This window comes from Tachyglossus aculeatus, chromosome 2 (genome assembly GCF_015852505.1).
Source record: "Tachyglossus aculeatus isolate mTacAcu1 chromosome 2, mTacAcu1.pri, whole genome shotgun sequence".
In the NCBI taxonomy this organism is placed as follows: Eukaryota; Metazoa; Chordata; class Mammalia; order Monotremata; family Tachyglossidae; genus Tachyglossus; species Tachyglossus aculeatus.
This window is the reverse complement of record NC_052067.1, coordinates 390,806-604,531: the sequence shown is the minus strand read 5'-3', so window position 1 is coordinate 604,531 and position 213,726 is coordinate 390,806. Positions and strand designations below refer to the sequence as shown.

Genomic DNA, 213,726 nt, shown 5'->3' with positions numbered 1-213,726 from the left:
GGAGGGAAGGAGTTCCTGGGGGAGGGCTAGCCATAGCAAAATAGAGGTAGGGGTCTTGTAAAACGTGGGGAAAGTGAGGCTGTGCCAGTCCTCAGGCGGGTGGAGCTATGGCCTACAACCTTAATCTTTCTGAAAATCTAATTCTGTTCTCTACTCAAGGATGGGTGTCAGATCATTCTTTTTAGCCAGAACTTGGTGTAGAGCTACTATTCTGCCAAAGCGCTCTCACATCAATGAACTCGTTTTATCTCTGCACCGCCCCTGTGAGGATGAAAGGCAGGCCTTATTATCCCTGGGAATCAGAGGACCTGAGTTCCAAACCCGGTTCGGCCAGTTGCCTTAGGCAAGTCACTTAACTTCTCTGGGCCTCGGTTTCTTCACCTGTAATAATAATAATAATAATAATAATAATAACAATAATAATAATGGCATTTATTAAGCGCTTACTATGTGAAAAGCACAGTTCTAAGCGCTGGGGGGGATACAAGGTGATCAAGTTGTCCCACGTGGGGCTCACAGTCTTCAGCCCCATTTTACAGATGAGGTAACTAAGGCTCAGAGAAGTTAAGTGACTTGCCCAAGGTCACACAGCAGACATGTAGCAGAGTCGGTATTCGAACCCGTGACCTCTGACTCCAAAGCCTGTGCTCTTTCCACTGAGCCATGGGGATTCGATACCTGTTCCCCCTCCTATCTAGGCTGTGAGTCCTAACAATCAATCAATCAGACACAGCCCCTGTCTGGGACTGCATATACTATATCGACCCCAGCACTGAGCATAGTGCTTGGCACAAAGCAAGCACTTAAATACCAATATCACTAACATCCCCACTTTTTAAATGAAAAAACGGAGGTCTAGAAAGGTTAAGTGACTCGGTCAAGGTCAGCGGGCAGGTCAGGGTAGACGAGGACAGGCTACTGGGGGATGGGGATGGAACAGGTCAGACAGGCTGGGGCAGGGCCAGGACGGGAGCAGGCCGAGGGCGGGCAGACCAGGAGCTGGTCGGGGCAACCCAGGGGCTGAGCTGGAATGTCCGGCTCCCCGCACTGGCCCCACTGCCTTCCCTGCATGCAGGAGGAGGGCAGGCCAGACTCCTAGGCCCCTAGAATCGTTCACCTCACCTCCCTGATCACTACAGCTGGATCTGCTCTGCTACCTTGGCTTTAAAGCCCTCAATCCCCTTGCACCCTCCTACCTCACCTCACTGCTCTCCTACTACAACCCAGCTCACACATTTGGCTCCTCTAATGTTAACCTTCTCCCTGTACCTCGATCAGATCTATCTCGCCGCCAACCTCTTGCCCACGTTATGTCTCTGGCCTAGGACGCCCTCCCTCTCCTCAGATCTGACAGACAAATATTCTCCCCCACTTCAAAGCTTTATTGAAGGCATATCTCTTCCTAGAGGCCTTCCCTAAACAAGACCTCAAAAGAAAACCTTTTCTTCCACTTTCTTCGGCGTTGCCCTGACTTGCTCCCTTTATTCATCCCCACCTCCCAGCCCCACAGCACTTATGTACATTTCTGTAATCTATTTATTTATATTAATGTTTGTCTCCTCCTCTGGACTGCAAGCTCACTGTGGACAGGGAATGTGTCTGTTATACCATTATACCGTGCTCTCCTAAGTGCTTAGTACAATGCTCTGCACAGAGTAAGCGCTCAGTAAATATGACTGACTGACTGACTACCCAAATGCTGGGGTAGATAGCCTGACTGACAGGCTAGAACCGGTGGGGTGGCGAAGACTGTCCGTTTGGATTCCAACATCACCAGTGATGTTCCACTTTCCCCCAGCAAGACACCAGCCCCTGACAGTCAGGGCTGGGAAATCCAGTGGGAGGGAGAGGCCCGGGCTGTGCCCCACAGTGGCAGGCCAAAGATCCCATCATTCCCGCTCAAATCACAGCTGCTATCAGTCACACTTTGTCACTGGTGGCCAGCCCAAATGAGAGGAGGTCGTCCACTCAGACGAATCTTGCGGAAGGAAAAAGGTCGTCCTGAGGTCGGCCTCACTTCCATCGAGAAGAGAATCCAAGGAAAGAAGATCTCGGGAACTGAGGGGGACTTTCCAGCGATTACCAACCCCGTGACCTCTGCGGCTTTGACCGTTTCTGTAGCATGGTCCCGCGCAATAAGAAGACTGAACACGTGTGTGTGTGTGTGTGCACACATCTATACGCAAAAGCAGAAAATCTTCCCATGGTTGCCACTGCACAGTAACATTCAGGTCCTTAGGAAAGGGCTTCTATTTGTCGCCCCACCCTGGGGAAGTCACTCCGCCACTCCACCTCGGGCCCCGTCTCCACGCTATCATCTCTCTCTCTGCTGTTCTCGACGCTATCTCCGGTTCAAGAAGGTCCTTCCGTGCCTGCGGTGACTGGTTCTAGTACATCCTCTAGGTCCATGGTGACCAGTTCTAGTACACCCTTCCAGGCCCCTGGAAACTGATTTTAGTATGCCCTTTTGGGCTGCAGAAATCAGATCTAGTATGCCCTTCTGGGCCCACAGAAGCCAATTCTAGTTTGCCCTTCCAGGACCATGGCAGCCAGCTCTAGCTCACCTTTTCGGACCCGTGGAAACCAATTCTTGTACACTGTTCTGGGTTCACAACGACTGGTTCTAGAGCACCTTTTCAGGTCCACGCGACCGGTTCTAACACACCCTTCCTGGCCTGTGGAAACAGGGTCTGATGTGCCCTTCTGGGCCCGGGGAAACCAGTTCCCCTAGGCCCTTCTTAACCACGGGGTCCAGGCCCGTACCCCAAATCCCACCAGGAGCAGGTGTTCTGCTTTCTGCAAAATGCTTTCCATCCTGTCCACTGACGGACTGTATCCAGGGGTTGGTGTTGATTCAGTACAGTGTCCCTCCACCGTAATTACAAGGGAAGTCAATGAAATGAAATGGTGTCTCAAAATAATGACCTATTACTGCCTTACAAATGCCGCGGTAAGCATGGATCTCACTGAAAATATTGGCGTCTATTTTCAAAGAAATACTCTGATTCAATGACAATAAAGTCCTTTGCTTGACCCTACGAATAACGAGGTAAGATTGTGGTGGGGGCAGAGGGGTGGTGGGAGGGAGCTGCTGAAGAAACATGCCAATTACCGTTTCCTTTCCCTCGCTAATAATGATAATAATGGCATTTATTAAGCACTTACTATGTGCAAGGCACTGTTCTAAGTGCTGGGGAGGTCACAAGGTGATCAGGTTGTCCCACGGCGGGCTCACAGTCTTAATCCCCATTTTACAGATGAGGGAACTGAGGCACAGAGAAGTTAAGTGACTTGCCCAAAGTCACACAGCTGACAATCGGCGGAGCCGGGATTTGAACCCATGACCTCAGACTCCAAAGCCCGTGCTCTTTCCAGTGGGCCACGCTGCTTCCCACGCTGCTGCGCTCTCACGAGGGAGTCAGTGATCCCATGTTTTCAGGAAAGGAGAGTTTAAGTGCGTGGGGTTCTGGAGTCGAAGCAGTCTACACGCCCGGTTGGTGGGTCTGCAGAGCTGAATTCAGCTAAGCCTTCACTGGGTAGGAGTATCGGCTTCTCGATAACTAATTACCAGTTCTGGTAATTGGTAACTGGTAATTACCTGTCTACATGGTTTGCTGTCTGTCTCTTCCCTCTAGACTGTGAGCCCACTGTTGGGTAGGGACTGTCTCTAGACGTTGCTGACTTGTACTTCCCAAGCGCTTAGTACAGTGCTCTGCATACAGTAAGCGCTTAATAAATATGACTGAATGAATGAATTACCAGTTACCGATCAATGGTCTTGGAGGTAAGTCGGGCCGCACACGCACCGGGCATAACACTGGGGACTGGGAAAACTGAGCTCCATCTTCCTCCAGTCCCTAATGCCTGCCCAGCAGAGCTCTGCCTTGGGAATACCTTGGTTCGAGTCCCAGCACCACCACTTGTCTACTGTGTGACCTTAGGAAAGTCATTTCACTTCTCTATGCCTGTCACCTCATCTGTACAATGGGGATTAAGACTGTGAGCTTCATGTGGGACATGGACTGTGTCCACCCTGATTACCTTTTATCTACCCCAGTGCTTAAAACAGTGCTTGGCATAAAGTTGGTGCTTAACAAATATTGTAAAATTAAAAAAAAAAAGAAAAAAAAAAGATGGGGCAGGCAGCCTGGTACCTGAAGAAAGCCTATTGAGAACCAGGGAGTCTGAAAAAGAAACGCAGAGAGAATCAGGGGTTTTGAGGCACAGAAAATCACCTTGTCATCATTAGATGTCCCCGTGCAGGCCTTAAAGGTCTCTGGCAATTCAGCCGTCTTAAACATCGGCACTAACAACACCAAGGGCACTAGGGAAAATTGAAAACGCAGTTCAAGAAGAATGCTTGGCCTTGTTTGGAGAAGGGGTTCAACTCGGTGATTAATTGTGGTGACTCAGCTTCCACAATGCTGGGGGCTTCGTTGAAAGGGTGGACAAAAAATGAGCAGGGACATATACAGCAGGACAAATATATTTTCCACTACCTGGGGAAGACAGAAATACGGGAAATTTGGGTGAATTTTGAGATCCCCAAGCTAAGGGGCGAGAGGGTTTTTACTGGTGTGGGGGAGAGCCGATGGACCCTGACAGGAGAACGGGCCAGAAAACCAAGTCCGGAGGAGCGGAGATGGTGGGCAGCAGGTCTGGTGGGCAGTGGGTCCAGCCGAAAAGGGTTGGCCCACACCAAGCTCAGAGGGGGATTATGTGTGCACTCTCCAAGAATCCACGCTGGGAAAGGGCAAGACTGCGCAAGAAGCAAGTGGACTCGGGGAAGAGTCGAAGAGCGTGACACCCGTGGGTATGTGACAGATTAAAGGTGTCATCTCAGGCAAGATGGCAGGCACGGGCCCAGGTCTCCTGTGGTCCCTTCAGGGCCGGGTGAGACCGTCAGGGGGCTGGGGTCAGGATGGCCTCTCCCCCAACCGGAGGACACAAGAAGGCTCAGACCTCAACTCCAACAGCAAATTACTCTACGCTCAAAACACACTTGGCTCAGGTGATGGGGATATTTCAGGGAAAACTGATTTTGGGGGCCTCAGCCATCAAGAGAGGGTGTTAAGGCCACACCCCACTTTGTGAAGACTGGGGTAGAGGGCAAACTCTGGAAGGGGAAGGGCCGCAGAGAGGCAAGTGGGTGGAGAAAGCACGGGACCAGGAGTCAGAAGACCTGGTTTCAAATCCACACCCTATTGCTTGCCTGATGTTTGACATCTCCTCCAAGAGGCCCACATCTACTCCAACAGGCTTTCCCTGACTAAGCCCTCCTTTCCTCTTCTCCCACTCTGTTCTGCATCACCCTGATGTGCTCCCTTTATTTATCCCCCTCCCAGCCCCACAGCACTTATGAACATATCTGTTATTGATTTATTTTTATTACTGTCCATCTCCCCCCTAGACTGTACGTTTGTTGAGGGCAGGGAATATGTCTGTTTACTGTTCTATTGTCCTCTCCCAAGCACCTAATACAGTGCTTTGCACACAGTATGCACTCAGTAAATATGATTGAATTAATGAATCTTGAGCTTTATGTATTTTACGAGGAAGGAAGCCTTTTAACAGAACGCAAAGGGTTCTAAACAGTTACACAGTCCTTGCTCCAAACAATGCTCTGTCTCTGGAGAAAAAGTGCTGGGTTCCTGGGAGCCGCACGGCTCCGGGCAGAACTGGGGCAGAGCGGCGGCGGCCCGGGGAAAGTCCCAGCTGAAGAGCCGGGTGTGGGCGGTGGTGGGAATCCCGCCCAGCACCAGCTCAGCCTAGAAAGAATAATAATGATGATATCTGCTAAGAGCCTACCACGTGCTAAGTGCTCGGACAGATAAAATCAGATTGGATTTAGTCCCCGGCCCACATAGGGCTGACGGTCCAAGAGAACAGGTGTTCCATCCCTATTTTATATGTGAAGAAACTGAGAGGTTAAGTGATTTGCCCAAGGTCACACAGCAAGAAAGTGGCAGGGCCAGGCCTAGCTTTGGGGGTGTGAACGTGGGTGTCCCGATCCCAATGAGGCGCCAGGCACTCCCACCCCCAGGGCCCACTGACGCACCAACTGGTGGGAGGGGACATCATGGGGTTGCCTGAAGCCCGGAGAAGATCCCCAGAACAGTCACCCCTGACTCCTAACAATAATAATTATGGTATTTGTTAAGCTCTTATTGTATTTCAAGCACTGTTCTAAGTGCCGGGGTAGATACAAGTTAATCAGGTTGGACAAAGTCCTTGTTCCACGTGGGGCTCACACTCGTAATCTCCATTTTACAGATGAGGTGACTGAGGGCCAAAGAGGTGAAGTGACTTACCCAAGGTTAAACAGCAGACGTTTGGCGGAGGTGGAATTAGAACCCAGGTCCTTCTGGCTCCCAGGCCGTGCTCTATCCACTGAGCCACGCTGCTTCTCACAGTGGTCCGAGACCCAGCAATCCCCAGGGACAACATCAACGCCTTGTTTGCCAGCTCTCACAACCCCCAGCCATCTGGGCTTCTCTGGCCGCTCTACCTTCCTACCTCCCCCCGAACCCTGCTGGGCCAGACTCAGACGTCCCCCCGACTACCTTGCAGGGCCCAGAGCCCCCACCCCCACTCTCCCCCCTACCTGGGACCCAGAGGTGGCGTGGCGTGACTCGGAGCTAATGGACGCAGCACGGAGAACCAGATTCTAAAATCACCCGCCATCAGTCCAGGCAATTAGTCCATCAATCAATCAATCATATTTATTGAGCGCTTACTGTGTGCAGAGCACTGTACTAAGCGCTTGGGATGTACAAGCTGGCAACATATAGAGACAGTTCCTACCCAACAGTGGGCTCACGGTCTATAAGGGGGAGACAGGGAACAAAACCAAACATACTAACAAAATAAAATAAATAGAATAGATAGGTACAAGTAAAATAAATAGAGTAATAAATATGTACAAACATATATACATATATACAGGTGCTGTGGGGAAGGGAAGGAGGTAAGATGGGGAGAAGCAGCGTGGCTCAGAGAAGCAGCGTGATGCAGTGGAAAGAGCACGGGCTTTGGAGTCAGAGGTCATGGGTTTGAATCCCGGCTCTGCCACATGTCTGCTGTGCGACCTTGGGCAAGTCACTTAACTTCTCTGAGCCTCAGTTCCCTCCTCTGTAAAATGAGGATTAAGACTGTGAGCCCCATGTGGGACAACTTGATCCCATTGTATCCCCCAGCGCTTAGAACAGTGCTTTGCACATAGTAAGCGCTTAACAAATGCCATCATCATCATCTTCATCATGGGGGGGATGGAGAGGGTAATCTCACCAAAATTGCCCCTCTTTGATCAGTACACTTCTAACGAAGGAATAAAATGCAATCATTTGTAAAAATAGGTCCTGAGTTAAAGCACCACTTCGGCAATGTTCTTTCTAATGAAAGCGGCAAAGCCTTCAATCAATCAATGGTATTTATTGAGTGTTTACTATGTACAGAGCACTATTCTGAGTGCCTGGGAGAGTACATTTACTCAACTGTATTTACTGAGTGCTTACTGTGTGCAGAACACTGTACTAAGCACTTGGGAGAGCAAAATATAACAATAAAGAGACATATTCCCTGCCCAAATCGAGTTTACAACAGAATTAGCAGAAACACTCCCTGCCCTTGATGAGCCTTCAGTCTAGAGAAAGGCTTCATCAATCAATCTATCAAGGGTATTTATTGAGCACATATTGTATGCAGAGCACTGTACCAAGCACTTGGGAGAGTACAATACAACAGAGTTGGTACACACATTGCCTGCCTGCAATGAGTTTACAGTCTAGAAGAAGGGAGCTTAGAGAATGTAGGAACAATAGATTCCTATCCATAACCTAATTTAATATCTGTTTCCCCCTGTAGACTGTAAACTCCTTGTGGGGAGAGATCCTGTCTACCAACTCTATTGCATTATACCTTTCCAGGTACTTAGCAGGGGGCTCTGCGCACAGAAGGCACTCAGTAAATACCACTGATGGACTAACAACATAATGAAATGATTTTGTCTGAGAACACTGGCAACTCATCGTCATCAGTATTTACTGAGAGCGACTCTGAAACATTTTTCATTAGAAGGTACTGAGTGTTGAATATCTTCATTCATTGGGCGGAGAGGGGGTTGGTGGGATCCACATTTCTTCGGGGAATATCCAACGGTTCAGCCGGCAAACAAACCAAAAGATTGTTTGGTTCTGCTCTATCATTTTGTAACTCCTTACAGGAAACGACAACTTTTAAATGGACAATTTATAACAGTTTGCAAATGAGTATTTATCAGCAAGTGCCCTCTCTGAAAAAAAAAAAAGGAATTCTCGCTTGAGGGGGCGGGCCAGGCTCCGATGCATGAAATACCAGAGTCGTTTGGGCTCGCCGATCACTGATGATTGCGTTTTAATTAAAGGCCTAAAAATAAGCACCTACGTCAGCCTCTCCTGGATACCCAAGTTCAGCTGCCACTACCGTGGAGGGAAGCCATGCCTGCTGTCTGGGCGTCTGCTGGAGGGAGACTCACCATTTCAGTAGGCCCCCTCCCCCCCAGCCCGCCCCAAGCCTTCATTGCAGGGCTCGCACAGTCCTCTCCGGGCCTCTGCACCGTTACCAGTAGGGCAAAACCAATTATAATCTGAGTTGGTTCTCGCCTCTCCCTCCAGGAAGCAAGATTTAAAGCCTGCAACCGGCCAACAGGGGCGGGGGGGTGGGACATCTGGCAATGGGCTGGACTCGGTCAATACCACCTTGCTCCTCTCCCACCTCCCAGAAGAGAATTCTTCTATCTCTGTAGGCTCCTGAAAGGCAGGGATCGTGTCTCCCGCTCTGTCATCTTGTACTCCCCCGAGCGCTGAGCATGGCGCTCGGTAAGCACTCAACAGGTTGGTTGATTGATTTATTGATTGATCGGAGCCCTACCTATAGGGCTCCCGGCTTCCTGCCTTCTCTGCTGCCTCCCACCTCGGCGTGACTGTCATACATGACCCCTCGCTCATCTTCTGTGAGCAACCTGCTGGTCCACCCCTGACCGGGACGCCGCTGGAAGACTGGAGCCCATCAGGAAGAGCAGCACCCGAGGCAAGGGGTTGGGGGAGAAACACAAAGGGAGAAGACGAACTGAACTACAGACGTTCTTCATGACCAAAAACACATTGGGACGTTGACACAGAAGGGAAAGGAGCAAATAATAATGATAATAATGATAATAATAGCATTTGTTGGGCGCTTACTATGTGCCAGATAAGCGCTGGGGTGGATACAAGCAAATCGGGTTGGACACAGTCCCCGTCCCATGTGGGGCTCACAGTCTCAATCCCCAATTTCTAGATGAGGGAACTGAGGCAAGGAGGAGTGAAGTGACCTGCCCAAGGTCACACAGCAGACAAGTTGCAGAGCCAGGATTAGAACTAGTGACCTTCTGACTCCCAAACCCACACTCTATCCACTATGTCACGCAGCTTCTCAAGGTAACAGAAATTCACGCAAGGGACGTGAGAGTAAGTGTGTCCACAAGCGCGCATGCATGCACACACACACACACCCACTCACAGAGTCATCCTTTGGTGACAGTGCTGAGGTGCGACTCCGCCCGTGATCTGAATGGCCTCGAAGAAATACTTGCACACTTTCTGTTGGTCAATCCATCTTATGTACTGAGTGTTTACTATGTGCAGAGCGCTGTATTAAGTGCTTGGGAGAGTACAGTAAAATAGAGTTGGTAGATATGTTCCCCGTCCACAGTGAGCTTACAGTCTAGAGGGGATGATGGACATTAATATAAATAAATAAAATTACAGATATGTACTTAGTGCTGTGGGGCTGGAAGGGGTTTCCTCGCACCCCTTGTCCACGGGGATCCGGCGGGGGGTGTGGTGGAGGGTGTGCTCAGACCCCAGTGGCCCAGAGGGAGGTGAGGGGACAACCTTGTGCGAAGCAGCACACTTGTGTGCCCTGTGTGGCGGGGCACCAAACTAGAGGTCACACTCCCCCCACGCCAAGGAACGCATGATTAGCACTGGGGTTGATCTAGTATCCACCCCGGCACTGAGCGCAATGCTTGGAACAAAGTAAATGCTTAATACCATTATCTCCACTATTATTATTATTGTTGTTATTATTATCACCAATAAAAATTAATAATAACGATATCTTGAGATGACATGTTTAAATACTTCAGAAAGCGGTAGATCATCATCATCAATCGTATTTATTGAGCGCTTACTGTGTGCAGAGCACTGTACTAAGCGCTTGGGAAGTATAAATTGGCAACATCTAGAGACAGGTCCCTACCCAAGAGTGGGCTCACAGTCTAAAAGGGGGAGACAGAGAACAAAACCAAACATACTAACAAAATAAAATAAATAGAATAGACATGTACAAGTAAAATAAATAAATAAATAAATAAATAGAGTAATAAATATGTACAAACGTATATACACATATACAGGTGCTGTGGGGAAGGGAAGGAGGTTAGATGGGGGGGATGGAGAGGGGGATGAGGGGGAGAGGAAGGAAGGGGCTCAGTCTGGGAAGGCCTCCTGGAGGAGGTGAGCTCTCAGTAGGGCCTTGAGCTCTCAGTAGGGCCTTGAAATGTTGGCATTTGTTAAGCGCTTACTATGTGCAAAGCACCGTTCTAAGCGCTGGGAGGGTACAAGGTGATCAGGTTGTCCCACGTGGGGCTCACAGTCTTAATCCCCCTTTTTCAGATGAGGTAATTTAGGCGCAGAGAAGTTAAGACAAATTCATCTTTGTCCTCACAATATCCCCATGAAGTGGAGCAGGGAGGTTATTCTTTTCCAAATTTCATGGGTGGGGAAACTGAGGCCCAGAGCGATTCAGTGACCTGCCCAAGGTCGCAGAGCAGGAACTAAAACCTGGGTCCTCCGATTCCCAGACATCGAGACTCTCTCCCGTAGGCCCCGCTCCCTCCTCTGTTAGCTGTGGTCGTGCTTCCTCCGAGCAAACACACAGTCAAGTCACGATAGGGGGAGATCTATTTGTGTGTGTCGGTGGGAAATGTTCCCACTCGCGTGGATTTCCAAACTCCATGGTGAGCTTTCGGCTGGCATCTTCCTTTCATGCTGGAGAATTTTTGAAGAGGCTCATTTGAATGGACGCTTTGATGCTATTTCTTACTGCTTATTTCCCGCCGCTTTCATATTGGGCCCGCTGCCATCTGCTTTATGTAAAAATCAAAGCCAGTTGGATTTACATCGAGCACCAACCTGGTGAATCTAGGGCACGGCTTGCGTGACGAATGTCTGTGGCGGGGGTGGGGCGGGGCTGAGGGGTGTGGTGAACGTGGGGTTCATTCATTCAATCGTATTTATTGAGCGCTGTGTGCACAGCACTGTACTAAGTGCTTGGGAAGTGTGTTTGGTGGGGGGGGTGGGTACGATCAATCCAACAATCAATCCTATTTATCTACTGCTTACTGGGCTGGGTGTGGGGCAGGGCTGAGGGGGGTGACCTTGGGGAACAGGAATTGGGTGTGTACGTTAGGGTGTGAGTCTGCAGGGCGTGACGGGGTGGGAGGTGGGACTGAGGGCCCTGTTGGGGTGGGATGGGCTACGGGGCGGGGCGTGTTGGGATTTCAGATGGAGGTGGAAGGTATGATGGGGATAATCAGCGCTTAGAACAGTGCTTCAGCGCTTAGAACAGTGCTTTGCACATAGTAAGCGCTTAATAAATGCCATTATTATTATTATTATTATTATGGGGACACAGGTGGGGCTTAGGGAGTGTGGGGCGGGGCCGCGAGGCTGTGGTAGGGGGCGAGGAGGGAAGCGTGGGGCAGGGCTGGAGGTCGGGGAATCCTGACTTGCTCCCTTTATTCATCCCCCCTCCCAACCCCACAGCACTTATCGTTTATTTCTACCCACATCTGCCTCCCCTCTAGACTATAAACTCGCTGTGGGCAGGGAATGTATCTGTTTACCACTGTACTGTCCCCTCCCAAGCTCTTAGTACAGTGCTCTGCACACAGTAAACATTCAATAAACACGACTGAATGAATGCATGCATGAAAGTGGAGTGAGGATGGAGGTCAGGGAGGGAAACTGCGGGTCATTCATTCAATCGTATTTACTGAGCGCTTACTGTGTGCAGAGCACTGCACTTGGGAAGTACAAGTTGGTAACATAAAGAGATGGTCCCTACCCAACATACCCAACAGCGGGCTCACAGTCTAGAAGGGGGAGACAGACAACAAACCAAACCAAAACATATTAACAAAATAAATAGAATAAATATGTACAAGTAAAATAAATATATAGCGTAATGAATACGTACAAACATGTATACATATATACATGTGCTGTGGGAAGGGGAAGGAGGTAAGGCGGGGGGATGGGGAGGGGGAGGAGGGGGAGAGGAAGGAGGGGGCTCAGTCTGGATTCATTCATTCATTCAATCATATTTATTGAGCGCTTACTGTGTGCAGAGTACTGTACTAAGTGCCTGGGAAGTTCAAGTTGGCAACATATAGAGACGGTCCCTACCCAACAGTGGGCTCACAGTCCAGATGAGGTCATGGTAGAGGAGGGGAGTGTGGGGCAAGGCTAGAGGTCTTGGAGGGGAACGTGAAGAGGGGACGGGGGCGGGGAGAGTAGTGTGGAGTAGGGGAGCGTGGCGCGGGGCCGCCAGAAACTCAGAGCGGCAGGGCTGGTTTGCAGCCAACCTGCCGTGACACCAAATCTCCCACATTGATCCCCAGGGCCTGGGCTTCCCACAAGAAGGATTCTGCCATGATGAAATGAGAAGAAGTGTGGCTCAGTGGAAAGCCAGTGCTTAGAACAGTGCCCAGCGCTTAGAACAGTGCCTGGCACATATTAAGCGCTTAACAAATGCCATTATTAAATTAAAGAGCACGGACTTGGGAGTCAGAGGTCATAGGTTCTAATGCCAGTGCCGCCACATGTCAGCTGTGTGACTTTGGGCAAGTCACTTCACTTCTCTGGGCCTCAGTTACCTCATCTGGAAAATGGGGATTAAGACTGTGAGCCCCACGTGGGACAACCTGATTACCCTGTATCCCTCCCACGTCTTAGAACAGTGCTTGGCACATAGTAAGCTCTTAACAAATGTCACCATTATTATTATTATTATCATCAAATCAGGGTCCAGGGGAGGTCACTTAACTTCAACACGCTCCCTTAAATTGGTTATGGTTCATTCCTCTCTTTCCAGTTAGGATTAAAGACGAAGAGGATCTTCCTCCCCGTCTAGATTGTGAGCTTGTTGTGGGCTGGGAATGTGTCTGTTTTTACAGTGTACTCTCCCAAGTGCTTAGCACAGTGTTCTGCACACAGTAAGCACAAAATACTTTTGAATGATGAATGAATCTTCCTGCCTTCCAGCAGCTGGGGCCCTCGCTGCCCAACGTTCATGCTGAAGAGCAAGTAGGAGGCACCCGAGGGTGAGTCTGGATCTACTGGAAAGAGAAGCAGTGTGGCTCAGTGGAAAGAGCATGGGCTTTGGAGTCAGAGGTCACGGGTTCAAAAACCGACTCCACCACTTGTTAGCTGTTTGACTTTGGGAAAGTCGCTTAACTTCCCTGTGCCTCAGTTACCTCATCTGTAAAATGGGGATTGAGACTGCGAGCCCCCCAGGGGACAGCCTGATCACCTTGTAACCTCCCCAGTGCTTAGAACGGTGCTTTGCACATAGTAGGCGCTTAATAAATGTCATCATTACAGTAGTGACTGTCTCTATATGTTGCCAACCTGTACCTCCCAAGTGCTTAGTACAGTGCTCTGCACACAGTAAGCGCTCAATAAATATGACTGACTGAATGAATGAATGAATATCACCCCCCTGAGGGGCCGCCGTGGGCACTCGCTTTAGAGTACTGAGGTACCCGCTGGAAGGAAGCGTCCCGGCCAAGGCAGCAGAGTCGGGCCTCTGAAGCAGACGGTACAGGTCACGGGGCCGGGCCTACACCATAGCTCCGAGTATAAATGCCACATGGAACTCAATCCATGGGTCATGTTAGAGCCTTCTTCCTGGGAGGAGCCCACAGCAGGCAATTTCTCAGGCGTGAAAATCCATCCCGACTCCATTCCCCACATCCTGGAATGACTGCGATAAATATCGAACAGGGCCGACCTGACAAAAGAAGGGCCGCTGCCTGTTGGATGGTGTTGACTTTCTTCAGCCAACCAACCTGCAACGCTGGTTTTTGGCCTCTCCGGTGAAAATGCAGTCAGGCCCCACGAGGACCTGAAACCTGAGGCCTGAGCTGACCCAGAGCCAACCCCGGTCCCAGCCAGACAGGAAATGAATCTGACTCTGGGGCAGAGTCGTTGCCACGCGGGCGGGGACCAACCACGCAGGGACTCTGGAGAGGCGGCCCTCTGATGCAGGAACTCGTGGGGCCAAAACACTTCCCGGGCCATCCTCTTAGCAGTGCTTCACAAGGGATGGGAAGATGAAAGCTGCCCCGTGCTGCTGGGGCCCAGCCGGCGTCACTTGGGAAACAAACGGCCACCGGGTAAACGTGAGCGACAGCAAATTTGGGCATGCCTGCAGTCTCGCCGGCTTCCACTGCTGCCCACTCTGTCCCTAAGAATGGCACCGGCTAAAAGAGAAGCAGCGTGGCCTAGTGGAAAAAGAACAGGCCTGGGAGTCAGAGGACCTGAGTTCTAATCCTGGCTCTGCCACTTGTCTGCTGTGTGACTCCGGGCAAGTCACTTCAGTTCTCTGTGCCTCAGTTACCTCATCTGCAAAATGGAGATTAAGACTGTGGGCCCCGTATGGGACAGGGACTTTGTCCAACCCAATTATCTTGTTTCTACCCCGGCGTTTAGTACAATGCCTGGCACATAGTAAGCGCTCAACAAATACCACAGAAAAACTCCGCGGCCTTTCTACCGTGGGAGCCAGCCCAACAGCTGGGTGGGAAGCCCCGTTGTGACACCAGAGAAAGGGACGCGTTGTCTACCAGTCGCTTGGCGGCCCCCAAGCTTCGCCCGAAGCCGAGGGAGGAGATTACAGTCTCCCCCTCTGGGCCTTAAGCTCACCGAGGGCAGGAAACATGTCTGTTTACTGTTATACTGTACTCTCCCAAGCGCTTACTACAGTGCTCTGCACACAGTAAATGCTCGATAAATATGTCTGACTGATTACTTTCCTATTGGAGGCTAACTTGGTGAGGGGGGCTGTAGGCAATCAAAGGGAATGTGAGATCAACTGACCAAAGCCCAGAAGTCTTGAGGGAGTTTTCATAATAATAATAATAATGATAATGACGGCATTTGTTACGCACTTACTATGTGCAAAGCACTGTTCTAAGCCCTGGGGGGATACAAGGTGATCAGGTTGTCCCATGTGGGGCTCACAGTCTTAGAGAGAGAGAGAGAGACAGAGAGACAGAGAGAGAGAGAGACCCCGCCTGCAAAGCAAATGTGCTCATCTCTGACAACCAGGAGGATTCACCAGGCCGAAAAATGACAGATTTGAGGCTTCCTGGCCTATGCCTTTGCTCGAATCTGCCCAGAAACACTCACCATTGTGGGTGAGGAAACCAAACAGAGCCATCTCCTCACCTCTCCCCTGGCCCAGCTTCCTCACGTGGCCAAGTAACATACCCCTCCTCGAGCTGGGCCCACTCCTATAAGCTCATCTTGGGCAGGGAATGTGTCTATTACATGGCACTCTCCCAAGTGCTTAGTACAGTGCTCTGCACACAGTAAGCACGTAATAATAATAATAATGGCACTTATTAAGTGCTTACTATGTGCAAAGCACTGTTCTAAGTGCTGGGGAAGTTACAAAGTGATCAGGTTGTCCCACAGAGGGCTCCCAGATTTAATCCCCATTTTACAGACGAGGTCACTGAGGCCCAGAGAAGTTAAGTGACTTGCCCAAGGTCACACAGCTGACAAGCGGTGGAGCCAGGATTTGAACCCACGACCTCTGACTCCCAAGCCGGGGCTCTTTCCACTGAGCCACGCTGCTTCAGTGCAATAATAAATACCACTTATTGACTGGCTAACTCCCTCCGTCTCTCCCTCCCCTGTCCTCCGCACACAGTAATAATAATCACTATGGCATGTGTTAAGCACTTACTATGTACTAAGATCATCGGCTTGGACACAGTCCCTGTCCCACATGGGGTTCACTGTCAAATGAGGACGGAGAACAGGTATTAAATCCCCATTTTACATGTGCGGAAACAGACATACCAAAGCTAAGTAATTTGTCCAAGGTCACACAGCAGACAAGTGGCAGCGCCGACACTGGAACCCAGGGTCATTGACCTCAGGACTAGGCTACTAGGCTGTGCCGCACTCAATAAGTAGCATCGATGGGTTAAATGATTGATTGTCCCAGCCCTAGACCACCCAGCCAACACTCCCCCTGGCTCCCTTTGCCTTTCACCCACGTAGTCCAAAGAGGAATGGTGTAAGAAGGCGAGCTCAACTCTGCCGCCGGAATGCCGAGGACCTCGAGTCCAGTGCCATCTGATATGGGCCAACTCTGTCTGAGGACCCACCCTACCATTTCTTTCCCAGCCAGCCTTTGGAAATGCCATTACTGGGATAGAGTAGTGGTCAACCAATCCAGAGTCCACCCTGCCCAGTACTCCGGTCACCCTTGCTGGCCTTCTTCGCTCCCCAGGTGAGCCCACCAATTCTGCGGTGCTGCCATCTTGAATTTCATGACATATGCTAAGCAAAGCGGAAGGCGGCATCCTCCAGAATCAAACCCGGCACTACCATTCCAGCTGCGGTCACCTTGGATTTCAGAGGGGATGCACAGCCTCACCTACACCCGCATAATAGAATCGGCGGGGAAATGGAGGCCCCCGGTTGTGGGCCTCCCCATTTTTGGCTTCCCCACACGGCACGTACTCCTGAACTCTGGGGGGACGTAGCCCGTTTCCTCGGGGGAGGGCATATCGGGGATAGGTTCCCCACCGCAGCCATCGCCACAGGGTCTTGGAAATGACCCTGTACAGCGAGCACCCCATGGGGAGAAAACCCAAGCGACTGACCACCCCAGACTGCCAGTGCTTCTCCCAGGATGGACAGCAGCCAGTCCTCATCCCTCTGGCCTCTGGAGACTCAGTGTGTTCTCGGTGAACATTAACTTAGAGCCCAAGGCTCTACTCCAGAGCTTTCATTTTAGATGCCCGGTGAACATTAACTTAAGAATCTAGGGCTCCACTCCGGTGTTTTCACTTTAGTTCCACAAACTTCACTCTTGACCCGGTGGCTCGAATTCTAGCAGCAACACTTTCCAGTAAGTAGACCCGCTAGCAATATCTATGGATTTTAAAGAAGTTAGAGCAACAGGAACAGATCGGCAGCCAACTAATACTACTATGGATTTTGATTCAAATACTCTGCCGCTGATGACATTCTTTTTCCATTTCCTATATACAATTGAAAAAATTGAATCTTTATAAATACAATGGCTAATCTGATTTCCAGAACAGAAATCCTCTTCGGAGGAAACGGCTTGAGGATGGTTTTGATCTAGGAAAATAATCATTTCGTGATTAAGCTTGAACTGAGAAGATAAACCTCCCTCAACGTGATTTCCCAAATACTACTACTACTACTACTAATGGCATTTATTAAGCGCTTACTATGTGCAAAGCACTGTTCTAAGCGCTGGGGAGTGTACAAGGTGATCACATTGTCCCACGTGGGGCTCACAGTCTTAATCCCCATTTTCCCGATGAGGTACCTGAGGCCCAGAGATGTTAAGTGACTTGCCCAAAGCCACGCAGCTAAGTGGTGGAGCCGAAATTTGAACCCATGACCTGTGACTCCAAAGCCCATGCTCTTTCCACTGAGCCACGCTGCTTCTCAAATCTGTTGAGATTGAGCAAATGAATCTGTTGCATCTCTGACTGCATCTCCAGGGTAAAGTCCTCCCCAGCTCCAGTCAACAGTGACCCAATTCTGGTGACTTGATGGAGCGAAACCCAATGTTTCCATCTTTGGAAAGAGCTCCTGGCACTGTCGGCTTCTGGGCTAGAGGGTGATTGGGTCCGTGGGGTGGGGTGAGGGGCTGGGGTGGGGAGATCACAACCTGATCACCTTGTATCCCCCCCAGCGCTTAGTACAGTGCTCTGCACACAGTAAGCGCTCAATAAATACGATTGATGATGAGAGATTCCTCCACAACACAGGTCCTGGATACTGGAGTGGGGGGACAGGATGGTCAGTAGGGGCAAGCCAGTTCTTGGCTCCTCTCCCCCCCCACCAATCCAACACCTGCTTCTTTCCCTACCCAAGGGGTTTGTTCTCTTTCTGTGACGTAATGATAACAATAATTATTATTATTATGGTATTTGTTCATTTATTCATTCAATCGTATTTATTGAGCGCTTACTGTGTGCACAGCGCTATACTAAGCGCTTTGGAAGTACAAGTTGGCAACATATAGAGACGGTCAAGCGCTCATTATGTGTCAAGCACTGCTCAAAGCTCTGGGGTAGAAACAAGGTAATCAGGTTGTCCCACGTGGGGCTCAGTCTTAATCCCCATTTTACAGATGAGGGAACTGAGGCCCAGAGAATAATAATAATAATGATGGCATTTGTTAAGCGCTTACTATGTGCAAAGCACTGTTCTAAGCGCTGGGGGATACAAGGTGACAGGTTGTCCCACATGGGGCTCACAGTCTTCATCCCCATTTTACAGATGAGGTAACCGAGGCTCAGAGAAGTTAAGTGACTTGCCCAAGGTCAGTCAGCAGACATGTGGCAGAGCCGGGATTAGAACCCATGACCTCTGACTCCCAAGCCCGGGCTCTTTCCACAGTCCTTCTAGACTGTGAGCCCGTTGTTGGGTAGGGCCCGTCTCTATATGTTGCCGACTTGTACTTCCCAAGCGCTTAGTACAGTGCTCTGCACACAGTAAGCGCTCAATGAATATGATTGAATGAATGAATGAACTGAGCCACACAGAGAAGTTAAGCGACTTGCCCAAAGTCACACAGCTGATGAGTGGAGGAGTGGGGATTAGAACCCACAATCTCTGACTCCCAAGCCAGGGCTCTTTCCACTAAGCCACGCTGCTTCTCACGCTAGAGCCCTCATCTGTAAAATGGGGATGAAGACTGTGAGCCCCAGGTGGGGCAATCTGATTACCTTGTATCTACCCCAGCGCTTAGAACAGGGCTTGGCACATAGTAAGCGCTTAACAAATACCAACATTATTATCTCCGGCCTGACTGGGGATGGCATGACCCTGATACTGCCCCCTTCATCTGGATGGGCAGCCTCTCCAGTTTGGATGTTCTGAGAGCCTGGGCCTGCTTTTATGGGTAAACTTTAAGAGTGTTGGTCTTTCTAGGCGCTCCGACAACTTTGCAAGCAGATGTGACACTAAAAACCCAACGATTCTCCCCTAATTCAAATGGAATACACATTTAGCTCCATGGAACTGCTCAGGTAAGGTTGGGCAGACCTAGTGAATTCCCTTTGGGTTCTAGTTTGCCTCAGGTCAGGGCGACACAGAAGGGAGTGGGAGATGAGGAAAAGTGGGGCTCAGTATGGGAAGACCTCTTGGAGGAGATGAGCCTTCAATAAGTCTTTAAAAGCGGGGGAGAGAGGTTGACTGTCAATCAATCAATCAATCGTATTTATTGAGCGCTTACTGTGTGCAGAGCACCGTACTAAGCGCTTGGGAAGTACAAGTTGGCAACATATAGAGACGGTCCCTACCCAACAGTGGGCTCACAGTCTCAAAACTGTCGGATTAGAGGAGGGAGGGTGTTCCGGGCCAGAGGCAGGATGTGGGCCAGGGGTCGGCAGAGAGACGGATGAGATCCAGGCATTGTAAGGTTAGCACCAGAGGAGCAAAGTGTGCCGACTGAACAGGGAAAACGATGGTGCAGAACGTTTTTCCCCAGGTGGGCTGTGGTCCGACGAAGCGGGGCCCAGAGCGCGATCCGGATACCAAGCCCTGATGGGCTTCTGCTAAGACAGTTGCGCCTTTCAGGAGGACCAAGGGGGGCTGTCGGTTTCCGTAAGGAGGCTCCTATCACCTTGTGGCCGCCCTCAAACAAGAAGGAGAAGCAGCGTGGCTCAGTGGAAAGAGCACGGGCTTTGGAGTCAGAGATCATGGGTTCAAATCCCGGCTCTGCCAACTGTCAGCTGTGTGACTTTGGGCAAGTCACTTCACTTCTCTGTGCCTCAGTTACCTCATCTGTGAAATGGGGATTAAAACTGTGAGCCCCCTGTGGGACAACTCGATCACCTTGTAACCTCCCCCAGCGCTTAGAACAGGGCTTTGCACATAGTAAGCGCTTAACAAATGCCATCATCATCATCATCATGGAAAACTGACCTTCTCGCTTGAACTAACCGATTCTCCGTAAGGTCAGACGTTCCCAGGCTTAAGTCCTGGGTCTCCGGCCGCTGGGAACTGAACTAAAAGGAGAGCTCCTCTAGATGACTGACTCGTTGGGGACAGGGAACGTGTCTACTGACTCTGTTATACTGTACTGTCCCAAGGGCTTAGTGCAGTGCTCTGCATGCAGTAAACACAATACTACTGATTGATCAATTCACCCCTTCCTCAGCCCCACAAGCAGTCTTGTCCATATCCATTGCTTTTCTTTTTATATGTCTGTCTCCCCTCTAAATGGTAAGCTCCTCCTAGGTAAAGGTCTCAACTCTGATATACTATAGTCTCCCAACGGCTCGGTACAGTGCTCTCCATGCAGTAAATTCTCAATAAATACAATTAATTGACTGATTTGATGCACTAAATTGCTACTTCAGTGTCAACGGCGGTACGGCGGGAAACCCTGCACCAGACTGAGAGGAAAGTTCCCTGACACAGAGTCTACGGCCTGCCAAACGGAGGGATTCTTTCATTCATTCACTTAATCGTATTTATTGAGCACTAACTGTGTGCAGAACACTCTATTAAGCATTTGGGAGAATACAATATAACAATAAGCAGCATGGCCCAGTGGAAGGAGCCTGGGCTTTGGAGTCAGAGGTCGTGGGTTCAAATCCCGGCTCCGCCACTTGTCAGCTGTGTGACTCTGGGCAAGTCACTTAACTTCTCTGGGCCTCAGTTACCTCATCTGTAAAATGGGGATGAAGACTGTGAGCCCCCCATGGGACAACCTGATCACCTTGTAACCTCCCCAGCACTTAGAACAGTGCTTTGCACATAGTAAGCGCTTAATAAATGCCATCATTATTATTATTATTATTAATAAACAGACACATTCCCTGCCCACAAGGAGTTTACAGTCTACAGGGGGAGACAGACATTAATATAAATAAATAAATTACATATATGGACATAAACACTGTGGGGCTGGAAGGAGATGAATAATAATAATAATAATTATGGTATTTGTTAAGTGCTTACTATGTCCCAGGCACTGTACTAAGTGCTGGGGTGGATATAAGCAAATCCAGTTGGACACAGTCCCTGTCCCACATGGGGCTCAAAGTCTCAATCCTTATTTTACAGATGAGGTAACTGAGGCTCAGGGAAGTGAAGTGACTTGCCCAAGAAGAGCTGTGACTTCAGTAAGACTTTGAAGTTGGGGGAGAGTAACTGTCTGTCAGATATGAGGAGGGAGGGGGTTCCAGGCCAGAGGCAGGACGTGGGTGAGAGGTTGGTGGCGAGATAGACGAGATGGAGGGACAGTGAAAAGGTTGGCATCAGAGGACCAAAGTGTGCGGGCAGGGTTGTAATAAGAGAGTAGCGAGGTGAGGTAGGAGGGGGCAAGGGTTAGCTCCATTGCCCCACTGCGGGGATCACTCCCCAAGACCTGGGCCAAACGCTCCTCTGGGATAGAGTCCCACGTGACGAAGGCCGGCCGAGCCTGGCTCCTGAGGATGCCCTCGGAGGACCGGACCGACCGGAGAGCCGCTGGCTGACATACCAGTGGCTCGGGTAACCAAGTCAAAGATTTCCCGATTGACATGTAGCCTCTCCTGGTTGATTCCTACTCTCCCCAGGTTAGAATCTCCGCAGCTACCACGCCAGCACTTCTGACCCCAAACACACTTAGTACAGGCAGGAAGCAGGGTGGCCTGGAGGAGAGAGTCAGGGCTCACGAATCAGAAGACCTGGGCTCTGATCCGGCCTCAGCCACTTGCCTGTTGTGTGATCTGGGTCAAGGCACTTCACTTCTCCTGGCCTCAGTTTCCTCATCTGTAAAGGGGAAATTCCCTCCTATTTAGATTGGGAGCCCCATGTGGGCCAGGGAGTGTATCCGACCAAAGTAAACTGTATCTACTCCAGTGCTTGCAACAGTCCTTGGCACGTAGTAAGTGCTGAACAAACACCACAGTTATTACTCACAATCTTCTGTAGCCCTTAATCAGTGATGGTATTTGTTGAGCATTCCCTGGGCAGAGCATGCACCAGGTGGCTGGAGAGTACAGAAGAGTAGGTAGACATGATCCCTGCCCTTAGGGAGCTTATAATCTATTTCCATATCTTACACACACTATGACTTAAACACTAACTCACGTACACCTCCCTTTTCCTATCTGTGATTTATTTTAGCGTCTGCCTCTTCTGATAAACTATAAGCCCCTTGAGGGCAGTGCTCGGGACTTCTCACTCTGCTGTACTCTCAACACACATAGTACAGTTCTCTGCACAGAGTGGGCGCTCAGTACACACTATTGACTGTCCGAAAGAACAATCATGAAAGAAAGCTCCAATTGGCCAAGGCCATTTCGGTCAAGCATAAGGAATTTGCGCCTCACGGCCCCCTCCCAGAATGTTAACAGCGGCATTTTGGAGGCATCATTGAAATCAGACACAGTTTCCCAGACCGGGCTTCCTTCGGCTGAGAATCCGGATCTTGGGTTTTTTCCATGCATAGCAGCTCCCAGACTTCAGTTACATACCAGGCTGTTTGGGGGTTCTCCCAATCACGCACTCAGTCAATCAATGGCATTTATTGAGCCGTGAGCAGAACACTGTACCAGATGCTTGGGAGAGTACAACACGGCAGAGTTAGAGTGTATAAATTAACTATATATATTACAAATTAAATTGCATATTATCCTGACTCCAAACAGGAAGCCCCACCCAAGCTAACATGTACGGAGACTCTTTGACTGAGAACACGGGTAGAGGAATTGATTCCAGGCTCGGTGGTTTGAACCGGAGTCACTGGCTCTCCCCCCATCCCCGTCCTGGGTGGTTCTTCGGGCGGAAACCCCCACCGCTGACGGCAGAGCCCCGTTTGCCAAGGTGAACCTGGGCACTGGCAGGCAGGTCTGGGACTACGACCCAAGTCTCCTGATTCCCAGAGCAATGCCCTTTCCCGGCAGCGGGGCATGGTAATGGATATCCCTTTCATTAACAACTGCTTCCTTCGAAAGTGATTTTACAGTCTCTGCGCTGCTTAGTCATCCCCAGTCAAGCCATTTATTGTTGTATTGGACTTTCCCAAGTGCTTAGAACAGGGCTCTGCACACAGTAAGCGATGATAAATACGACAATGAATAAATGAATGAATCAGAAGTCTCTGGGGACAGGGCTTACTACTGCAGATCCCTCAGTGAACCCTGCGCTGGACAACTTCTTGCACCACATTATTTTTCTGGTGCAAGACTGAGGCTGGGAAAAACAGGGGACTTCTGGGGAAGTTCACCCACTGCCATTTCTAACCTCAAAACCAGTTTGCATTTCCCGCTGGAGGAAGACATCGAGGCTGAGCGGAAGGAGCAAGGGCCTGAGAGCCAGAGGACCTGAATTCTAATCCCGACTCTGCCACGTAATAATAATAATAATAATGGCATTTATTAAGCACCTACTATGTGCAAAGCACTGTTCTAAGCGCTGGGGAAGTTACAAGGTGGTCAGGTTGTCCCACTGGGGGCTCACTTTAAAGATGGCATTTATTATGCGCATCTGCTGTGTAACCTTGGGCAAGTCACTTCACTTCTCTGTGCCTCGGTTTACCTCACCTGAAAATGGGGATGAAATACCTGTTCTCCCTTCTATTTAGACTGTGAGCCCCATGTGGGACAGGGACTGGATCCAACTTGATTAACTTGTATCTACCCCAGCACCTGGTAGAGGGCTTGGCGCATAGTGAGCACTTAACCAGCACCATAATTATTAATATTAACTGTAAGCTATCTGCGGGCCAGGAATGTGTCTGCTAATTCTGTTGTACTGGGTTCTCCCAGGCGCTTAGTACAGTGCTCTGCACATAGTAATTAATCAAATTAATAAATAATAATAATGATGGCATTTGTTAAGCGCTTACTATGTGCGAAGCACTGTTCTAAGCGCTGGGGGGGTTGTCCCAGGTGGGGCTCACAGTCTTCACCCCCATTCTACAGATGAGGTAACGAGGCTCGGAGAAGTTAAGTGACTTGCCCAAGGTCACACAGCAGACACGTGGCGGAGCCGGATTAGAACCCACGACCTCTGACTCCAAAGCCCGGGCTCTTTCCACTGAGCCACCTGCTTCCCAATATGATCAACTGATTACTATACACATTTCCATTTCCTTTGAGGGTGTCGGCTGGGGGCCATTAGCCCACGGAATGTGGCCTGGGGTCCCTCTGAGAACTATCCCCATTTTGCTTTTACTCGGTGAGCTAACGCTCATGAGCTCCTAGGCCGGGGGGTCTATTTATTTTACTTGTACTTCCCAAGCGCTTAGTACAGTGCTCTGCACACAGTAAGCGCTCAACAAATATGATTGAATGAATAGGCAGAATCGGAAGGGACTCTGAATGAACCGGGCCCACGGTTCTCAAGCTCGGTCATTGATCTCACTAACGACATCAGTGCCTAGCACACGCTTTGAAACTGTCCACTTCTGTACTACTATCGGTCAATCAATCAATGGCATTTACTGGGCGCTTACTACCTGCAAAGATATCAGCTGTGTGACTTTGGGCGGGTCACTTGGCTTCTCTGTGCCTCAGTTCCCTCATCTGTGAGATGGGGATTAAGACTGTGGGCCCCACGTGGGACAACCTGATCCCCCTGTGTCCTTCCCAGCGCTTAGAACAGTGTTTTCACCTTTTGTTTTGTTGTCTGTCTCCCCCTTCTAGACTGTGAGCCTGTTGTTGGGAAGGGACCGTCTCTATATGTTGCCGACGTACTTCCCAAACGCTTAGTACAATGCTCTGCACATAGTAAGAGCTCAATGCGATTGAATGAATATGTGCCAAGCACTGTTCTAAGCGCTGAGAATAGCACTTAAAATATGTGCTCTGGAGTTGGGAGCGGGGTAATAAACTTAATCCAGCTGTTTTTCCAAACATTTTATGACTAAAAAAAAATCCATATTCACCATTGTAACCGATAAAAATATTCCCTTGGCCTGCACACATCAGGATTTCTGGTCACTGCTGAAAAAACTTGGACATCCCTGGTCTCGGGGGACTCTTCCAGACAAAAAAACAGAACTGATGGGAAAAGGAACTTATTCCTCCATTAGGGAGAGCAGCAGCACCCAAGGGTGGACTTTTCTAAGCAGCATTCTCTTTCTAGCACCAATCAATCAATGGTATTAATTAAGCAATTACTGTGTGCAGAGTACTACAGTAAGTGCTTGGGAGCGTACACTACAACAGAATTGGTACACACATTTCCTGCCTACAATGAGCTTAGTCTAGTAGGATAAGAATAATGGTCATGGTAACAATAATGATAATGATTGCGGTATTTGTTAAGTGCTTACTATCTGCCAGGCACTGTTCTGAGCACTGGGGTAGTTAATCGGATTGGACGCAGCCCCTGGCCCACATGGGGCTCACAGGCTCAATCCCCATTTTCCAGATGAGGGAACTGAGGCACAGAGGAAGTGAAGTGAGGTGCCCAAGGTCACACAGCAGACAAGTGGCAGAGCCAGGATTAGAACCCAGGTCCTCTGACTCTCACACCCATGCTCTATTCACTAGGCCATGCTGCTTCTCTAGGAGAGTACTTGTAGCAGGAATAGTAATAATAAGAATAATGATGGTATTTGTTAAGCGCCTACTATATTGGAAGCACTGTTCTAAGCGCTGGCGGGGGGGAATACAAGAAGATCAGGTTGTCCCACGTGGGGCTCACAGTCTTAATCCCCATTTTACAGATAACAGGCACAGAGAAATTAAGTGACTTGCCCAAAGTCACACAGCTGACAAGTGGCAGAGCTGGAATTGGAACCCACGACCTCTGACTCCCAAGCCTGTGCTCTTTCCACTGGGCCACGTTGCTTCTCTAGTAGTAGCAGTACTACTGACTGAGCCCCTCCTAAGTGCAAGGCACTGTACTGAGAGCTAGGGAGAGAACAGCGGCACCAGACTCATCGCTTCCCACATGGAGTTTACAACCCAGGACTCCGGACCTGTCCTCGGCTTGTCGGAGGCAAGCTAGGTCCAGACCCAAGCCCAAGCCATAGCTTGAGCCGAAATTCCAATGGATGCCCACTGTCTTCCACCAAAAACAGTCAGTCCGGCAGAGTTCTCGGGATGACGGGGCAGAAACGCCCGACCGAGAAGGGTGGATGCCCGGAGAGCCCCCGGCTGGGATCGGAAGAGCGAACTGATGCAACGGAAGGGTGGGCTTGTTTTCCAAGCCTTCGCTAGCCTCCCCGTCCTCCTGCCCCAACCAGCCGGTTCCCAGCTCACTTGAGTTCCTTGGTCCCTGGAATCTCGAGTGCTTTCAGCAGAAAACACTTGAGAATCCAGTCACCTTTGAACTGCCCTCTGCTCCTTGAGCAAAGCGCAATGGCAGAGAGGTGGTTTTCCGAGCCAAATCTTCAGCCCGTGTCATCCTGAATTCTGGGAATTCACATGCCTCCCCCCCAGATCTCCATTCCAGTTGCTCCGCATCCTGAGGAAATGTTAGTGAGGATAAAAAAACCCAAAGAGTTTACAGTTTATAATTAAACCCAGATTCTTTCCTCAAAGAAACGGGTCGGCATTTTGGAAAGAAGGTCATCATCATCATCATCATCAATCGTATTTATTGAGCGCTTACTATGTGCAGAGCACTGTACTAAGCGCTTGGGAAGTACAAATTGGCAACATATAGAGACAGTCCCTACCCAACAGTGGGCTCACAGTCACAGACTGTGAGGTCTGTGGCATTTATCTGTATTTGGGAGCAATTAACGACGACTAACGCTTAACAGACAGCCAAACGATTCTTGCGGTACGTTAAATTTGCTTTGGGAAGCGTATAGCGATGCACTTCCACAAACGGACAAGGGCACTTTGAAGGAATATTATTGAAGATGGTGAATTAAGTGCCATCAAATCTCCGAAAGCCATCAATTTCTCTAAGTTTTTGAGTGAGAACTTAAAAGGAAAAATCAACACTTTGATCTGAGGAAAAATCAGTCTAATCAAGCTTGGACAAGAGTGGGAAAAGTCACAAGGGTAAGGGCGCCGTATGTACCGACGGACCCAAAAGGAGTCTCCGGGCACGGATTGAAGATTAATCTTTTAGACTGTGAGCCCACCTTTTAGACTGTGAGCCCACTGTTGGGTAGGGACTGTCTCTATATGTTGCCAACTTGTACTTCCCAAGCGCTTAGTACAGTGCTCTGCACACAGTAAGCGCTCAATAAATACGATTGATTGATTGATTAAACAAGACCGCCACGAAGATGAAGCCAACACAATAGTCCCTCTCACCTCCGAAGATCTGTAAGGCACTGGGAGTCAAGTTCCGGATCGAGGTCTCGGAGAAGGAGCGCGCCTCTCCGCCTCGGCAAACGGGCCCGGAGCACCTTCCGTTCAGAGACGGAAGCCAACCCGGGATTAAAGAGGGCTGGAGAGTTCAAAACCAGGCCGCAGGAAGTAGCTCTGGCTGCCCCCCTCCCCCCACGATTCCCAGAACTATTTGGGTTTGAAACACAAAGCCCACTTTTCCCAGAAACGAAGCATTTCACTCTTCTTCCATTCCTTTGCGCTGCCCAAGAGTGAGACGAAGGAAAGGTGGCAAGGCGAAGCAGAGGAGGGCATCCCCACAGACACCCCTCTCTATGGGGGCTTTGGAATGGGCTCATTCTTGCTGAAGTTCCCATTTCTCACAACAAACGAGCATGCAAAGAGGCTCGCCACCAGCAAGGCCTTGGCCGGGGCTGGGGCGAGGGGGCACCCAGAGGACCCTCCGGACCCCCTCCCTTTCAGCGCATTCCCACACTGGCGATCTCCAACCCCGCCAATGGCTGGCTCTCCCATGGGTCAGTCCCTCCAGACCCTTAGAGAACACATAGGGTGGCAAGACCCCCAGAGATTACGAGGTCCCTCCGGGGTGCAGGCTGATCCTAGAAGCCGGGCGGGCAGAGGCATGGGGAGGGGTGGCAGGGCCGGCCCCTCCAACCCCCTGCCAACGTTTCCTGGCGGTGATGGTATACGGGTGATGGTGATGGTATAGGAGTGACGAAGGGGAGGGGAGGAGGTGCCGCCAGCAGTGGCAGTGAGAGATCACCGTTGGGGCCTGGAGGGCAGATTGCAGACGGGGGGCACGGGGTGATGGCATGAGGGGAGAGAAGCAAGGAAAGGAGGAGGAGAAGAAGAAGCAGAGGAGAAGCACGGAGAGGAGCGGAAGAAGAAGGGTCAGGGGAGAAGCATGGAGAGGAGGGGGACTAAGGGATGGGGGCCTGGGGAGCAAGGGAGAATTGGGGAGATGAGGGGGATTAATGATGATAGCGTTTATTAAGCGCTATGTGGAAAGCACTGTTCTAAGCACTGGGGAGGTTACAAGATGACTGGGTTGTCCCACAGGGGGCTCACAGTCTTGATCCCCATTTTACAAATGAGGAAATTGAGGCCCAGAGAAATTAAGTGACTTGCCCAAAGTCACAGGGCTGACAATTGGCTGAGCTGGGACTTGAACCCTTGACCTCTGACTCCAAAGTCCGGGCTCTTTCCATCGAGCCAGGCTGCTTCTCTACAAGACGGGGGATTAAGGGGGGGGGGGGGAGGATTGGGGGCAGGGGAGAAGTAGGAGAAGCGGGGAGAGGAGGGGGATTAAGGGACAGAGCATTGGGGGTTGGGGAGAGGTGGGGGATTAGGGGAGAAGCGGGGAGAGGAGGGGAAGAAGAAGGGTCACAGAAGAAGCGGGGAGAGGAGGGGAAGAAGAAGGGTCACAGAAGAAGCGGGGAGAGGAGGGGAAGAAGAAGAGTCAGAGAAGAAGCGGGGAGAGGAGGGGAAGAAGAAGGGTCAGAGAAGAAGCGGGGGGAGGAGGAGGAGGAGGACTGGGGGGGCAGAGAAGAAGCGGGGAGAGGAGGGGGAGGATCGGGGGCAGCGGGGCAGTAAGGAAAGGAGAAGCGGGGAGACGGGGAGGATTAAGGGGCGGGGGACTGGGGGTCGGGGGACGAGAGAGGACAGGACGGGGATTAAGGGGAGAAGCGTGGAGGCCGGGAGGGACAGGGGAGACGCCGGCGGCGGGGGGGAGGGCAAGGCGCGGGGCGGGCCGGGGCGGCGGACCCGCGGGCGGGCGGACGGACGGACGGAGCCGGACATCGCGCCGGGGACTTACTGACTGGCGGGGTCCGTCGGCCGGTCGGTCGGCCGGTCGGTCGGTCGGCCGGGGCCCGGAGGGAGGCGGGGGAGGGGCCGGGGGAGGCCGGGGGAGGCCGGGCCCCGCCCCGCCCCCGCCCGGGCCCTGCAGGGGCGCCGGCAGCGGCGGCGGCGGCGGCGGCTGGGCCTCAGGCCGGGGGGGCCGTGGTGCGGGGGGGGGGGTCCGCAGCGGGGGGAGGGAAGGGAAGGGGAAAGGGGTCGGTCGGTCGGTCGGGCGGTCGGTCGGGCGGGCGGGCGGCGCCTCACGCCTCGGCGGGCTCAGCCCCGCGGCCGACAGCCCCGGCGCCTGCGCAGTCCGGGCCCGCCGCCTCCGCCCCCCGCCCCGCGGCGGCGATCCCGGCGGCCGGCACGGCGGCGGCGGCGCTTGGAGCCCGGAGCCCGGAGCCCGGAGCCCGGAGCCCCCGACCCGGAAGCGCATCGGCCGCCGCCCCGGCGCCCGGAAGCGGTGCCCCCAAACCGGATCGGATCGGAGCGGATCCCGGACCGGGCCCCGGACCGGCCTCAGGGCGGGCGGGCGGACGGGCGGGGGCGGCGGCGGGGCCCCGGGCCGCCGGATCGGGTAAGACGCCCCGCCCCTTCCCTCCCCCGCCCGATCTCCTCGGCGCAGGCTCATCATCATCAATCGTATTTATTGAGCGCTTACTGTGTGCAGAGCACTGTGCTAAGCGCTTGGGAAGTTCAGGTTGGCAACATCTAGAGACGGTTCCTACCCAGCAGTGGGCTCACAGTCTAAAAGCCTCCGGCCCCGGCGGCACTGCGCTAAGCGCTCCGGACCGCGCAGCCCCCCACCGGGCGGGCTGATATCAGGGGGCGGAGCGGGGGGAGGGCCCGGGCCCGGGCCCGGACCCGGACCGGCCGACGGACCGACGGCAGGCACAACGTTCTCATCGCCCGCCGTCGGCTACGGACCGTCTCTCTAGGTTGCCAACTTGTACTTCCCAAGCGCTTAGTACACTGCTCTGCACACAGTAAGCGCTTAATAATAATAATAATGATGATGGCGGCATTTGTTAAGCGCTTACTATGTGCAAAGCACTGTTCTAAGCGCTGGGGGGGATGCAAAGTGACCAGGTTGTCCCACGGGGGGCTCACAGTCTTCATCCCCGTTTTGCAGATGAGGGAACTGAGGCTCGGAGAAGTGAAGTGACTTGCCCAAGGTCACACAGCAGACTGGTGGCGGAGCCGGGATTCGAACCCGTGACCTTTGACTCCAAAGCCCGGGCTCTTTCCACTGAGCCACGCTGCTTCTCAATAAATATGAATGAGTGAATAATAATAATGATGGCATTCGTTAAGCGCTTACTATGTGCAAAGCACTGTTCTGAGCACTGGGGAGGATACAAGGTGTTCAGGTTGTCCCACTTGGGGCTCACAGTCTTCATCCCCATTTTACAGATGAGGTAACAGGCACAGAGAAGTTAAGTGACTTGCCTAAAGTCACACAGCTGACAATGAACCCGGCGCAAGTCACATCACTTCGTTCATTCTCAGTCTCTTTTGCAGGCTTCTCCTCCCCCTCCCATCCCCTTACTGTGGGGGTTCCCCAAGGTTCAGTGCTTGGTCCCCTTCTGTTCTCGATCTACACGCAATCCCTTGGTGATCTCATTCACTCCCACGGCTTCAACTATCATCTCCACGCTGATGACACCCAGATTTCCATCTCTGCCCCTGCTCTCTCCCCCTCTCTCCAGGCTCGCATCTCCTCCTGCCTTCAGGACATCTCCATCTGGATGTCTGTCCGCCACCTAAAACTCAACATGCCCAAGACTGAACTCCTTGTCTTCCCTCCCAAACCCTGCCCTCTCCCTGACTTTCCCATCTCTGTTGACGCACTACCATCCTTCCCGTCTCACAAGCCCGCAACCTTGGTGTCATCCTCGACTCCGCTCTCTCATTTACCCCTCACATCCAAGCCGTCACCAAAACCTGCCGGTCTCAGCTCCGCAACATTGCCAAGATCCGCCCTTTCCTCTCCATCCCAACCGTTACCCTGTTCGTTCAAGCTCTCATCCTATCCCGTCTGGACTACTGCACCAGCCTTCTCTCTGATCTCCCATCCTCGTGTCTCTCCCCACTTCAATCCATACTTCATGCCGCTGCCCGGATTGTCTTTGTCCAGAAACGGTCTGGGCATGTTACTCCCCTCCTCAAAAATCTCCAGTGGCTACCAATCAATCTGCGCATCAGGCAGAAACTCCTCACCCTGGGCTTCAAGTCTGTCCATCCCCTCACCCCCTCCTACCTCACCGCCCTTCTCTCCTTCTCCAGCCCACCCCGCACCCTCCGCTCCTCCGCCGCTAATCTCCTCACCGTACCTCGTTCTCGCCTGTCCCGCCGTCGACCCCCGGCCCACGTCCTCCCCCGGGCCTGGAATGCCCTCCCTCTGCCCATCCGCCAAGCTAGCTCTCTTCCTCCCTTCAAGGCCCTACTAAGAGCTCACCTCCTCCGGGAGGTCTTCCCAGACTGAGCCCCTTCCTTCCTCTCCCCCTCGTCCCCCTCTCCATCCCCCTCATCTTACCTCCTTCCCTTCCCCACAGCACCTGTATATATGTATATATGTTTGTACATATTTATTACTCTATTTACTTATTTATTTTACTTGTACATATCTAATCTATTTATTTTATTTTGTTAGTATGTTTGGTTTTGTTCTCTGTCTCCCCTTTTTAGACTGTGAGCCCACTATTGGGTAGGGACTGTCTCTGTGTGTTGCCAACTTGTACTTCCCAAGCGCTTGGTACAGTGCTCTGCCCACAGTAAGCACTCAATAAATACGATTGATTGATTGATTGATTGATTGATTGATTCTCCGGGCCTTGGGTCCCTCATCTCTAAAGGTCATTCAGTCATTCAATCGTATTTAAGCGCTTACCAGAGCACTGGACTAAGCACTTGGGAACTACAAGCCGGCAACAGAGACGGTCCCTACCCAGCAACGGGCTCACCATCTAGAAGGGGGAGACGGACAACAAAACAAGGAGACAGGTGTCAAAAATGGGGATTAAGACTGTGAACCCCATCTTCAAGACGGTGAGCCCGTTGTTGGGTAGGGACCGTCTCTATAGGTTGCTGATTTGAACTGTCCAAGCGTTTAGTACAGTGCTCTGCTCACAGTAAGCACTCAATAAATGGGATTGAGTGAATGGATTTGGGACAGGGACGGCGTCCAAACCGATTACTTTCTATCCACCCCAGCGCTTACAGCAGTGCCCAGCACGTAGCAAACCCTTGCCAAATACCGTAATTATTACTATTGTCATTATTATTATTAACAGCAAGCTGTCCCACCTTCCTGCCCACAGTGAGCTCACAATCAATTGATACCACTTATTGAGCACTTACTCCATGCACAGCACTGTACTAAGAGCTTGGGAGAGCACAATACAGCAGAGTTGGTATTTATTCAGTCGTATTTATTGAGCATTTACTGTGTGCAGAGCACTGTACTAGGCACTTGCAAGAGTACTTTGGAACGGTAAACTGACAATTTCCTTGCCCACAAGAAGCTGACAGTCTAATCAGTCGTATTTATTGAGCACTTACTGTGTGCAGAGCACCGTACTAAGCACTTGCAAGAGTATAGTATAACAATAAACAGACACGTTCCCTGCCCACAACGAGCAGTCCGATCAATCATCTTTATTGAGCGCTTCTATACTGAACACTTAGGAAAGTACACTTAGTATGCTTAGAGAAGCAGCGTGGCTCAGTGGAAAGAGCACAGGCTTGGGAGTCAGAGGTCATGGGTTCTAATCCCGGCTCCACCGTATGCCTGCTGTGTGACCTTGGGCAAGTCACTTAACTTCTCTGAGCCTCAGTTCCCTCACCTGTAAAAGGGGGATGAAGACTGTGAACTCCACGTGGGACAACCTGATCACCTTGTATCCCCCCCCAGCGCTTAGAACAGTGCTTTGCACATAGTAAGCGCTTAACAAGTGCCATCATTATTATCATTATTATTATTATTACACTACACAGAGTTTGCAAACATGTTCCCTGTTTACATTCTAGAGGGAGCTTACAGGAAGGCTGGGCTGTGGTGGTAGCAACAGTAGTAGGGGCAGTGGTGCTGTCCACATGTTTTGTTTTGTTGTCTGTCTCCCCCTTCTAGACTGTGAGCCCGTTGTTGGGTAGGGACCGTCTCCATATGTTGCCAACTTGTACTTCCCAAGCGCTTAGTACAGTGCTGTGCACACAGTAAGCGCTCCATAAATACAATTGAATGAATGAATGAATGAGTGGTGGTGGCGTTAGTGTTAGTAATAGTCATCTCCCTCTTAGAAAAGTGATGGGCTGTACTAAGCGCTTGCGGAAGTACAGAAAGACGAATTGATCCCTTCCCTGCCCACAAGGAAACAAACACAGCGGATGTCTCCCCCCCCAACCCTTGAGCAGTACTGTGGTTTCTCTGTAAAAGTTTTGTGCCTTTCTGTCGCATTACTCATCTCACTTTTGTCCCAGATAGCCTGTTGCCGCAAAATAGCTGAACTGAGACCCATTCCACAGAGTGGATGAGAGAAATATGACGCTCAGTCCCACAGGAAGTTGGGGAGGCGGTGAATACCAGTAGTTGGATAAATTCACGAGTCAAAAAGTAGGGTGTCCCTAGACGTCAGGTCCAGGAGGGCTGCTGTCTCAACACCCCATTGCTCCTGTCAGGGACACTATCCAACTATATGGGCAGTTGCTCTGCTCCAGTTTCGGGCACTTTCCCCGCCTTAATTCTGTGTTCTGAATGACCGAACCCCAGCACAGCCTTCTAGAGATCTGAACTTGGGTTTCCCTCCATACCCCCACAAGTAGCACCTCGCTGATCATCCACTACTGTGTCAATCAATCAGTGGTATTTATTGAGCGCTTACCTTGTGCAGAGTACTGTACGAAGAGCTTGGGGAGGTTCGGTTCAACAGAGTTGGTAGACCACGTCCCCTGCCCATAAAGAGCTTACTCTGTCTCCCATTCAGAGCATTTCCAAGACATCCTTATCCCTCTCTTGCAGAGCTCGGGACCTGGACCCCTCCACATTGAGTCTACAGTGATACTGTTGTGCACACCACTGCTGTGGCTAGTTTACGAAATGAACTTTGCCACTTAACGATAAGCAGCGGCTCAAAGGGGAACGGAAGGGCCTGCTGGGTAGCAGAGGTGGAGGAGGTGAGAAGCAGTTTTCCTTAACGGAACGAGCATGGGCCTGGGAGCCCGAAGGACCTGGGTTCCAATTCCAGCCCCGCCACTCATCCGCTGGGTGGCCTTGGGCAAGTCACTTCACTTCTCGGGCCTCAGTTCCCTCGTCCGTAAAATGGGGACTGTGACTCCCCTGTGGGACGTGGACTGTGTCCAGCCTGATTAGCTTGTATCTACCCCAGTGCTTAGTACAGTGCTGGCCTATAGTGAGCACTTAACAAGTACCATTATTAACAGATGCCTTTTAAAAAAAAAAGGGAGGTCTGTGGGGTTAGGTGGGAATTAAATGAAAAGAGGGGGGAATCCTTCCCCATTTTCCCATCTCCTTTTTTCTCCTAAACCTCTGATTTATTTATTAATCCCTTCAATCTGACCTGTCACCACTACCCTGTCTCACCTCCTGTGTGATTCATTAAGATGTCACTACAGTCATCTTGAACCTCCCTTGTCACTTCCCGCTCTTCTCCAGATCCCTTTGCTAGCACCACTTGGCTTTATGTAAATATACCAGCTTTCACTCAGATCTTCCTAGTGTTCCTTCAATTCTGTCGTAATTTCCTTCCAGCACCGTCGTACACCTCTCCGTCCCATTCCAAAACTCTCTTGAAATTTTAGTTCTTTAAAAAACCTGTTGCGGTACTCTAGCTCAGAAGGGTTTTAAAGGAATACAGTAACCTCACGCTGCTGAAACGTCAGCCGTGAGTTCTGATTTAAAGCTAATGGTATATTCTTTTGAGTGTGTATTACTAGAATGTAATCTTTCCTAAACTCCAGTGTCCCTGTTCCTTTGAATGCCTCGTCATGTCTTTCTTCAACATTTATACTACTTATCTGGATAAAAGAAGAAAACTCCAGAATTTAAAAGACAGGTGTGATGAAAGAATGAAAACAGTACAGGTTGGACAATAAAGCTGATGCTAAATGTAACTGAAGTAGAGTTTTTCCGAGATTTACAACAGGTTAAAAACTAAGCCAAAACTATGAAAGTTTTCAGAAATAATTAAGTGCTGACCAAACAGTTGAAATGCTCTTCCAGCCATAGGTTCTTAAACATATTTGTTCTATTTTTAAGAGTTGAGGGAAATTAAAAAAATACATTGTTGCCTGGCAGACGGGGCTTCAAGTGGGATGTGCTGGGGAAATGAACTGTCGAAGGAGCGCTAAGCGGTTGAGTGTCTGGGTGGTGAACTGAAATTAGGCAACCAAAAACAAGAGAGACAGAGAAAATATTTTAATGATCAGTCGATTGATCAATCAGCCGTATTTGTTGAGCACCCGCTGTGTGCAGAACACTGAACTAAGCACTTGGAAGAGTACGATAAGGATAAAGGACACAGTCCATGTCCCCAAGGAGCCTACCTTCTAGGCGGGAGAGACAGGCACCAGATAGAACAGTGCTTGGCACATAGTAAGCGCTTAACGAATACCATCATTATGATTATAAAAGAAGTAGTAGTTGTTGTAATCATGTCTGTCAGGTATAACTCATAGTACTAAGGGTTTGGGAAAGCACAACAGTAAAAGAGCACAACCCCTTCCCACAAGGAGTTTACGTGCCAACAAGGGAAACAGAAGTAATCAGGAGTAATGAATGTACAGTCAAACAATCAGTAGTATTTTTTGAGCACTCACTCTGTGTAGCGCAATGTACTGAGCACTTGGAAAGTATAATAGAGTTGAATAAATGTACGGAAGGACTGATGAGTATGAATACTTAAGTGGTAGAGTAGTAGTATTAGTAATGGTATTTAGTAAGTGGTTACTATATGCAGAACACTGTACTAGGCACTGGGCAAGGGTATACAGGTGGGAATTATACATGGACCCTTTCCCTTTCGGGACTCACAGTCTATGCCTAGAGGTGGGGGAGAGGACTGGAGACGGACATCGGGAACAGTGAAACAGTACCACACTAAAGCGGCATAAGAGACAAGGTCAAATACACAGTACACAAAGTCAGTAGGGAGTTGTGGCTAGAGGAGCAGAGTTTCAGGCCCCTGATTCAGAGTCCACGGCATCCCCAAGCCACAGCAATGGCTACCATGGCCACAAGCTCTCCTGAGGTTTTAAGGGGACTGGAAATGGCCTGGGGAATGGAAATGACTTAGCATTCATTCATTCACTCAATCGTATTTATTGAGCGTTTACTGTGTGCAGAGCACTGTACTAAGCGCTTGGGAAGTACAAGTTGGCAACATATAGAGACGGTCCCTACCCAACAGCGGGCTCACAGTCTAGAAGCATGTAGGCAGTTCATTGAGGATGGAGTTTCCTTCCAGCAGAGGAGGCAGTGCATTGAGGAGGAGGTTTTCGGGAGGATGTGGGGGATTTTAGGAGGGCTCTGACTAAGGGCTGAGGTCTGTCAAGCTTGGAATGGGGAAAAGGGATGGAATTCCATCCAGGCCAGGGGAGCAGCGTGAGTCTGGGGATGAAAGCGGAGGAGCCAGGAGCAAGATAGAGTTGGAGGTGAGCATGAGAGGAGGATGCGTCAGAGAGTAAGGGACCCAGCTGAGAGGCAGAAGAGGAGCCAGTGGACAAAACGGAGAAAGACCAACTAGAGAGGTAGGGAGCAGAGCCGGGTTGTTGTCAGCAAAGCCCAGGCCCAAAAGTGTTTTGAGGAGGAGCGAGCGGCTCAGAGCATCAGAGACGGCCGGGAGGTCAGGGAGGGTTAGCTATGAGGAGGTCATGAGTGACCTCAGAGGGCGATGTCTCAGGGGAGTGAAAGGGTCGAAAACCAGATTGTACTGGGCCAAGGAGAGCGGTGGCGGGGAGGAAACCAAAGCAGCGGGCCTGTACCGTCTAATCTGGGAGTTTGCACGGGAACAGGAGCGGGAAGATGAGGTGGTAGCTGGAGGGAGCTACGGGATGGACACAGGCCTTTAAAATCTTGTACATTTGGGAGGAAGAGAGATTGAAAAGTTTTGTAAATGAGTAAATTGATACTTAAGTAGTAGAAGGTAAAAAATGCATTCAGAAAAACGCAACCCAGAGTCTGGGAGAAAGTGACCAAGAGAGTAGAAAGGTGAGTTGGGGAAGGCTTCCTTGTGGGGGGCGGCGTTCCATGAGGGCCTGGAAGGTGGGGAGAGCCGGGGCCTGGCAGGTTTGAAGAGGGAGGGAGCTCCAGAGAAATGGGAGTGTCCAAAACAAGGACCCAGTAAAGCAGAGCTTCAGAAAATAGGGCACCCCACCATCATCATTGATATTTATTAAGTGCGTACTATGTGCAGAGCATTGTACTAAGCTCTCGGGAGATTACAAGACAACAGTCAATCGTATTGAGCACTTACTATGTGTCGTGCACTGTACTAAACCCTTGGGACAGTACAACACAACAATAAAACAGACACATTCCCTGCCCACAACGAGCTTACAGTCTAGAGAGGGAGACAGACATAAATGTATGTATATAAATAATGGCTATGTAAATAAGTGCTGTGTGACTTTGGAGGGCGGGGAGGGGCGATGGATAGTGAATAAAGGGAGCAAGTCAGGGCAACACAGAAGGGAATAGAAGAGGAAATGAGGGTTTAGTCAGAATTGGCAGACGTGATCTGCCCACAACAAGTTTACAGTCTAAAGAAGCCTCCCTGAAAACAAAGGTAACCAGCAAATGGGCCAGTGTGGCAGTGATGGCGGTAATGATGATAATGGTATTTATGAAGTACTTAGTATGTGTCAAGCACTCTGCTAAGCGCTGGGGTAGATACAAGCTAATGAGGTTGCGCATAATCCCCGTCCTACCTAGGGCTCACAGTTCAAATGGGACAACACGTTATCGAATCCTTATTTTACAGATGAGAAAACCGAGACCCAGAGAACTGAACTGACTTGGCCAGGATAACACATTAGGCAAAGAGCAGAGCCGGAATTGGAACCCAGGACTCCGAGGACCGGGCTCTTTCCCTTAGGTCCCACTGCTTCCTGTGGCACACTGGAATCTAGAAAGGAGGGCTCCTTTCAGAGCAGAAGTTTCGAGAGTGTCCGTAAAACAAAGTAGCCAAAGGAGAAATAGCCCCAGCTCAGCAAAGTAGGGAAGAGTGTGTGTGTGTGCGCACGCACCTACTTCGGTGTGTTGAACTCTCCCAAGCGCTTAGTCCAGTGCTCTGCACACAGTAAGCACTCAATAAATACCATTGATTGAATATGTGTGTGTGAACCCTTGCATCGTGTTTGGGATTGAGATTCTTGCGGGGACATTTTCAGTCACATACATGTGCACTGATTGGCAAACTTCCCTGTCAGTAAAGGAGTAATGGTCCTTAAGGTATGTAGGCTACCGGACTATCTAGACACCTGTTTCTGCTTATGTATATAGCTGTAATTTATTTATGTATATTAATGTCTGTCTCCCCCTCTAGACTGTAAGCTTGTTGTGGGCAGGGAATGTGTCTGCCTATTGTTATATTGTACTCTCCCGAACTCTTAGTACAGTGCTGTGCACTCAGTAAGCGCTCAATAAATGTGATTGAATTGAACTGAATTACTTCTTCACTTGGTTATAACACAATGGAAGAATTAGAGCACATTCTTCCCACAATTCAAGCCTTTTCTGGTATGACCCGATCCAGTTTGGCACAAGTAGATTTAGGCGGGAAGAAATGGTGGTTTCTGTGGGTGTGGCGTTGAACACGACCCGATGGTGCTGCTCTTCCCGGCCTCAGCCTTGGCTTTACTTTGTGTTTCCTGGGGTCCCTGCAACTTTACAGGATTGAATAGAGGAGAATAGCTGACGGCAGCCATCCAGTAACTCAGTGTGCCAGTGGTCGTCCTGACAAGACGGTCATAACAGTAGTGGTAATTGTGGTATTTGTTAAATGCTTACCGTGTGCCAGGCACTGTACCCAGCGCTGGGGTGGATACAAGCAAATAGGGTTGGACACAGTCCTGTCCCACATGGGGTTCACAGTTTCAATCCCCATTTTCCGGATGAGGTAACTGAAGCACAGAGAATTGAAATCATCATCATCAATCGTATTTATTGAGCGCTTACTATGTGCAGAGCACTGTACTAAGCGCTTGGGAAGTACAAATTGGCAACATATAGAGACAGTCCCTACCCAACAGTGGGCTCACAGTCTAAGAGGGGGAGACAGAGAACAAAACCAAACATACTAACAAAATAAAATAAATAGAATAGATATGTACAAGTAAAATAAATAAATAAAAAAATAGATAGAGTAATAAATATGTACAAACATATATACATATATACAGGTGCTGTGGGGAAGGGAAGGAGGTAAGATGGGGGAGATGGAGAGGGGGACGAGGGGGAGTGGAAGGAAGGAGCTCAGTCTGGGAAGGCCTCCTGGAGGAGGTAAGCTCTTTTGCCTAAGGTCACACTGCAGTCAAGTGGAGAATCTGGGATTAGAACCCACGACCTTCTGGCTTCCAGACCCGTGTTCTGTCCACTAGCCCACCCTGCTTCTCTAAAAAACCCAGGAATGGCAGGATCCCTGATTCTAAAACTTGGTCGCCCCGGCTTGCTCCCTTTGTCCTTCCCCCATCTTAGCCCTACAGCACTTAGGTCCATATCTGTAACTTATTTATTTGTAATTGATGTCTGTCCCCAGCTCCAGACTGTAAGCTAGGTGTGGGCAGGGAATGTGTTGGTGTATTGTTGTATTGTACTCTCCCAGGCTTAGTACAGTGCTCTGCACACAGTAAGCGCTCAATAAATACGATTGAATGAATGAAACACCATCTTTGGGCAAGCTAAGTGGGGCAGGTGAAAAACATGCTGTAGCCTGAGTTAATTGAAAGAGAGAAGAGCTGGCCTCAGGGAGGGAGTGTTGGTAAAGATGGATATCAAGGGCCTTTGTAGGCAAGGCTTGGGAGGCAGGCGTGGACTCCAGCTCACCCCCAGTCACACCCTAACCTGAGTTCCAGTGATCTTTTGTGTCATTCGTTGTGTTTGGGTCTCTGGGCCAACCATCTTGGTGTCTCCTCTGCTCCTCTCAGGGCAGGGACCTTCCCTTGGCTGTATTCCTGCAAGCCCCTCAGCACCCCAGGGCAGGGCAATAATAATAATAATAATAATAATAATTACTATTATAGTACTTGTTAAGCGCTGACTATGTGTCAAGCAGTGTTCTAAGCTCTGGGGTAGATACAAGTTAATCAGGTTGGACACAATCCCCATCCCGTCCTCACCGTACCTCGTTCTCGCCTGTCCCGCTATCGACCCCCGGCCCCCGTCATCCCCCGGGCCTGGAATGCCCTCCCTCTGCCCATCCGCCAAGCTAGCTCTCTTCCTCCCTTCAAGGCCCTGCTGAGAGCTCACCTCCTCCAAGAGGCCTTCCCAGACTGAGCCCCGTCCTTCCTCTCCCCCTCGTCCCACTCTCCATCCCCCCCATCTTACCCCCTTCCCTTCCCCACAGCACCTGTATATATGTATATATGTTTGTACATATTTATTACTCTATTTATTTATTTATTTTACTTGTACATATCTATTCTATTTATTTTATTTTGTTAGTATGTTTGTTTTTGTTCTCTGTCTCCCCCTTTTAGACTGTGAGCCCACTGTTGGGTAGGGACTGTCTCTGTATGTTGCCAATTTGTACTTCCCAAGCGCTTAGTACAGTGCTCTGCACATAGTAAGCGCTCAATAAATACGATTGATTGATTGATTGATCCCACATGGGGCTCACACTCTTAATCCCCATTTTACAGATGAGGCACAGAGAGGTGAAATGACTTTGCCTAGAGGGTCTTCCGCAAAGGAGCCTGGTTGGAGCCTGGTGCACTACTCTTGTCAGTGAGGAAAAGCTCCCTACATTGGGTTCACAGCCAGTGGCACTGAATTCATGTCACAAGCCATTTTTCTCTCTTCTCTTTTCAGGGCAGTTCAACGTTAGTGAACGATTCAGCCTCAAGAGCCTCAGGACGGGACTCGTCCCCCAAGAGCCCTAAGAGCGGGTAAGGCAGGAACTACAAAGAGAACCAACTGCAACCCTTCCATCCATCCGACTTGTGGGGAGTTGGACAGACACAACAATAATCATGATGATAATCCACTGTGGTATTTGTTAAGTGCTTAGTACGTGTCAAGCATTGGATTAAGTGCTGGGGTAGGTACAAGTTAATCAGTCACCCACGGTCCCTGTCCCACAGGGCCTCAGAGTTATCTCAGTAGAAGGGAGAACAGAAATTGAATCCCCATTTTACAGGTGAGGAAACTGAAGCCCAGAGAAGCGAAGCAACTGGCCCAAAGTCAGTGTCAGGCAAGCGGCGGACCTGGGATTAGAACTCAGGTCCTCCGACTCTCACGCCTGGGCTCTTTCCCCTAGGCTCTGCCGCTTCTCATGGTGGCTGAGGATTGACTGGCGAGAAGGAAGCCACTGTGCCAGGAATTTAAAATGAGAGTAAGGCTGCCATTTTAAAAAGAAGTTCCTCAGACGCATTCTGTGCACGGGCAGAACTCTCCTTCTCCTTGTCATAGTCTGTGAGTTTCAGAAAAACCGTGTGAATTCCAAAGGTGCGGAAGGCAAGGTCTTTGGAGGGCCTGGTCTTCTCTTCCAATAGCCACCAACTACCTGACTGGGAGAAATGACTCTTCCTCTGTTGGCCTCTTTTTTCTGCAGCCAGTCCTCTGGAAGTGAGAGTCTCCTTTTCTGGATGCGGCCTGTGTTTCCAGGGCAGGAGGGGGGGAATCTTTCTGCCATCAGCTATTGTAAAGGTCCTCCCAGGTGGCCAAATGGTTCCAGGGAGGGTAAAGGGGAGAAGGAAGAGGGAAGAGACAGCATGGCGTATTGGCTAGAGCACAGGCCTGAGAGTCAGGAGGACCTGGGTTCTAATCTCAGCTCCACCACTTGTCTGCCGATATAACCTTGAACAAGTCGCTTCACTTCGCTGTGCCTCCGTTACCTCATCTGTGAAATGGGGGTTAAGACAGTTAAGTCCCATGTGCTTAGTGCAGCACCTGGCGTATAGTAAGGACTTAACAAATACCATAAAAATAAAAAGACAGACCACAGTCTAGACTGTAAATAACAGAGATGGGCACTTTGAAGAGGATTTCAACAGACATTGCCCAAACAAATGAGACTGAATGTAGCAAAGAAAAATTGTGGTCACGTATCAAGAAACATTCTGAAGTGTCGGACTGTTCCTCTCTAAGAGCGTTTGTGAAATATTCTGTCTCCATTTGCTGGCACTGGCAGTGGGAGGTAAGAGAGGAGCGGTAGATATGAGAAAACGTGAGGGAAAAAGAGCCCACGACTGAGCGGGGCTGGCCTGAAGCCATAGTGGCCCTGTGAAATGAGCAGAGCAGGGAGGTGGGACTTCAGCAAGGGGCCTAGGCAGCTGAGGTGGGATGTTCTGGGTGGGCCCAGAGAACTGAGAAGATATGACCAGATGGGTAGGGAGAAGGAGAGAAAGATGAGCTCTTTCTTACATACAAGTTCACTTTGCGCATCACAGCTAGTTCAGAGCAAATCAGTGCTCTAGGCCCATACATTTCTGGGAACTTTGGAACACGGACAGAAGCATTAGTTTAGAAACTACTGTCTGACTAGAAAATTCATTTCTCCTGTGTCACACGTGGGCAGGACTAGGCTTTCATCTCTTTGTAATCAAACTCATTCTCACATCACAGTTTCTAACACTATGGAATTCGGCTATTTGGCGCGGGAGATAACACCGCACACCCGATCACTGGTGGAAGAACTGAAAAGCCATCCCGCTGTCGGTCCACCAGACTCTTGAGTATTCCCGGGTGCATCTGATCTTAGGATGAATGCCGCAGTGGGTCGGCTCATCTGCCCATGCCAGATTGGGTGTCCTCTAACACTCAAAATGGCACTGTGGATGCTAGAAACAAATCGGGCCCTTCACTAATTCAGTGCGGAGAAGGAATCAGGCAAACTCTCATTTTCGGCTTCCTGGCGTGCTAGTGCAGTACATCTTCCTTGCCCTGGAACGCATAACTATGTTGGCATCGGGATTGGGAGGCTGAGACTGTGCTATTACTCACCCCAGCCCCACAAGACTTATGTAAATATTCTTGTACTCTACTCTGTCCTCTGTCTCTAATCTATTTTAATGGCTGTTTCCCCCTGTAATTATAATAATAGTAATGATTGTGATGTGTGTTAAGTGCTTACTATTTTCTAGGCACTGTACTCAGTGCTGGGGTGGATACAAGCAAATCGGGTTAGACCCAGTCCCTGTCCCACGTGGGGCCCACAGTCTCAGTCACCATTTTACTGATGAGGTAACCGAGGCACCTTGTGGGCAGGGATCACAAGGAAACTCCTTGTGGGCAGGGATCACGTCAACCAACTCTATCGTACTGTACTTTCCCAAGGACTTAGTACAGTGCTGTGTACAAAGTAAGCTCTCAGTATAGTAATATTAATTGATAACAATAATTGCGGTATCTTTAAAGTGCTTATTTTCTGCCACGCACCAACACAGCGACTGGTCGGACACAGTCTCAGTCCCTCACGGGGCTCACAATCCAAAGGGGAGGGAGCACAGGTATTTAATCCTTCTTTTACAGATGAGGACACTGAGGCACAGAGACGTTAAATGACTTGCTCATAGTGCCAGCAGGCCAGAGGTGGAGCCACGTTCAGAACCCTGATTTCCAGGCCTGTGCTCTTTCCAGTGCCATGCTCCAAAATTGTATTCAAAATCAGGTAGCCACCACTCGGGCCTTCTGAGAAGAGCCTCTAGACTGTAAGCTCATTGTGGGCAGGGAATGTGTCTGTTTATTGTTATAGTGTAATCTCCCAAGTGCTTAGTATAGTAAGCGCTCAATAAATACCATTGAGTGAATTTTGTAGACACAAAATAAGGATTCAAAAATGTTGTTAATGAGCCAATGAGTGACTAGGTTGTTGGAAGTTTTACTTTCCAGCTGCATGGTAATTATGATTTCCTCTTTGTTTTACCCTCCTAAGAGTCGTTTCCAAAAAGAAAAAAGTCAACTATGGGTAATCCAGCCAACCTAGAAGATGCGTACGTCGCTGTGATTCGCCCAAAGAATGCTGCCAGTCTCAATTCTCGGGAATATCGAGCTAAGTCTTATGAAGTAAGAATCCTTTAAATTGTACGGTTTTTGCTCCAGTGGAACCGTGAGCTGCAGTTGTGACTCCTCGCGTCCAGACCCTCAGGCTCATCCAGTGTGATGGTTCAGAGCCAACCGCCAATTTTCTCCTCCTCTTCCCGACGCCTGCCAGTCTCGTGACCTCTTTGCTGTCCCCCTAAGATGACTAAGCGCTTAGTACAGTGCTCTGCACACAGTAAGCGCTCAATAAATACGATTGATGATGATGACAGAAGCCCCCTTTGCCCCTGGTGGAGGCCAGGAATCCAAGAGAGCCTAAGGCCTGGCCCACCCCAGCCCCACCTCCTCCTCCCTGGCAACTCCCAGTTTGGGGCCTAGCAATTCCAGTCCTTTGTGCCGTGGTTTGCTTCCTAGGACACAGAGCCGTGGGGCCTGTCCAGCCTCGTGCCAACCTCGCCCGGCCTGGGCTCTGGGGAGGCACAGATGCTGAAATCCCAACTAATCAGCAGCAGCAGCAGCTTCAGTAATGGAGGCTGCGAAGAATGCCTCACAAAAGTTTTTGAAATTGTCATATTAGGTTTTATTTCTGCATCTCCTGTCAGCTGACGTCAACTGATGGAAATGCAGTTTTTCGAGACTCTTCTATTCCGTGTCAGTTTTTCTTCTTTGGCACTGTGTCAGCTCATTGTGGACAGTGAATGTGTCGACCAATTCTGTCAAATTGGACTCTCTCCACTGTTTTGTAACTGCGCTCCGTGCGCAGTAAGCACTCCACTTGAGAAATACGTTCGATTGATTGTATTATCCAAAAAGCACCCCAGAAGAAAACAAGTGGTTTTGGTGACTCTCTAAAATCACCTTTCGCCTCACCAGTTGCATGATGCTTGTTACGTCACCACTGGGTTACATTGCTGGTTGTTGTATCATGGTGATGGGGGCATCTCATTTGTAAATTTGATAAATGTGGATTGGATAGGAGAGGTATGCTTAGGGCAGCTTATCTGCTGAATTACCCCAATTACCTGTGCAAAATTAATCTGTTCCTCCTAGGGTTGATTTGCTAAAATAAATTACAGAACATCTCTATCGAAACCAAGAAAAATACCACAAAATGACCAGTCTAAAGAAACATTTTTGCTTTGTTTTTTTTCCACAGTGCTGTTGACACAAATCCAGCTTGCATGTGAACATATTTTCTCTTTCTTCGGTTTTACGTGATAGTATCTGTTCAGCTAATTCAGAAGAGATCAGCTAATGGTGCCTCCAATATTCAAAGCACCCAATGTTCTTAAGGTTGCCCTTCGTCTCCTCTCCAGTGTGTTGGGTTTTTTTTCTGTTTTTTTCCAGAGTCCCATCATCCCCCCCACCCCCACGCCTTAGGGGCCCGAGACACCCTCCCGAGTGGCAGGGCAGCTTATTTTGGCCAGTCAGCCCTGGTTTGCCTTTGTCGGTCTTCATTCGCCGGGAGGGGTTTGTTTCTTTTTACGTACCTTTCTCTTCCTTGTTTTGCTTTCAAGATTTTATTGCTAGAGGTTCCTATTGAGGGGCAGAAAAAAAAGAGGAAAAAGGTTTTGCTGGAGGCCACAGTCCAAGGAGGCAGTGAACTGACCCAGGGAATTTTGGATTACGTGATCGAAAGCACCAAGCCCATTTCCCCAGGCAATCAAGGAATCCGAGGTAGGAACCTGCTCTTTTTCTTTCACTGGATGGCCGGAACTTGACGGCTTTCTTTGTGAATAGTTTGATGTCCGTCTCCCCCATTTGTCTGGAAGCTCCTTGGGAGCAGGAAATGGAACTTCTTTGTTTTGTCTTTCCGAAGGGCTTAGTATAGTGCACTGTGCCAAGTCGGTGCTCAACAAATGCTGCTACTATTAACCCTTTTCTCTAAAAAGGAGAGCTATAGTAGCCGTTGGGCAGTCTCTGGGCAGTGCTTGGCTCCCTGCAGTAGCTTCACCCAAGGCCTGACCCCTCCACGTTCCAGAAAACAGAACAGCGGGAACTCAGGGAATGAAGTTGAGTGACTTTTCTCAGTGCTCCAGAGAAACATGGATTTGCATCCTTGCAGCACCTCTTTTGGAAGTAATTTTGTGAAGCACTATTTAAAGGAGGCTGTAGCTCACACCTTATTTTCCCTCTGGGAGTGCCTAGCTGAATTATAGGAGGTGGGCAGTGTTTGTGCACAGCCCTAGATACAGAATGCTATATGCTTTTATCTGAAGTAATTAGGAAATTTATAAAGTGGTTATTGAGTGTCGAACACTTTACTAAGCTCTGAGATAGATACAAGATTATCAGAGGGAACAGGGATTTGATCCCCACTTTATCCATGAGGAAATGGTAGCCCAGAGTCCAGTGCCCAAGATCAAACTGCAGGCAGTGGTAGAGCTGGGACTAGAACCCAAGTCTCTCCATTCCCAGTCCCAGGCTCTTTCAACCAGGCAACAGGGTTATACCACTCTTCTTCAGGACGCTCATGACCAGTGTTAATTAACTGAACTTTCACATTCCCTTGGGAAGTAGCAGTTCATGACAGGAAATAAATGAGTTTCCCAGCTCTAGAAGGGAGAAAGTTCAGGCAAATTCTGGACTTTCTGGTTTCCCATTTTATGTTTGACTTGTATCCTTCGAAGGATTTCTATCCTGGTGGTTCTTTCCTCTAGGCTATTAGCTCGTTGTGGGCAGGGAATGTGTCTGCCAACTCTGCTGTATTGTACTCCCCCTAGCACATAGTACAGTGCTCAGTAAATACCATCGATGACTGATGACTTCTTTTGTAGGGAAACGAGTAGTATTAATGAAGAAGTTTCCTCTCGATGGAGAGAAGGCAGGCCGGGAAGCATCGCTTTTCATCGTCCCGTCAGTCGTCAAAGGTACTGTTTGCAATCTGTCTTCCCGCCTTCCCATCCGTTTTTTAGCAGTAATGGCCCTGCCCAGGGGTCTAGGTTGGGATCCCTCTCCGGCTGGTTGGGGGTGGCACACTGTAGCGAGGGGCAGGGAGGGATTTGAAGGGAGAAGAGGACTGGCATCAGAGAGCCACCATTTGAAGTCTTCTCAGTCCTGACTGGAAATTCTCAGGACTTCTCAGAATCGTGGGGTGAGGAGGTCTGAGAACTGGGCTCTCACAGTGAAGAGAGAGGGAGAGAGTGAGTGAGAGAGAGAGAGAGAGTCGGGGGGGTAGGAGGGGGGTGTCAGTGTGTCTTCTCCCCTTTTCCCCTCCCATGGAGAGGATCCCCACAGCCTATAAAACAGGTCTCACCCCTCTAGACTCCAGAGGTGCCCTGGAGCAGCCTGGATCTTTAGTGAAAGAGCTGGGGCCAGGACAGAAGAGACTCCAAGGGCAGGTGACGGGGAAGGCAGAGCAGATCCTGGAAGGGGCCTAGGAGGAGGAGACCTTCGATCAGAGGGGCCCAACATTGGCATTATGTTTGCCAGCAAGGTCCACCCAGGGGCAGCTCAGACCCTTGATTCACCGATCGAACGAGGGAGGCAAGGAAATGGGAGATGGAGAGATGGATTGGTGAATAAATTAGCAACCGAGTAAGTAGAGCCCATCAGGTGCTATGGACATAGCGCCCTGGCCACTGGGAATCTGTAAATGGGGATGGAGGGGGCAGTTGGGAGGTTTCAACCCGAGGAGAAGAAGATTAATCCGGAAGGCTTCCAGGAAGAGGTGAGATTATAGGAGGGCTTTGAAGTTGAGGAGAGCGGTGGCCTGGCTTTTTTGAAGGAGAAGGAAGTTTTAAGCCAGGGAGAAGTTTTGCTGTGGAGAAGTGTCCAGGGTGGGCGGGGAGGGGTGGCTGGAGTGGGCAGATCAGTAAAGGAAGAAATCTAGAAGTTGGGGCCGAACCAATCTGCAGGCCAGATTTTGGCCATCCACTGGCTCAACTGGGAACAGGAAGGGCTTCGTCTCCACTCGGCTCCGGCTTGTGGGGAAAGACCAGGTGCCGAGACCAGGCGATCCCAGAGGGAGAGTAACCCATAAAGTCGGGGGCATTGACTAAGTAAGTCTGACGGTCTGGGAAACACTGCCGAAGCACAGGCAGTGATTCCCTGGCCCACAGTGGGCTGCCGGTCTGGGGCAGTGGCACATGGGGAAAATCAATGGTCAAATCTGTCCAAACCAGTAGAAGCAGAAGACTTAGAACAACTGGACTATTTAATGGCAAAAAAAGAAGCAATCCTGAATTGTACAGTCCTCGGATTCCTCGTCATTCAGACAAAAATCAATTCTGCTAGCTCTCAAACAGTCCGAACACATCATACTTACTTGGACCATTATTAACCGTGACCTAGGCGTCACAGTTTCCACACTTGTGCGGTGTCGGTTTGGACGCAGAAGTCCGTTAGACTCTTTCAGCACCTGACCACGGCATTTCCCTTCTGCTTTTCAGATAACACAAAATATACCTACAGTCCAGGATGCCCAGTTTTCTATTGCTTCCAGGACATCATGAGAGTGTGTAGTGAATCCAGTTCTCACTTTGCTACCCTCACGGCAAGAATGCTCATCGCCTTGGATAAGTAAGCGATGCTATAACCGATGTAAGAGACAGGGCCATAGCTCAGTCTGAAACAAGGAGCCTTTGCAGGAAGAACAGCCCTAGAGGTGAGGGGCTGTGAGGGTAGTGACCAATCCATCCAGAGGCTGGAAGTGGAAAACCTCCAACACCTTATTTGCTTGATTTGCCTTGGGTTATTTTTGGGCGTGGGCGGTTTTAATGGTATTTGTTAAGCGCTGACTATGTGCCAGGCACTGTACTAAGCTTTGGGGTAGATACAAGATAATAAGGTTGGACACAGCCCCCGTCCCACATTGGGCTCACAGTCTTAATCCTCATTTACTAATGAGGTAACAGAGGCGCAGAGGAATGAAGTGACGTGCCCCAGGCCACACAGCAGGGTAGTGGCAGCTCTGGGTTTAGAACCCAGGTCCTGTGGCTCCCAGGCGTGTGTCCTTTCCATTAGGCCACGCTGCTTGGCAGTAGGTGGCATGGCACTATTCCAGAAGTCAGAGCCCCTGGGTTCAGTGGACACATCTGTCATCATCAATCGTATTTATTGAGCGCTTACTGTGTGCAGAGCACTGTACTAAGTGCTTGGGAAGTACAAGTTGGCAACATATAGAGACAGTCCCTACCCAACAGTGGGCTCACATCTGTCATGGGCCCCACTCTCGTAGTTCAGTCTACCTTGGTTTTCCCATTGCTAAACAAGAGGGACCACCCACCTGAAACCCCGGCGGTTGGGTGGATTCATCAGGTGACATCTGGAAAGCCCTTGGTACTTTTTGAAAAGAAGGTGTTATTTGTAATTACGTAACTCTGGGTGGTCATGACATGAAAAAGAGGAAGATTTGCAGTGAGCTTTAAGAAATTCTGAGGGCTGTAGCCGACCTGGAATTGTCTATTAAATCGTGTCAAACATCCCCTGACACGGGCATTGAGTTCCCATGAAGGCGCTTTGCTTGTGTTAAGGTAATAATAATAATGGTATTTGTTAATCACTTACTATGAGTCAAGCACTGGTCTAAGCACTGGAGTAGATACAAGCCAATCAGGTTGAACACAGTCCCCGTCCCACATGGGGCTCACAGTCTTAATTCCCATTTTTCAGATGAGGTAACTGAGGCACAGAGAAGTGAAGTGGTTTGTCCAAGGTCACATAGCAGACAAGTGGCAAAGCCGGCATTAGAACCCAGGTCCTTCTGACTCCCAAGCCCATGCTCTATCCAATAGGCCGTGCTTCTTCCCCGAAGAAGATGGCCTCCTCAAGTAGGGTAAGGGGGTTCACTCACCTGTCCCCGTGAGCCAGCCAGTCCACGTCCTGTCTTGCAGGTGGTTAGATGAGCGGCATGCCCAGTCCCATTTCATCCCAGCCTTATTCCGGCCCTCTCCCTTGGAGAGGATTAAAAGTAACGTCACCAACCCGGCGTACGCCACCGACCCCGGGCCGACGGACAGCGCGCTGCACATGGGCTACAGTGCGCTAGAAATAAAGAGCAAGATGGTGGCCCTGGAAACCGCGGACACGTGTATCTACAACCCCCTGTTTGGCTCCGACCTCCAGTACACCAACAGGGTAAGAGCCAAGTGGGCCTTCAGCAAGCCTCCAAAATGGAAACAGTCCTCTCCAAGGTGGCTCACAAATCAAAGCTTAGATTTCTTTTTTATTTTTCCCCGTGGATCAGTATTTTCTTGTCCGCCTCCCTCGACGTGCCTTTACACCCGGAGGTACATCTGATAGATTCCGTTACTGTGGAAACATTGATTTGTTTGGACATTTTGAGCAGAGTGTCTAGACTTCGGGACCTCTTTTCTCTTCAGGTGGACAAGGTGGTGATCAACCCGTACTTTGGGCTTGGTGCTCCAGATTACTCCAAGATCCAGATTCCCAAGCAGGAAAAATGGCGGCGCAGTATGAGCAGTGTCATGGAAGACAAGTACCGTTTGGCTTTTAGTACACTGGCCCCTCCCTTTTCCCCAGTGGTGACACTAGAACGTAGAATACCTCTCGGTGGCTTCTTAGGGCAATGAGCGAGGGAAGCGGCCACGCGTAGACCTGTAGGAAGCAGCCGGGGCTGGAGTTGACATTCTGGGGATGGGTGTCTTTGTGGGTGCAAGGATCTGTTTTGCATCGCGTCTTCATCACCACCATGTTTCTCGTCCTCCCCAGGGAGCGCCAGTGGGTGGATGACTTCCCCCTCCACCGCAGTGCCTGCGAAGGGGATTCGGAACTGCTGAGCCGACTGCTCGATGACAACTTTTCAGTCAACCAGTTAGACAGTGACCACTGGGCGCCGATCCACTACGCGTGCTGGTGGGTGGCTTTTCTCATTCATTCATTCAACCAGTCGTATTAATTGAGTGCTTATTGTGTGCAGAGCACTGTACTAAGCACTTGGGAAGTACAAGTTGGCAACACGTAGAGACGGTCCCTACCCAACAGTGGGCTCACAGTCTAGAAGGGGGAGACAGAGAACAAAACATGTGGTCAGGTGTCAAGTCATCAGAATAAATAGAGGTAAAGCAGATGCACATCATTGACAAAATAAATAGAAGAGTAAATATGTACAAGTAAACAGAGTAATAAATCTGTACAAACATATATACAGGTGCTGTGGGGAGGGGAAGGAGGTAGGGCGGGGGGATGGAGAGGGGGAGAGGGAAAAAGGGGGCTCAGTCTGGGAAGGCCTCCTGGAGGAGTTGAGCTATCAGTAGGGCTTTGAAGAGAGAAAGAGAGCTAGCTTGGCAGATGTGCGGAGGGAGGGCATTCCAGGCCAGGGGGAGAACGTGGGCCGGGGGTCGACGGCGGGACAGGCGAGAACGAGGCACAGTGGGAGGTTAGTGGCAGAGGAGCGGAAGGTGCAGGGTGGGCTGGAGAAGGAGAGAAGGAAGGTGAGGTAGGAGGGGGCGAGGTGATGGACAGCCTTGAAGCCGGGAGTGAGGAGTATTTGCTTGATGTATAGGTTGACTGGTAGCCACTGGAGATTTTTAAGTAACATGCCCAGAGTGTTTCTGCACAAAGGTGATCCCGGCAGCAGCGTGAAGTATAGACCGAAGTGGGGAGAGACAGGAGGATGGGAGATCAGAGAGGAGGCTGATGCAGGTCGTAGTTGATGTTCCGAGTTCTTGGGGAGCTGGTCCAAATCCGCTCCATTCAGCCGAGGGGGAAGTGGGTCCATCCACAGGGCAGACAGACCGAGGACTGAGCCAGCTGGAACAGAGAAGAGAGAGGGCAGCCTCAAGGGCTGAAAACTGCCAGGTTGAGAGAGGAAAGGAAGGGAAAACTAGTGAACTGAGCTGGCCGAGAGCGGGCCAGGTGAGGAGAAAAAGAGGAGGTGGAGTGGAAAGGGAGAGGCGCTGGCTAATCCCATCTAGGCCATGTATTTTTATTGATAATGGTGATAATAATAGTTGTTTTGTTGAGCGCTGGCTATCAATCAGTCATTAGTATTGGAGCGCTCACCGTATGCAGAGCAGTGTACTAAGCGCTTGGGAGAGTACAATTCACTGCAGTTGGTAGACATGTTCCCTGCCTACAAGGAGCTTACAGTCTAGAGGGGAAGACAGACATTAATATAAATAAATTATGGATATGTACATAAAGGCTGTGGGACTTAGGGTAGGGTGCATAGCAAGTGCTTAAAGGGTACAGACACACTCTACTAAGTGCTTGGGAGAGTACAACATAACAGTCAGTAGACATGTTCCTTGCCCATAACGGGCTTACAGTGTAGAGAGAGACTGGCACCTTGTGTTCAGTGCCTTGCTGACATTAACGATCGCGTTGGATAATCCCAAAGCTGGAATTTGGACACAACTGTGTAAAGGGAAATTTAAAGCCAAGCGGTGTTCAAAAACGAGCTGTAAATCTATCAGAGTTGATGAGGTTTTTCTATTTTTTATGAGTTTTGTATTAAAAACGCTCTCTAACTTTGGCAGCTGTTCTCGAAGTAAGTAGAGCCTTGGGTGTTTGATCTCCTGTGTTACAAGGGAGACTTCGGGCTAGAGGATCCTAAACCTTATTTCCAGCTTCTGCTGTCAAAGGCAGCACAGGAAACGATCATCTTTTTCCCTTCTAGAACTTTGTGCTTGTCTTTTCTCATTCTTTTGTTTCCCCTCATCCTCCAGAATACTCTCCAGCTCCTTGAGGTTTTGTTTGGGTGCCTTTGAATCATAATAATAATTGTGGTATTTATTAAGCACCTTTTCATGGTATTGGTAAGCACTTACTCTGTATCGAGCACTATTCTGAGCCCCTGAGGTAGATACACGTCAATCAAAGATGCCTCATTTGAACCGAAGTAGTGTTCTACAAGGTTGGGTAGGTATAGATAATCAGGTCGGATCCCATCCCTGTCCCAGACGGAGCTCAGTCTAAGAGAGAGGGAGAGCAGGAGGAAATTGAGGCCCAGAGAGGTTAAGCAACTTGCCTAAGGTCACACAGCAAACAGGCCAGTGGCAGAGCAGGATTAGAACCTGGGCCTCCTGATGCCCAGCCATGTGCACTATCCACTAGACCACTCTGTCCCTCCCAGCAAACTCCAAGAAGCCTTTGAGGCTTCGGACTCGAGCACCCGCTAGACTCAATTCTTCGGTTGTGGTCACTCGCCCCAGAAGCCAGCAGGCTGCACTCTCCGGGGCTCCCCTGGGCCTGGGGCCGAGAGGATGGGCCTGGGGAAGCCTGGGGCCCGGCAACAGCACCTGCTATGGTGGCTAGAGGTGGCAGTGGCTCCTTGGGCCAAGGTGGCGACCAGTGGCCCGGCTTAGATTTTTGTCTTTTTCATGGTCCCTAGGGTCTCTGGGAAAAATCGTTTGGCCCTTAATCTGTCCCTTGGGGTGAGAATTCCACTCTCTCTGAGTGCTCAGCCCTCGGGGGTCTGGGAAGGATTTGAGACCCTTTGCAACTGCAGGCAGAGCACTTTCCCAGATTGTAGTCCCTGAGCCTGAGAGGCTGCTTCCTTCTCCAGCCGTTGGCTTCTCGACTACCCAGAGCTGGCAGAACTGGGGGTCAAACTGGGACCAAATCTGAGATTTAGATTCAGTGCCCTCCACTAGTGAGGTTGAACAGGGCCGGGCAGTTCAGGGGAGGAGAGCAGGAGGAGCCCGGCCACAGTGATCCCAGCTCAGAGCCAGAGGATCCGGGGCCACAGCGATCCCAGCTTTGGGCTCATGGAGCCAGAACTGGCCCTGCTGGAGCGGTGAAAAGCCTGGAAGCTGCTCCTAGAGCATTAATGGCCACAGCTGGCACAGTTTGGTGAATTTACTGGGTTTGTTTTATCATCCTCTTCCTTCCTCGGGGGTCATTTTCCTCTCCTCACCCTGTCCTGCACCCCACCGAGGCTGGAAGTCCTCTTAGGAGCTGGGAACTATGTCCGAATTGTCGTCCCCAGGCCTGCCAGGGAAGGAATGCCCAGCACATGCAGTTGGTGGGATTGAGAAGTAGGCAGACACCTCCCTCACTCCCCCAACTACTCCTGGTGAGAGCCCAGAGCAGAAGTCACAGAGATGGGTGGGAAGGGATCCTGGAGAAGCCGAGGTGCCAGGGTTCCCAGTCCTGTACCCATGCAGTTTTTCACGGGACACCCGTGAGCACTCAGTTCTCCTAGCGTGCCAGGAAAATTCACATGGTGTCACGCCATCTGTGGCTACCACATCCAAATGCACACACACAACCATTTCTTCTGCCACCCTCCCGCACTTCGTCCAGACAGTCAGACGTTGGGTTGATGGAAGAACGTTCCCTGATTCCACCAACTGGTGAAATCAAGTGTTTGGGTGGAAATGAAGATGTTTTTATAGTAGCATGTTGTTTTTTTCTTGGTGTTCCCCAGTGGGTATCACCTTGTGTTTGGGGCTCTTTCTATCCCTTTTGAAGAGAGGTGAAAGCCCGTATCCTAAGCCAGAATTCCACTTCTGGGCCTAAGCTTCATGACATAGGGCCTGGAAAACCTTAGAAATCTTTAGCATGTTGCCTAAAGGTGAAGGAGTCTGGCCTAGTGGAAAGAGCATGGGCCTGGGAAACAGAGGACCTGGGTTCTAATCCCTCTCCGTCACTTACCTGCTGTGTGACCTTGGGCAAGTCATTTGACTTCTGTGGATGTCAGTTCCCTTATCAGCAAAACGGGTATTCAGTACCTGCTCTCCCTTCTCCTTAGACTGGGACCTGTTTATCTAGTATCCATACCCCAGAACTCGGTATAGTGCTTGGCACATAGTAAGTTCTTAACAAATACTATCATTATTATTTTTATTTTATTATTATTATTATTTGAGCTATAGACTCTTTTTATATCTCTCTTTTCCCCACTCGGCCCTTCCTTTTCCATAGGTATGGGAAAGTGGAAGCCACTCGAATGCTGTTGGATAAAGGGAAATGTAATCCAAACCTCCTCAACGGACAGCTTAGTTCTCCTCTTCATTTTGCTGCTGGAGGAGGGCATGCTGAAATAGTGCAGATCCTGCTACAACACCCAGAAATTGACAGAGTAAGCGGTTCTTCTTGAAGTAAAGCATGGGCCGTACATATCCCTTCATATCCCCCGGGACCTGGGGAATTGTAAAGCCGTTGACATGATGGTGATTGGCAGTCAGGTTCCGAGATGCCACAGCTGCACGGGCCTGGGCGGGACCGTGGCAGGTCAGGGAGGGGAAGGAGGTGCGAGCCGAGTGGCCGCCGGGAGCTGGTCAGCGGCCCCAGGACCACTCTGTTGGTGGAACGGGCGAGAGGAGAACCGGATCATTTAGCCCCAGGGAGCGCCCAGAGGTCTGGGAGTTCGAGGCGGCAGCTGGGGGAGACCGGACTGTCAGAGGTGACAGCGGGAGAGGAGAGCTGGTGGTCAACAGATGGTGTGTGTAGCCAAGAGGAGGGTGGGGATAGGAAAGGGTAGGGGAGCAGGCACCAACCCGGTTTTGCCACACCTGGAGCACTCCAGAGGGGAAGCCCAGCTTCGTGGCCTCTCCCCTGAGTGTCCCAGTGAGGTCGTCAGGCCTCAGCCCGGCCAGTGACCTTGAGGCCTACGGCTCTGATGGCTCCTCCGGCTCCGTGGCGTGAGGACCCTGTGTAGCGGGAGAGCTTTTGGGGAGGCTGGGTGGCTCCCCCGAGAAGTCCCTATGGTGGATAGGGGCCGCTGAGGCAGGAGTCCGGAGTCAGAAAGGCGTCTGGGGTCTGGACCCCACCAGGGCTGCTCAGGCAAAAGCACCAGTGCCTGCCTCTGGCAGCCCCCAGGATCCGGGCTCTGGCCGGGGAACCAGGTCTGTGTGTGCTTTCTGGAAACCTAGATTCAAAGCAAAGAGCAGGAAATGCAGCTTACGGAGAAGCTGTGGGAAGGGAGCCAGAGAGCCCGGGTTTCCTGGGCCAGTGGGGGAAAGAGCACCATCCCCTCCCAGCACATGGTCAAAGTCCCTCTGCCAGAGATTGCTGATTCTCCCGAAATCAGAGGGGGAAAGGACCTTTCTGCCAGCTAGGACAACTTGATGTCTGACTTTCTGTTCATGTTTGCAGCACATTAGCGACCAGCAAGGAAGATCTCCATTAAACATCTGTGAAGAGAGCAAGCAGAACGAATGGGAAGAGACGGCAAAGCTGTTGAAGGAATCCCTGAATAAACCTGTAGGAGCTGGGGTCTTTCCACTTAAAAAGTCCTGGCACTCAGGCCAGAAGTTCAAGTCAGGGGAGGGGGAGGTGAAGGGAACGGTGGCCACTGGGTCTTTTAGTCTGATGCCCATTGCCTGGGCACTGGTAGGCTACAGCGTAGGTGCGAGCTTTGAATCCAGAAACCCAAAGATGTCATTAAACTGTGTCCCTTAACAATCAGGGGGGTACTTAGCTGCCTTCTGGGAAACACTCCTCCCAAACCTTTCAATATTGACATGCCCTTCCAATTTCCTACTTCATTCATTCATTCAATGGTATTTATTGAGTGCTTACTGTGTGCAGAGCACTATACTAAGTGCTTGGGAAGTACAAGTTGGCAACATATAGAGATGGTCCCTACCCAACAGCGGGCTCACAGCCTAGAAGGGGGAGACAGACAACAAAACAAAACATATTAACAAAATAAAATAAATAGAATAGTAAATATGTACAAGATCGTGTACAATAGTATAGTAAATATGGTAAATAGTATAGTAAATAGACAATAGAATAGTAAATATGTACCTACTTGATTGTGGTACTCTACTCATTGGGATTTTTATCACCTGTTTTTCCATCTGTGGTACTTTTGGTCAGCAGGTGGGACCTAGGGAAGGCATTATTGTCCTGGATAATATTTCCTCTGAGATATTCCCGTAGACCTCTATTTTGAGGGAACCAATTAAGAGTGTTTCCCATGTAGGAGAGCTACTCTTCTAGGCTAAGTTACATTTCAAGGGCAGTTCACTCTCTCGATGATGAGTGGCCACGGTGGACAGTGGGAGAGGGACGCCCCTCTGTTTTAGTGGCAAGATCATAGACTAAATGGTTCTGGTTCCGGTGGCTTAGGGCAGTAGTGCTTAGTACAGTGCTGTGCACACAATAAACACTCAATAAATACCACTGATAGGTGGCTGCCATTTTTCTACCCAGTGTTGGAGTTGCTCGTTTGGGCCTTGCCACCCCTGGGCTAAGGCAGTACCCTCTGGCAGGTCCTCTCCCCGCTTGCTTCTCCAAACTGTGGGTGCAGCTGGTCCCCCCCCACCCTCCCCAAAGGGTATAAAGCCTGGGGCCTTCTGTCGTTTCCCCCGCTCCCACTCCCCAAGCCACCGGCCTTGACCCCGGTGGTTTCCCTCAAAGAACACTTTTCCCCTCGGCCTTTTGAGCGTCCTCTTCCACTCAGCTTGCTATGGCTAGGATAGTTTTCCTCCACGACCCCCAGAGTGGGGGTGTCTTCATCTTGGGGGCTTCCAGCCCTCCACCTGCTGCTTTCATGATTCCACTGGTCGGCCCACCTTCGCCTTAACCAGTCAATCAATGGATGGTATTTATCGAGTGCTTACAATGTGCAGAGCGCTCTACTAAGTGCTTGAGAAAATTCAATATAATAGAGTTAGTGGACATGTTCCCCTTCTTTCCCTCAACCCCCCACATCCACTCTGCTTTAGCACACCTGCCCTTGGCCAGGTGGTTCTACCATCCTGCCCTGGTTCATCTCATTCCCACCTCCCAGAACTGTGCTAGGGCTGCCCAAAGTCCAGGAATGGCACCCCTCCCACCCCAACCTCCATCCCCTCTCTTCCCACAGCCCTTCCTCAGTCGACCCCACCCTTTCCTCTCCAGTCCTTCTGGTCATTAACGTACTCTGACCAAGCCCATGGTGATCATATCTGAGTTTGGCTTGTTTAGGATCAGGCCCCCCCTCGTTTATTCGGTCACATGCCTTCCAAGGACACGTGTGGCACCCAGCCCCGCGGGCACCCCCCACAAGCCCTGCCCAAGGGCCAGGCAGGGCCCATGATGCAGTGCCTTTTTTGGTCCGGCACAGTACGAGAAGGTGCGGATCTACCGGATGGATGGGTCATACCGCTCGGTGGAGCTGAGGCATGGCGGCAACACCACGGTCCAGCAGATCATGGAGGGCGTGCGCCTCTCGCCAGAAACCCAGCAGTACTTCACCATCTGGATCTGCTCCGAAAACCTCAGTAAGAGAGCCCCGCTTCTGGGAAACGGTCCCCCTTGGCTTCTTTCGTCACCATGGAGGGATTATGGTTTCTGTGTTCTCTTGGGCCGTCAGTCCACCAGTCAGTGGTATTTATTGGGAGCTTAACGGGGTGCAGAGCACTGTACTCTTTTAGACTGTGAGCCCACTGTTGGGTAGGGACTGTCTCTATATGTTGCCAACTTGTACTTCCCAAGCACTTAGTACAGTGCTCTGCACACAGTAAGCACTCAATAAATACGATTGATTGATTGATTGTACTAAGCACTTGGGAAAGTACACTACAACAAAGCTGGTAGACGTGATCCCTACCCACAAGGAGCTTATGTTGTCATAGCCCATAAGCCTAAAATGACCCCTGCTGGTTTTCGTTGGGCCTTTGGGCCTCTGTTCCACACCCCCGTTCTGTTTTTTTCTTTGCTTCAGATAATAATAATGGCATTTGTTAAGCGCTTACTATGTGCCGAGCACTGTTCTAAGCTCAGGGGTAGATACAAGGAAATCAGGTTGTCCCACGTGGGGCTCACAGTCTTAGTCCCCATTTTACAGATGTGGTAACTGAGGCACAAAGAAGTCAAGTGACTTGCCCAAAGTCACACAGCTGATAAGTGGCGGAGCCGAGATTAGAACCCACCACCTCTGAGTCCCAAGCCCGTGCTCTTTCCACTAAGCCACGCTGCTTCTGAAATGCACTATAAAACCCAGAGACAGCCCATGCCGTGGATTTTTGCGGTTGCAGCTCGCCCAACTAAAAAAGTGATGTTTTAGCTGCCTCAATCTTGCTTAGAAAACCAAGACAAACCAAGGATAAATTTCCAACAGTGCATAATAACGATGATAAAAATCAGGCTATTTATAAAGTGCTTACTATGTGCTCAGCCCTGGGGGGAGATAATGGATTATCAGATCAGACACTCCCTTTCCTGCCAGGGGCTCACCATGTGAGAGATATCTTATCCTCATTTTACAGGGAAGGAAGCTGAGGCCCAGGGAGGCTAAATGACTTGCCCAAGGTCACCCAACAGGCCAAGTGGCTGAGTGGGACTGACTGGAACCTGGGTCTCCTGCCTCCCAACCTTGGGTTCTGGCCACTAGACTGCTAGTCCACAGCCCTTCCCTCCGCAGCAACCCCAGCCTCCCTCCTGCCTAGTCCTACTGTGACCCCTGGACCCTCCTTTCTCCAAAGTACTTTTCACTGTTGTGCTTTATGAGACCCAGGGGTTTTCCCAGGTAAAATGGGTTCAAATAGAGCTTTCTTTCCTCTTCTTTTTCCCTTCATCCTGTCTTGGTCTTCTCTTCAGGGTAGTCTGTAAACTTCACTGAGGGCAAGGATCGTGTCAGCCAACTCTTTGGGGTTGTAGTCTCCCAAGTGCTTGGTCCAGTGTTCTGCACACAGTAAGCACTCGTAAAGACCATCGGTGGATTCAAACTCTGAAGGTGGCTGAGCCGTCTTGTGGCCACCAGTGATCTCACTTTCCAGTCAAGATCGGCCAGGGCCCTGCACTGCTGATGGCCCAGCCCCAGCCGGCACTCCCCTGCTTTGGCCTCTTCCCCTCACCTCAAAACCTCTGGCCCTTCTGTCCCCTGCCCCCCCAACTTTGGCAACGTGAGGGGTCTTCCTGTAGCAAGCCCTTCCCCACTCCAGCGCTTAGAACAGTGCTTTGCACATAGTAAGCGCTTAATAAATGCCATCATTATATTATTATTTTGAAGTGACATTGACTCTTAAGCAGCTGTACTTTAAATTTGAACCGTGATATTTACATACTGTGAAGTCGAATTCGACCCTTGATTTGTGCTAGCAATTGAATGCCCCATTCTAATAATAACAATATGGCATGTATTAAGTACCTACAATATGCTAAAGGCTGGGGTAGATATAAAGTTGTTAGACTGGACACAGTCGATCCATCTTATGCCCATTTTACAGAGGAGGAACCCAAGGCCTAGAGAGGTGAAGGGACTTAGCCAAGATTGTGCAGCAACCCTGTGGCAGAGCTGGGACTCCAGCCCGGGTGTCCTGACTCCCAACCTGGGGCGCTTTTACTAGGCCCCGCTACCTTCCCGAAGGGCGTGGGATTCAGATGTGAGCCTGTCCCTGTGTGGTTTTCAAGTTCTCCTTCCTCACTGAGAGATGTTTTTCCAGGCCTGCAGCTGAAGCCCTACCACAAACCCCTGCAACACGTTCGCGACTGGCCAGAAATCCTTGCTGAGTTGACCAACCTGGATCCACAGAGGGAAACGCCCCAACTTTTCCTGAGAAGGGATGTGAGACTTCCTCTGGAAGTGGAAAAAAAGGTTTGCCTGAAAATCCTACCGACCACTAGCCCTAGATAGGATATGATCCCCATCCATCTGCTCTGGCCCAGTGGGAAAGCTGTCCGCCCCACCTCTCCTCCCCCTCCCCTTGAGTGGCCTACCCCTGGTCTCTAGGCTCTCCCCAGGTTCGTTCATTCAATCGTATTTATTGAGTGCTTACTGTGCCCGGAGCACTGTTCTAAGCGCTTGGGAGAGTACAGTATAACAATAAGCAGACACATTCCCTGCCCACAACGAATTTACAGTCTACAGGGTCTTTAGCGGCTGTCTAACATTTGAAATCTCACCCATGTCCGGCTGACTCTCGCCAGGGTAAAGAGTAACTGCACAAGGGGAGAGAGGCTGCAGGGGAGAGGCCCCCGGAGGAGGGGAGATTGGGGAGAGCAGTATGCAAGCACAGTGGTCTTTTTGTTCTGTCCCGCTCTGTATGGTTCCTGGTCAGGGAAGGGAGGGGATTGGGAAGAGGGAACAGAAAAGCACCTCCGCTCAAGCTCTTGCCCTTCCAGGCCTGTGCTGTGGCCCTCACTGGGGACGGGTAGCTTCCCTTCAGAAAATGAGAACGGGGAGAGAGGGAGCGTCTCAGCGGACAGTCACTGAAATCACAATTTAACACCCATCTGCGTTGTGAGTTGCAGAGCGGTGAGTGGCATGAGCAATCTGTTCGGCTCTGCCCACTTGGCTACCCGGACTAGGTGGGGCTCAAGTAGTGTATTTTGGGGTGCATAAGCTAAGACACTCCTTTGTAGGTGTTGGTGGTGGGGAGGTGACTCCAGGACTAGGGCTTCTCATGCCCTCCCCAAGCTCTCTCCAGAGTTGACTCCCCTGCTTACCCTAACAGCAGGTCTGACTAGCCCAGGGACTTTGCCGATCCAACCAGCTCGCCACTAGATAACTGAACTGGAGTACAGTTAGTAGGCTTAGTACAGTGCTCTGCACACAGTAAGCGCTCAATAAATACGATTGATTGATCGATCGATCGATTGATTGATTGATTGATTGATTGATTGGAGTCAGAGCCCCGGGGATGCCCTAGGAAAGCCTGCTGTGGTGGGTCTTTTTCCCTTCCCTTTAGGGGTACTCTGATCTAAGCCTCCTTCCCCCCAACTCCCCACAATGAATTCGTCATTCATCCCACGAGCAAGACACTCTGAAGCCGTCAGTAAAGCCTGGAAAGGGCTGTGCTCCCATTGATTAGGCATGGAGGGTGTTGGGGGGCTCCAGAAGAGAAATGCAGTATAATAACAGCCTTATTCTTTTCCCTTTGAAGATCGAGGATCCACTCGCTATCCTTATTCTCTTCGACGAAGCCAGATATCACTTGCTGAAAGGCTATTACACGTCTCCGGACGCCAAGCTGATAACTCTGGCCAGCCTGCTGCTGCAGATAGTCTACGGAAACTATGAGAGTAAAAAGCACAAGCAAGGGTTCCTGAAGTGAGTCTACCAGTTTAGAGTCCAAAACCTTTTTTAGGAAAATGATCCAGACAAAAGAGGGAAGTGTAGATGGGAGCTGGGAGAGGCTGGAGGCAGCGAGGTCTGCGAGGAGGAGGCTTTCCTTTAGGGCCGTGGCTGTGGTACCTCCCCCCTGACGCTCGTTACCAGTCCCTAAGGGTGATGGGGGACCACGCTTGCGGCCCTCGCCCGGCCAGGTCTAGCCCCCGGGACACTCACTGGTTCGGTGGCTGGCCCAGGGGGGCTGAGGTGTCGCACCCCTGGGATTGGCTTCTAGACTGTGAGCCCACTGTTGGGTAGGGACCATCTCTATATGTTGCCAACTTGTACTTCCCAAGCGCTTAGTACAGTGCTCTGCACACAGTAAGCGCTCAATAAATACGATTGAATGAATGAATGAATGAATGAATTGGCTCTCTGAAACCTGCTGCTTTGCCAGCTGACATCTTCACCCCGAACGGAACGATTAGCCTCAGCGACTCCTTTCAGACAATTTCCAAGTATCGGTTTGACAGCTCGTTTGGGGACTCGGGCGGATTAAAACAGATTAGAAATGGCTCATTTAAAGATTATGTTGGGGTTTGTATTTTCAGCGAAGAAAATCTCAAATCCATAGTGCCCATTACCAAGTTGAAGAACAAGGCGCCTCACTGGACCAACAGAATCCTTCACGAGTACAAGGTGAGCCTGCTGAGCCCACAGCTGAGCAGAAATGCCGTCACTCTCACTCAGACCCTCAGTCATTTCCCTCTTCTTTCTGGATCCTCCCCTGGTTCCTTGATACTGTTCTTAACATTAACAGCACTCTTAGAAAGGAGACAGGGTTTCACTGGGTGAGTATTCAATTCTGACAGATTTACAGTCCTGGAAGCCACAGCAAAGGCAGTGGATAACAAATATAAGTTTAAAGGGACTTAATGAGAAAAAGAGGCCTTGTTTTAACAAATTCTAGGTAAAGTATAAGAAATAAGTTTCTTGGGATTCACAAAGTGTGTCAATGACTCAAATCTAGCAGGAAATCCAAGATAAATCCTATGTCCAAGAGCAGTCAAATGTTCTGGGGCTCTAAAATCCTCAGGGGATTTCTGAAGTGCCAAGGCCACACCGAGTTCTTATTTGGGTTGCCTTGATTTTACAGCACCAAGAAGCTGCAGAAATGGATCTGAACTTCACAAGTAATTTTCTTCCACATCAGTAGATCGTGAGGTCACTCAGAAAAGTCTGGTGGCTTTCCTGTGGTTTTTGCGTCTATCCGCCCAGTAAATGAATTTTCTGGCAAAAACACAAGGAGATTCTGAGGAATGACTCATCCCAGACAGCGGTTGTTCAGTGATCGGGTGGCCACTGCTACTCAAGGTGACAGAACCTCAACCCGCATCAGAACAACTAGGGCTAATTCATCTAAAAAGCAAAATCCCTGAACTCTCCAGAATTGATATTGTCCCGGTCATTGTCCGCAGGTGAGAGAGAGCTCCTACTTGCATCTTTTATTTGTTCCCTGAGCACCCAGTTCAGTGCTGTGCACCCCAGAGGAGCCCAGCCCTGCTCTTGCTACTGAGGGGGTGGGGTGGGGGGGGAACCAGAGGAAACAGGGATGGGATGCCCTGGTGGCAGGCTCTTCTAACCCTTCATTTCGTAACTGTGTTTGATTTGATTCCAACTGTGTGGCCGATAATGTATCTTGGAACAGTAAAATGGCTGCAATCCTCCCGGGGGAGTGAAGCACGTTTGGAACAACCTGATCAGAAAGTACGGTCTGGGTCAGGTCCTTTATAAACAGGTCAGCAACCCTCTCCAAACCATTGGCTTATTGCTGGAACGAGGAAAACGTTTTAGTTTTTGGTTTTTGTCATTTTTGCCAAGTAGAAGAGGGGTGCTTTTAAAGTGTAAATTCTTCTCATGGACCTTCCCCTATAATATCCTAAAACATCAGTGGCTCCTAGAAGGAATAAAAGAATTGCAGAGTGAATATTTAATTCATGACTGTTGCCTGTTAAAGTCATTCAATCAGGAATTTTCCTGAGTTCCTACTGTGTACAAAGTACTGTACTTGGTACTTGGGCGAGAGCAGCAGTTATTAGGCACAGTCCCTGCCCTCAGGGAGCTCTCAGTCTACTTGGTTCAGAGCACTATACCAAGCACTTGGGTGAGTATAGCAGAATTAGTGGACCCAATCCCTGCCATCATGAAAAGCCTACATGGCAGGGGAGGTGGACCTGGAAATAAGTAAAGCCATAAGTCAACGGGACACGAGTATTTTCAGTGTTCGTTTTGAGGGAACTCTGTCTTTTAAGGCTGGTTTCATTTGTATGAATGAGCTCTCATTGCTGCTCTGCTCTTCTTTTGCCTTCAGAATCTCAGCGCAAGTGAGGGGGTCAGCAAGGAGACCCATCACCATCACCTCCAGCGGATGTTCCTGCAGAACTGCTGGGAAATTCCAACCTACGGGGCGGCTTTTTTCACAGGACAAGTGTTCACCAAGGCGACCTCCAGCAGCCACAAAGTCATCCGCGTGTATGTGGGCGTGAACGTGAAAGGGCTCCACCTCCTCAACATGGAAACCAAGGCAGGTCCCTTCGACCCCAGGCCCCCCATCCACCTCTGCTGGTGGGGCATCCATCCAGCAGTGAGAAACTTAAGCCCCCAGCGAGGAGCTTGGGGATTTCTCACCATTCAGAATCCCAGTCATTCACTGCCAAGGTCCTGACCCAATTCCTGAGGCCGAAGCCTTAGTTAATGGCGCCGTGACAGTCTCCTCGGGGCTCGGCGGCAGGCTGGAAGGCCCAGTGGCAACCCCGGGTGTGGGATGGTACAGCTGTCAGATCATGTGGGCAGGGAATGTGTCTTCCAACTCTGTTGTATTTCCCCAAGCGCTTAGTACAGTGCTCTGCACACAGAAAGTGCTCGATAAATGCACCTGATGTTGTGATGATGATGATTAATAATTGGAGTATTTTGTTAAGCTCTCTATGTACCGAGCTCTTTGCTAAGTAAGCGTTGGGGTAGGTACCGTCAATCAGATCGGATACAGACCTTGTCCCACACAGGAGTTCACAGTCCAAGAGGGAGGGAGAACAGAGACTGAAGTCCCCATTTTAGAGTTGAGGAAGCTGTGCCCTGAAGAAGTGAAGTATTTGGCCAAGCTCACACACGAGTCAAGCCAGAATTAGAACCCAGATCTCCTGACTTCCGGGCCCGTACTCCTTCCACCAGGCCGTGCCACTCCTCTCCGCCAGCTCAGTTTTACAGCGCGTTCACCCTGTCCTGAGAGAAACCATAGGGCCATGACTTAGCAAGGGCGAGAAAAGTCAGTGGTGATAACAAGTGTCCGTTCTGGTTTATGTCTCCTTTCTCGCAGACGTTACTCATCAGCCTAAAGTATGGTTGCTTTATGTGGCAGTTGGGAGATGCCGATACCTGTTTTCAAATTCATAGTCTGGAAAACAAAATGAGCTTCATAGTGCACACCAAACAGGTAACTTTGCCTTCCCTGTTTCCTTTCTCTCTGATCCGGCAGGCTCTCAACCCAGTCCTTAGCCCCATCCTTCCCAAGTAAAGTGATTCGCTCGTTCCATACAGCTTTCTCTTCCACAGGAAACACTTGACTTGTGGTCATGACCTTTTACTGGTTCATGTCTCAATGAAATAGCCAAAACCCCAGGCGGGGAGGCAAGTCTTTCCGAAGCGCAGCACACTCGGTCAGTCCTAGCTGTCGGTATAAACCCCTTGGTTGGAAGTGCTGTTCAGCTTTCCTTCCTTCAAGTTTAGAATGAGTGCCTGTATAGAGAGAAACCCCTCCTTCTGAAAGACCCACCCTTGGGGCAGACCAACCTCTTGGGCCTCCGAGTTTAGAATGAGCTTCAGACCCTGACTTAGCTCAGTGCCAGGTGGCAGAGGAGAAGAGAAAATTGATTCCTGAGCTGATTTCCTGATCCCATCGAGAAGCAGCGTGGCTCAGTGGGAAGAGCACGGGCTTGGGAGTCAGAGGTCATGAGTTCTAATCCTGGCTCCTCCACTTGTCAGCTGTGTGACTTTGGGCAAGTCACTTAACTTCTCTGGGCCTCAGTTACCTCATCTGTAAAATGGGGATTAAGAATGTGAGCCCCATGTGGGACAACCTGATTACATTGTATCCCCCCAGTGCTTAGAACAGTGCTAGGCACATAGTAAGTGCTTAACAAATACCATCATCATCATCGTCATCATCTAGGCAGCGACCCCACAGTGCAGACATCGGTAATTGATCCCTTCTCCAACACCCCACGTGTCAATCAACAGATGGTACCTACTGAGTGCTAGGCACTGAACTGAGCACACCGGGGGCAAAATCCACATTTCCTTCGCTCAAGGAGCATGCACTGTAATTGGGGGAGGCAGACAAAAATGAAGTGCAGAGAGCTGAAGCCAGAGGAAGAACAAGTTTACAGCAAGAAGAGAGGTATGGGAATGGGTGCGGCAAGGGAGGTGGTCCTGAGAGACCACAGCTCCAGCTTTAACTGTCGTCACCCACCCCACCAGGCTTCTGGCCACTCTCCCCTTCCTGCTTCCCAAATTTCCACTCAGGCTTAGGGGGTCCTGAGACTCCATTGGGGAGCCAGGGCCGTAGTGCCAGAGGCTTGAGAGGGCCCGGGCAGTGGCAGCCATGGCACGTGCTGGAAGCCAGAGAAGGGGAAGGCAAAGCTACCCTTCCTACTGTGCCCCTCCCCCTGCAAGAACAAGGGCCCGTGGGCTCCGAGGCCCGCTTTGGCCGCAGACCACACGAGAGGAACTGCAAACCCACGCATGGGAAAGGTAGTGGCGGGGGCTCGAAGGTGGCTTTATCCTGGCTGGCAGTGAAGGGAAGCCCCCTTTGCTGCTTGGCCGGCAGGGAAACCCAAAGCGGGGTCCCAGGGCCAGCGGTCCAGGCCTATGGGCGACCGAGCCCCCAGAGAGACTCTGCCCAGGGCTTGGAGAGTGGAAGGATCTGGTGCCCTCAAACCTCCCCGCGTACCCAACATTGGCGTATCGGTGCTCACCGGGTCCCGTGACGGACGTGCCTTGTGCCGCTTTGCAGACGCCTTGTTTTTGTGTTGCAGGCGGGCCTTGTGGTACAGCTCCTCATGAAGCTGAACGGGCAGTTGATGCCCCCTGAAAGGAATGAATGAATTCAGTTCTCCAACCCTCAAGTATTATCCGGATAATCTGACTGGGTTTTCACTGAGAGAGCTCATGGACTATCAGCTTTGTAGAAATGTTCCATTTTTGTATTGTTTTATGTTGTACAGGATCTGCATTTTTAAAAAACTGGAATATGCCAGCTATTTTTATATGATAATATTCTCTTTGCGCTCTTCTCATTTTTGAGATAAACATGAAATTGTTTGTGTTAAGAAGTGTGTTAGACGTAGTCAAGAAAACAAAACCCAGTGAGTTTTGGGACAGCCGAGATCCTTCAGGCCCCGTAATCGACCTGAGAGCCAGCCAGTGCTTTGGTAGATTTCTGTAGGTTAGGTTCAGGAGCTAATGGCAACTAGACTTGCTTTATTGACCACATGTCAAACCATCAGCAGGGTGGCTCAGAGCGATTTTATTGGCTGTAAATCTCTGAAAATGTTGTGCAACTGTTTTAAGACTCACATTAAAACTGCTGGTTCTGAGGCTTTTCAGGTAAAGCAGCTTGGTCTCCTCTCCCCGCCACCGAGATGCTTGGTGTGGTTGTTCGACCCCTGACCATCTGTCAGAGACCCCGCTCCAGCCTTCCGACACCCCGCGAGATCGGGAGTAGCTGATCCGGCGCCCTGCTCCGCCCCACCTTCCGCCGCAGCCGACAACGCATTCGGCTTCACGAATACCACAATTATTATCGTTATTGTGGAGAGAGCATGGGTCCGGGGGATTGAGGACCTGGTTCTAGTTAGGTCCTTGAACTAGAATGACCTAGTGGAAAGAACCCAGGCCTGGGAGCCAGAAAGACCTGAGTTCTAATACTGCCCTTGCCACTTACCTGTCCTGTTACCTTGGGTAAGTCACTTTACCACTCTGAGCCTCAGTCTCCTCATCTGTAAAATGGGGGTTCGGTACTTTCTGTAAGCCTTGGGGACAGACACCGTGTCTGACCTGTTGATCCTGTATGTAGCCCAGAGCTTAGTACAGTACTTGGCACATAGTAAGCGCTTGAGAAATAAAATGAATGAGTGAATGTTCCTCTGGAAGTCTGCAAGGGGCAGGCAGAGGGCAGCGGAACTTGACGGGACTGGGTGGATGCCAGAGGCTGGCAAGGAAGGATGCTCTACCCACCAGCTGAGCTCCTGGCTGGGCTGTGGGTTCAGACACACAGTCCTTCCAGCAGACTGGAGGAAATTTCCTTTGAAACTAGGATTGAGATTCTACAATCCGTATTGGGAAGCAGCATTGTGCAGTGGATAGACCACGGCCCTGGGAGTCAGACTATCATGGGTTCTAATTCCGCCTCCACCACTCTTCTCCTGTGACTGCTTGGGCAGTCACTTAACAGTAATTTGTCCGCTTGGGCAAGTCACTTAATTTCTCTGGGCCTCAGTTACCTCATCTGTAAAATGGGGATTGAGACTGTGAGCCCATGGGGGACAGGGACTGCGGCCAACCCGATTTGTTGGTATCCATCCCAGCACTTAATACAGTGACTGGCACGTAGTAAGCACTTCACGAATACCACAGTCATCATCATTGTTGTGGAGAGAGCACAGGTCTGGAAGACTGAGGACCTGGTTCTAGTTAGGTCCTTGAAGCAGAATGACTGGAAGTCAGAAAGACCTGACTTCTAATACTGCCCTTGCCACTTGCCTGTTGTGTTACCTTGAGTAAGTCACTTTACCACTCTGAGCCTCAGTTTCCTCATCTGTAAAATGGGGGTTCAGTACTTTCTGTAAGCCTTGGGGACAGACACCATGTCTGATGATCCTGTATCTAGCCCAGCGCTCAGTACAATAGTTGGCACACAGTAAGCACTTAATACGATTGAATGAGTGAATGAATGGCACTTAGCAAGCACTTTACAAATACCACAATTATTACTATTATTGTTATTAGACCCAGTTCTATCCCTGGCCTATTGCGTGACTGTGGACAAATCACTGGGCCTCAGTGTCCTCATCTGTAAAATGGGGATAATATAATATTTGCTTTTCCCTATCTCACAAGGTTGTGAGGTCAAAAATGAGATAACCAGTGTGAGAGTGCTTTGAGAATAAAAGCACTGTATAAAAATCAAGGTGATATTACTATATTGAGGTTTTTTCAGCTACAAGTCCTGAAGCTGCCAAATCTACCGCTGTTGAGACCAGTCCCAGGTTCATAATAATAATAATTATCATTACGGTATATTTGTTAAGTGCTTACTACGTGCCAGGCGGTGTTCTAAACACTGGGATAGATACAAGGTAATCAGGTCGGACACAGTCCCTGTCTAACATGGGGCTCTACAGTCTCAAACCTCATTTGACAGTTGAGGTAACTGAGGCACAGAGGCAAGTGGCGGGGTCGGGATTAGAACTCACGACCTCTGACTCCCAAGTCCGTGTTCTTGCCATTAGGCCATGCTGAAGCCAAGGGAGGAATTGTTCTCGTGAGGAGAAAATCAATATCGACGCTATGAAAAAGTTATATAGCGGTCTCTGATAAATTGCATATTTTCAACAATCCCGGCCGTGTCTCTCTGGTCTGGATTACTCGAAGACGGGAGTCAGTTTGGTTCTGTTGAGAGAAAATTCTCTTTTGATGTTGGAGCCACTTAATAGAGCCGATTTTCTCTGCAATTTCAAATAGTTTTTGAAATAGTTAATAGCAACTGCCCATTAGCTCGCTCCCCAGCAAGGCTCCAACGGACTCGGAGAGGGTCTCGGGCCGGGGGGCGGGCGGGGGCCCCCGAGAGGCGGCCTGGCCCCCAGGCGCCAGGAGGCGCGAGGGGGCGTCCGGCTGGGCCCACCAAGCAGGCCGAGGGAGACCCCGGCCCCGACCCCGGGCCCCGGGCCCCGGCCCCCGGCCCCCGGCCCCCGGCAGCGCAGGTGGGACGGACACCCCAAGGGACCGGGCTCACCCCGACGACGACTCCTGTCCCGGCCCTTGGCGGCCCCTCCCCGGCCCGGAGACCACCCCCTTCTCCCCCCCGCCCCCGCCCCCCGGGCTCGGGAAGGGGAGGAGGAGCCCCAGGCCTGCCATCCAGACCACCTATTCCTTTCTTTCTCTTTTCCTTTCTTTCTTTCTTTCTTTTTCTTTCTTTCTTTCTTTCTTTCTTTCTTCCCTTTTCTTTCTTTCTTTCTTTCTTTCTTTCTTTCTTTCTTTCCTTTCTTTCCTTTCTTTTTCTTTCTTTCTTTTTCTTTCTCTCTTTCTCTCTCTCTCTCTCTCTTTTTCTTTCTCTCTCTTTCTTTCTCTCTCTCTTTCTTTCTCTTTCTTTCTCTCTCTCGCTCCCTTCCTTCTTTCCTTCCTTTCTTTCCTTTCTTCCCTTCTTTCTTTCTTTCCTTCCTTTCTTTCTTTCCTTTCTTTCTTCCCTTCCTTCTTTCCTTCCTTCTTTCCTTCCTTCTTTTTCTTCCTTCCTTCCTTCTTTCCTTCCTTCTTTTTCTTCCTTCCTTCCTTTCTTTCTTTCTTTTTCTTTCTTTCTTTTTCTTTCTTTCTTTCTTTCTTTCTTTCTTTCTTTCTTTCTTTCTTTCTTTCCTTCTTTCTTTCCTTCTTTCTTTCTTTCCTTCTTTCTTTCTTCTCTCTCTTCTCTCCCTCCCTCCCTTCCTTCCTTCTCTTTTTTCTTCCTTCCTTCTTTTTTTCCTTCCTTCCTTCCTTCCTTCCTTTTTTCTTTTCTTTCTTTCTTTCTTTCTTCCTTCCTTCCTTCCTTCCTTTCTTTCTTTCTTTCTTTCTATCTTTCTCTTTCTCTCTCCCTTCCTCCCTTCCTTCTTTCTTTCTCTCTCTCTCCTTCCTTCCTTTTCTTTCTCTCTCCCTTTCTGTCTCCCTCTTTCTTTCTTTTCTTTGTCTCCTCTCTCTCCCTTTCTTCCTTCCTCCCTTTCTCTCTCTCACCAACACACACCACCACCACCACCATCCCTCCCCCCACCCCACGGAGCTTCCAGGTGGGTCGGTCTGTCCACTGCAAGGCAAGTCCTGCAGCCCACATTGGCTGCCAGCCTCATCCACTCAGCCTCCAGATGAGGACCAAATGCCATCCCAGGCAGGTGCTCTGAGATGGCAGTTTTTCAGCATCTGTTGAACACAGTGATCCCAGACTGATAAAGTCTCCTCCGGCTCTTCGGATGTCCCGAGCCCAAGAGGAGCCTGTTTTCTACGATTGGGATTGCTGTGGAGAGCCATTGCCCCTTGAGAAGCAGCATGGGCTAGTGGAAAGAGCCAGAGGACTTGGGTTCTAATTCTGACTCTGCCAATTAATAACAATAATAATGATGGTATTTTTAATAATAATAATGGCATTTGTTAAGCGCTTACTATGTGCAAAGCACTGTTCTAAGCACTGGGGAGGTTACAAGGTGATCAGGTTGTCCCACAGGGGGCTCACAGTCTTAATTTCCATTTTACAGATGAGGGAACTGAGGCCTAGAGAAGTTAAGCGACTTGCCCAAAGTCACACAGCTGACAATTGGCAGAGCCGGGATTTGAACCCATGACCTCTGACTCCAAAGCCCATGCTCTTTCCACTGAGCCACGCTGCTTCTCTTAAGCACTTACTGTGCACCAAGCATTGTTCTAAGCTCTGCCATTCAACCTCTGGCAAATCACCCTCTCTGGACCCTGTGTCCTCAACTATAAAATGGGGATTAAATCCTACTCCGTCCTACTTGGACTGTGAGCCCCATGTGGGACAGGGACTGTGTCCACCCTAATAAACGTGTATCTACCCCAGAGCTTAGAACAGCGATTGACGTATGGTAAACACAGTTTTGTTGTCTGTCTCCCGCTTTTAGACTACGAGCCCGTTGTTGGGTAGGGATCGTCTCTATATGTTGCCAACTTGTACTTCCCAAGCACTTAATACAGTGCTCTGCACACAGTAAGCACTCAATAAATACAACTGAATTGAATGAATGAATGAAATACTATGAGCTGCAATTAGCTTGAAATTGCCCTTCTTCTCTACTAAAAGGGAGAGAGCAATGGATTTAGTAGACATAATTCCTGCCCTCAAGGCCCTTCCAGGCTAGCCGAGCCATTCACAGATTTAGAAAGCCCCATCCCATCCCACTCGGCCCTTGAAAGATCAGAGACTCCAGAGTTTTTTCCACTTACCACCTGGGGCAGCAGTAAGAGTTGTCCCTTTAAAACTGTCATTTTCCAGCCTGATGACAAAATCCTACAACACGACCTCCAAATGCATCATCACTTTTTACTTGTTTCAGAAGAAAATGAGGCAACGGTCAAATGGAGGAAACCTTACCAACACATGCGTCATCTGAGGAGAAAGTTGAGGCTGAAGAACTGAAGGAAATCATCGAAGATGTCAAAAAACATTCTGAGGAAAATTCTCCCCTCTCCGGGAGCTCCCCTCAGGATACAGAGAAGAGAGTGGTGATCTTGGAAAGCCAAGGAGAAAGTGGCCCTACTGCCAACACGGCCAGGGAAAGTCCTCAAGAGGTTTCTGAAACTGACCCCGCCAAAGCCACGTCGCCATCAACCAGTTCTTCAGAAAAGGTCTCCAAGCACTTGGTAACTGATTCAGATTCGACAAGGCCCAACGCATCTCGAAGGGAATCCGGCCCTGTAATCTGCCCACCCGAAGACTCCCCCACACCGATCCGGAAGGCGTCATCGAGTGTGTTTCCCGAAAGGGCCGAGGGAGGGGTCGTACTCCCCCGAGTGAGCGAAACGCAAGTGCAGCCGTCTCTACCGGAAAGAAAACCGGTTGGGGGGCCTCAGGGCCAGGAGCAACCCTTCCGAGTTAACCTCAGTGACAAGGACAAGGTTTTCCCTGAAGACGTCTCTGAGAGCCGAGAGATAAAACGCCTCTATGCAAACCGCAACAGCATCAGAAGTTTCCCCCCATACCTGGACTGTCTCTCAGGCCTGGAAGAATTGTGCCTGGAGAGAAACGACCTAAGATGCCTACCTCCGGAGATAGGTCAACTGGCCAATCTCAGAGTTTTGAACATCAACCACAACCAAATAGCCAGTCTCCCCAAAGAAGTCGGGCAGCTTGTGGGTCTGCGGCAGCTCTTCTGTGGTCACAATCGATTGGAAGAGTTTCCCGCCACCCTGGGAGGCTTGGAAAATCTGGACATCTTAGGTCTCGCTGGAAATAACCTAAAAAGTGTACCGGAAAGCATAACGAGGCTGCAACATTTGCAGGTTCTTCACATCGACTCTAACCAATTGGAGATCTTCCCCAAAGCCCTGTGCTACCTTCCCAAGCTTACCAGACTGAGCCTGTCTGGGAACTCCATACGAAGTCTGCCCAAAGACATTAAGGAGCTCAGGAACTTGGAGGAACTGACAATGAACTGCAACCAACTCATCTTTCTGCCTGTGCAGTTTTTCCAGTTGCTGAAGCTGAGAGAGGTCTATTTGGGCAGCAACAAGTTGGAGTCCCTTTCCCCCAACATTGGCAATTTACAGGAGCTCAGGGTTTTGCACCTGCGGGACAACCTATTCAAAACCATAACTGGGAAGATCGTGACCTGTTCCCTGCTGGAAAAGCTTGATCTTCATGGCAATAGGCTAACACAGCTTCCCCCGAATATTCGCAGACTCCCAAAACTGAAACAACTCTATGTGGGAGGAAATCAGCTGGGTCACCTCGAACAGCAAGTTTCCCAACTCAAAGAGCTCTCCGTCTTAGAGATTTCCAGCAACGGGATCACCCACATTCCGGTGGAAATCAAGAACTGCGGCCAGCTCACTCGAGTGGACTTGAGTGCTAATGAGTTAGGTCAGTTCCCCTTAGGGCTGACTGCCTTAGCTGCTCTTAACTATTTGAATCTGAATGTAAATGAAATCTCAGAAATTCCTGAGGAGATATCTGAATTGGAACAACTGAGTCATCTAGAATTAAGGCAAAACAGACTCATCTCATTTTCAAAATGTCTATGTAGGCTTAGAAAGCTCAGCTACTTAGACCTTGGTAAAAACGGAATTAGCTGCATCCCCCCAACTGTTTCCAATATGCTCTCGCTCCAGGACCTCATTTTAGACTACAATCGATTTTCAGTTTTCCCCAAGGAACTGTGTTCTCTCAAGGGCCTGAAGACCCTGGACCTTTCTGAAAATCAAATCCAATGCATCCCCTTGGAGATCTGCGATCTGCAACGGATCCGGAGACTAGACTTTTCAAACAATCAGTTTGTATCTTTCCCGGTAGAGCTGTGCGCCCTGTCCACCCTGGAGGAACTGCTACTGAGTCAGACCCGCGGCCGCAAGGTGAGAGGTGGGCAGGCGCCGTTTTTGTCTGAGGGAAGAAGGAGAGTGAAGCATCAGACTTCACTCAGCGGAGATTACCTGAATGGTTTTGGTGTTTCCACTGAGAGGGAGCTTTCAAGCTTCTGTTCCAGGGTTAATTGGTCAGCCGCGTCCAGCACAGTAGAGAAGCAGTGTGACCTAGTGGATAGTGCACGGGCCCGGGAGTCAGCAGGACCTGGGTTCTAATACCGGCTCTGCCACTTGTCTGCTGTGTGACCTTGGACAAGTCACTGCACTTTTCTGGGCCTCAGTTACCTTACCTGTAAAATGGGGATTGAGATTGTGAGCACCCTGTGGGACAGGGACTGTGTCCAACCTGACTAACTTGCATCTGCCCCAGAGCTTAGTACAGTGCCTCACGCGTACTAAATGTTGAACAAGTGCCATAAATAGGGAAGCATGGCTTCTGAGGCTCCTGCTGGGACAGGAGCTGCAGAGGCGGAAAGCGGGGTAAAATCCTGGGGCTGGAGCCCAGCGGGGCTCTGATAAGGAAGACGGAAGCCTCGAAAGTCACCCCAAAAGCTCCTTGTCTGCTGTGTGACTTTGGGCAAGTCACTTAACTTCCCTGAGCCTTAGTTACCTCATCTGTAAGATGGAGATTAAAACTGTGAGCCCCATGTGGGATAGGGACTATGTCCAATTTAATTAGCTTGTACCTACTCCAGCCTTAGTACGGTACCTGGCATAAAGTGAGTGCCTAACAAATACCGTTAAAAAAAAAAATGGGCAGAGCTCCACGCATCTCCAAAATGTCTCATGTGCTGAGAACCTTTCATGGCCCCATTTTGCCACAGCTGCCAAGGTCAGGGACACATTGAAGATGTGTGGCTCGAGGACTCGGCTGTTTTATTCAAAATGAATGGCCAAGGAAAAGCTTTCCGAAGACAGGCATGCTGGGTTTCTGTAAAGAAACACCAACTCTCCCCCATGAGGTCATTTTTCTCTGCTCTTTGCTATAGTTCACCCACCTTCCAGAGCAGCTGACCACTCTGACAGGCCTCAAAGAGCTGGATATATCAGACAGCGCCATCAGGGAACTCCCCAGAAACATAGGGGAACTGAGAAGCTTGGTTCGCCTGTTAGCCCGGAACAACGCTATCAGCTGCCTCCCGCCTTCTTTCCGGCTGTTGCACAGCCTCCAGCAGCTGGACATGAGCGGTGAGTCTGCCCGTCACCCATCCTTTGGATGGGTAATCCCCACATGGACACTCGCTCCCACCCACCCTCTGCACAGTTGATCATGGCTCCCTCCAAAGGGTCTTCCCTCACTTCTCACCTCCAGTTCCCATCCATTGTCTTGAACCCCTAAGTCAGAAACATTTGGGAGTGAGCCTGGGCCCAGGGGAGGGGGTGGGGACAGAGGCAGAGCTGGGTGGGAGCAGCGAGAGGAAGCCGAGGACAGAACCTGAGCAAGGTTTCCAACACATCCCATCCCCTGCCCCCACTGCCCTAAGCATCCCCCTCCCCATTTCCTGATCTCCCCTCAATCCTGCCCTAGTTCCCCCTTCCCTGGCCCTAGCTCGGGCTCCTGTTTCCCCTCCTCCAATCCCTCTCCTGGTCCCAGCCCTTCTCCCCCAGCCCCAGAGCCCACGGGGAACCAGTTTCATTCATTTCCCAGCACCCTAAATTGGAGAAACCTATCAGCATAATCTAGCACCTGTGAATTGATTGAGACACAGCGTTGGCATAGTGGATAGACTGTGGGCCTGGAGTCAGAAGAACCTGGGTTCTAATTCTGACTCCACCACTTGGCCACTGTGTGACCTTGGGCAATTCACTTTTCTTCTCTTTCATTCTCAGTCTCCTTTGTGGGCTCCTCCTCCCCCTCTCACCCCCTTACTGTAGGGGTTCCTCAAGGGTCAATTCTTGGTCCCCTTCTGTTCTCTATCTACACTTACTCCCTTGGTGAACTCATTCCCTCCCATGGCTTCAACTATCATCTCTATGCTGATGACACCCAAATCTACATCTCCGCCCCTGGTCTCTCTCCATCCCTTCAGGCTCGGGTCTCCTCCTGCCTTCAGGACATCTCCATCTGGATGTCTGCCCACCATCTAAAACTCAGTATGTCCAAGACTGAACTCCTTATCTTCCCTCCCAAACCCTGCCCTCTCCCTGACTTTCCTGTCACTGTAGAAGGCACTACCATCCTTCCCGTCTCACAAGCCCGCAACCTTGGTGTCATCCTTGACTCCGCTCTCTTGTTCACCCCTCACATCCAACCAAAACCTGCCAGTCTCACCTCCATAACATCGCCAAGATCCGCCCTTTCCTTTCCATCCAAACCGCTACCTTGCTGGTTCAATCTCTCATCCTATCCCGACTGGATTACTGCATCGGCCTCCTCTCTGATCTCCCATCCTCCTGTCTCTCCCCACTTCAGTCTATACTTCATGCTTCTGCCCGGATCATCTTTGTGCAGAAACGCTCTGGGCATGTTACTCCCCTCCTCAAAAATCTCCAGTGGCTGCCTGTCAACCTATGCATCAAGCAAAAACTCATCACTCTCGGCTTCAAGGCTGTCCATCACCTCGCCCCCTCCTACCTCACCTCCCTTCTCTCCTTCTCCAGCCCAGCCCACACCCTCCACTCCTCTGCCGCTAACTTCCTCACCGTACCTCGTTCTCGCCCGTCCCGCCGTCCTCCCCCGGCCCAGAATGCCCTCCCTCCACAGAGCTAGGATTAGACCCTGGGCCTCCTGACTCCCAGCCCCACGCTCTTTTCCCCAAGGCTATCATCATCAATCGTATTTATTGAGAGCTTACTGTGTGCAGAGCACTGTACTAAGCGCTTGAGAAGTACAAGTTGGCAACATATAGAGACAGTCCCTACCCAATAGTGGACTCACAGTCTAAAAGGGGGAGACAGAGAGCAAAACCAAACATACCAAGAAAATAAAATAAATAGAATAGATATGTACAGTAAAATAAATAGAGAAATAAATATGTACAAACATATATACATATATACAGGTGCTGTGGGGAAGGGAAGGAGGTAAGATGGGGGGATGGAGAGGGGGACAAGGGGGAGAGGAAGGAAGGGGCTCAGTCTGGGAAGGCCTCTTGGAGGAGGTGAGCTCTCAGTAGGGCCTTGAAGGGAGGAAGAGAGCTAGCTTGGCGGATGGGCAGAGGGAGGGCATTCCAGGCCCGGGGGAGGACGTGGGCCGGGGGTCGATGGCGGGAGAACCTGGCTTTAGAATTGGCTTCGTGGCTTATCTAGCCAGAGAAGCGTATCCCATCAGTTGGAAGTGAATTCCAAGGATGAAGAAGAAACTATGCCGTTTTGCAGTCCTAGAAACAGCATGGCATAACAGGTAGAGACCGGGCCTGGGAGTTAGAAGGTCATGGGTTCTAATCCCAGCTCTGCCACTTGTCTGCTGTTTGGTCTTGGGCAAGTCACTTCACTTCCAGGTGCCTCAGTCACCTCATCTGCAAAATGGGGGTTAAGACTGTGAGCCCCATGCAGGACAGGGACAGTGTCCAACCCAATTTGCTTGTATCCACTCTAGCGCTTAGTACAGTGCCTGACATATAGTAAGTGCTTAACAGATACCACAATTATCATTATTATGTGACCAAGCTAATGGTGTCCTTCTGAGTGTGGGTGCTGGGAAGCGAGGGATGGTGCCCGGGCCTTCCAGCCCTGGGATCACATAGCATTCGCCCGCCCCCCCCGCCCACCGGCCTGCCTGCTGTGGATTGGAACTGCTTCAGACCATCTTTGAAACGGCTTCAGGTCCCCAAGGGGGTGGTCTTCTTTAAGATCTTGTCCATAACAATCAGCCAATCGAATTCCCTCTCCCTCTGTCCCCCAACCTGGCCTAAGCATGGACCAGTTATTTTGACTCGGACTGTTTATTTTTTAGTGGTATTTGTTCGACGCTTACTCTGTGCCAGGCACTGTTCTAAGCGCTGGGGTAGATACAAGCTAATCGGGTCGGACACAGTCCATGTCCCACATGGGGTTCTCAGTCTTAATCCCCATTTTACAGGTGAGGGAACTGAGGCACAGAGAAGTGAAGTGACTTGCCCAAGGTCACCCAGCAGACGTGGTGGAGCCGGGATAAGAACCCAGGTCCTTTTCATTCATTCACTCAATCGTATTTCTTGAGCACTTACTGTGTGCAGAGCACTGTACTAAGCGCTTGGGAAGTACAAGCTATATGCACATCAGGCCCATGCTCTATCCACTAAGCCACACTGCTTCAACAGAGGCTTATAGTCTAAGTTCTTTGCCCTTCTGAAATCCTAATGAAGCATCCAGTGACTTCCTGCCTCAGCCCTGGGGGGAAAGAGAGCAGCCACTTGCAGCCTGGGGTCTCATAGAAGCATAGAGGGGAAGCAGTGTGGCCTAGTGGCTAGAGCCCAGGCCTGGGAATCAGAAGAACCTGAGTTTTAATCCCAGCCCTGCCACTTGTCTGCTGTGGGACCTTGGGCAAGTCACTTAATTTCTCCGTATCCCAGTTACCTCATCAGTAAAATAGGGATTAAGACTGTGAGCCTCATGTGGGACAGGGACTGTGACCAAAACTGATTATGCTATATCTATCCCAGTGTTTAGTAAGCATAGTGCCTGGCACATAGTAAGCACTTAACAATTACCATCAAAAATAAGGACAGGGGGGAGAAGACCAGCAGTAACAGTTGTGGAGGCGCACTCTATGCCAATCATGAGGAGACTGAAATTCTGCTTCTCCAGCTACAGTTCCCTGCTGTATCTTTCCTTTCCTGTATCTGACTATAAACTCATTGTGAGCAGGGAACGTGTCTGTTTATTGCTTTATCGTACTCTACCAAGCGCTTAGTACAGTGCCCTGTACACAGTAAGCACTCAATACAATTGACTTACTGACTGACTTTTGATTTGGGGTGTTGTGTATCTGTCCTTTCCTCTTATGCTGTTGTAATGTCTATATTGTTTTAATAATCCCGACGGGTGTGTATCCAGTCATCTCCCTGACCTCTATTCATAGCACGGGAGCCCCTCAAGGGACAGCATCCATGTCTAATTTCCACCTGGGTCCTCTTTCCCAGAGCTCAGTACAGTGCTCTGCACACAGTAAACACGTAATAAATACTAGTACTACTACACCTCCTCCGGGAGGCCTTTCCCGCTTCACTTCTGATCTCCTGGTTTTATATAACTCAATCAGTCAATTCTTCAGTAGGATTTACTGAGTACCCACTGTGCAAAGAACACTGCACTAAGCGCCTGGGAGAGTATATTAGAGCAGGTATCCACCCCAGCACCTAGTTCAGTTCCTGGGACACAGTAAGTGCTTAACAAATATCACTATTATTGTTATTATTTTGTAAGCATGATTCCTGCCCTCGAGGATCTTACCGTATAGCATGGGAGAAAGATAATAAAATCAGTTACAACAATAGAGCAACAGAGCATAAATATTTGGACATAAGTGCAACAGGGTCTTTGACCCCCAAGTGCTTGTGGGGCAAGGAAATGCGGAAGGACCCATTCAGGACTTCTGGGCCACCTAAGCACTTTAGCTCTCACAGCCTCCCGTGGCTCTCATGTCCACATTCATTCATTCAATCGTATTTATTGAGCACTTACTGTGTGCAGAGCACTGTACTAAGCGCTTGGGAAGTACAAGTTGGCACATCTTACATACCCATTGCTTCAGCACCAAGTCCTGCCCATCCTATGCATCTCCCCTTGTCCTCCTTCCTCCTGTCTGTAAATTATTGTAGTGTCTGTCTCCCTGACTCGATTGTGAGCTCCTTGAGGGCAGGGGTTATTTATTCAATTGTATTTATTGAGCACTTACTGTGTGTAGAGTACTGTACTAAGCACTTGGGGTCATGTCTAATAACAATAATTATTATTATTATGGTACTTGTTAAGCACTTACTATGTGCTTACAAGCTTACTTGTAAGCGTGACAGTGCTTACAAGCACTGTTCTCAGCACTGGGGTAGATGCAAGTTAATCAGGTCGGACGTAGTTCCTGTTCCACATGGGGCTCATGCTCTTAAACCCCATTTTACAGATGAGGTAACTGAGGCCCAGAGGGGTTAAGTGACTTGCCCAAGGTCACACAGCGGACATGTGGTGGAGCTGGGATTAGAACCCAGGTCCTTCTGACTCCAAAACTCAGGCTCTATCCACTAAGTCATGCTGCTTCTCAACTCGAGTCTACCAACTTGACTGCATTCTCCCGAGCTCTCGGTCCAGTCCTCTGCAGTCGGTAAATACTATCGACTGATTGAAGCCCTGCCAGAGGGGGATTTGCACCCTCGTCCCTTTCAGAAGCCTATTTGACAGCTTGGGGGACAGATTTCAGAGGACGATGCCTCTTGACAAGGAATGCCGGGAAGCATCTGTTGACAGAGGTGGAGTGGGTGAAACTCCTCACCCTGGGCTTCAAGGCTGTCCATCCCCTCGCCCCCTCCTACCTCACCTCCCTTCTCTCCTTCTCCAGCCCAGCCCGCACCCTCCGCTCCTCCGCCGCTAATCTCCTCACCATACCTTGCTCTCGCCTGTCCCGCCATCGACCCCCGGCCCACGTCATCCCCCGGGCCTGGAATGCCCACTCTCTGCCCATCCGCCAAGCTAGCTCTCTTCCTCCCTTCAAGGCCCTGCTGAGAGCTCACCTCCTCCAGGAGGCCTTCCCAGACTGAGCCCCTTCCTTCCTCTCCCCCTCGTCCCCCTCTCCATCCCCCCCATCTTACCTCCTTCCCTTCCCCACAGCACCTGTATAGATGTATATATGGTTGTACATATTTATTACTCTATTTATTTATTTATTTTATTTGTACATATCTATTCTATTTATTTTATTTTGTTAGTACGTTTGGTTTTGTTCTCTGTCTCCCCCTTTTAGACTGTGAGCCCACTGTTGGGTAGGGACTGTCTCTATATGTTGCCAATTTGTACTTCCCAAGCGCTTAGTACAGTGCTCTGCACATAGTAAGCACTCAATAAATACGATTGATGATGATGATGATGATGACGGCACCTTTGTTTCTCTCTCAGGAAACCAGCTGGTAGCTCTGCCCAGAGGCCTCCACAATCTCCCCTCCCTGAAGGACATCAATTTCGATGGAAACCCTTTGCTCAGACCACCCCAAGAAGTCTGTAGAGGGAGGCAGCTGCACACCATCGGACGTTACCTCGAGAAGGCCGATGACAGAGATGGTAAGTGAAGGCCAGGGAAGGCACCTGGGGGACACGGCCCACCACTTTCCTTCCCTCGCTTGCAGGTGGTTTGTCACAGTGCTAAGGAAGGGGATTTAAGCATAAGCATTCCTCAAGGGTCAGTTCTTCGTCCCCTTCTGTTCTCCATCTATACTCACTCCCTTGGTGAACTCATTCGCTCCCACGGCTTCAACTATCATCTCTACGCTGATGACACCCAAATCTACAACTCCACCCCTGTTCTCTCTCCCTCCCTCCAGGCTCATATCTCCTCCTGCCTCCAGGACATCTCCACCTGGATGTCTGCCCACCATCTAAAACTCAACATGTCCAAGACTGAGCTCCTTTTCTTCCCTCCCAAACCCTGTCCTCTCCCTGACTTTCCCGTCACTGTGGACGGCACTGCCATCCTTCCCGTCTCGCAAGCCCGCCACCTTGGTGTCATCCTCGACTTCGCTCTCTCGTTCACCCCACACATCGCCAAGCTAGCTCTCTTCCTCCCTTCAAAGCCCTACTGAGAGCTCACCTCCTCCAGGAGGCCTTCCCAGACTGAGCCCCCTCCTTCCTGTCCCCCTCATCCCCCTCTCCATCCCCCATCTTACCTCCTTCCCCTCCCCACGGCACCTGTATATATGTATATATGTTTGTACGTATTTATTACTCTATTTATTTTATTTGTATTTATTCTATTTATTTTATTTTGTTAATATGTTTTGTTCTCTGTGTCTCCCCCCTTCTAGACTGTGAGCCCACTGTTGGGTAGGGACCGTCTCTATATGTTGCCAACTAGTACTTCCCAAGCGCTTAGTACAGTGCTCTGCACACAGTAAGCGCTCAATAAATACAATTGATTGAATGAATGAATGAATCCAATCCGTCACCAAAACCTGCCGGTCTCACCTCCACAACATCGCCAAGATCCGCCCTTTCCTCTCCAGCCAAACCACTACCTTGCTGGTTCAATCTCTCATCCTATCCTGACTGCATTACTGCATCAGCCTCCTTTCTGAACTCCCATCCTCCTATCTCTCCCCACTTTAGTCTATACTTCACTCTGCTGCCTGGATTATCTTTGTACAGGAACGCTCTGGGCATGTCACTCCCCTCCTCAGAAATCTCCAGTGGTTGCCTGTCAACCTTCGAATCACGCAAAAATTCCTCACTCTCGACTTCAGAGCTCTCCATCACCTCGCCTCCTCCTACCTCACCTCCCTTCTCTCCTTCTGCAACCCTGCCCTTACACTCCACTCCTCTGCCACTCACCTACCTCCTCAATGGGCCTCATTCTCACCTGTCCCACCGTCGGCCCCCAGCCCACGTCCTACCTCTGGCCTGGGATGCCCTACTTCCACACATCCGCCACAAACTAGCTCTCTTCCTCCCTTCAAAGCCCTACTGAGAGCTCATCTCCTCCAGGAGGCCTTCCCAGACTGAGCCCCCGCTTTTCCTCTCTTCTTCCTCTCCTCCCCATTGCCCCCTTCCTCCCTCTGCCCAACCCCCTTCTCCTCCCCACAGCACTTGTGTATATTTGTACATATTTATTACTCTATTTTATTAATGATGTGTATGTAGCTATAATTCTACTTATTCTGATGGTATTGACACCTGTCTACTTGTTTTGTCTTGTTGTCTGTCTCCCCTTCTAGACTGTGAGCCCATTGTTAGGCAGGGACCGTCTCTATAGGTTGCTGATTTGTACTTCCCAAGCACTTAGTCCAGTGCTCTGCACACAGTAAGCGCTCAATAAATACGATTGAGTGAATGAATGAATGAATGTATGTACCTCTCTCCTTGCTCTTAGTACAGTGCCCTGCTTAGTGATTTTGTGGTATTGTACAAGCGCTTAGTACAGCGCTCTAGACTGTAAGCTTGTTGTGTGCAGGGAATGCGTCTACCAATTCTGTTATATTGTATTCTCCTAATTGCCTAGTACAGTGTTTTGTGCACAATAAGTGCTCAATAAATATGATTGATTGATTGACTGATCTTTGACTGTGAGCCCCCATGGGATAAGGACTGTGTCTGGATCTGCTTGTACTATAGCTATTCCAGTACTTAGTACAGTGCTCAGCACATACTAAACACTTAACATACTATTATATGATAATGATGATGATTAACTGTTATTAAGAATCCAGTGATCAAAACCATAAAGGCAACCCAACAATTACATTTTAAACTGCAGATTTTTATGTGGAATAAAATGTAACAATTTTTTTTGAAAATAAATTAGGTCATTTGACTGCCTTATCTTTCTATTTAGAGAAAATCTTGCAGAAGATAATCAAGATGATTGCTCGCAATATTACCGTGGAGGATTTTGGATATTTCTGCCAAAAACTATCACTTGATAATGATGAAATTCAAGCTCTTGAAAGTAACAGGTGATTATGAACAACATGCACAAGCATTTTAATTTTCCCACTTATTTTACATGTACAGAAGACGAGCAGCGTGGCTCATTGGAAAGAGCACGGGCTTGGGAGTCAGAGGTCATGGGTTCTACTCCCGGCTCTGCACATGTCTGCTGTGTGACCTTGGGCAAGTCACTTAACTCCTCTGAGCCTCAGTTACCTCATCTGTAAAATGGGGATTAAGACTGAGCCCACTGTTGGATAGGGACCGTCTCTATATGTTGCCAGCTTGTACTTCCCAAGCGCTTAGTACAGTGCTCTGCACACAGTAAGCACTCAATAAATATGATTGATTGATTGATTGACTTTGAGCCCCACGTGGGACAACCTGATCACCTTGTATCCCCCCAGCGCTTAGAACAGTGCTTCGCACACAGTAAGTGTTGAACAAATGCCATCATTATTATTATTATATAAGGAATTACTTGCCACATTTTCATTCTAAGTTCCAATAATATGGACATGATTTCAATCAATCAGTCAACCAAGAGTACTTATTGAGCAACTACTGAGTGTGGAGTACAGTACTAAGCGTTTGGGAGAATACAGTACAACAGATTTGGTAGACATGTTCCTTTCCCACAATCAAGTGCTTAGGTGACCTGGAAATCCTGAAGTGGCAGGTGTAGGGTAAAAGAGGAGAAAATCAGAAATCAATCGGGAAGGATTCCTAGAAGAACTGTGATTTCAGAAGGGCCTTGAAGATGGGGAGAGCAGTGATCGTGAATTTAGCTCACATTTAGACGTAGCAGGTTCATACTGACACATTTATAATCTGCCCTACTGCTCTCAACCAGACAAAACTCCCTTAGAATTGAATGAAATCTTACATTTCAGTTCATTTCAGTTTTATATAAATAGAAATACCACAGAACAAGAAAGAGATCATTCTCAGCAGGTAGCAGGGCAGACTAAAAGAAGGACTGTTGTGGTTTCAGTTCACTTGGATTGGAGGAGAAAGCCCTCCAGGCCCTAGATATCTGGAAGCAGGAAAACCAAGCCTTCCTCCTGACCCCGGAGGCCATGGCGCACCAGCTGGGCCGGGTGCTGACCATGTCCGGCCTGCACGATCTGACCGCCAGGATCACCGCTCTCAAGATTCTCTCCCGCTCGCTCAAATTCTGAGCCAGCGCCTCACAGGCCATCTAGAGCTTGGGACACCATCATCTAGTCACGCCTAGAAACAGCCCCCGGCTCCCTCTCCCTCTCCCATCCAAAGGTCGGAATTGGCTTCTCCCTAGACTTCCACTCGCTACCAGGACCGCTCAAGGACCCACTGGTGATTGTTGGCTTCTTAAGTTAGGAATAAAGTGGACAGCCACCCTAGTTGTCGTCGTTACTTCGGAAAATGGAAACGGCCGTAGATATTTGTAAAATGACACATTAGGGCTATGTCCTTATTTCCTCATCTGACTTTTCACGGAGAAGATTCAGGGAGGTTTTAGGAAGGGAAATTGGAAGCTGAGGATATCTTCCTCAACACAAAGCCTTTCACTGTAAAGTCAAGAACCCACAAACACTCATTGTTTCCTCCATTGACCCTCCAACTCTGCCCCTACGAGGACCCGGAGGGAGCTAAGGAAGGCTTGGGAAACAATGGGGCCTAGTGGAAAGAGCCCAGGCGTGGGAGTCTGGGAAGAACTGGATTCTAATGCTGGCTCCATCACTTGTCTGCTGCGTGACCTCGGGCCAGTCACTGCACTTCTCTGTGCCTCAGTTCCCTCCTCTGCAAAATGGAGATTCAATATCTGTTCTCCCTCCTACTTGGACTGTGAGCCACATGTGGGACTTCAATATCTTACATTTACCTCAACCCTTAGTACAGTGCTTGGCACATAAGAAGCACGTAGCAAACACAATTATGATTATTAAGGGAGGGAGTGGTTAGTTGGCTTGTGTGTGTGGCGGGGGTTGGGAATTTCACCTGGTTGGGGAAGGTATTGTGCAACTGTTTCCATGCTTACTGCTTACCGGATCTGTAAAATCGTCCCTCTAGATGGAAAGCTCCTTGTGGGCAGAAAGCGTGACCTTGGGCAGGTCATTTAACTTCTCTGTGCCTCAGTTACCTCATCTCTAAAGTGAGGGTTAATACTGTGAGCCCCACGTGGGATATGGACTGTTTCTTACCTGATTAGCTTGTATCTACCACAGTACTTAGTAGAATGAGAAGCAGCATGGTGTAGTGGATATAGCACGGGCCTCGGAGTCAGAAGGTCATGGGTTCTAATCCCGGCTCTGCCACTTTTCTGCTGTGTGACCATGGGCAAGTCCTTTCACTTCCTCTGTGCTTCAATTATCTCATCTGTAAAATGGGGATTGAGACTGTGAGCCCCACATGGGACAGGGAATGTGTCCACCTTGATTTGCCTGTATCCACCCCAGCGCTTAGTACAGTGCCTGTCACATAGTAAGCGTGTAACAAATACCATCATTATTATTATCATTATTATAATGCCTAGCACTGCCCTTAGGGACCTTACAGTCCCACAAGGAAAGACAGATATTGAAATAAATGTCCGGTAGGAGAAGTAGGAAGAACAAGGAAATGTACATAAATTCTATGAGGGGGAGAGTTGTGACTACTTAAATGCTTAGATTTGGGAGTCAGAGGGCCTGGGTTCTAATCCTAGCTCCACCACTTGTCTGCAGCAGGTAAGAAGCAGAGCTGGTATTAGAACCCAGGTCAATCAATCAATCAATCAATCGAAATTATTGAGTGCTTACTGTGTGCAGAGCACTGTACTAAGTGCTTGGGAAGTACAAGTCGGCAACACATAGAGACAGTCCCTACCCAACAGCGGGCTCACAGTCTAGAAGGGGGAGACAGAGAACAAAACCAAACATACTAACAAAATAAAATAAATAGAATAGATAAGTACAAGTAAGATAAATAAATAAATAGAGTAATAAATATATACAAACACATATACATATATACAGGTGCTGTGGGGCCTTGCTGCTTTAGGCATCACCTAGGGAAGGCCTCTTGGAAGAGATGGGATTTAAGATGGGATTTAAGAGAAGCAGCATGGCTTGGTGGAAAGAGCCTGGGCTTGGGAGTTGGAGGACTTGGGTTCTAATCCCAGCTTCACCACTTATCCGCTGTGTGACCTTGGGCAAACCACTTCACTTCTGTGTGCCTCAGTTACCTCATTTGTAAAATGGGGATGAAGACTGTGAGCCCCACATGGGACAACCTGATTACCTTGTATCTACCCCGGTGCTTAGAACTGGGCTCTTTGCACATAGTAAGCGCTTAACAAATGCCATCATCATCATCACGTAGTAAACACTTAACACTATTATTATTATTATTAAGAAGTGGAGAAGCATCTTGGGCTCCTTTAGAGCACAGGCCTTGGAGTCATTAGGAGCTGGGTTCTAATGCCAGCTCCACCACTTATCTGCTGTGTGACCTTGGGCAAATCGCTTCCCTTCTCTGGGCCTCAGTGACCTCGTCTGTCCAATGAGGATTCAACTTGTGCGTCCCACGGGGGATGATGATGATGATGGCATTTATTAAGCGCTTACTATGTGCATTGCACTGTTCTAAGCGCTGGGGAGATTACACTTCATTCATTCATTCACTCAATCAAATTTATTGAGCGCTTACTGTGTGCAGAGCACTGTACTAAGCGCTTGGGAAGTACAAGTTGGCAACATATAGAGATGGTCCCTACCCAACAGCGGGCTCACAGTCTACAAGGGGGAGACAGACAACAAAACAAAACATATAAACGAAATAAAATAAATAGAATAAATAAGTACAAGTAAAATAAATAGAGTAATAAATATGTACAAACCTATAGATATGTGATCACCAGGTATACAAGGTGATCAGGTTGTCCCATGGTGCGCTCCCAGTCTTAATCCCCATTTTACAGATGAGGTAACTGAGGCACAGAGAGTGCTTAATAAATGCTATCATTATTATTATTATTATTATTAAGTGACTGGCCCAAAGTCACACAGCTGACAATTGACAGAGCTGGGATTTGAACCCATGACCTCTGACTCCAAAGCCCGGGCTCTTTCCACTGAGCCACGCTGCTTGACAGGGCCTGGGTCCAACCTGATTTTCTCAAATTCATTCATTCATTCACTCAATCGTACTTACTGAGCACTTACTGTGTGCAGAGCACTGGACTAAGCGCTAGGGAAGTACAAGTTGGCAACATCTAGAGACGGTCCCTACCCAACAGCGGGCTCACAGTCTAGAAGGGGGAGACAGAGAACAAAACAAAACATACTAACGAAATAAAATAAGTAGAATAAATATGTACAAGTAAAATAAATAGAGTAATAGAATTCATTCATTCATTCAATCGTATTTATTGAGCGCTTACTGTGTGCAGAGCACTGGACTAAGCGCTTGGGAAGTACAAGGTAAAGGTTGCATGAGTCTGCAGAACAGAGAGATGCGTTTTAAGACGCTTACGTCGACCAAGCGCTTAGTCCAGTGCTCTGCACACAGTAAGCGCTCAATAAATACGATTGATTGATTGATTGATCATTCCAGGGCCCGGCAGTTACGATCAGTCTTACCAGGGGACGCTGGAGATTACGAAAAAGACACTGAAAGAGGCTCCGCAGCATTTTCAATCGGTAAAATGAAGGTTAAACTTCTCTGTGCCTCAGTTACCTCATCTGTGAAATGGGGATGAAGACTGTGAGACTCCCGAGGGACAACCTGATCACCTTGTAACCTCCCCAGCACTTAGAACGGTGCTTTGCACATAGTAAGCGCTTAATAAATGCCATCATCATCATTATTATTATTATTATTACAAGTTGGCAACGTTTAGAGATGGTCCCTACCCAACAGCGGGCTCACAGTCTAGAAGGGGGAGACGGAGAACAAAACCAAACATATTAACAAAATAAAATAAGTGGAATAAATATCTACAAGTAAAATAAATAAGTAGAGTAATAGACATATGTCCAGGTGCTTTGGGGAAGGGAAGGAGGTAAAGTGGGGTGGGGGGAGGGGATGGAGACGGGAGACTGTGAGCCCCACATGGGACAACCTGACCACCTTGTATCCCCCGCAATGCTAAGAACAGTGCTTCGCACATAGTAGGTACTTAACAAATGCTATTATTATTATTATTATTATTATTCGACATGGCCTAGAAGAAGGAGCACCAGTCTGGGAGATGGGAGATCTGGGTTCTAATTCCGCCTCCGCCACTTGCTTGCTGGGACACCTTGGACCAGTCACTTAACTACTTGATGCCTCAGTTTCCCCCACTGTAAAATGGGGATTAGATACCTGTTTTCCCCCTTATTTAGACTGTGAGCCCCGCGTGGGACAGGGACTGTGTCCAACCCGATTAACAATAATAATGATGATGGTATTTGTTAAGCACTTACTATGTAGCTTGTATCTGCCCCAGGGCTTAGCACAATAGTCACTTCACTTCTCCCTCTCCATCCCCCCCATCTTACCTCCTTCCCTTCCCCACAGCACCTGTATATATGTATATATGTTCGTACAGATTTGTTACTCTATTTTACTTGTACATATCTATTCTATTTATTTTGTTAGTATGTTTGGTTTTGTTCTCTGTCTCCCCCTTTTAGACTGTGAGCCCACCGTTGGGTAGGGACCGTCTCTCTATGCTGCCAACTTGTACTTCCCAAGCGCTTAGTACAGTGCTCTGTGCACAGTAAGCGCTCAATAAATACGATTGATTGATTCTCCCCCTTTTAGACTGTGAGCCCACTGTTGGGTAGGGACTGTCTCTATATGTTGCCAATTTGTACTTCCCAAGCGCTTAGTACAGTGCTCTGCGCACAGTAAGCGCTCAATATATACGATTGATTGATTCTCCCCCTTTTAGACTGTGAGCGCACTGTTGGGTAGGGACCGTCTCTATACGTTGCCAACTTGTACTTCCCAAGTGCTTAGTACAGTGCTCTGCGCACAGTAAGCGCTCAATATATACGATTGATTGATTCTCCCCCTTTTAGACTGTGAGCGCACTGTTGGGTAGGGACCGTCTCTATACGTTGCCAACTTGTACTTCCCAAGTGCTTAGTACAGTGCTCTGCGCACAGTAAGTGCTCAATAAATACGATTGATTGATTGAATGATTCTCTGGGCTTCAGTTCCCTCATCTGTAAAATGGGGATTAAGATTGTGAGCCCCACATGGGGCAACCTGATCACCTTGTGTCCTCCCCAGCGCTTAGAACAGTGCTTTGCACATAGTAAGCGCTTCACAAATACCAAAACTATTACTATGGAGAGGGGGGAGGAGGGATGGGGAGGGAGGAGGGGGCTCGGCCCGGGAAGGCCTCCTGGAGAATGTCCCCCCAGGGTTTAGAACAGTGACTGACACATGGGAAGCGCTTCAATCAATCAATCAATAGTATTTATTGAGCGCTTACTGTGTGCAGAGCACTGGACTAAGCGCTTGGGAAGTACAAGTTGGAAACATATAGAGATGGTCCCTCCCCAACAGTGGGCTCACAGTCTAAAAGGGGGAGACCCTTTCCATACCCCCCCATCTTACCTCCTTCCCTTCCCCACAGCACCTGTACATATGTATATATGTTGGTACATATTTGTTACTCTATTTATTTATTACTCTATTTTACTTGTACATATCTATTCTATTTATTTTATTAGTATGTTTGGTTTTGTTCTCTGTCCCCCCCTTTTAGACTGTGAGCCCGCCGTTGGGTAGGGACCGTCTCTAGATGTTGCCAACTTGGACTTCCCAAGCGCTTAGTCCAGTGCTCCGCGCACAGTAAGCGCTCAATAAATACGATTGATTGATTGATTCTCCCCCTTTTAGACTGTGAGCCCACTGTCGGGTAGGGACCGTCTCTCTATGTTGCCAACTTGGACTTCCCAAGCGCTTAGTCCAGTGCTCTGCGCACAGTAAGCGCTCAATAAATACGATTGATTGATTGATTGATTCTCCCCCTTTTGGACTGTAAGCCCACTGTCGGGTAGGGACCGTCTCTAGATGTTACCAACTTGGACTTCCCAAGCGCTTAGTCCAGTGCTCTGCGCACAGTAAGCGCTCAATAAATACGATTGATGAAGATGAGACAGAGAACAAAACCAAACATACTAACAAAATAAAATAAATAGAATAGATATGTACAACTAAAATAAATAGAGTTATAAAGATGTACAAACATACATCCATCCATCCAGGTGCTGTGGGGATTCAACAACTTCAAGAAAGGGAGGGGCGCGAGCGGCTGAGGTAGACGGGGGCGGGAAGGCCGATGAGGGGGGTGGGGGAGGGGCGGCCTCGGCGGAAGCCCCGCCCCCCGGGCGGGCGCGCGCGCGCCCCTATAGGCCGGCGGCGCCATGACGCGCCATAGGCCGAGATGGGTCGAGGCCCGGCCGGTGCAATGGGAGCGCTCCTCGCCGTCAGGCCGCTCTGGCGTCGGCTTTGTCGTAGGCGACGCCCCGCGGATCCTTCCGCTCGCTGCCCCGCCCCTCGAAAAGTAGCCCCCAACGGCGCCCCTCCTCCGCTGCCCAAGCGCCGAGTCCGTCCATTCCTTACACACTGTCGGCGCTCAATGAAGGGGACTGACTGACTATGAATGAATGAATGAATGAATGAGGGTCCGACACCGCCCCCGCGTGGTCCCCGTCCGCTCCGCTGGGGGCCGCGGTGCACCGCCGCGCGCCGCCGCGAGGGGGCGGGGCCGAGGTGAAGCCCCGCCCACGGGGGCGGGGCGAAGGGGGCGACTACTTGCCACCGCCGCCGGGCATCCTCGCCGGGCATCGTCATCGTCATTGTCATCGGGCACCGTCGGCGGGCACCGTCAGGGTCCGGTGGGCGATGGCGTGGGTCGGCCTGCTGGAGGCGGGCGGCGCCGTGCTGGGCCAGGTCACCGGCGGCAACCTCCCGTCCACGCTGCTGGCCGCCTGCCTCTGCACCCTGAGCCTGGGCTACCTGCTCCGCCTCGGACTCGCCGCCGGCGCCCCCGGGGCCCCCGGCACCCCCGGCACCCCCGGGACCCCCGGGACCGGGCCCCAGCCGCACCACGGGGCGGTAGGTGCGCGCGGGAGGCCCGCCCGGGCCCCGGGATCAGCATCATCAACCGTATTTATTGAGCGCTTACTGCGTGCAGAGCACTGGACTAAGCGCTTGGGAAGTACAATAATAATAATATTGGTAATTGTTAAGCGCTTCCTATGTGCAAAGCACTGTTCTAAGCGCTGGGGGGGAACACAAGGAGATGAGGTTGTCCCATGCGGGGCTCACAGTCCTGATCCCCCTTTTACAGATGAGGGAACTGAGGCACAGAGGAGTGAAGTGACTTGCCCAAGGTCACACAGCAGACATGTGGGGGAGGCGGGATTCGAACCCATGACCTATAGCCAAGCTAGCTCTCTTCCTCCCTTCAAGGCCCTGCTGAGAGCTCACCTCCTCCAGGAGGCCTTCCCAGACTGAGCCCCTTCCTTCCTCTCCCCCTCGTCGCCCTCTCCATCCCCCCCGTCTTACCTCCTTCCCTTCCCCACAGCACCTGTATATATGTATATATGGTTGTACATATTTATTACTCTATTTATTTTACTTGTACATATCTATCCTATTTATTTTATTTTGTTAGTATGTTTGGTTTTGTTCTCTGTCTCCCCCTTTTAGACTGTGAGCCCACTGTTGGGTAGGGACCGTCTCTATATGTTGCCAATTTGAACTTCCCAAGCGCTTAGTACAGTGCTCTGCACATAGTAAGCGCTCAATAAATACGATTGATGATGATGACCTCTGCCTCCCAAGCTCGTGCTCTTTCCACTGAGCCACGCTGCTTCTAGTTGGCAACATATAGAGACAGTGCCTACCCAACAGTGGGCTCACAGTCTAGAAGGGGGAGACAGAACAAAACCAAAGATAGTAACAAAATAAAATAAATATAATAGATATGTACAAGTAAAATAAATAGAGTAATAAATAAGTTCAAACGTATATACATATATACAGGTGCTGTGGGGAAGGGAAGGAGGTAAGATGGGGGGATGGAGAGGGGGACGAGGGGGAGAGGAAGGAAGGGGCTCAGTCTGGGAAGGCCTCCTGGAGGAGGTGAGCTCTCAGTAGGGCCTTGAAGGGAGGAAGAGAGCTAGCTGGGTGGGTGGGCAGAGGGAGGGCATTCCAGGCCCGGGGGATGGAGCGGGAGGATAATAATAATGATGATGGCATTTATTAAGCGCTTACTATGTGCAAAGCGCTGTTCTAAGCGCTGGGGGGATACAAGGTGATCAGGTTGTCCCACGTGGGGCTCACAGTCTTCATCCCCATTTTACAGAGGAGGTCACTGAGGCCCGAAGTCAAGTGACTTGCCCAAAGTCACACAGCTGACAAGTGGCGGAACCGGGATCTTGAACCCACGACCTCTGACTCTGACCTCTGGGATGGACCTGGGGACGGGGATGGATCTTGAGAAGCGGCGTGGCTCGGTGGAAAGACCCCGGGCGTTGGAGTCCGAGGTCATGGGTTCGAATCCCGGCTCCGCCAGTTGTCAGCGGTGTGACTTTGGGCAAGTCACTTCACTTCTCTGGGCCCCAGTTACCCCATCTGTAAAGTGGGGACTAAGACTGTGAGCCCCAAGTGGGACAACCTGCTCACCTTGTATCCTCCCTAGTGCTTAGAACAGTGCTTTGCACGTAGTAAGCGCTTAATAAATGCCATAATTATTATCTGGGGACGGGGGGGATTTAGTGGGGGGTGGAGCAGTGTCGGGCGATGGAGCGGGGTCCGGCGGTTTAGTGGGGGATGAAGCAGGATCCGGGGATGGAGTGGGAGGTGGCTCTGGGGCCGGGGATTTAGTCGGGGCAGAGAAGCAGCGTGGCTCAGTGCAAAGAGCACGGGCTTTGGAGTCAGAGGTCATGGGTTCGAATCCCGACTCCGCCACATGTCTGCTGTGTAACATTGGGCGAGTCACTTCACTTCTCCGAGCCTCAGTGACCTCATCTGTAAAATGGCGATCAAGACTGTGAGCCCCGCGTGGGACACCCTGATCACCTTGTATCCCCCCAGCGCTTAGAACAGTGCTTTGCACATAGTAAAAGCTTAACAAATGCCATCATTATTATTATTATTATTTAGTGGGGAGTGGAGCAGGGGCCGGGTCTGGAGTCGCTGGGCAGCCTGCTGGGCCCGGTGGCGGGAGTGGTGGTACTTGTACTTTTGTACTTGTACCTTTGTACTTCCCAAGCGCTTAGTACAGTGCTCTGCACACAGTAAGCGCTCAATAAATGCGATTGATTGATTGGTGGTGTCAGCGGCTGAGGCGGGGCTGGGGCTGGTCCTGGGGGCGGTGGGGGCCGCGGGGGCCTGGCCGGTGGCCGTTTATGAGTCGGTCCAAGGTATCGGGCCGCATGCTCTGGCCCGGTGACGGGGAGCCGGGCCCGGCAGCCCCCCAGCGGGTCAGGGCTGGCCCGGCCCCCGCCCACTTGGGCCCTGGGAGCCCCGCGTTGGGGCACTGGGCTTCCAGCCTGGCCGGCCACCAGCCCACCACCAATCCCTGCCCACCAGGAGACAGGTGCAGACACCTCAGCCTCCAAAAGCTCCAGCTTACACAGCCTCTTTCTGTGCCGCCCCCGCGGGCCTCTGTGGGGGCTTCTGGGCTGGTGGTGGCCGGGGGCCTGGGCCCTTCCAATTGGGCAGAGAGAGGCCGCCCCTCAGGGAGAGAGACTCATTTGCTCCCGAGGCTTCTTCTACCATCTCTTTGTCAATGATTATCCAATCTCCCTCTCCAGTCCTGATCTCTCTCCTCCTCTGCAACCTCACATTCCCTCCTGCCTTCTGGACATCTCTACTTGCATGTCCCATTTCAAACTAAACATGTCCCAAGCAGAGTTCCTCATCTTCCCACCCAAACCCCGTCCTCCCCCTGATTTTGCCATCACTGTAGACAGGCACCGCCATCCTCCTGGTCTCACAAGCCAGTAACCCTGGCATTCTCCTTGTCTCATCTCTCTCATTACATCTCTGTCATTACATCCACATATTCAATCCGTCACCAGATCGTGTCAGTTCAGTGTTCACAACATCAGTAAAATCTGCCTTTTCCTCTCCAGTCTAACTGCTACCGTGTTAATTCCAGCACTTATGCCATCCCACTTTGATTACTGGATCAGCCTCCTAGCGGACCTTTCTGCCTCCCGTCTGTCCCCACTTCAGTCTGCTGCCCGGATCATTTTTCTGCAAAACCGTTCAGTCTGTGTTTCTCCACTTTTCAAGAACCTCTATGTCAGACTCCTTATTGTTGGTTTTAAAAGCACTCAATCACCTTGCCCTCTCCTAAGTTACTTCACTCATTTCCTACTACAGTCCAGTCCACACACTTCTGTAATGCCAACCTACTCTGTAAACCCTGATCTCACCTTTCTCACCTCTGACTTATTTCCCATGTCCTCCCTCTGGCCTGGAACTCCCTCCCCTTTCGTGTCCAGCAGACAATCACTGTCCCCTCCTTCGAAGCCTTATTGTAGGCATATCTTCGAGAAGCCTTCCACGACTAAGCCCTCATTTCCCCTACTCCCTTTCACTTGAATTCGTACCCTTTATTCACCCCACCTTCAGCCCCACAGCAGTTAAGTCCATATCCATAATTTATTTATATTCATGTTTATCTCCCCCTCTAGACTGTAAGCTCACTGTGGGCAGGGGATGTGTCTACCAACTCTATTATATTGTGTTCTCCCAAGCGCTTAGTACAGTGCTCTGCACACAGTAAGCGCTCAATAAATACGATTGGTGATGATGATGATGATGCTCTGCACACAGTAAACCTCAAAAAATTTGATTGAGTCCTTGCGGGAGGCCCCGAGTAATGGGCTGCGGGGAGACCTGGCAGGAGGCCGTGGGACACCCCGGCAGAGTGGGGAGACCCAGTTGCAAGCCGTGGTGAATCGAGGTAGGAAATCCTGGGTAGCAAAGCTTCGGGGAGACCAGACGGGAGACCCAACAGAGCAATCTGCGGGTCCCGGCTGGGGCTGCTGCCGGCCCCTGGTCTGGTGAGTGGGAGAGAGCGGTCGTATCTGCTGTCGTCTCCCTGCCCCTCCGCCTGCTTCCTCTGCCAGCCTGTGGCCTGCAGACCTTGCATGTACTGGGTCCCATGAATGCAACCATGAGCAAGTTTCTCTGGTTCATACCTGTCAGCAGCCTCCGCCCGCCAGATCAGAGCTGCACCCCTAATCACTGTAGCTTCTCATCTCCAGGTTCCACTGTGCCCGGTTTGCAGCTCTGGGGCCCAAGAAACGTGACGAGAAGGGACCATAGACCTCCTTTCCACCAATTTCCCGCTAGTCCTCAACTCCTCTCTCAGTAGCCGAAACAATGCTCCCCCAACACCATCTGAGCTCCCAGCTTTTTCTTAGTAGGACTCACCTGCAAGAATACTCACTTTCAACTCTGCTGCTCTTGAAATCCCAATTTAAGCCGCTTCTGTGCCTCTTTGTCCCTTTGTTCCATTTCTCATTTCTTTCGGCGTTCCTGGTCAGTGACAGTAATAATAAGAGTAGTAATAATAATTCAGTGCCAAGCCCTGTGTTAAGCATTGCAGTAGGCACCAGATATTCAGAGCCGACATGACGTTTGGATTGAGCCCTTAAAATGAGACCCCTTTGGTTAAATCTGGATTGTTTTTTCTCTCACAGAAATTCCCACCTCACATCTTCTCACCCATTCCTTTCCTTGGACACGCAGTGGCATTTGGAAGGAGCCCCATTGAATTTCTAGAAAACGCATACGAGAAGGTGAGTGTGTCCAGTGGCGGGGAGTGGACTCGTCCAGGCCTGCCCGTGGTGAGGTGGGGGCACAGCGATGCTACACGCGTGGGCCATTGGGGCCAGCGCCCATCGGTTCCGGCCTCCCGTCTCCGTCTAGGGACGCCTGGCATCGGCGGCCCATTGGAACCGGTGGCCTGCGGGCGGGCGCCCCGCGGGCGGTCTGTGCGCCTCTGCCAGCTGGGTGCGTCTCGCTGTCTCCCCCAGTATGGCCCCGTGTTCAGCTTCACGATGGTGGGCAAGACGTTCACGTACCTGCTGGGCAGCGACGCGGCGGCACTGCTGTTCAACAGCAAGAACGAGGACCTGAACGCCGAGGACGTGTACAGCCGCCTCACCACGCCCGTCTTTGGGAAAGGAGTCGCCTACGACGTGCCCAACCCTGTACGTAGCTCAGCCCGGTTGGGGCTGCGCCTCCACTCCTCGCCATCCGCTGCCCGCTCTCCGTTGGGCGGGCGGCGGCACTGCCCCGAGTCGGGGCCCTTGGCTGAATGGGGGCTGCCCCCAGGTCTGGCTTCTCCTCCATCCCCCGTCCTCTTTCGGTCAGCCGCTCTTACCGAGCGCAACTCCTGGGCGCTTACGTCAAGCTCTTTCCACGCTGTTCCTCCCCTCACTTGTCACTTATTTCAGGGTTTTCATCCCCCTGAGCCAGACTGGAAGCCCCTTGAGGGCAGGGATCATCTTTTCTAACTCACATACTCTCTCCAGTGGCCCAGCTCAGTGCTGTGCTCAAAGTTGGCACTCAGAAAACTTAATCGTATTTATTGAGCACTTACTGTGTGCAGAGATTGATCACTTTGTGCAGAACGCTGCGCTAGGTGCTTGGGAGGAGAGTGCAGCAGAAGCCAAAAGAAAGAAGATGGGCTTCCAACCTATCGTCTCCCCTGCTGCCCCATGGGAAAGCCCTCAGCTTCTGCAGAGCAGGTGGAAGAGAGCCAGACTAGGCAGATGGGGAAACCCAGGCGGGCAGCAGATGGTGGGCAGGGGCAGCCGTGGCCCTTCCTCTTTCCCCCGCTTCCTAACTTTCCCCCGCTTCCTAAACAGAAGGGCGACCGGGAGAACTGTTGGGCAGAATAGGCTGGTCTCAGCTCCTCGGGTGGCGGGGCTGCCGCAGAAGCCACAAGTCCAAATCACAAAATCCTTTTCAGATGAGAGGACATCTTATCATTCCACCCCCACCCAGGGTGCTTTCAGTGAAGAGTAGGTGAGGGGGGGAAGGGCAGAGGAGGAGGGCTGCCCTTGTTCTCAGGCTCATTTCATATGGGGAAGCCCACCCTGCCTGAACCTGTGCTCACCTGGGCACACCCTGGAGGGGCGGGGGCGTGAAGCAGCGGTCCCGACCCGGCAAGGTGCTCGCTCACCTCGCTTTCTCTTCAATAGGTGTTTCTGGAACAGAAGAAAATGTTGAAAACGGGACTTAATATAGCTCACTTTAAACAGCACGTCCCTCTGATCGAGAAGGAGACGAAGGAATATTTTGCAAGTTGGGGAGAGAGTGGAGAAAAAAGTAAGTAAGGTGTTGAATGATCTGGGATCTGAGACCATCCCAAACCGTCCTCCATTGTGAGCCCAGCGGAGGAGTGCTACTGGGGGAGCGTTGCTTGGTTGGTGCTGGGTCACTGAGGGAGAGTCAGGGACGGAGAGGAGATAGTCGGGGGTGTTGGCTAGCCCGGGCTGGGTCACTGGGGGAGAATTGGGGATGGAGAGGAGAGAATCAGGAGTGTTGGGCCCTCTGTGCTCCGTCACTGGGGGAGGGTCAGGGATGGAGAGGGGAGAGTCAGAGGTGTTGAGTGATCCATGCTGGGTCACTGAGGTGAGAGTCAGAGTTACGTCAAAAACTGTTTTAAGCACTGGGGTAGATACAAATTAATCAGGTTGGACACAATCCCTATCCATTCTACGTGGGGGCTCACATTCTGGGTAGGAGGGAGAACGAGTATTTAATCCTCATTTTACCGACGAAAGAGACACAGAGAAGTTAAATGACTTGCCCAAAGTTACACAGCAAACAGTTGGCAGAGCTGGGATTAGAACTCTCATCCTCTGACTCCCAGAGCTGTGCTGTTTCTACAAGGCCACGCTGCTTCATTGTTACTTCAGTCAGGTGGTGTTGGATGGCCCATCCTGGGTCACGGGGGTAGAGTCAGGGAGGAAGAGTGGAGGATCAGGGGGTTTGGCTGGTCCAGCTCTAGCCCAGAGGGTGGATAAGCAGGAAGGCAACCAATATGTGGATCTTCCCAGCATCTCGATGCCTCTGTTGGGGACCCTAGGGCTCAGTGGGGGATGCTGCAGTAAATAGTAACGATGGTGGCATTTGTTAAATGCCTACTATGCACCGAGCACTGTACTGAGTGCCGGGGTGGTCCCACATTCTAAGGGGGAGGGAATCCCCACCTTACAGATGAAGAAACTGAAGCCCAGAGAAGTGAAGCGACTTGCCCAAGGTCCCAAAGCAGGACTAGAGCCTCGGTCTCCTCGCTCTGAGGCTCGGGCTCTGTCCACCAGCCCCAGCGGCTTCTCTGGGACTATTTGGATGGCTCGATAAGGGGCGGGAGAGCTGAGCTGTCCCGTGTAGGAAGTGAGGGTGTCAGGTGGAAGCGCGTCGATGGTCAGCTGGTGCTGCTTCTCGGCAGACTTGTTCGAAGCCCTTTCCGAGCTGATCATCTTGACGGCCAGCCACTGCTTGCATGGGCGCGAGATCCGGAGCCAGCTGACCGAGAAGGTGGCCCAGCTGTACGCGGACCTGGATGGCGGCTTCAGCTACGCAGCCTGGCTCCTGCCCGGCTGGCTGCCTCTGCCCAGCTTCAGGTACCGCGGCGGGAGGCCGGGTGGGCGGCAGTCAGCGGCTCCCCCGCTGAGGCCGCCCAGGGGGAGGGGCCGTCTCTTCTTGGGAAAGCAGTTGTGTGGAGCCAGGTTGGGGCCGGCCTAGGCCTCCCGGGACTGGGTTTAAGAGCCGGGAGGGGTTAGGGTGTGACCGGGCCGGGGGTCAGCCCACGTTCTCTCCGCAGGCGCCGGGATCGAGCCCACAGGGCCATCAAGAAGATCTTCTATGAGGCCATCCAGCGGCGCAGGCAGGCGCGGGAGCCAGTGGACGACATCCTGCAGACTCTCCTAGATGCCTCGTACAAGTGAGGGCCGGCCCCTCACGCTCCCCAGCCCAGACCGGAGGGCTAGCGTCACCTGCACGGCTGCTGGTCCCGATGAGCGTGCCCCAGGCTGCCCTTGGAGAGGGGAACCTCGGGGTTGCAGGGAGGGAGGCCCAGCAGTGAATGAATGAATGAATGAATGATGGCATTTGTTAAGCGCTTACTATGTGCAAAGCACTGTTCTAAGCGCTGGGGAGGATACGAGGTAATCAGGTTGTCCCACGTGGGGCTCACAGTCTTTATCCCCATTTGCCAGACGAGGGAACTGAGGCTCAGAGAAGTTAAGTGACTTGCCCAAAGTCACACAGCAGACATGTGGCGGAGCCGGGATTCGAACCCATGACCTCTGACTCCAAAGCCCGGGCTCTTTCCACTGAGCCAAGCTGCTTCTCAGCCCTGGCAGGATCTGCCCAGTGGCCCAGTCAGTTGATCAGTGGGATTTAGCGAGCACTTACTGGGACCAGATCCCTGGACTGAGTTTGGGAGACTATAACAGAGCTGGTAGACATGATCCCTCCCTCAAGGGACTCATTGTCTCGAGTGCAGACCAGGGAAGCGGCAGAGGGCAGGGGTCTGTCTTTCCATCAGGGCGGTGGGAGTGGGGTTGGGGTGAGTATGCGGGGCACTTCGGGGGGCACTGATCCCTGGGGCGTGGGCGCTGCAGAGGGAAGGAGGGAGGGAGGGTCGCCGGGGCCAACGTGTGTGTGGGTCTCCAGGGACGGTCGTCCGCTGACGGACGACGAGGTGGCGGGGATGCTCATCGGGCTGCTGCTTGCCGGCCAGCACACGTCGTCCACCACCGGCACCTGGCTGGGCTTCTTCTTGGCCAGGGACCGGCGTGTCCAGGCCCAGTGCTTCGAAGAGCAGAAGCGCGTCTGTGGAGACGACCTGCCTCCGCTCGACTATGACCAGGTGGGTGCGCACAGGCTGGGGCCGGGACCCTAAGGTGGGGGCTGGCGGGGCGGGGGGCACCTTGGCCGGTCCTTGAGCAACGCAGGTGCTTCTGTCCAGTATGGTGGAGGGTTGTAGGGGCCGGGACTCGTTCCTGAATTTCTCCTCCCAGTCACTCCAGAGCCGGGAGGGGGTGGGGGCGGCGAGTGGCTCTGCCAGGGGCTACCAGGTGCCTACTCTAGGACTGACACTCACGGGCCCCAGAAGTTCCCAGTGGGGTTGCATGGGCCTGTTGGAAAGCAGTGGAGGAAGGAACCACTGGAAATGGAAGTTGGCAGTCCGGGAAGGAAGAAATGGGGACGGGTACAGGTGGCAAGAGTGAGTTTTGAAGCTGGCAAGAGTGTTGCGGTTTAGTGGGAGGTGGTAGATCTAGGGCGTTGGCAAGATTATCAAGTGCCAGAAGAGGAAGGTGGGGTGTTGGAGGAGGAAGTTGCAAGTCTGGAATAGTTGGTATGGGCGGGGGTCAAAATTATCCTTGGGGGGAGGAGAGGACCTTTGAGATGGACGAGGCCGGGCTGGTGTCTGCATTTCCACCAGCAACACTCGGCAGCTCGTGGACCAGAGTGGAGGAAGCGATCCAGGCCTGTGGGTTGAACAGTGGAGTAGGACAGTGGAGGAAGGGCTGGGGAGCGAGGGAGGTGAGTGCAGTGGACGAAGTGGATGTGCAGGTTGGATTTGTGCCTCAAGAGGAGGTGATTGGAGTCAGAGACCAAACGGAGCATTATAGTTTGAGGGGCTACGGATGGGTTGGAGAGATTGGGGAACGGGACAGAGTGGTGGAGAGGGTGTGTGTGAGAGAAGGCAGGTGAGGAGGAGGAGGGTGTGGTCGGACAGTGGAATTTTAGAATTGGTGAGGTAAGAGATGATGAAATGGAGCCTTTTTCCAAGTTGGTGACTGGGTGAGATGGAATTGCGTGAGAAGTGGGTGTCAGAAAGCTTGTTAGGAACATCCATGGGGACCCTGGAGTCTCTGAGGACCAGTGTAGGGACAGGAGGAGAGAAGGAATGCGAGAAAGGGAGAAAAGTGGTTCAGAAAGTTGGAGGTGGGGTCGAGGGAGGGTGGTAGATGATGGCGACCAGTACTTGGATTGGGTGGTGTGAGCTTCAGAGGAGGGGAAAGAGAGGGTTAGGAGAGGTGAGATGGGGTGAAAGTGGGACTCCTCCCCCTTTCCCACTGAGTTTTGGGAAGTGGGAGATTAGGCCCTGTTAAGGGAGAGGGGTAGTGGAGACTTCTCTGGGGAAAGACCTGGGTCAGGACAGTTCAAGGGTGAAGGGCAGTTTGCCCCGGTGGAGCTGGGGGTTCCCAGGCTAGCTTTGGGTGGGGCATGTGGGCAGGGGAGGGGCTCGGGGCTGCAGCTTCCCTCCCTAAAGGTGGGCGGGGCCGCACACCTGACATTGGATTCTGCAAGGATTTACGAGGGAGATGGCACTGCCTGGGGCCTGGCCCCAGTCTGCCGTGCAGGGGGGGCTGTGCTTCCCCTTTCCCCGTGGCCCCAGCGGGGCCCATGGGGAGGGAGGGTTTAACTGCCAGAGGGTGCTCACCCGCTACTCCGTGTCTGGCTGCAGCTCAAAGACCTGACGGTGCTGGATCGCTGCTTGAAGGAGACGCTGAGGCTCAGGCCGCCCATAATGACCATGATGAGGATGGCCAGGACCACCCAGGTGAGCGTCTCATCGGGGGTGCTGCCCACCGGGCCACGGAACCCGGCCTGACCCATGGGGGCGAAGGACTTCGGCTGAAAGTCTCTGCCCACCAGGCCGGTGCCCACACCTGAGGGGGCTGGGCGCAGAGAGAGGGGAATACAGATGCGGAAGCGATGCAGGTGGACCAGCCAAGATTCCCCATGGGCATTCAGGCTCGCTGTGGGTCAGCCGGGAGACCCTCAGGGGGGGAGGGTTGGCTTCCCTGGAGCCCTGCCGGCGACCTTCAGGGGCCGAGTCTGGTGGGTGGCCACCGATGTGCTCTTTTCTGACCTGCCCGAATCAGCGTGGCCCCCTCCGCCGGGGTCACGGGTTTCCTCCTCCCCGCACCCCGCCACCAACTCTCCCCTTCCCTCCCCTCACATACACACTTGTTCTCGCAGACGGTGGCGGGCTACACCATTCCTCCAGGCCACCAGGTCTGCGTGTCCCCCACGGTGAACCAAAGGCTCAGGGACTCCTGGATTGAACGTCTGGACTTCAACCCCGACCGCTACCTCCAGGAAAACCCTGCGGCCGGCGAGAAGTTTGCCTACGTGCCCTTTGGGGCCGGTGAGTGGAGGTTTTGGGCAAGGACAGGAGGGCCCTCGTGGTCTGGAAGCCCCGGGACCTCCTGGTCACAGCAGGGGCAGCCGGCCCCAAAGGCTTTCGCACAGCTGGGGCTGCCCGTGGGGCCTAGACAGTTGCCACCCTCTGCCTTGCAGTTGCCTGCCTGGGCACAAGCACGGGGAGAGCAATGATTTGGGGGCAGGGCAGAGGTACCAGGGGCGGTTTGGGGCGCCGCTGCGGCCTTCCCCTAAAGCCAGTGTTGCTGTTGCAGGTCGCCATCGCTGCATTGGAGAAAACTTTGCGTACGTGCAGATCAAGACCATCTGGTCCACCCTGCTCCGACTATACGACTTCGAGCTCCTTGACGGCTACTTCCCCACCGTGAACTACACCACAATGATCCACACACCCAACAACCCCGTCATCCGCTACCGCTGCCGAGTCGCCGGCGAGGCGGGGAGAGGCCACCACCCTTAGGATCCAGGCTGGTCTCAGCGGGGTTGATGTGGGCTCCGTCCCGTGGAAACGCCCTAGGGGCCGTGCTGCGCGTCGGCTTGTTTGGCACGCTACATTGATATTGACAAGTTTCTGACCTTAAGGTATTGGTTTTGAAAAATTATCCGGTTCTTTCACCGTACAACTTACTCTGCCTGGAAATCACTGCCAGCGCCGGCACAGATCCATCCACGCCCGTGGATAAAACGATGCAGGAATCTTTATTCAGAACTTTGACAAAATACCCCGAAAATTCAAAACTTCTACCCTTACAAAAATAGGTCTCTCCAAGTGAGACTGTCTGTCCGCCCGCCCACCCGCCCTCACGGCCACAGAGCCCCCACGGGCTCCTCCCTCCTTCCACCCACCTGATAAATTAATCCTTCCTTATAAGTTAATCATTTAAATTAGCAATCCACCACTCTACAGGTCATTGGCTGATGGTTGTGCTTCAATATACACAAACTGCTCGTATCGACACCTTCCAGTTGGTGGCGGGGGGCGGGGGGTGGGGGGACGACAACACAGGACGGGGGCTGGGGGCAGGGGCGGAGCGCAACGGCCGCTGCCAGGGAGCCGCCACTCCCTCCCGCTTGGCCTACGTGCGGTGTCGGTCCCGGCATCTACACGTCACAGAAGCACAGGTGGACGGACGGAGGCGGCACAAGCGTACAAAAGGCGACACTTCCCTGCGGGCTCCGATCCAGCCGCCGCGGGGGAGGGCTCAGCCATCATCTCCTCCCCCCGGCGTGGACCGTGGAAGACCCTGGTGAGGGAGAAACCAGAGTCTCGGTGGGATGCTGGGACCCAGGTGAAACGGGGCGGAGGGGCCGCAACCAGCCCTGCGGGGACCGCCTGAGACCACCAACTGGCAGGGCCAAGCGAGGGCCGGGGAGGGTCAAGGGACTCCCCCGCACACGGATTCTCTCCCCGCCGCCCTATTCCCAGCAGGCCTCTCCCCGTGGCTCAGCATCCCGGACATGCCCCCTGCGGTGGCAGGGGCAGACACGCCCGTGAGGGCGGGTACCTGGCTGGGCGCTCCCGAGCCGCCTCTGCAGGGCTTCGAGCCGACTGATGTAGTCCGTCAGCGCTCGGTCGGGATCGTAGTTCTGCAGCTGGGAACAGGCTAGCGAGGCGGGGCTGAGGTCAGCGGGGGCTGCGGTGGGGAACCTGGGGAGGACCCAAGTGGCCGATGCCTTAGGTCAGAACCCGGTCGTGGGGAAGGAGTGGGGAACCAGCAGCTCCTCTGCTCACACCCACCTCCGTGGCCCTGTCCCCCAGATCGGGGCCACAGGCATCGGCCCAAGCCTGCACAAGGTTTTCTGACACCGTCCTCGCCTGGTTCTCCTCCTGTCTCTCTGGCCGCTACTCCTCAGTCCCTTTCATGGGCTCCTCCTCTGCCTCCCACCTCCTAACTAGAGGGATCCCTCAAGGCTCAGTTCTGAATCCCCTTGTATTACCCATCTACTCCTGCTCCCTTGGAGAACTCACCCGCTCCCATGGCTTCAACTACCCTGTCAACACCAGTGATGCCCATAGCTACATCTCCAGCTCTGACCTCTCCCCCCTGCAGTCTCACACTTCCTCCTGGCCTTCAGGACATCTCAGAGCGTTTAACAAACACCATAATTATCATCATCATGTCGTGCCAACACTTAGTGAACTAACCACCGATATCCTGTCTTCCCCCGGCTTTCCCATCACTGTAGACAACGCTACCATCTTTCCTGTCTCGCAGGCCCACAACCTTGACATCATCCTCTCATCTCTCCTTGAACCCATGTGTTGAGTCAGGTCTATCTTCAGGACATCTCCAGCATCTGCCCCTTCCACTCCAGCCAAACGATTATCCTGCTGATTTAAGCCTTTGTCGTACCGCACCTCGACTACCGCATCAGCCTCTCCCCTCAACTCACAAACCTCCAGTGGTTGTCCATTTATCTCCACAACAAACAGAAACTCCTTACCGGTGTCGTTGAGGCCCTCAGCTGGCTCCCTGCCACATCTAGCCTCGCTCGCTGAACTCTTTGCTCCCCTAATACCAACGTATTTATAGTACTCCCATCTCACCTCTCATCTCTCCTCGTCAACCCCTGCTCATGCCTTCCCTCTTGCCTGGAACAACCTCCCCCTTCATGTCTGTCCGACCACCCCCTCCCCAGATCACATCCCCTCCAGGAGGCATTCCCAGACTAACCTCTCAGCTCCTGAACTTCAGTTTTCCCTCAACTTTGGGGTACTCCCCTCCCTTACCACCGTAGCCCTCCTGGGCGGGTCTTTAAATCCTACTGTACTCGGCCAAGCGCTCAGGACTGTGCTCTGCGCAGAGTAGGCTGAAAGCTCCTTGAAGGTAGCAATCACATCAACTAACTACTGACCCCTTCCAGGAGATCGGTATGGTGCTCAGTGCAGAATCCTAAGAGCTCAGCAAATACCACTGCTGGATGGACAGGGATCTGACCGCTGTCTGTTCTTGAACCACGTTGGCTCAGATGGGCGTGGGCCCGGGGGCCAGGGACGCTGGGATCTCAAACGTGGTTCCCAAAAGCTGGGGGCAGGGCTGGGGTGAGAGGCACCACCCCCTAGGATCCCAAGGGATCTCACCTGTGAGGGAAGGGCCCAGCAGAGTGAGGGCGATCCCCATCCGCCCTGTAGCGGCATGAGGCGACGGTGGCGGCTCTCTGCTCCACCAACAGCTCCAGAAGCCCAGCCGGGGTCAGGCACGTGCGTTCCACCCCGAGCTCCGGCCCCGGAGGCAGCCACGGTCCTGGGGAGGGAACACCGACGACCAATGGAGCCCTGTGCCCCAGCCAGCAGGGGGACAGTGTGTGTGTGTGTGGGGGGGGGGGTTGCGCCCCTTCCCGTGGAAAGCTGTCTGCCCCCACCCACCCGCCACCCGGGGAACCGGCCCTCCTGGCTGGAGACGAGTGGACCCTCAGGAAGAAGAATAAGAGTAAGGGCAAATGATGAAAACAAGCACGCAGGCAGAGCGACAGACTGCCACAGGTGCGTGCAGAAGGGTTGCGAGGGGTGGACTGAGAGGGGAGGGGGACTGGGGCCCGGCTGTCCGTACCTGAGCCGGACCCAGGGCCCTCCCTGTTGGTGACGGTGGGGCCAGACCCTGCCAGCCGCTGCCACCGGCGAACCAGGAACCGCATCCTATAAGGGAGAAGACGGCAGGGTGGGGAAAAAGCTCAGCCAGCAGCCTGGCACCACAACAGGGACGGATGACTGTGTCTGACGGCACGGGGCACTGACACTAGGAGCCGGGTGCGGGCGGGACTACACCGCTGTGTCTCCCCTGGCCACCCAGCGTAATTCCTTCCCCAGATTCTCGGGCCCACACCCGCCTGGGGTGCAGAGTGAACGCCTCTTGGGTCTGGGGAGTCACACACACTCACCACCACCCCCCAACCCCCCCAGCCCCATTGCTGGGGCAGCAGCGCTAGTACCTGGAGATCGCAATGGACACCCGAGCAGCAGAGCGGAACCTGGTGAGGGCCGGGGGTGGCGGTGGGCCGGTTTCCGGGGCTGCAGGAGCCGGTTGCCCCGCCATGCGGGAGATGAGAACCAGGGTGGCTTCCTCGCATGCCTGGAAGCCTCCCAGGAGGAGCAGCAGGTATTTCTTCTGGTAGATCAGCGCCTTCCGGTAACCCTCAGCCCGCAGGAACCGGCTGTACATCCTCTGCAGAGATGGACGGGCCCTGCTTGCAGGAGGCACAGTCCCCGGGGCTGTCCCCCCCAATCCCCCTCGCATACCCCGACAGAGTCAGGGGGAGATCGAAGCACAGTGGGGCCGATGACCCTGCCAGGGGCCAGGGGACGGGAGGTGGCAGGTGGAAGATGGACACCTCCAGATTCTCCTCCTCCATATCCCACTCACCTGCCTTCCCTGTCTCTGGGGGGCCCGTCCAACTCCCTGGACCACCAGCCCCGGACAATTCATCCCAACTGCAGTGTCCACCACCAGCCCTAAAAGATCAATCCCAGCTTCCCTGCCGCCACCTAGGCGGCCTGTTCAGAGTGACGACAAAGTCCGTCTTGGGGGGTTGGGCCTGGTGATTCGATGGGCATTAACTTACCATATTGGCCTACAATAGAAATGGATCAAAATCCACCGAGCAGGAGCAGTAAGCAGCAGGGGAAATGGTGGGTTGCAGGGGAGAAGGCGGGCAATGGGGCTCACCCAGCCTCCCCAGAACAAGTAGCACTTCTCTCGGATTCCTAAAACCCAGGAGCGCGAGAGCATGAGGGGGTGAGGGGCAGAAGGGCACACCCAGAGCCGAGGCCCCCACCTTCAGGACGGCGCTGTCCGGATCCAGGCCGAGACCGAGGTCCCGCAGCAGGGTTTCGTTCCTCAGTTCCGCCTTGAGTCTGCCCAGTTCGGCCTGTGCCCGCCTCAGGGCCCGCTGCAGCGCCGCCTTCTCCCGGCCCCAGGCCTGGCGCTCACAGGCCGGAAGGGCATCGGGGGGGGCGGCGCCTCCGGCAAGGTGAGGGCCGCCGGGCTGTGGACAAGGGAGCGTCTGCCTCTCTGCACGCTGGCCCCCCCTCCCGCCACCAGGCCCCTCACTTCCTGGGGGTCTCGCTCAGGCCGTCCCAAACTCATCCCCGCATCTCCCATCCTGAACGCTCTCCTTTATTTGGGTCAGCGGCAGCCGGTCGAAAGGCTCGGCCCCACTCTCCGCTCCTGGTTCTCATCTCCCACGTTCCGCATCTGTCGGTTCCTCTTCCACAACATCTCCAGACCCGCCCCCTTCCTCTCCATCCAAATCACCACCACGCTCATCCAGGCCCTTAGCCTATCCTACCTGGATTACTGCCTCAGCCTCCTCGCTGACCTCCCTGCCTCCGGCCTCTCCCCACTCCAGTTTATAGTACACTCTAAAGCCTGGATCATTTTTCTAAAAAAAGTACGGTCTACATCCCCAGACTCCTCTAAAACCTTCCGGTGGCTGTCCAACCACTTCCGTATCAAAGAAAAACTCTTCGCCATCAATTCTAAGGCACTGGGTTGGCTCACCCCCACCCACCTTACCTCGCTGATCTCTCGCTACAACCCGGTCCTCACATTTCGCTTCTCTACTGCCAACCTGCCAAGTACTTGGACGTTTCATTTCCCCCACTCCCTCTCCCTTCTGAGTCTCCGAAGCACCTGGATCTGTATCCATTGAGCACTTGCTAGTCACCCCACCCTGAGCCCCCCACAAGCACTCACCTATATATCCATAATGTATTTTAATGTCTGTCTCCCCCTCTTGATCGCCAGCTCCTTTTGGGCAGTGATCGTGTCTACCGACACTGTCATTACTGTGCTCCACACGCAGTAAGCACTCAATACATACAGCTGACTGACTTTTCTCAAACATCATTCTGCACACGTCTGTCTCCCCACTCCTCAAAACCTTCCAGGGGTGGCCCAGTCCTCTCCCCGTCAAGCAGAAGCCCTCCACCATCAGTTTTAAGGCATTCAACCAGCTCTCTCCTTCATGGCTTATCCTCTCTCCTTTCACCACATCCCAGCTTGCACTTGATTCACTCGCTACACCTCGTTCTCCTCACTTTTACCACCACCCACCCCTTTGCTCACATCCTCCCCCCTGCCCGGAACTCCTTCCCGTCCCCTATCTGGCAAGCATCTACTCTCCCCATCTACAAAGCCCTTCTGAAAGCCCATCTTCTCCAGGGGGCCTTCCCGGATTCATCTGTCACCTCCCCACCCTGTAGTCCTCCACCTGCCATTTGGGCACGCTTGCTCCTCCAACCTACGTGCTTACGTCCTCACAACTTCCCATAACAATTGGAGAAATGCCTTCCATACCCCCTTATCTGAACGCTAACACACAGGTGTCTCCCCGTCTGCTTCACCCTCCTACTGCTAAATGATTATGCCATCTGCCTCCCCTGCTACTAGACTGTAGTAAAAGCTGCTCTTGGAAGGCTGTGAGCCTAGCCCAGAACCTGTTGGGTAGAGACAGATCACTCAAAGTGAAATGATCATCACTATGGCTGTAAGAAAAGCAAACCGGAGGAGACCCGATGAGCGGGATATTGCCACCTGGGCTGGAAGTCCCACCTGCTCCTGAGTCGAGTGTGTGAGAGAGCACGCCGTGGGGTTGGGGAGAAGGAGAGAAAGGGACAGAGAGACAGGGGCTACTGTCTAGGGGGTCTGCATGGGGCATTTTGGGACTCCCAGATTGCCACGTCCCTATAATAATAATAATAACGATTATGGTATTTGTAAAATGCTTACTATGTGCCAAGCACTGGTGTAAGCAAGGCTATCAGGCTTTCCCATGTGGGGCTCACAGTTTTAATCCCCATTTTGCAGATGAGGTAATTGAGGCACAGAGAAGTGACTTGCCCAAAGTCACACAGCTGACAAGTGGCAGAGGGGGATGAGAGCCCACGACCTCTGACTCCCAAGCCCGTGCTCTTTCCGCTAAGCCAGGACCCCGGGCCTGTTGGAAAACCAGGCGAGCGAAGGCCCGGAGTAAAGACTCACATCATCATCGCCACCCCAGGATCCTCTCTGCCGATACCATCTGACCTCCTCCTCCAGCTTCAGGATGGCGTGGCGCAAGTCATTCTTCTCGGCGGTCAGCCGGCTGATGTGCCCGGTCAGCTCTGCGCTCTGTCTCAGCAGCCTTTCCGTCAGCGCCAACCCAGGGCCACCCGGGGTCCCCACGGTGAGCTGGAAAGGAGACTGCCATCACAAAACCTGGCCGCCCCAGCTCCCACAGCGGCGGCAGGGGACGGAGATCGTGATGGAGGCAGAGGAAGGAGACTGTGGTAGCAGGGCCCCAGCGCGTCAGAATCCCTTTACTGGGGGTTCTGCTCTGGGAAAAGTCCCCACAGCAGAAGGGACGGGAAAACTCGGGGAACACCCTACTTCCAGCGGCCCCCAAGCTAGATGGTTGGCTGGCCCGCCCCGCCCCCGGCCAAGAAGCAGCTGAGACGGAGGCAGTGGGGACAGAGGCTCGCCCTTTTCGACGGGACACGTTTTCCCTCAAGGTTATCCTTTGAGGTCGCACCTCCTCCAAGAGGCCTTCCCTGCTTAAGGCCCCTTTTTCCCAGCTCGCTCTCCCTTCTGCGTCATCGAGGCACTTGGTGACCTCTGGCCATTTGATATTTACCCCAACCCGAGCCCCACAGCACTTATGTACATATCTTTAAATTATGTGTTAAAAATTATTAACTAATTTACAGTAACATCCGTCTCCCCCTATAGACTGTAAGCTCGTTCTGGGCAGGGAACATGCCTGCTAATTCTGTTGTACTATACTCTCCCAAGTGTTTAGTACAGTGTTCTGCACATAGTAAGCACTCAATAAATACTAGTGTCTGATTTCATCCAAGCTGCACACCTGAGCCGACCCCACCGCTCCCCTGCCACAGATCCCCATGGCACTGGGAGCCGGGTGGGAAAGTTTTGGGTTGGATCCTCGAGCCCAATCTTTAATAGTTGGTGGGCAGGGTGGGCATGGTGGGCAAATGGGCCCACTGGGAGCTCTATCTGGGGGCTCGGTCAGCCTCTTGCCTGCCCTCCCTGCCCATCCCCTCCAGGCGGGTCTCAGCTTCCTCAAGGCCCCAGAGGGGCTGAGCCTGGCCCAGCAGCCCCACGGCTCCCTGCCCCAGGACAAGCCTCACCTCCTCTCCAGGCTGCACAGGCCCGGACCACTTCAGCAGTTGGAAAATGACGCTGTCGACGTCTCTCTGCAGCCAAGCAAAATCCTCGTCATCGTCTGGGTCAAAGGGCAGCCTGCAGGGACACAAACAGGAATTAATCAATCACATTTACTGAGTGCTTACTATGTACATGACACTGAACAAAGCACTAAGGAAAGTGAGGAATACCAGTATAACAGACACATTACCTGCCTTCAACGAGTTTACAGTCTAGAGGGGGAGATAAGACATTGATAACAAATACATAAATTACAGATATGGACAATAGCGCTGTGGGACTGGAACGGGGGGATGAATAAAGATGGTAAGTCAGGGTGACACAGAAGGGAGTGGAAGAAGTGGAAAAGAAGGCTTAGTCAGGGAAGGCCTTTTGGAGATGGGCTTTCAATAAGGCTTTGAAAGTGGGGAGAAAGTAACTGTCTGTTGGATATGAAGAGGGAGGGCATTGCAGGCCAGAGGTAGGATGCGGGTGAGAGGTCTGCAGCGAGACAGATGAGAAGCCAGTGGGGGAACCCTCTACCCCTTTCTCCTCCAATCCGCCGGGCACTCCCCTACCCTCGCCCCACCTCTTCCTCCTCCAGTCCCCTGGGCACTTCCCTGTCCCCATGCTTCCTCCTCTTGAACTATACGGGGACAGGCCACACCCCAGACTCCCCTGGCCCAGAAGGCAGTATGGAACGGTACCCAGGGAGATGTGATGAGAATTGGGCTGGGAGTTGAGGGAGCTGAGGGAGAAGGGAAACTTGACCTGCTGGAGGCTTTCTGAGCCAGGCGCTCGAGCCGCAAAGCCACCTGCTGCATGGTCTGCTGCACCGGCCCAGGACACTCCCCGGCCCCGCCATCTTCCCCGTTGACGCCCACTCCGTCCGTCTTCTGCTGGAGCACCCAGTTCCTCGTTCTGTCGCTGGGGAGGTCCCAGGGAGCCTGTGGAGAGGGGCCCGATCACACGGAGGCGCCGGCGGAACCGCCAACGGGCCCGGGATGATTCCCCCAACGCTGACCCAGGGCCTCCCTCCCCATCCCTGTAAGGTGTTCTCGCCATCCCCCATGCCCTCCCCAGCCTACCCACCCCACTCTGAACAGGCTCCAGCCTGTCCACCAGACTTCATCCTGATACAGTTAGGTGATGGTATTTGTTAAGCACTTACTATGTGCCAAGCACTGTACTAAGCGCTGGGGGAGTGACAATATTATCAGGGTGGACACAGTCCCTGTCCCGCATGGGGCTCACAGTCAAAGTGGGAGAGAGAACAGGCATGGAATCCCTGGTTTATAGATGAAGAAACTGAGACCCAGAGGAGTGAATTGACTTGCCCGAAGTTACACAGCAGGCAAGTGGCAGAGGCATCAGGATTAGAACCCAGACCCCTCTTCCAGGCCGGGGCTCTTTCTGTTAGGCCACACTGCTTCCTGACATGTCTGGGCGCTCCCTCCTGATCCCACAATTGTGAACAAAACCAGTCTATCTGTCGGTCCGTCACCCACCCTGAGGCTGTGCGCTCCCCGAGGGCAGGGAGAATGTGTCCAGCTGATCGGTTCTCCCTGGTGCTCAGGACGGGCACCTACTGATGGGAGAGCAGGCAGATGGGGAATCCCTCAGCGCCCTGACAGTGCTGGCGGCAAGAATTCCTTTGCTTGAATAACAACCAAGTGACTGGTGGTTTCCAGCCGCCAGGGCCGGGATACGTACACACCGGGGCCGAATGACTTCACCCAGGCTCCTGAGGGAATGTTCCGAGTGCCTGTACTATGTGCAGAGCGCTAGGCCAGGCACTGACCTCAGGCAGAGCACCGTGCCAAGTGCCCACTGGGCACACAGCCCCACCCTGGCTGCCTGCCACGGGGCAGAGCCCCTGCCCCTGCTGACCCACCGATGTCATCACTTCTGGGTGAACCGGCAGACGGGGGGAGGAATATGTCAGAAAGCAGGCACTCCCGCAGACCCACCTGCTCTTCGCCGAACATCGGGTCAGGGGCTCGCCCGGCCCCCCTCCTCCCTTCCTGTGCTCGCTGCTGGTTCCGCAGATCCTGCACGATCCCCTGCAACCGGCGGCACTCGCGCTCCAGGCTGCACACCTGCTGGGTCTTCCCATCCAGCTGCACCTGCAGCTCTTCCACTCGGGCCTGCAATGCCTGCAGCCGCTGCTGCCCCCGTGCCTGGGTCTCCTGGGCGGCCTGCAGAGCAGCCCCCTGCGCCTGGCGCTCTCGCTCCAGCTGCTGCCCGGCCTGCAGAGACTCCAACCTGGACGCCTCCACCTCCCGCACCAGCTCCTCCAGCCGCCGCTGTTGCTCCTGCACCTGCCTCCGGAGCTCGGCTGCCGCCTCTTCCGCCGCCGCCCCATCCTGGGCCGGCAGCGGGGCGTGCGTGCCGCCCTGCTCCGCCACCGTGCTCCCCTCGGGCTCCCGGGCCCTCTCTGAGTCCAGGAGCCGCTGGAGCTCAGCGCTCCAGCCCCGCTCCGCGGACAGCTGGGCGGCGTGCACGGTTTCCTGTGACTCCGTCTTCTGCTGCAGGTCGTTCAGCTGCTGCTGCTGCTGGGTGACAAGGTGGCTCAGCTCAACGTTCCTCTGCACCTGGTCCTCAAGCGACAACCGCAGGTCCTGATGGAAGACAACAATGGGGTCCGCTCGGGTGAGTTACAGGACGCAGTGGAGAACCATGGTCGCGCAGCCAACCCTAGGGAGCCACCCACCCACCCTCCAGGTCCGGCTCAGGCTGGGCTGCGACCCCCGACACTTGCAGGCCTGAAGGAAGTGCAGCCTCCCAAGGTGGGGAGGATGCCAGGACACAGAAAAACATCAAAGAGCACGAGAGGCACATGACGACATGAGAGAGAATCTGCTGATTGGTCTGCAAAGGCACTAGAGAACATGCCAGGCACATATGGGACTGTGAACTACGTGGAGCTCCTCAAGAACACACAAAGGCTCAAGAGGTCTGTCAGGGAAATGCAGGGACACCACCAGGGATATGCAGGGATGCCAACAGGGACACGCAGGGATGTCCGCAGATACACGGGGACCCGTGAGGGTACCATCTGAACACCCACTGGGACGACCCGCCTCCAAGGTCAGCCCCCGAGCTGCTCAGCCCGTGCCCTGTGCCAACCGAAAAGTACCTCCAGTTCTTCTCTGCCCCTGTCCTGGCTGCGAGCCGCCTGGGCCTCGGCCTTCTCCAGGGCCCACCGCAGCTCCCGGCCCTTCCTCTGCTCAGTGGCCAACGAATCGTTCGCCACGTCCACCTCATCCTTCTTCCCTTGGAGTTCCGCCCTGGAAACACAGTTGGGCTGCTGGGGGGGCGCTGCCCTGGCCCAGCTCACTGAGGAAGGTACTAGGTTTGGGCCGGAGGGTCCACGGGGTGGGCCGGTCGGGTCAGGAGTGGGGAGGGAGCCGGGGCCGGGCTAGCCAGGGTGTAGCAGAGGTGCCAAGGACCCGGGCTAAGAGGGGGCAGGAGGAGGTGGAAAAGGCCCCAGGTGGCGGCGGCACCACATCTCCAGTTCTGGGGCAGCAGGCCTCCATTGGGGCGGCATTCCCTGTGCCGGGTCCACCGGGAAAGCAACCTCCCACTGTTGCCCACCACTCCCAACCCAAGTCAAGCCGACGGTGCACCCGTAAAGACAGAGGCCGGGGACCAGGCCCCCGAAGAAGCAGAGTACTCTCCCAAGCACTTTCTACAGCGCTCAATAAATATCACTGATGGAGCAGTTTCCGGAGGACACTCCTACTAAGATTCGGCCACCCCTGAAAGGAGCCATCCAGGCTGGCTCCTGCATTCTTCTCTATCTGAGCCTGTCCTGCTCTTCCCTCTCCCCTGTCCACCACCAACACAAAGCCTTCTTGTGGTGAGTTTTCCTTGCAGTGGCTGTGACTGAGGGGTCAGGAGTGAGAGGTGAGGGAGATGGGACATCCAGCTTCCTGGATGGTTGAACTCAACCCGGAGCATCTAGGCAGGACTAGGCTGAGGGATCCTCTCTGCGCGCACCTGAGGGCCTCCAGCTCCTGAGCCTGCCGGTGTCGGGCCTGCAGGGCTGTGGCCAGCTCCAGCCGAACCTGCGCAAGCTGGTTCTTCAGCTCAGTGATGTCCATCCTCTCCCATGGCGCACCCGCTCCAGCCTCGCCAAGCTTTTCCAGTGACCCTATAGAAACAGAAGTGCCAGCGGGCCCTGAAATGTGACCGCTGCCAATGGCCCAGTCCGCTGCACGGGCTCCAGGCCCCTCAGCCCCTCAGCCCACAGGAGGGGTTGGGCCAGGAGAAGCAGAGCAGACTGGAGCGAAACGCCCATTCCGGACTCACCTGCTGGGGAAGCTTGGGCAAGCCTGCGCAATGCACTAGCTGGGGGTGGGGGGAACCGGGAAGTCCCTGGGCTGGGGAGAACAGGCTGGAGCACTGACAAGGACCTGGGGAGGAGTATTCTCCCAGCGGCAAGAGAAATGTTCGTGTGGTGGCAGGAGTTATCCCAGTGGGGCTAGGGAAACAGGATGAACCTGGAAGATATGCCATCAATGCTGGTGCCAATGCCGCCGTTTCTAGTTCCTGGATCGTCTGTTGCCAGTGGAAGAGTCATAGAGTGGGGTCTCGTGGGGTGCCATGTCACCTACATCATTCAAACCAAAGTCCCCGGGGCCCCAGGGCCCCCCAGGATCCAGAGATCACATGGGTGATCAAAACCAGACTGAAGGAGGGCCCGGCGGGATCGGTCAAGACAGCCTGCCCCATGACGGAGCTCTGGGGCCACCGCACGTGGGGACTCGGAGGCGGGATCGGGGGTTGGAAACCATGGGGGACGAGGGGTCTGGGCTTCCCGGGTCACGCGTGGCACCCACCAGGCCTCGGGAGGCCACTTTCGCTGTCCCTCTCCGCGGCCCGGCTGCTCCGGCCCATTTGATCCCGAAGACTGTGGACTTCCATCAGCAGACTCCTGCGGTCGGCAGCCAGGAGCCTGTCCAGAGCGGCTGCGTGCACCCGGCCCTGACAGGGAGCACGGTACAGACACACAGTCCTGAGCTGGAGTGAGGGCACAGCAGGGCAAATCAAGGGCACCACAAGCCGGCTGGAGTCCGGAGGTCCAGACAGCCTGGGAAGGAGGGCCTGCCTGCCCATACCTGCTCTTGCAGCCTCCGCTCCAGCTGGCCCAGCAGCCCCCGGGCATCCTCAGCCCCTCGGACCGCCAGCTCCGTCTGCAAGGCCGCGAGCAGCAGCCCCCACTCCTGGAGAAAGGTGTCTTGGAGGGCTCTGAGCAGCTCACTCCTCCAGTCAGGCGCACTCGCTGGAGCCTGGGGGCTCTCACACCCCTGCATGGGAGCAGAAGAGGAAGCCTAGGGTCTCAGCGGGGGGACGGTCTGCCCACCCCTGCCTGCAGGAGTGGTGGGGGCAAAACAGGAGCCATTCTGCACCCAGGTCAAGTGACCCACACAGCTTAAGGAGTCCTCATGGTGTTAATGTGAAGGTAGGGATGAAGGGGGTACCTCAGGTGGCTCAGGCTCCCGCATGGTGGCGATGAGAGCCCGCAGGGAGGAGATGGTGCTGAGATAAGCGTTCCGTTCTTCCTGCCAGGGCCCGAGGGCCTGCTGCGGGGCCGGAGGGTCCGTTTCCGGGAAGTGGGGCTCCGTGAGCGAGAGGACGTGGACGCCCTCTGCATGGACCGCCCTTAGCAGCCCCTACAAACACGGGTAAAGCCCAGGAGTCAGGCCCGGCAGCAGCTCTCCCAGGCCCACAGCCCTCTCCCCCACCCACGCCTTACTCTGATCCCACTCCCATGCAGACCGGTCCTCTCTTTCCACTTGCTCCCACACAGCCCAGTCTCCAGCTCCCACCCACTCCCACACAGCCCAGTGCCCTGCTCCCACTCACTCCCACATAGACTAACCCCCTACTCTTGCCCGCTACCATGCAGACCAGTGCCCTGCTCCCACCGGCTCCCACACACAGCCCGCCCCCCAGGTCCCATCCACACCCACCCAGACCGGCCCCCAGTTCCTGGCCCTCCCAGTTGGGGCCACCGCCTCCTCAAAGAGACAGCAGCAGAATGAGAGAGAAAGAGAAAGCAGAAGGGGTGGTAGTGCTCTCCATCTTGGGAACCAAGGCCGGGCCAGGGATGCAGCCCAGAACAATTTCTGGCAAACCTCATGGAGGCCAGCCCAATGATCCCAACAATCCCATGATTCCCTTCAGCGGAGGAGGAGGAGGTGAGGCCCCAGTTCTCAGGGAGCGGGCCCGCGGCGGGTTCCACTGAGCTCTGATGTTGCCCTGCTTGCTGGAAGCAGACGACTTCCTAACCTTTATTTTCTTTGGAAAAGAGTCCGCCGAGCTTTCGGCTTCATCTCCCAGGCCTTCCGAGGCGGTATCGAATCCCTGACTCTGAGCGAGACAGATTCCTTGACTCCAATCCGAACTAGAATCTACAAGGAAAGTCGCTTTTACTCTCCTGAAAGAGATGCAAACTTCCGCTTTCAAACAAATACAGTTCCAGAGAGAACTCTCCAGATGGAAGAGATGAGAGACAAGAAGGTGGCCCACCCAGCGGAGACTTACCACTGGAGCCCGGCCCTCTGGTCTGGGAAGAGTCGGACGGGGCCAACCCAGGAACCGATACTCCCTAAAGGGAACGGGAAAACAAACCCTTCCAAACCAGGCCTAAACAGCAACTGAAGCAATAATCACGGTGACGTTTGGTGAGAAGTTACTGGCTGCCAAGCTCTGCGTTAAGCACTGGGGTAGATGCAAAACCATCAGATCGGAAACAGTCCCTGGGAGTCACAGCAGGACCTGGGCTCTAATCCCGGTTCCACCACTTACTTGCTGTGTGATCCTTGGCTAGCCACTTAACTTTGCTGTGCATCAGTTCCCTCATCTGAAAAATGGGAATTCAATCCCTGGTCTCCCTCCTACTTAGATGGTGAGCCCCATGTGGGACTTGATTACCTCGTATCTACTCCAGCACTTAATACAGTGCAATACATAGTAAGTGCTTAACAAATACCACAATTATTATTACTATGGGGCTCACAAGCTGCGGGGGAGAGAGAAAACGGGTATTTCAACCCCATGCTGCAGAAGAGGAAACCGAGGCTCAGAGAAGTCAAGTGATTTTCCAAAGGTCACATGGCAGGCAGTAGCCGGCAGAGATCAAGTCTACCAACTCTGTCGCATTATCTGCTCCTAAGCTCTTAGCCCAGTGCTCTGCATACAGTGAGCACTCGATAAATACCACTGGTTGATTGGTGGAGGAAGCAAGGATCAAAACCCAGGTATCCTGACTTCCAATCCCATGCTCTACTCACTAGGCCATGCTGCTTCTCCCCACCTCGCCTGGCAACATCATCAAGTTCCAGTGAGAACTGTTCCTCCTGTGCTCATTACTGGCCCTCAGGGTTGGTGTGCTGCCAGTGGCAGTAAATCTACCCAACTTATGGGACATTCTCATAAGATACAAAACAATAAGAACTTAATTTTCCCAGAGGACAAGTGGTACTTTGTAGAAAGTTGGTACAAAGTTCACTCCCCCATCTCACCAGCACCAGCACCAAATCCCCAAACAGGAAAGGGGATTTCCCCCGATACTTGAGGGGAGCAGCTGCAAAATACCAAGGAAACAGTGTTTCACCCAGTATGTGGTAAAAAAGCAGTAATCATGCTGTAAGCATGTGGAATTTGTTGCGACAAAAAGCTAAACAGGCTGAAAACAACAGCGGATTCAAGACGAGCGGCCCAAAATCACTGAGGCAAAGTGAATGATGAGCAGGGGAGATTCAGGGGTGTTGGATGGTCCATGTTGGGTCACTGTGGGAGAGTCGGAGGTGTTGGGATGGACAGTGCTGGGTCACTGGGGGAGAGTTAGTGATGGAGGGGGGAGAGTCAGGGGTATTGATGGATCCATCTCTGACCATGAGGGTGGGTGTCTAGAAGGGCAATCAGAACCCAGTTTCCCACTGTGCCCTGTGGCAATCCATCAAAACCAATGCTGGGCTGGGTGATCACTGGTCTGAGCCACCTTGGCAAGGCTTGGGTCTTATTGAAGGCACATCTCTTCGCAGAAGCCTTCCCTAAGCCCTCTTTTCATTCATTCATTCAATCATATTTATTGAGCGCTTACCGTATGCAGAGCACTGTACTAAGCGCTTGGGAAGTACAAATCAGCAACATATAGAGACGGTCCCTACCCAACAACAGGCTCACAGTCTAGAAACGGGCTCACAGTCTTCCATTCCCTTCTGTGTTACCCTGACTTGCTCCCTTTATTCATTCCCCCTCCCAGGCCCACAGCACTTACGTTTATATGTCATTTATTGACTTACATTAGTGTCTGTCTCCCCTTCTAGACTGTAAGTTCACTGTGGGCAGGGAATGTGTCTATTTATTGTTCCACTGCACTCTCCCAAACAGTACAGCAAATAAGATGGAATGAATGAATGAATGAATGAATGATGCGACGGAAGGGCCTCCGAGTCCATTCCCAAGCCACCCGTGATGAAACTGCCCCCAGTACAAACCTCTTTAGCTTTCAGCCATTCTCCCAGCACCCTCAGGGTAGCGCACTCCTCCGTCAGCAGCTGAACGGTGCTCACGCGCTCCCTTTCCGACACCTGAGTTTCCGCGCTGTGCCTCTCCTCCAGACCCAGGGCTTGGGTCACGGGCTCCTGGCCATTGGCAGTGAGTCCTGAGGGTGCCTGGTCAGGACTGGGCATGGAGCTCCGGCGGCCGTCCAGCGCGGCCAGCTCCTCCTCCCGCCTCAGGGCACCCGCGAGGCGGTCCCGGGCCCGCTCCAGCTCCTCCTGTAGGGTGGCTGCCTGGGACTCTCTTCCCTGTAGAGGCAAGGTGGAAAAGTTGAGGATCCCACCCCAACTTCCTGGACTGCTCCATCTGGGGCCTTCGAGAGGAGGCAAAGGCCCTCCCGACTCCCCCAATCTGCCCACGCACTGGGAACAACTCCTCCAGAAAGCCCGCATTCACTCTGTCACAACTGCTCCACCTCCTCCTGGCTCCTCTTTACCCGTTCCTGATCACTCTTCAAGTTGGTGGTGGGTGCCCACTGCCGCTCTGGCCCTGGTGCCAGGCCCGCCCTAACCATGGGCAGGTGGGAGTAGGTGGGTCTGCACTTGTCTCAGTTGAGTCCTCATTTGTCTTAGTTGCCACACCTCACCTTGCCTCGTTTCATCTCACTCTGATCCCCATCTCCCCTCATCACTCCCTGTCCCACTTCACCCCTATCCCATCCCACCTCCTGCTCCCCCCTCCCCACACCGGTCCCAGCCACCCAGTTAATAACGGGCTTGGGGGTCCTGGTAGGCAGTCAGCCCGCAGATGGCATGGGCAGAACGGGAAGTCAGGCTCCAGACCCTCACCATGAGTTCCTCCTGGAGTTTTTCCACCTGGAGCCTGGAGCTGGTCAGTTGTTCTCTGGCAGCCATGAGCTCGGCACGAGTCAGGACCAGCTCGGCCACCAACTCGCTCGCTCTCCTCACTTGGGCTTCCTCGATGTGGCCCTGGACGACAAGAGGAGAATGCATCAGGAAACACACACCCGCTAACCCGGGTCCACATATACAACTGCCAACAAAGACCCACAATTTCCAATGCTGACACCTGGGACCTGGCTAACACATTATCCACACTCAGATGGTAGAACATACTACATGACAGACATGACTCATATTCTGACAGACACCCCCCAACCGCTGACAGTGCCCCAAAAGAAGGAAGTAGGGATAAACCCCTACCCACCCCCAACACGTAATACATCCATGGCCCATACACACGGTCACACACACATACATGGGAAACACATCCTTGGCCCACACACACACAGTGTCTCTCTCACACAACCACACACACTCACACGAGGGCCAGCAAACGCCAACCCGGGGCTCATTCCGGCCGCCACGGACCCAGGAAGAAGGGGCCCACTGGGAGAAACGGGAGCAGTGGACGAGCGCAAAGAAGGTGGCCGAACAGCTGGCTAGGAGCCCGCCATCGCAGGTGTGGCAGAGAAGCCAGCAGGCAGGGGCGGGCCCAACCCGCGGCCCGTGCAGACCCACCTTGGGGCCTCCTGCAGTCCCCTGGTGAGGCCCGTGTCCGTCCTCTGCCCCTACGCCATCCCCCGCGCTCTGCGCCAGGCAAGTCTTCAGCTCCTGCAGATCTGCTTCCTTCTCCAGAGCGCTCCTCTTTGCAATTTCCAGCTGCTCCTTTTCCAGGAGCAAGCGGGACTGCGCGTCCGCCAGCTGACCCTCCAGCTCGGCGATCCTCAGGGTCAACGCACCAAGACTGGAGACAGCCTCCCCAGCTGGACCCGAGATGGACCCAGGCATCCCCAGGGCTCCCCACTGGAGGTCTGCAGGCTCCGGAGCCGGCCAGAGCGGCGCCTGGCTCTCGGCAGCCACTCTCTGCCCCGGTGCCTCCAGGAGGGCCGAGGCCATCTCGGCTGGGGCTTGCTCGCCTGTGCCCTTCAGCTTGGGGTGAGTCCAACCCGGCGCCGGGGCTTCTGGCTGCTCTTCGGCAAGGGCTTGGGGGTCCTGGCTCACGAAGCCCTCAGAATGTCCCTGCTGGAGCCCAGACAGGCTTCCCGCTGCACCTCTCCCTTGCGGCCCCACTCCGGAGATCTCCCGACCACTCGCCGGGGCTCCGGGGTCCTGCTCCTGCTGTGTCTCCCCGGCCCAGGGCCCCAGCCCAGAGACGACTACCTCCTTGGCCGGAGCTTGCCCCTGGCGCTCCAGGGCCACCGTGTCCGCGGCTCCCAGGGCCACGGCCTCGGTGTCCCCGGCCAGTGCGGCTTCTAGCTGTTGCTTCAGGCTGTCTGCACCCCCCTGGGGGAGGGCTCCGCCGACTGACTCCTTCTGGCCCAAGCCTGCCAGTTCCTCCTGCAGTTTCTCAATCACATCGTTCAACTGCTCCACCTCCTCCTGGCTCCTCTTCTTTACCCGTTCCTGGTCACTCTTCAAGCATTCCACCTGCGCCTCAAGTTCCCGGAGCAGCTCATTCTTCTCTTCAATAACCTGCAGGTTGGGAAAAAAGGAAATGGCTAAACACAGATCAGAACCCAGAGACGGTTAACTAGGAGGGCCAGAGAAATCAGTCCAATGAGTGGCCGCCTTAAATGGCGACTGCCGGGGTCTAAGTCACTTGCCAAAGCTGTGGCAAACTGAGGAGAAGTCGACCGAGGGAAGGGATGGAAGGGAACATGCCCTTGCTGCCCTCGGTCGTACTTGTCCAAACGCTCCGCTCGGTATGCTCCACTGCTGCCGAAGGGGGCTTGGAAAATATGACCACTGCTCCAGCTCTGGCCTCGCGGAGAGGCGAGTGTCCGGGAAAGGGAATGCAAGGCCCGGAGCATGGCTCATGGGCCGGAAATGAAGAGGGTAAGAGAGAGAATGGGGGGAGAACGGCTTGCCCAGCTGGAGATCAGAGGAAGAGGGACGGGTGACGGGGCCCAGTGGGGTGGAGGGGACTGGTCCAGAATAATAATAGTCATAATTATGGTATTTGTTCAGCACTTATGATGTGCCAGGCACTGTTCTAAGCACTGAGGGGAACACAAGCAAATCGGGTTGTACACAGTCCCTTGTCCCACATGGGACTCACGGTCTCAATCCCCATTTTACAAATGAGGTAACTGAGGCCCAGAGAAGTGAAGTGGCTTGCCCAAGGTCACACATCAGACAAGTGGCGGAGCAGGAATTAGAACCCATGACCTTCTGACTCCGAGGCCCGAGCTCCATCCACTACACCACAAAAGAGAACAGCAGCGTCCTGGATCTAGTCCAGTCCCCCAGTAGGTTGGGGACTCCACTCAAGACCATCGAGCTGCCCAAGTCAGCGGCCGAGGCTGGGGCCGGGGCTCCCTGTGAATCCTCTGCCACCAATCTCAGGGCCCGGGCGACGCTCAGCTCACAAGGCTCCAATGGCCCACAGAACAGCCACCCAGACACCCAGACGTGGGATGGTTGGGGTCCTCGGGGCCCACCCAACTGAATGGAGCCTGCTCCCCAGAGTCCCATGTTCCCACCTCCTACTCTTTCCCCTCCATGCCTCTTCCTGCCCCACCCCCCAAGTAGGAGCAGTTCCCGGGGGCAGAGGGGGACACCCACTCTAGCTGCTGCTGCAGAGGAAGAGGAGGGGGGCAGAGTCCCTGCTCTCTCACCCTTTCCTGACAACCAAGGCTCCCACCCACCCTTGGGAAGACCCCAGCTGAAGCAGCTCCCCACCCCCAGCTCCTTGACTCCCCATTACTACCTACTTGAGGAAAGGGCACAGGAGCCACTCCAACGCCCCAGTTCCCCGGACTGGAATCTCCTGCATCCCCGAATCCTTAAAAAAAGGGGGGCCCAAAGCCCTTAATTTTTTAAACAAGTATGAAAACTTTAAACTCAATTTAACCCCAATTAAAAATAAAATAATCATTGCGTCAGAAATTTTCAGGTTTTGGAGCCTGCGATTCTCCCCAACAGCTGAATTAAGTGGGAAGCAGTGTCTGGCAGAGGGCGCCAGGATGGAAAGCACTAACTATCCCATGCCACCAAATGAGACCGAGATTGGCATGGGTCATCAGTATACAGGGGACAAAGGAGAAACTCCACTGGCACAGAAAGGCCACTGGCGCCAGGAATGGAATCAGGAAGTTCAGCACATCACCAAACCCTTCCGCACGCTCAAACCTGCAGGCCGGAACGTGGCAGGAGGTCAGTCAAACATTCCGGGACTGCCAAGTCTGTGATCGGACTTTCTGCTGCCCCGTCCCAAGCTCTCACCACAGCGTGCAATACCGGTGCAGGTGGGGGAGTGCCCTCAGTCCAGGCTATTGCTATTATTACTGAACGGGTCCAGCCTTACACCAACTGCCCGCCTCCTCCTCCAGTCTCAGGAAAGGAAAGGCCCCTGAACAGCAGGCTCAACCAATCAGGGGTTGTTTTCTAAGCATTCTCTGTGGGCAGACCAGACAGTAAAGTTGGGAGACACTACCTCTGCCCTCAAGGAGCTTAGCCAATTACTTTCCGCTGCCCCTCATCCTGAGATGAAGCCGGTGACCTCAACGCCATTGAACACATGTGTACATGTGTATGTACACACACACACACCCCACCTTGTTATCTGCAGCAGTTTCCAGTTGCTGCTGCAATTTGGCCATCTGCTCGTTCAGTTCCTGGATATCCAGTTCCTTTTCCTGGAGGATCCGGGCAAATTTCCCAACGATGAGATGAGGGTCCGGTGCCAGGGTGCCTTCAGAGCCCTGGACCGCCAACCCCAGCCGCCCCAGCTCCTCCTGCGGGTGAGAGGAGCCGAGAGCCCGATCTGCAAGGGGCGCCGTAGGGCCGTGTCCGGCCGGATTCCCAGAGAGCCCCGGCCCAGAGGAGGAAGCTGGCTCTCCCGGTCAAGGGGCTGAGAGGCCAGGACAGGTCCAAGGGGTGAAGCAGGACAATTTCCAGCTTCCCCCTTTCTGGCTTCCCGCCAGACATCCTCTGACATTCTGACTGCCTGTTCCTTTCTAGACCTTTCCATTTCCTCCCTGAGGTGCTTAGTGGCCTCCGCCTCAGCCACCCTGCAGAGCACGATCCCCCGCCCCCACCTCGGTGTTAAGGCTCAGATGAGAAGGGATGGGACAATCGAGGCGCCATAATGGCAGGGGCCCCTGTAAGACACTGGACCTGGGTGAGGACGAAAGCGCTCCCTTGGAGGCCTTAGAAAGCACAGTCATCTCACTCAGGAAGTACTGGGTGACCCCCAAAAGGCTTTCCTTGAACCTGCAGAGGAGCCCCAAATGTGCATATATGCAAGCTCTACCAGTTCGATGATACTGGAGATGACGATGAGGACACTGATGACCCCAGCCCGCTCCCTCTGCTCCTCTGCCGCTAATCTCCTCACTGTGCCTCGTTCTCACCTGTTCCGCCGTCGACCCCCGGCCCACATCATCCCCCCGGCCTGGAATGCCCTCCCTCCGCACATCCACCAAGCTAGCTCTCTTCCTCCCTGAGAGCTCACCTCCTCCAGGAGGCCTTCCCAGACTGAGCCCCCTCCTTCCTCTCCGCCTCCTCATTCCCCCCGCCTTACCTCCTTCCCCTCCCCACAACATCTGTACATATGTATATATGTTTGTACATATTTATTACTCTTTATTTATTTATTTTATTTGTACATATTTATTCTATTTATTTTATCTTGTTAATATGTTTTGTTGTCTATCTCCCCCTTCTAGACTGTGAGCCCGCTGCTGGGTAGGGGCCGTCTCTATATGTTGCCAACTTGTACTTCCCAAGCGCTTAGTACAGTGCTCTGCACACAGTAAGCGCTCCATAAATGTGACTGAATGAATGAATGAAAGGTGTGTGCATGTGTGTGTGCGCGCGTGTATGTGTGCATGCGAGTACACATGCGCACAAACAACCCTAACAATTCATTCTCCAGTTCAAGTTCTCCCAGGTGTATGTGTGTGCTTGTCTGTAAGCAAATAAATTACTTTAAAGAACCTGTTCTGCCACGTTAAAGAAGGCTTATACTATACCTGTTCCCCTCCTACTTAGACTGTGAGCCCCATACGGGACAAGGAATATGTATGACCTACCCCAATGCTCAGAACAGTGCTTGACACATGGTAAGTTCTTAATAAATGCCATTAAGAAAAATAAAATAAAATAAAACACTCACCTAATCTGAGCCACTTGTTCCAAAGCTGCAGCGTGCCTTATCTAAAGAGACTCGCACAATCAATGAAGAGTCCCTAATTCCCTAACAATGTTCTAGCCCAAATACACAGTGAAAACATGTGGTGTGACAGTACAGAGCTTATCACAGTATACTCCAGATACCCGGTTTTGGTTTGATCTGAGGTGGATGTTTTCATCTAAATAGTAAATACCTACAGCATGAGATGATACTTGTGGAAAACCATAATTCTGGGTGTGGTAAAATGTCTGGTTTGTTTTTATAATAAATGAAACCTTTCTCCAGAAAAATGAAGATCTGACAGTCCTCTAGATTATAGGCTCATTATGGACAGTGAACATGTCTGCTTATTAATAATGATGATGGCATTTATTAAGCGCTTACTATGTGCAAAGCACTGTTCTAAGCGCTGGAGTATACTCTCCCAACCACTTAGGACAGTGCTCTGCACATAGTAAGTGTTCAGTAAATACCACTGACTGTCTGACTCATTGCAGCTTGAGCTCTGCCACATGGGATGTGTATGTGTGGAAATGACCTTAAACAATTTGTTCCCCAGCTTAAGCTCTGGGGGGTGGGGGGGTGGGGGGTGTGTATGTGTGTGTGTACACACGTACACACGCATGCATGGACTACCTTAAACAGCTGGTTGTCCATCTGGAGCTCGGCCAGGCGGGTGGTGGATTCCTTCTTCTGGATCTCCAGCTGCATGTGCAGCTGCTGGACTTCTTCATTCTTATTTTCCAGTTCTTCCCGAAACTGTTCCAGCTGCTCCTCCAAGTTGGTTATCTGCAGATGCAACGAAGCGGGTGGGAAAGGGAGGTCAGAGTCCAGATGCCAGCCGGGGAGTGTGGGCGAATGTCGAAGCTCCCGGCCTGAGCACGCCCCCCGGCAAGACCTGGGTGCAAGAGGCACCACACTGAGCAGCAGCATGCAGAGTGGCAGCCGAGGATTCGCCGAGGCCGCCTGGGGGCCCAGACCAGGGTCCCCTGCACGGCTGACTGCTGAGCTGCGGTCCCTGGACCCCACCCACTTGGGCCACACTCGCTCTGCCCAGGGGTGGCGGCAGGAGCCCAGTCAGCCTAGTGGGGAGCATCCAAGGCCTTTGGCCTTTATTTTATTTTGTTAGTATGTTTGGTTTTGTCTCCCCCTTTTAGACTGTGAGCCCACTGTTGGGTAGGGACTGTCTCTATATGTTGCCAATTTGTACTTCCCAAGCGTTTAGTACAGTGCTCTGCACACAGTAAGCGCTCAATAAATACGATTGATGATGATGATGATGGGCCCTAACACTGTGGACTGGCCCCGGCTCCCAGCCCAGCTCAGTACTCCCAGTACGAAGAAAGCCAAACGGCCAGGAAACCACCAACTGCCCGGGGAGCGGGCAAGGCCTTAACTCGCCTCAGCTCTGCACAGGCTGTGCATGCTACTCCAACGCTGAGCTAACCCTTGTGAGGGCATGGCTGGGGTGGGCAGGGAAGGCCAGACGTTGCCGGCCCCTGGGATACAGACTGTCATTACCTCCTTTTCCTTCCTGTCCACAGCCTCGCGTTCCACCTGCAGCTGGGCTTCCAGGGCCAGCTCTCCTTTACCGTCTGCGGCTCCTGCCTGCTGCTGCTCTTCCACCTGCAGGGAGAGCGACGGTCCTGGTGTCGCGGGCACCTCCCCCTGCCCCATCCCGTGCCCCTCCGTGATGGCGCCCACAACCTGCACCCCAGCGGCAGCCTCCTGACCTCGGGCCGACCGTGGGAACCAAGGACGAGGGCCTGCTCCAGCTCCCTGAGTCGGCAGCCCAGCCTGTCCAGCTGGTCATCACGCTCCTGCAGGTCCCTCTGCAGCTGCTCCGCAGCCAGCAGCCCCTCGCTGCATCGGTCCGTCTTCTCCTTCAGCTGCTCCGTTAGCTGCTCCACCTGCAGAGACCGGCAGAGGTTGGGGGGGACACATGGGGCCAGTGCCCAGAGATAGGGAGAGGGGCCGTCAGCCTGCTGGTCTGGCTCTGGCCAAAACTAAATTCCACCGACGACCTCAGTCAGCCAGTCAGTCAATCATATTTACTGAGCACTTACTGTGTGCAGAGCACCGTACTAAGCACTTGGAAGAGTACGATATAACAACAGACACATTCCTTACCCACAATGAGCTTACAGTCTAGAGGGGGAGACATCTATTAATATAAACACACAAAATTAGAGATACGTACATAAGTGCTGTGGGGTTGGGGGGGGGGGACGAATAAAGGGAGCAAGTCAGGGAGACGCAGAAGGGAATGGGAGATGAGGAAAGGAGGGCTTAGTCAGGGAAGGTCTCTTGGAGGAGATGTGTCTTAAATAAGGCTTTGAAAGCAGGGAGAGTAATTGTCTGTCAGATATGAGGAGGGACGGCATTCCAGGCCAGAGGCAGGACGTGGGAGAGAGCTCGGAGGCAAGATAGACAAGATAGAGGTACAGTGAGAAGGTTGGCACTAGAGGAGTGAAGTGCGTGGGCTGGGCTGTAGTAGGAGAGCAGCGAGGTGAGGTAGGAGTCACCGTGACCCTTCTCAGGTTGTCCATGCTCTGTGGTTCCAGTCTGCCCATCGCCCCTAGAACTCTTCCCAGCCCTGGGGGAGAAGTGTCACTCCCCGCCCCTCTCCCTGAAGGCTGCTCCTCTCAACCCGAGCACAAACCATCCTCACAGCTGGGTGGGGCAGACGGCTCCCACGGTCCCCAAAGAGCCTATGGGGCCACCCCTCCAAGCTACCTAGGCATATTGTAACTTCCCAGAAAGTTGGGAAAGAATTGGATGCCTATGAGTCTCTTGCTAAGCACAGCCAGAAGGTTATGGGAGAAAAGCTAAGGAGGGCTTTCTCTCTCCAGAGCCACATCGTAGGGTGGGACGCCCAGTCCCCTTGCCACGATTCAGCAGGTGTCTGGCTAGGGGCAGGTCTGAGTCCAGAGTCACCTGATCCCAAGGGGCAAGATATGTCCCAGGGGAGTGTGAGGGGGAGGTACCCACGGAGCTTGGCAGAGCTGACCAAGACAGACACTCAGTCATGCTGGCTCTCCTGGCTGCAGTCCCAGAGTACCCCTGAGATATGGAGGATCCTCTTCCCCTCACATGGTGGGAGGGCTTATCACCCCCACCTCCCTAGACTTACCAATGCCCCCATAGAGACAGGCCCCCACGCCACTGCCTGAGATGGAGAAAGTCTGCCCCTTCTCTCCATGACAACAGCCATGATAACCCCCCAAGGACCCACCTGACTAAAGAAATCACCCAACGGAGTGTGGCTGGGGGTCCTGTACCGCCCCAGGGTGGAGCACAGTGTTTAGCACGGTGCTTGGCACATGCTCTCTGCCCCCTTCTTGCCAGTTGATGTCTCTTCCTGTACAAGGCTCTCCCTTGCATGCGGCAGGTTTGCGCCTCACACGAGGGTCAGAGGGATGGCCCATCTGCCTGGACCTCTTCCAACCTGGCTCTGCGCCTGGGCAGGCTCAGGCTTCTGTGGGCCCAGCTCCCACTCATTCATTTATTCATTCAATCATATTTATGGAGCGCTTACTGTGCGCAGAGTACTAAGCGCTTGGGAGGGTACAACATAGCAATAAACACATACGTTCCCTGCCCACGACGAGCTCCCAGGGCAACGGACATGCCCTGGGGTCTCCTGGAGCCCGCAGAAAGCCACCTCTTTCCCGGCGGTCTCAGGGGGCTGCTCACTCGTGGTGCCCAGCCAGGGATTCCCCAACTCACCGTCCAAACAGCCTCGACATGCGGCCCCGCCTGCGGCAGATAACACACGGCCGCACCGGACACATACCTCTCGGGCTTGCTCCTCGCTGACCGGCTGGAATCTGGGGACCGCCTTCAGCTGCTCCTCAAGCTTCTGGATCTCTTGTTGGAACACATCTCTCTCATGTTCTCGATCGACCGCCTGTTCCTGCAATCCCATTTTGACAACAGTTTGAAAAATGTTTCTACAGAAGTGCAAAAACAGGTTTCAAAGCTGTTCTGGAGGGACTTCCGCTGCCCGCTCAGAGGCTCCAGGGGAAGCGTCGCCTCCCTGCTGTCTGGCCACTTGGCAAATTCACCACTGGGCAAGGGAGGGGGGCCTGCCTGGAGGTGGTCCCGGGGAACACCAGTCACCCGGGAAACACCTACAGCCAAATGCAGGTTTGCAATCCTGGCACATCTGTCACACTGTCCCCTTGGCCTCCTCCTTCCAGGGCAGCAAGCGGTCGGTGTGGGGCTGAGGTGATGCAGTTGGTCAGGACCATAGATCTGTCTTTGGGTCTGAAAGTGGCCCAGGACAGACCATCCAACACTCCCAATTCTCCCCTCCCCAACCCAGACTCTCCCTAGTGACCCAACACAGACCATCCAACACCTCCAAATCTCCTCTCTCCATCCCTGACTCTCCCCAGTGATGCAGCATGGAACATACAACACCCTCAACTCTCAACTCTCCATCCCTGACTCCCCCTTAGTGGCCCAGAACGGATCATCCGACTTTCCTGACTCTCCATCCCTGTCTCTCCTGCAGCAACCCAACATGGACCATCCAACATCTCAGATCTCCCCTCTCCATCCTTGCCTCTCCCCACCATGAATCCTTGCTCATTCACCCAATCATTCATTCATTCATTCACTCAATCATATTTATCGAGCACTGACTGTGTACAAGTCACCGTACTAAGTGCTTGGGAGAGTACACTCCAACAACAGACATATTCCCTGCCCACAACAAGCTGTCCATACACTACCCCAGCCTCTCTTGAACCTGCTATTTTCTGCTGCCCAATTTCCTGCGAGAAGGCAATCCACAGGCAGAAAGCTCAAAGGAGCTGCAATCATCTCAGTGTGCACTGATGATTACCAAATCTCCCTCTCCAACGGCAACATCTCTCCTTCTCTGCAGTCTCACATTTCCCCTTGCCTTCAGGTACCCCTACTTGGATGTCCCACCACACCTCAAACCTAACATGTCCAAAATAAAACTCCTCCTCTCCCCACCCAAGTCCGGTCGTCCCCTTGATTTACCCATCAGTGTACACAACACCACTATCCTCCCTGACTTGCGAGTCTAGAACTTTGGCTTTATCCTTGACTCATTTCTCTCATTCAACCCACGCATTCAATCTGTCACCAAATCCTGTGGGTTCAACCTTCACAACAGCACTAAAACCCTCCCCTTCCTCTCCATCCAAACAGCTACCACAATAATCCAACCACTTATTCTATCCCGCCTTGATTACTGCATCAGTCTCCTTGATGGCCTCCCTACATCCGGTCTGATATCCCCTCTCCAGTCTAAAGTTCACTCTGCTGCCCTGATCACTTTTCTGAAAAACTGTTCAGTCCTTTATCTCCCCATTCCTCAAGAACCTCCAGTTCCACACGAAAAGCCCATCCCCTTCCACACTCCGTAACGCAGGCTTTAAGGCCCTCAATCAGCTCTCCCTCTCAGCCTCACTGACCTACTACTACAACACTCCGCTCCTCTAATACCAACCTACTCTCTGTAACTCGACCTCGATCTTGCCGCCAACCCCTCGGCCACGTTCTCTCTCCGGCCTGGAACTCCCTCTCCCTTCATATCCAATAAACCACCACTCTCCCCATCTCAAAAACTCTCCTAAAATCACACCTTCGGCCTTCCTAAACTAAGCCCTTTATTTCCCTCACCCCCTCTCCCCCCTGCATTGACTACGAGCATGGCTGTGTTCTCCTTAAGCACTTTGATACTTGAACCAGGCCCACGTAAATATTCTTTTACTCTATTAATTTTCCCCTATCCTTAATCTATCTTAATGTTTATCTCTCCCTGTAGACTATAAGTTTCTTGTGGGCAGGAACGTGTCTACCAATACTGTTACACTGTACTTTCCCAAGCACTTATTATAGTGCTCTGCATCCAGTGATCAATAATTACCACTGATTGACTGACTGACGGTGGAGGGAAGTAGTGTGGCCTAGTTGGATAAAGCACAGGCGGGGGCATCAGAAGATCTAGGTTCTAATCCCAGCTCCGCCACTTGTCTGGTGTGTGACCTTGGCCAAGTTGCTTAACTTCTCTGTGCCTTAGTAACCTCATCTATAAAATGGGGCTTTCATTCATTTTTCATTTAATCATATTTACTGAGCGCTTACTGTGTGCACAGCACCATACTAAGCGCTTGGGAAGTACAAGTTGGCAACATACAGAGATGGTCCCTACCCAACAGTGGGCTCACAGTCTAGAATGGGGAGACAGACAACAAAACAAAACATATTGACAAAATAAAATAAACGGAATAGTAAATATGTACAAGTAAAATAGAGTAATAAATATGTACAAACATATATACAGGTGCTGTGGGGAGGGGAAGGAGGTAAGGCGGGGGGATGGGGAGGGGGAGGAGGGGGAGAGGAAGGAGGGGGCTCAGTCTGGGAAGGCCTCCTGGAGGAGGTGAGCTCTCAGTAGGGCTTTGAAGGGAGGAAGAGAGCTAGCGTGGGCCCCATATGGGATGGAGACAGTCTCCAACCTGATTAGCTTGTATCTTCTGCAGTGCTTAATACTGTGCCTGGCACATAGTAAGCAGTTAAACACGATTGTAAAAAAAAATAATAATAAAGATGTCTATGCTACAGTGGAGGAAACTCCTAGAATGCTGGCTGGGGTCAGAATTTGGGGCCCTGAGTTGGAAGAAAGTGGGGGTGGGCAGTGCTACACCACACAAGGGGCCTGTGCTTCCCAAGTATCCGCAGGAGGGCAAGCGGCTTGAAGCTGTCACTGCAAGGTTTCAGGGGAGAAGTATGACATAATCACTCTCGTCTTCCATGAAAGGAATAACGGAAAACCGTCATTCCGGATCGGAGAGTCCTGTGCCACCAATCAAGACTGAGCCTAGAGAAGAAGAAGGAAGGGTTCTCAGGGTCGAAAGCTCCTTCCTGGGACAATGTCTGGTCCCAGAAGTTGTTGAAGCGTTTGGACCATGGCAGCCAGCCTTGGAGTGTTTGGACTACAGGCTCCTGAACCTGGGGACGACTGAACATGCTAGGTGCCAAGCCAGACTCCTTGCTCAGCTGGGAAGTCCAAGCTGGAAACGCCTACAAGTCACGTGGCATTCTGCAGGTCCACTTCCTTCGACCTCTCTGCCGCACAGAGTACCAGTTCACAATGTTCATTTAGGGTTTTTCCTCCGAGATGGAGATGGTCAGAACATAAAGTCGGTTCTTTCCTGAGGAACCATGAAGAACCTCAATGTTCCCGATCGCTGAGCACACGGACGCATTAGCTCCTGCTCGGGTGAAGGGCTGGAACCCATGGGCCCTGGCACTCGAAGAGAGAAATTCCAGGGTCCTCCCGGCCCCGAGCCCTGGGCGGTCTGAGTGGCAGGGGAGGCGGGTCCACACTGCGAGCCACCTCCAGAACCAAGGACACTTCCCTCCCCCCGCCATGGGATGATGTGGAGATTCTGGTTTGGGAAAGCTCAGAATGGGGACGCCCTTCTAGGAACTCCAGCGAGATGTGACCCCAGGGAAAGAACTATCAGGAAGGAAACATTTCTGCACAAAGCCCAGGTTGGGGCCCAGATCCCCACGGGCTCAAACCAACAAAGCAGCCAGAACCAACACTAATAGCCACAGCCAGTACGGTAACAGGCCTCGGATGTAAGATCCTTTAGACTGAAAGCTAGTTGTGGGCATGGAAGGTGCCTGTTTATTGTTATTTTGTACTCTCCCAAGTGCTTAGCACAGTGCTGCGCACACAGTAAGCACTCATTAAATACAACTGAATAAAGTGGAGGGTGTAAACCAGGCCTCCGGCAGGAGTTCACTCTATCCCTTTCTTCAAAACATCAATTAAAAGGAGCCGGTGATGCTTTTACCATCTTATCAGCAACTCCTCTGTGGTGGAAATGGGCAGCCTCCCTCTCCAACTTCCCTGATGATTCACGGAATGGAGCAAACTCCAGAGGGTGTGTGTTTGGGTGTGGGGGGATGATAAACCCAGCCAGCAACCCTACTCTCCATTCCACTCGCTGCTGCCCCAGAGTCTCCCAGGAAGCAAAATTTTTATCCGGTCCAAGGTAATCAATTAAGAGGACAAGCAGTGGCCAGGCCTGGGGGAAAGAGCCAGGGGCTGAGAGTCAAAGGGTCTGAGTTTGAACCCCTGTTCTGCCACCTGCCTGCTATATGATCTTTACTCTTCTGGGCCTCAGTTACCTCCTCTCACAGGGCTGAAATACCTGTTCTCCTTCCCTCTTAGACTGAGAGTCCCACGTGGGACAGGGATGGTGTCCAATCCGATTGTGCTAAATCTACCCCAGTGCTTAGCACACAGTAAGCACTTAAATACCACACTGATTATTATTATTATTTTTATTATTAGGACAAAGCGGGGCCCGCTGCCTAACCTCTCATTTCGCCATTCTATTTGCCCTCCCTTCTGCTGTGTATCCCTTAAAGTACTTTGCTTCTCGCCCCACCCCAAACCCCACGGCACTTATGTCCAGATCCTTATACTCTGCTGCTTCCTCTCTCGGTAATTTCCTTTAATGTAATAATAATAATTATGGTACTTGTTTAGTGCTTACTATGTGCCAAGCACTGTTCTAAGCACTGGAGTAGATACAAGTTAATCAGGTTGGACACAGGCCCTGTCCCATACGGGGCTTACACTCTTAATCCCCATTTTACAGATGAGGTAACTAAGACCCAGAAAATTTAAGTGACTTGCCAAAGTCACCCGGCAGCTGTGTGGAGGAGCCAGGATCAGAACCCAGGTCCTTCTGACTCCTAGGCCTGTGCTCTATCCACTAAACCACGCTGCTTCTCACTGACTAGACTGTAAACACCTTGTGGGGAGGGATGGTGCCTGCCTACTCTGTTTGCACTGTACTCTCCCAGGGGCTCAGTCCAGTGCTCTTGATCAACACCACACCACTGATGGACTGACTACCGCTGCTGAGTCCTATAAACCGGACAGGAGATGGCACACAGTCCAACCCCACACCATGGGGAGTCAAGGAACATTCTTCCGAGGACTCGCATCTCTCCAAAGGAGATGCAGCTGTGCTCTCCAAAGGAGATGCAGCTGTGGTGGTGGAAGAAATGACTGTGGGCCTGCCCGTAGCTCCGGCTGAGGAGCGTACATCAGGGCAGACCGATGAATGGATAGATGGTCGGGGAGCGAGGCGGGTCCGTGGAGAAAGGCATTAGACTTTCCCCACAGATAACTGGGCACTGCCCTCAGAGCCGCCCCCCCGCCCCCCAAAACCTGGAGGCCTACCGTCATGCGCAAGTCCCTCTGCTACCACAGCCCATGCTCCACAAAGCTGCACCACTCACGCCCGGCTTTCTGGACCGACCGGGCAAGACCCTGGAGCTCCCTCCGTCCCTTCCCCCTCCCATCCCGCCTGCCATCAGACGCACATCCAAGAACTTGCGTGTCTTCTCCAGCTGCTTCTCCAAGGCCTGGTTCTGCTGCCTTAGGTCCACCAGTTCAGCGTTCTTCTCCTGTTCCAGTTCAAGGAAGCGGCTGACCTGCTCTTCCACGTCCACCTCCAGCGTCCTCACTTGCTTCTGCAGGTCGTCGCGCTCTTTCTCTGCCTGGCGCTGTACATCCAGCTTTTCCTTGGCCAGTTTCTCCGTCTCCTGCAGGAACTCTGTTGGCACGGGAAAACGTATGTGCGTTTGGTCTCAGTGCCCACCTGCCCTTCGGTCCATCTGTCTGTCCTACTGCCTCCCAGCCCACTTGGGTCTACCTGCCAACCAGTCTGCTAGACTGTCCATCTGCCCGGCCACTTGTTTGTCTCCCCACCCTCTTTTTGCCTGCCCACCCGCCCGTCTGTCTGCCTCTCTATCCATCTGTCTGGCTGTCAGGATTGCTGTCAGCCCCACAGGAGGGCTGGCCGTAGTGAGCCCAAATGCAGGATGGGAAAGACCAGGGCTTCACCAGAGAAAACAAACTCAAACCTTCCCCAGCCCCTGCCCCCTAGAAGCTGCTTCCTGAGAATTCCCACAGCTGCCCCACCTCCATCTACCAAACTGGCAGAGAATCCGGCTGCGGTGGGATTCTGCCCTACAGGAGTGAACAGACCCAGGCACTCGGGGGATGGGGCCAGGGCACAGCCAGTGGGGCAAGGTCAACTCAGGACCAAGGATGAAAAACACAACTGTCTCCTCACACCCCTTGGGAGGGGTCACAGCACACCTTTGAAACCTTGGACAATGTGGTTCTGCAACTCTCCTGCTGTGGGTCACTATGTGTGAGAGACAGTGGGGGCGGGGGAAGAGGGAGAAGAGGGGAGTAGCCCAGCGTGCCTACCTAGTGGGCAGAGTGCAGGGCTTGGAGTCAAGAGTTCACAGAGTTCTTGTCTCTGCTCTGCCCTGAGCTGGCTGTGTCAGCTAGGGAAACTTACTTAGCCTCTCTGGGCCTCAGTTTCCTCCTCTGTAAAATGGTGAGACGATCCCTGCTCTGCCTCCTTCTTAGACAAGGAGCCCCAGAACAACCAGGGACTAGGGCCGATCTGATGATCTTATACCTTCCCCAGAGCCCAGCAAAGGGCTTGGCGCATGCTGAATCAAAGCCACCATCATTATTAGAGAGAAACGACACAACCGACACAAAAGTCTCCTGAAGGAACCCGCTTTCCCGCCTCAGGCCCCATTTGGAGGCTACTGGAGCCCCAGTCCGTGCCCGTAGAAGCGAGATGACACCACGGCTCCCGCCGGGGGCCGTTTCCGGGACCGCTGCCGCCAGCCCGCCAGCTTCCACACACCTCATCTCCCCGAACAGATCCAGGGCCCGCCAGCCCAGACCCAAGCAGGCTCGCCCACACAATTGGCCGGTTAGTTGATTCACAGGTTAGTTGATTCACAGGTTAACAGAAACCCGAAAGCTCAAGACCCTTTCGGTGTCGGCCTCCTGACTCTCCTTCCCCCGGGAGAAAGGACAGGTTGAGGACAGAGTTGAGGACAGAGTTGCACGATCACTGCAAACAAAAGCTGCGTGCTCTTGGGGTTGGAAGAAGCGGGGCGCCAAACGGAAACACCGCCAGGGAAAAAGAGAACACCAGCTCTGTTGGGTTAGAGAAGCCCCCGGCCTGCCGGCCCACCCCCAGCACAGCCCCGAATTAGTCCAGCAGAGCAGCAGTGGTCAGTGTGCCGGGCAGAGGCCGGCCATGCAGGACGCAAACACACCTGCTTGGAGAGCTGCATGAACTGCAGCACCTAGCAGCCCTGCGAGAACAGAAAAACAAGATGAAAGGGCAGTCGTCCCGGGCCAGCTGCAGGGGAAGGGCATGATGGAGAAGAGAATATGGAGCCAAAGTTAAGATTGCCAAGGGTTAATGACGTAAGCAATGTGATGACATGTCTATGTAGTTTCTTTCCGGGAAACACCCTTTTCACCCAGAATATTGCTGAGAATCTGGTTCCCAGTTGGGAATGTAGAACTACATCATTGGACTGGCCGCAGGGTCACATGGAGGAACCAGGTGCTGGCTGCCCTCCTGTGCATATGTGCGTGGACACACACACACACACACACTCTCTCTCTGTCTCTCTCTCTCTCTCTCTGTCTCTCTCAGAGCTGGACCATCCTACTCCAGACTGCTCCATCCCTGATCCTCCCTAGCGACCCAGCACGGACAATCCGACACATCTGACCCAGCAAGGACCAGCCAGCATCCCTTAGGGAAGCAGCATAGCCTAGTAGAGAGAGAACGGGGACGGGCCTGCGAGTCAGAGGGACCTCAGTTCTAATCACTTAACTTCTCTGGGCCTCAGTTACCTCACCTGTACAATGACGATTTAGACTGTGAGCCCTATGTGGAACAGGGACTATCCACACTGAAGAGCTTGCATCTACTCCAGCGCTTAGAACAGAGCTTGACACTTAGTAAGCACTTAATGCCATCATCATCATTCCTGACCTGCCCTTCTCCATCCCTGACTCTCCCTACCAGTGACCCAGCATGGACCACCCAACATCCCTGACCCTCCCCTCTCCATCGACGGTGGCTCAGACCAGTGGTGAGCCCACTGTTGGGTAGGGACTGTCTCTTTATGTTGCCAACTTGTACTTCCCAAGCACTTAGTACAGTGCTCTGCCCACAGTAAGCTCTCAATAAATACGATTGATTGATTGATTAATTGATTGACTGGTGGCCCTGCCCAGGGTTGGGTCTGACTGTCCCCATAGAGCACAGTGGGAAACTGGGTTCTAGCTGCCCTTCTAGACACCCACCCTCATGGTCAGAGATCCATCCAGCACCCCTGACTCTCCCCTCTCCCTCCCTGACTCTCCCCCGGACCCAACACGGGCTACTCATCCCTGAATTGATCCACTTGCCCTCCAGGGCACCCCAGCTCTTGCCACAGGGCAGGCATGGAGCAGGGAGATGGAGCTTGGGTGAGATACATGCCCGGCGGCTGCTGTTCCAACAGGTTTTCTGATCCGATCCGGTCCCGCCTAAGCAGGATGCAAGATTACGGCAAGCACAGGACTCTGCTGATCATGGCCTGTGGCCATGCCTGCTGCAGGGGCCCGGGGACAATGGCGCTGTGAGGACTTGGCTCACACTGGGGGTGCGGCCAGCACTTGACCACTGCCGGGTCTGCCACAGACTCCTGCTCAGCCTCTCGGGAACCCCCACCCAGTCCTGAAGAAGCACACCCCCGACCCTTGCTTGACTCCCCAGAGACACCCTAGGAAATATGACAGCTCTTTCTCCTCTTCAGTGGCATCGGCGTGGTTTGAAGCTGGAGCCTTCTCTGGGACCCGGTGGGGATCACTGGAGCGGCCCAGGGGGACTTGACCACAATCGGACGCTTCTCCGGCTACGGTTCTGCCTGCAGCCCCGGGCAGTCACAGTGCCACATGTGCCCTGATCCCACCCCGCTATGGGCTGGGGATGTCATAGCCGACCCCACCCACTGCCTCCCCAACTCCAGCGGCCAACCCAGGCACAGACACCCCGGGCCAGTGGCCGACCCCAACACAGTTGGACCCCGCCTCTCCCCCAGCAGCAGATCCTGGCACAGACGGCCCCCACCTCCTTCTTCCCTACAGTGGCCGACCCCAGCACAGACAGCCCTCCCACCCCCATCCCCCAGCAGCAGAACCGGGCACTGACAGCCACCACTTCATCCCAGTGGCCAACCCCGGCACACATAGCCCCCTGCTAATTTCCCCCACAACAGATGGCCCCCATCTCCACCTCCAATGTCCGACCCCGGCACAGACACCGCCCCTCACCGCCAACTATGACCCAGTCTGGCACTGCCAGAGGCCCCCAAAAGCAAACCCGACATGCCGTAGCGGCAGAGTGAGCCGCAGGGAAGCAAGAAGAGGGTACGTACGCTGCTCAGCAGGGCCTGCCTCCGCGCTCAGGGCTTCTTTCTGCCGGGAGAGCAGAGCCTTCTCTTCCTGGACCTGCTGCCTCTCGGCCTCCAACTCCTGCAATCTGTTACCTGCCCGCAGCAGCTCCTGCTCTAGCCGGCCGATCACATCCGTCTTTTCCAGGACTTCCCGCTCGAGGAGGGCCTTGTCGTCCGCGTAGCCGTCGATGACACCTGGGGGTGATGAGCAGGTCAGCTGGGGGGTGGAGGATGGAGCAGGGGGCCAGTTGCTCCCAATCCCTGGGGCCCTTTGCAGCCTAATTACAGTATTTTATCACCTTCCCACTCTGCATTAAGCCCTGTGCTCAGGTTGGAGTAGATCCATGACCATCAGATCAGATAACAGTCTGTGAGGGAGGAAGGAAGAGAAGGGATCTTCTCCCCATTTTACAGAGGAGGAAACCAAGGCCCAGAGAGTGATTTGCCCCAGGTCACCCAGCGAGCCAGGGGCAGAGCTGGGATGGGAACCCAGGCCCTCACACTCCCAATCTGGCACCCTCCCTCAGTGGGCCACACTGCATAGGGTCTAGAAAACATCAAGCCTCAGTGTGTGACATGACAAGGAGGCAATCAATCAATCATAGGGTAGTAGCAGAGCCTAGTGGCAAAAGCCCGGGCTTGGGAGTCAGAGGGTGTGGGTTCTAATCCCGGTTCTGCCATGTGATTGCTGTGCGACCTTGGGCAAGTCACTTAACTTCTCTGTGCCTCAGTTTCCTCATCTATAAGATGGGGATTAAGACTGTGAGCCCTATAAGGGACAGGGACTGTGTTCAACCCGATACCTTGTATCTACCCCAGGGCTTAGAACAGAACTTCTGCACATACCATACCATAATTATTGTTACTATTATTGAATGCTTACTGTGTGCACGGCACTGTGCTAAGCACCTGAGAGAGTACAACTCAACAATATAACAGACACATTCCCTGTCCACAATGAGATTACAATCTAAAAGGGGGAGAGAAATATTAACATAAATAAATAAATTACAGATATAGATGTAAGCGGGGCTGAGGGCAGAGGGCAAATCCAGGGAGCATGTTAGGATGACGCAGAAGGAAGCAAAGAGAAAATGAGGGTTTAGTCAAGGAAGGCCTCTTGGAGGAGATGTGCCTTCAATAATCGACCTTCCTGCACAACCTCATGGGAATTGGCCCCGGGGTCTCTCCCCTAACCATGGAAACGCGCATGCCCAGGAAAATCTCCCTGAGAAGGGCTGTTTTCTGTCACGGATCAGGGCTGGCCCTCAAGATCCATCAATCATTCCTTCTGTGGGTGGCAACTGCTGAGCATCTCCTAACTGTGAGGTGCTGCGCTAAGCTCACAGGGGAGTGCAACTGCAGTAGTGGCTGCAGCTGCCAGGCCCACGATCCAGACACGGCTGTCAGGGTTGACCGACTTCTGCCACGCCAGGTTTCTCGAGTGTGCCCTCCCCACCTCTCCGGAGCCTGAAGCCCGGAGCCCAGAGCCTGGAGATGCAGGCCTGGATGAGGCAGTGGTCGCTGTTCCGTGAAGACTGCCCGCAGGCTCCCTGTCCCCCGGCTCCTGCTCGCAGACCCACACGCCACGGACCGGTGCACGGTCGCTCTCAGCCGGCGCTCCCAGGGAGGAAAATGCAGCCAAGAATTCCTCTGAGTTTCACAACCATGAACAGCATTTATGGAATGCCAGCTGGGTGCAGGGCACTGTACTGAACACTGGGGAGCATCTAATAGCAGGCACAATTGCTGCCTTCAAGTAGCTTCCAGTCTACTGTGTAAGAAGCACTGTGCTAAGTGCTTGGGAGAGTACAATGGAGTTAATAGGCATAATCCCTGCTCTCAAAGAGCTTCCAGTCTACTGCATGAGGAGCACTATGCTAAGTGCTTAGGAGAGTAAAACAGAGTTAGTAGGTGCAATCCCCACCCTTGAGGAGTTTCCAATTTACTGCATACAAAGCCCTGTGCTAAGTGTTTGGGAGAGTACAGCTGAGATAGCCAGAACAGTCCCAGTCCTCAAGAAACTTCCAGTCTACCACAGGCAGAGCCCCATGCTAAGTGTTTGGGGGGTGACAGAGATAGGAGACGCAAAATCACTGTTGTAACACGAGTGGTCTCAGCTGGACCTGGACCTGGGAGGGGACCCTGCCCATGACCAGGGGGAGGGGAGGAGCTGGGTCCCGTTGGCTTGGCCAACAAGGCCGGGAGAGAAGCCGGGGACAGATATGACCCATAACATTCCTGCTCTCACTCCACCCCCTTGGACTAGGAGCTCAGTGGGGGACAAGGACCCTGTCCAATCTGTAAAATGGGGATTAAGACTGTGATCCTCAGGTGGGACGTGGACTGTGTCCCAACCTGATTAGCTTGTATCCACCCCAGTGTTTAGTACAATGCCCGGCACATAGTAAGCACTTAAATACCATTAATAAGTAGTCAGTGCCGAAACAATCCCCTAATTATGACTGAAACCCATACCAACCGTGAACACTGCCCCCGCAGAACAATTTGAGCAAAGAAAACCAGTTCCCGCTGCTAGCTGGGCACCTTAGGCCTCCCCACTCCCCACCCCCTCGGGACTGTCCCTCCACCCCCCGGGCTCCCCGCTCACCTTCGGCTTTGCTGAGCTCCTCGGCCAGCTGTTCCCTGGCCTTGCCCTCTTCCCGGAGCCGCTCCTGGAGTTCTTCTTGGCAGCGCAGCAACTCTGCGGCCTCCTGCGTCTGGCGGGACGACTCGCGCAGCAGCTCTGTCTGGGCCACCCTGGCATGCTCGAGCTAGAACAGAACACATGAGCATGGTTCAGGAGGGTGCTCGCCAGGGCAGCCCTCCCCTTCATCCCCCACCGCAGGTATGGCGATGGACCACAAAGGAGCCCCCGTCCTGGCGTGAGCGTGGCCAATACGGAGTACAGCCAACATCCCCGGGCTGCTTCAAGGCCCAGTCACACTTGAGAGATGAGGCCCAGTCAGACTTGGCATGAGGTGGGTTTTGGTCTGAGTTCCTGCAGCAAGGACCTTGGGAATGGGCCAGCTCTCTTCTCTCAATGGCTTCGTCACCGAACCCTCACTCCTGAAGCCTGGAGCTCCCTCCCTGCCCTCTCCCCACACACACTTAGAGCTTTCCTGATTCATTCTCCCGCACTAGTCCCTCCTTCCAGCCCCTATGGGCAGATCTCCAGATCTTCCACCACCAGCCGCTTGTAGAGGCTCTGTATTGCTCTATAAAGCTCTTCTGGTGGTTCAGGGAAAAGAGCCGGGGTCTGGGACTGGCAAGACCTGAATCTGAGTCCTGGTTCCGTCTGATGGGGCCAGGCCAACGGCGTTTAAGATTCTCGACCAGAGAACCCCTTAGCACCTTCCAAAGAGTTGGACAGGCTGACAGGAATCCTGAAAACTAGATGGCCTACAAGGACGGCAAAGACCACAGGGGATAGTGTGCCAACTGCCCACCAGGTCCCAGGATTATGGCCCGGTGGTGGCACTGTGCTGCTATCACTGGAAATGTCAATTAATCCCTCACATAATCCCTTCGGTGTGCTACCTTTCGGGCACGGTCCCCTGCCCACTTGCTGCTCCCTGGGCCCCGGCAGGAACGCGCCTGGTGGGGCCCAGAGCCCAGAACCCATCATCAACAATCAATTTCACTACTTGGGCTCGTTTCCTTGCAGGTGCCCTCACTGGAGCCCTCAGGATGCCAGAGCCTCAGTGTCACTGGAACCTCTGGACGCCAGAGCCTCGGGAAGTAGGAGCTCCCCAATCGGGCAGCAGGATGCTGCATTTAATTTCCCCCCACGCACTGCCCAGAGGAGCGCATTCCTTCCCCTCAACAGGGGCAGGACGAGGCAGTGGCAGTCCCCAGGCTGGGTACCCTGACCCCAGCCCCCTCACTGTGAGGACGGCAACTGGGCCTCTGGGCGACCTTGGGTAAGTCACTTAACTTCTCTGTGCCTCAGTTACCTCATCTGTCAAATGGAGAATTAGACTGTGAGCCCCATGAGAAGAGGGAAGGTCTCTTGGAGGAGATGTGCCCTCAATTAGGCTTTGAAGCGGGGAAGAGTAATTGTCTGTCGGATGAGGGGGGAGGGCGTTACAGGCCAGAGGCAGGATGTGGGTGAGGGGTTGGCAGCAAGATAGACGAGATCGAGGCACAGTGAGGAGGCGAAGGAGTTAAGTGTGAGGGCTGGGTTGTAGTAGAGAGTAGCAAGGTGAGGTAGGAGGGGGCAATGGGATTGGGTGTTTTAATTGAGGCATGAACTGCGGGCCAAGGTGTGGGCTCAGAGCTGCGGCAGACACGGGGTGATCGGATCAGGCCCAGTCTAGATTACCAAAATGAAAGGTAAGCTCATTGTGGGCAGGGGATGAGTCTGTTTATTGTTATACTGTACTCTCCCAAGCGCTTGGTACAGTGGTTTGCACATGGTAAGCCATATAAGCTCACTGTGGGCAGGGAATGTGTCTGCTTATTGTTATACTGCACTTTCCCAGGTGCTTAGTACAGTGCTTTGCACACAGTAAGTGCTCAATAAATATGACTAAGTATGACAATGATCTCTCTCCCCCTACACACACACAAACACACACACACACACACCCAACCCCAATCTCCCCGAGACCCTGAGTAACAATTGTGCAGGTGGCCCAGCTAGGCCCAGCCCAGCCCAAGCGCTAACCCACCACGTTCGGCCTTTGCCCTTCCTGAGAGTTTGGTGTTCATGATCCGATGCAAAAGAACAAATATTGGCTTAATATAAAAGGAGAAAATTGAGCTCCTCCTCGAATGGCTCTGCCTCCTATTTCAGGGAGGTGACAGATGTGCCGTAGAAGACTCCTGTTTGAGCTCACTAAGGTAAGCGGCCCCAGTGAATCCCCTTGTCCCTTTTCACAATCCTTGGTCCCTAAAGGGACTCTGTGGCTCTGCCAGAGGAGGAGGAATATCAGTGTCTCCTTTCTGGTCAAGCAGTCAGCTGACTGCAAACCACCTCTCGGACCTGGGACCCGCTCTCTGGAGGAAGGACACCCTCAGAGCGACGAGTTTGAAAAGCTTTGCCTTTCTCTTTGGGACAAACGCTGACTGAACTGCCAGGCTAACTCCTTGGGGGTGTCAAGGGGTCCCCATAGCAACCAGAGAGCATACCCCTTTAACCCGAGTACCCGGGAGGAAATCATCCCAGCCCACCAACCCCCTACGGCCGGTTACAGATGAGTAAGGTTCCAGTCCCAGGCGTCCAAGGGGTTGAGAGGTGGGGAACGAGCAGACCCTCATCCTGTGCCTTATTGGAGCAGACTCCAAACTCACCCACCAGCAGGAATGGCGGCAAATGCCATTCAGTCATGCTGGACACTGGCTGGCCACGGTCGGAGACGGGGCAAAAGCCACAATCTGAGATTCTCCCCAACTATCCACTTCCCTATTCATCTTCCTGCCCAAAGCCCTGTCCAAACCCCTACCACTCTGAAACACAAGACAGGAAGCAAAGGCATGGGGAGACTGGAAGCCAGAGGACCTACTTATTAGAGGGTGCCGTGAGGAGCAGCCCCGGCTGGAACCTGAGAAACAGCCGCCCAGGACACCCAGCGCCGGCCAGAGCGGCACAGCCAAAGCAGTGCATTGCAATGCAGAAGTCCAAGTACAACAGATGCCAGGGGCCACTGCTGCAGATTAAGCCGAAGTTCCCCACGGCCCAGCCCACTCCTCCATGGCCCTCGACGCGCTGTCCACCACCACAGCGCCCACTCTGACCAATACCAACCCGAGACCGAGAATGCCCACCGGACTTACGGAGTACGGTGGGGTCGGCAAAGAGATTTTGGACACCAGCTTCAGGAGGTGCCCATTTCTCCCACAACTGCAGCGAAGAATGGACGTGTTGATCACAATCGCGTTACTCAGGTCCAGGCCCGGGCTGAGCGGGAAGGGGCTCGGGAGCGGCACCCGCGACTCCACCTCCAGGACATCCCGCTCATCACCCTGCCCTTCCTCCCACGACCCCCTCCACGTTCTGGCTGCCTCCCGGTACATCCGGTAGGGCTCCATGCCGACAGCTTCACCGCTGCCCGTTGGCTGGCTGGCCCGTGCTCGGTTGGCCGGCCCGCTTGGGATTCCACTGGCAGGCTGAAGGAAGGCTGGGCTCTCCCCTGGTCGGTCCCTCCCCAACTCTGAGACCAATGGGAGACCGAAGAGCCGCCGATCCAAATGGCGAAGGGCCCGTGGCAACCCAGAACAGGGAGATTCCCAGACTGAAATGGGCGCCGGGTGGCCACTCAGAACAAAGAAAGCCTCATGAGCTTCTCAGTGCTCCACACGTGGAAAACCGCAAGCAGACGTGGTCCACAAGCCTCGTGGTGATACCACTGGGCCCTCTGACCCTTCCCCGCGGCTGACCACCCACCAGCCAGGGATGCGGATGGGAAAAGAGCAACCTCCTCATCGCCGACAGACCAGGGGTGTCAGGACCCAGCACCACTCCTGGCTAAGGCTGCCACCACCGCCAGGTAGTTCATTCGAGAGGAGGAGCTCTGGGTCGGTTTCCCTGAATGGCCAGCCGGACAGAGGGAGGGGGCGGGCTGGTTCCGGGTGGCGAAAGCCCTTCAAGAAAGCTCGCGGCCGACCAGTCATCTGGGCACAGGGAGGGAGGGAGCGGTTTACTGCCCGTGGACTTGCGTGGTCCTGTGTGGACACTGCCAGGAGAGTTTGTGTCAACACACCCTTCTCAAAGCTGCCTGGCGAGATCCACCCTCCACGTCAGAACTTCAAAGGGCACTACCTGGGCACTCGTGCCTTAGGCAATGAGTCAGGAGCCTCCCCACTTCTTTCCCCAGCTAGGACGGGTGACATCCAGCTCCAGCACCAACTACTCCTATAGCGGAGCGAGAATTCTTCGTTAGCAGAAGGCGCTCGTTTTTTGGCAGCAGACAGGAATGACAGGTCAGCCCCCCGACTGTGGAGATCCAGAATCCCTAAGGTGAAAATGCAAAACCCCAAGGCTCGGGGGTGAAGGGGGAGGGACCCAAAGAGCAGTGGTTCATCGGATGACTTGCCTGACCCAAGAGCGCTAAAGGAGCCATATACCTCTCAGTCTTCCATGCTGACAGAGAAGAGCTAAGTCAAAAGACCAAAATCCTGCGCTCCAGAATTCCCGGTCCATTCCGGGATAGCGTTAGTCAGCGTGTTCCCGTATCCAGGCAGGCCGAGGAAGCAAATTAAACCCAAACTTGACCCCATCCAGCTTGGGAAAAAGTGAATGAATCAATGCTGCTCCAGATTGTGCCTTCTGAGTGGCATTTGGCTATTTCCAAATCCCCCAGAATTCCAAGTTTTGCCATCTCTTTTCTCCGAGGAATGCATTTCAGAACCAGGAAGTCTCAAACTAAGATACCCTACCCTGCTCCCTGACCGCTAACTCCATTTCTACCAGGACCCTCCACTTACAGCCAAACACCTGCTCTGTACTCTGCACTCATCCAGGCCCCCAAACGCAACTCTCTCACCCCATCTGCCCGCACACCAGGCCGCCAGCCTAGAATGACCTTTCTTCTCCTCTTCACCAAGCCATTTCCCTTCTCTGCCTGAAAGCTCCTCCTTGAAGCCCTCTTGGATCAATCCCTCCTGATCCCAAAACCTCCTTAACCCTTTAGGGGGTCCAGGGACCAATGGGCTGCTCATGCCAATGCAGGGAGCAGTGGGCCGGCCTGGAGAACGCTGGGGCTGTGGGGCTGGGGTGTTAAGGGTTAGGGGCCGTCAGGCAGAGCATTCATTCTCTCATACCACCCTCAGGGTCAGAGCCAATTGGCCGTGGAAGCAAGTTGGCAGCAAACACCCATAAATCTGCAAAGTAGATGGGAGGATGAAAACAGTGCTGGAGTCTCTGGCTTACTTAATCGGCTCTTCTCGGGCCCAAGGCTGAATTGCCATTTGGTTAATCAGCTAGTCTGGATCCAAATTGTAAGCCTCAAACTTGAGAGAGCTCGTGGGCGAGCCACAGACACCAATCTGCCTTCACAATCTGATCCCAGATAGCAAATGTCTCCATCCCCCCTTCTGCTCCAGAACCACTGGATGATTGGGCTGCAAGCAGCACCAGTGCCCAACACCATCGCTGCGCACTCCCCCTCACCACTAAGGATCTCCCTCTCCCCCTCCCTCCCTCCCACCCCGCTGGCTCCCACAGTCCCCCAGTCGAGCAGCCCAGCGGCCTCCAGAACAGAAACCCAAACACCACGGCAAGTTACACAGAGGCAGTCGGTCACGGTGCATTCTTACACCCAGGTCCCACTGGGACACTTGCTCAGCTAGCACACATGTGATGAGATACATACACCCCACCCCCACAAACACACACATGCATACAGCTAGCCCACATGTAGCGTGGGGCAAACACACGGTCACTAGGGTCGAGACACACACATACACACACACACACAAACACACACACACATTCTTCTGAGGGAAAGCTAACTGGATCAAATACCAGGTCTTACCCCATGGCCTGTGGCTCCAGCTGGAAACCATCCCATCCTGGGGGGTGAGGAGGCGAACACAGAAAAGAGGAGGGGGCTAGTAGGCTACCTGCCTCTGGCCATGCTAAATTAGGGCTGAGAGGCCTAATGGATAGGATGCAGGAAAAGGGGTTTTCCCACTGGGGTCCACAGGTGAGGACCCCAGGGGAGCAAGGTTTTGAGCCCTGAGCGGGGAAACGGTTAGGACGAATGGCAGCAGAACTACCCCAGCATCTGAAAATCTGGAAGGAAGGATCCAAGGAGCAGGGGAACAGAGAACCTGGGGTCCCTAGGAGAGGAGTGGAAAGGAACAAAGAGATACTTCTGGGAAAGTAAAAAGAGTCCTGGGGAAAAGTATCATTGGAAAGGAGAAGGCGGTCTTCAGTTGGAATTTTCTTACATTTGGGCCATGAATACCTCGTTAACAACCCTTTTATTCCCTCTAGACTATAAGGTCACTGTGGGCAGAGTACATACCAACTCAGTTGCACTGTACTCTTCTAAGCACTTGGTACAGTATTCTGCACACAATAAGAGCTCAATAGTATTTATTGATTGAAGTACTCTTTAACCCACTTAGAGCTCTGACTTTTGTGTCCAGAAAGCAGATGATGGCTTTGCAGGGAGGGACAGGGGGATGAAAAGGCAAGGCTAACACTCCTCCGAGCCTTCTGCGGCACCTACCCCTCAGGAAGAATGGACCCCAAACGATCTCCTTGCTCTTTGGGGTGCTGAGCTGAGAGTCAGGGGGTGGTGGTAGGTTGGTGGGGCTCCCACATTCTTGTCCACGCCCGGAAATGTACAACTGAAAGGCTTTAGGACCCTGTGGACAAGATGGGGAACCCGGGCCTTCTTACAGTGGCTAGGGATCCGTTCTGGCCAACCACTTCATCACACTAGAACCTCTGGCTTAGACTGCTCTTTTCTCACAAGAACCGGGCCAAGTCACCCAGGAGACCAAGAGCAGGGCTGAGTCTCCCCGAGTCTTCAAGCCCAACCCCAGTAGCGAGAGAAGCCCAGCCACAGAGGTCAGCAGAGAGAACGCCCACCAGCAGGCCCTTGCCCGGTCCCCTCGTTTCCAAGCCGGAACAAGTCAACAGCCGGCCCCTGCCTCGATGGTCACCTCACAGAACTAACTCCCCAGGGCAGGTAAGACCATTGGATATGGATAATCAACTGACCCCCCCTGATTCCACACCCCGTGAACGTTTCTCTGTCGCCTTCCCTGGTAAAGGGGAAGCTCCTTGTATGCAAGGAACACGCCCTAGACGTCCGGGTTTCCTCCTTACTGAGAGTGCCCCCTGCCAGCTGATCATCATCATCATCATCATCAATCGTATTTATTGAGCGCTTACTATGTGCAGAGCACTGTACTAAGCGCTTGGGAAGTACAAATTGGCAACATACAGAGACAGTCCCTACCCAACAGTGGGCTCACAGTCTAAAAGGGGGAGACAGAGAACAAAACCAATCATACTAACAAAATAAAATAAATAGAATAGATATGTACGAGTAAAATAAATAAATAAAAAGATAGAGTAATAAATATGCACAAACATATATACATATATACAGGTGCTGTGGGGATGACCCATGCCCTTCACACAATCAATCAATCAATCAATCGTATTTATTGAGCGCTTACTGTGTGCAGAGCACTGTACTAAGCGCTTGGGAAGTACAAGTTGGCAACATATAGAGACAGTCCCTACCCAACAGTGGGCTCACAGTCTAAAAGGGGGAGACAGAGAACAAAACCAAACATACTAACAAAATAAAATAAATAGAATAGATATGTACAAGTAAAATAGAGTAATAAATATAAATATAAATAATAATAAACACAAGGCACGCCGTCCTCCCGCCAACTAGACAGGTTTATCCAGTCGCTCTGAAACATCACCCTCTGAAGAGTCTCAGCAAATGCAGACGAATGCTACGAAAACTCCAGGGGGTAGCCCCCCCGAACCCCTGCTCTGCCCACTGGGCAGGGAATATGTCTATCATATTGTTTTACTATACTCTCCCAATCGCCCAAGCACTTAGTACAGTGCTCTGCACACACTAAGGGCTCAGTAGATATGACTGATTGATCTTCTTTCCCAAGCCCCGTGACCCTCTGTCTACCGAGTAGACCCCCTCAGCTCTCCCCATCATCCCCAGCACTATGTCCCTGCCTGCCATCCCTCCCTGCCATCCCCTGCACTGTCTCCCTTCAGCTCTCCCCACCATCGCCCTACACCCTGCCATGACAGTCAAAACACACACACACACACACACACACACACACACACACACACACACACACACACACACCCCGTCAGACCCAACAAAGCACAAAAGGTGCACAGGGAACAACAGTGTGCAATGGCAGCGAGAGGGCAGTCAGGACCCCCAGTAACCCGAAAGATGAGCAACAAACCAACTTTCGGCCGCTCTTTGGGGTGCACCGGGAAGTTCTGGCCATGCAGTGCTCACCGACTCCCCAGACCTGTTCAGGCCAGGCCCCAGCTGGGGAGGGGGGATGAAAACCCTGCGGGCTCAGACACTGCTTGGAGTCCAAGTGTGGCAATCGATTCCCGAAGTTCAGGTAAAACACTCCCCAGGGAAAAGGAAGGAACTGAGAGTCAGAGCAAGCCAGGAAGAACTTCCAACAACTCACGGGGTCATGGCCGGCCTGCTGCCCCACTCAATGAACTGATGCCATTTACTGAGCATCCACGGTGTGCAGAGCACTGTTCTGAGCTCTCGGGAAAGGAGTTGAGTTAGTCGACACGATCCTTGTCCTCGAGTAACTTGTAGTCAAGCAAGGCCCTGCCCCGCTGAGCTGCACACTTTGCCTCCAGCGGCAAGTGACAGGGAAGGGGACAGATGCAAGAACCCTGTGATGGGGAACCCCATCCATTCAATTTCAGGGTGAGCGACAGATCTGCCCAACTGACACCAGCAATGGGTATATTCCTCGCCTGGCCTAAGCCCCGCCCGCTCCCCTCACTGCCTTTCCCCTGGACCCCCAAGATTCTCTGAACCCCCCTCGGGGCCACAGATGATTTCTGAGGGCCGAGCGGGGGACCCGAGGAGAGCCCCGAGGTGGGGGCTCTGAAGCTGCAGGGGCCTCACCTGGTCGCTGGTGGTGTTGATTGCATCCAGCAGCTTTTCCACAGCCGCCTGGAGTCGGGAGCTGACGTTCAGGGCCAACTCTTCGCTCTCGGGGCCCATGTCCGGGCCTGCCGAGCCGCTCCGCAGGACCAGCTGACACAGGTCCTCTCCTCCACCGGGAGCCTCCGTCCATGGGTCGGGGGTGTGACCTGGCCCCTCGTGTTCCAAGAAGGGGGCGGCAGGATCTCCTGAAGGCACAGTACTGCTCGTTACGGAGAGACACCGCTTGACGTTCTGACGCACTGTGAAGTTTGGGGAATCAGACTTTGCAGCCGATCCAATACAGAGATTTGAAGGCGACTAGCGGCAGGCATAACAGCGGCACCCAAGAAAGTGGGAAATGCTGGCCCAGTGAAAGCTATGGAAACAGCAGCCGTGGTGAGTGCTTGGCAAGCGGGCAGGATTGAGGCGGCAATGGGGACGGGGGGGACTGGATGCTCCCAGCAGCTCCACACTCCAGCCCTTCTTCCAACCTTTTCCTGTCAGAGACTGGGGACACAGGGGAGTGGAGGGGGCACCGAGGACAAAGCCACCACACAAGCCCCTTCAGAGCTGCTGGCTTCAGCAGGCCCAAGCTTGCAGCTGCCATCAATCCAGGCTGCAAAAGTCAATGAGACGCATGGCATATCTGCCTGTGAATGCTGACATTCTTCTTGCTCCCTTCCAGCAGTCACAGAGAGGGATGGGGAATCTTGTGAAAAGGAAGGAAGGGTGATTGCCTGCGAATGGGAATTAGTGTGGCCTAGTGGAAGGAGCACGGGCCTACCAGCTGGAGGACCTGGGTTCTAATCCCAACCTCCACCATTAGTCTGTAGTGTGATCTTGGGCAAGTCCCTTAATTCTCTGTGCCTTTTACCTCATCTGGAAAATGGGGACGAAACATCCGTTCTCTCTTGTACTTAGACTTTGAGCCCCAGGTGGGACAAGGACTGAGTCCAACCTGATTATCTTGTACCTACCCCAGTGCTTAGTGCAGTGCTTGGCACACGGTGAGGACTTAACAAGTGGCATAATGATAATTCCCAGCCAAAGTCCATTCTGCTCTTCCTGGCCAATCCAAGTCCACTTGGCCCTTGCCAGCTAATCAAAATCCATCCTGCCAACTCTCTCCCCACCGGAGCACCCCAGCGGCACAGAGGGGCTCAAGAGAGGCAAGCAGAGTGGGGCTCCGCCCGTAGTGTCTGCCCCCCACCACTGACTAGGCAGGCCCTAAGTCAGTCCAGAGTTATTTCTGCAAAACCCGTCACCCCTTCTTCAAAGGGGCAACAGCTGCAGCAGACAAATGCTGAATGCTTCTCCAACTAGACCCACTGCTTCCTTTGAGGATTTGGCTCGGGGAACTCTTCCCCATGTTTCCTCCATCTGGACCCTATGAGGGGAGTGCTAAAAAGGGGAGAGAGTCAGGGTTGAGAGTCCTCTGGGTTTCACCTAAACTTCTGGGACAGCCGGGGAGGTGATGAGGGGAAGATACCGGCAACCATGCCCTGTTCTTCCAGGCCAGGTTGGGACTAAGAGGAGCAGAGACCCAGAGCACTTCCCAGTTTCCAGATGATGTGTGCCTATGAGGCACAGCAGAAGTGACACTAGGAGAGAAATCTCCTTCGACAGCAGCCCCCAACAGTCCGACCTGTCGCAAGCTGGGAAACACGTGCCCAAGGGCAGACCCCTCTCCTCGCCCCCCTGGCAACCAACAGCCATAAAGCAACTACCTTCAGGGTGGGTCTCGCAGGGGCGGGGTGGTGTGGGCCCCTCGGCTGCCGGGCCTCCTCCAGACCGGTTCAGCATTCCCAGGACGTGGCGGCCGATGGTCTCCTCCGCCGCGACCGTCGTCTTCGCCACCTCCAGCAGTCCCTTCAGGAGCCGGCGGTTAGCCTGACGCAGGGCGTGTCTGGCCAAGCGAAAGAAGTCGCATTCAGACATTCGCTCTCCTTGTGACCACGTGAGGGTGGGGAAGAGAGGAAGGGGGGGTGGATCTCTTCCTCTCATCACTGGGGTCATGGGCCAGTGGGACCAGGCGAGACCACAGGAATCAGTGTGAAGGGGAGCCTCCCTCTTTTTTGTGGTGAGCTTCTGGACTTCCAGAGCGCTTTTGCTCTGTTATCCCATTTTAATGGATTGGGAGGGGATGTCGGTGAATGTAGGGGAGAGGGTCCATCAGAGGAGAAGCCTGAGAACATTTCCTTAGCCCATGCCCAGTCGCCTCCTCATATCCCAGTTGGGAGGGGGCAGGCAAAAGGTGCTCCACTTCACAGTCCAGTTGCAGGGAAAGACATATGGCCATATGGCCGACCATGGGCAGGCGAGAGGAGCAACCCTGTTTCAAATGCCAGCCCGAAGGGTCCAGAGAGCTTAGCCGTAGCAGCGGAGCACCCCAGGATAAGTGCCCGAAGACCGTGAGCCCAAAGAATGGCTAGATGGCTTGGCCTAATCCACAGAAGCGGCCCCCAGTCCCCTTTCCACAGCTCTGACAGGGCCTGGCGGGAGGATGAGTGGACACCACGTACAGCTCGGAGTCCAGAGTCCAGTCTGGCTCTGCCCTGAGTGGCTATGGGACCTGGGGCAAATCGTTTCACCTCCCTGGGCCTCAGTTTCCATTCCTGTAAAATAGGATGAGATTCCCTACTCTCCCAAACTCTTAGACTGTGAGTCCCATGTAGGGCAGGATCTTTGGCCGATCTGATTATCCAAAACCAAATCCAGTGCTTGGCACACAGTAAGCACGGAATCCAAACCCCGATTACTACTGTTCACATACACATTACTGGAATGAAAGTGAAAGATCTTCGACTTCCTGCCTGGCCTTCTGTCAACGGCAGCCCGGGGTAGGGTTCCCTCTGCGTACCTCTCTGCAGACAGGCCATCGGGAGCCGTGTCTTCCGCGTTCCTCTCCCGCTCCTCCCCACTGGGGATGGGCTCCTGGGCTTCCTCAGAGAGGTCAGGTTCCTCCTGTGTAAGCTTGGACAAGGGCAGGGAGGACAAGAGAGACAAAAACCCCGTCATCCTGGAAGCGGCACCACATCCTTCTAGGTGCCCCAAGGAGAAGCGGCCAGCTGCCCGGCGCGGGGCCCGGAGACTGCTCAGACTAACTAATGTTTAACCACACATTGAGGAGCGATTCGGGGTGCGGCGGTGTCTAGATAAGGCTGACGCTCCAATGTCATTCATTCATTCATTCAATCAATCATATTTATTGAACTCTTACTGTGTGCAGAGCACTGTACTAAGCGCTTGGAAAGTATAATTCGGCAACAGATAAAGACAGTCCCTACCCAACAATGGGCTCACAGTCTAGAAGGGTGAGACAGGCAACAAAACAAAACAGGTAGACAGGTGTCAATACCATCAAAATAGGTATTTTTGGGGCATGGACTCGGCGGCGGAGCCGGGCTAGAACAATAACAACGGTGGGACTGAAGAATGTGGGTGGCTGGGTGGCTCAAGGTCCCCTCAGCAATCCCCTCCCTGCACTTCACCTACCATGGGCCACTCCAAACCACTTGGGAAAAATGGTTGCCAGAGACTAGCAGACAGACAGACAGACAGACAGACAGACAGACAGACAGACACACACACACACACACACACACACACACACACACACACAGCCAGCCCCTCGGCACTGGCCTCAACTGCTCTCACAGGAGCCAAAGTCCACACTACCTGGGTCTGTGTACTGCGGCTGTGCACCTGAAAGCACAACTGCTCTCTTCCTTCTAAAGCCCGCTGCTTTAAGGATTCCAACTCCTCTAAGAGCACCCTCTCTCGCTCAGAAACCAGGTTTTCAGTGTCTACTGAGGAACTCTAGGCGAGAAAAAAGGTCAGAAGAGAAATCTGTTGGCGACAGACACAAGGCAGAAAGAGTCAGGGTGCGGGCAGCCCCTCCACAGGGAGCCACGGCCACACCCTGGGGTGAAAGACATGGCCAACTGTCAGGGCACAACTTCACAAGAATGAGAGTCGTTAGCATCATGACGGCCCAACAGTGGGCAGGCCCAATTAATCAATCGCTGCCCTTAAAAGGCATGGTTTGCATCAAAAGCCAGAAGTCGGCCACCACAAAATGCAGAGAAGCCAAGCCAATTTATGGGTAAGATGTGCGCCAACTGATCCGCACACCTGCTTTTGGGCAGTGGGCATCTGGGTGCCCTCGCCTGTGGATTGCTCGTTCAAACCACTTCCCATGCCCAGAGAGCCCGGGTCACGGAAACTCCCCACCACACACACCCCAAACGCTGCGGCTGAATTTGTGGCTGGTGCCGGGCCGCTTGGCTTCTCTGCATGGATCCCAGGCCTGAGATCTGCAGGAACCCTGTTCCCCAACTCCAAGCGAGATTATAATAGGGGTGGGAGCAACCAGAGAGGCCTGTGGAAAAGGAGGCACCCTTGCCATCCAAGAATGGCAAGAAGGGGTCCCAGGAGAGGACGACCTGCATAGAAAGAGCCCAGAGAACTTGGCCGAGTGATTGGGAGGAGGGAAGGAGGCGAGAAGAGAACCCGGGCAGGACCGACAAGGAGGGAGAGAGCGTGCTCTATTGGAGAAACACTGAGGGAGGAGTGGCCTCTTGGGCCACAGAGGAGTTGCCCACCAGCAAGGGGTCCAAAGGACCCAAGGAAAAGTCACTCGCTCCCAGGAGGGCCAGCCTCCAAACAGGGTTAGGGGCACTGGAGCTGGGCACTGAAGAGAGGCCCGGGAGGGCTGGCTGGTCAGTCCACAAAAAACCCCAGGGGGCAAAGGGTCTACATGCACTGTGACTGCCTTCCAATCTAGGGTGTTGGGAGGAGATGACCCACACTTAACCCTTGGAGTCAGCTCCCGAGGGCCCGGGGAAGGACAAGACGGGCTCCGCCATCGAGCCCAGGCCCCGCTACCTGGGCCAACTGCCTGTTCAGCCTGTGGATCTCCTCCTGGAGCTGCTCCTGGTCCTCCCGCTGCCTCTCCATCTGGCGCATGTGGGCCTGGCGCAGCCGCTCGGTAACTTGCTGGTGCTCCTCACACTGGCGCACCAGTTCCTGGCGCAGGTCTTCCAGCTTCTCCTCATGCAGCCGCAGCTGCCGGGATGCCTCTGGCACATCGTGCTGGAACCGGGAGGTTAGCGACAGGACGTGTCCATCCCTGCCCTGCCCGGCGCCCGCCCAGCGCTGGCCCAGTGACCGCCCGGCCCCATCATGCAGGACAGAAAACCCAAAACGTGTTAATCTCAGCTTGCCCTCCAACACCAATACACCTCTGCCAGTCTCGAAAACCTGGCTAAACTCTTGCTGGCTCCAGGTTGCCACTGTAAAAGCCAAGAGCGCCAGGCACAGACACCTTGAGCTAGATTACAGAGAAATGATTAGTGTGGCGTTCTAATGTTTCCTCACTCCTGTTGTGTTTGGACTCCAATCCCTTCTCCCACATTAAACTTCGATTTTGAACCCCACGAGAAACAGGGACCATGTTCAATTCACCCGGAAGGAGGAGGAGGAAGAGGAGGAAAGGGACAGAGCTTAACTATGTCAGACGAAGACTGGAGAGTTGGCCACGGTATCCCCAGGGCTTCTCAGAGGGCAAACTCATCCCCTTACCATGTCTTTCAAAACAAAGTCTTGGTCTTTTGGGAAGATTTCTCCTGCACAAGCCAGCTCCCGGGCCTCCAGCTCGAGTTCCCCATCCCCACGTTCACTTCCCAGCACGAGAATTTTCCGGGACTTGTCCTCACTCAGTCCTTGGCTAAGGGCCTTCAATTCCTCTTGAAAGGTGGAGACGTGGGCACCCCAGGGTGGTGGTGCTGGTTCACTGTCGGCAAGTTCCATTTCGCTGGCCAGACTCTGCTCTGGCTGAAAGGGTGCGTGCGTTCGCCTTCCCGGGGCGTGGGCTTCCCTCAGCCCCGACAGCCGGGCCTGTTCGCTCTGCTGAGCAAACGTGACGCTCATGGACACGATCACCTGTGGAGGAACGAGCACCGACCCCATGTCAAACTCGGGGGCCACCGCCCCAAGGGTGATATGGGCCCTGCCCCCTAAAGTCATTTCCTGCCCTGAAAACAGACCAGGGATCCCGGGCCATGCCTGTGCTTCACTGCCTCATTTGACTGACAAGGGAACACAGCCCCATGTCTCCACTGAGTAAGAGATCATTTGGAAAGAAAACAAGCCCACAGAAATCCACTAATGGCAGGGCTGCTGGCACAGCTAAGAACAGAACTGTTTTGAGATTCTCTGTGTGTCTCAATGTTCTCCCTTTCTCTTCAGGCTTTCAAACCTCCACCATCTCATTCCTGATGTCTGGCCCTGGAAAACCCTCCCAATCATCCCTTCCCCATGTCCATCCTGGAACGCTGAGGCGGGTTTGGCCAGGATACGTGACCGGTCCCTGCAATCTGACCCAGGGCCCAAGCAGAGAGGTGGACAACATCCCCACCAGCAGTCGACTCAGACGGGTAACAAGACCGGCTAGTTAGTACTCCAGGTGGGGGGTGGTGGTGAGGGGGGAGGAGGAGGGGAGGACAAAGCACCCATCGGAACACCTTCAGTAGGCCAGAGGATCTGCTGACAGCTCATCTGATATGCTCTGAGAGAGTAGCCTCCTCTACTCTCTTGCCTCCTCTCAAAATCTGCCCCCTCCACCTGTACTTCTGACACCATCCCTTTTTACCTTTCTACCAAAACACTTGCCCCCTCCCTTCTTCTGACCGCCACCTTCAACTGTTCACTTTCAAACGGTTTCCTCCCCACTGCTTTCAAACATGCTGTCTCCCTTATCCTAAAAAATCCCTCCCGACCCCACAGTGTCCTCCAATTATTGCACATCTCCTTCCTCCCATTCCTCTCCAAACTCCTTGAGCGACCCACTGTCTCCCCTTCCTCTCCTCGCATTCCTCCAATCTGGTTGACGCCACCTTCGCTCCATGGAATCAGCCCTCTCTAAGGTAACCAATACCCTTCTCGCCAAATCTGATGGCCTCTACTCTATCTTGATCCTCTCCGACCTATCAGCTGCCTTCGATACTGTGGCCCATCACCTTTTCCTGGAAACTGTATCCAACCTCAACTTCACTGACACTGTCTTCTCGCTTCTCCTATCTCTGACTGCTTCGCCTCAGTCTCTTTTCCTGGCTCCTCCTCCACCCCCACCCTCGGACAATGGGAGTCCCTTAAGGTCTCTCTCCTCTGTAGTCTCGCATTTCCTCCTGCCTTCAGGACACCTTACCTGGACACCTCAAACTAAACATGTCCACAACTGAACTCAACTTCCCAAACAAGCCCTGTCCTCCCCATCTTTCCCATCACTGTAGACAACACCACTGTCCTCCCTGTCTCACAAGCACGTAACATAACCCTGGTGTTCTCCTCGACTCATCTCTCTCATTCAGCTCACACATTTAATCTACCTTCTACCTTCACAACATCACTAAGACCCTCCCTTTCCTCTCCATCCAAACTGCCACCACGCTGATCCAAGCACTTATCCTATCTCACCTTGATTACTGCATCAGTCTCCTGGCTGACCTCCCTGCCTTCTGTCTCTCCTCACTCCAGTCCATCCTTTACTCTGCTGCATGGATCGTTTTCCCCAAAAGAGTTTCAGTCCACATCTCCGCACACCTCAAAAACCTCCAGGGATTGCCCATCCACCCTCACAACAAACAGAAACTCTTTACCACTGGCTTTAAAACACTCAATTAGCTCGCCTCTTCCAACCCAGCCATCTGATCTATTACAGCCCAGCCTTCACACTTTGCTCCTCTAATGCCAGTGTGTGCCCCCATCTCATCTATCTTACTAGCTAGCCCTTTCCCACCTCCTCCCTCTGGCGTGGAACTCCTCCTTCCTCCAGATACACCAGCCCACTATTCTCCTCACCCTCAAAGCCGTATTTAAGTCATATCTCCAAGAGGCCTTCCCTGATTAAGTCCTCTTTTCACCAGCTCCCTCTCCCTTCTGCATCATCTGTGCACTTGCATCTGTGACCTCTGAGCATTTGACATTCTCCCCACCCTCAGCACTTCATTCATTCATATAAATTATATATAACAAATTATCTATTTATATTAATGTCTGTCTCCCCGGCCTGCCTTTTAGCTCGTTGTGAGCAGGGTGTGTGAATAACAATTCTATTATACTGTACTCTCCCAAGTGCTTATTTAGAGTGCTCTACATACTGTAAGCACTCAATAAATAGCATTGATGATGATGATGAGGCCAATAAACTCACTCTTAGAACTCTGGGCCTCCTACCTGATTGCTAAGAAGCAATAAGAAATGCCACTTTGGGAAGACCAAGGCTCTATCTTTAGTAGGGAAAAATAACAAAGCAGAGAACTTCCAAGAATTAAAGACAGAGAGGGAATGAGGATGATCCAGACTCTTCTCTGGGTGCCAAAGCAAGGGGCAAAGCAGAGGACCTGGACTCTCCTCTAAGTGCCAGAGTGAGGGCCACTACAGGGGACTCAGACCCCCCTCTAGATGCCCGTGTAAGGAGCACTGCATGGAAACCAGATTTTCCCCTAGACCCCCACAGAAAGACACTTCCAGGGATCCTCTAGACTGTGAGCCCGCTGTTGGGTAGGGACAGTCTCTCTATGTTGCCAACTTGTACTTCCCAAGTGCTTAGTACAGTGCTCTGCACACAGTAAGCGCTCAATAAATAAATACGATTGAATCCAGACCTTCCCCACTGTCAGTATAGGAGGTCATTTGTTAGACTGTAAGCTCCTTGAGGGCAGAAATCATGTCTCCTTTCTGTACTGTCCCAAGTGCTTAGTACAATGGCCTACACTCAGACTACTGACGGTCAATAACTGCCCTCTCCCTTGACCACCAAGCTGACCATGCAATCTCCCCATGAGTCTTGAGCTCCCCAGGTGGGCTCAACCCAAGACACTGAAATACAATAAGACTCTGCCCTGAGCTATCCCTAAAGCACTCTTGCCGTTTGACCGAAACGGCATGAAGATCCAGGAAAGTCACATTATCTCTCTGAAGTCCCGGGCCCTCCTGTACCGAGGTCCGATGGCTGGTAATCAGGGTCAGCCCCGGGGCTACTCTAACATCTACTCTCCCCAGGCTATGGGGCTGCAGAATCCTGGCTGCCTGGACTTGTTCCTCATTCAGGTTAAAAAATAACAAACCATTCAGAATGGGCAGGGAAGAAAACCAAGGCCAGTTGGGCTGTAGAAATGTGTCCCGGATTGTTTTTCGATAAAGCACGCAGAAGCCCTGCCCCAGAAGCAGAGGCTAAGAGATGGCAGGGACCCTCGTGGACCAAGGGACGGGGCCCCACTGGCCTCTTCCACCAAGGGACACCCATCAGGCTCCAGGTCACTGCTCCTGATGACCTAAAGGCCAGACATCCCACCAGCTCCTACAGCGGTCCCAGCTAGGTACCCTTCTCACACCAACCGCCAGAGAATGGAGGGCAACAGTCATGTGGCCCCACAGAAGACAAGTGTCAGAGCTCAGGGTCCCTGGGAAGGCCCGGATGGCGAGGGAGAAGATGCCAGACCACCTTCCAGGACATTCAGCTGGTACCTTGGCTACTTCCTCCTGTAGCCTCTCCTGGTAGCGCTGTTCCAGCTGCCGGACAACATCTGCATCTGGTTCGTCTTCAGGGATGACCCTTCCCTGAAAGAACAACTGCCTGTTAGTCCTCACGAGTTAACCAGGCCTCCTCCCGCCTCTGGACTGGGAACTTCCCAAAAAAGAGCAGAAGCTCTCAGTCCAAGCAGGCTGCCCTGAGGACTGGCCCAGGACGGCCAGACTGGGGTTCCATGGGGCACTGGAGGAGCGGAAGCAGAAAGGCCTTTCTGCCTTTCCAACTTGCCAAAACTTTGGGGAGGTTGAAGAACTTCCCAGTACTTCTGTCGCTCCCACATTATTCCTGATGGGTTGCGAGGTCACTGTTCCTGAAGAACATTTGCTTCTTACGGACTCCTCGCTAACACATGCTTGATTCATTCATTCATTCAATCGTATTTATTGAGCACTTACTGTGTGCAGAGCACTGTATTAAGCGCTTGGGAAGAACAAGTCAGCAACATTAGAGACGGTCCCTACCCAAAAACGGGCTCACAGTCTAGAAGGGGGAGATGATGCCGTGATGAGACAGTCACACTGAAGCTTCCTTGGTCCAGAGGAATAACCCTCGGAATAGAAGCTTTCCAAGGACAGAGAGACAGGGAGACAGAGAAGCAGTGTGGCTTAGTGGATAGAGCACAGGCCTGGGAGTTGGAAGGACCTGGGTTTTAATCCTAGCTTGCCACATGTCTGCTGCGTGACCTTGGACAAGTCATTTAACTTCTCTGTTCTTCAACTACCTCATTTGCAAAATGGGAATTAACACTATAAGCCTCACGTGGGATATGGACTGTGTCCGACTTGATTACCTTGTAGCTATTCCAGTGCTCAGTACACTGACTGGCACATAGTAAGCTCTTAATAAATACCATTAAAAAAAAGAGGCAAAAGTGTCTGGCATTGCAACCGGCAAACCTGACAGCACAGCAGGGAGAGTGTGCCTGCAAGTGCATGCGTGCATGTATGTTGGGGGGAAAAGGGGGAGGCACTCATGTGGAAGCATGTACTGGTCTTTTCCATCTTCCACACAGCCATAGGTGACCCTCCCCATCAGCAGCAGCTTCGAGCACATAGGACATTAGACCTATTTGTACCATGTCACTTTTCCATTCACCCAAGGGACTTATCCTCCCCGCAAATAAGGTGGAGGGAATGCAGTGGGACCCAGTGGACAGAGTTTGGGACTGGGAGCCGGAAAACTTGGACTCCAGTCCCAACTCTGTCCCTGGCCTGCTGTGTGACCTCGAAACAAGTCCCTCAGCCCCTCTGGGCCTCAGTTTCCTCATCAGTAAAATAGGGAAAAAATGACTGTAATCTCCATGTTGGACAGAAGCTCTCTCCAATCTGATAACCTTGTGTGCACCCCAGGGCTCAGCACACAGTATATGCTTAACCTCTAATTACTAAATCGGGAATACCATCAGTGCTTACTATGTGTCAAGCACTGTTCTAAGCCCTGAGATAGATAAAAGTTAATCAGATCGGACTCAGTCATGTCCCACATGGAGCTCACGAGTCTAAGTAGAAGGGAGAATAGGTATCGACTCCACAGTTTATAGTTAATAATGATTGTGGTATTTATTAAGCGCTCTGAGGCACAGAGGAGTGAAGTGACTTGCCCAATGTCACAAAGCAGGCAAATGGTGGAGCCGGGACCCCCAGTTCTGCGCTTTTTCCATTAGGCCGAACTGCTTCCCCTTAGACTGTGAGCCCATGGGACAGAGGCTGTGTCTGACATGACTATCTCGTATCTATCCTAGTGCTTGGCTCCTAGGAAACATTTAGCAAATACGATTATCAACTCAGAAGGAGTCCAAGCCAACAGCAGAGAAAATCAAACTCACAACACCCACCTTCACCGGAGGGTCCACGTGCTGCTGCATCTGCCACCCAGGACCACGGTTCCCCTGCCCGGGCTCTGCCGGGGAGACGGGGCGTACGCTAAACCGCAAAGTTGTGGGGGGGACAGAGAAGAATTCAGCTCCTTTTCTGGGGTCGCCGGGTCACATGACCCACAAAGGACAAAGAAAGCGACCTCCCCATGTGCGACGGAAGTGACATACAAGCCAACGTGGCGGCGGCCCCCCCGCCCCAGCCCCCCGTCAGAAGAGATCTCCAACCCCAACGAAGCCCACCACCCCAAGACGGGAAGCAGACCTGGAGTGGACCGCGGCCTGTGGCGGACCCTCCCCCACTTAGGCTGGCTCTCGACTGGATGCTGAGGGGGGAGACAGTGACCGTAGAGGCCAAATTGCAAGGGACACCTGCGGAACCTGAGACTGGAAATCCCCCCAGGCCTCGCCTTATATTAATGTCTGTCTCCCCCTCTAGACTGTAAATTCATGTGGGCAGGGAATGTGTTTATTATATTGTTATATTGTACTCTCCCAAGAACCTAGTACAGTGCTTTGCACACAGTAAGCACTCAATAAATATGACTGACTGACCGGCTGACTCTCCTAGAGAACGGGGGACAGGGCAGCCTGGCTCGCCCAGCTCGGCGGCTAAAGGCTAAGAGAGGCCACCTCTGAGGCCTAGCAAAGCCCGGCTTGCTGAGCTCCCCTTCCCTGGTTCAAGAGGGAGTGGCCATCCTATGTGGTTCTTGCATGCTGTTAGCAGAAATCCAACCGGCAGACCACCTGCAAAGCAAAGCGGCCAGTAGGTCTGCCTCCGGTGCAGCACTCTCCTGGGCTCCGGTCGCACCGGCCCCGCATCCCAGGTTCGGTCCCATTTTGTTAGTATGTTTGGTTTTGTTCTCTGTCTCCCCCTTTTAGACTGTGAGCCCACTGCTGGGTAGGGACTGTCTCTATATGTTGCCAATTTGTACTTCCCAAGCGCTTAGTACAGTGCTCTGCACATAGTAAGCGCTCAATAAATACGATTGATGATGATGATGATGATCCAGAGGCTGATGGAAATGAAACTTTGGCAGCTGGACAGTCCCGGGACGGCAGACAGAACCGAGGGCCGTCCCCCGGCCCTCTCGGTCCCTGATGCCCCAGGAGAGCAGGAGGTTGAATTCAGGGAAGGGTCACTTGCGGGCTGCCCGCGGTGGGGCAATTAAGGGAGGGGGAGAAGCCAAGGGCAAGGAAGCAGTAAGCGGTAGGGTTCTCTCCCCTAGCAGATGACTGGCTGCTCCCTTAGGGCAGCAGGGCTTGGCGTGATGAACGCTCTGGGTGCAGGAGGGGGGATGCTGGGGACTGCTGTGGCTGCCATAGGAGCGAGAAAGAGCAGGAGACACACACTTCAGGGTAGGCGGTGGGGGTTGGGCCTGCACCATGGGGTGAAGGAAGTTGTTCTACTGCCCCCAGGCCCTCTGGGAATCCCTTGCCCCCCCCCCCCCCCCCCACCGCAAACAATGGCCTGAGAGGCAGCCTGGCCTAATGGAAAGAACACGAATCTGGCAGTCAGAGGACTTGGGTTCTAATCTCTCTGCTGATTGTTTGCTGTGTGACTTTGGACAGGCTGCTTAACTTCTCTGTGTCTCACTGTAAAATGAGGAATAAATACCCGTTGTCTCTCCTATTTAGAGTGTGAGCCCCATGCAGGACAAGGACTGTGTCCAACCTAATTAACTTGTATCTACCCCAGCACTTAGAACAGTGTTTGACACATAGTAAGCACTGAATACCATAAAACCTTCCCAGAAAAAAATGATCCCTTTGGACCCCGCTGCTGCTTGCCCCCAGGAGAAGTTTCTCGCTTGTGGCTGCCGGCCCTCCGCAGCTCTCACCAGGTACGGGGGTATCCACCAGGAAGGACAAATGCAGAGGAAAGGCTCGGGGAGCACGTACCAGTGCTGGACGTTAGACTCTCCCACCGCCGAGGTGTCTCCCGACAGTGGCTGAGAACAGGACTCAGGTCTCCCGATCTCTCCAGCAGGCTCTCCTCCCGATGACGAAGCTAACCTGGACGGTTCTTCCCAGAGAGACGCCCCAGCTGTAAGGTCTCCGATGGCAACTGCGGGGAGGGGAAACTAACGGTGCGCCCGCCCAGCAATGTGGACCCAAAACGGAGCCAGACTGCGGGGCTTCAGGATGGCCCCAGCAACCTCCCTCCATGGCTGCCATTCTCCCAATCTCCTCCGTCCCTCCCGCTAGAACGGCGCTAATGACCCAAGCAGGCAGGCCACAACAATTCAGCCCACAACAGTTCAGCCCACTTTGGCGAGTCCAGGCAGGGCCCAGACAGGTCCCATCCTGACACCCCAGCAGGAGTAATCCTTGCCTCCCACCCCACCTGCTGCTGCCCACCCTGGAGCCCGTATTGGTTACGAGCACAGAGATCTCACCGGTACAGCCCGGTAGAAAGGGGGTCTGGGCAGGGGCCGGAGGCCAATCGTCGTCCACCCAGCAGACACGGCTCTCGCCCACCTCTGGCCATCGCCCCGCTTCTGCACCTCCAGCCGGCCATTCTCCAACCTGGACCGAACATCAGGGAAAACGCAGATGGGTACTAACTCTGACCCGGGAGCTCAAAGACAGGCCAGTTTGGGCCTGGCCCACAGGGTTCAAGTACCCAATCTTTTTTCCTGGCTAGACGGGCAATGACAGCCCCAAGGGGAGGCAGAACACTCTACCAGCTGGAGGGCTCATCAGCCGGTCTGTCAGTCCGTCAGCGGCAAGTACTGAGCCACTGTGGGCAGTGAGTACTGTGGGCAGATCACTGAACTACCTGCTTGGGAGAGCACCGGCAAGTGAGCAGACACAAGCCCCTGGACCTCCTCTTACAATCTAACTGGAGACAGACAAATATAATTGGCAGAGAAGAGAAGGAAAACGCTGGGAAGAAAGAAATGAGGACAGACAGGTGCTGAAATAGTTGCAAGATGCAAACCAATATTAACAAAAGTGCAGTGGTAGGTTGTGAGGACATAGGGTCCTTTGGGGAAGGGGAGACATTATCATTATTAATAATAATAATCATATTTATTGAGCGCTTGCTTTATGAAAGGCACTGTACTAAGCGCTCTGGAGAGTACAGTGTAACATCAAACACATTCCGTTCCCACAACAAGCTCACGTTCTAGAGGGATGTCCGGGGGAGAGGAAAAGCTCATCGGGGAAGACTTCCAGGAGGAGCTCGGCTGACAGAAGGGCAGAAGAGCCACAAAGGAGGGGAGAGCTGTGGTCAGGTGGGGATGAAGGGGGAGTTTGGTGAGGGCAGGGAATGGGAGGGAGGTGCCAGGAAGGAGGAAGAGCATGAGCGAGGGGCCAGCCGTGGGATTTGGGCAGCTGAGAATGAGGCACGGTGATGGTGAGATTGGAAGGAACAGGAGGGTGTCAGTTGGGATGAAACAGGAGAAAAGCAATTAGGTATGACGGAGAAAGCATATGGGTGGAGTCTAAGCCCAATGGACACGAGTGTCCGCTGGATGTGGAGAGGGATGGGCGAATGTTGGAGATTTCTGAGGAGCGGGGAGAACGGTGTTGGAAGCAGAAAATGGGCCCAGCAGGCTTCTCCACCTGATTTTGCAGTCTAATGTTCTGGCCCACCACTGAAATTTGGTAAAGATCCTTCAAGCAAGGCTCACTCTCAAAGTAGCCTACCCCAGACAGAATCAGTCTGAAATCCCTAGGTTCCCTCAGCACGAGCCCCTCCGCAAGAAAAAGCTCCATCTTGTGCTTCCAGAATCATCCCCCCATCGGCATCGAGGGAGCACAAAGACAACCTCCCACCCACCTCCAAAGGGGCCACCAGGCCGGTCTACCAGCCCACAGGGAGACACTCCCGTCTCCCCCAATTAAAGCTGGGGCCAGCACTCCCTTGGCCAAGTCTCCTTTCCACGGAACATCATTCAGAGCACCCAGAAGTGGAAGGCAGCTGGTGGCTTCCAGTGAAGTCCCCATTCTGCAGCCTGCCTACCTCTTTGCCGCCCTTGGCCAAGCGGGTCTGAAGCTCCAGAAGCCGGCTGTGCTCTTGGGATATCCTGCTGACGAGCGCTCGCAGGTCCGCTCGCAAGTCTGCCACGGGGAACCAGAGAGACGCTGAGTGACACCAGTGGGGCTACTCTCGGGGTCCCGGGCGGCAACACTTTACTTCCTCCAAGATGGCCCTTTGCGCAAAGCTCTGGGCAAAGGCCTCAGCCCGGGCACCGCCACTTCGCCGTCAACTTGGGCAGCAGAGAGTCAAACGATCCCAGGGTGGGGCAATGTGGCGGTCAGGGGAACCACTGTCACCTACTCGGCCACTGCCAAATGAGGAATCCGGGCCTTGTGTCTGCCTGCGGCTACAATGGCTAGAAAGGAGGTCCACAGAAGCAGCGTGGCTTAGTGGAAAGAGCAAGGGCTTGGGAGTCAGAGGTCATGGGTTCTAATCCTGCTCCGCCACTTGTCAGCTTTGTGACCTTGGGCAAGTCACTGAACTTCTCTGTGCCTCAGTTACCTCATCTGTAAAATGGGGATGAAGACTGTGAGCCCCACGTGAGACAACCTGATTACCTTTTATCTACACCGGCGCTTAGAACAGTGCTTGGCACATAGTAAGCGCTTAACAAATACCAACATTATTATTATTATTACTATTATTATTATTATTACAGGGTGGGTGGGTATCTCCTCCGCACAAATACAGTGGGCAGTCCCGCCCGCTGGACCACCTCAGTTCCTGGGAAACCCCCAGACCCCAGACTGAGCTGGATGCTCTGGCCCTGGGGGGGCACCGGCTCAAGGGGGCACAGATTACCACCCTCACCAAAATGCCCTGGGGCCTCGGGCTTGGGGCGAGAGAGGTGCCGGGGTGGTTGAGGCAAGCAACTTACTGCAGGGGAAACGGGTTGTGCTTTGCCCTTGCCCCGGCTTACCTTCAGCCTGACGCGGCCGAACTTTTGGACCCGGTTCTTCCCCCGGCGGGGTGAGGCTGTCCGGAGCCTCCCCACCATCTTCTACTGGGAAGCCTTGCTGGGGGGTGGTAGCAGATGGTTCTCCAAGGCCATCGAGGAATGACTGTTAGAACAAAATGAATGCAATGTCCCAGATCAGAGATGCGGACCACCGCAGAGTCCCCCCAACCCAAGGCGGGGCCTGCTCCACAGCTGGGCGGCTCGGACAGAAGGATTAAAAGTAGCAGTGGCAGAAACGGCAGGGATACAAGACCTCTCAATGGTCCAACTGTGAACGGTGGAGAGGAGGGCCCAAATTCCAAATCAAAGCACAGCAGGGGGTTCAGAGCCAGGGACGGAGGTGTTCCGGGGCTAGAGGTGACGGGGGAATGGGGTTGGGGGCTAGCAAGGGAGGGGAGAGGGGCCAGCTCGGGGCAGTTGGAGGGAAGAGAGAGGATTTGGGGCTAGCAAGGGAGGGGGGCTCAGATCCAGCAAGGGGGCACCACTGAAGATGTCGGAAAAAGTGGAGACTCACCTGGGTAAAGGAAGCGCACTCCTCAGACACCGCCTCCCAAAGCTTGCCAATAAGTATCTGGGAATCCACCCCCGCATCCCCTGTCCACGGAGAGATTGCATCCGGTCGCTCCACTTCCCAGCCTGGAGAATTGTTACTGTGCAATCCCCTGCTTGACTCTGGCACAGAATCCTCCCAGGGCACCCAACTCCCCACTGTAAGAACATGGGAGCCAACTCAAGCGGCTTGTGGCCGAAGGGCGGGCCAGGACCGAGGGGCATCAGCGTGGGTCTGAGCCCTGGAGCATGAGCCAAGGCTTTGCCAATGACAGGGCCTCATGGGACCACCGCCAGCCTACTCCTGGGCCATTCTGGCCTCTGCATCTCCTTCAGGCACCTCACACGGAGAGGAAAACCCAGACGACCAGGACTATGTCTGCGCGGGGACCCTCACTGGGCAAAGACCCAGTGAGCCCCGAAGACCATCCCAGACAAGAGATGAACCCTGGGCCCCTCAGCGGGTGGAGGGGAAGGAGGTGGTGAAGGGCAGGGGGTGGGGGAAGAGCAGATACCGCAGTAGAGCACCCTACAGCACCCCTCAGCCACGGCCCCAACAACATACCTGCCCCATGCCCCGGGAGAGTCCGGAGCTCCAGACGATGCACTTCCTGTAGCTCTTCCAGCTCTTGGGTATGGGCAGAAGCCAGTTCCTCCTTCAGGCTGGAAAGCGCTTGCTCCCTCTCGCTCTCCATGGCTTCACGGACATGGGCCAGATGGGTGGAGTGCACCAGGGAGAGGCACAGGCGCTGGGCCTCCATCTGGAGCCTCAAATCTGCCTGGAACCAAGGGACACACACGTGGGCTGGCTTCCCTAGGGTTGGGCAATCAGTCACTTTCCTCTTGCTCTGCGTCTGGATTGGCACTGCGCCCTGGGGCTGGGCTGGGCAGGTGGAAGGGGGAGGTCTGTCTGCAGCCACTAGCCTGCTGCAGGTAAGACTCCGAGCATTCCTTCTGGAACCAACCGGCTTCCAGAAAAAAACTTGGGGGTTTGCTGCCCACTCTGAAACACCAACCCAGGACACAGAGACCCACGTCCCTGGGGACCAAGCCGGACCCTGAGTCGCCGAAAGAAGCAGCAGAGAGGGCGGGACTGAATGTCTCCCAGCCCAACACAAGGGCAGTCCACATCTTGGCTGCTCCTGAGGGGTGCCTCTCTAACCACGGCTCTGGAGCCCCACTCCGGTCAAGGTGCCGATGTCTAAAACCACCTCCCCTTAATCACTTGATCTCCACCTGGTGGAGGTGCCGGAGGGCACTAAAGATTCCCCCTTCGCTGTGAACAACAGGCTTCCCCAGTGCCCCTGGGGATGGAAATAAATACCACCACCAGAGACACCCTCCCTGCCCACCGGCGGCGGCGACCCTTTCCACGTTGGGGGACGAAGAACAGGACGGGATGAGGAGGAGGGATGCACCCAGTCCAGAGTGGGCCGGCGACGGGGAAGACCCTGGAGCCAGGAATGCCAGCCACGCCGATCCTCCGGCTAGGCCGCCCCCATGGAATCCACCAGGCCCCCGGAGCCCAGGGGCAATGTCCAGTCTCTGGAAGTGTCGAAGGAACCCCAGGCCCCCTCCCAAACTATCCCATCCTCCTGGGTCTGGTTCTCTCCCTCCCGCTCTGCTCATTGCCTGGATAAGGCCCGGGGGTCCAGCCGGAGACGCCACCGGGTGCCCCGCCTAAGCCCAATGCCACCCACCGGACAGCCGGCATACCTGTTCAGCTTCCAGTCTGCCCAGCTCCCGCCGGAGATGGTCACTCTCCTCCTTCTGGACAGCGGCCCCAGGGTGCGCCTCACTGGCTCGGCGGTGGCCACGGCGGCCGCGACGGCGGCCAGTCACCTGGGGCCCCAAGTGGCCCACGTGCGGCTGTTTTACTGGAAGCCGGGTTTGCTGGTTCCCTTCCCTGCCCCCTGGGCCGGGAGGGAGAGGAGCTTCTAGCGTCGGTGGCCGCGCCTCCGCCGCCTGTGCTCCGTCGCCGAACCCTCGGCTCTCCCGGGCCCCCCGGCTGGGGGGCTGCGGAAACTCACGGGGGGCGGTCTTCGCCCCATCAGGCTCTGGTTCCACCGGCGTCCCGTGGAGGTCAGCCCCCTGGCGCTGAGCCACCGCCTCCAGCTCCCGGCACATCACCAGCAGCTGATCTTTTTCCCGCTGGAGAGAGTCCACCTGCCCGTGAAGCCGGTCCACTTCACGGTGCTTCTGGTCCAGCTGGCCGGAGAGAGCCGAGAGTCTCTCTGACAGCTCCAGCTTCTCCCGCTGTGTCACCTCCAGCTTCTCCATCAGTTCAGTGGTGTCTTTCTCCACCACTTCCCCAGGCTCGGCAGTCTCCACCCCTGGGGCCCCGGCATCCTGGGGGGCCCCCCGCCCAGAGGCTCGCAGGCGGCGGAGCTCTTGGGTCAGGGCCTGGACCTTCTCCCGATGTTCGGCCTCCTGCCGGCTCCTGCCCTCTTCCAAATCTGCCTTCAGCTTGAGCAGGCAGGCATATTCCTCCCGCAATTCCTGGTAGTTGACCTCAAAGTTCTTCTCGGCAAACGAGAACGTGTCCCTTTGCCTGTCCACTTCCTCCTTCAGTTGGGCGCACTGCTGGGTGAGGCGCCGGTTCTCCTCGGTCAGGCCCAGGACCTCCTCGGGCCCATCACCGTCTCCGACCCCGGGCCGGCTGAGGCCTTCTCGGAGGAGGGCTTCTTTTTCCCTCAGCTCCTTCTCCAGCAGCTCCGCCTTCAGCTGCAGCTCCTGGACCTCCAGCTCCAGGGTTCCCTTCTCGTTCTCCCCCCGGCGGAGTCCCTCGACCTCTTTCTGCAGCTCCCGGAGCCGGAGGGCTGTCTCCTCCGCCTCTGACGTCCCCGGGGACTGCTGCACCTCTCTCAGGGCAGACAGCTCCAGGAGCAGCTGGTTCTGCCTGGTGACCAAGCCGTCCTTCTCCAGCTGCAAGGCTTCCAACTGCCGGCGCATCTCAGCCCGCAGCCCTTCCAGCTGCTGCTCGTGGTGGAGGCCCAGGCTCTCCTTCAGCCGGGCCACGTTGGCCCGGTGCTCCCCTTCCAGATCCTCCCTCAGCCGCGAGAGCTCTTCCTCGTGGCGGAACAGAAGCTGCGTCCTCAGGCTGTCCAGGTCGGCCTCTTGAGCCTCCGCCATGCGGTCCAGGACGGCGTCCTTTTCCCTCTCCAGCATCTCCAGCTTGATCCGGTAGTTGGTGACCTCGGCTTCGTGCTTGGCCTGCAGATCCCGGGTGACCTCTGCCGCGGTCGCGGCCTGGGTCTTCAGGTCATCCACGGCACTGAGGGCCTCGCCCAGCCGGCGCTCCAGGTCGGCGCCGGCCAGCCGGCCCTGCTCCCGGACCAGGTCCAGCTCCGCCTGCAGCTCCTCCAGCCGCCGCCCCAGGGTGCTCTTCTCGGCCGAGGCGGCCTCCCGCTCTCGCAAGAGGTCCTGCGAGAGTCCGTCCCTCTGGGCGAGAGCCTCGTGCAGCCGTGCGCTCAGCTCGTCGATCGGCGGCCCGGGGTCCCGAGCGGTGGCTCTCTCCAGCTCGGCCTGGTGCTGGGCGCGCAGGGCCTCGGTCTGGGAGTGGTGCTGCCGGGTCAGCTCCTTCTTCATCTGAACGATCTGCTGCCCGTGCGTCTCTTCCAGCTCCGCCCGGAGCTGCTCTAGCCTCCGCTGGGCCTCCTGCTCCGCCCAGCCACCCGCATGCTGCCGCTGCTGCAGCTCCTCCACGGAGCCCATCAGCCGCCTCACCTCTTCCGAGCTCTGCTGCTCCCTTTGGCGGGTCTGTGCCAGCTCCAGCCTGGCACTCGCCACCTCTCGGTCCTGCCGGGCCATCTGCTCCCTCAGGGCCTCCAGCTGCTTCTCCCTGGCCAGCCCGTGGTCTTTCAGCTCCAAGGAATGCCTTTCTTCTTCTTCTGCCAGCCTGGCTTTCAGCACCTCTATCGCCGCTTCTTTTTCCAGCTCTCGGCTCCTCGACTCTTGCTCCTGTTTAAGGCACTCCTGTGGGAAGAGGGAGGGTTAGGGAGCAAGGCGACCATCGAACCTGTCCTTACGTTGCCTGGCTTGGGGAATCTTGTCCCGGGAATAATAATAATAATAATAATAATAATAATAATAATGGCATTTATTAAGCACTTATTTTGTGCAAAGCACTGTTCTAAGCGCTGAAATGTCTGTCCCGAATGCCCATGGTTCCAACTGACCGGTGAACGATTTTCCGGAAGGGTGACCCACAGCCATGGCTTGGGGCCCCTCAAATTTGGGGGTGGATTTGTCTTAAGAGTCTTCCCCAATGTAACCCTATCCACAACTGCCAAATTGCTGATTCAAAATTAGGGTTCAGTCTCCACCCCACCCCCGGCAAAAAAAAAACCAAAAAACAAAAAAATAAATAAAATGGAATTTAGAGGACAGTGATGTTTTTTTAATAATTTCCCTATCCTGAAGATACTTATTGAATGCCTCTGGATGCCACGGACTAAACTAAGTTCAAACTTACCCTAGTTCTGCCCTGGCAAACTGGTGTGAAAACCCATGACTCTGAGAGCACGAGCAGGGCTGGCAGAATCTTCAGGATGCGATTAGGAATGCTCTATCTTTTGTCCCTGCTCAGGACAGGGCCTGGAATTGCTTTGGAAGGGGGGTTCATTTGGTGCCCATCCTAACCTCCCCATTCTAGATGCCCCCAACTGTCATTTCAGCTCTTTTGCATTACCAAATCCTTGGGGGCTCATCCCCATCTCTCCCCGCCACCCACCCCCCTCCACCACCACACACACGTGAGAGTATTTTTGTTATGTACTTTATACTCCACTGCTTCCCCTCACCTGCAATTTACTTTATTCTCTGTCTCTCCCTGGGGCAGCACTGTAAGCATCAAGATGAGGAACCATGTCTCCTAACTCTACCATATTCTACCCAACACATAGTACAGTGCTCTGCACACATCAGACGCTCAACTGATGGACAATGAATTCCCCCCAGTTCCAAATGAAAGCCCTGGGATGGGAGGGGGAGAGAGACAGAGAAACAGAGACGAGAGAGAGAGAGAGTGTGTGTGTGTGTGTGTGTATGTCAGAGAGAGTCAGAAAAACAGAGATAGGGAGGCTGCTAAGCTTGGGATTGAGGCCGGGGCCTAGCACCTAAACCAGGCATGGCCAGGTCACACCGGCATCGATACCAACAACTAGCTGGACTGTCAACCGTTTGGTGAGCTCCACGGATGACTGCATGTGGCGGAATACAGAAATATTTCCTAACATACACACTCTCCACAAAAAATAACTTGCTTGAATGCTAGCTTTTTCAGAGCTGAAATATTCCTATCAAACATGCATGGATTCAGAAGGTCCAGACGGGTGAAGAACGGGCAGCCTCCAGCTGCCGTAAAAACTCAGACTGGGCTGGTTCCAGCTCACCCCTCGCAGGACCGCTAATCGACCCAGGCAACTTCTCCCTAAGACTGGCTCTGCTGGGAGGCGGGCGCAACGACGTGGGCAAGACTGCTGATCAATCCAAGCCTGTGAGGATGGCAAAAGACCATCAGGGAAAGCCTTATCTGTCCACCCCAGGTTCTTCCCTGAATGCCATCTTCAGCAATCGCCGTGCCGACGCCGGGGAGGACGGACTGGCAAGAGCTCCCGGAGCCGTCTACTGAGGGGAGCCCCCCACAGCACTACCAGTGGGTAGAGCTGCTTCGGCATCCATCTCCGCCCCGCCACTCTCTCAGACCCAGTGTTCGGGAAGCGTGACCGGCGGAAGGACCTACCGTTTCAGTACTTCTGATTTTCTCTTCCAAGATCGCAATTTCCTTTTGGAATTCTTGCTGCTGCTTCTGACAGTCCACAAGCCGGCGGCCTTGCTCCTCCAGCTGCTGCTGCTGCATCGCGGCCTGCTGACGGGCTTGCAGCAAGTCAGCGGCAGTGCTACTGTGGGTGCTGTTTCGCAGCGTCTCGCTTGCCTGTAACTGAAGCACAACGGCAAGAGGCTGGGGTTAAGGATCCGCGGGGCCGGGGCCGGGATTAAGGACCGGGCTCTGGGGCAGGGTAGGAGGTGATCTGCCTTTGCCCGGGGAAAGTCAGGGGAGGACACTTGAGGTCCACACTCCCAGACGGGGCCACTCAGCTCCGGAGGCTAAGGAATAAAGCCACCGGACATGGTGCCTGCTCCTAAGGTACATCTAGGACAGAGCCCTGGAGAATGAAGGGGACTGACCCCCTGAAGCTCCCCAGCCCACCCAGGAGTGGAGGTAAATTAACAGGGCTACGAATGGGGGACCTGGGTTCTAATCCCGGCTCCACCACTGCTCTGTTGCATGACCTTGGGCAATCCAGTTAACTTCTCTGTGCCTCAGTTACCTTATCTGTAAAATGGGGATTAAAGCTGGGCGCTCCATTTGGGACAGAGACTGTGTCCAACCTGATTATCTTTTATCCTCCCCAGCACTTAGTACCTGGCATACAGTAAGAGCTTAAAAGATACAGTTGAAAAAAAAAAATGGGCACCGACTAAGAGCCCAGGGGTTAATGCCAGTTATTGTGCCACTGTGCCCTCAATCCCCTCATGTTTGAGACATGGCGCTAACCTGGCAATGTCAGATGTGGGGTCAGAACTGAAGCCTGGGCTTTCCCAAGTGCGACCCCCACACCCTAGGGTAGCAGACGGTGATTTCTGTTGCCTGCAGACATCCGGTTAGAGATCAGAAGGAGGATGTCTCGTGCCGCCTGTCAGACCAGAGTAAGAAACCGCGCGTGGCCGGAGGCTGACGAGTACCTACATGCTGAAACTGGAGCTGTAGTTTCTGGCTCTGCTCTGTCAACTCTAAAAACTCCCTCATGGTCTCGTCCTTCTCCCGCCGTGCCTGCTGAAGGTGAGCCGTCAACTGGGAGATGATGCCGTCTCTCTGTGTGATTGCCGCTTCAAATTCTTGGAGCTGGGCAGAATGGCGAGAAAGGTCAGTGCGAGTCAGATTAATACACAAGAAACAAACACAAGGCTGTTCCCGGGACACTGAATGAGATGGGTCTTCTCCACACAAAACCTCCTCGGAGCTACTGGAGCAGCAGAAGTGGCCTCAGGCAGTTGAGCCTCAACTCCAAGTGCCCTGTGCTCAGTAAGCTATCCCTCAGTAAATACTATCCCTGCTACTACCCAAAAACAACAGAGCTGTGAGAATGGGGCTTTCCTCATTCACGGTTGTCTGCAAAGTCTGATAGCATCCATCATCTCTATGACACTGCAAGGTGATTGAGGGTAGGGATCATAACTATCACTGTTTTATGCTTTCCCAAGGGCTTAGTAAGGTGCTCTGCACATAGAAGGTACTCAATCGATACTACTGATCGATCGATTGGTTGACCGCCCTGGGACTAAAGACACGAGGCTTAAATAGGTCTCCATGACTCCCTGGCTTACACTAAACTAGGAAGTTTGTACTGCTTAGGGCTTGCTACAGAAGGGAATTGACCAACTAGAAGAAAGTTATACAGTTGCACCTTATTACAGCCTGCAAACAATTCTGGGTGATGAACACTTGAACTTACTGTGCAAAAATTTCATAAGCAAAAGATTCCCTCAGGAACAGCAAGCAACTTTTCAACAACACTTCAGTTATTCATTTTCTGTAAATCACTCAAACATTACTTTGTTTGATTTAAAAATCCTATTTCATCCCAGCAATTATTTCCAGTCGTCAAAATACAAAAAAAACCCTTTGAAATCAGTGGTTCCGGTCCCCCTGCCCCTGACTTCAAGCTTGGAGAACCCAAATGATCACTGTTTCCACCAAACTCTCTCTCCCCAGCTCCCGCAGCTCTGCTAAATCCCATGGATGCCACATTTTTACCAGGGGCCATCGGAAAATAGCCACTCTGGGCCCCCTGGATTTTAGCAGGGCTATGTCATCATCCTCATGTTAGCATTTATTAGCTGCCTATTGTGTGTGGAGCACTGCACTGAGCACTGGCAAAGAGTACACAGAAGGGAATTAGACAGGGTCCCTGTCCCTCGGGGGGCTCACGCACTAAAAATACAAGCAGGGAGACAGCAGACACATAAGGAAGGATGAGAGCAAACAAAGACAAAATCACAGATCAGTAGGGTACTGTGGCTAGAGGAGCAGAATTTCAGGCTCCTCGCAGCTCAGTGTCCACAGTCATAACCGTGGTCTCGGTGTGTGTTCCAGCAGCGGCTGTGGAGCTGGGTCTGAGTGGGGCCCCCTACCAGATTCAAGAGCAGAGTGAGAGGAGCTAATTCATAAAGAGCCACCTTCAATTTATTCAAAGACTCTTACTCTCTGGGTTTTGCACTGCCTTGATTTTCTTTTTTAAGAAGGAGAAGGCTAGATAACTGTCTAACTGCTTCAAGCAAACAGATTAGCTGTAGCCACTTTTCTGGAAAAGGCCCAGTGAACTGCGGATGATCCTGAGAATGGCAAGGGAGATGCTATGTGACTGAGGGAATTAGGAAAGTGAGTGCTCAGTAACAATATCAGGTCCCTGCAGAAGGCTCTGCACCCTGTCATGATGGGGTGAGCACCCCAGCAGTAGCCCTCCAGCTCCCCCTGACACCTACACCCACACACCCACCCCTCGTCCCGCACCCCTCCACGTGGGGGGGCAGAGAGGGCTCACAGAGGTCCGGGACAAAGTGTGGTACCAACCATAGGCTCATGGCGGGGCAGGCAAGTACCTCGGACATTGTCCGGAAAGCCCCATGTGTGGAGCTATAGGTTCTGACTCCCCAGGAAAAACAGTCTTGACCGAGAGCTATGTGGAAAGCGGGGCACCCCCTCTGCTGAGGGGGGAAGATCGACTCCCGGTGAGACGAACCTCAAAACCCAGTGGCCATTTGAGGGACAAGACCAACTGAAGATCCTCCATCCACATATGCCTTGCGGTTTACCGGGACGCCGGCCCCGGCTTCCAGCTCTCCCCTCTGGAAAGGTGCCGTGGGGAGGCGTGAAAGGCGACAGTACCTGCTGCAGCCCCTCAGGGCCATAGGCCGCCCTCGCTTCCTCGAGCTCCCTGCTCAGCTCCTCGATCTCCTGCAGCCTCCTGGCCAGCTCGGTCTCCGCCGCCTCAAGGCGGGCCTGTCCGTCCTGAGCTCCACGTTCGGAAAACACCTCTCCAACTCCAAACTCTCCTTCTTCCTCCTAAAGCAAGCCAGGTCTCTCATTACTCTGGGATATCCCCCGGCAGGGGAGCCGATTCAGGCGCCGAGCTCTGAATCCAACACCTCTCGGGAGTAGAGACAGCACACGCCAGCCAGTGGCTCATCACTATGGCAACCAGCCTCGCGTTCAGAGCTCCGACAGGCAGCAGGGCTACAAGCTCCATATTCCAACAGCACGCGGAGCGCTCCGAGTTTCACGCGGCCGTCTCCGAGTCGCATGCAACGGCAAGGATTTGTTAGTAAGCTGGGTCATTCTGCTGAACCACATCGCCAGACACTGGAATGTTTTTAGTATCACACATTAGTTTCAGGCTATAGCTGGTGACACTGATACTGTACCCTTAGCACATTTGGAGGTGTTTCTGTCCTCCCCAAACTGCAGCCATTCACCTGCGAAAGACAATCGATGCCTGGAAACCCAATGACCTTGAACGTTACCATGGGCTCTGCCCCGAGCAAAGTGGCCTTTTCTGGCCTGCCCTTTCGACCCATCCCCGTTTCGCCAGCCGCCTCATCGCTGTTAAGCAGCTAGGCTGTGTCTTGGCAATTGTATGTTTGCGGAGTTGAGAGGCTCGATTTCGTTTGGTGCATCGATGCCCACTCCACCAGAAGCACCTGATTTGAACATCGCCACAGCAACATTAGAAGTCTAAGCGATTCCCGGCTCAGGGCCAGGGTGCAAGTGAAAGACCTTTTGAAACCACTTGACAGCTGGGGCAGCTTCCTGCCTGGCTGGGTGGGGGTCTAGACTACAAACGGGACCGAGCAGTAACCGATGGCCTCAGCTTCCACTCTCGTATGGTTGGGGTTGACCGGCCGCCTCCCCCACGCTTGCCCCTCTCGGACCCTCGCTGCCCAAGCCCCAGGGTGCTCACTGTCAAAGGGGACCAGGTGACAGGAGCAATCGCTGGGGAACAGGGGAGCGTCCCGCCACTGGCAACTCAACCTGGAGAAAGCATGAGTGCGCCACCGAAACCAACAGTCGCAGGTGCCCATGGCAGTGGGCAAAAGGCACATATGAGAGAGTAAGAGAGCTGGAGAGAGGGCGAGATAGTGAGAGTGAGGGAGCCAGAGCACATCTTCCTCAGCATGGGTCTCGACAGACACGTCACCTTGCGTGCTTGGAGAACTGAGGGTGCTACAACTGCAGAAACGGGGTATGAGAAGAATCACTCTGTTCACTGACCTTCTTCTCTTCAGGAAATTAAAAAATCTACATTCTGACCGTGCCATGAAATTAGAATTCTAACACAAAACATCTGTAACAGATTATTGCTAAGCCACTGAATCACAGTAATCTCTTCAAAGCGGAGCTCTCCAGAATATAACAAACTGCTGCTCCGATGGCTAGTACCCCTTTCCCTCAGCCCAGCCGAGGCTCTCCCCCGGCTTCCCTTTTTTCACCTGCTCCCCTGAGTCCACCGTGCCCCAGCCTGCCGCCAATGCTCTTCCTGGCTGTACCTCCCACTCTCCCCCCTCCGCCAATCCAAGCCCCGGTTCTTGCCCCACTTCCATCCTCCATCTCCCGTCCCCCCACTCCCCAAAATCGCCCTCCTACAACAAGCTTTCCCCGATGAAGTCTCTCTTCTCCCTTAGAGTATCAGCATGGTGTAGTGGAAAGAGCAAAGGCCCAGGAGTCAGAAGTACCTGGGACCTAATCCTGGCTCTGCCACTAGTCTGTTGTGTGGCCTTGGGCGAGTCACTTCACTTCTCTGTGCCTCAGTTACCTCATCTGTAAAATGATTATTAAAACTGTGAGTCCCATGTGGGAGAGTCTCTGTCCAACCCTATTTTGCCTGTTCCTACTCCAGTTCTTAGAACAGTGCTTGGCACGTAGTAAGCGCTTAATAAATACCATATATATTATTATCATCTTCCACAGCTCAGGCCTTGAGCACTCCCCGCCCCTGGGGACCTACGTGCTGCCTTACGTAACCTATTAGTTCACCACTTACTCACCCACACATCCCTCTTTCCATGCTCTCCTTTCTCTCCTCTGAAAATAACTCTGGGTCAGCCTTTCCTGTTAGACTGAAAGCTCCCTGAGGGCAGGGATTGTCTCTTTGACCTCCTTTGGCTTCTCCCAAGCATCCAGGACAGCATTCTGCCCACAAGAGGCTCTCAGCAAATTCCACCACCAGGCTGACCTACTAAGCCAAAGCAGCTCGCTGGTCACTGGGAGAAGTGGGGTTGGAGGGCCTGCCTCTCCATCAATCGGTGGTATCAACTGAGCACTTACGGTGTGCGAAGGACTATACTTAGCGCCCGAGCACCATACTAACCTCTAAGCACGGCCTTTAGAAATCGCCGGGGCTCAAGCCAACGGCTGCCGGGCCAAAGCAGCCAGGGTGGAGGAGGGCAGATGCCCTTACCCTGGGACTAGCCGGGATCTCGCGGCTCGGCTGAAGATTCCACAAAGACTCCATCAGAAATGGTATCCAGCCACAGGATAGTGGGGAGGGGCACTACCTGCTTCTTCACAGAGTGTCTGATCAAGTAACCTCATTGTCCCACCAGCACTTCACGCAAAGTAAGCACTGAATAGGTGCCAAGATTTTTACAAGACAGAGCCTTATGCCTGTTCTTCGACCTCATCTTTGGACACGCAGAGAAGTCTGAATCTAAGTCCATGAGTTACGGAAACAGAAGAGATTCCCCACGTCGGATGCCAACTCCCGCCTGCTGCGCTGAGGAGCAGGGAGCCCTGGACAAGGCAAAAGGGCCCTCACCCACAAGATAGTTTCAGAGGAGGTGTGTACATGGGGTGCGCATGCTCGCATATGGAGGTCTGGGGTGGACACGTGGCCAAGTATGTGAGAGGTGCATGCTCAAACTTGATTTCCCTAGGATCCACTCCTCCCCAAACAACTGGTACTGCCTCTTTGTTGTCAATCTTCTGCCACCCCCATTTTTAGGTCTCTGCACACGCCACTAAGGGAGCTGTTGTTTCGCTGACACGCTCGGGACCCTCTGACGTATCTGCCGGGGGTTAGATGTGTGGCCGTCATCGCCGGAATGGCAGAGTGGGAGGAAGCAGTCCCCGCCCCACCCCACCACCACAGGGAATGGAAAGGGTAGAGGAGCTTGGGGTCAGCTGGCCCCTGGGGTGGGGGGGCATGTCTCCAGCTAGCCCCAAGCTGAAAGGAAGTGAGAAGTGGCTACGAGAAGAGGAAACTCACCGAAGGAAGACTAATTGGATTTCGCAGAAAAGCACTGGGCCCCCATCCCTCCCCACCCCTCAAAACCCCTTGATCCCTGCCCATCTGCACCTCCCCCCTGCCGTTTCCCCACCACCCTCCCTCCATCCCTTGGCTCCGAACGTGGCAGGGGGCCCCCTCACGGCCCGACTCTGGGCCCTGTGTTCACACAACCACCGTCAAACCCAGTTGAGACGTGTTCGGGGGGAGGGAGATGGGCTACGTCATCCGCTATTTTGACATGGGCCGATCGAGAAGGGTGCCCCGTTCTTACCTCTGAGCTGAAACCGTCAGCCGTGGTTGAAATCTCACTCTCCGGCTACGAGAAGAAAACAAGGGAAAATGACCGCGTTTTTGAAAACCTCATCTTTTTTCTTCTGCTCTAACCTGTCTGGGAAGCAGAGAGTGTTCCCTCTTGACTGAGACATGCCTAGGATGCAGTGACTGCCCGAGGGCCCTCTCCCTTCCGGAGAGGCCAATCCATTCTGCCTTCTGCGTCAACCGCACCTTGGAAGAAACCCTTGACCCCAGGACGATGCCGGGGAAGATGAGCCTGGAAAGAGGTGGGTGCCGAAGTCATACCGTGGGTGCCGAAGTCGTACCCCTGCGAAATTTAAACTGTGCAGAGTGGCGAGAGAGCCTTCTCTTCCCTGGGGAATGGAGCAGGGCAAACAGCAAAATGTGTTCTACTCCCACAACTCTACTGTGGTGGGGGTCCCACTGAACCCTATGGCGACCTCGCAAGCGACAGCCAGGATCATGGGGGCCCGCTGGCCAGCCACTGACCCCGGGGATGGCCCCCTCGGCACCATCCCCTCCTCTCCACCCTGCCGGACTGAAAACCATGGACATTAAGGTGTGTCCATGTCTCAAGACCCTAGGACGGTGGTGGGGGGTGGCATGAGCCAGCAGCGCTCCCACCCTCAGCACAACAGCTGGGATTCAGAAATAGGAAGCCAGCTCCAAACTCTCCCCCGCCCATCCCCAGAGTGAGACTTGGGACTTCCAGCCTCGTCCCATTCCGACAGCTCTCGCCCCGGTCTCTCATTTTCATAAAAACCTAATTACCCGTGTATGAGTCTGGAGGGGCTTAAATTGGAATTTAAACTGCTGATGGGCCAAGGGAAAGTGAGACAACGGTAGCCACCTGTACGGTAGCACAAGGGGACCACTTGATTCCCTCTCACCAGACTTTAATCCCCGAGGGGCTGCCCCGCGGGGCCAGAAGTGAGCAGAGCCCTGCCCAGGACCAACCCTGTATCCTGCATCCTGTGTCCCAACCGTGGGAGCTCAACTCTACCACCCTGGACATTGGGGTCTCGTGCCCCCCGCCCCCTGGCACAGATGGCAAGGAGTCCCACAGGGACCCCCGTTCCTGACTCTACCTGAGAGCCCATGGGATACGAGACCAGCAGCTCCCTCTCTGCAGTCCTGAGGCACCACTCCCGCCCACATGTCTGCCTGACCATGCTCCCAACTGCCAAAGCACCCTTACCTCGACAGCATACGCCTGGTCCGATTGGGTCCCACCACGGGCGGGAGCCGCTCGGTGCGTCGGGCCCTGCCCAGGGCCATCAGTGGGCACCTCGTCGCTCCGGGCCCGCTCCAGGCCCACCACAGCTTTGGCCGAGGACACCTCGTACCTGCTGCCTGGGGACGGCTGCTGCTTCTTCCTTTTCGTCTTCTGCCCATCAGACCGTGCCTTCCTCTGCCGAAACTGGGCGAGCTGGAAACCAAAAGTGGGGTCAGAACGGCAAATTCCTCAATCGCTAATGACACTTCAGCCAGTACCCGCACCGCTGCTGACCATGACCCCCTGGCTTCCCTCCCTTCACCCTCCCATCCCCTCCACTGCAGTTGACGCCTCAAATAGAATTTTTATAGTACAGGCTACAGGCCGGCTGTGCCTGGCGCATTTCTTTCACAAATAAAGAAAATACCACCGACGACTCCCTCTAGCTCGCTGCGCATCTACAATGACTCATCGTGTCCAAGGAAGACTCTCCAGTCCCAGGTCCACATCAGCTAATATCTACCTGAATTCTTCACAGAGGGATCCCCCAAATGAGCCCTGACTCAAGCTAGAGATCTGAAGGAGCAGGAACTGGATAAACGGCTAGATGGATCATCCACATCTACCTTGGAGCAGAACGTGACCTGGACACAGTGGGTCAGGAAGCGGGCTGCTCCGAGCTCACCCCGGGCCGCTGGAACAACTCTGGGGGATGGGGGCAAGAGGGACAGCGGACGGAACCCTGGCCTCCCCTGGCTGGTATCACTTGGGGTCTTAGGTCTTTAGGACGGGGCCAATTAGCTCCAAGCTACGCAAGTGCTTCCAGACGGCCTCGTGCAAAGTTCATCAGGTAATAGGCTAGATCGGTTTACCGGAGAAAAGCCTTTCAGAATACAGGTGTCTTAGGCGGACCAAGATGCCGGTTCAAATGGGGAAGGATGGTGTGTCTGCCGAGGACAATCCCATGAGCAGCCCGGGTGGCTCCTGTTGGCTGGCCTGGAATTCTGGGCAACCGAGGGGAGAAGGATCCAGGGAGGGCATCATGGAGCCCAAGCCAACCCAGAACCATCCGGGCCGGGCAGGGGACGCGGGGGACTTGGCCTGAGCCCCACTGGGTCAAGGCTGGACGCGTGGCCTGGGTGGTGTTCCCAGGAGGGTCAGCCACCCCTGCGCTCCCCAGCCCATCCCTGCCTGGTCCGAGCAGATGTGCCAGGAGGGGACAAGGCTTCTGGACAGCTGAGTGGCCGGGGAGGGGATCGGTTTAGTTGGCCACCGCCAACTAGTATCCTTCCTGTTCTTCCTCCCTTAGACTATAAGATCCTTGTCTTCAATTCATGTTTTTGGAATACTTTCACACACATAATACAGAGCTGTGCTCCAAGGAGGTGCTCAGCAAGTACTGATAATGACAATAATAACAACAACAATAATACCAAGTGTTGTTCTTAGAATCGAGACGAAGCTATTGAGCGGCGGATCCTAGAACCAAAACCCAATATGTCTAGCATTAAACATGCCCCGAGTAAGAACGATAAATGGGAGGAAAAATGGGAGCCTCAAAGCAAGAGGCTTCCGTCCCTCGAGCACGAAGGAACTAGAGGATTTGGAAAAGGCAGGTGTTTAGGCCAATCCGGCAGCCATGGAGACCCACCTGGACAGTGTGAGCGACCTCATCGCGGGATCAAACTCCCGGCCCCCTTAGCCCAGGGCCCTGTCCTGCCGGGGCGCCAACAGTGTTGCTGGCTGCTTCAGCCCGCCGCCCACCATCGGGATACTCCCCACTCCCTGGGACGGGGGGGATCTGTCTGTCTGTCTCTCTCTCTCCCCCCCATCCCACCAAGGCCTGGTGCCAAGCACAACTCTGTGGAAGAATGGATTTGCAGGTTCACCTGTCACCTTGCTGTTGGTTCTGAACCTGCTGCCCTGCAGCTCAGTGGGTATTCCTGGCCCCAGTGAGTGGGGAGGAGGAGAAGGAAGAACGGGTAGACCTGGGAAGCTATTTCAGTTTCCCCAGTTTCCAACTGGGCTTTCCTACTGCCCAGATCCTATTCCTCAAGGGATCTCATGCCTCTTGCCAGCTGCCTGGACACCTTAGAACCACTGACCTCATATGCCTCTCTCTGAGGCCAGAGCAGCACGCCCCACCCCACCCCCCCCACTTCCCCTCACCCACACTCACTATACCACCATCCCCCCGGTACTCTGTACTGCCTCAGCCTGAGACCCCGAAAGGACAAGCAGGCTGGCTAGGGGCATGGGACGGGGCTGCGGAACAGGGCTGCAGGAGCAGGACGGCTCGAGCCAACTCTGTGGTGGCAGCGGCAGCAGCAGGGGGAGCAACAGGAGGAGCAGCCCTCACAAGGACCGAGGATCAAACGTCACTCGGGACCAGGTGTGGGAACCGTGATGAGTCGTGACCCCCTGGCACGCAAGAGGAACAAGTCATTGCCCGTCGGTCTGCGGGACGGAGCCAGGCCAGCACGAGTTGGGGAACCCAACGCCTCAGATGAGTCCCCCCCCGCCACTCCCCGGCCCCCACATGAAACACCAGCTGCTAAACTCACACATCTGCTCTGCTAAGCCACCTCTTACACCTACGCATCGGTCCATTGGTCCGGTTGCTAAACCCAGTCATCAGTCCATTGGGTCACTGACCACTGGACATCAGTCTGGAGGTCCAGCTGCTAGGACAATAGAGATTCCTAGTTGGTGCTCACCCCCACGATGGAATGCCAGAACAGTTGTTCCTCTGGGGGTTCCTGTTGGGAGGCCCTGCCGGGAGGCCCTGCCCCAGAACCAAGGACCAGCTGCCAGTCCACTACCCTGCTCTTTTCCTCTCAGCTGCTGGGGATTATCTGGACTCCTCGGAACCCTCCAGACACTCCGTGGGTTAGTCAGTCCAGTTCCCCGGGGCCTGGGCACAGCCTCCTTCCCAAGCCGCTCACCAGTGCAGAGCCAATCGCCAGAACCTGGAGACCCCAAGAAAGCAGAAAGCGAGAGGTATCCAGGGCCCCCAGCTGGGCCCCCGCACTCAGTCCCCAGTGGTGGCGGCGGCGGCCAGTCGGCACGGGCCCCAGCCCAGACCGTATTTCACCACAGCTATGACGACAACATTGGCATACTACCCTAGCAGAGAAGATGGCTTCCCGGGAGTTCTACCCGCTCCCGGGCCCAGGCACATCCCCAAGCACCCGACTCCCTAGACCGGTGGGGGGGAGGGGTGGGCGGAAGGGCAGGCAGGCAGTTGGATAGTCGGGTGGGTGCTCCCAGGGCCGCTGGCAGAAGAGCTTTTTGAAGTGAAGCGGATCCTTCCTCCAAGGTACCCTGGGCTCAAACACAAGCGGAATAGGGATAGGGTGGTGCCAGCGGGCCGTTCAGGGTGCCGCGGGCACCGTCACTCTCGTGCAGGTCCGCCCCAACCATCCCCAGGACTCCCAGAAGAACCATGGTAAAGAATCCCCGATGGAGAGCTTTCTGACCAGGGAACGATGCCCAGTGGGGCCAAGCGGTCCGGGCAGGGGCCGCAGCGGCAGGTGGAGGACGAAGGGCCAGGCCGGGGCCCTGGGTTTCTGCTGGAATGCCCCCAGGGGCGGCACAGGAACAGGCCCACCACCGCCACTGCCTCGGGCTTGATCGCTAAAAAACTAGTCACTATCTTCTGTGGGCAACTGCTTGGCAAGAGGAACAGTCTCCTGCTGGAGACCCAGGAAAAGACAGAGACGCAAGGTTCTCTGCTTTGACAACCCCGGATAGCCGCTCCCACCCTGTCAACGCTTACCCGGAACCCCCGCCTCAGACTGGAAACAACTCTCAAAACCAGACCCGACAACCCAGCCGCTGGCCCTGGGACAAGTGTCTGCCATCACATCTATCCCACCCACGACTGCCTTTACAACAGTGTGTATGTGGTTTAGTCAGCATGTTATGGCCCGAACACTGTACTGAGCGCTGGGGTAGAGACAAGATCACTAGGTCAGACACAGTCCCCATCCAAGACTTTAAGGGTTTCACAGTCTAAGGACGAGGGTGAACAGGTATTGAATCCCCATTTTTCAGATGAGGAAACCAAGACCCAGAGAATAATAACAATAATAATAATTATTAGGGTATTTTTAAGCACTTTGTGCCACGCACTGTTCTAAGCACTGGGGCAGATATAATAATAATAATAATAATGGCATTTATTAAGCGCTTACTGTGTGCAAAGCACTGTTCTAAGTGCTAGGGAGGTTACACGGTGATCAGGTTGTCCCACGGGGGCTCACCGTCTTAATCCCCATTTTACAGATGAGGTAACAGGCACAGAGAAGTCAAGTGACTAGCCCAAAGTCACACAGCTGACAACTGGCAGAGCTGGGATTTGAACCCATAACTTCTGACTCCAAAGCCCAGGCTCTTTCCACTGAGCCACACTGCTTCTCGAAGTGAAGCAGCAGTGAAGTGACTTACCCACCATCACACAGCCAACAAGTGGTGGAGCTCCGACCCCCGGACCCATGCTCTTTCCATTAGACCACCATATTCTGCTCCGTGGACTGGAAACCCAACTAGTCACCAGCCATTCAAGACTCACACAGTAAACACACAGTACATAGCACTGGTTGACTGAACTGACACACCTGAGCCCTCCACAACTTGAATCGGTGGTCTCCGGCCTGGTACCGAGACCCTCGGCAGCACTGTAGCGGTCACCTGCTCTGAGCGGGCTTCTCATCGCTCACCACTGCCGTACACCAAATCTTGGTGGCCTGATGCCACTTTGAAATTTGTTTTTCGCTGACACTGCGGGACAGTGTCAGGGTGGGCGGCACACAGAGCGAGCTCTGTACTAGGCCCCGCTGGCTTCACCAACCACTCCTCTGCCCCCAACAGTGAGGTCTTTATCTGAGGGGCAGGCTGCCCTGTGACCCAGAAGCCTGCGTGGGACTCGGACACAGACTGGCAACTGGCAGGACAAGAATCTGGAGGAAGCAGCAACACGGAGGGATACAAACAGCACAAGATTCAGAGTCAGGAGACCAAGCTCCTGGGACTGCCCTGGACAGACTAACTCTCTGCGTCCTCTTAGAACATCTGCATTCTAAATCCCAGCTCCACCACTGGCCTGCTGGATGACTGTGGGCAAGATGATTGACTTCTCTGTGCCTCCATTTCCTCACCTGGAAAATGGGGATTCGATAATAATTCCCCCTCTGCCTTACAGACTATGAGCTCACGTGGGCAGGGAATGTGTCTGTTTATTGTTATACTGTACTTTCCCACAGTGCTCTGCACACAGGGCTCAATAAATCCGACTGACTGACTAATACTCTGAACCCCACACAGGGCAGGGCCTTGCACCTTATTTCATTATATTGTACCTAGCACTTGGGCTTATACATAAGCACTTAGCAAATACCACAGTTGCTGGTGTTGATAATAATGAGGCATCATTTCTGCCCGTGGTGGCCAGCAGCCCAATAAGCCTGCTCTCAGTCCTCAGCAGAGTGTGAGGCCTCCTTTCATTCATTCAATCATATTTATTGAGCACTTGCTGTGTGCAGAGCACTGTACTAAGCGCTTAAGAAAGCGGACACTGAGCAGCGTGCCTGAAGGTGAAGTCCACGGCAGGGCTCCGTTTCACAGAGGCAGCACCGCTCGCTCGAGTACAACTGACCGTTAGCCTGGTGGACAACTGCCAGGTGCCGCTTTCCCTTCCTGCCAATGGAGAACCTGGGTTCTCCTCCCGCCACGACCGACCGACCGGCCAGCCGCTGCCCGCTGGCATTTCTGAGCCGGCCCATGGCCACCCCGGCCACAGCTGCTCCGTAGTGACCGAGCAGGGAGGGAGTCTGCAGGGCCACCAGCCCCCTCCGGCCAGCGACACCCCCCCCCTCGTTGCCACCTGCTGACCCACCTAGGGCAGTCTCCCACCTGGACAGCCAAATCCTGGGAAGAGATCTGTCCGACAGAAAGACGTCTGGCACCCAGCTGGCCCCTCGCCAGCCCCCGACTGGGATCGATGGAGAGTCACCGCCACCAGAAGGCAGGCCTGGCCCTCCGTGGCCCCAGTGACAACCACTCTCTGAAGGTAAAGAAGCGTCATTTGTGAGCAGCTTCTTGTGCTGGGCAGGGTTGAAACGGACTGATCAAGTTGGGGGCAGGGGCTGCTCCCCCAGCCAGAGCCTGGTCCGCAGGCCCCCTCGACCCACCGGGAGATGGACGGGGCCCCGAGGAAGATGGGGAATGGGGCCGGCAGGAGAGCAGTGGCAGAGGTGGGGAAGAGTCAGTCACTCCCTCTGAAGCCTCGGTCACGGGACCACGCGTAACACTGGGCTCACAGGCACTCCAGGGTGGTGGGCCGGGCCACGGTTCTGGCTCCGGGAATGCCGGTGGGACGACGGGCCAGCAGGCCCCCGCTCTCTGCCTGTGGTGAGGCGCCTTGCTCCTCCAGAGCTTCCCGGGCTCTCACCAAGAAGGGAGACGCCAAAGGGCCGCACGGGCTGGTCTGAAACCGCTCCCATCCTCTGAAACGGTTCCCATCCCGTCGGGGCTCTGGCCTGGTCCCATCCTGGCAGTTCCTGCCTAAGGCCATTCTCATCCTGTTGGCTCCGGGAAGCAACGTGGCTTAGTGGATAGGGAACAGTGTTTGGTACACAGTAATGTTTAACAAATACTCAGTATTATTATTATTATTATCATTAAAACACAGGCCCGGAAGCCAGAAGGACCTGGGTTCTAATTCTGGCTCTGCCACGTAATAATAATAATAATGATGGCATTTATTAAGCGCTTACTATATGCAAAGCACTGTTCTAAGCACTAGGGAGGTTACAAGGTGATCAGGTTGTCCCACAGGGGGCTCACAGTATTAATCCCCATTTTACAGTTGAGGTAACAGGCACAGAGAAGTTAAGTGACTTGCCCGAAGTCACGTACCTGACAATTGGCAGAGCCGGGATTTGAACCCATGACCCGATTCCAAAGCCTGTGCTCTTTCCACTGAGCCACATGTCTGCTGTGTGACCCCGACCAAGTCACTTAACTTCTCTGGGCCTCAATTACCTGGGGAATAAGAGTGTGAGCCCCATGTGGGACAGGGACTGACCAGGTTGTGCCCAACTCGACTAACTTGTATCCACCCCAGTGCTTTCGAAGAGGGTCTGGAACATAGTGAGCGCTTAACGAGTATCATAATTATTATTATTATTATTTAATATCCCAGCAGTTGCAGCCCGGAGCCCTTCCCATCCCGTTGTCTCCAGCCTGGGGCTGTTCTCATCCCCGAGGCTGGGGCCCCTAGGGGGACAAAAGCAAACACAGGAGAAGGGAGGAACTGAGTGCTGGGACTCTGCCCAACCCAAAAGACCAAAGGAGTCTGGGGCACTGAGAACCGGGCCCCAGGAATGACCTCTGCCCAGCCAGGAAGTTCGGGATTTCCCCAGAAAAGGACCACCTGACCCCTGCCCATTCCAGGCGGTCCCAGGGGAAAGGCCGTCCCCCAGCCCAACCCCTCCCTGACACAGACTGGCCCCACTCACTATTATTATTAATAAGAGCAATGATAATAAATTGTTACTTGTTAAGTGCTTACTACATGCCAGGGGTTGTACCAAGCACTGGGGTAGAGAAAGGCAAATTGAGTTGAACAAAGTCCCTGTCCCACATGGGACTCACAGTCTTAATCCCCATCTGACAGATGACGTAACTGAGGCGCAGAGAATTTAAGCGACTTGCTCAAGGTCGCACAGCAAGCAGGTGCTAGAGCCGGGTTTAGAACCTAGGTCCTCTGATTCCCAGACCTGATTCCAAAGCCCAGTGCTCTTTCCACTAGGACACACTGCTCCTCCAAATGCCAGAGGGCCGGCACTAGGACAGGGTGGAGTCTCCCTGGATGTGCCACTGGGGTGGCTGAGGGGTGGGGAAGGGACAGTGTCCATCCTGATTATCGTGTATCTAGCCCAGAGATGGGCACTAGGCTTGGCAGAGTAAGTGCTTTGCAAAACCACAATGATTACTACAATTAGAGGGGACTGGGGAGCTAAACAACCATCATCAGGGAGATGTGATCAAACATGGGCTACAAAACAGCTACTGAGAGCTAGCACTTTCCCTCCTAAGCCAGTTTTGTGGGCAGGGAACATGTATACTAACTCTGTTATACTGTACTCTCTAAAGGGCTTAGTACAGTACTCGGCACACAGTAAGTACTTAATAAAAACGATTGATCGCTATTTCCAAGCAAGCCGGCTAATGATCCCCTTGGGGTTTAAGAAGCAGCGTGGCTTAGCAGATAAAGCGCGGGCCTGGAAGTCAGAAGGGTCATGGGTTCTAATCCTGACTTCACCACTAGTCTGCTGTGTGACCCTGGGCAAGTCACTTCACCCCCTGGGCCTCAGTTATCTCACCTGCAAAATAGGGATTGAGACCATGTGCCCCCTGCGGGACAGGGACTGTGTCCAACCAGGTTGGACTGTGAGCACTAATGGCCCAAAGGTTTGAGGAACGGGCAAATAATTTTCCCAGTGTCATTTCTGAGTGTTGCAAACAAGATGCCATCCCCCCGTTACCCCCACCCTGTCCCCCCGGGCCTGAGCCATCCCCGGGGGCCAGGCCTCGGGAAAATACCGGGAAAGTGAGGAGATCCCGAAGGAGCCGGCTGAGAAGCTGGGCCCAGGCCACTGCCACCGGCCTGATTCATTCATTCATTCAATCGTATTTATTGAGCGCTTACTGTGTGCAGAGCACCGGACTAAGCGCTTGGGAACATATAGAGACAGTACCTACCCAACAGTGGGCTCACAGTCTAGAAGGGGGAGACAGACAACAAAACAAAACATAGAGACAGGTGTCGAAACCGTCAGAATAAATAATTATAGCTATACGTACATCGTTAATAAAATAGAGCAGCAAATATATACAAGTAAAATAAAGACAGTAATATGTACACATACATACAAATGCTGAGAGGAGGGGGTAGGGCGGGGGCAATGGGGAGGAGGGGAGAAAAAGGGGGGCTCAGTCTGGGAAGGCCTCCTGGAGGAGGTGAGCTCTCAGTAGGGCTTTGAAGGAAGAGAGCTAGTTTGGCGGATAGTAATAATAATAATAATGATAATGATGGCATTTGTTAAGCAATTACTATGTGCAAAGCACTATTCTAAGCGCTGGGGAGGATACAAGGTGATCAGGATGTCCCACGGGGGGCTCACAGTCTTCATCCCCATGTTACAGATGAGGTAACTGAGGCCCAGAGAAGTGAAGTGGCTTGCCCAAAGTCACACAGAGAAGCAGCGTGGCTCAGTGGAAAGAGCCCGGGCTTTGGAGTCTGAGGTCATGGGTTCAAATCCCGGCTCCGCCACTTGTCACAACTTCTCTGGGCCTCAGTTACCTCATCTGTAAACTGGGGATTAAGACTGTGAGCCCCACGTGGGACAACCTGATCACCTTGTATCCCCCCAGGGCTTAGAACAGTGCTTCGCAAATAGTAAGTGCTTAACAAATACCATCATCATTATCACACAGCTGACAAGTGGCGGGGCGGAATTTGAACACATGACCTCCGACTCCCAAGCCCGGGCTCTTTCCATTGAGGCGAGGGAAGGCAAGACGTGGTGGGGTTTGCTCAGGGGGTCCGGGCCCCTCCCCCCCAACCCCGGGGTGGAGGAGGGGTTGGGCCGCCCCCCCCCCCCCCCCCCCCCCCCCCCGCCTTCACCCCTTGTCTACCCTATAAACAGGGGGAGAAACTGGACCACACAAAAGGATCTGGGTAAGTATTACGTACTAATATTAAGCATTACCATTCCCTTGGTGGTAATTGTCAGCTGTGTGACTTTGGGCAAGTCACTTAACTTCTGTGTTCCTCAGTTCCCTCATCTGTAAAATGGGAATTAAGACTGTGAGCCCCCCTTGGGCTGAGAAGCGGGGGCCCAGGCCGCTGCCCCCGGCCTGATTCATTCATTCAATTGTATTTATTGAGCGCTTACTGTGTGCAGGGCACCGGACTAAGCGCTTGGGAAGTACACGTCGGCAACATATAGAGACAGTCCCTACCCAACAGTAGGCTCACAGTTTAGAAGGGGGAGACAGAGAACAAAACCAAACATACTAACAAAATAAAAAATAGAATAGATATGTACAAGTAAAATAGAGTAGTAAATATGTACAAACATATATACAGGTGCTGTGGGGAAGGGAAGGAGGTAAGATGTGGGGGATGGAGAGGGGGACGAGGGGGAGAGGAAGGAAGGGGCTCAGTCTGGGAAGGCCTCCTGGAGGAGGTGAGCTCTCAGTAGGGCCTTGAATCAGTCAATCGTATTTATTGAGTGCTTACTGTGTGCAGAGCACTGTACTAAGCACTTGGGAAGTACAAGTTGGCAACATATAGAGACGGTCCCTACCCAACAGTGGGCTCCCAGTCTAAAAGGGGGAGACAGAGAACAAAACCAAACATCCTAACAAAATAAAATAAATAGGATAGATATGTACAAGTAAAATAAATAAATATAGTAATAAATATGTACAAGCATATATACATACATACAGGTGCTGTGGGGAAGGGAAGGAGGTGGGATGGAGAGGGGGAAGAGGGGGAGAGGAAGGAAGGGGCTCAGTCAGTCAGTCAATCGTATCTATTGAGCGCTTACTGTGTGCAGAGCACTGGACTAAGTGCTTGGGAAGTACAAGGCTCAGTGTGGGAAGGCCTCCTGGAGGAGGTGAGCTCTCAGTAGGGAGAGAGCGAGCTTGGCAGATGGGCAGAGGGAGGGCATTCCAGGCCCGGGGGATTAAGGCTGTGAGCCCTCCCTGGGACAACCTGACCACCTTGTCATCATCATCATCATCAATCGTATTTATTGAGCGCTTCCTATGTGCAGAGCACTGTACTAAGCGCTTGGGAAGTACAAATTGGCAACATCTAGAGACGGTCCCTACCCAACAGTGGGCTCGCAGTCTAAAAGGGGGAGACGGAGAACAAAACCAAACATACTAACAAAATAAAATAAATAGAACAGATATGTACAAGTAAAATAAATAAATAAACAGAGTAACGAATATGTACAAACATATAGACATATATACAGGTATCGATAAGCAATATAATGGGATCGATAAGCAGTATAATAACAATAGCATTTATTAAGCGCTTCCTCTGCGCAAAGCAAAATAACAAAATAAAATAAGTAGAACAGATATAATAACAATAATAATGTTGGTATTTGTTAAGCGCTTACTATGTGCAAAGCACTGTTCTAAGCGCTGGGGTAGATACAAGTTGATCAGGTTGTCCCACGTGAGGCTCACAGTCTTAATCCCCATTTTACAGATAGGGTAACTGAGGCATAGGGTAACTGAGGCACAGAGAAGTTAAGTGACTTGCCCAAAGTCACACAGCTGACAATTGTCAGAGCCGGGGTTTGAACCCATGACCTCTGACTCCAAAGCCCGGGCTCTTTCCACTGAGCCACGCTGCTTCTCTAGCCACGATATATACAAGTAAAATAAATAAATAGAGTAGCAAATATGCACAAACATATAGACATATATACAGGTGTCGCTAAGCAATATAATGGGATCGCTAAGCAGTCTAATAACGATAGCATTTATTAAGCGCTTCCTCTGCGTAAAGCAAAATAACAAAATAAAATAAATAGAACAGATATGTACAAGTAAAATAAATAGAGTAACAAACATGTACAAACATATAGACATATCTACAGGTATCGCTAAGCAATATAATGGGATCGCTAAGCAGTCTAATAACGATAGCATCTATTAAGCGCTTCCTCTGCGCAAAGCAAAATAACAAAATAAAATAAGTAGAACAGATATATACAAGTAAAATAAATAAATAGAGTAACAAATATGCACAAACATATAGACATATATACAGGTGTCGCTAAGCAATATAATGGGATCGATAGGCAGTCTAATAACGATAGCATTTATTAAGCGCTTCCTCTGCGCAAAGCAAAATAACAAAATAAAATAAATAGAACAGATTCGTACAAGTAAAATAAATAGAGTAACAAACATGTGCAAACATATAGACATATCTACAGGTATCGCTAAGCAATATAATGGGATCGCTAAGCAGTCTAATAACGATAGCATCTATTAAGCGCTTCCTCTGCGCAAAGCAAAATAACAAAATAAAATAAATAGAACAGATTCGTACAAGTAAAATAAATAGAGTAACAAACATGCACAAACATATAGACATATCTACAGGTGTCGATAAGCAATATAATGGGATCGATAGGCAGTATAATAACGATAGCATTTATTAAGCGCTTCCTCTGCGCAAAGCAAAATAACAAAATGAAATAAATAGAACAGATACGTACAAGCAAAATAAATAGAGTAACAAACATGTACAAACATATAGACATATCTACAGGTATCGATAAGCAATATAATGGGATCGATAAGCAGTATAGTAATGATAGCATTTATTAAGCGCTTCCTCTGCGCAAAGCAAAATAACAAAATAAAATGAATAGAACAGATACGTACAAGTAAAATAAATAAATAAATAGAGTAACAAACATGTACAAACATACAGACATATCTACAGGTATCGATAAGCAATATAATGGGATCGCTAAGCAGTCTAATAAGGATAGCATTTATTAAGCGCTTCCTCTGCGCAAAGCAAAATAACAAAATAAAATGAATAGAACAGATATATACAAGTAAAATAAACAGAGTAACAAATATGCACAAACATATAGACATATCTACAGGTATCGATAAGCAATATAATGGGATCGCTAAGCAGTATAGTAATGATAGCATTTATTAAGCGCTTCCTCTGCGCAAAGCAAAATAACAAAATGAAATAAATAGAACAGATACGTACAAGTAAAATAAATAGAGTAACAAACATGTACAAACATATAGACATATCTACAGGTATCGATAAGCAATATAATGGGATCGATAAGCAGTATAGTAATGATAGCATTTATTAAGCGCTTCCTCTGCGCAAAGCAAAATAACAAAATAAAATGAATAGAACAGAGATGTACCTTGTCACCTCCCCAACGCTTAGCACAGAGTAAGCGCTTGGTAAACGCTATGATTCTGATGATGCTGCTGCTGATCACACCGCCCTCCCGCCCTCGGCACGTGCGTGCGCCCGAGTCGGCCCTCAGGCGGCAGCCGTCGAGCGCGGGCCACCGGGGCGTCTACGACGCTCCCCCCCCCCGAGGGCGTCTCCCCCAGCCCCCGGTCACCTTGGCCTTGCCCGCCTCCAGCTTCCTCAGACGCTCCTCGTCCTCCATGGCCGCCGTGGGGGGGACGGGGCTCGACGCCCCCGCCCGTCGTCCCGCCCCCCGGTTGGCTCCGCTCCCAACTACGGGCCGACGACCCTCCTCCTCCCGCTCCCCCTCATTCTCCTCACGGCCGCCGCCGCCATCTTCAGCTCCACGTAACCATAGAGCCGCCACGACGGACCCACTGCGCAGGCGCAACCGCCGCCGGCGCTCCGGCAGGTGCGCCCCAAACTCCGCCCCCTTCAGGCCGGGCAGGGCCAAGCTCCCCCAGCCCCGCCCCATTCACGAGGCCCCCGCCCCCAATCAATCAATCAATCAATCAATCGTATTTATTGAGAGCTTACTATGTGCAGAGCACTGTACTAAGCGCTTGGGAAGTACAAGTTGGCATCACATAGAGACAGTCCCTACCCAACAGTGGGCTCACAGTCTAAAAGGGGGAGACAGAGAACAGAACCAAACATACCAACAAAATAAAATAAATACGATAGAAATGTACAAGTAAAATAGAGTAATAAATCTGTACAACCATATATACATATATACAGGTGCTGTGGGGAAGGGAAGGAGGTAAGACGGGGGGATGGAGAGGGGGACGAGGGGAGAGGAAAGAAGGGGCTCAGTCTGGGAAGGCCTCCTGGAGGAGGTGAGCTCTCAGCAGGGCCTTGAAGGGAGGAAGAGAGCTAGCTTGGCGGATGGGCAGAGGGATTGGGGGCATTCCAGGCCCGGGGGAGGACGTGGGCCGGGGGGCGATGGCGGGACAGGCGAGAACGAGGTACGGTGAGGAGATTAGTGGTGGAGGAGCGGAGGGTGCGGGCTGGGCAGTAGAAGGAGAGAAGGGAGGTGAGGTAGGAGGGGGCGAGGGGATGGACAGCCTTGAAGCCCAGGGTGAGGAGTTTCTGCTTGATGCGCAGATTGATCGGTAGCCATTGGAGTGGGCTCCCCCCTTCTATTCTTTCATATTTATTCATTCATTCGGTCGTACTTATAATAATGATAGCATTTATTAAGCGCTGACTATGTGCAAAGCACCGTTCTAAGCGCTGGGGGGGCTACAATAATAATAATCTAGGAGGCCTTCCCAGACTGAGCCTCCTCCTTCGACCCCCTCTCCATCCCCCCCCCATTTTACCTCCTTCCCTTCCCCACAACACCTGTATATATGTATATATGTTTGTACATATTTGTTACTCTATTTATTATTTATTTATCTTACTTGTACATATCTATTCTATTTATTTTATTTTGTTAGTATGTTTGGTTTTGTTCTCTGTCTCCCCCTTTTAGACTGTGAGCCCACTGTTGGGTAGGGACTGTATATGTTGCCTACTTGTACTTCCCAAGCGCTTAGTACAGAGCTCTGCACACAGTAAGCGCTCAATAAATACGATTGATGATGATGATGATGAATAATAATGGCATTTATTAAGCGCTTACTACGTGCAAAGCACTGTTCTAAGCGCTGGGGGATACAAGGTGATCAGGTTCACGTGGGGCTCACAGTCTTAATCCCATTTTACAGATGAGGTAACTGAGGCACAGAGAAGTTAAGTGGCTTGCCCAAGGTCTCACAGCTGACAAGTGGCGGAGGTGGAATTCGAACCCATGACCTCTGACTCCAAAGCCCGGGCTCTTTCCACTGAGCCACGCTGCTTCTCTTACAAGGTGATCAGGTTGTCCCACGGGAGGCTCACAGTCTTCATTCCCCCATTTTACAGATGAGGGAACTGAGGCCCGGAGAAGTGAAGTGACTTGCCCAAAGTCACACAGCTGACAGTTGGCAGAGCTGTGATTTGAACCCATGACCTCTGACTCCAAAGCCCGGGCTCTTTCCACTGAGCCACGCTGCTTCTCTTATTGAGCACTCACTGTGAGCAGAGCAGAGCAGACTTCATGGGCTTTGGAGTCAGAGGTCGTGGGTTCGAATTCTGGCTCCGCCAATTGTCAGCTGTGTGACTTTGGGCAAATCACTTCAATCCATCAATCAATCAATCATATTTATTGAGCGCTTACTGTGTGCAGAGCACTGTACTAAGCGCTTGGGAAGTACAAGTTGGCAACATATAGACACGGTCCCTACCCAACAGTGGGCTCACAGTCTAGAAGAACTTCTCTGTGACTCAGTTACCTCATCTGTAAAATGGAGATTAAAAATGTGAGCCCCTTGTGGGACAACCTGATTACCCTCTCTCTATCTACCCCAGTGCTTAGAACACTGCTTGGCACATAGAAAGTGTGGGACAAATACCATTATTATTATATTTCCACTAGGTCATGCTGTTAATCCAAGCTCTCAGTACAGTGCTCTGCACTATTCATTCATTCAATCATATTTATTGAGCACTCACTGTGTGCAGAGCAGAGCAGACTCCATGGGTTTTGGAGTCAGAGGTCATGGGCTCAAATCCCAGCTCCGCCAATTGTCAGCTGTGTGACTTTGGACAAACCACTTCACTTCTCTGGGCCTCAGTTTCCTCATCTGTAAAATAGGGATTAAGATTGTGAGCCCCCTGTGGGGCAACCTGATCACCTTGTAACCTCCCCAGCGCTTAGAACAGTGCTTTGCACATAGTAAGCGCTTAATAAATGCCATTATTATTATTATTACTAAGTGCTTGGGAAATACAAGTTGGCAACATATAGAGACGGTCCCTACCCAACAGTGGGCTCACAGTCTAGAAGGAGAAGCAGCGTGGCTCAGTGGAAAGAGCCCGGGCTTTGGAGTTAGAGGTCATGGGCTCAAATCCCGACGCCGCCGTTTGTCAGCCGTGTGACTTTGGGCAAGTCACTTCACTTCTCTGTGCCTCAGTTACCTCATCTGTAAAATGGGGGTGAAGACTGTGAGCCCCATGTGGGACAACCTGATCACCTTGTAACCTCTCCAGCGCTTAGAACAGTGCTTTGCACATAGTAAGTGCTTAATAAATGCTATCATTATTATTATTATTATTATTAGAAGGGGGAGACAGAACAAAACAAAACATTAACAAAATAAAATAAATAGAATATGTACAAGTAAAATAAATAAATAAATAGGGTAATAAATACGTAAAAGCATATATACATTTATTGAGCGCTTACTGTGTGCATAGCACTGTACGAGGTGCTTAGGAAGTACCAGTTGAAGCAGCGTGGCTCAGTGGAAAGAGTATGGGCTTTGGAGTCAGAGGTCATCGGTTCAAATCCCGACTCCACCAATTGCCAGCTGTGTGACTTGGGCAAGTCACTTGTGGTTCAGTGGAACAAGCCCGGGCTTTGGAGTCAGGGGTCATGGGTTCGAATCCCACTCTGCCAATTGTCAGCTGTTTGACTTTGGGCAAGTCACTTAACTTCTCTGGGCCTCAGTTCCCTCATCTGTAAAATGGGGATTAAGACAGTGAGCCCCCCGTGGGACAACCTGATCACCTTGTAACATCCCCAGCGCTTAGAACAGTGCTGTGCACATAGTAAGCACTTAATAGATGCCATCATCATCATCATTAACTTCTCTGTACCTCAGTTACCTCCTCATTTACCTCATCTGTAAAATGGGGATTAAGACTGTGAGCCCCCTGTGGGGCAAACTGATCACCTTGTAACCTTCCCTGTGCTTAGATAGTAAGTGCTTAATAAATGCCATCATCATCATCATCATCAACTTCTCTGTGCCTCAGTTACCTCATCTGTAAAATGGGGATTAAGACTGTGAGCCACCTGTGGGACAACCTGATCACCTTGTAACCTCCCCAGCGCTTAGAACCGTGCTTTGCACATAGTAAGCGATTAATGAATGCTATCATTATTATTACAAGTTGGCAACATCTAGAGACGGTCCCTACCCAACAGCGGGCTCACAGTCTAGAAGGGGGAGACAGACAACAAAACCAAACATATTAACAAAATAAAATAAATAGAATAAATATGTACAAGTAAAATAAAGTAATAAATCCATACAAACATATATACATATATATAGGTGCTGTGGGGAGGGGAAGGAGGTAAGGCGGGGGGGGGGGATGGAGAGGGGGAGGAGGGAGAGAGGAAGGAAGGGGCTCAGTGTGGGAAGGCCTCCTGGAGGAGGTGAGCTCTCAGCAGGGCTTTGAAGGGAGGAAGAGAGCGAGCTTGGCGGATGGGCAGAGGGATTGGGGGCATTCCAGGCCAGGGGTCGACGACAGGATGGGCAAGAACGAGGCACAGTGAGGAGGTTAGCGGTGGCAGAGGAGCGGAGGGTACGGGCTGGGCTGGAGAAGGACAGAAGGGAGGGCAGGGAGGAGGGGGCCAGGGGATGGACAGCCTTGAAGCTGAGGGTGAGTTTTTAGGAGTTCTAGACTGTGAGCCCGCTGTTGGGTAGGGACCGTCTCTATATGTTGCCAACTTGGACTTCCCAAGCGCTTAGTCCAGTGCTCTGCACACAGTAAGCGCTCAATAAAGCCCTTCAAAGCCCTACTGAGAGCTCACCTCCTCCAGGAAGCCTTCCCAGACTGAGCCCCTTCCTTCCTCTCCCCCTCCTCCCCCTCTCCATCCCCCCCCACCGTACCTCCTTCCCCTCCCCACAGCACCTACATATATGTATATATGTTTGTATAGATTTATTACTCTATTTATTTTACTTGTACATATTTATTCTATTTATTTTATTTTGTTAATATGTTTGGTTTTGTTGTCTGTCTCCCCCTTCTAGACTGTGAGCCCGCTGTTGGGTAGGGACTGTCTCTCTATGTTTCCAACTTGGACTTCCCAAGCGCTTAGTACAGTGCTCTGCACACAGTAAGCGCTCAATAAATGCGATTGATTGAATGAATGAATGAATTCACGAGGCCCCGCCCCTCGTGGCCTAGCCCCTGCCCTGAGGAGAGAAGGCCGGGGGCCACCCCATCGAGCCCCGACTACCCAAGCCTCAGTTTCCCCCTTGGGCAGGGTTGGACTAAGCCCTTACCAACCTTGGAGACCTCTCTCAGCCCTTCAGTCCGGCTCCAATAATAATAACGATAATAATAATAATAATGATGGCATTTGTTAAGCTCTTACTATGTGCAAAGCAGTGTTCTAAGCACTGGGGGGGATACAAGGTGGTCAGGTTGTCCCACGTGGGGCTCACAGTCTTAATCCCCATTTTACAGATGAGGTAACTGAGGCTCAGAGAAGTTAAGTGACTTGCCCAAGGTCACACAGCAGACATGTGTGGCTCAGGGGAAAGAGCCCGGGTTTTGGAGTCAGAGGGCAAGGGTTCAAATACCGCCTCTGCCAATTGGCAGCTGTGTGACTTTGGGCAAGTCGCTTAACTTCTCTGTGCCTCAGTTACCTCATCTGTAAAATGGGGATTAAGACTGTGAGACCCCGTGGGACAACCTGATCACCTTGTAACCTCCCCAGTGCTTAGAACAGTGCTTTGCACATAGTAAGCGCTTAATAAATGCCATTATTATTATTATTATTATTATTATTATTATTATTATGTGGCAGAGCAGGGATTCAAACCCATGACATCTGACTCCAAAGCCCATGCTCTTTCCACTGAGCCACGCTGCTTCATTTGTTTCTCCAATTTGGCATTAGAGAAGCAGCATGGACCAGTGGAAGGAGCACAGGCTTGGGAGTCAGAGATCATGGGTTTGAATCCCACCTCAGCTACTTGTCAGCTATGTGACCTTGGGCAAGCCACTTAACTTCTCTGTGCCTCAGTTACCTCATCTGTAAAATGGGGGTTAAGACTGTGAGCGCTACATGGGACAATCTGATCACCTTGTATTCCTCCCAGCGCTTAGAAACAGTGCTTCGCACATAATAAATGCTTAACAAATACCATCATTAATTAATTTGTTAAGCGTTTTCTATGTGCCAGTCACTATATTAATAAGACCTGGGGTAGATATGAGCTAATCGGTTTGGACGGAGTCCCTTGTCCCACATTCATTCATTCAATCGTATTTATTGAGCGCTTACTGTGTGCAGAACACTGTACTAAGCGCTTGGGAAGTACAAGTTGGCAACATATAGAGACGGTCCCTACCCAACAGTGGGCTCACAGTCGGGCTCACAGTCTTAATTCCTATTTTACAGATGTGATAACTGAGGCACAGAGAGATGAAGTCACTTGTCCATGGTGACACAGCAGACAAGGGGCAGAGGTGGAATTAGAACCCAGGTCTTTCTGACTCCCGGGCTCTGTCCACCGGCCTCGCTGCCTCCGGATGCCCATGGAATCATGCTGCTCTGCAGATTTTAATGATGCTTTAATTCAAAATTTAAAAAAAAACAGCTCCAATCTTTTAGACTGTGAGCCCACTGTTGGGTAGGGACTGTCTCTATATGTTGCCAATTTGTACTTCCCAAGTGCTTAGTACAGTGCTCTGCACATAGTAAGCACTCAATAAATACGATTGATGATGATGAAAGAGAAAAGGAAGTTACCGGGATACAATAAAAGCACCAAGGCCATCCAACAAGAGCTGCACTGCTGCCAACTGAAGGATGCCCGGGGGTGGCGGGAAATCTCCAGGCGTCAATTGGAAAAGCCTGAAGAAAAAAAGCAGAGGCTAGCGGAGCAACTCCATGTTGCCACCCTGTGCAGCCGCACCGAGTCAGCCCAGGGTCCAACCAGGCCCGGGCTCTGTCCCCGACGGGCTGGGGCTGATCTGGTAGCCCACGTCCCCGCTTGATGCCCCACGGGTCTGGCGGCCGGCAGGGCTCACCACCTATGGAGGTGGGCGAGGGGAAGCGCCGAGCAGAACAAAGGACCGGGATTTCATTGTCTCTGCTGCCACCTCTGCCTGCTGCCGCACCGCCAGCCTGAGATGCCGCTCAAAGAGCCCAGCAACAAGAACCACCAGCTGTCTCCAGGGCGGCGGGGGGAAGCAAATCACAACAGTTAAATAACAAGGCAAAGGAGAAATCCAGCCTATTTGGACTGAGGTGGGGCAGGGGGGAGGGAGGGAGAAGAGCAGAAATCACCCTGGTTCTCTCTGAGGTGGCCCAACCCATCCTTCTGCAGCGTTCAAACAAGAACCTGTAAGAAGGACATTGAAGAATAATTGGGGATTCCCTATCTTTCATTCATTCATTCAATCGTATTTATTGAGCACTTACTGTGTGCAGGGCTGTACTGAGCGCTTGGGAGAGTACAGTATAACAATAAAAAGTCACATTCCCTATCCACAACAAGGTTACAGTCTAGAGGGGGAGACAGATATAAATGAATAAATGACAGATAAGTGGCGTGGGGCTGGGAGGGGGAATGAACAAAGGGAGCAAGTCAGGGTGAAGCAGAAGGGATTGGGAGAAGAGGAAAGGAGGGTTTGATCAGGGAAGATTTATTGGAGGAGATGGGCCTTCAATAAGGCTTTGAAGAGGGAAAGAGTCATTATCTGTCGGATTTGAGGAAGGAGGACGTTTGAGCCCAGAGGCAGGACGTGGGCAAGGTGTCCACAGCAAGATAGACGAGATTGAAGGACAGTGAGAAGGATATCATTACCTGTCTCTGGGCCCTGCCACATAGGGTCACCTAACCAAGGGCATAGCATCACCTGACAACGGGCATAGTGTTCACCTCAGTGCAGAGCCAGATGTGATCGATGCTATCTATCGGGCTCCTCCTGGGTGCCGAGCACTGTGCTAAGCACTTGGAAGACCACAACATAGTCGAGAACCCGATCCCTGCCCTGAGGAGTTTACAGTCTACTGCCTGCAGTGTACTGTGCTAAGCACATGGGAGAGCACAATAGAATTAGAAGACACAATCTCTGCTCTTGAGGAGTTTACGGACTACTGTCTGCAGAGCACTATACTGAGCACTTGAAAGAGCACAACAGAAGATATGATCCCTGCCATAGAAGAGTTTTCAATTTAGCAGTTTCAGTTTAGCAGACTAAGCATCCCTAAGCACTTGGGAGAGTACCATAGAATTAGCAGACATGAGCCTGGTCCTTGTGGAGTTTAGTATACTTTGGGCAGAGCACTGTACTGAGAAAATACAGTACAGTGTATTTTTGTTCTCTGTCTTTTGTTCTTTTGTTCTCTGTCTCCCCCTTCTAGACTCTGAGCCCACTGTTGGGTAGGAACTGTCTCTATGTGTTGCCGACTTGTACTTCCCAAGAGCTTAGTACAGTGCTCTGCACACAGTAAGCGCTCAATAAATACGATTGATTGATTGATTGCTTGAAAATAATAGTGGTACTTGTTGAGCACTTACTATGTGCCAAGCACTGTTCTAAGCACCGGAGTAGATACAAGTCAATCAGGTTGGACACAGTCCCTGTCCCACATGGGGCTCACAGTCTTAATCCCCACTTTACAGATGAGAGAACTGAGGCACAGAGAAGTGAAGTGACTTACCCAAGGTTACACAGCAGGATTAGAACCCAGGTTCTTTTGACTCCAAGGCCCATGCTCTATCTACTAGGTCACACCTCTTCCACTTGGAAGAGCACTATAGAGCTAGCAGACACAATCCCTGCAATCAAGTTTGCAGTTCAGCAGGGCACAGAGCACTGTCCTAAGCCCTTGGAAGAGCACAATAGAGTTAGAAGACATCTCCACTCTCAAGGAGTTTACATTCTACTGTATGTAGAGCACTAGACTGAGCACTTGGAAGAGCACAATAGAGTTAGCAGACACCATCCCTGCCTTCGAGGTAAGCAGGGGACAGAGGTAGGTTTGGCCTCAGGGTGCTTCCATATTGGTGTCCTGGGACCAGATTAGAGATCAAACCAACTGCTCTGCTTTCCGGTAATTCAAGTCCTCCCCCCCACCCCCACCACCCTCCGCCTTCCCCAGCATCCATTTCTCCATCATCTTCAATCAATCAATCAATCAATTGTATTTATTGAGCACTTACTGTGTGCAGAGCACTGTACTAAGCACTTGGGAAATACAAGTTGGCAACATATAGAGACGGTCCCTACCCAACAGTGCGCTCACAGTCTAGAAGGGGGAGACAGAGAACAAAACCAAACATACTAACAAAATAAAATAAATAGAATAGATATGTACAAGTAAAATAGAGTAATAAATATGTACAAACATATATACATATATACTAGTGCTGTGGGGAAGGGAAGGAGGTAAAATGTGGGGGATGGAGAGGGGGACGAGGGGAAGAGGAAGGAAGGGGCTCAGTCTGGGAAGGCCTCCTGGAGGAGGTGAGCTCTCAGTAGGGCCTTGAAGGGAGGAAGAGAGCTAGCTTGGCAGATGGGCAGAGGGAGGGCATTCCAGGCCCGGGGGTTGACGTGGGCCGGGGGTCGATGGCGGGACAGGTGAGAACGAGGCCTAACGGTGAGGAGATTAGCGGCAGAGGAGCGGAGGGTGCGGGCTGGGCTGGAGAAGGAGAGAAGGGAGGTGATCCCATTTTCTCATATTTCACTCCCTCATCACCCAGGCAAAGCCAGAATCCTTTCTCTGCTTACCTCACTCCGTCCTTGCCAAGTCTGCCTGCTTCCTGCCCACTTGACATCCCCTCAAAGAGATCTAGGTTTTGCTTTTAATAATGTCATTACAACCTTCTTCTTTTTTTTATGGCATTTATTAAGCGCTTACTATGTGCAAAGCACTGTTCTAAGCGCTGGGGAGGTTACAAGGTGATCAGGTTGTCCCACGGGGGGCTCACAGTCTTAATCCCCATTTTACAGATGAGGGAACTGAGGCCCAGAGAAGTGAAGTGACTTGCCCAAAGTCACCCAGCTGACAATTGGCGGAGCCGGGATTTGAACCCATGACCTCTGACTCCAAAACTCGGGCTCTTTCCACTGAGCCACGCTGACTCCCACTTCTCTTTTTCTTCCCCCCATGGTATCTGGCAAGCGCTTACTATGTTCCAGGTACTGTACTAAGCACTGGGGTAGATAAAAGCTAATCAGGTTGGGCACAGTCCATGTTCTACATGGGGCTCATAGTTTTAATCCCCATTTTACAGATGACGTAACAGGCATAGAGAAGGTCACATAGCACCATGGGCCTGAGAGTCAGAAGGTCCTGGGTTCTAGTCCCAGCTCTACCATTTGTCTGCTGTGCAGCTTTGGGCAAGTTACTTACTTCTCTGTGCCTCAGATACTCATATGTAAAGTGGGATTTCATTCATTCAATCATATTTATTGAGCGCTTACTGTGTGCAGAGCAAGACTGTGAGCCCCATGTGGGACAGAAATTGTGTCCAACCCCATTTGCACCCACCCCAGCGCTTAGTTAGTATAGTGCCTGGCACATAGTAAGTGCTTAACCAATACTACATTATATCTATTAGTATTGATGTCAGTCTCCCTGCCCCATCTAAACAGTAAGCTCATTGTGGGCAGGAAATGTGGCTGTTTATCATCGTATTATACTCTCCCAAGTGCTTAGTACAGTGGTCTGCACACAGTAAGTGCTAAATAAATATGCTTTATTATGCTCAGCAGGGATTAGAATCTAGGTCCTTCTGTCTCCCAAGCCCATGCTCTATCCACTAGGCCACACTACTTCACACTTTCTTCCCAGACTCGCCAATCAGGCCAGATTTTCACAGAGGTACATGCCCCACATCCCTGGTTATGGGTCTTGAGCTCCAATGCCAATCAGCCATTAGTGTCTATTGAGTACCGATTATGCAGAGCACTGTACTGGGCACTTTCTGTGAGCAGAGTATGATGCCAGGCTCCTACTGCACAGAGCAATGTATTGGTCACCTACTGTTTGCAGAGAGCTGGGCTGGGCACTTAGCTGCTTAGGAAATTTAAATGAAGTAGAACATCTTCATTCATTTATTCAATTGTATTTATTATGTGCTTACTGTGTGCCAAACACTGTACTAAGCACTTGGGAGAGTACACTATAGTTCATTCATTCATTCATTCAATCGTATTTATTGAGCGCTTACTGTGTGCAGAGCACTGTACTAAGCGCTTGGGAAGTACATGTTGGCAACATATAGAGATGGTCCCTACCCAACAGTGGGCTCACAGTCTAGAAGGGGGAGACAGAGAACAAAACAAAACATAGTAACAAAATAAAATAAATAGAATAAATATGTACAAATTAAATAGAGTAATAAATATGTGCAAACATACATATATACAGGTGCTATGGGGAGGGGAAGGAGGTAAGGTGGGGGGGATGGGGAGGGGTAGGAGGGGGAGAGGAAGGAGCTAGACTGTGAGCCCGCTGTTGGGTAGGGACGGTCTCTATATGTTGCCAACTTGTTCATTTTCATTCATTCATTCATTCATTCAATCGTATTTATTGAGTACTTACTGTGTGCAGAGCACTGTACTAAGCACTTGGGAAGTACAAGCTGGCAACATATAGAGACGGTCCCTACCCAACAGTGGGCTCACAGTCTAGAAGGGGGAGACAGAGAACAAAACAAAACATATTAACAAAATTAAATAAATAGAATAAATATGTTACTATCTGCAAAGCACTGTTCTATGCGCTGGGGAGGTTACAAGGTGATCAGGTTGTCCCATGGGGGGCTCACAGTCTCAATCCCCATCTGACAGGTGAAGGAATGGAGGCCCAGAGAATAATAATAATAATAATGGCATTTATTAAGCGCTTACTATGTGCTTCCAAGCACTGGGGATCTTGTAATCCCCATTTTACAGATGAAGTACCTGAGGCCCAGAGAATCAATCAATCGAATTTATTGAGCACTTACTGTGTGCAGAGCACTGTACTAAGCACTTGGGAAGTACAAGTTGGCAACATATACAGTTCCTACCCAACAGTGGGTTCACAGTCTAAAAGGGGAGGCAGATAACAAAACCAAACATACTAACAAAATAAAATAAATAGAATAGATATGTACAAGTAAAATAAATAGAGTAATAAATATGTACAAACATATATACATATATACAGGTGCTGTGGGGAAGGGAAGGAGGTAAGATGGGGGGCATGGAGAGGGGGACGAGGGGGAGAGGAAGGAAGGGGCTCAGTCTGGGAAGGCCTCCTGGAGGAGGTGAGCTCTCAGTAGGGCCTTGAATGATAATAACAATGGCATTTATTAAGCGCTTACTATGTGCTTCCAAGCACTGGGAATCTTGTAATCCCCATTTTACAGATGAAGTAACTGTATGTTGCCAACTTGTATTTCCCAAGCGCTCAGTACAGTGCTCTGCACACGCTCTGCACACAGTAAGCGCTCAATAAAAACGATTGATGATGATGATGAATAAATACGATTGATTGATTGAAGTAACTGAGGCCCAGAGAAGTGAAGTGACCTGCCCAAAAGTCACCCAGCTGACAATTGGCAGGGTCGCGATTTGTGCTGTTCTAAGCACTGGGGATCTCGTAATCCCCATTTTACAGACGAAGTAACTTGTACTTCCCAAGCGCTCAGTCCAGTGCTCTGCACACAGTAAGCGCTCAATAAATACGATTGAATGAATGAATGACTGAAGGGAGCTGGGCGGCCGTGGAGAGATGCCCGCGCCACCTGGCGGGAGGCGGCGGGGCCGCAACTGCAGGGGACGGGCCCGGGGGCGGGTCCGGCGGCCGCCGGCAGGGGGCGGCAGCCTCAGCGCAGCTCCCCGTTCCCAACGCGGCGCGGCCCGGCGCATGCGCACTGCCACCGGCCGAAGTGAACAGGGCCTGGTGAGTTTGGGGCTGCGGGGGTGGGGGGGATCCGGGAGGTTGCAAAGAAGAAAGGTGGAGGAAAAAAAAGACCCCTCTCTCCCGAGCCGCCCTGCCACCAGCCTCCACAGTCTTTGATCTCTAGGGGCTCCCACGCCACCTTCCACCACTCCTCTCCCCTTTGGACCTTCTGCTCCCTCTCTAAAAATAACAACATTAATCACAATTGTGTTTGTTAAGCGCTTACTGTGCTAAAAGCTGGGGTGGGTAATAATAATTATGGCATTTGTTAAGCGCGTACTTGGTGCCAAGTACTGTTCTGAGCGCCGGGGTAGATACTGGGAATCAGGTTATCCCACGTGGGACTCACAGTCTCCTCCCCCATTTAATCAATCGTATTTATTGAGCGCCTACTGTCTCCCCCTTTTAGACTGTGAGCCCACTGTCGGGTAGGGACTGTCGCTATATGTTGCCAACTTGTACTTCCCAAGCGCTTAGTACAGTGCTCTGCACACAGTAAGCGCTCAATAAATACGATTGATGATGATGATGATAAAAGGGGGAGAGAACAAAACCAAACATACTAACAAAATAAGTAGAATAGATATGTACAAGTAAAATAGAGTAATAAATAGAATATTTATTTATTTATCTATTTATTTTACAGATGAGGGAACTGAGGGCCACCGTCTCCCCCTTTCTAGACTGTGAGCCCGCTGTTGGGTAGGGACCGTCTCTACATGCAACCTGTACTTCCCAAAAGCTTAGTACAGTGCTGTGCACACAGTGAGGGCTCCATAAATACGATTGAGTGAATCTGTATATATGTATATATCTTTGTACATATTTATTACTCTATTTTATTTGTACATATCTATTCTATTTATTTCATTTTGTTAGTATGTTTGGTTTTGTTCTCTGTCTCCCCCTTTTAGACTGTGAGCCCACTGTTGGGTAGGGACTGTCTCTATATGTTTCCAATTTGTACTTCCCAAGTGCTTAGTACAGTGTTCTGCACATAGTAAGCGCTCAATAAATACGATTGATGATGATGATGATGATGAATGAATGAAAAGCGGCGCCCCCAAGGTCACAAAGCAGACAAGTGGCGAAGTCAGGATTAGAACCCATGACCTTCTGACTCCCAGGCCCGGGCTCTAGCCATTACGTCAGCCTGCTTCTCTCCTGTCCTTCCCCCTAGACCTTACGCCCCCTCCCTCCCTCCCTCCAATCAATCAATCAATCGTATTTATTGAGCGCTTACTGTGTGCAGAGCACTGTACTAAGCGCCTCCCCGGGGTCCTGCGGGAGGCGGTTCTTGCATGCCCGGGCCGAAATCAATGTGCAGAGCACTGCACTAAGTGCTTGGGAGAGTACAGTTACAACAGAATTAGCGGACACGTTCCCTGCCCATAAGGAGTTTACAGTCTAGAGGGGGAGTCAGACATGAATATGAATGTGAAATGGCACCATCCTGAGCGTCGGAGAGAATCCCGAGGTGGAGGCTCCGCTCCTCTGCCGCTCACCTCCTCACTGTACCTCGTTCTCGCCTGTCCCGCCGTCGACCCCCGGCCCACATCCTCCCCCTGGCCCGGAATGCCCTCCCTCCACACAAATGCCAAGCTCGCTCTCTCCCTACTGAGAGCTCACCTCCTCCAGGAGGCCTTCCCACACTGAGCCCCTTCCTTCCTCTCCCCCTCGTCCCCCTCTCCACCCCCCCATCTTACCTCCTTCCCTTCCCCACAGCACCTGTGTATATGTATATATGTTTGTACATATTTATTACTCTATTTTACTTGTACATATCTATTCTATTTATTTTATTAGTATGTTTGGTTTTGTTCTCTGTCTCCCCCTTCTAGACTGTGAGCCCACTGTTGGGTAGGGACTGTCTCTATATGTTGCCAACTTGTACTTCCCAAGCGCTTAGTACAGTGCTCTGCACACAGTAAGCGCTCAATAAATATGATTGATTGATTCCTCCCTTCAAAGCCCTGCTGAGAGCTCACCTCCTCCAAGAGGCCTTCCCACACTGAACCCCCTTTTTCCTCTCCTCCTCCCCACCCCTTGCCCTACCTCCTTCCCCTCCCCACAGCACTTGTATATATACTTGTAGATTTATTACTCTGTTTATTTTACTTGTACATATTTACTATTCTATTTATCTTGTTAATGATGTGCATACAGCTTTAATTCTATTTGTTCCAACGACTTTGACACCTATCTACATGTTTTGTTTTGTTGCCTGTCTCCCCCTTCTAGACTGTGTGCCCGTTGTTGGGTAGGGACCATCTCTATATGTTGCTGACTGGTACTTCCCAAGCGCTTAGTACAGTGCTCTGCACACAGTAAGTGCTCAATAAATACGATTGAGTGAATCCCCTGCAACCAAAAGTGCTCGGCACTCTCGGGGCGCCCCCCCGGCACGGAGTGACGGTTGGTAATTTGTGTTTTTTGTGACCCAGGCACGAGGACCCGAACCGTGACCCTCCCCCCGCCAGCAAACGAGCACCGGACCTGGCAATGGCCAAGGTCGTCTTCTCCTCTCTGCACCCCAGGGTCTGGGCCCGCGTCCGGGGCCTAGCCTCTCCCCTACCGAAGCATGGTGCCGCCAGACGGCCGCTGAGTGGTGAAGCGGAGTCCGTGGGCCGGGAACCTCCAGGCGGGGAGCCTTTGGCGGAGAATGGCAAGTCGCTGAGTAACCTGTCCATCACAGGGATGGACCTCAGCCAGGTTCAGCGGAACCGGCGGTGGCCCACCCGCCTGAGGCAGTCGGCGATCAACGAGAAGGGCCTGAAGCAGTTCCTGATGGCCAGGGGCGCCAGCCAGGAGGTGGTGGCCAACATCATCACCCGCTACCCCCGGGCCATCGTCCATAGCCCCCAGGTCCTGCAGCGGCGCTGGGAGTTGTGGCGTGGTATCATTACCTCCGACCTGGAGGTGGTCAGCATCCTGGAGCGCTGCCCCGAGTCCTTCTTCCGCAACAACAGCAACACCAACCTGGAGCAGAACATCGCGTTCCTGTCTTCGCTCGGGCTGACCCCCACCTGCCTCTCCCGTCTGCTGACCAAGGTGCCCCGCGCTTTCTCCAACAGCCTGGAGCTCAACCAGCAGATGGTGGAGTACCTGCAGGGGGTCTGCCAGTCCCAGGGGGGCCAGAGTCCCCAAGGCTTTGTCCTCAGGGTGCTCTCCAAGAACGCTTTCATCCTCAACCACAGCATCAAGCGGGTGGAGACCAACATTGACTTTCTGAAGGGCACGTTCCACCTGGGCGGCAAGGACCTGTTGGCTGTGCTGGGTGGGCCGGGGAGCAAGATCCTGGACATGTCCAATGACTGCATCAAGAGGAACTTCTGGAACATCGAGGCCAAGCTGGCGGGGCTGGGCTGCTGCCAAGAAGAGGTGCGCGCCTTCGTCCGGAGTTACCTGCCCATGCTCTTCCTGTCCCGGGCCACGTTCAACGACAAGATCGACTGCCTCCTGCAGGAGCGCATCGCCATCTCGCAGATCAAGGCCTGCCCCAACGTGCTGAGCGCTAGCGTCAGCACGCTCAGGAGCCGCGCGCGGGAGCTGGTGGACGCTGGCTGCCACCGAGGGAACCTCAACATCCTCTTTCTGTCTTGGAGCAAGAACAGGTTCGATGCCAAGATGCGCAACCTGCTCAAGGAGTCGGCGGGCACCCGGATGAGGGGCAGGCATCCGACCACGAGTCCCTGATTCCACCAATTTACCGGGTGGCCCCAACCACCTGTCTGGGCCCGAGTACGGGTGGGGCGGTGGGGGTTCCCAATCCATCCATCCCCACCCGGGTCCGGGCCCTCAGAGGACCCTCCGCCCCCTGGTTCTTAGAGAGGGCTTTCTGCACCAACATTCCTTTTTTCCAGAAGACAAAGGGTGTGCCTTTCATGGGTGAGAACAGCGAGGTCAGGGGACATCAGCAGTGCCGATCGGCGTCGGGTGAGGAGCGTAGGGAAGCAAGACCCTGCCCCCGTCACTGGTGCCGTGGTGGGCAGATAATCTAGGCAACCTTGTCTCTCTCAGGCCGATCCAAGATCCCACGAGTGGCACGAGACCAGGGCACGGAGAAGCAGCCCTCAAGTAGGGGCAGAGGAAGGCTGGGGGTGGGGCTGGCAGCGGCTCCTCAGAACACCGAGGGCCCCGTCTCTGTTCGGGAGTCTTCCCTCCCTCCGGCCCCGCAGCTGCTGTTTGCTTCAGCTCTGGTCCTCCCCCTGCCCTTGACCCCAAAATGGAAGACCCCAGAAAACCACATCTTGACAAGGGTCATTCAGTCGTACTTATTGAGCACTTACTGTGTGCAGAGCACTGTACTAAGTGCTTGGAAGAGTACAATATAACAGACACATTCCCTGCCCACAACAAGCTTACAGTCTAGAGAGGAGCATCGCAGCCACCCCAACCCCAGCTGGGTCTCAGTTGGTGGCCGGGCCCCTGGACCCAAAACCTGCACCTTGCCCCTTCCTCCCAAGGGAGTTTTGGACAGCGGGGGGCTTCTGTCCTCCTCTTCTTGGGGGGCAGGAAGGGGTGAGGGGGGCTGCCACCTTCTATCCCCAGAATGGGCAACCCGGTCAAGATGAAAGAAAGAAATGAAAAGGGACTGTAAATAGTAAATGTGGAAATGCTTTGTCTAATAAATGATGTTTTAAAGAAGCCATGTGAGTCAGCGGGGAGGGCTGTGTCTACACATAACGCTCCACAGCCCACATCGGCGGCGATCAGAGGAGGGAGGGCGAAACAGGTACCACCCTGGCGGCCGACCTTCCAGACAGGCAGGAAGGGATGAAGGGAGGGAACCCTGTGGGCTTCGGTGAGTGCTTACTGTGGGCAGAGCGCTTGAGACAGTACAACACAACCGAGTTGGTAGAAACATTCCCTGCCCATGACCAGCTCACAATTTAGCTGAGCGGGCACACAGGCATGGGTGGCGCTGCTGTGGGCTCACCTTCCCTGGGCAGGCAGAGGCAGTACTGAATAGTTGTGGTATTTGTTAAATGCTCACTATGTGCCAGGCTCCGTCCTAATCACATGGGGTGGATACAAACCCCATGAGAGCTGGCCTCCTCCAGGAGGCCTTCCCAAACTGAGCCCCCTTTTTCCTCTCCTCCCCATCCCCCCTGCCCTACCTCCTTCCCCTCCCCACAGCGCTTGTATATATTTGTACAGATTTGTTACTGTATTTTACTTGTACATATTTACTATTCTATTTATTTTGTTAATGATGTGCATATAGCCTTAATTCTATTTGTTCTGACGATTTTGACACCTGTCTACATGTTTTGTTTTGTTGTCTGTCTCCCCCTTCTAGACTGTGAACCCGTTGTTGGGTAGGGACCATCTCTATATGTTGCCGACTTGTACTTCCCAAGCGGTTAGTACAGTGCTCTGCACACAGTAAGCGCTCAATAAATACGATTGAATGAATGAATGAATACAGACCAATCAGGTCGGACACGGTCCCTGTCCCACCTGGGGCTCACAGTTTCAATCCCCATTTTGTAGATGAGGACCCCTCCTCCCTCCTCCCTGGCGTCCCAGGAGCAGAATGAGAAGCAGCATGGCATAGTAGGTAGAGCCCAGGCCTGGGAGTAATAATAATAATAATGACATTTATTAAGTGCTTACTATGTGCAAGGCAC

The 213,726-nt window shown here is 52.7% G+C and overlaps 5 protein-coding genes across 16 annotated transcripts; 4 read left to right on the top strand and 1 right to left on the bottom strand.

Moving 5' to 3' along the window:
• The first annotated feature begins 34,357 nt into the window (after positions 1-34,357).
• On the top strand, positions 34,358-68,234 carry KRIT1 (KRIT1 ankyrin repeat containing). 2 transcript variants are annotated; one of them, XM_038760773.1, is made up of 18 exons: positions 34,358-34,633; positions 41,505-41,581; positions 44,569-44,699; positions 46,193-46,352; positions 47,453-47,545; positions 49,067-49,196; positions 50,510-50,753; positions 50,999-51,114; positions 51,348-51,491; positions 55,506-55,662; positions 56,679-56,786; positions 58,639-58,795; positions 60,959-61,110; positions 62,399-62,565; positions 63,177-63,264; positions 64,937-65,149; positions 65,942-66,058; positions 67,659-68,234. In XM_038760773.1, the coding sequence occupies exons 3-18, from the start codon at positions 44,598-44,600 to the stop codon at positions 67,725-67,727; spliced, it is 2,217 nt and encodes a 738-aa protein (XP_038616701.1). In that variant the 5' UTR covers positions 34,358-34,633; positions 41,505-41,581; positions 44,569-44,597; the 3' UTR covers positions 67,728-68,234. The 2 variants fall into 2 exon arrangements, with proteins under 2 accessions (XP_038616701.1, XP_038616710.1); XM_038760782.1 differs by lacking the exon at positions 34,358-34,633 and adding an exon at positions 41,400-41,416.
• Positions 68,235-68,329: 95 nt separating this feature from the next.
• On the top strand, positions 68,330-85,875 carry LRRD1 (leucine rich repeats and death domain containing 1). 5 transcript variants are annotated; one of them, XM_038760760.1, is made up of 6 exons: positions 68,330-68,583; positions 72,933-74,946; positions 75,945-76,143; positions 81,982-82,143; positions 84,407-84,527; positions 85,496-85,875. In XM_038760760.1, exons 2-6 carry the CDS (start codon positions 72,955-72,957, stop codon positions 85,680-85,682), a joined length of 2,661 nt encoding a protein of 886 aa, XP_038616688.1. In that variant the 5' UTR covers positions 68,330-68,583; positions 72,933-72,954; the 3' UTR covers positions 85,683-85,875. The 5 variants fall into 5 exon arrangements, with proteins under 5 accessions (XP_038616688.1, XP_038616667.1, XP_038616660.1 ...); XM_038760739.1 differs by lacking the exon at positions 68,330-68,583 and adding an exon at positions 70,578-70,604; XM_038760732.1 differs by lacking the exon at positions 68,330-68,583 and adding an exon at positions 71,621-71,752.
• A 6,338-nt stretch (positions 85,876-92,213) lies between these two features.
• Positions 92,214-104,587, top strand: LOC119946330 (lanosterol 14-alpha demethylase). Its single transcript, XM_038767695.1, has 10 exons — positions 92,214-92,580; positions 97,191-97,289; positions 97,527-97,703; positions 98,700-98,826; positions 99,953-100,127; positions 100,328-100,447; positions 101,182-101,377; positions 102,983-103,078; positions 103,501-103,669; positions 103,938-104,587. Exons 1-10 carry the CDS (start codon positions 92,368-92,370, stop codon positions 104,141-104,143), a joined length of 1,578 nt encoding a protein of 525 aa, XP_038623623.1. The 5' UTR covers positions 92,214-92,367; the 3' UTR covers positions 104,144-104,587.
• AKAP9 (A-kinase anchoring protein 9) lies at positions 104,364-195,662 on the bottom strand. Of its 7 annotated transcripts, none has more exons than XM_038767687.1 (51): positions 195,509-195,662; positions 182,280-182,510; positions 181,059-181,103; positions 177,927-177,977; positions 177,391-177,567; positions 175,192-175,347; positions 174,184-174,381; positions 170,157-172,415; positions 169,006-169,219; positions 168,406-168,599; positions 167,853-167,994; positions 166,916-167,013; positions 165,342-165,471; positions 164,845-165,010; positions 162,904-162,991; positions 161,006-161,098; positions 157,061-157,420; positions 156,365-156,571; positions 155,156-155,296; positions 154,338-154,450; positions 153,205-153,383; positions 151,457-151,683; positions 142,453-142,615; positions 139,824-140,036; positions 137,661-137,699; positions 135,891-136,123; positions 130,294-130,413; positions 128,231-128,407; positions 128,019-128,123; positions 127,134-127,286; positions 124,918-125,097; positions 121,880-122,833; positions 121,187-121,327; positions 120,335-120,646; positions 118,377-118,440; positions 118,122-118,243; positions 117,311-117,502; positions 116,948-117,136; positions 116,669-116,813; positions 115,827-115,980; positions 114,964-115,114; positions 113,795-114,445; positions 112,596-112,771; positions 111,809-111,920; positions 110,664-110,852; positions 108,457-108,666; positions 107,614-107,846; positions 107,235-107,320; positions 106,766-106,928; positions 105,189-105,331; positions 104,364-104,927 (listed from the first exon to the last, which is right to left on the bottom strand). In XM_038767687.1, exons 1-51 carry the CDS (start codon positions 195,554-195,556, stop codon positions 104,893-104,895), a joined length of 11,322 nt encoding a protein of 3,773 aa, XP_038623615.1. In that variant the 5' UTR covers positions 195,557-195,662; the 3' UTR covers positions 104,364-104,892. The 7 variants fall into 7 exon arrangements, with proteins under 7 accessions (XP_038623615.1, XP_038623617.1, XP_038623619.1 ...); XM_038767689.1 differs by having other exon boundaries at positions 164,845-164,968; XM_038767691.1 differs by having other exon boundaries at positions 168,406-168,527.
• Positions 195,663-210,544: 14,882 nt separating this feature from the next.
• Positions 210,545-212,645, top strand: MTERF1 (mitochondrial transcription termination factor 1). Its single transcript, XM_038771088.1, has one exon. It carries the CDS (start codon positions 210,596-210,598, stop codon positions 211,787-211,789), a length of 1,194 nt encoding a protein of 397 aa, XP_038627016.1. The 5' UTR covers positions 210,545-210,595; the 3' UTR covers positions 211,790-212,645.
• Positions 212,646-213,726: the final 1,081 nt, after the last annotated feature.

Excerpts from the sequence above, each read along its gene's own strand:
- KRIT1 (XM_038760773.1), top strand. The coding sequence starts at position 44,598 with ATGGGTAATCCAGCCAACCTAGAAGATGCGTACGTCGCTGTGATTCGC. Across the intron at positions 58,796-60,958 it reads GATCTGCTCCGAAAACCTCA|GCCTGCAGCTGAAGCCCTAC; the intron begins GTAAGAGAGCCC and ends ATGTTTTTCCAG. Across the intron at positions 66,059-67,658 it reads TCATAGTGCACACCAAACAG|GCGGGCCTTGTGGTACAGCT; the intron begins GTAACTTTGCCT and ends TTTGTGTTGCAG.
- LRRD1 (XM_038760760.1), top strand. The coding sequence starts at position 72,955 with ATGGAGGAAACCTTACCAACACATGCGTCATCTGAGGAGAAAGTTGAG. Across the intron at positions 76,144-81,981 it reads CCAGCAGCTGGACATGAGCG|GAAACCAGCTGGTAGCTCTG; the intron begins GTGAGTCTGCCC and ends TTTCTCTCTCAG. Across the intron at positions 82,144-84,406 it reads GAAGGCCGATGACAGAGATG|AGAAAATCTTGCAGAAGATA; the intron begins GTAAGTGAAGGC and ends CTTTCTATTTAG.
- LOC119946330 (XM_038767695.1), top strand. The coding sequence starts at position 92,368 with ATGGCGTGGGTCGGCCTGCTGGAGGCGGGCGGCGCCGTGCTGGGCCAG. Across the intron at positions 97,290-97,526 it reads TAGAAAACGCATACGAGAAG|TATGGCCCCGTGTTCAGCTT; the intron begins GTGAGTGTGTCC and ends TGTCTCCCCCAG. Across the intron at positions 103,079-103,500 it reads GGATGGCCAGGACCACCCAG|ACGGTGGCGGGCTACACCAT; the intron begins GTGAGCGTCTCA and ends TTGTTCTCGCAG.
- AKAP9 (XM_038767687.1), bottom strand. The coding sequence starts at position 195,556 with ATGGAGGACGAGGAGCGTCTGAGGAAGCTGGAGGCGGGCAAGGCCAAG. Across the intron at positions 172,416-174,183 it reads AAATCAGAAGTACTGAAACG|GAGTGCCTTAAACAGGAGCA; the intron begins GTAGGTCCTTCC and ends CTCTTCCCACAG. Across the intron at positions 151,684-153,204 it reads CTGCGAGACCCACCCTGAAG|GAGATCCTGCCGCCCCCTTC; the intron begins GTAGTTGCTTTA and ends CTGTGCCTTCAG.
- MTERF1 (XM_038771088.1), top strand. The coding sequence starts at position 210,596 with ATGGCCAAGGTCGTCTTCTCCTCTCTGCACCCCAGGGTCTGGGCCCGC.